Source organism: Macrotis lagotis, chromosome 5, assembly GCF_037893015.1.
Source record: "Macrotis lagotis isolate mMagLag1 chromosome 5, bilby.v1.9.chrom.fasta, whole genome shotgun sequence".
NCBI classification, from domain to species: domain Eukaryota; kingdom Metazoa; phylum Chordata; class Mammalia; order Peramelemorphia; family Peramelidae; genus Macrotis; species Macrotis lagotis.
In genome coordinates, this window is record NC_133662.1 from 68,994,367 (window position 1) to 69,282,724 (window position 288,358).

Sequence of the window (288,358 nt, forward strand, 5' to 3'; positions counted from 1 at the left end):
TTTTCTTCATCTGAGTGATGCTCTCAGGAAACAGGCTGGCATGCCCAGCATAGCATACCTTTACTTTCCTACATCTCTAAGCTTCTCTGACTCAAGGGGGCTGAGAGGGGTGGAGGGAAAGGGAGGGAAGTAATGTAGTTTAGTATGACATCTGCTGCTTGTGGCCACACATTGAGGAGGGCAGGGTCAGAGAATCTTGGAAGAGACTGCAGGAGCAACAAGGAAATTTCCTAGTAGTCATTTCACTATCCTGCCAGAGCATGGAGACTTGGTGGAGAAGGGAATAATGAATGAACAACTCAGAGATTCAATTTCATTATTAATTCATCAGAATGTTGTTACCTCATTAACTTTCTTGGTATTTTGGCCTATGGAAAAAGCCACAAGTTCTTTACCTCTTGTACTTCATTCTTATACTTGAGAAGTTTGAAAGTTTGTGAGTATTGATGAAAATATTTAATCCTCCATTTTCCTTAATGATCAGGCCCATTTTTTAAATTCACACAAGGCTCTCTGATTCTTGTACTTAATATTTCATTTCTCAAAATTCTCATCAAGAAGGAAATGAAGAAGCCAAGGAGTCTAGAACAGCTAGTTCCAGGTTCTATTTAAGTGTCCACCGCCTCTGAGTCAGACTATAAATTTAGACACTGTAAAACAGAGCAGAGCCTTCTTACTCAAAAGCTTGTCCATGATGCTAATTTCAATATCTTGCTTCATAGAATTCTTACATGGAGTCATGCAGTTTGAAGGTATCAATGAAATCATGTAGACAACTTATCCCATTCCCCTTTTCCTCTGATAAAATGATCAAACATACTTCTGATCATTCTACTTTTTATAGAGGTAGTCAACATTTCCAATTTGTTTTTTTTTGTTTTTTTTGCCATATTGTAGGTTGCTGATGCAGGTCAGGCTATGAATTTTCTACATCGCTTTCTAGTTGGTGCTCACAAATGCCAAGTCTGTTCAGCTATGACCATTAGTTTATAGGTAGCATTTACTCTGATGAATCCCTCAATTTTCTGTAGTTGTTGGGCAAGACCATTAGGTTGCAAAGTTATATGCAACCTAGGGGCTCAACAGGCTCAGGCTGGCAGAATTTAGATCCCTCTACTTGAGTGAAGTTGGGAAGGGACAAGTCTTTTTATCCTGCCACTCCTCAACTTTCCCCTATGTTCTGTTCCACAGTCAATACCTCAGTTGTCATCACCCAGACAAGTCCTAAACCTTTGCTCCAAAATTCTCTTTCATATAATTAGTAATAATTTTAATTCATTTTAGAGAACTATTTATTCATATTCTTTAACCACTTGACTACTGGAGGGAGATTTTTTTTTATCTTATGTGCTTCTATTGATTGTTGATATATCTTGGATATTAAACTCTTATTAAAAATATTTAAAACAGATTTTTCCCACCTAAGGCCACAGCCTCTCTTCTTATCCTACATTCATTCATTCATTTTGTTTGTATAAAGCTTTTAATTAATCAAGATTATCAACTAATCTTTTATAATTCTAATACTTGATTGGTGAAGATTTCATCTTCTCATAACTGTGAAAGGTATATGATCTGCTTTTTTCCTTCCATTTTTATAGTATGATTTTTAATAATTAAGCTTGATATTATGGAAAATGGTATAAAATATTGGTCTATGCCTAATTTCTGTGAGAATTTTTCCAGTATTCCCAGTTGGTCTTTTTTTACTTTTTATTATTTATTATTTACTTTTTATAAGTCATATAATGTGCAATATTTAACCCCTGTGAACTTCTCACTTGCATGAAGGAATGGCTTGAGAATGTCCTCTCTTATCTCTTCATTTGAATCTTTGGGTCCTTGTAATTTGGTTACATTTACTTTCAACTTTTGATGTTGTAATTCTTTCAGTTTACATTATTGTAGGTAATGTGTAAATTGTTTTCTTGGTTCTGCTTACTTCACCTGGTATAAGTTCATCTAGTTTTTCCATGCTCCTCTGTATTTATAACACACATCACTTCTTGCAGCATAGTAAAATTCCAATGTACCACAATTTGTTTGGTCAATTGTTTCCAATTCTGAACTATCACATAAAAGTGGTGCTATAAATATTTTAGAGTAGAGTGGTACCTTCATACTAAGGTACTCATGGACTTCATAACTTGTCAAACCCCTAACTCATCAAATTTTGACAGGAAGAAATTGTTCCAGCACTCCAAGACTCATTCTATGAAGCCTCCCCACAAGAAAATGCTTCACTTGTCACTTGCTCACCACTCCATACTCCTTTCTCCATGAAACAAATGTCAACCATTAGTCTCAAAGGAGTTTCTAGTAAAGAACCTCAGGTAAGTCCATTTGCTCATTGTTTGGGCCTTGATTGGTTCACAGTGAGGTTAAATAATTTTTTTCTGTTTTGGTCAGAAATCCTTAGGGTCACCTATTCCAAACTGATAATTTTTTTTTTATTTTGACTATGTAAAAGAGGCTATTCTTTGCTTTATTTCTTATTCACCTACCTTAATCACTGAGAAGCCCTGAAAGTAAACTCTGCAAGTTTAAGCAAAAAAGCCTTATCTCTCTCTTACCTAGCCTTAAACATTGAATAGCCTTTGCCTCAGTCAAACTGTGACCTGAGAAAGACCTTAACTTTAAAAAACCAAGGTTTTTCCATTGCATCCAAAGCCATTTCCAGTTGTCCTGATCTGTATCTGAACCTAGATAACTCTGGAGGAGAAAGTGAGACTGGTAACTTTCCACAGCACCCCCTCACTTAAATCCAATTCAATTGCATGTCATGGCATCATCCCCCTGTTTTCATGGTCCTCTTTGAGAGGAAAGGACAAACAACAAAGCCATTATGCCAGGAACTCCTCCCAGTACGGTTAAGATGAAGTTAAATTTTATTTTTATGTAATTTCCCAGTTAAAAAAAATTTCTAGATGACTTTCATGAATTATTTCTAATTATATTATTTCTTTTTTTTAAGATTTTGTTTTACAATTTCCCCCCCCCCAATCTTCTTCCCTCCCCCCAAAAGCCCCACACAGAAGGCAATCTGTTAGTCTTTACAAAGTTTCCATGGTATATATTGATCTAAGTTGAATCATATCCTTAAGGAAGAAAAATAAAGTATAAGAGATAGCAGAATTACATAATAAGATAAAGGGTATTTTTCCCTAAACTAAAGGTAAATAGTCTTTGGTCTTGGTCTTCCTTCAAACTCCACAATTCTTTCTCTGGATACAGATGGTATTCTCCATTGCAGATACCCCTAAATTGTCCCTGATTGTTGCACTGATAGAATGAGAGAGTCTATCAAGGCTGATCATCACTCCCATGTTGCTGTTTGAGTGTACAGTGTTTTTCTGGTTCTGCTCATCTCACTCAGCATAAGTTTGTGCAAATCCTTCCAGGTTCTCCCTGAATTCCCATCCCTCCTGGTTTCTAATAGAACAATAGTGTTCCATGACATACACAGACCACAGTTTGTTAGGACATTTACCCAATCTCCAATTCTTTGCCACCACAAACAGGGCTGCTATGAATATTTTTGTACATGTGGTGTTTTTATCCTTTTTCATCATCTCTTCAGGGTATAGATCCAGTAGGGGTATTGCTGGATCAAAGGGTATGCACATTTTTGTTGCCCTTTGAGCGTAATTACATTATTTATTATGGGAAATTCATTTGGGGGGCAGCTAGGTGGCACAGTGGATAGAGTACTGGCCCTGGAGTCAGGAGGCCCGATTACCTAACTGCGAGACCTTGGGCAAGTCACTTAACCCCATTGCCTCACCAAAAAAAAATTTCATTTCTTATTCATTGGTTTTTATCATTCACCAAGAGTTCCAGAATAAATTAACAAGTATGTAGGTACCACTGTGATATATGGCCATTTTCTTCTAATCAATGATTTTCTTGGGAGTCTCTGGTTCAAAAGGTATGGACATTTTAGTCATTTTATTTGCATAGTTCCAAATTGCTTTCCAAAATGGCTATACCACTTCACAGCTCTACCAGTAATATATTATTTTGCCTATTATTGCAAAAACTCCTCAATATTGATTGTTGTCATTTTTTGTCAGGTTTGACAATTTGCAGAGTATATGAAATTTAAGAGTTTTCATTCATGTTTCTCTTATAGTGGTTTAGAAGAGCATTCTTTTATGGGATTGTGAATGAAATTCTTCTTTTGAGAATTGCTTATTGCTATCCTTTGATCACTTTTCTATTGGCAAATGGTAATAAATTTAAGATACACATACATGTATATGTGTGTATATTTGTATTCTCCAGTGAATCCATTAGGATCAGGAGTTTTTGCCTTTAGTAGTTCTTTTATGCCTAGATCTAATTGTTTTTCTGAGATTGAGTTACTTGAGCTATCTATTGAATCTTCTGATAGTTGTTTTAGGTTTTTTGAAGATAATCTATTTCTTTTGTGTTTTCAGTTGTGATAGCATAGTTATTCACAATGATCTGATTATTTTTATTTCTTGTTTTATTGTTATTTCACCTTACTCCTTTACTACTGTATTTTATTGATTTGATTTCATGCTTTCTTCTTTTTAATTGAGCTAAGATTTATCAATTTTATTATCTTTCTAAAAATTAGCTTTTAAGTATAATTTCTATGGGGTTTTTGTTTCCAATTTATCTATTTCTTCTCTAATTTTTAATATAGCTATGCTAATTTTAAATGTGCTTATTTGTTGGCTTTCTCATTTTTTAATGTATATGTAGTTCCTCAATCATTTATTTTTCTAATTTACTAATGTATATTTGTAAGAATATTATTTTCCTGTAAGGATTGCTTTAGTTTTATTTCAGAAATTTGGTAAGTAGTTTCATCGTTAACATTTTCTTTTATATACTTTGTTTTTATGATTTGTTCTTTGATCCACTCATTATTTAAGATTTTATTTTTAAGTCTCCATTTGGGTCTTTATCTTTTGTTTGAAAATCCTAAACCAATTGCTATTTTTATTGTGTTATGGTCTGTAAAGGATATATTAACTATTTGTGCCCTTTTTGCAACATCTCTGTGCCTAGTATGTGGTCAAGTTTTGTAAAATTTCATCTAATAAAGTATGGATGTTCTCTTGTATCATTTACAAGATTCTTTAAGTCTTTTAACTGTCATTTTCTTAACCTTTAATCTTTCTATTAGACATATCCAAAACTGAAAAATGGCTCTTATCATTATTGTATTATCTTTTTAATCTTCTTGTAGCTCAGGTATTATATACTTTATGAAACTGGATGTTAAGACCTTTAGAGCATATATTTTTATTACAGATATCAGTTTGCTGCCTATGATACTTTTCAACCTAATATGGCTTTTTAGTTCATCCCTTTTAATTTTTTAATTGTTTATGTTTTTTTGTCAGCATGACTGCAGCCTTTTTTATTGTTGTTTTTCTGGATTTACTTTTACCTCAGTTATACTTTGAGTATATCTTTGGTTTTTTAAACATGTTTCTTGTAAGCAACAAATTGTGGGATTATGCTTTCTTATCTAATCTATCCCTAATTTTCATTTTAATACATGTTTTAATTCATTCATATTTAAAGTTATAAAAGTTGGGTTTATATTTTCCTCATCTACTGTGAACATAATCTATGTTTCTTCTCTTGCTTTATCTTGATTGTTTTTAAAATAGCCTTGTTTCTACTGGATCTTGTCCTCTCACTCCCAATATTTTTCTCTCCTTTGTTACCCCTTTCCCTTTGTGGTTTCACTATTAAGTTCCTATTTTTCTTTTCTGCTTTTGATTATATAATTTCTCTCTCTCTCTCTCTCTCTCTCTCTCTCTCTCTCTCTCTCTCCCTCTCAGCCAAGCCATTCTTCCTTCCTCTTCTTCCCTTCAACTAATCCTCAGAATCATAAGCTCTTGAAATTTCATTTTTTCACCTCTTTCAAAAAAAAACTCACCTTCTTCATTATCTATTCTCTCTTTCTGTCCATTCTAGACCCTCATTCTCTGATTCATGATCCCTAAAATTATCTGAATTATCTTTCCCCCCCCTGTATCCTTCATGTAGTTAAGGTTTACATTAAACACTCTCTATCCATTAAACACTCTCTCTTCTTGATGCTTGCTACTCATTTGCCTTAAGGATATTTTTTTTTTCATTGTATGTCAATCCTCTCCTCTACCACATCTTTAATTATATAGCCCACCACTGCTCTGTGTCCTCACCTGGTGAAATCTCCTCCCTATAACCATGTTCTCCCACTCCCCCATGTCTCAGTTTTCCCTAGGAGTTCCCACAATTCCCATCCCTCAGGTATGATGAGTAGACATTTAACACCACAAATCCATCGATTTGGTCTGGTGCTGCTAAGGGCAATTGCAGGGGATTGAGAAGGGGGTCTCAAAATTCAATAAATCTAAGTTTTTTGGGGTGGATTAATTAAATGTTTGAGCTAATACAGCAGGAAAATGATGTTATAAATATCCAAAATGGTCTCTGGCAGAAAAAAAGTTTCTCAACACTAATCTAGAGGATATAACTTTTTTTTTAATTATCTAAGACAATGGGGTTAAGTGACTTGTTCAAGGTCACACAGCAAGGCAATTATTAAGTGTCTGAGGTCAAATTTAAACTCAGGTCCTTCCTGACTCCAGGGCTGGTGCTCTATCCTATGCGCCACCTAGCTGTCCCTAGAGGATATAACTTTTGATCATTTTATCTTTTGGGGGGAAGGGGGTAGTTCAAGTTCTCTTTACAAGACTTGACCTCTTTTCTACAGTATACACCAATTCCACAATGAGCATATATTGAAAACAGTACAGAAACCCATTTATCTAAATTATAGGAATGGATTTGGAGTTTGAGTAGGGTTAAAGAATTCATAGAGATTCAATGACCCAGAGAGAGAGAGGGACATATAAGATTATTATGCTCTCTAAAAGGGTTGAGTTCCAAGAAGGAACTAACAACTTGGGGAAGAAATAGATAGAAACTTTTAAAGGAAAACCAAGCAAGAGGGGTGAACTGGGAGGGATTGGGGAAGGTTTCAAAGACCAGTTCTATGCCTTTTGTGCAAGGGTGAGTAGGGAATCAAATCAGAAATAGTCAAGGACAATAGCTCATTACTTGGACAACATTCTGTTATCTCTATATTCTTTGTGGATCTCAGACTTCCTTCTAAAACCTGGTTCCCATCTGGGGCAAGATACAAACCCACTTATTCTGGCTACTTTTCCTACTGACTTCCTTTGTTCCTTAAGAGCTCTTACTGGAAGTTCATAACTATGGAATTGTGGTCTGCTTTGTTCCAGAAGGGTTGCCACCATCATGGCTGTCACAGCTTGAGGAAACTTCCTACAGGCTAGAGGTGAAGTTTCCAGAATATTGGAAAGAAACAGAGATGACCCCATCATAGGCGGGGGGGGGGGGGGGGGGGGGGGGTTGTTATAGGCTGTGTTGAGTCTTGAGTCTGCTAGGGCAGCTACACTCCTAGTAGCCTGGGAGATGGGGAAGGGATGCTGACTGAATTCAGAATCAATGAGCATCAATTCATGGATTTTTAGTTTTCTTGTTTTTTAACCTTCTTTTGGATTCTGAGTATCTTAGACTATAAAAATAGATGAAATTGTTTATATTTGATATATAATTACTTTTTTTGAGATGTCTGAGAAGTCATAATGGAAAGAGAAAATATCTATTCCTCCATCTAGTTGCTCATTTGATTTGGAAGTCTTTTCTTTTTTTTTAAATTTATTTTTATTAAAGATATTATTTGAGTTTTACAAATTTCCCCCCAATCTTACTTCCCCCCATCCCCCCCCAGAAAACAATCTGTCAGTCTTTACTTTGTTTCCATGTTGTACCTTGATCCAAATTGGGTGTGATGAGAGAAATCATAACCTTAAAGAAGAGACAAGAAGTCTAGGAGGTAACAAGATAAGACAATAAGATATCTGTTTTTTCCCTAAATTAAAGGGAATAGTCCTTGAACTTTGTTGAAACTCCACAGCTCCTTATCTGGATACAGATGGCACTCTCCTTTGCAGACAGCCCAAAATTGTTCCCGATTGTTGCACTGATGGAATGAGCAAGTCCTTCACAGTTGATCATCACCCCCATGTTGCTGTTAGGATGTACAGTGTTTTTCTGGTTCTGCTCATCTCACTCAGCATCAGTTCATGCAAATCCCTCCAAGCTTCCCTGAAATCCCATCCCTCCTGGTTTCTAATGAAACAATAGTGTTCCATGACATACATATACCACAGTTTGCTAAGCCATTCCACAATTGAAGGACATTTACTTGATGTCCAATTCTTTGCCACCACAAACAGGGCTGCTATAAATATTTTTGTACAAGTAATGTTTTTACCCTTTTTCATCATCTCTTCAGGATATAGACCAAGTAGTGGTATTGCTGGGTCAAAGGATATGTGTGGGGGTCCAGCCTCCGCGGGGTCCTTGGAACCTGACAGGAGGGATAGAGTCGGCGAAATGAGTTGAGTCAACAAGTGGGTATAGGCAGGAGCAGGTTGACTGACTGTCAGCTGCTTAGATTTATTTTTATAGTCTCAAAAATCATATGAAACAAGCAAACTAAAATAATTTCCTTGGTTACAAAAGTGTACGTTTTTCATCATTAATCATATAGTTCCTATGGTTACAAGTTTGATCATATAATGGTTACAAGTGTGATTATCAATCATGTAGTTATTTTTCTTGTCCCTGCTCAGACCGTGATGACCTCAACCTGCCTGTTGCCTAGTTTGTTGCTGCATAGTAAAGTTATTAAACAGAACTTTCCTTATAATAATCTTTGATATAATTTGTTTAATGGAATGCTTCTATGTTTTTGTACCGCATATGTAATGTTTTTCGATATGCTCCCTTGACAACCTATAGTGAGGGTAGTTATGTTTGTCCACCTGTCCGTTGACTCCTTCAATAACTAATTTTCCTTTCAGCCCTTGTTGGTAGACGCTATGGTTTCTATGACTTTTTATTCTTTGCCAATAAACTAAGGCTGTTAGAGTTCACATATTGGTTACATATAGTAACTATTTTCTCACCATCTTTATCATATATTCCTGTGTATGGTAAGGGGGGAAAAACTGTTAATTTCTCAGGAATTCTATCTGACCCATCTTGTAACTGGTTTCCCTGTATATATTCTGACATCTCCCTGGAACTCCCAGTGCTGTATCTTCCAAAGATTTCATAATGCTGAAGCCTTTTGTATGTCTCAGGGAGAAGCAGTCCTATTAAATTTGGACAGAGTTCACAATCTGTTTTATTCAAGGAATTTCTCTGAAATCCTTCCTTTATAGTCATTCCACTATTAGGCTGAGTAAGTTTTGCAATCAATAATAGACCTATAAATATGGGTATACATGGAATCCCTATATATATTGAAGAAGGAAATGTTGTTCCATCAGGCAGTGTGACTACTCTGAGTCTTCTTGCTGCGACTATGTCAAACAGCTTAGAGACCCTGGCTCCCAACAGATATGCACATTTTTGTTGCCCTTTGGGCGTAGTTCCAAATAGCTCTCCAGAAAGGTTGGATGAGTTCATAGCTCCACGTGTCCCAGATTTCCCACATCCCTTCCAACAATGATGAGTATCCTTTCTGGTCATATTGGCCAATCTAAGAGGTGTGAGGTGGTACCTCAGAGAAGCTTTAATTTGCATTTCTCTAATAATTAATGATTTAGAGCATTTTTTCATATGGCTATGGATTGCTTTGATCTGCTCATCTGTAAATTGCCTTTGCATATCCTTTGACCATCTGTCAATTGGGGAATGGCTTTTTGTTTTAAAAATATGACTCAGTTCTCTGTATATTTTAGAAATGAGTCCTGTCAGAATCATTAGTTGTAAAGATTGTTTCCCAATTTACTACATTTCTTTTGATCTTGGTTACATTGGTTTTATCTGTGCAAAAGCTTTTTAATTTAATGTAATCGAAATCATCTAATTGGTTTTTGGTGATGTTCTCCAACTCTTCCTTAGTCATAAACTGCTTCCCTTTCCATAGATCTGACAGGTAGACTAGTCCTTGATCTTATAATTTGTTTATAGTATTGTTTTTGATGTCTAAGTCCTGTAACCATTTGGATCTTATCTTGGTAAAGGGTGTTAGATGTTGGTCTAATCTGAGTTTCTTCCATACTAACTTATTTGGAAGTCTTTTCAACAGTTCCTATAGAAGTAATTTTTCCTAAGAAACTTACATTTTAGATTTATTAAATATTCTATCTTCAGTGTGTTTCTAATGATCAGCCAAGTATCTCCCTAATCAAACATTCACATTTTTAATACCAGTATTCTTTTTGTGATGTTGCTTGGAAATAAACCATGAAACACTGAAGTCGAACATCACCCAAAAGGCAAAGGAGAGACATGTAGTAGGTGTAAGCAAGTGTGCCTGCACACATTTACCTTTTTTTTTAATTGCTACTTTTATATGACTTTCTCAATAACTAGTGACTTGGAACATTTTTGCAAATGGTTATTGATATTTTAGTTTCCTTCCTTTGAAAACTGTCTGTTTATATTCTTTGACCATTTATTCACTGGTGAATGAATTCTTATAAATTTGAATCCATTTCTTTTTTTTGGGGGGGACACTAAAATTTGTGATTATTTTTAACACTTTGAGGAGTATACAATTTAAGTCAAAATTTAATTAAAAAAGTCTCAATCATGGTAAAATCACAAAAACACAAAACAAATTCACAATATGCCATACCTGAGCATAACTTAATAAAAAAAATGAACTGATTTCTTATGAAAATGAACCATCTTAGCAAATATTTTTCAAAGACATTCAACCTGTTTTCCAAATATCCTTCCCATGTCAACTGTAATCAAGCATTGTAATTCTGTTGCACAATTAGTTTTTCCCAATGAAGTCCTTCCAGTGTAAAATCTATTTAAGATGCACATTCAAAATTATTGGTTTTTAGCTATGGTTTAGTATAAAGAATGTCATTTTTTCCAGTGACTTAAAATAATTTAAAAATGAACATGCAATAAATTGTCAAAGAAGATTCATGACTTCTAGGCTGGATCATTGTAAAGGGTATTATCTATAAGAAGATCTTTCCTGGGAACTAATTTCAAAGTGTGATCTGTGTGAATGCCTTGTATAACAGATTTTCTGAGTATTAATTCAACATCAGAACCTATCTTGATCAAATTTTCTATTTTCTCCGGGGAGGTCTCATTTTTGTTCTTTCTGAATTCTTCATTTATCTTTTTTCTTGCTGCTTCCAGTGCTTTGTTGTCGTCTTAAAAAACTTGCTGTCTAGTCCTGTGCAAGGTTTTAAAAAGCCTTAACACCCTGGTGGAGTCAACCATCTCTGCAGCCTGGTCTTCAATCACCTCACTCCAGCCTGCTTCGGGCCTCTTTCCCCAGACCCCATGCTTTAGTTCATATCTGTTTTCTCTGCCTGGTCACATTCCTCCCGTCTGCTCCCCGGTCTGGCTGGAAGCATCCCCGCTGCGGGCAGGCAGAGGGGCCACCGAGCCCTTCCCGCGGTCCCAGGTTGGCCTGGCTTGGCAGGAGAGAGGACAGAGCCTCCGCGGGCCTAAAAAAAGCCATTTCTTATATATCTTGGAAATCAGACCTCTATCAGAAAAACCTGCTATTAAAGTTTTATGACCTCAGTTATCTGTCTCCCTTTAAATTTCAAGTGCATTGATTTTCTTGCTTAGCCTTAATCACTGAATGGGTATTATCTCAAACTGAGATCTGAGAAAGACCTTAGCTTAAAGACTCCAGAGAAGAAAGTGAGACTGGTTGACTTTGCACAGCCTCCCTCACTTAAATCTAATTTATTTGCAAGTTGTGGTATCATCTTCTAGATGTCATGGTCCTTTTCAAGAATAAATGACAAAAGAGGCGACTAGGTGGCGCAGTGGATAAAGCACCGGCCCTGGAGTCAGGAGTACCTGGGTTCAAATCTGGTCTCAGATACTTAGTAATTACCTAGCTGTGTGGACTTGGGCAAGCCACTTAACCCCATTTGCCTTGCAAAAACCTTAAAAAAAAAAGAATAAATGACAACAATCTGTGAGACTCAACAGGAACTGGCCATTTGAGCACACAGCTCCTTCCTTCCTTCCTTCCTTCTCTCTCTCTTCCCCTTCATTTTTTCCTCTATTGTCTTCCCTCCTTCCCTTTCCTTCCTCTCCCTCAATCCTACCTTTACCTGCAGGTGCTCTGCCCAAAGGAATGTAAATTTTGATCTCTGAAATCTCACTAGATAGATATCTTGGGGTTTAGGTTAGTTTTCTTTCTGACCAATCTTTAAATCTAAAACACTCCTTGATTGACCAGCACCCAGCCCAAGTCCACAGAATCACTGTTTGGGTCCTGATTGCTCAGAGTAAATGTATATAGCAATTATTTCTGTTTTGGTCAGAAACCCTGAGGGTCTTCCCCTCCCTGACTGAAATTTTTTTTTTTTTGACTAGAGACAATTGCCAAATTTCTGAACCACTGAACGGGCATTATTGTTGTTGTTGTTGTTGTTGGAGAATTTGGAGTGGGGAAATCCAAGGCAGGCAGCTATGGTATGTTTGATTGAAGAACTCACCAACTCTCTGACTCCAGGGAGGGAAGAAAGATTTAGACTTTGGTTCACAGGTATTTACAAAAAGTTCACAGTTTACTCCAGGGTGTTTGTAAGTTACTAATAGGTTCTCTAAAGTTAATAGGGGTAAGGAAACAGCCATGACATGTGACTGTGCTTAGATCATACCTTTGGTCATACCTTTTTAGGGAGTCTAGTCTATCTCCTGTTCAGGGAGGAGTCAGGGGAGGAGTCGAGCAGTAATCCACCTGGAAGTGACTGGGTCAGGCATCCACCTTGGAAGGCTAAGAGTCAGTCAGGTTGAGGGGGGTAGGGGGAAGGAGCTGAAGTTGCTTTTTGTTATCTTGAATTTACATCTGAAAAGAGGGTTAGACTGAGCAAGGGAGAGGGAGTCAGAAGTCCACAGAAATTATCAGACAAGCGGATAATAGTTCTTCAAACATTTCAGGAAAGACTAAACAAATATTTCTCTAATATTTCTCCTTTAACATTGCCTGGCACCTAGGAAAAACCTTAGTTTAAAAAAATCCATGGTCTCCCACCATCTAATCTCAAGGGTCCTCTTTGAGAATGACTAATAACAGCATTGATTTTGTACAAAAAACTTAAGTTTTATATAATTAAAATTATCCATTTTATCTACTTTAATTCCTCTGTTTTGTTTGATGTCAACCCCTAAGTCAGACTGATTTCTAGTTTTCCACAAAAGTTTTTGCTGAGTCTTTATCTTATTAGGATTTGTTGAATATAGTTCTATTGTCCTCATCTATCATCCAGGAGAAACTGCCTCCCTGAATCAGCCAATATCTGGGTACTCAATGTGGCCTGCCAACTGGACAGGGAAGTGGATGACAGGATTAATTTGGATATTAAAAGAGCCTGTCTTGACTGTGAGAGGAAAGGGGGCCTCAGGGAGAGAACTGCTAACATAGGAGGGATGTATGTGTATATAAACGTGTATCTATACATGTAAAGTACTGTAACAGCAAGCTTTGTCCTAATATTTGTTTTTCTAGGGCTCTAAGAAAAAAATTTGATGGATGAGACCAAATTTTTACTTAGATATTAAAGAAGGTCTCCTTGGTAATCAAGTGAATTTAATAATTGAGAAGCATGCTTGGAAAGACTCCCTCAATTTTAAACAGGACAAAGACTTGCTCTCTTGATTGCAACAAGACCCCTTCCAACTATCTACATTGCTTTGAGGGTCTTTAGGATAAAGCACACCTTTTACTGGAATGTCTGACATCAGTTCCTTGTCCCTTTCCGAGTTAGTTCCCTCCTCCTCTTTTACTGCCTTGTCCCTGCTCTGTTCTACATTGGTGGATGGGTAATACCCTTCTTTGATCAGATGAGCCAAGGGTGACATTTCAGATCACACCTTTTGATGGTCAAAGTTATTTAGAATTGACAGTATGCTTCCATCTTGGCTCTCCTGCTACTACCCTTTACAATGATCTGTGTAATTTAAAAAAAAACTTTTTTACTTTAAGGTAATGGGGTCACATAGCTAGGTCTGAGGTGGAATTTGAACTCAGGTCCTCCTGACTGCAGGGCCAGTGCTCTATCCACTGGGCTACCTAGCTGCCCGCTGGTCTGTGTAATTCTTTACTACCAGAAATATCAGCAAATGTGCTTCTTAGCCTAATTTGACTTTACTCTTAAGACCAAAATTTCTGGTAATGTCTCTGATTAGGGCAAATTCTGGGAAGATTAACATGTTTATGTCCAACAGTGAAGACCCCCTCCTCATTTTTGGGGACACACTGTGTGCATGTATGTATCACAATCATTTCTTTTGAATACAAATTGTCTTTTCCTCCTGAGGATTGCTTGTAATATGCAGAAATGTTGATAATTTGTGTGGAATTTAATACTGTGCTAGGTTACTGTTTGAATTAATTTTTAGCTTAATCTTTAGGGTTCTCTAGATCATCACATCTGGAAAAATCAGTTTCCTTTTTTCTATACTCTCAATTTCTCTCCTGTTATACTACTAGCAGTTGTAGTATTTGTTAAATATTAGTGTGATAACAGGTCTCTTTGCTTTATTCCCTGTTCTTTTTAGGAGCCTATCTAAATTTTCTGTTTTATGAAATGTTTAATTTTTAGGTAAATACTACTTACCATTTTAAGGAAAAATCATTTATTCCTAGGCTTTCCAGTGTTGACTTTGTCAAGTCTTTTCAATATCTATGTAGTCATGTACATTTTAAAAATTATTTTTGTTATCAAGATGACCTATTATGTTGTTATTTTTCCTTGCTAATACTGCATTTCTGGTATAAATCTGGTTATAATCTATAATCTTTTTTATATTACATATTTTTCTTTTTTTGATGGTCTTAGAACGAAATGGAATTAGACTGATGATTTCAAGAAGGGGCAGGGGACTCACTATTTCACAAAAGGGGGAAGGACTCATGAGATAAAGAGTATACTCAAGGGGTGACTAGGTGGCGCAGTAGATAAAGCACAGCTCTGGAGTCAGGAGTATCTACCTGAGTTCAAATCCGATCTCAAACACTTAATAATTACCTAGCTGTGTGGCCTTGGGCAAGCCACTTAACCCCATTTGCTTTGCAAAAACCTAACCAAAAAAAAAAAGGTATACTCATGAAAAAGAGCTGGGCAGATGTAGCTTTCCATGAACTTCATTTTTCTTCCTCTCTTCCCCAATGGACTGTAATCTGAGTTATACTTGTATAACTATGCTAAACATTTCCATATTACTCACGTGAAAGAAGAATCAGAAGAAAAAACACAAGAGGGAAAAAACCCATAAAACATAACAAAATTTTAAAATGTTAAATGGTATTCTTTGATCTGCTTTGGATTCCATAGTTCTATCTCTGGATGTTCATTTTCCATCACAAGTCCTTTAGAATTGTCTTTGATTATTGTACTTTTGATAAGTTTATCCCAGTTGATCATCACACAATGTTACTGCTAATGTATACAATCATCTTCTGGTTTGGCTCACTTCACTTCAGTTCATTCAAGTCTTTCCAGGCTTTTTGGAAGTTTGTTCGTAAATTCCTAAAGAACAATAGTATTCCATCACAATCATATTCCATTTTGTCCAGTCGCTCCCCAATTGATAGGTAGCCCCTCAATTTCTAATTCTTTGCCACAACAAAAAGAACCACCATAAATACTTTTGTACATGTGGGAATTTTGCTTTTTCTTTATCTTAGTCCTTCAATATCTTTTCTTGCTTTACTGATTTGGGCAGGATAATCAAGTATAAATTATAAAAATAAAATATAGTAGTATGTCAAATATCAGTGAAAATGGACATACCTATAATTTGATTGTATTCTAGTTTTTATTACAAATAAGAACTCTTGATTTTAGATATTTCCATTCATTACCTAGTTTGTCTTTTTAATTGACAAGTGCTGTCTTGCTTCAATGTTTCTGCATCTATTGGTAAACTCATTTATTAATATAGTTTATATTTTCTCAGTATTAAGAGTTCTGCATTCCTGGTATTAATTTTTAACTTGGACATAGTATAGTCTTCAGTGTAATTTTACCTTTTGCTAACATTGCATTAATGTTCATTAGATTTATTAACTAATTTCCCTTTTTATTTTTATTTTAACCCTCCCTGGTTTATGTAAAAAGACCTTATTTTAGTCGTAGGATGGATCTGAAAGGGTTATTCCTTTTGCTATTGTTTATGTAATATTGGAATTAGCAAAAACATTCTTTGAACTTGAAGCTATCTGGTCCTAGAGTTTTCCTTGCAAATTCACTTATGGTTTCTTCCTCTGAAATTAAGTTTGTAACTAATTTATTTCATTTAAGTTGCTGGTTTTATTAGCATATAGTTGGGCAAAATTGTTCCAATATTTATTTATGTGTTGTGAATTTTTAAAAAAAAATTTGATACTGATATTAGGTAATAGCAGAAAAAAAGCTTAATAGAGGGAAATTACATTTTTGCTTAAAGATTAAAATGAATTGATCTTTTTTGGTGGAAATAAAACAAAAATTTATTCAAATAAGTTACAACACATAGAAAGGGATAGGAAGAGGAAGAGAGGGAGAGATAAAAACAGCCAAGCAGCATTGGCTGGGCCAACAGATCAGAGAAGACTGCAGCCTTGAGTGGGAATCCAACCCAGGTTTTTATGTCTTGCCTCTCATCCAGAGGGCAAAAGGTGAAATTCCTTCCCTTACTGAATCTGGAATTAGGTAGAAGGTGAAGCCTAAGGAGATCAGGATACAAATTTTACATTAAACAATGAATCAATGGTTGTCAATTTACATTTCAAGAATAGGTGGTAGTCAATTTGCATCTCCACCCAATTTCTACATTCACAATTCTCTTCATCTTTCCCCTGCATCATTCCCTTCAAAATTATTCGGGACCTAGATTCTTCTGGGCTTTTCAGAGTCCAATTGGTGAGGACTTCATTGAGGCAGGTTTCAGAGAATGATTAGCTGGCACAGCTGGTTGGCATCCTACAGAGGCTGGTCTTGGAGACATACAGCTATGGAGCTCAATCCAATTTCCCAAGTCTGAGCAGGGAATTTTTCTCCTTGGTTGGCTCACCATTATGTAGTTTGGTTCTGTCTATGAGGAATCATTATTCAGACTCCAGAAAGCAAGGGTGGAAATAAAACAAAATTTATTAAAATAAGTTACAACACATAGGAAGGGATAGGTAGAGAGAGAAGGAGAGTGGGAGATAAAAGAACAGCCAAGCAGCATTGGCTGGGCCAACAGGTCAGAGAAGACTGCAGCCAATGAACTGATTTTTAATATTTAACATACATACATACATTGGATAGCATAGCTTCTAAATACTGAAAGGAAAACCTAAATTTTTTATGAAGAGGTAAAAATTATATTAATAGAGTTCCTCAGCATATCCCTATCAGTCTTAGACAAATTTAACAACAACAAAAAAAAGGGTAGTGGGGGAAGGACCTAAATAAAATTTTAGAACAATTAGATATGATAGATCTCTGTCAACTATGAAATGTAGTATACATACTTCTCTATGCTACTACTATTTCTCTGCCATAAAAACCTCACAAATGCAGAAAAGCAAAATTAAGCACCCTTTACAGACCACAATGCAACAAATATATTACATAAAGGGCCACTGAAAAGCAAATAAACTGGAGAGTAAATAAATATTTAAATAAATTAAAGAGCCAATGAATCAAAGGATAAATCAAAGAAAAGATAGTTTCATTACAGACAATAACAATGAAACAGCATATATTCAAAAGCAGGCCTTAGGAAAATTTTTATCTTGGAACATTTTTTTTTTTAAGCAAAAGGGGGAAAGAACAGATCAAGAAATTGGGAATGCAAACAAAATACTAGGGAAAAAATTGAAATTCTAATTAAACACCAAAATAGAAATCCTAAAAATAGAAAAATCATTAGTTGATTTTACTGTAAATTCATGCAGTCTTTCATGACAATGTCATCTAGAAACAAATATGAATTTTGTTTACATGAGACAAATAGGAATTTTTCCATTGTACCTTCAACCACAGAATGTCACTGACATCCTAGAGGGGAGCAAATTCCCATGAGGCACAAAGGTCGCAAGTTGGGAGGGGACACCCCTTCAGACCTAATGGAATTGCTGATAGTGCCTCCCTGTCCCTAATGAAGTGACAAGAAGCACATACTGAGGTGAGGGCTACTCCCTTGATGACAAGTGCAAGAGCAGCTTTATCACATCCTGCCTATGACTACTTAACTGTAGTTCTCCAAAAACTGCACTTCTTGTTCCAACCAGGCCCATTGCATGTGGGTATTGTGGGTTTAAGAGAGTGTAATAATGTATTGTTAACCTAATTCCATTTAGTCAATTTCTTAAGACCAAACTCTGGAGATAAACACATATTACCCTGATTCCATTTCTTTTTAGGATAAAACACTGGAGGTAACCACATTTTAGTCAAATTCTTTATTAAGGTCGAACTCATGAAGGTCAACAATAACTACGATAGTTAAATTATTTTAAAAAATCTAGATGCCAGGAATAAAAAAAAACACTGTAAACATCTAAACATTGAAGTGTCTGGAAATGACTAAATTCTAGGATGTGCAATTACAGAGGAAAAGATAAACAGAAAATACATTACTGTAGGGGGAAGAATCTGGTGTAGCAATAGGGCTGAGTTTGAAGCCAGAAGAGTTAAGTTCTTCTCTCTTATCTATGTATATCTTTTTACCTCTCTGGGGCCTTATTTGTAAAATAATCTGTGGCTTCAGAAATTTTTCCAGTTTTGTATTTACCATCTCCAGCAATCACAGTAGTATAATATTGCCTTTTCTGTCCAGTGATCTCTAAATGTGTTAGATTTAGAACTACAGTTTCTTTGCTACATGTTAATGACTAAGGAGCACAGTTTAGGATAATCGATCTCTACTATCTGTAAATAAAATTTACGTAGTTATCTACATCATATCACTACAGTCAAATATAGTCTACACAGTGACTCAATTATCAGCTTTGATATATTTTGACCTTAAAAACTTCTTAGTAAATTGAAGTACTAATATATTTCAAATGACAAAGGCCAGATATAGTATATCATAATAAAAATGTACAACACAAAGACTATCAGCAGCTACTAAAATGTTCTTTCATCTTTTTGAGATCATTGAGCCTTTTTCTAAAATAAGTTAATAGATTGGAAAAGTCAATCCACTTGACTGTTCGCACCCACCAGATGACCTGGATCAAGAACTTCTCTGCCCATATCTTAAAAGTAAACTATTGACTGGTAAGGAAGCAGTGGAAATGCATAAAATCACAGCTATGTAGTAATAACAGTAAGTTGATATTTAGACATTTTTTTATTCTCACACAATCAAATCAAATAGTATTTATTAAGTTCTTTGCTAAGCCCTACAGCTCCTGCTCTCAAGGAGCTCACATTCTAAGATACACATACACGTTTTTATCTGATCATCACAAGAACTTTGTGACACAGAGAGTTTGCCTATAGCAGAAAGCCATGTAACTCTGGGCAGTACCCCAGAAGGCTAAGATTATATTTGGGTAGTCTGCTTTGTTCAGAATTCTTCACACTGAAGAAATCAAGGATTCAGATCCCAGACATCAAAAACACAAATCCTGTAAGGTATAATTAAATATACAAACAAAAAAGCATAATTTTAAAGCTACAATTAGTTCTCAAATGCTTATTATCTCTTTAAATTAAACTTGTTTTACATGATTTTTTAAAAATGGAAATGTGGGTAATTTATGAATTAAACACTTGTCAAACTGAATAATTTCTAGGAAAATAGCAACAAAAACATCTTCAGATATTTTTGCTGTTTCATTATACAATTTTACAATAGTATTTGCTATTATATAAATTTAAGGTTCACAAAATAGTCATGCTACTTGATTCTCACAACAATTCTGTGAAGTAGATCCTATTTTTTAATTTTTACAAATGAGGAAACTGAGGGTTACAAAGGCACTAAATATTCTAGTTACACAGTTCATAAGTATATGAGATTATCCTGACTCTAATAGCATTATCCAGTTATACAAATCCCCTGAAACTTTTCCCTCTATATTCTGCACTTTGTACTTTTATCTTCCTAAAGAATAGCTTTTGACCATGTTAAAAAACTTTCAGGGTCTACTGTCCAAAGGCAAAAATATAAACTCCTCAGTGTGCCATATCTTCTCAGTTTAATTTCATGTCACTGATGTTATATTATAGGTTCAGACAAATCGGGTTACTGGCTACAACCTATTTTGTTCTATACTCTCCCATTTCCATGCATTTATACAGCCTGCTTCTATATATAGAACTTGGGCACTTCACATTTTAGTCTATTACAATTCTTTTTTTCTTAACTCGGTCATACCTAGGGCAACCTTACCATTTTAAGTGCCCAATATATATTTCTTAAAATTGAAGAGTACTCTAAGGCCCTCCCATGTTAAATGGAGAGTAGGAAGGGAAGAATTTTATATATTTTGGAGGAAAATGCTTTTTAATAATAGAACATTGCCTTGAAATTTATTTTCCCTTTAGTGACAGATTCTGAAAGCACATGAAATAAGACTGCCCTTATTTTCAGTTTCTGTTGTCCAGTCCAGGAATTTACTCCTTCCCTTGCTTCTCTGCCTCTTAGTAACTTTAATTCCCTTTAAGGGTCAATTTATGTACTGTTTCCTAAGGGAAGCTTTCCCTGATAACTTTAGCTTCTAGTGTACTCAGTTCTCCTCAAATTACCATGTACATAAGGTTACATTTTATTCCTCTAGTAGAATGTGAACTTTTTGAGAGTGTTAATTTAAACTATTTTTTCCTTTGTACCTGGCAGGCAGAATGCTCTTGTGCAAAGTTGAAACTTAATGTTTATAGGACTGAAATGTAGGTCTCACTAGACAATTTAATGTACACAAGAAATTCACTCTTAAGTAGTGCGCATGAATTGTGCACTGTAAATCCAGATTCTCCTAAAAAAACACAATTTATGAGATTTTAAGTCTGACCATAGTACATGTCAAACGAAAGAAACTGAATGAGAATATCCACATTGCTGGGAATCATCACATTAAATAGAAATACTGTTTAAAAATGAATGCATGGGACTTCTTTCATAGAAATTAAAAATCTAAAATAGACTTTGAGATTACAACATTATGGTTTATAGGGAGACTTATGACAGGCAGTATAGGAGAAAAAAGAGGCATTACTAAATAGCTTAGAAAAACAAGTTTTCTATTTATTTAAAAATAGGTTTGTAGTTACTACATTGCAGTGACAGGAATTCTTACACATACATTCTAGTCTGTATAAAAGGATTCAAAGAATTATGCATCAAAACTAACATAGAAAGTGTCCACATAACAGTAAAGAAAGGTCCAATCAGTATGTACAAAAAGAAAGGGCACTGTTATCCTGTTGTGATACTGCAGGTTATAACAACATGATGCTCCAGGTTTCTGGAAGAAGAAAAAAAACTGGATAAAGCTAAAGAATTATCTTGTTTTGAAACTGTATGGTATTTATTACATACAACAGATTTAACATTGTATTCTGTACAAAATAAGTGTATTTTAAATCTGAAAATGTGTCAGTTTCAAAATTAACCCTCTAGGTCACTTTCTTAAATTGAGCTACATTCTACACATGTCTAAATATCTTAAGTGACAGGATTTATATTTTTCTAAAAGATCTTTAATAAGATCCCTGTCTTGGTTTGCAGTTTTAATATGGTCCAAAAATGTAACTTTTATTTGTCTCATACTCTACAGCATACCATACCATACCGGTAAAATCAACATGCACAACCTTACATAGAACATAGCATGTATGTGCACGTATCTTATATGCATGTATACAAGGTGGACATTGATATACCATTCAAAACCTAACAACCTCTTAGTTCTTTAAATGTAGAAATTCATTGTACAATATCACCACCCACCGTCATGTATTTGGTTTGTGCCATATAAGGTTAATTTCCTGATGTATTTTATCTGCATCAAAAATAATTACAAAGTAGAGTTATCAAAACCAATCCCCCAAACTACACAGTTCAGACCATTTTTAACTCCTGTATTTTTATTGCAGTGTGTACACATTTATCTCTGGAGCTCCAAAACTGGTACTTGTAAGTCTTCAGATTTTATTTTATTTTTTTATGATAATAAGCAAAATTAACTTTGTTTACTGGGAGTGCTTAAGATTATTTAGTAGAGTTAGTAGTTAACAATTCTCATAGCAAATGAAAGATCATAGAATTTAAATGACCTGAAAGTTAAACCAAAAACAAAATCCCCCAAATTTTGAATGTTTATTTAAAAAACAAAATCCAGAAGTTCAGATACGGAAGTAAAAATGCTAATTTGAAACCTTGGTGTAAATAATGTTCAGATTTGGGACCATTCCTAGAGCACAAAATCCTTTCCTTGCTACAATGTGCACAAACGTTAGAATATATCGTAAAACTAAGCAGAAAATGCATAGCCTTTTAATCAATTGAGCATCTCAGTCCCCCCAACTAATTATAAAAAACTGCAAGATAATATGAAAAATATAAAATATAAATTAAAAATTACTTAAACATTAAATTTCAATAGGTAGTAAACAGAAAATAAGACTGTTTCCAGCTGAAGTTTGAGCAGGTATGAGTGAAGAATATATGTCATGGAATGTTGTTAGAATTGAAGCAACTGCAAAGTTTGGATGTACTAATTTAGTCTACATATGACAATCTTGAAAAAATTGTTGACATCCAACAAGCTAAAATTGGTACTTGAATACATTTGTACAGTAACAGTGTATTGACTGGTCTACTGCACCATTCAGACAAGTGACAGTTCTAGAAGTTAAAATACATGCGACAAGAGGATCCTTTTGTCAGTCAATAAGATATCTTACATAATTATTCCCTAGTAATACTAAATTCAGTCAATCCCATCTTTTAAGTATGCCAAAACCCAATCCCAAATTGTACAAATAAAAATGCATACAAATATTTCATACAGTCATTCAACTCACATTTAAAGAGGAAGACAATTTGTAAAGATATAACTATTTGTCATAATATAATGACAATCAAACATTATTCTTGTCAGTTGCAGTTGAAATTAGATACTTAAATCAGTGGAAAGAATTCTAAAAAACTTTGGCCTCAGTTCATACTTACAGACAGAAAACAGTCTAAAACCACAATATCAAAGCTCAATGGTTCTGGATCAATGAAGTTACAAATTTATTGTGCCAGGGTTGAGGCCATAATTAGATTTAATGTTTAAACTGCCTATTGGCATCATTATGTGTTTAGTTAAAAAAAAATCACTTTGGAAGAAATTTTTGTGAGTTATGTGTTAGGTAACTGAAAATACAGATGGCTTTTATACATTACATGCATGTAAAAAGTCATAGTTTATGAAAATTATTTCAAATTATTGCTCATGTAAAACAACTTGGTGTGTTTGTGTATGACCACACAAAGAGTTGGTATTAAAGTTTCAGGACGTTTTCCTAAACAGAAAACACACAAAAAAGGTTAAGGACTTAAATTTTTTGAACTAAACCTTTGCAACATAGTGAAGCTAAATTATAAAAATATAAACTTTAAATATATTTTGTATTACTAATAAAAATTTAAAAGTGTTTCAATGAAAAAGAACATGACCCAAATAATTCATGATTCATTAAGAAACCAGTGTCTATTTGTTACTAGTAAAACTGTCAGCTTAAGGTCATAAATATACAGTGTTTGCAGAAAGAATGTGTGCTGCAGATAAGACCTTAAATACTCATTTCTTTGCTCAAGAGTTAGAATCACTCCACACACTGTGCTAGAAGGGTTATACTCTCCAAGATGGTATATAGGTCCTTCTTATGAATTCATAGCTTTATAATGTACACACCATAAAAATATATGTATATCTGTATATATTTTTACAGAAGATGAATTTTTAGATGAATGCTATTGTTTTTAACACAATGCAGATAACATCAGGAAATTACATATCTGATATTGATTGCCTTCAAAAGCAATGAGATCTTTTAAATTAATCATTGTTAAAGGGCAAACACACACTTCATTATTTTTAATGGTATAACTGAAAGACTGCATTTTACTGTACAACCAAGCAAGCCTTCCACCTTCTGCATTATGAATGGTTTAGCCACTGAACTTTAACTGAATAGTTAAATAACCATTAGAAAAAATAAATATACAAAGAAACCTGCAAAGTTTTCAAATTAACTTTTCCCCAAAATGTAAAATCATAGCAACCCAGTCACAATTTCAGAAATGGTTTACTTAATTTTACATGAGGATTTTTGCACAAATCTAAGCATAACCTTAAAATCTAAAAAGTCCAAATGTATCAACTATTATTTTTTAGAACAATTAAATGACAGCTAATATTACCAGAATGTATAAAGATTACTATGAAATTTAATTTGGCAACATTCAATTTAAAGACACCTTTATTCTTCTACAGCTGGGTTATGATAATACATTGTTTCCTAATCCCATTTCAAAAATGTAGTATCTGAAAATTTTGGTTACATTTTTGTACCATACCAGTCCTCAGAAAATACTACATCCTTTAAATTTTTCTTGTAATGGACAACATTTTTTGAACAGAAATGGTATTTTAAGTTGGTTTTTAAGGTATAAAATAACTAAATGTACCATAAACAAATAAATAACTGCTTTCCTTTTCCATAGCAGTACATATAGCAATACATTCCCCTAAGTCATATAGTTATCATTTACAATAGACAACTTAATTTTACTAAAGATGCAAAAAAAAATAGAATACAAGGCACAATCATTAAATGGAATTTTTCTTTAGGGTGTATATTGACTTCTATCAGCGTGATAAGGATACCGTAAAAAGTGCAGAAAAAACACAATGTGCAATGAGACCACTGTATAAAACATGATTGCATAAAAAGTGATTTGGCCTATTTTAATGTTTATAATTGAAAATAACCAATCTTCCCCTTAAAATTAAACTATAAAGTATGACATTTCGAAATCATTTTTATTCTAGTGCTATTTAAAAAATCCTGAAAAGAATTTACCTGGGTAATATTGTATACGTATGTGTTTGTATATATATTTTTATATATCCATCTATTGATATATACACATACACACACATTTCTTTGTAAGTAATTTTAACCTAGTAATGTCTAAAGTTGTAGAAATAATATTAATCCAGATCAAGTAAACAACAAATCCCATACCTTTCCTGTAATTTCCTTGAATCCTTTAACCAATTAAATATTTTGTCTAAAACATCTCTGTCAAAGGACTCCCACCAGTGCATTATTTTTAAGTACCAAAAGGATAAATCTTAGCACAATTTTAAGTAACTTGCTTTTTAGAGTAATATACAGCCTTTCATTGTTGAAAATCGTATGCTGTATGGAGAGTCAAAAACAGGCTTCCCACTGCACTGATGCTCAGTCTTTGGCACAATATACAGAGATTTAGTGATTGATACAAGAATCAAGGTCTGAAAAATTAGACACCAGTCAAACTTTTTCCAATGTGGATATATTTTTTACAAGAACATTTTTTTTCTAGGTTTGGCAGAAATGGGATAAAGCAAAATGCCTGTTTCTAAGCTTCTGTAATGAATTTTCCAACATTACTGAAATTAAAGATTAGCAAAGTTTGATAATTTTATATGTATCTTTACTGGAAACACAATTTTTAATTTACTGCCACTCTGCAATATTCTGTCTTCCTAGGAGACAAGACTTCTCTAATCAAATAGAAATGTACCTTGCTTGGTCAAAAATAAACATACATTGTAGCATGAAAAGTTCTGTCACTAGGAATATGATGCACCTTCATAGTGCAAGCAGATCTTCCTCTTCCATAAATAAGCCAGGAATTGCTCTAACATCTTCAATTGCTCCCCTCTCCCCTCTGAACTGTGAATAAAATGACTGTTGAAATGTATAACCTATTTGAGGGCAATAAATAGCAAACATTTAAAATATATATTTCTTTAAAGAAGTGTTCTTTAAGTTTCTTTTTTCCTCTTTCGCTCTCTCTCTCTCTCTTGTTTTTTTTGTTTTTTTTTTTTTTGCTAATTCTTTCAAATGATAACATTCTCTAATCCATAATAGCAGCAAGGAATAAGCCGTGGTTCTACTTATTCCTTAACTGTACCTGCTTTATATCATTTAAAGTAAAATGTTTTGGTACATGTTACCAACCAATTAAATTAGCTTTTGCTTTTTCAGTCAACTTTCGGACTCGTCCTCTACTAGATGTTCCAAAAGTCAAAGAAGTGTCTTCAAATAATAGCTGCCTTTGCTCTTCTTCAGAGTCATCTTCATTGTAAAAAGCTGTCCTTCGACCTTGGTTTCTAGTTCTCATATGGGGCTCAGAGCCCTTAAGTTCCTCAGACCCTTCATCCTCATCCATAGGTTCATCTGTCTTTTTTCTACTACTTCTTCTTAGCATCTTAACACTTGCAGGAACCATAAGGTCTGAATCTGGTTTCTGTGCCTTTGTCTTTCTTTTGGGCTTTCTGCCCCCGCGGCCCTTTTTTTGCAACAAATCTTCTTTTATAACATTAGTTTCAGAAAGAAAATTGCATGCTGAAGAGGCTGCAGTTACTTCATCATTAATCACATCTCTGATGGTGTGGATTATATTTTGCTCTGTATTTTCTTGTTTCATACACTGTAGTTTTTTGGGCTTTCTGCCTCTTTTTTTGTGTATAACTTCATTGCTGCTTATATTTATTTCTACCTTAGGTTTCCTTCCAGGGCCTCGCTTTACAACAAGTTTTGTTGGTTGACCTCCATGCCCATTTACTTGGATGCTTCCTGATGCCAAAGCATTATTCCTACAATCTGCTAAGAGAGCACATGACAGAGTATTATTACAAGATATGGAGATGAATTTACATTTTTGTTAGCTCTTATAATACATAATAAACTCATTATTTTACCTTTTTCAAATAATAAAACCCTCTAAAATAATTTTACTATTCTTATTGCTATAGAAAAAAAGTCAAGTCACAAGACATTAATATGACATACCTAAAACAACAAAGCAAGTCAGCAACAGAAATCAGATTTTTCTGACCAACAGCTGACTTTTTTTTTCATATCACCACACTAGATTTTATTCACTTCTATGCAATAGCTCCCCTTATAGTCTCATTGCTAATAAATATCAAATGGAGGTTTGGGATAAGATCATGTGTAATACTGGGTCAATGTTTTTGCATACTGTTCCCTAAGTTACCATATATAAACAATGGACACTCTCTCTCTCTCTCAAACCCCCTTTATAAAGGAGCTATAAGAATAGTATTGTTTGAATAGTAAAATTATTCAATTAACAATTCTACAGGGATATGACAACAGTTTTAACAATCCTGATATAATAATAGAAATAGAGTGGAAAGCAGGTTAAAAGCACATTCTCTTAGAATTATATGAAGGATGGTAACAATAAAGTTAAAAGATGATTTTGCACAGCAAAGAGAAATTCCCACCTGCTCCTTTTTTCCTAACAGTTACATAACACAGTAATAGAATCCATATTTATTTATAGGATCTGAACATAAAACAACATAATGCCCAGGTTTTCCAGCTAGAAAGAAATGTCTTGGCTGTCACAGAAAAGAGGCACGACTCATACACTATTCTTACCCATTTGTTCCCTCCAGCTATTGATTTTTTGAGTTTAATTTTGACAGGTTGTAAATGAACAAGTTTTTTGGGGCCATTTGCTAAGGTGGAAATTTCTTTGACATACAAAATACTTCTTCATGAATGAAGTATTCAATTCCATCAAGCATTTTTTTTCCTCCTTATATATCCTCAATGAAAATTCCCTTCTCAAATTTCTTACAGCACTTTGTATATCTTCTCTGCATCAATCTGACTTTTCATGTTATGAAGTTGTTAGTATACTTGTACACTATTATGCCATAAGTGACTTAAGAAAAGTTTTGTACTGTGTGTGTGTGTGTGTGTGTGTGTGTGTATTTGTATATAATAGCATGTGTCAGGCAGGCATTTAATAAATAATTCTTGAATGAAAATAAATATTCATAATATAATTTAACTAATTAAAAGAAAAACAGACTAGTTAAATTATTTTCATCAAGGTCACACAGTCGAAAACCTGTAATTAATACCCTCATATTCTGATTTTAAATCTAGGAGACTAGCTATGGTTTGGAGTTGACAGAGAGAGAGACAGAGAGAGACAGACAGACATACTGACATACTCTTCTCATCCCTAGATGTAACTCTTATGGGAAAACACTCCCTATTATTATGCATAGGATTATACCAGAAATATAATGGAAATGCTTTTTTGTGTGCGCTGACCTGGGAATCAAACCACTACACATTACTATTTCTTGGGAAAAATGTATTCAGAATTCCAAATTACCAACCATAGCACATTTAGAATACAACTCACTTTTAAGTTGGAAGTCACCTATAAATATCAATTTTTTTTTAAAAAAAATTTGGGTTAAGTGACTTTCCCAAGGTCACATAGCTAGGCAATTATTAAGTGTCTGAGGCCAGATTTGAACTCAGGGTCCTCCTAACTCCAGGGCTGGGGCTTTATACATTGTGCTACTTTTTTTGTGGTAGTGATTTGGTTGCATCATTTCCAAACTGAAAATTAAATGTGCTAAGCTACAGAGTTAGTTATGTTATATTAGAGCTAGAGACATTAATATTAACATGCACATATCATTTTAGAATTTAGAACTTTGAAAGAGAGACAACTAAGAAACACAGGTCAAACAAAAGCATTAACTATTAAAAAGCTGAGGATAGTACAGACAAGGAATGAAAAAAGAAAGCAAATAGAGGTCACATGAATAACTTAGGATATTTGTGAAGTCAATTTTGACATGTTTGGTATGTTCTAACAATTAACCACTTTACTGAATCTTCCCTGAACAAAAAGTCTATATCCCAAGGAACTTGAAAATATATCACAAGAATTTGCCAATCTTTCAATACAACAAGAAAACAAGAAGTTTTAGGCATTACATAATTGAATGAGTTTGTTACTACACAGATCTCTAGATCTGTTTTGTTTCAAATCATATTTTTAGACATGGCAACTATCCACAGGAAAAGCTCTTCATGAACAGTGTAAAAGTTGACTGTTAATTCTAACACCAGAACTGACATTATTATCATTTTTTTTTTTTAGGTTTTTTGCAAGGCAAATGGAGTTAAGTGGCTTGCCCAAGGCTACACAGCTAGGTAATTATTAAGTGTCTGATCCCGGATTTGAACCCAGGTACTCCTGACTGCAAGGCCGGTGCTTTATCCACTATGCCACCTAGCCACCCCTTAGAACTGATATTATTAATGAATCTAATACACCTAAAAATACACTTGAAAATTAACAACATACCTTGCTGAAGTGGAGTGGGTGACTTGGTAAGAGTAGATGATTTCATTTTACGTTTGACTGGCTTTTCCTTTTCTATATTTTCTCTTGCAGAGTTATTCCTAGTGCTGTGACTAAAATTAGACTGACTAGGACCTGAAAGAGTATTTACATTTTTGGAATGTTTTGCAGAATTCTCCAGTACTAAAAAAAAAAAAAAAAAAAAGAATGAGATCTTATAAGTCAAAATTCACTGAAACTTAGCTCTGAGGATACTTTTAATTTTATTTTTAACCTAGTTACATGCAAAAACAAGTTTCAACATTCATTCCACCCGAGTTTCAAATTCTTTCCCTTCTTCCCACCCCACTCATTGGGAAAGCAAGTTACTTGAAATAGGTTAAAAATGTATAGTCATGAAATGTTACCACAATAGTCATGTTGTAAAAGTGAACAGAATCTCCTTCCCACCCAAAAGAAAAGAGAAACTCCAAGATAAAATAAAGTGAAAAAAGAGTATGCTTCAATCTGTATTCAGAAACCAGCAGTTCTATCTTTGGGATGGATGGTATACTTTACTAAAAGTCCTTCAGAGTTCTCTTGGGTCACAGAATTATTGAAAAAAGATAGGTCATTCACAGCTGATCATTCTGCAATATTGTTGTTACTTTGTATAAGGTACATTTCCCATCGCATCTGTTCATTTAAGTTTTTTACTGAGATGGTCCTGTTCATCATTTCCTGGGGGTACTTTAATTTCCATTCCCTATTCCTTTAGGAAACAATGAGAAGAGTATGACTGCCTTTAATGCATATATGGATTAGTAAGGTTCAAAAAACTTAGGCTAATATGACTTTCTGCTTCAAACACTCAATTTTGAAAGTGGAGATGACCATTCAGAAATGAATTCTCCTTTATAAGAAATTATTCCAAAATATTTCAATAAATACAAGTAGACAGAAAGCCCTGGGACACTACTTATAATCATTATTTATACACATTATGATGAATATCCATTAAATTTGTGTTTTAGTAATAAATTATAGTTTAGCTATGACCCTGTGTTCTCATAGTAGGACCTGATTTCAAATCGCCTCAGACACTTACTAGCTATGAACCTTGGGCAAGTCACTTAATTCCTTTTTATCTCAGCTTCCTTTTCTGTAATACGAGGATAATAACAGCACTTATCTTACAAGTTGTTTGTGAAGATCAAATGAGATTATAATTGCAAAGTGTTTAGTATGCTGCCTGGCACATAGTAAGTAATAATTATTATTAGTTATTATTTTTGGTTTAAGGACTAGACTCACTAATTTCATAGAGGCTCATCAAGCAATCAAAAAGCCTTTATTAGATGAATATGTTGCCAAATTTCAAGGAGACTTGGCCCCAAAGAAAAATAAAAGAAAAAATACTTTCCCTTATTTGTCTGCAAAATTATGTGTTTTAAGAAGAAAGTACAGAAAAAGGTTCCATGGGTGTGGAGCACTGCATATACTGTCAGATTTTAAAAGTGATTTTTTTAAAAAAATCTTTGTTATGAGAGATGGATTTCTGGAAGGGGGGGAGGAGTACATGGAGAAATTTAAGTGATGAAAAACAAAAGATCTCAATTGTTTTTAAGAAGTAATAAACACGAACATGTCAAGAAGAGAGCTAAATGGGGATAAAAAAGACACAAAGCAAATAATCCCCATCACCAGGGAACTTACATTGTATTGGGTAAAATAACAAATAAAGATAGAAGTAAACACTAACAGTTGAAAGATCTTCTGCAGGAAGTGGCCCTTCAGGTTGCATTTTGAAGGAAGCTAGAGAATTCTAAGAGAAAGAAAGAGATGACCATTGTGTAAAGGCACAGAGGTTTAGGAAATGCAATTTCATATGTGAGGGATGGCAAGTAAGCCAGTTTGGTGGCAGTACAGAGCAGGTTCAGGTCAGATTCTAAAGGGCAGAAAAAGAAGTTATAAATCTGAAGCCATAGAGATGAATTTCAAGTCAAGAAGGTCTGAGTTTAAATTCTTTCTCCAGACTTGTTATTATAAGCAAGTTAAAACTTCTCTAAACCTCACAGTTTCTGAATATGTAAAACAAGGATAGTAATATTGTTGTGCCTGTTTTATATTTATGAAGCAAAAATGAGATAATGCACATAAAGCACTTTGCAAATTTTAAAGGGCTATATAAATGTCTGCTATTAACAAAAAAAAGAGTGATAGTAATTTTATAGTAATTTACACAAAAAGGGGATAGGGTCAGGATTCAGTAAACTGGTTAGATATGAGGCAAAAAGAGAAAGAAAAGACCAAGTTACTTTTAAACTCTTAATTGATTATAAAAAGGCTACTTGAAATTTTTATCAAGAAAGTAAATGTTAAAGGAAAACAACAGGAAGCTAAAAGATAAATTTTGGAACATATACCTACAGTAAATACATGAAAAGAGGAGGAATGGAAAGAGACAAAGCAAGGGATCCTGACATACTGTACTACTGTAGCCAACAGGGAGAATTTAAAGAAGAGCATTTTAGCAAGAGGTTTGTCAATGTTATTAAAGGTCCTGAGAAAGGAAGGAAGGAGTCAATCAATCAATGAAGTTTTGGAATCAACTAGGCAAAAATCTTTCCAAAAGGTTTGTTCTTTTTTTTGCCATAGGGGAACAGAAAGGAAAACAGTCCAAAAATTTCATACTACAAACAAGTATTTTACCATCCCACCCCTATTTTACTCAAGTTCTATACAATAACTGTATCAAAAAGTCCTTCCTAAAAGTGGCTATGCCTACTATTTACCTTGACATTAATAAAAAAAAAAAACTGAAAAAAAAAAGATCTTCTAATTGGACTATTAAAAAAAAAAGGCAAAAGTAGAAAAGAAGTTAAAAAGAATGATTTTAGGCTTCACAAAGTACAGGCTAATTGTGTTTTAATGAACCTAAACCTTAAAGAAATGAAAAAAATTTTTTAGAAAAGCCTGAAAGTTCAAACACAGAATCCTTTGAACTGACTTAATGAAATATGTGAAAATGTAATATTATTTTTCTACAAGGTACCAAAAGAAAAAAATTTGATAATTTAGATGTAAGTTCAAAGGGATATAATTTTACCAAGGAATCATAAATTTAGAAATTATAAATACTTGACTCACTTGTTTTCCCAGGTATCACAGAAACATTAGGTTTTGAAATCAAAGGCTTGCTTCCTGAAGAAGTAGAGGGTTGCTCAGTTAGAGTCAGATCTATAAGTCCTCTGTTGCTTCTAGTTCGCACCACAGAATTGGACTCTGTAGTTTTTCCATTCATCTGAGCAGCATTGTGTCTTGGGGCTGTTGTTCGTGAAGGTGTAGAAAATGGAGAGGTAGAATTATCTGCCTTCAGGAGAGGTTTTAGCAACCTTTTTTTCCTTTCAGGACTGTAAATTTAAAGAATGAACCTTGTAACACACATGGTCATTTGTAGTTGAATGAGGATGAAGATACACATATACACACACATAACTTTTGTAATACTGTAGGATTCAAAATCATTTGCACATAATGAAATGTTAAGTGACATTTGTAGTGAATTTTAAGTAGTAGTGAACCTCAGTTAAGTGAATCTTTAGTGAAAGATCACTGCAAATGCTAGTTATATAGGACAGAAAAAACATGATGCTATCACTAACTTAAAAATGCTGTTTTATTTTATGTTTAGCAGTTATTTGAATTCAAGCACTTACACTAGCATAGCTTTAGTTAAAGTTTAAAAATCCTCCACATCATAGGAACTTGAATGTCAAATATATCATTCTGCAATATAGGGAATAGTAAAGGAAGCATTAAAAAGAAAACACACACCAAGCTTAACCATTCAGATGTCAAACTTATGGATCATTTAATGCTTTTAAAAAAAGAATTAACTTATATACCTTGATGCAGTGCTACTGGAAATAGAGCTGCTTCTGTTTCTTTTCTTCCTCTTTTTGGTTATTGTATTTCTTTTATGGAAACGAAGAGCAGATTTATAATCTGATAAAACTGAACTAATGTGTTCCTCAAAGAAAGCAGACAGACGCAAACTCATACTATAAATCTATAAATAAAAGGAGTTATGTCAGTGTTTAAAAATTACTCAATAGTAAATTTTCTCTTCAGTAAAATCTTTATAGATTCCACACAATTTTTTTTCAATCACAAATTTTTACTTAAAAACCAAACACTTATTTACTCTTAAGATATTTTCCTTGGAATGTCTACATAGAAAATTTAAAAGCCATAAATGGAAGGAAGGAAACAGGTAATTATTAAGCATCTACTCTGTTTTAGGCACTTTTAATGCTTTGCAAATAACATCTCATTTTATCTTCACAATTTAGGAGCTAAATGCCATTATCCCCATTTTATAGTTGAGGAAATTGAGGCAGATAGAAGTTAAATCACTTATCCAGGTCATACAACTAGCTAGTGTCCAGAGGATGGATTCAAACTCCTAATCAAATCCAAGTTCTATGTTCTAATCACTGCCTCCCAAATGTATACTCTTGTTTTTTAAAATTATGGATTTTATTTATTTTGAGTTTTACAATTTTCCCCCTAATCTTACTTTCCTCCCCCAACCCCCACAGAAGGCAATTTGCCTTTCTTTACACCAAATGTACACTCTTTAGTCAAGATTTTGGTTCACCTTTGAGTGTTTCTGTGTATGAACTCAAGCAATACCTGTAACCTTGATCTCTAGAATTAAGCCAGAACATGTGCACTGAAAATAAATAATTCAGAAGAGTCACCACTGCTGACCTAATCAGTCACAGATTCACTTAATACACAATAGGCTGATTTCATGTACTGAGTTCCACCCATCTCCTAATTCACTCTCAGAGTTCCTGTTTTCTTTTGCATCACCCAAGCCAGGTAAATAATAATTTTTTTTTAAAAGAAAAGTTAGTTTCAGAAAATTATTTACTCCACTTGTAAACCATATGCAAACTTATTTTCAGAAGTTATTTTTCTTCAAATAAACATTTTCATAGACAGTATTAACAACTAAGGCATGAGAGCTCACACTCAATTTTACTATTTTGAATATCTAAATTTCTTTTGCAGATTAGAAAACATTTCAATATTGTTTTAAAATTTATAAAGCTGGCTTATAAACATTTAGTTGTTTAGATTTATAAAAATGGCAATATGAGCAGAAAAGTTATATATCTGGGAAAGAAAATTTAATTCCATACCCTTGATCTCTTGCTTGGTGTATAAGCTTTGGAATTGCTGAAAATAAGTCTTACATCTTTACACAATTCCATTGGTGACTCATAATTCCCAGCTTCCAAAGTTTCCCTAACTGTAGCAAAATCCATGGGAGTGTCAATAATGTCTCTGTAATCCTACAGAGAGGGAAAAAAAAAAGCTTTTAGGGTCATAAATTAATGTTACTCAAAGTTAGAAGGTCACATCTACAGTCTAAGATAATCACAGACTAGCCCAGTTAGTAATCACAAACTCCCCAGTTCTCCAATTTACTTCTCCTTATTCTCAGTAATTAAAATTTAATCCAGTGCCCACATCTTTAATCTTGTATCTCATCTACTATAAAACACAACAAGAAACCTCAGTAACACATGTGGGTTATTTCTTTCTAACTTTATAATAACAAAGTCAAGAAGGATGGGGTATGATGAATAAGTCTTGGATAATTATGGACAATATATGATTATGACAAGTAAAACAATGCATTAAAATAAATATTTGTAATTTAAGTTTTGAACCATATGATATATTTACAGTTTCATAATAGAGGCAACATGTGAAATACAGTTCCATTATACTTATAACAACCTTAACTTGTACTATAGCTCTATACTCCAATATTTAAAATAAAAATACTGCTGTTTTAATATAATTATTCTCTTAAAAAGCACTTTATATAATACTACATTATGTAAATAATCTAATTTCAGCACACAAAATCTTTGAGAAATGAGCATTCATAGCATTATTATCCCTATTTTACAAATGAATATACAAGTTCAGAGGTGAAAACCCAAGAACATATGACTGCTGTAGGAAGAATTAAAGTCCAAGTTCAATAATTTCCACCATGTCACGCTGCTTCTGAAGAAGACATCAAATGGGTTAGAAACAAAAATGCTAAATGGTGAAACCGTGAACTAGTAAAATTGTTGTGGAAAGAAGTTTGGAATTTTACTAAAAAATTCACTAAACTGTATGTACCTTTTGACCTAGTGAGAATATTACTAGACAAAAGGAGGTTCATTCCAAGGAAGTCAATAATAATGGGCAAAGTTCTACTTACATAAAATACTTATTTCAGCACTTTCTTTAACATCAAAGAATTGGAAAAATTGGTGCCCACTGATTAGAGAACATTTGAGGAAATTTGGCACATTAATATAATGAAATATTCCACTGAAAGAAACAGTGAATAAGAAGACTCAGAGAAAAGTGGGTCAATTTATATGAAATAGTGTGAAACAAAGTAAGCAGAACAATATACACAAAGAGCATGGTAACAAGACAAGATATCGGACTGACAGTCAAGTTGCCTCCTACCTCTTGGCAAAGAGGTGTGGAATGAGCTATACATTTTTAGACATGGCACATGTGTCAATTCTGTTTTTCTTATTTATTACAAAGGAGGGCTTTAATGATGGTAAAGTTGAATTATTGGGAAAAGACAGCAACATTCAAACCAAACCAAAGATCCTACTCTAGGGAAAACTAAGTCAGGTTCTAGGGCTATGTTCAGAAAACTGCACGGCAACAAACACTTGTAACAGCAAGTTGGAGAAGGATAAGCCTAATAAAGGGGGGGGGTCCGTTTAGATTAAGGATAAAGTCCCTGATAAATCATTACATTCCATATTTTAAAATAGCAAAAAACTTAAAAAATGAAGTACTAATTATAAAATAATGAAACGGACTAGACTCAAGTTAAGGATTTTTGAATTTCTTCAGAGGCCATAGACCCACCACAAAACAAAAAAAGGCTTCTCTATAGCTGTACTTTTTAAAAATAGCTTTAAAACATTAGATGGTTAGCATGTTATTCTCATTATTTATCACATCTAGTTATAAATGACTTTTAGAATCATTTTCAAACATAAAACTTATCTTCAAAACATGACAATTTGCTGTCATTTGAGAATTTGTTTTGTTTTTTTTGCAAGGCAGTGGGGTTAAGTGACTTGGCCAAGGTCACACAGCTAGGTAATTATTAAGTGTCTGAGGCCAAATTTGAACTCAGGTACTCCTGACTCCAGGGCCGGTGCTCTACCCACTTCACCACCTAGTTGTCCCCATTGAGATTATACAAGATAATTATATGATTTCATTTTTCTTTTACATTACCACCACCACTTCCCCGATGACTCCCTCATATCCCAACAAAGAACTGTCCATCATAGCAAAGCACAAACCATTTTCAAAGTTTTAAATAACGTCTTAAGTAGCAGTTTTAGAATAAATATATCAACTTGAAGGCAGAAACAACAATCATTTGGATACACACACACAAAATATATATGCATGTATGTTCTGGTAAATTTGATTAATTATTTTATGGTTACAACTGTTAAGATTTCAAAAATTTTAAAATAAAAAGTGAAAATTAAAAAATATTTGAAATAGTTTTTTTTATTTTGTAAAATTAATTTTCATTATAGGAGCAGAGCCAAGATGGCAGCAGGAGTCTAACCTCTCTTAGGTGCTCTCTCCAAATTATTTCAAAAGACCTTAAAATTATGACTCTAAATTATTGAGAGACAGAATCCACAGAAAGATCCAGTGAGGCAATTCTTTAGCCCAAGGTAACCTGGAAAATAGTGGGAAGACTCTGCTCTGTGGAATTGGAGGGGCAGCACTGAGGCGAAGTGAAGGAACTTCAGTCTACAGGGAAAGCCCCTGAGGGCTCCTAGCAGCAGAAGCAGTTTCTTGATCTACATCCCAGGGAACACCAAGCACAACTTGGAAGATCAGGGTGACCTCTGCCAGAGCTAGTGTGAAACCCAGGTCCTCAGCATGGCTGCAGTCCTTAGTTTAGCCCAGATCCCAGGAAACAGAAGTAGGCCCATGGAGACGCTTAGAAGTTGTGCCCTGAGTGCTCAGCCTATAGAAAGTAATGAAATGGAGGGAGACTGCAGAGGTCTGTCCCTGGGACAGGACTCTGGGACTTTGACTATATTCAGACCCCGGTCTCAGTCTGGGCCCCCATAGAGCAGGGACCCCCCCCTTAGAACCCCAGATTAGAAGGGTGTGCTTGTGGTCATTCAACAGACCAGAAGAGCAGTCAGAGCCCCATATACTGAGGTCCTTGAGGGGGGTGTCCCAATAATACTTAGAATTTCAGGAAGCACCCCAAAGCCAGGCACAGGATGGATAAATGAGTAAATAGGAAAAAAGGAACCTGAACATAGAGAATTACTTTGGTCCCATGGAAGAACAAGCCACACATTAGAAGATGAGAAAGTCCAAGCTTCTGCCATCTAAAGGCTCCAAGAAATATAGAAGTTGAATTCAGGCTATGACAGCTCAAAAAAGATTCTGAAAACCAAGTAAGGGAGATAGAAGAAAAACTGAGATGCAGGAAAAACATGAAAACAAAGTCAGTAGCTTAGACTAGGAGATCCAAAAAAAATGCTGAAGAAAATAACATGTTAAAAATAAACTTAGGTCAAATGGATAAAACAGTTCAAAAAGTTAATGAGGAGAAGAATGCTTTAAAAAGCAGAACTACTGTACAAAAATATTCATAGCAGCCCTGTTTGTGGTGGCAAGGAATTGGAAATTAAGTAAATGTCCTTCAATTGGGGAATGACTTAGCAAACTATGGTATATGTATATCATGGAACACTATTGTTCTATTAGAAACCAGGAGGGATGGGATTTCAGGGAAGCCTGGAGGAATTTGCATGAACTGATATTGAGTGAGATGAGCAGAACCAGAAAAACACTGTTCACCCTAACAGCAACATGGGGACAATGATCAACCTTGATGGACTTGCTCATTCCATCAGTGCAACAACCAGGGACAATTTTGGGCTATCTGCAATGGAGAATACCAGCTGTATGCAGAGAAAGAATTGTGGAGTTTGAACAAAGACTAAAAACTATTACTTTCAATTTAGGAAAAAACAAAACAAAACCCATTACCTTATTATGTAATTTTGCTCTCTTAGACTTTATTTTTCTTTCTTAAAGATATGATTTCTCTCTCATCACATTCAACTGAGATCAACGTATATCATGGAAACAATGTAAAGACTAATAGAGTGCCTTCTGATGGGGGTGGGGGGAGGGAAGCAAGAATGGGAAAATTGTAAAACTCTAAATAAAATCTTTCTGGAAAAAAAAAAAGCAGATTGGCCAGATGGAAAGGAGATAAGAAAGCTCTTCAAGGAAAACAAATCCTTCGGCTGACTTTGCAAGAAATCAAGATACGGGTGGCTAGGTGGCGCAGTGGATAAAGCACCGGCCCTGAAGTCAGGAGTACCTGGGTTCAAATCCAGTCTCAGACACTTAATAATTACCTAGCTGTGTGGCCTTGGGCAAGCCACTTAACCCTATTTGCCTTGAAAAAAAAAAACCCCAAAAAAAGAAAGAAAAAAAATCAAGATACAATAATTATCACCAAAAAAAGGGAAAAACTACAAGATGTGAAATATCTCATTGAAAAACAATTGATCTGGAAAACAGATCCAGGAGAAATAATTTAAAAATTACTGGGCTACCTAAAAGTCACATTGAAGAAAAGAGCCCTGACTCTGTTTTTAAAGAATTAAAGGAATTAATTTTAAAGAATTAAAGGAAAATTGCTCTGATATCCTAAAAGCAGAGGGCAAAATATAAATTGAGAGAATCCACTGATCTCCCCCAGAAAGAGATCCAGAAAAAAAAAAAAAACAACCCCCAGGAATATTATAGCCAAGTTCCAGAACTCCCAAGTAAAGAGAAAATATTACAAGCAGCCAGAAGGACACAATTCAAATATTGTGGAGCTGCAGTCAAGATCACACAGGACTTAGCAGCAATCACATTAAGGGCTCGGAATATAATATTCTGGAAGGCAAAAGGGCTTGGAATGCAACCGAGAATCAACTACCCAGCAAAACTGAACGTCCTCTTCCAGGGGAAAAGATGGACTTTCGATGAAACATGGGAATTTCAAATGTTCCTGTTGAAACTACCAGAGCTGAACAGAAAGTTTGATCTTCAATACAGGACTCAGGTAAAGCATAGAGAGTGGACTAGAAGGGTAAATTGTGAGGGGCTTAATGATGAACTGCGTGTATTCCTGAATGGAAAGATGATACTGTTAATACTCATATGAACCATATCATTCAATAGAGCAGGTAGAAAGAGTTTTATAGATGAGGCAAAGGAGAGCTGAATTTGAAGGTATAATATATTGTAAAAATGGAGTCAATGGGTGAAAAGGAAATGTACTAGGAGTAAGAGAAAGGAGAGGTGGAATAGGCTAAGATATTTCATGTAAAATAATCAATTGCTTTTGCAATGGTATGGAAGAGGGGAAGGTGAGGGGGAATGAGGGAGCCTTCAGAAATGGCTCAGAGAGGAAACAGCATATACACTTAATAAGGTATAGATATCTCTAGAAGAAAAAGAGAAGGGGGGTCAGGGGGAGGGGAGGAGGGATGTGGGTGATAGAGGAGAGAGTAGATCATAGCAGAGGACAGTCAGATATAACATTTTCTTTTTTACTTTTTGCAAGGTGCTGGGATTGGGTGGTCTGTCCAGGACCCATGGGGCTGGGTGGTTCCTGGGTCTCTGGGGTGGGATGTGGGTTTGGGGCCTCTTGGTTCTACGGCTGGTGCTCTGTCAGCTGCCCCACAGCACATTTTTGAAGAGGGACAGAATGAAAAGACAGAGAAAATACAATAGATGGTAGTGGGGAGGAATGGATAAGGAATTACAATCAGCAATAGCAATTGTGGAAAAATATAGAAGTAACGTCTATGATGAACTTATGATAAAGAAAGCAATCTACCTGAGACAGAGCTGATGGTATCAGAACACAGAATGAAACACATTTTTCCCCCTCTTCTTTTACTTTATTTCTCATGAGGTTTTATATTTTTGTGGGGAGAGGGGGTATTATGTTCATTCTTAAACAAGAAAACTGAGGTAAAAAGTATTAAGTGAATTGTCTAAAGTCACATAGTTTAGCAAGTGTCTGAAGCCAGACTTGAATTCAAGAAGATGAGTCTTCCTGATTCCAGGCCTGGCACTCAATCCACTATGCAACCTAGTTGTTCTTTATGTATATCGCTAATGAATACCAATATAAATTTTTTTTAAAAAAAATCTCAAGAAAAAAATTAATTTGCATTAACAAGTAAATAGATTATTGAACTCATCACTACATTAAATCTGGCAAGTTGGTTTAATACAATAAAATTCTAAAATATTTGCTCTGATAATTTAAGGTGATAGGAACAAAGATTTAAAACTATTTGGAAGTTTAGAGATCACAGAATATGAATGAAGTTCTTTACAGAGGAAAAAATTGAGGATCAGAGCAGAGGTCTGAAACCAAAGATCTATGTCTCCAAGTTCAATGTGGTCTTTCTTCTGACATCCCTGTCAACCTAGTCTTATAAAAATTTGCAAGATTTCTAATCTTCCTAAATCTGTTCCTTGCCTCCAATTAATAATCAGAAAGTTGATGCAGAAAAGTATTTGCAATGACAATAAAATATAAAAACACTTCAAAAGGCAACTAAACTAAGATTAATTTTAGTTCTAGAGAAGAAAAAATGAAACATTCCTACTTTTGGATTACAGATATGGAATGCTATATAAATTAACTGGAAAGATGCTTGTGTTGCTGTTTGTTGATTATTTTGTTATAAAGGAGAGCAGAATGTATGAATGGGAAAAATATATAGGTATGAAAAAAGTTGATATACTTGTATAATCAATATTGTATTAATAATTTATTAATTATTGCCTTTCAATGCTAGATTTTTGACCATTTCATACTTTTGAGTACCTCTAGCAATAAGTGTCAAGAGAAAAAGACAGTAAGTGAAATTAAACTATATTAATTTTACTATTAAACAATTCTGGGAAAAAACTTGTTGAAAAGTGCAAAAAGGGTAACATTGGATAAAATTATGTATCAGTTTCCAACTTTATGCATATACATACATACATATATATATATATATATATATATATATATATATATATATATGCATGCATGCATGCATGCTTGCTTATCTGGGGGCATAAAAACCTATGTTATGAACTTGTTAACTACTAGTTCAACTCTTTTTCTGGACAGGGTTCCAAATAAATTTTTAATAGCAAAAAATATTTAATGTATTCTGCTACTGTTAAAGTAGTCCACATTCTATTTCTTTTCATTTTATAGTAAATATAGACTAGCACCCCAAAAGTGCTTTTTTCAAGAAGAGATGCCTTCAAATAAAGGAATGAAATAAACTGCCTTAAACTAAACTTAGCTTATCAAGTTATATTTCTTAGAGGCAAGAAGAAAGATGTGAAATATGGGTTTCCTCAACTGTTTCACAATATACTCTACGAATTTATCTAACTTTCTAATGATTAAAATCTTTTACTAAAAGATCTTTCAATAATGAAAATTTGTTTCATACAAAATAGTCAAAATATTATTTATGAAATGCATTTAAGAATAAAATTCTTCATAAAAACATGGCCCAACCATAGTTTTTGAATGTAACCTCATCTTCAGTGAACATTTATACTGAAAACAAAATATATCACTCACTGGATATTCAAGGAGATCCACTGGCTGGCGGAATGGTTCAGAATCTTCACATTGAAATATGAGGTTTAATAATTCTTGGCACTGATTCTTCCAGGCCTGGGTATCATAAGATTGAGCTCTATTGCGTAAACGTCTTCTGGGCTGGTGGTCCTAAAAATCATAAATTCAAATATATTCATTCAATACAATTTTATAGTTTTAAAACCTGATCAAGAATAAAAAAATAATACTTAAACAATGATAAAACATTTTCCACCTTGGGTTCTGGTCTGACTATTGGACATGTTAAATTGAATGTTCCATAAACACCTAAAACTCTATGTTATCAAAACTAGAACACAAATTAAAATTTCTTTCTTGATAACTGCGTTTCAATGTAACCAATTTACCTTATAGCCTAATGCATTTTAAAATCATATTTAGGGGCGGCTAGGTGGTGCAGTGGATAAAGCACCGGCCTTGGAGTCAGGAGTACCTGGGTTCAAATCCGGTCTCAGACACTTAATAATTACCTAGCTGTGTGGCCTTGGGCAAGCCACTTAACCCCATTTGCCTTGCAAAAACAAAAACAAAAACAAAATTTAAATATATTATTCTATGATGGGCAGCACAGACTTAACCACACTTCTAAAGCAGTCCATGATACAATAAAAGTTAAGAACTCCTACTCTACAACTAGATTTTATCTATCTGATATATCTTTAATTACCTCTCTCCTCTCCCATTTAGAAAGGCAACACTGTCAGGGCAGGAGCTGCTTTGCTTTATAATATTTTGTTGCATAGTAAATGCTCAAATAACTGATTTTACCCCTAATTTTTATAAATTATATATTATAAATCTGACCTTTTAGCAAAACTATATAATCTTTTTCAAAGATTAACTAAAGCTTGTTATAAAAAAGATTGTTTTAAATGTTCTTTATTTACATAAATATACAAATACATTACCTTCTTTGGGTAAGATTAATGGTAAAAATCAGTCAAGTAAAACAATACAAAATAAATTACCTTTCTTTTACGAGTAGAAGTTCCTGGCAAATCAGCATCTTTCTCTTCTTCCTTTGAAGCAAGAATTTATGAGTTTCATACAATATTGGCAAATAATGTTTCTTATCTTACATTATATTATACTTACATTATATTTAACTATATGCAGTTCCCACCCTCCCATCCCCTTTTACTTTGGAATGCCTAGAAAATACGAGAATATCTGAAAATTTATAAAATTTATAAAAATCTTGCTGACTGTATCAACTATAAATTTGTTACACAATTTCAACAGGACTCTCACTGTAGCAATTTTTATACCTTTCTAATTCAATTGTTATCCCACTGAAATAGAAGTTTATAATACATAATTTAGCACATAAATACATAATACAATAGCCATTCCAAACCTTTCATCCTCTCCTGTTTCCCATAGCTCTTCCTTTATTCCACCCTCTAAACTGAGGACAGATCTTATTTTAGAGCCCCCCCCCCCAAAAAACCCTGAGGTTATCCAATAAGAGTTGCTGCTTCTCCCCTACTCATTTTCATCTTATCACTACACATCTTGTCTCACCTCTGATTCACAGGAAGAGGTGGCTCCTTTTTACCAAGTAAACTACTCAACACGTACTCTCAATACTATTCATTCCCCGCTACCCACAAACATGCTCAGGTCTCTGCCATTCTTAAACCTCACTCGATCCATCCAACTTGTGGCTCAACTCTTTGGGAATGCAATCTATATACTAGGTGCTTTCTCCTCCTTGTCTCTTCACTCATTTTTTCTTTTTGATTTTTGCAAGGCAATGGGGTTAAGTGACTTGCCCAAGGTTACACAGCTAGGTAATTATTAAGCTAAGGTTAGATTTGAACTCAGACCCTCCTGATTCAGGGCCAATGCCACCAAGCTGCCTTAAACTCATTTTTAAATCTTCTGCTTAACAGGCTCATCATATAACTGAAACTGCTCTCTAAAATTACTAATGAGTTTTAAATTACCAAAATTTTTTCAATCCCTATTCCTCTTCATCTCTCTAAACCTCAAAACAACTACTCTTTACCTAGGTTTTCATAAAAATGCGCTCTCTTGGTGCAGTTTCTCTCTGACTGCTACTTTTCTCCTTTTTTGGTTTTTGTCCAGGTAATGCTCAGTAACCAGGGATATCTCCCAAGGTTTTATCCTGGGCCCTCTTATCTTTTTTCCTCCATATACTTCAGCTCCTATAGATTCAACTGTCATATCTAGGTAAATGATACCCAGCTCTATATATTATCTGCTGAGTTTGCTCTTATATCATTTAGACATCCTAAATTTCCGTATTCTATAATCATCTAAAACTCAGGAATATGTCCAAAGGAGAATTCATCCATCCTCTACTCATTTCTCCATTTCTCATTACTACTGTGGGCACCATTATCCTCTTAGTTATCTAGGTCCAGAACTTAATTTTAACTCCATTCATCCCTACATCAGCAATCTGTTTGTCAGAGCTTGCCTTTACTACGACAGTATCTCTCACATCTTCTAAGTTCATACCAATTGTTCTAGTATAATTTTTCGTGCTTGAATTCTTTTAATTGATCTGCCTGTCTCAAAAGTCTTTCTCTATTCTAATTCACCCTTATCTGCTTTTCCTAAATTGTAGGTCTGAGAATATCACCTTCCTACTCAATAAACTCCAGTGGTTCCCTATTATCTCTAGAATCAAATATAAAAAACTGATGGATTTTAAAAAGTTTTTCTTAACCTAACCCCCTCCTATATTTCCAATATTCTTACAACTGACTCTCCACCTTGCATTCTGTGGCAACCATGACCAGCTGTCATTTCTTAAATATTTCTCTTCCTGACTCTATACATTTGTAATGGCCAAACCTCAAAGCTGGAATGCTCTCCCTTCTCATACATCCATTAAGACAACTCAAATAATAACTTCAACAGGAAGCTTTTCTTGCTCCCTCCCACCTCTAGTACCTGCCCTAAGATTACTTTCCATCTATTCTGTTCATGTCTTTTATGTACCTTTCTACAGACATTTTACACTAGAATGATCACACTACTTTTGTCTTTAATATCCTCAGCTCTTAGCACATTGCCAGGTACACCTAAAAAAGATAATAAATACTTATTTGCCACTATACAACATTTCTGTTCATTAAGAAGTTTGTATTGTTTAAAGATATTAATAAATCTCTAAAATATATGGGGTCTATTTTGGCTTACTGATTAAACTCTAATGACAATAAAATCTTTACCTCTGAATCCGACAGGACTTTCTTCTTCATTGTATTGTAGAGTGGAATTATGTTATAGCAAGTCTGATCTCTATATAATGAGAAATGTTAATACAAAGGCTTGTAGTATCAAAACTTTTTTTTAACAAATAAAACATAAATTGAATCCTGAGAGCTAAAATAATTTTTTTTATTAAGATGTATTTTCTATATTATTTACATTAGCACATCAAAATTTTGGGAGGTTACAAAATCCCAAAAATTTTTGGAAAATTTTCTCACCATAGACATTAAACATATAAGCAAATATGTGCTTTACCTTAAGATTCAAGACCTTCAATTTTCAACCAGATCTATCTTTCCAAAGATTTATGTTCCCCTGAATATATTATAAGCATTGATCTGAGGCTTTGGCTCTTGTTATTCCTTTCCCCCCAAAATGTTCCCCTCCTTCAACGATACAAATCTCATCCACTGTTAGAATAACATTCCTCAATTTTCATTTCTTTAAATTCTTTAACTTTCGTAAGTAGACAAGAAACTACCTGATACCCAGAAATGTATTATTTATCCTAGCTAGCACCTTAGTAAACACCTAGTTTTCAAATTTGAGAAGACTGATGTTATTTGAGGTAAATTACCTCAACCATTCTTTATTATTCTATTTTTAAATTATCATTATGATTATTTTTTGCTCAGTAATGCTATCCCTTCCAGCAACTTAATCTATCACTCTTATTCAGATATTTTTCTTTCAAAGCCATCTCACACATGCTTAAACTTCTTTTTACTCAGCTGTCTTGTTTATACCTTGAACCGAATATGCTTGAGATAAAATTTTTCTTCTCCCTTGCCTTTGCAATTTTTCCTAGTAAACCAGATTCCAAGTCCAAGAACTCTACTTTCTACCAGATCCTCTAATATCTAGACAAAAAGTTTAGATAATTCTAGCCTTGAAATAGTTCTTTCATGGCTCTTTCTACTGTCACTGGCACTATCCAATAAAATCAGACCCAAAGGAACTGGATTAACTAATCTAATTAACTAATAACACGTACTAAAAGTACGTGTATATAAGACTTTTTATTGTACTCCCTACCTGAGGTCTTTCTTCCTGAAAATCTAGGCTATGGGGATCTGTCAATAATCATTTCTCTAAATTTCTGATTATAGCATTTCCTTGCTGAAAAATCTTCAATTGCTTTCTGTTCTCTAGCAAAATGAATTTTAACTCTATTTGGAAACTGTAACCTTCCTTTTATATTTGCATTTCACTTATCACCTATACATATCCTAAATTCCTGCAAAAACTGAACTAATAATTTCTTTGGTTTTGTCCTTGATGGTTTCTCAAATCAGAATACTCTTCCTCTCTCTTGTAATCCTCCTCCACTAAACAAGACAGCTTAAATGCTTTCCTTTCCATTGAATTTTTCTTGATATTCCAGCTAGAGGATTTTTTCCCCCATCACAGAATCCCTGAGTTCTCTTGCATGAAAATTAGCATATACTACCTTGGAGTATAAATGTTTATATACAGATACTGTTTCCAATAATTGATTCTGTGACAGCAGTATCTCAAGAACCTGTGATTCTGTCTGTATGGATTAGAGACGAAGTCCTTTGCTTAGTTTTAAAGTACTTCAAAAACTTGGCCCTAGTCTAGCTTTCCAAAAGTTTCAATGGTTATTACTCCCCCTCCTAAAATCTGTGAGGTGGACAAATTGGGCTTCTAATCTGCTTCTCAGACATGACACTATTTCCTGTCTAAGTCTTTATACTGGTCACTCCACCTCCAATGTTCCCCTTCCTTACTTCTAACTTTCTAAGAGTCTTCATTTTTCCTTTAAGATGATTCCAAGCACCACTTTCTGCATGAAATCTCTTCTGTTTCCTCTATTAGTACCGTACCATCCTCTTAACTACTTCATAATTATTTGCTTTGCATACACCAATTTTATATTTATGCTGTATACCTTTTTTTATAGGTAAAATATAAATTCCTTAACAAACAGGGATTGCTTCCTTCTTTCAGGGGCCCCCCAATCTAGCATCATGCATATAAGGAAGTACTTAATTTATATTGCATTATTTAATTTATATCTATGAAAATGACACCAGAAAAACTATGTAAAAACACTGGGGAATTAAAAAGGAAGAAGTTGTGGTCTGTGACTATAGCATTTTAGAATGTTTAATTTATACTACTCCAAAAGGCTAATTATCATCTGTTATATTAGACCCATACTTGTATTTATTAACTAAATATATACTGTAGCAGGTGTGGGGAATACAAATATTAATGTTATTGGTGATGAGATTTTATAATTAAGATTACATAATAACCATGTATTTACTCTTCTTCATACAAAGATATTGAGTTGAACCAGATGTCTTTAAGATCCTCTCCAAGTCTAAATGCATGATCAATTGTGCTCCCTATATGAGTTATATAATATTATTTATATTAGTAATGACTCTATATTATTTAGCATTATCAACTGTTGTTAAAATAATTTAAAAAATCACATTCATGAACTTACTTTATAAAATGTAGAAGAAGATCAGTGACAAATTTGGCAGATTTCACAATAGGGCTTCCAGGCTCATTAAAAGTACGTGTATTATGCTCTATATAGCGAACTTCCCACATCAGAGATGAAACCCGCCTTTGGGGGAAAGATACAAGAAATCATTTATTTTTAAAATGTACACAGAAATTAAAATCAGGTCTCATCATTTTTGCTTCTAACCTTAAAATGAAAGAAGATAAAATTATATATATATATATATATATATATATGTTTACTGTGAAATCCCAACTAAAGGACATATGCTTATGTTCTGAAAACTAAAACAAATTTTGATGGAAGATTACTTCTAATGGTTCAAATTCTATGACTGAAATATAATTCTAGAGATTTGTTCAGGAAATATTCTGTAAACAAATCCAGTCGAAGAATGAAAACTAAACCTTTACAAAGCAAACTCCCATAAAGTTTCTTCCCACCACTTTACTTCAAAAGACTTCTAGGAGTCATAATAATATGGAATACAGTCACACATCAGAAGCAAATAAAAAAAATGTGTTACTGAAGGCAAATAGATTTTAAGAAAAAAAAAAAAACAAATCCAACTATACATTTTACCATTGATCAGAGGTAAGACCAAATAAAGGTTCCTAAACCTAAACAAGTTTATATAACTTATGACAGCAAGACACACTGACAAAAGCAATGAGGTGAAGAGTTCAGGAAAAGGTTGGAAGGAAGAGAAAAAACTACTAAAAAATAAAATAAAAAAAAGTACAGGTGTCTGAGTGTCATGGAATATAGAAGAAATGAATTATAATACATCTTAATGACCTGATGGCATCACTATATTTATAGCACAACACACAAAAATAGATATTTTATTATAAAAACCTTATGCTTTTAAGAAAATGTTAAATTATAATGATATATGAGGGATGTTCATCTTTAAAAAAATTTTTTTTAATTTAAGGCAATGGGGTTTTTATGTGATTTGTGCAAGGTCACATAGTCACATTTGAACTCAGGACCTCCTGATTCCAGGGTTGGTGCTCTATCCATTGCACCATCTAGCTGCCCTGGGATGATTACCTTTCAAAATTTGATTTTAAAGTTACTTTTGGAAATCAGAATGCAGCTTCTCATAGAAACAATGTAATAAGTGGTGGATGGGTTTCCAACCTAGTAAGAAAAAATTCTATTTTACCCTTGGGGAGGGGGAGACGATTTTTTAAGGCATCTCAAATTATACCTTAGAAATGTACTTTTCACCATACACACAAAAAAATCCAAAATACTATTATTATTCTATTTAGAATTCTTATAACTTCCACATGACACTCAAAATATGAAATAATGATGGTTTTGGGAGAAGGACCAAAAAACAATGGTGGGAGTCCAGGATGACAGTAGGATATGCAATGTAAAAGAGTAAAATCTTCAGAGGCAATGGGAAAAAAAAAAGATAAGTAAGAGGCTCACAGCTGTTGGTATGTAAAGAAACATGAGCAAACAGCTCTTTGAATTTTTTTAAAAAGTAAAGAAATATGCTATGCATTTTTAACAAAATTTATTGGTTGAAATAAAAAATCTTTTTAGAACTAAGAAAAAAAGTTATTGTAAGCAGGTAAAGAAGTCTGTCAAAGCTACAAAGCCAAAGGTTAAAATTAAATAATGTGTTTTTTCTCAAATAACTTATTTTTCTGAACATATATCTTTATCTACACAGATATTCAGTTATAGAGAAATAACTAATCCAAGCAATGTTTCTTTAGAAAAAAATGTAAACTATTTAAAGTTAGAATATGGGGGGGAAAGGGGGGGATTTATGAATATTTGAAACTAAAATTAGTATGAAAGTTTTACATGATTTTCAAAAACCTTCTGAATGTTTTCAAATATTTGTAGTACCAAAGAATGACACAGAAGAATTACTTTGTCATCAGTTTTCAAGATTGCATGACTAAAAGCAACCTCATATTTTAAAAAAATGATGCTTTAAAAATTAAATAACTTTTACTTTACTTTAAATTCTCCCCGTTCCCTAAGAAAACTCTATTGTATAGAATAATTAAGTGGGTATCAAATCAGATTAGGAAATAATAAAAGTACTGTACTCAAAAATTTTCTAAATTTTTAAATTAAAAAGACCAATTAGTAATAATTCTGCCCTCCCCTCTCCCCTGCTACCTTCTCCAGTTGTAACTATGTAACTTAGTTCTAACCTGTAAAACCTGCTTTCCAGTCTTTGTTTAATTGTACTGAGATCAGTAGGATATGCCACTACAGTGCAATACATGGGATATGCTTGTAGATCCACAGGGGCCACAAATGCAGAAGCAATATCTAAATTAAAGAAGGAAAAAAAAGTTTATATATTAAAAAAAAACCACACTTTTAAACTAAGATCTTTTGCGTTTTCAAAACCATCTTAGCTCTAGTGGTATTACAAACTAATTATAAAATCACAGCTAAATTTATGTAAAGAGAAATTTTTTTTATTATTACTACATTAATATTTTGAAATTAACTCAAGTACTACATTATTTGATTTATCAAGGTTAACAATATAATGTTAAAGACTCCTCTTTCCCCCCTTTTTAGGTGGTAGTTAGTGGGAGGTAGTGTTCAGATATGTAAATTCCCCAGTGGTGGGGAATTCCTACTAATCTAGTAGTTCAACAATTCACCTGCAATTTATAGTCCCAGAGTTCTTGTGGCACTGAGATGTTAAGTAACTTGCTCATGGTGAGTCAGACAAAATGTGACTAAGGTAGAACTTGAATCCAAGTCTTCCTAATCCCAAGATCATGCCTACTAAAGCCAGCAGCTATCAGAGGATTTCTACATTACTTATGTCCATTGACATACATTACTAAAAAATTAATACATAGAGATCACTGAGCATATACCTTTAACAATTTAATTTTTTTTGCCAAAATCACTATGAAACTTTTATTAAATTATCATTACCATCCTGTATTATTTTTCTCTGTTATTCCATACTCTACAGTAAGAAAGAATCCCTGGTACAATATTAATTTTTAAAAAAGATGGGTATTATTTTAGAAGAATCTTGATGCCATTAAAAGCATTGTTACATTTTCCTCTTCTTCATTATCCACCTGCAGCATGGAAAACAATAGTCTACAAATAAATGAAGTTGCAGATCACTCATAGGGAGATGTAAAAACATGTAGTAAAGATGAATAGGTTGGAGCAATTTCCAACCAAAAATTACACTTGAGAAACTGTATAAAAGATAATATCATAAAAATGTTACAAGAGAAAAAAGGAGGTTTGAAAGGCCTATCAAGAGCAAGAGTTTAACAATGGCTTTATGTGTTTCACTGTTAATCCATATATACTTGCTATAGTACCAAAAGATAAAATCTGTAAACAATAGAGACATAACAGAAAACCACCATTTTCTTTTGGACCTATTAGATGATATGAATGAAAATAATGAATCATTTAACAATAATTTAATGAAAAAAAATTCCTAATACATGAAAGCAAAGTTGCTGTCATTTAAGGCACAAAGGTTGGAGCTTAGAAGGACCCTTCAAGATTAAAGACTAACTCCATTATTTGATATTTATTTCCAGTGGATAAGATACCCTTTTTTAAAAACCTCTGAAAAATTTCCCTAATATATCTCATCAAGGAATTCTTTCTCATAACAATGAAAAGGATTTTAAAGAATTCATATAAGAAAAAAACATAAAAAATAACATGGCAATATTTCACTCCAATAGTCTTCCTTTTCTTTAGAGGAAGAAGTATATCTCTCAGGACCAAAATGGAAGATAGCAACATTATATCTGAGTTTGGTCATATGGGGAAAGTCAAGTAGATGTTAAGTGTAAGTGGATTGCACCAGATCATCAATGAAACATTGTATAGAAGAAAGTTATGGCAAGTCTTGAGAGCAGACACAAACTAGTATAGGTTTTGGGTAGAGAAGTTATTTGGTGGCAAAACTGACTCTTTCCAGATTTACCAGCCAACTGAACCAATTCTGGTATGTCCGGATCTATCTTTTAAATCTATTTGTTTTTGGGGGGTGGCTAGGTGGCACAGTGGACAGAGCACCGGCCCTGGAGTCAGGAGTACCTGAGTTCAAATCCGGCCTCAGACACTTAATAATTACCTACCCCAATGCCTAGCAAAAACAAAACAAAAAAATCTATTTGTTTTTGCATACACCATCAAAAATCATTTTGTAGATTTTAAATACTTGTTTAGGAAAAAAGATAAGTTTGGGAAGGAGGAAAAAAATTGGAACTCAGTACTACTGATGATGTTCTTGCCAGTTTAATGCATTTAAACATTAAATTAATAAAGAAAAAGGTTATATTTCAATTTATAAAAAAAATTTGACTTCAGGAAAATTAAATCCCACCAAATTTCCTTATGTTGTCAATCCAATGCAATAAATTCATTTTTTTCTCTTTAAAAAACTGAATTATATATAAATAAGATTGCCTCAAAAAGCCTATCACAAATGACCTGGTTAAGTAGTTGTGAATAATTATACTAGGAAAAACTGGATTGGGGGAAATAAGTAACACTTGATTAATATTCTTAATCAAATGAAGTTTATACATTAAAACAAATTAGTCCTTCTCTGGATAGCTACTTTGAAAGAGACATTATAGTTGGAACCAAAGTCCCCTATGAAGATTATGTATAACTCAATTTTATTTCTGCTCAAATTTTCTCTTTGTGCATCATCTGTTTCCTCTTTTTTAAGTCTTACCTAGTGTCATGAGCTGGTTTATTCCTGTGATAATTCTTTCACATTCTTCATCCCTGGGATTAGAACCCCATTCTCCATCCAGAGGTTTATAGATCAGTGTTCTACATTCAACATCAGTTAAAGGAACACTTGTTCCTAGCTCTTCAGGAAATACAGCTGGAATTCATCAAAAAGAAAATCTGAGAAAATTCTTTAAGAAAATTAACAAAAATACATAGAAATTCCTTAAGACAACTATTTTAGTTTGAAATTCTGTGGAAAAAAATTTAAAATTTTATCAATGATAGCTTCATTTTATACTCCAAAAAATTTAAACTGAAAATAATTCTCTATTAGTTAATTGCAAGTGTGAATGTTAAGAAAAATGATACAGCATTTAGAATCACATTAGAATTTTAAAATTTATTAGTAAAATAATTGAAATCATTATTTCCCCAAGTGAATTAAATTCCTACTCAAAATGGGTATGATTGCAACTTGCTCTATGAAGGCCTTGGATAAGAATAAAGTGACCAACTATATTTCAATAGAAAACTACTAGATCTTACACAATCTGCCCTGCACCTACCTCCTAAGATTCAGCCTAGCCTTATTCCATCTGCAAAGTCTCAATGTCCTGAAAAATCCCAACCTTAATTACTGAATAATTTTTGTCTCAGACAGACTGAGATCTGGGGAAACCTTTTCTTAAAAAGGTCAGGATCTCCCACTGCTTTTTTCATTCATTCAATCATTCATGTTGTTACTGAACAAATTATTTTTCAGGTTCTATTCATTCTAAATCAGTTCATAGAAGTCCTAGGATTTTCCGAAATTCTTATTTCTTATAGAAGAATAATAAAGCACTACTATAAATATTTTTTGAAAATATACCCACTTCCCCCCCCCCCAACTCATTGAATAAGATGTCCCTCCCAGGTTGAGGTCTTCACTTCTAATTTCACCACCTGCTCCTAAATTCAAGCCTTAATTGCCAACATCTCCCTCAGCCTCCTATTCCCTTTGATTGGAGGGCAGAGCACTGAACTGCTCAATGCCTTCTTTTATAGTGAACAGAAAATGTACTCGGCTCATTTCACTTTGCACCTGCTACTCTGCCTGGTTTCAACTCCACAGGACAAGACGCCCACATTCTGAATACCTCCTTGGTTTTCTCTCCTCATCCCCACTTTTCATTCCTTCTTTTTTATGTTGGATCCTTTTAACTATAAACTTCTTATGGACAGAAGACTGTCTATTAATTCTATCCCTAGTGCTTAGGCACAGTTCCTGGAACATAGTAGAAGCTTAGTAAATACTTAATGATTGAACTGGATATTGGTCATTTTTTTTTGATCATTGAGGGATAAGCTAGATCAAGGGATATATATAGATTTATGAGACTTTTTGAACATAATTCCATATTGCTTTTCAGAATGTTTGGGTCATAACTTTACCAACAGTGCATTAATATGCCTGTTTTCTTACAGTTCCTCCAACAATTACCATTTTTTGGGGGGTCATGCTTGCCAGTCATATGAAGTTCAAAGTTTCTTTTAATTTTCATTTTTCTTATTAGTAAATTGGAGCATTTTCCAAATGGCTTAGCCCTCTCATCCTTTGAGAACTGCTCCTTCCTGCCCTGTCCTGTCCCTCTTTCCCTCCCTCCACATGGGAAATCATAAATTTGAGTGGTTGCTCTTGCCAAAGGAATATAAATTTCTTAAAAAAGATCTCTGTTAAACCACATTTGGACAAAGTCCAATGGGATCCAAATGAAGCTACTTTACTAAGCCTTAAACCCAAATCACTTTAGCTCTTATTGCTTGACCCAAGTCAAGCCTGTTTGGGTTGTGTTGGCTCAGAGTGAATGAAGAAAATGAGGCTGGTGACTTTGCACAGACCTCCCTCATTTAAATCCAATTCGTTTGCACATCATGGCATAGTCCGTTTGATGTCATGGCCTTCTTCAAGAAGGAAGAACAAACAATAAAACATAGCATAGGGGTTGCTAGGTGGCGCAGTAGATAGAGCACTGGCCCTGGAGTCAGGAGGACCTGAGTTCAAATCCAACCTCAGACACTTAATAATTACCTAGCTGTGTGGCTTTGGGCAAGCCACTTAACCCCATTTGCCTTGCAAAAACCTAAAAAACAAAAACAAAGCAAAAAAACATAGCAATTGCTTCTTTTCTGGTCACAAACACTGAGGGTTTTCCTCTCCTAGATTTTTTTTTTAAGCAGATAAAAAGAGGCCATTTTTGAACCCATGGGCTTCAAGTGATTTTAGGCCAGTATTGACATAAATTATGCAAAAGGTCCAAGTGGCTTCAGTTTAATTTCTGATTTGAAAATGACAAAAGAAAATATCTTGCACTTTTGGTAACAGAAAAAATGCTGCTCTTTTTAATGATTTATTTTTTAAAAATTACAATTAAATTATTTTTACTGAATTTAGAATGCAATATGGTTTAGTTTGTAGGATTAAAGAGTCTTTTTCTTTCCCAAACACATTTGTGAACTGGCCCAATTTGCACACAACTGAAATTCGTTTTCCTTTCTTATATTCCAATGAATTCTAAGCAAGTAAATCTAAGAATAAAACAACAACAACAAAAAACACAAAACAATAACTTAGCTGAGTGGTCTCCAGAATGCTCAAATGGAGACACAGGTGTCACTTTGTCACTTTCTCCTAACCCTTTCTCTGGTTGCACTGCCCTCACTCCAGGGCCTGTGCTCTTAGTTTTCATCCTTGACTCCACCCTCCTTATCCTAGCTACCGCTTTGCCTTGGCAAACTTAAACTGAATAATATTGAAAGACCTCAAGCCATCATATGTAGTGTTTATCTAATCTCAAAGGGATGTTACCTGGTGCTGCACAGCAAAACCTTTATTCTTCCTTGACTCTCTTATCCTACTTCCCCTTAAGTGACTGTTGCAAACTTTTTTCTTCAAGCCCTCAATACAACCCTCTGTATTGAGCTCTATCAACTTCATCCCCATATCTATCTATCTATCTATCTATCTATCTATCTATCTATCTATCTATCTATCTCTCTCTATATATAGATATAGATATCTATATCTATATATATATATATATCTCCTTCTCCATTAATGTTCTCCATCTCTGATGATGTTGTCTTTCATTCTCAAAGACAACTATGACATCAGGTGGGTGATTCTGTGACATGCAAATGAAGTGGATTTAAGTGAGGGATTGCTGTGCTAAGTCACTGAACATCACTTTCTCTTCTGGAGTCATCTAACTCTAGTGGCCAGATATGAATAAGGACAACTGGAAATGACCCTGGATGTTAGGCAATCAGGATTAAGTGACTTGCTTAAAGTTGGATCTGAACTCAGGTCCTAATTTCAGGGTTGGCACTCTAACCACTGTGCCATTTAGCTGCCCACTATATTTGTACTATATTCTCTACACTAGTCTCTAAAGAAGAGGCATTCTTCTTCTTTGCCAATGACAAGTCCTTTAATTCAGGAGCTTGTACCATCAATTTACTGAGAGAAGATTATTTACAACCAAATGGTTTGGGGAGATTCAGTGTTCCTCCTTTCTAAAATTCTCATTTCAAGACTTCTGTCTCTGAAGATTGAGCTAACCTTCTCCCTCTGTCCAGATTCCACCTAGTTGCAGGCATCCATTGGGTTCTGTTCAGGCTTAGGTGGAAGCATAAAATCTTTGAATAGACTACACAAGAGGAGGGAGGGAGAAATTAGAAGTGGATGATAGAGTTTAAGTCCAGCCTCTCACTGTTAAACAGTCAAAGGTTGATCACCATTTTTTTTTGATATTCCAAAATAACATATAAGCAAAGCAATGAAGCCACAAAATCTTTTCTTTAGTGTAAAGAGATAAATGGCCAAAAGACCACCCTTTTATTAAAATGCTGTAATTACTTAAAATTATTCAATCCCACAGAAATTATGTTTCTTGAATCTTTTCTCAAACTCTTTCCTTTCTACTTATCTTTCCCTGATCTCTATAAATATGCTCATGATTAAACCAAAGTTAAGAAAATCCCAGATGACCCTGTTATCTCCTGAAGTTATATTATTATCTTTTGTCCTTTTCACTGCCAAACTCCTAGAATAATAATCTATATTCACACTTTCTATATCCTTCTAATTTCTCAATTTTTTTTTTTTTTTTTTTAAGTTTTTGCAAGGCAATGGGGTTAAGTGGCTTGCCCAAGGCAGGATTTGAACTCAGGTACTCCTGACTCCAGGGCTGGTGCTCTATCACCTAACTGCCCCTCTAATCTCTCAATTTGAATTTTCCTCATAGTCCAAGTTCTTCTAATTCTATCATCTTCCCTGTTAATTATTTCCTATTTAATCTAATTATACTTTTTTAAACAGTCATTTGCATACCTTTTTATCCATTAGATTAAGATTTCCTACCCCTTCCACCCTATCCCCCCATAGCCAAATCTTGTATTTACCTCTACAATTTTTTTTCACTTTTCCTTTTTTCCTAGAGATAGCCATTACTCCATTTTAAGCTGTTATCATCTCTTGCCTGAGATACTGTATCTCCTTATTGGTATCTTTATTTCCATCCTCTTTTTTCCCTAATCCAATTTCATCAAAGACAAACAGATACTCTAAAAATGAAGCTTTGCCCAGTCACTTAGCTGCTCAAAAACTTTTACAAATTCCCCATCACTTCTAGAATAAAACATAATTTTTCTTAGCTAAGCATGTAGACCATCTCTAACTTCGTTTCCTTTTATCTTTCCTTTATTTCAAATGACTCTTTCAGGAGTTTTACATTCCATCCACACTGGATTATTAGCCAATTCATTATATAAACTTGATGCTTTGCATCCATTGCATAGGCTTTTGTCCATGATCTTGAATGTAAAATTTCATCATCAGAATCAATCAATCAATCACTCAGTAAGCATCTATGTAGGTCATCTGTACCTGGGGGAATGACATTTCTTCACCAGGCATTCCCTATACTTTCATAAATCTTGGAAAAAAGAAAACCTCTCATTTATATAGTGCTTAAAGTTTCCCCAGGTATTATGCATATACACTGTCTTATGTAATGCTTAGAACAATCCTGTGTAAAATAAGGCAATATTATTATTCCCATTTAAGAGCGCAGTGGATAGAGCACTGGCCCTGGAGTCAGGAGGACCTCAGTTCAAATCCGGCCCCAGACATTTAATAATTACCTAGCTGTGTGACTTTGGGCAAGTCACTTAACCCCACTGCCTTGGGGGGAAAAAACAAACAAACAGCTCTCATTCCATAATGATGACTATTTGTTTCTAATATTAAGTTAATTCACAGTTATATAGTGTATAATCTACAAATACACATACCATTATTAGGAATAAGTTCCATATCCCAAGGACTCATCTTTTCTGTGTCTCCATTATCCCAGCTTGAATAAAGAAAATATTGCATTAGAATTCCAAATAAAATAATTATTGAATGAATAAAAAATGTAATTTACCAAAATAAGGTAAAAGGAAAATTTTGAAGGAATTAGGTGAAAGAAAAAACACAAAAAACTAGCATAAAGATATTTACCAGACATTGTAACACTGAAATAAACTGTCAGGATATTCAGGCTGAAGAGGTTCTTGGCTTTCAATAGTTCCAAACCACCAAGCATCATCTATAACTGACCTGAAACGATCGCCTGGATAAGAAGCAAAGAGAAATTGTATTACTAAGAAATGTCATGTTACAATTCATTTTTAGTAAATACATTTTATAGGTTTAAATTATTAGTTGTTCAACTGTCTGCTGGAAAAATCAAATTAGATGCTCCTATAGTCTCAACATATGTCTAAAACATAATTCATCATCATTCTTTCCCAAACTCATCATTTTCCTAAATGCTATTTCTGTCAAAGGTGCAATTCTTCTAGTTTCCCCAGTTTGCAATTTTGGCATTGGGGCAACTAAATAGCATAGTGGATACAACACCTCAAACAACTCACTAGCTATGGGACCCTGGGCAAATCACTTGTTTGCTTCAGTTTCCTCATCTCAATTAAAAATGCGGTGGAGAAAAATGGCACACTACTCCAGTATCTTTGCCAAGAAAAACTCAAATGGGGTCACAAAGAATAAGAAAAATGGGCAAAACTTTGGCATTAGCCCCTACTCTTCATACACCCTTATCTCACCTATCTAATGACATGCCAAATCTTATTGTTCCTATCTCCATTTGTTGCATTATGATCCCGTCTTTCCACTTGTACAGCTTATAGTCTTGGTTCAGGCCTTCAACACCTTCACCTAAATTATTGTAATCAATCACTTCTCCCTCAAGCCTTTCTTCATTCCAGTCCATTATATACACTGCTGCCAAAGTAATTTTCATTAAACATAGAACTGATCATGCCTCCCCCAGTCAATTTCTTCTGACTCCCTCTTGCCTCTAGGATAAAACAAAAACTCCTCTAAACTGTTTTTTAAAGCCAATCAGTGTTTTTGAGCTCAATGGACATTATTATTCCATCACCTCACATGCTACTGTATCTATGTAATGCCTGAAATATACCTTGCCCCTTTCTATCTTTTTAGGCTACATCACTTCCTCCATCTTCCTTCCTAAATACTGTATGATTTACCAAATGAGTCTACTTTGGGTTCACTGCATACAAAATTCCCTCACTTGCTATCATGGTTGTCCCCCAAGACCAAAATGTCATTCCTCATAACTTTATTTTTTGGGCATCTTTAATTCCCTTCAAAGAGGACTCCTGATTTCTTTCTCCCACTGAAGTCACTTTGCATTTATTTTGTCTATGTTTACTGTTATCTATATACATTGTATACCCCAGTAAAATGCAATCTTCTTGAGGTCAGGTATATCCTACTTTGTCTTTAAAGTCTCAATGCCTAGCATAAAATGTTTGTTAGCTGACCATATATATCTGTTATTTTTTTTATCTAGGTAAAAATTTCCAAGTTACTAAAATGATCTGTAAAAAAAGCAGTCATTAGACCATTCACAATTCTGTTTTATGTCCTTTTCTAAAGATGATTTGTAGTCACTTAAGTAGGGTTACACAAGACAATCCACTGGGATTGGGTGAAAACAATTAAAACTCTTAAATCAAGAATATGTCAAAAAATGGGTTGACATTTTTGTCAGCAATACTAGAATTGAATCAGATCTTCCAAAACTTTGAAATAATTAGAAAAATCACTTGAAATATGGTTTTACAGATTATTTACTGTAGTGATGAACCTTAAGTGTATGTTGTAATTTGAGAAATCATGATCAACAAGATATCTAAAAATTAAATTGCTGTTGCAAAAGCAAACATGCAAAGATGAAAAATGACTAAATGAATTTCTTTTTTTTTTTTTTTTAGGTTTTTTGCAAGGCAATGGGGTTAAGTGGCTTGCCCAAGACCACACAGCTAGGTAATTATTAAGTGTCTGAGACCGGATTTGAACCCAGGTACTCCTGACTCCAGGGCTGGTGCTTTATCCACTGTGCCACCTAGCCGCCCAACTAAATGAATTTCAACAAAAACCTCTGCATAACTGATGAGAGAAACTGAAATTTGTATATAAAAATTAAACCCAGGCAATGATTATTTCTTCAATTAATTATTTCTATGCATTTTTCAAGTATCAAAATAAATTTACTTACAAAATAGACCTTCAAATCATGCTATGAAAAAGTAGTAAGCCAAGATTTTTTTGAGGGGGGAAAAAGGAAGCATATTCATTCTGTTCTTACTAAAAAGTATTGCAAATAATATTTTCTTATAGACTCAAATGTAGAAATTTTATTCTGACTAAATTTCAGTTCCTAAATTTGGTTTCATTCTGACCTGCTTTTAGAACAGCTAAGTGGCACAATGGCTAGAGCACTGGCTTTGGGGTCAGGAGGACAGGACTTTGAATCCAGTCTTAGACACTCGCCACTTACTAGCTGTGTCACCCTGGGCAAGTCACTTAACCCTGACTGCCTTGCATCCAGGGCCATCTCCATTCCTGCTGATTCATATCTGGCCACTGGATACAGATGGCTATGGAGAAGAAAATGAGACTGGTGACTTGGAAACTCATCCTTCAAATCTCAATTCATGTGCTTGTCATGGCATCACCTCCCTGATGCTTCTTTGGTAATTAAGTACAAACATTATTATTATTATTAAAAACTTTTAGCTCATGATACTACCCTATTGTTAGGTTTATTATTGTTATAGTTTTACAGTTTCGACCACGAATATAAGAATAATAACTATTATCAACAAAAGAACCAAGAGTAAAGACAAATCTTTAGGTCAATACATGGACATTGCCAAGTACACTGGGAAAGAATTTTCAGTTCTGTACCTTGAAATAATCTTCACCAAAACATTTATAAAATGATGGTACTAAATTAGATAACCTTAGACCATGATTCAGATGTAGTCTTATTGCTGTAATATTCCCCTCTTGGGGTTATGGCAGAACTCTCCCATTGTTAAGTTCTTTCCAGAACCTTGATTTTTTTTTTTTAGGTTTTTGCAAGGCAAACGGGGTTAAGTGGCTTGCCCAAGGCCACACAGCTAGGTAATTATTAAGTGTCTGAGGCCAGATTTGAACCCAGGTACTCCTGACTCCAGGGCCGGTGCTTTATCCACTATGCCACCTAGCCGCCCCCAGAACCTTGAATTTGAGGAAGAGTAATAGACCAGTCATCTCTCTGGCTCTACTTGTGACTCTCCAAACTTTGCCACCCTCTAATCCCTTTATATGTGTTGTCCTGTCCCATTACAATGGAAGCTCTTTGAGGACAGGGACTGCTTTTTCTTTTGTTTGTATAGCTCAGCACAATGCCTAGGAAAAAAATAACAACTTAAACACTTGCTGACTACTGATAAGCTCCTTTCCAGCTCTTAAGATTCAGTTATGAGTGGAACTGTATAACTCCTCCCTGGTATGAGAAAATAATCAATAGCATGCAAAATACTTATTGACTGTATGCTGGATCCTTAATGGAAGGAAGTGCTATTTCTCTTTGGTAAATCAATGCTTCAATTTTACACCAATCACTTCAAAATATACCATGTCTGACAATGAAGAGATCTATGTAAAAAAATTTAGCTAATTAAAAAAAAAAGCAATAAAGATAGCAACATTATGCACCTCTAGTATTTCTACTCATCTATCCTGTGCCCTTTGAGGTTATTTAGTGGATATAAAATACTTTCTGTTTTTGCAAATTATGCACCTACCTATATTCCATCGCCTATATTTTGCATCATCAAATTGTTGCCGTAAGACTAGAAAATCTATAACATCTGGCATATCATGATACCTAATTTGAAAAATAAAAACAAAAAATAAGTAAATTAATTAAAGACAATAATTTGAATATAGTTCTTAAAGTTTTGAAAACTTTTGCCTCTCTAAATGTCCCTTACTTCATTGTAAAGGCTCCTCCAGTCAGTTTACCAGTATCAGGATCTAGAAAAGCAAGTTTAAGGCAGCATAGTGTAGGCAAACCCACTTCATATTTTATGCCAACTATTTTCATTAATTCTTGCTCCTAAAGGGGAGAAAAACAAACAAGAAAAACATGCTTTTAACTTAATGTTTTGATTTAAAGTTTAATATTTTCTAAGCTAGTATTTTTTAAAAAACCAGTGAAATGAGGATATTGTGAGTTTCTTGAATTACTTTCTTTTTGGTATGGATTTGTAATTTCATTAGTATAGGGAAATTCTGGCAAGGAAATTACCTCCACCAAATCAGATCAACAAATACCTTGGTTCTTATGGTTACTACAGAGTTCTTGAGGGCACTTAGAGGTTAAGAGATTTGGTAGGGTCACAAATTCTACTCTTTGTGGGAAGAGGGTCTTTACCCAGACTTCAACTTCAATGTTCAATCCAATATGCTATGCTGACTTTCAAAATGTGTTTTTCTAGAAAAATTTATTTCATATAAAAGTTTAAGTTTTAGCTATAAAATGAATTAAATTTTTTTCATCTAAAATGAATCTTAACACATTTTGTATTAATCATAAATTATACTGGTCAATAAATAAGACCATTATTTTTACTAGTAAAGTCTAATGATCTCTCAAAAGGAAAAAAATCAATTTTTAAAGTTTCAAGACAAAAAATAGTGCTAATTATTCTCAAAGACAAAATCATTTTTGCTCCATAAATTATTTCTTCTAATAAGCCTGAATCAAAACTTTTTAAAAGAATAATTAAGTAAGAATAAATAAATAAAAGAAACATTACAATACCCGCAATTCCATTTTATGCCATGGCTGTTTTTTTGGATTTATGCTATATATTTTATTTTTTCGGGCCATTTCAACATATGCTTCATGTCCTTGTCGGAAATAGTAAACCTAAGGAAAAGAATAACAAAATAAATCATTTATAGCTGCAAAATTTGTAGATCATTAAACTAAAACAATGAACTACTCCATGAGTGCACTGTTAAATTTCATTTTCTTATACAGTCACTATTTAATTATAGCCACAGTAGTCTATCAGTTTAAAGGTTTAGCATGCAATAATTATGTGCTAGACAGTATACTAAGTGTGGGGGACACAAAGCAAGACCTTAGGGGAAGGGAGAGCAATTAACTAGATACAGATAAGATAAATACTGAGTACAGGTAAAGTAAACTTCAGGAATACATTTGTAGCTGAGAAGACAATAGAAGGGATAGGAGATAAATTTTATAGGAAAGGAAGAAAACTAAGAGGCCTCAGGAGGGAAAAGGGAAATTATTCCAGGAATGAAAGATATCCAATGAAAAAGCATAGAACAGAATGTCTTGCTACAAGAACAGCAAATTAGGCCAGTGTAACTGAATCATAGTTTGTAGAGGAAAGGTAGGAGAAGCAAGGCTAGGAAGAGCTTTATATGACAAAGAGAACTTTATATTTGATCCTCGAAATAATAAGGAGACAGTGGAGTTTACTGAGGGTAGTGGAAGAGATTGATAAGATCAGACTTATGTTTTAGGAAAATTATTTTGGCAATATGAATAAAGAATGTATTGGAATAGCGAGAACTTTGAGGCAGGGAGATCAATTATTAGAAGGTTGCTGAAATTGTCTAGGCAAGAATTGGTTTGTCCTTCATTCTCAAAGAAGACCATGATATCGGGGAAGTGATACCATGACAAGCACATGAATTGGATATGAGTGAGGGGGTCCTGTGCTAAGTCACTAGCTTCACTTTCTCCTCCAGAGTCATTTGGGTGCAGTGGTCAGAAATGAATTAGGACAATGATTAAGTGACTTGCCCAAGGTTACACAGCTAGTAAGTGTCTAGAGTCTGGATTGAAACTCCTGTCCTATTGACTTCAAGACCAGTGCTCTATCCACTACCCCATCCATCTGCCCCAAGAAGTGATAAGGACATGAACTAGGTGGGAGCTACCATGAGAATAGAGAGAAAGGGAACATTTTGAATAAGAAAAGGGTATTGGAGATAGTACAAGATTTGGCATCTGAATGATTATATGGGTAAAGGAAAGGAATGCAGTATGATGCTGAGATTGAGAAAGTGTGATAATTGAAGGATGGTGATGACTTTAACAGTAAAAAGGGAAATTTGAATGAAGGGAAGATTTTGGGGAAAAGAATATAATGAGACTTGCAATCTTTCAAAACACATCCTTGCCTGATTATCCAGTCAGTTGGTCAAAAAGTATTTATGAAATAATTACTATGTGTCAGGAACTCTGCAACCTGCTCCTTCTGTCCTACCCAATAAAAATGGTAGAGAGGGAACTCTTATTTGATGTCAAAGCACAAAGCCTACCCTCTGAAAGGAGAGTGACAAGACCACAGAGGATGGAGGACTAGGGTTGGTGTGGTATGCAAAAGATGACTAAACAGGGGGAGAATTTCCTTACTGGTATCTGTATTGTTACTATTGCTACTATCTGGATATTGGTTAGGTTGTTATTGTCTGGCTCAGGAAAGGTTGGGGTTGGGATACATAAGAAGAGTTGAGAATTCAAGATAGGCATAATTATATTGTAGAAAAGAATGAAATGAATTCTTTTCTCATTCTTCACTGACTACACACACATCTTGGGGTTAACTTACAACCCCAACTTTGAAGAATAATAGCCTAGGAAAACTGAGAGATAAGTGACTTGTCCATTTCACATAATCAAATATTAAAGTTAGGCCTAGAACCCCAAATTTCCTGACCATAAAATTTGCCCTATATTCACATTATCTCTCTGATCAGTTATTATTAATTACATATATATAACAAATATATAAACATAATACATACACTTATGAATTTTCAAAAATTCTGATAGAAATATTTTTAGTTGGTGTAATTGCAAATTAGATATCTAAATAGGAAACAGTATCTCAATATATTGTCTCTCATACTATACAGATCCCTTAAGAATTAAAGTAGTTAATTACACAAAATTCCCAATATATCCTAAAAAATCTACAAGTTAAATATGAAACATCTGTCAAATTTATAAAAACAAAACCATTGTATTCTGAAACTCATACATGAAAAATGAAAGGTAGTTATGATTTAATTCCTAGGGTCACTATGATTCTAAGTAGGAGAACAGAATGTCTGACCTGTATTAGAGAAAGTTCTATACTAGCAGTCCCTTATACAATAATGAAACCACAAAACTGGACAATATAGATTAAAAAAAAAACAAACTTGTTTTATCCTGAACTCTCTTCTGTTTTATTTTCTCTATTTTATTCGGTTTTCATCAGTTCCCACAGATTCAATGAAAATCTTCATGTTCTCTAACTGAATGTCACATAGTATCATAAACTCTACACCAAAACTGAACTCTTCTTTCTTCTCAAACCCTCCCCTCTTTTTAACTTTCCTATTACTATCAAAGTTACTACCCAGTGATGTTATCTTCAACTCTTCACTCTCTTTTCATAACCAACAGCTGTCAAGATTAGTGTTATTTCTACCTTTGGAATATCTCCCAAATAAGCCCCTCTCTCCATTCTGACACTGCTGCGACCCTATATCCTCATTACCTCAAGCCTAAACGGGTACACTAACACTGCCTTGATCTTCTTTCCTCTAGTCTCCCTCTATCCCAGTCCATACTTCACTCAGTTGTCAAATTAAGCTACCAAAAGATATCATTCCCTTATCCCTACTCAGTAACTCCTTATCAGTTCCAGGATCATACATAAAATTTTTTGGCTTTTAAAGCATATCATAACTTGGCCACTTCGTATTTTTCCAGATTTCCTACATCTCACTGACTACCCTACAATCTTGAGGGACAGTGACACTAGCCTCCTTGAAGTTCTTTTGAGAAACTTCATCTCCCTAAGTGTCATTTTTGGAAAATGCCCTTTTCAGTCTTCTTTAATCTTAGTTCTTTCCAATTGAGATTATCTCCAATATATCTGATGTCTATCTTATTTATTTGTATACAGTTGTTTGTATTGTTGTCTTTCCATTAGACTGTGAACTTCTTGAAAGCAAGGACTCTTTATGTTATCTCAGTGTTTGATACTGTGCCTGACACATGGAAGATACTTAAGAAATGCTTGTAGACTTAATGATAGATTTTTACTAAGTAAAAAGGATAAAGTAATTTTAAACTGCCTGAATTTTTACAGTATTACTCAATAAGAATTCAAATCAAATCAGTATATTTCTTAAACCCAGAGGATTACAAGAGACAAATGTGCCTTTAATTTTAAGATCATGAAATAAATTCTTCATTGTTAAAGACTGAGACTTATGATATTCTTACTATCTGAAAGATTCAATATGAATAACAATTAAAAACTTATCTTTTCTAAGTATCAGCAATTAATATTATTTCAAGATATACATTGAATTTAAAAATGATATCATTTTGGAGGAAAATATTATGGCAAAAGTTTCAATCCCATCTACCCTTCTACCCTTTGGTCTAAAAAAGGAAGTAATACTATTAAGTAATACTAAAATATAAATTGTCTTTTTTTTTTCAGAGAATCATCCAATTGGATAGGTTGGATTTAAATTTTAAAATTCTACCAAAAGTTTCTCACTTCTCATACAAAATTTCCTGTTTCTAAACAAAGAAAATCAACAAACTTGTATTATAATATAGATGTGTAAAAAAAGACTAAAAATAAAGGTCAATCCTTAAATTGAAAGCTACCTCATCTCCCATTTGTGGTACAAATGGACATCTTCGAGGAACAGTATCCGTAATCCATACTGAAGGCAACCATTCTTCTAATGTCAAACCATTTTCAGTCAATTCTCCAACAGCCAATCTCTAGAAAAAGTCAGCAATATTTGAAAGTGAATATGATCACCATAAATAGGTACTTATACATAAAACAGTGAAACTTCATGAAAATAGAAATATCAACTCTTCAATATAAAATGCCTATCCTTCACTATAAAAAATACTCTGTAACAGGGATACTGAAAATAAACTTTTTACCTTTAAGAACACATTCCTTTAAACTGCACAATTATTTACAAACCAGTTTCCTTTACTTAAGTGATGAAGAAAACAGTTCAAAACCAGGGTTTGCTCTAAATCTATGGTGTAGTGATAAGAAAACATTCTCCCTAGAGAAATACTGAAGGTTTTAAATGGCATTAAAATACTGCAAATCTTTTTTTTTAAAGAAGGGTTATGGGATGAATCAGTTTTTTTGATTAAACAAGCATTTACTAAAACACCTACAGTACTCAAAACTCTAATTTACCTTTAGGAAAATTTTATATTTTTAAAGAAAAATATAGCATTTTAACAATGTTGGGATTACATGGAAAAATGAAATTTCTGTATCTTTTAATCACTCCTCTGAATCTACCTTATTTGGTAGACCAGAAATGCACAGAATATTGTACACGCATCCTGAGGAATACAGAGAATAAAGAGACTACTACTTCTTTGATCTCAATACAATACTTCTATTAATATAATGCTAACAATATTATTGACAGGCATGTCTGTTCTCTCTTTCCTTGGATAATAGTTATTTGATGATGATGATGATGTAGCTACAGAAGACAAAATAGAGCATTTCGATCTTTCAATAGCTACTTTATCCTAACTAAACTTATGTTTAAAAAAATTAAACTTGTCAATTATTGCCAAGTCAATTATTTTCCCTCTTCTACCTGTCAGGAAAAAAAAATTGAAATGCCAATTAACCTAACTCAATAACATAAAACTTGTTATATTTTATACTCTCTCCTGTCTAGATTTTTGGTACATCATTATCTTCTACTTACCTAAGTGACCACTTCTTTGTCTCCTTTGATTCTCATTCAAATACAAGCTTTGTCTCTCAAGGTTGTTTTTCTATCCCACCTTCACTAAATGGAATCATCAATTTTCTTGGATTTAAATACCATCTCTATGCTGATGATTCTCAAATACCTGTCCTAAACTCTCCCATTTCACATCTTCAACTGCCTTTTAGACATCTGGAACTTAAGTTTAATATCCAAAACAGAACTCATCTTTTCCTCTAAGTCCTCCCCCTCAGACTCCCAACCTAAGTCATCCTCAACTCCTCACCATCTCTCATCCCACTATATCCAATCCAATGCCAAAGTCTGTCCACTTCACTTCTTGAACATCTCTTAAATATATGTATTTCTACTCTGCCACTGCCATCACTTTAGCCTAGGGTCAGGGTTGTCCAGCATGTGTTCTGCAGGGGCTGCTGCCTGTGGGTTTACTAAATACTTTAGTGAACAAAGCTGAGTTACTGCACAGGAAATCAAAATATGTCTATTGTTTCAATAAAAACTTTAAAAATAAGATTTGCACAGCCCTGGTGTAGGTCCTCATCACCTCATATCCTGAATACCACAATAGCTGGCAGGAGAGGAGACCTGCCTCAAGTCTCTCCCCATTCCAATCTAACCCTCCTTTCAGTTACCAAAGTGATTTTGCTAAAGAGCAGGTCACTCTACCACCCCTTGAAAAATGCCAGAGACTTTATTACCTCCAAGATCAAGTACTAAATGCTTTGCTTGGAATTCATAATCCAATCACCTCTTTAGTTTCCAGTCTTCTTATACCTTTAACTCTTAACATATATACTCTTTGATCCAGAATTATCTGACTCTGTTATACAAACACTCCAATTCTCAGCATTTTCTCTGGATGTAACTGACATTCTTGACTCTCTAGAAGTATAAACTAAAATCTTATCTTTTACAGAAGGCTTTTCCCAAAGCCTTCTTAATTCAAATTCCTCCTGTTAATTAGTTCCTATTTATCCTACATGTAGCATGCTTTGTATTTAATATTGACCTATTTGCATATTTCCCTCATTAGATTGTAAGCTCCTTGAGTGGGGAGGTACAGTCTTTTAGCCCTTTTTTTTTTGTATTCCCAGAGCTAAGTATAGTATCTGGCAGATAGTAGGTATTTAATGTTTACCAATTTATTGATTTATATTATATTGGTGTCACTTAAATTTGTTTTTGGCAAAGCTCTTTAGCTAATATGAGATTATTTTAATGTTAAATTAAAAAAAAAAAGATGTAATGAGAGGAAGGAGCATAGTATAGTGAAAAGAAGCTCGAGTCACAGAAGGGCTTGGAGACCTTGAAGGCAGGGACCTTGACTCAGAAGAGCTAAAAAGGTCAAATTTCAGTTGTCATCTGTATGATAATAAGTCATAACTTCTTTAGCTCTCAGTTTCCTCATTTGTAAAATAAGGAGGTTGGAAGAAACAATATTTTAACATCTCTTCCAACCCTAGCTCCTTCATCCTTCTCAGCAAGACTTGAATTTAAATCCAGCCTCAGACTCTACTAGCTAAGTGACCCTAGGGCAAGTGACTTTACCACTGCCTGATTCAGTATCTTCAGTTATAGAACAGGAGCAATAATAGCATCTACTTCTCAGAGGGATGTTTTGAGAATCAAATAAGATAATATTTGTAAAGTGCAAGCACAGAGTAGGTGCTTAATAAATCCTTCTTCCCTTCCCTATTTGTATAAATAATTGATACTTTTTGGATCTAATAATCTAGCAACAAGCATATTCCTTTTAACAACTTCTACTGACTATCAAAGAGGATAACTAATGGGTTTTCTGATTGACATGAGAAATGTTTTGGCTGAAAAATTCAACAGCATGGTAATGTGTTTGATATTGGAAGTTTTTCCTCCTAGGAAAACTGGCATGCTAGAAGATTTTTTACAGACTAAAAGGATCTGACAGAACTTGCTCTCAATTGAATAGCCCTTTGGGAATCCAGTGACCTTAAGAAACTATTGATCTATGAATATAACTGGGTATCAAAGGAAGGATATGAGACTTGCTTGGCACTACATCTGTCTAGAAAAGATAAGGTGAATCTTGGAATCATTTTCTAAATGCTCAAAAATTTTCTGGTTAATAATATATTTTGGACTTTTGCCAGATATCTATGTCAAATTTATAACTTTTTTTCGTATTTATTGTTCCTAGAATCAACCTCTTCTTCCAGAAAACTGGTAAATTTGTACCTCTTGACTTTTTGGGCATCTTTTGTATTCTTTAGGATTTCTCAAGAGATTTTTCAACAGTTGGTATCTGAAAAATCTACATCTCAGCAAGTAGTTCATTTAGTCTGAAGGTGAACTCACTTAAAGAACATAGGTATTTTATTATCTTCTCTTCATCTATCATGGGCTACAATTTCTACATTTTGTTTGTTCTTTAGTTTTCAGTTTATTAAGTCCATTCTTCTTGAAAATATGGAAACAAAATAGCAGCTGAGTAGTTTTACTTACTTTCCCTCCATGATGTCATCTGATAACATCTTTGCAATCAATTCTTTGTTTTTACTCAGCTTTTAACACTGTTTTGTTCATAGTAGTTGTTTAACAAATCACATTTGGCAGTTGTCAGTAGTGCGAAACTACTGCTTACTTTAGTGTCTTTTTTATTATAGTTTTCATCTTTACGTTTTTGTTCTGCCTTTTCTGGAGAGGCAGTATTGTGTATATAGTGCCAATCTTAAAACTAAGAAGATCAAGTTTCAAGTCTTAATCTGACATATACTCAAGTCTCTCTGGCATATCATTTAACCTCTCAGTAATGAAACCAACTCTTGAAGTGCAATCACTGGTCTAGTCTTTTTCTTGACTCCTTACTAATTCAAAGAAAGAAGGGAATTTAACCACCAATGATAATCAAATGTCATGATTTGAAGTTTGCAAATAAAACTGAGGGGGGGAAGAACATTATACATAATAAGGATTAAACTATGGACCCTCTTGTCCTCCCATAGTACTCAACACATTCAAAATATTTTCAAAATCTGCTATATTGTGGTTGGCTAGACCTGGTTCAGGCTAGTCTGTTCAAGTTTGAAATCTATTAAAGGATAAAAAAAAATTCTCTATTTTTTTTTTTTGCAAGGTAATGGGGTTGCCCAAGGCCACACAGCTAGGTAATTATTAAGTGTCTAAGGCCGGATTTGAGCTCAAATACTCGACTCCAGGGCCAGTGCTCTATCCACTGCACCACCTAGCCGCCCCCAAATCCTCTATTAGTTGATCAAAGTCCTTTATAACTTAGTGCCACCATCCCATTTACCCAGAATCATTCCTTGCCTTTCCAATTTTCTTGCACCATACTAAACGCCCATGTACACTTCCAAAAAAAAAAATGACACTGGCCTGCTTGCTATTCCTCAAACAAGACACTCTTATCTTTCAACTGTAGCATTTTCTCTATTTCTCATGCCTGAAATGCTCCTAGTCCTCGTCTCCATCAACTGATTTATGTCCCAAGTAAAATCTCATTTTCTAAGGAAAGTTGTTCCTAACCTTCTTATTTATCATGCCTTCCCCCTTTAAATTATCTTAATAATTTTCCATTTAGAATTTATTTGTAAATACTTCTTTCTTAAACAGTTTATGAATTCTTTTTAGGGTAGGGACTGTTTTTTGCTTCTTTTTATATCTCCAACATTTTGTATGGGATCTGGCATGTTGTCAGTCAACTTCCTGAATGTGCAATGACAGAACTTATTAAATGAATCAACAAAAATTTCTGTGTGACTGGTGGTACAATAATGTGTATAATAATTTAGAATACCCAATCTCTGATGTATTTCTTCAATTTATAATTTTTTTTTTGAGATTAAGCTTACATCTTCAGCTATGGAGGAAACATGGGGTATATTTATAGACAGTAGGGAAGCAGCCATTAGACAAAGGAGTGATGAATGGTAATGGTAATCAAATGGAAAAGTTGAGACGGAATGGCATCACTTGTACATGTAGAGGGGTTTATTTGCCATGGCAAGGAAAAGAGATAACACTACGCGTGAGTCAAAAGTGAAGGAGAAAATAGTGGGAGAAGTATCTGGCTGACATGAGATGGGAGAAGAAGGGATCTTTTTCTGAATGGCTTCAAATTTTTTCAGAGAAATGAGGCCTCACTGTTAAGGAAATGTTCTCTGCTGAGAGGGTGGAAATTGTGGAAGATGTGATAAAAGGTTGAGAACAGAGTGAGTCAATAACAAAGGAAAGGATCAATGTGCTACAGTGATGGCCAGTTTAGCTATAGAAACAAACTCAGTGGGCTCAGTTGCAGAGTTTTGTGTTTTCTTTGGTTCTGTTCAAAAGCACATTATTAGGAGCAAAGGCAGTAGAAGGTCATATTCAAGGCTGCTATTTTTCAGTCCAAGATCTGATATGCTAGAAGGGCAAGGAACTTGAGGAATAGGTGTATTTGAATGGACCCATTTAGGAATCAAATTGGGGAAAGGAAGACTGTGTAGCCAAAGTAGGGGTATTGGCTGACAGAACTTAGGGGTAAAGTAATTTGGTGAAGATGAAAGACAGGAGGGAGAGAAGGAATGATAAGGGATGAAAAGAATCAGAGAAAGGAATTTCAGAAATAATGAAATAGATGAACAGTTGTATGTCATGGAGAGATCATTATCTGTCAGAGAAAATAGCTATGATGTAGAGGTAGAAGTCAAGGAAAATGAGAGGGTAGGGTTTTTCAAAAATTAGTAACATGTACACTATAATCCACCACTATATAAAGGCAAAAGCTGAAGAGCAGAGAAATACTCTAAGTCAGGGACTGAATTTATTGAATGATGAAGGGAGGAGGGGATCAATAAATACCTATTAGAATTAATCTCAAAGAGAACTTACTGAATGATCCTGGTAGAGGAAAAGCAGAGAAGTAACAATGGGGCATAGGAATAATCCAATTCCCTGACAAGTTAAGGCTTTGGATGAAAGTGTAATCAGTACTAGAAAGAGTGGCCATAATCAGGACAGAGTCACATCTCAGCAGAAATAAGAAAGAAAAAAGTATAAAATTAAATCTGTTTTGCTCCCTATGGGGCAAACATTCTAGGAAGTACACTGGAAGTATTGCATGATATAGAAAAGGAGGTTGTAAAGTTACAAAAATGTTCTAGAAGGAATAATGATAATGAAAATTCAAGAAAAATCATATAAATTCCTCCATCTGGCACAGAACTGCAAAAAAATAGGATAAGTAAAGTACAAAATACCCATACAGACAGTAGGGTACAAGGCCAGTCATCTGATTCAATATCCATGTACTTGAGTTTTGAACAAGGCCCAAGATCTGGACAAGAATTAAGACCAAACAATTTTTGTGGAAGATAAAATGTAGTATCTAGTCTTAGCCATAAAGTTGATATATAAATCTAAGAACTGAATTTTTGGGGAGGAAAAAATTAGCAAAAATAATTAACTGATTAATCTAATTAGTAAAAAGAAGGAATTATCACAATGTTACGATCAAAAGAAAGAATTGAAAAGGAAATAAAGGAAATTGTTTTTCTCAATTCTATGCCAAGACAACCTATTGATTCATATGAAAAGTATGAATACTTACTAAAATATAAAATTCTCAGAATGTCCTAAGAAAAAATAGACTACTTGAAGAATCTACTATCAGAAAAAGTGTTTTTTAACTAGCAAAAATGAACTCGTTCCCATGTTCCCCCACAAATCTTCCAAGGGACAGATGGATTTCCAAATAATTTCAAATGTTCCAGTAATAATCCATTCTAATATTGCAGAAACTTTTTGGGGTGAGGTGGGAACAAAACAGAAAAAAAGGTAATGCTACCAAATTCTCTATACAATACATACATGATTTCAATTCCTAAAACTATTATAGAACTACAGACTAGGGCAGCTAGGTGGCGCAGTGAATAGAGCACCAGCTTTGGAGTCAGGAGTACCTGAGTTCAAATCCGACCTCAGACACTTAATAATTACCTAGCTGTGTGGCCTTGGGCAAGCCACTTAACCCCATTGCCTTGAAAAAAAATCTAACCCCCCCCCCAAAAAAACCTACAGACCAATCAATATTCCTAGTGAATAATGCTAAAAAAATCTAAAAAACTATTAACAGAGCGGCTCAGACAGCATTAAAAAATCAACATATTAAAAATAATCAAGTTGAATCTGTACATAGAATACAAAGTTGGTTCAATCCAAAGGAAAAAAAATATTAGATTACATTAGTACAAAAATTAGAAACCACAATTAAATTTCATAAATGCTGAAACTGAATACATCCAACACCAATTTCAGTTAAAAAAGCACTGGAATGTTTGGGAATAAATAGATTTTCACTTAACTTGGTAAGTAGGATCTATCTAAAACCTAGGACAAGTATTTTAACAGAAAAAGTTTCCCAATTTGATGAAGAGCTAATCAAGAGTACAAATGATCACTATGACAATTTAACAGAATCCAAGAAATGTCTGCTGTAGCAATAATAAAAAAGAAATTGAGGAAGTAAAATACCCAAAACTATCATTTTTTATGATGTTCTATCTAAAGACAACTGAAGAGTAAATTTAAAAAAATTAAAAACAACTTCAGCAAAATTACAGGATTAAAAAATGCCACAGAAACAGCCAATTTTTCTGTATATTATCAACAGAATTCAGCAGAAAGGGATCACAGGAGAATTGTCATTAAAATAACAGGTGGCCTTCTAACAAAAGACATATGGATGCAGCCCCTTCCCCCCCACACAAACATAGACCTCAATAAATGGAACAAAAAAAATTTATTGCTTGTGAGTTGGCTTGGCCAACTCAATAAGAGATAACAATACTGAACCGTAAAAATCTCTAATATTTATTAAGATCAATTCCAAAAGGAAATATAACTTAGAAATAAATGATATCACAAATTAATTTAACCAGGGAGAAATAATATTTTAGATCTATGAATAAGAGAAGAGTTTATTACCAAATAAATGATAAGAAGACCAGAAGATTAAAAGGAATATCACAATAAATTCAAAATGGATAAATGATCTTGATATTAAAGATGATATCATTTAAAAACACCAGAAAAGTGGTAGATCACATAGGAAATGCATTCATTCTTTCTTAAACACAAGATAAAGGCAATTTTACAAGATAATTTTGATTACATGAAAAAAAGCTCTTAGAAGTAAAACTGATCTATATGATAAAAAGGGAAAAAGTCAAATTGGAAAATTTCTTTATGTTAAATACCTATTAAGGAATAGATATATTCAAGATATATATATAGACAATTAATAAAAATATATAAGATCAAGAGTAATTTTCCAATAGGGAAATGGTTTAAGGATCTGAATATAAATTTCTCAGAACAAATAGAAACTATTAATAACCATGTGTAAGAATCATCCACACCATTAGTATTAAGAGAAATATAAATTGAAAACAATCCTGAGATTTTACTTCATACCTAACAAATTGACAAACATAATAAAATATAGAAATATTAATGTTGGACACATTGTGGGAAGATAGGCACATGAATGTACTATTGGTGGCATTATGAATTATAATTTTGAAAACTATTTGCAATTATGGAAAGAGTAGGTAAAATGTCTATATTACTTTAACAAGAGATTTCACTAATATTACAAGTATTTCATTAGTATTCCACCACCATTACAAGAGTATTATTGTGGCATCTTTAAAAAAAAAAATAGAGAACACGTACTGTTTTACTTTTTTTCCTGATCCGTATATGTATTATGTAATATTAATTTGGTTGGTATTTGTTAAATTCAAAATAATATAATCCCACTAAGGATTGCTTTGTACGTGTGTACACACAGACAGACAGACAGACAGACACACACACACACACACACACACACACAGTCACTCCTGGATTTGTGTAGCCATCTTGAGTTCAGAAGAATGTTATTTTTGTCTTTATATTCCTACTGCCTTGGCCCACAACAGGAATTTAATAACTGACCATTGATTAGTGGAATAAAGAATAGAAGACTAAGTGAACTGGAAGTGAACATAGTATCATGACTAAAAGAAGTAGAAAAACAAATCTGAAAACTGAAGACTATTCAGTTTGACTTCTAGTACAATTAGGTTCTATGTAAGTTTTAAGTAGGTTTTATATGTCATTTTGAAAAAGCTTTTTAAGGATGCTTCCAAAACAAACTACGTCCAATTTCTGAGGACCAGCCTAACTAAAAGTACAGGGAATTTCATCAATCATAATTGGAATTTTTTTTTAAGGGACCAAGGTTGGTTACAGGATAAATTCTTTGGTTATGATAACCTCTGAAACAAATATAAATAAAAATAATTTTTCTTCATTGTCTATATATCTTGGATTCCAAAACCTTATATCAAAGGAATTCAACTTAAAAAAAATTTGTTTTTAAATTTATGGGAAAACAAGATTATGGTCTCTTGCCTTTTCATAGGCACTAAGAACTGAAGGTGATTGAGATCAGGAGAGACCATCAAGTGGACTTGATAAAGTCAGGGGTACTCTAAGAAGTAGATTTTAAGAGTGAGTATGTTTAAAAAAAAAAGAGTGAGTATGTACCAGGTAAACAAGGAAACAGTAAAGTCTGATGACAATTATATTGGAAAAGATAAGGAATACAGACTATACAGAAACTTCAGGGACTACTTATAATTGTAAAGCTGGGGGGAAAAAAAAAGAATATAGCATACAATTGTAAAAGCTCCAACCTGATCTAGGGAAATGAATTATTGATGATGAAAAGAGGAAATAGAAGTAGAAAGAGGAAATGAAAACCTGATTATAGCAATTTCAGGCAGAAATTTACCTGGCATAAATCACTGAAAGAAATGAGATTCTCAAAAACTGCCTTACATCATCAAAAATGTCAATTGGATGAGAGCTAAAAGCAATTCACAGTCAAAATATAAACTTGTTTGTAAAATATTACTGAGAATAGTTGAAGACTATTAGCAATATTGCTTCACAAAACAGAAACAGTGTAAGCAAAACAATTTAAATTAAGTCTGGCAAAAAATCCAAATTAAGGGTGGCTAGGTGGCGCAGTGGATAACACACTGGCCCTGGAGTCAGGAGTACCTGGGTTAAAATCCGGTCTCAGACACCCAGTAATTACTTAGCTGTGTGGCCTTGGGCAAGCCACTTAACCCTATTTGCCTTGCAAAAAACCCTAAAAAAAACAAACAAAATCCAAATTGGTCTGAAGTGGAGATGACAATTCCCGAGGCACTGACAATCAAAATATATAAAAGAGGTTGCTAATAGTGAGGAAGAAATCAGATTAAAAAGAGAGAAACCAAGAAATCATCAATAACTACCAAATAATATGTCTACTTTATAATCGAAATAAAATTTTATGAAAATATTCTATATCCACTGGTATCCCTGGTGAGTGTATTGACAAATAATAGGTAGGCTTTAGTAAGCAATACTACAAAGCTTTTGGCATAGCTTTACATCTTAACTATCATACAACTGTGTGAAAGATGCAGAGAACACTTAAGATTCCAATGTGCTTATTTTTGTTAACTATCTTAAAAGAATTTGATCAAGTGACATCTTAAAAGCTCCACTTGAACAAAGGGTTTTCTATGCCAATATGTCAAAATCACAAAATACCTTACTATATATATGTAGTGAAATCTTTGATATCCTATTTTGATCATTAAACATCAAGTGAAGCATAAATTAGAAAATGACAAAGATGTTCACCAGCATCAAAAAAGTGATCCAACAGAATTCAAATTGAACAAGGGTAAAATCATAGTAAAGTCATTCAGATAGTCCTATTTGATTAAGTTTACAACACTGAATGAAGCATATGACTGAGTGAATGAATTATGTAGTTATTAAGAGCTTAACATATGCAAAATGCTGGGAACACAAATAGAAAAGAACGACAATCCCTGATCTGAAGGAACCCACTTTTGAATAGTGGAGACAACACACTAGAAAGGTTTCAGTTGCAAGTAACAATATATATATATACATACATACATACATACATACATACCACACAGAAAATCATAACTACATTTAACTACATAAACATACATATAAGCAAATGTATGTTATTTAGGATTATATACAGGCAAAATTCAAGAACCAGAACCAAAGTTTTTGACAGTGAACAAGAATCAGTATTTTTTCTAAAGTTGAATGGCCAAAATCTTGAATCATGGAGTTACCTTATTTGAAATACAATATTCCACAGCTGTAGCATCCCTCCCTTCCAACTTGCTGCCTTCTTTCCCCTCCTTCAGGGTGTCTTGCTACTTTAGCTAGAGTAGCATGCCTGCCTTTGAGTAAGTATAATGAGCACACCTACGTTCCAAGTTATTGTGAGGATAAAATGAGATACTTGTTTTGTATTTTACAAATTATGGATGCTAGTTATATATATAATCGGCAAGTTGGTGAAGTTGATGGTGCTGGACCAGAAATCAGAAACATCTTAATTCAAATCCTATCTCAGATACTTACTAGCTGTGTGACCAAATCAAGTTACTTATCCTCTGCCTGTCTTAAGTTTTCTCATTTGTAAAAATGAGCATAATAGCACCTATCTCTCAAGGCTGTTGTGAGGATCAAATGAAAATATTTGTAAAGGGCTTTGCAAATCATAAAGGAACTTCATAAATGTGAGCTCTTAATTTATTTTTAAAAACATAAAATGTTTCTCTAGAAATGTAAGAAAAGGGGCGGCTAGGTGGCATAGTGGATAAAGCACCGGCCTTGGAGTCAGGAGTACCTGGTTTCAAATCCGATTTCAGATACTTAATAATTACCTATCTGTGTGGCCTTGGGCAACCCCCCCCCCCCCGAAATGTAAGGAAAATATCACATCATTTTGATACTAAATATGGTACCAACCTTTTGCTTTCTCTCTTTGGGTTTCTTTTTCTTTGGTGATGATGGTCCATCTTTTTCTTCATTTCCTTTTTTCCTTTCTTTTCTAATTTGCTTTTGCTTCTGTTTTTCAGATTCTTCTTCATCCTCTGAACTGCTTTCTGCTTTCTTTAGTTTATGTTTAGGAATTTTCTTTGGTGGCTGCAGGTTAATTCCTGCATCAGCTGTCCAATCAGAATAATCACTGGAATAATCACTACAAATGTGGATAAAAAAAATACTTAAGTCTGCTTCTTTGATATTAAACTAATGAATGAAAAGTAAAGCAATGAGAAAAAACCAACATGATTACTAAACTCACCAAGATTGCAATGTGTCCAACACATCAACTTTTGAGCATTTTCTAGAATATGCTTGCCTCAATATTTCTAAATCCCATACACAATAAGAAAAAAACTGAAATTACCCTTTCAGAAATATTTAATGGCCCCTGGCCCTCAACACTTGGGGACACCTTTATTAGTGAACTCACAGGAGGATATGGACAATAGATACAAAGAATAGTCAAGATTACATCATTTGTGATCTATACTGTGGACAGAATTATAAACCAAAGAGATCACAGATCCACTTTGAATATATGAGTCATACTTATAAGAAACATAATATGAAGTAGCTTTACACTGTTCATTCAGGTAGTAAGCAAACATTCTTTAAATAAAAGTACACTGGTCCTTAAGTGAAAGAAAAATCATTATTTTTTTTGCTCTCAAGTTGTAGAAGTCTCTGCCTTTGGTCACTGATGTGGCAGGTAAATAAATTCCTTAATTTTGAAGGTGCTACTCCCTAAGGCATTCTAAAGCCCCTGCCACCATGGAAAAATTAGGAGAAAATTCATGGTATTGCCAGCTAATGTGGAGATGACAAGGTAAGAGGTCCCAGATATTAGGCCAAGAACTAATGTATTAACTGATCTTTTTGAAGTAGAGAGAGAGTTAAAAGTAGATATCTGAGTAATCCAAGTCTACATCAATCTCAGATCATACCCTCTCAAGGCAGGCTTACAATCTGCTTTCTTGCATGTCTCATCTATTTTCTCTATCTAGATGAAGAACTTTCAATGATAATAAACTTTTGTTTCTACTGTCACTGAGTTTCAACCACTTTACCACTATGTTCCTCACACTCCAGTTTTTTCATAAATCTATTTTACTATGTAATCCTGAAAGGTCTAACTTTAAAATTTTCCTTTACTCTGAACTGAAATACCACATAAAGTGAGCAATTCCATATAAATAACAAACCAGAATTGTAAACAAAACTATGTATTTCTAAATATAATATATAAATTCACTTTGTAACTTTGGGGTTTATTTTTTTCCTGTCCTCTTCTGTTCATTTTTATGATCCTCTTTTAATTTTTCTTCCTTAAAAAAATATTTTATGGGCAACCCTATCCCCAATCCCCTCTACCTCTTAGCTTACTTACAGGAAAAATGATGATCTAAAACTAAGGAAGAAAGCTTCCACCCTGAGTCACCTACCAATAAAATTACAGGTCTGGAATAATCTATTGGTCCTTGGAGTCTGGTCTCCAACCCATTGTCTCATCTTTTTCTTTTGAGTAAATTTTACCTTTCCAGATATATATTCTGGTCATGAGTCCTATCCCATCAAAGTTTCAATAATACTTATAACTGACAGTAAAGTTTTATAAAAGTAAGAATGTAAGCATTTACCTTGAACTGCCATCACTATGCCATGCTCTTTCTTCATCTTCTGATGTTCCACCACTGACAGCAACTATTTCACCTTCCTAATTAAGAGATGTTTAATTTAATCTTATACATTTAGGCAAAAATTATCAGTAAAATCTGGAGATATTAATATTAGGGAACTTTCATTACATAAATTTTTAGTACTATTTGACAGTCATTCTAAGGTTCAGAAATATATAAACATTGCATTTCTGGTACTATCATCTTCAAAGAAGTATAAAGATATACAAAGATGGTTTTTCCTGACTCCCTTCAAGCTTAATTCAGAAAAAAAAATCTTTCAGAAATTAATAGTATCTTATGGTTTATTGAAGTTAATCTTCACTTTTTTCCTTGTCTGGTGAGAGGCCTAAAAGGGGGTTAACAACTATTCTACTGATAGTACTTAAATTAATTTCACTAAATAGAAGTAAAGCATGAAGAACCATATATTTATCTATATTTATCTAATATTATTAGTCTCATAATTGGAGACTTGGAGCTAGAATTTAAGTGAAGAACTCTGAAAATTCTTGGCTTAACATTCAGAACTCAAAATAATGGAAATTCTTGCAACAAATTCTGAGTTCACTCTGAGAATTATGGTCAAAGCAATTTCCTGATTTAGAGTCATAATTCTTTTAATATATTATTACATATGGAATTCTGCTATGGTTTTAAAATCTTAAGACATCATTTAAATTGCATCAATCAATAGGACTATTCATTCTTTCATTTCTAGTCTTCAAAGGCTATGTGTCAGGTAAACTAAAAGTAGTTCTGTCACAGCCTTCTGTGTAAGTGACATTAAACTGAAATGTGTTCCTTGACCAATCACTAAAGCATATTTTAATAACTTATTCATTGGCTTAATTCAAAGGGCACCACTACTTTTTTTCTTTCTCCTAAGTTAGAATCTTAAAGGAATTGCTAGAAATCATTTAGAAAGCACTACTTTCTGAATAACCCACATTATTTTTTAATTTCATAAAATCTCTAATATAAAATCTTTTTTATTCACAAAGTCATCATATTGGGATTGGGTATTACTCTTGTATATTCAGTTATTTGGAGTCTTCTAATAACATTCTAATTGGTCTCCCTGTCTCAAGTCTCACTCTACTCCAATTTTTTCACCTGGCTGCCAGTGATTTTCATATATCTCAGGACTGAAAATACTTCACTCTCCCACTCAAAAAATTTTAGAGGCTCTCTCTCTCTTTCTTTTTTTTTAGGTTTTTGAAAGGTAAATGGGGTTAAGTGGCTTGCCCAAGGCCATACAGCTAGGTAATTATTAAGTGTCTGAGACCAGATTTGAACCCAGGTACTCCTGACTCCAGGGCCGGTGCTTTATCCATTGCGCTACCTAGCCGCCCCTTCTCTCTTACTTCCAAAATAGAATGTAAATCCTCTACTTAGTATTTGAAACCCTCACAACCTGAGCCCCTCTTTTGACTTTTCTCCCCATAGGCTGACTCAGCCACAATAGCCTAGGCTCAGTTTCCCCCTATACAATATATTCCATCTATTAATTATGCATCCATAGTTACTATTTTCCATAGAGTGTCTTATTTTCTCACCTTCAACTGCCAGCTTCCCTGGCTTCCTTTTGAGACAATTTAAATCTCATCTTCTGAAGGAAATCTTCCCCACCTCTCCTCCAGCAGTCCACTTATCTTTAAGATTTACCTTACCTTTACACTGTGTAAAATCTTGTATATTCATAATTATTTGCACATTGTCTTCCTTAGCATGAAAATTCATGGAGAGCAGTAATCAAGCTTTTGCTTTTCTTTACATCCCAGAACTTACCATTATGCCTGGCACATACTAAGTACTTAATAAAATGCTTCCTGCCTGGCATTCAAGCTTTTGAAGGGCTAACATATATGTAGAAAAGGGGTACAAAGTCAGGGGTTGGGTACAGATTTTAAAGGAAGGAGAATTTATGCATGATCTAAGTAAAAACTTCCTAAGAATTCGTTTTCTAAAAGTGAAATGTTTATCTTGGGGATTAGATTTTATCTTCATTGGACTTCTATAAGCTTACCTTAGAATACTTATTTGCTGGTTAAGTTATGGAGTGAATTTTAAATCCCTTTATAGGCTAAACTAGAAAGTCTCTGAAATGATTCTCAATACTAAAAACATCTTTGATTTTACTTAAAATGACAGAAAATTCTAAGCATTGTTACAGAATAACTCTGTAATGCCTTCCCCCACCTCAAAATACAACATTGAAAGAAAAATGGTCCAGTAAAAGTGATAAAGTATAATTTTAATGTTTCCTCACACGACTTGATCATTAATTTTTTTAGGAGGGAAAAATTATGAAAACTATATTTGTAAAAATAAATCTTTTTATTACCAATCGAAATGATATGCTTTATAAGATTAAACCTTTTAATTGTTGTTTAGCCATTTCAGTCATGTATTAACTTTTTGTGACTCAATTTGAGACTTCCTTGGCAAAGATATTAGGCTTTTCATTTCCTTCTCCAGTTCATTTTACAGATGAGAAAACAGAAAAATGAGGGTTAAGTGACGTGTCCAGGATCACATAGCTACTAAGTGTCTGAGGAGAGATTTGAATTTAGATCTTCCTAAGTTCGGGTCTGGCAATCTATTCACTGAATCACCTAGCTGCCAGATTAAATTTCACTTGTCCGGATAAGTATTATTTTTTAAGAATAACCTTTCTGTGTATTCCAGTATATCTTGAGAAGTGTGCTTGTTTCTTTTTTTCAGTAACTAACAGTGGAATTCATTTCATTTTCAAAGAACTAAAGGTCCTAAGTGGGCAAAGTATGGTATTAGACAATATTTTATCAGATTATTATGGAAAACCTTTTATTGATAAAAACTGATAAATGATTAATCTATTTTTTGTATAAAATTTCAAATTAGTTAATATTCAACCATTTGTAATTTAGTTGATCTAAATTAATCTCTCAAACTAACCTGACTTTTTAAAGCAAAGTTAAAAGCTATATTGTAAATGTTCAAACCTTTATGATTTTTTTCTAAGTAAGATTAAATGGCACTTTAACTTTCTAAAATAAACCTATATACAAAATTAATCCAATGAAATAAACTGTTGAACTGTTTGGCTTAGATTGTTCAGAACAGGAAAAAAAAAAGACTGTGATTCCCATTCAAGTAAACTACATTTGATCAATTAGATCAAAATATTATTAGATTATATTTGACAACTTAAATTATAAATCAGTAAATATTTATAATGCTTTTAGTTAAAGCAACTATAGGATTTCTAACATAGTACTAGATCAAAAGACAGCATATAAATATACATGGAAATTCACAGTAATGTCTTTTCAAATAAAATTAACTACTCATGTTTAAAGGTCATTCTAAAATTTTTTAAAAATAGGAATAATAGTTTTTAAAAAATAATATACTCATTAGATGGAGGGAAAAGGAAAAATGTGATGTCTCAATTTCTGTGCTCACTTTGGCTTCCTTATTTTGGGAATTACTTTGCATTGATCTTTTCCATGATATGGTAATAAGCAAAGTCAATGTTTTTAATTTTGGCTATTTCTTCAGAGTCAATAGACTGTTTCAATGGATAGGGCTGGAACACATAGATCTACTTTGTCTACTGTGATTCACCTAACTAGGAATGATGCAGAATAACTATATAATATTTGTGTCTATTTATTAGAATTTTCTGGGTTTTTTTTGCTGTTGAGTTGTTTCAGTGGGTTCAGTGGCTTCATTTGGCATTTTCTTGGCAGAGATACTGGAGGGGTTTGCCATTTCCTTCTCCAGTTCATTTGATAGATAAATTAAGGCAAACAAGGTTAAGTGCCTTGCTCCAAAGGTCACACAGTTAAGGAAATGTTTGAGGCTGAATATGACTTTAGCTCTACCTGACTCTAGGTTCAGTGCTATATCTACTGTGCTTCCTAGCTTCCCCCCCAAATTTTGTTACACATTTTTAATTTTAAAAGGATATGAAAAGATAGCTTCTCTTAAAATAAAGACTTTGGTCATGAAATAAAATTTTTTTAAAAATATACTACTTTCAATTGATTTTTTTTCTGCTTGGGAAATTCTTAAAGTATCTGTACTCCTAAGATTACTATTAATAAAAATATTACAGATTTACAAGGTACTTTAACCTGAACAAGTGGCTTAAAACAAAAATGTCCACAGGAATCAATACTACAATAGTTTGTTAATTAGCCTATGAACATGTGCCACATTTGTGTCTAAAATGCTGTGGCCAAGAGGGAAAGGTATGTGCTATCTCTAAACTTAAAGGCAGACTTTTTCTGATTATCTGGCAGACCTTTTAAAAAACATATCTCAACTACCTGTTTTAAATGCAACATAATTATCATGGACAATGTAATTCTGCCAGCAAACTTAATCTGTAAACAGAGCACTAATTCACAAGTAATTTTTAAATGTAGATTATAAAATATGTATGCAAATTTAATTAAAATTTCTCTTGCAGACACTGTCCTTACTTTCATTTTAACTATAATTGTCTTGACAAATACCCTTATTAAACCTAGACATTTCCTTTGAGATGGTGCCTATTAATATTTTTCTTTCTAACCTTACTTCTTTTTCCATTCTTTCAACGAAATGCAACAAATTATGGCAAGTCAAATAAAAAAAATGACAAATCTATCTAAATTTAATGCTTCAATTCATATTAGTATATGGATCAAGGATCTTACTTACATCTGAAGAACTATTGCCATTTTCTAACTCTTCAGAAGGTCTTGCAGTTTCTTCCAAGGCAGATCTTGTACGGTAGTTATGCTGATTAGTCTGTTGCTTTCTTGAGTCTCCAGGGTCAAGTAAATGATCATGAGCATGATTCTTTAAAAAAAAATTTAAAAAAAGCTAACTAAAATTTTAAGATATTATTAGATTATTAGATTAAGATATTATTAGATTATATTCGACAACTTAAATTATAAATCAGTAAATATTTATAATGCTTTTAGTTAAAGCAACTATAGGATTTCTAATGTAGTACTAGATCAAAAGACTTAGCATATAAATATACATGGAAATTCACAGTTTTAAAAGGCAATCATACCAGGCTAAAGCTATTGGCAGATATTTGATTTTACATGCATGAGATTTTGAAGGTGAGGATTTTGACAATGATTTAAGAAGTAGTAAGTTAGCAATGACTTCTACTACTCAAAGTAGGGCACTCCTCCTGTAAGTTATAAAATTCAATAAACTTTAAAATGGAGATAACCACTAGGATTTGAAGCAAGAAACTGCAAGGAAATGTACAAATTAAATTCCAATTCTTTAAATTTTTAAGTTTTTCAGGTGCTTCACTAAATTGCCAAAGGGATCCATGGCAAAAAAGTTAAAAAACTCTTGGAATAGAGGCACACATTTATTTATAAGCAAGGTGAACTTGACATGACTTGTAAGGTCCCCTCTAACTTTATTTTTTGTGATTTTGTCATATATGATCACATTTAAAAATTGGGGAAAAAATCATCAAGTAACATCACATTTGTTTAGAATAGCTAACAATTCAAAGCACAAGAGACACCACTAGTAACCCTCTTAGGAATGTGCATTACAATAAATTTAACAAATTCAACATCTGTTTGGCACTTTCCAATAAGGAAGTATTACTATGGCAACTAATTCTATTTTATAGATAGTATGAGTTTTAAAGATACTTCTTTCCAAATTTTCTGAATTTTATATACCCCTATAATAGCCATCAATTCAGCTTAGATTTTTTTTTGCCAGTTGAACATTATATTTTCTGAGGTCACACAGAATACATTTTTGTACTTCATCCTAGTGACCTATAACATTCTACAAATCTTAAATTGATGTTCATTTCTTCCTAAAATTTTTCTTCTTGTGACTTAATAGTCACAAGTCTTTTGATCCTTATTAACAACCATAAACTACCAAATCTTCTTCAGTGTGTTTCAGGAAAGAAATGTTAACAGATATATCTATTACTAAGAATATGTTCAACAAGGATTAAAAGTCTGAAATACTCAATTCAAAAAGCAAATTAAATTAACCACAATTTTCTCTGAGCATTATAATAAAGATTTAACTGTAAAAATGTTTTTGTGATGGTTTAGAGTCAATTTATTTAGAATCTATTTAGCAATTGCTTTACATTGATAACGAAAACTAAATTTAATTAACCTAATACTTTTTCTTTTAAACACAAAATATATATATAGGTAGAAAAAAATGAACAAACAGTCAGACTATTATTCCAAGAAGCTCTAATTCTAATTGAAACTGGTTGAAATTCAACTTGGAATTGAGGCCATTTCATAAAAATCACCACCAGAGCATAACAAAGTAATCTTTTCCCAGTCTTTAATATGTTAGTTATGTGATTCATTTTTTTTACAATAGTTAAACATACCCCAGATTAACAGAATGAAATAAATTGCTAATAATGAAGCTATAGTCAATTATCATGAAATATAGTGTGAATATAACTGTAAATCATTTTCCTTACCACCAGAAAATAGAGAATATTTCACGATTAGGAGATTATATTTCTCCTTTTATTAATGTCCTGAAAAATGTGCACTCAGAAATTTAAATATGCATTTAATCACATTTTTTATTTCTGGATTTTATTTCATATTAAAATTTTTCCTTTGTTTTAGAACAGATTTTTAAAAAACTTTATGCTATGACTACAATTATCATGTCATGTTGTTTCAATAGTTTAATTAAGATTACATTAAAATTTTTTATACAAAATTATAATATAGCAAAAATTTCATAAACCTAGCCAAAATCATGTCCTTAACATTATCTCACAAGAAAACTACAATTCTGAAAAGAGTAAGAACAGAATTGGTCATCAACTCTTTGACTAGGGGAAATTCTATTTTAAATCAGATCCTCATTAATTAAAAAAATTGAGTGGAAAAGATGAAAACCCTGGAAAGATGTCTCAATTCTCTCCTTAAGATCATGAAAGACGAAAGAGAAGAAAAGAAGGATGGACATAGTCTAACATATACCTTAGAATTATGTAAAGTAGATTTCAAAGGGTACAGGAAGATGCTCAAGAATGAAATTTTTAAAGAAACAAAGTCAAACAATTCCAAGGAGGAAAAACAGGAGTTGTTAGAAGAGACAATATCCCAGGATCTATGCTTGACTGGCCTTGTGTTATTTAATATTTCTGACAATAACTTAAATAATGACAAAAATGGCATTTATCAAATCTGTAGTTGATATCAAACTAGCAAGGATCATTAATTGATTGGAAGACAAGAGCCAGGATTCAAAAGAACATTGAAAGGCTAGTGCACTAGGCTGAAACTAGTAAAATAAAATTTAACAGAAATAAATATAAAAATAATATAAGACAGGAAGACATGTTTAGACAACATCTGTTCTGAAAATCATCTGAAAGCTGTAGTACAACACAAATTCAATGAGTCAGTAATGTATATAGCATTCAGAAAAGAAACATGATTACTAAGAGGAATGAAAATAAGTATTTGAGAAAGAGGTATTATAAGGAAGGGAAATATGATAGACAGCAATTAGGTAAAGCAGTGGAAGGAGAAACAGAAGAATGACTAAGTCTTGTCATTGGTAAATACTATAGGATACTTAGCTAAAAAGCAAAACGGATCAGTTTTGGAAACAGATCATAAAGCTGGCACAAGGTATGATTTATCAGTAATGAGAGACTTCAAATCTCCAGACATTTGTACATTTGCTGAAACACTCAAACAAAAGCAGAATAGCTGATAATGTATTGACTTCTTTAGTGATAATTACATCCCTCCAAGATGGAAGAACTAATAAAAAGACAGTATATTGTGGATCTGATACATACCAAAGCATAAGAACCAGCTAGTGGAATGGAAACAATTCAGAAGAAATGACTAACTCTCTAAAGTTTATGATAAAATAGAAAGTTGACCATAGTCTGAAATAATCAACAGACTGTGGAAAAACAAATTTCAGAAGATTCAAAGAAAATATACCAACATATGGTAGAGGAAAGTTAACCCAAAGAAGGATAGAAAGCTTTCAAGAATGAAATTCTGAAGATACAAAGGGAAGTGATTCCAAGGAGGAAGAAAAGCAGCATTTGTTCAAAGAGACAAGTCTGGATACACAGGACAAATACTAGTGAAAGTTGAATTTTTAAAGATATGAACAGTATACAAAAGCAAATGCTAATAAAGGATGAATGAGTATTTTATTGTGGAAAATATTAAGGGTGCTAAAGCTCAGAATAAACTCAGCTAGCAATGGAAATTAAGGACCACGAAATTGTTGTTAAGTATCTGATAAAAATAATTAAAAACAGTGCCTGGCACATAGGAACAACACTAATACTCATTCCCTTATCCTCATCTTATAATGAATAGCGCTAATGTATAAGGAAACAACTAATGAATAACAGAAAAAAAAAGTTAAAAATAAATCTGATTAATTCTTATTTCTATTTTTTCACACTCTACAATGGGAAATTATTGAACAACAATGACTAAGAGGGAATTGATACCTAAAGTAAGTTCAGAGAACCAATAGGTCCCTAAGTTCAAGTTGTCTGGTCCTAGAGGAACTATATTTTCACATTTGAAAAAATTGATGGAATGTTATTCCAGTGATATCTCAGAAATTGTTGTGAACTGGAGTGAAGAACAAATGTACTAATTTTCAAAAACAAAACAAAACAGATTTTGCAATCTATAGGGCAGTCAGCTGGACTTCAGGTAATTTTCCAGAACAACATTGAAGAAATGATTATGGTATGGTGCCATTTCAATTGTCAGGCAAGACTAACTTTATTTACTCTTCTGAGAAGGTAAATAAGCTATCAGATCATAGAAATGCAAAGGGAATTTACCTAGGATTGTAGCAAAACATTTGATAAAAATATTTTATAGAATTCTTGGAGAAGATGGAAAGATTTGAACTTGACAATGTCATTTTATGAATTTGGAATAAGGTGAGTCACCAAACTTAAGAGTCATGAGTAATTCAACACAAGATTGGGGAGCCATCTGCAGTGGATTGTACCATGTGCTTGATTTTACTTTTTATTAATAAACTAGATAAAGGCATAAATGGGTGTGATTATCAATTTACATAATTTATATAAAACACAGGAAGGATACATGACATTTTGGTTGACAGATAAAGATCCAAAAATACATTATGAACCTGTGATGAATCAATGAGATGAAATCCAAAAAGATAAATGTAAAAATATACATTTGAATATTGCTTTAAAAAGAACCAACTCCACAAGTACAGAATAGAGGAGATATACTTAAATAGAAAATTGTCTGGAAAAGATCTGGGAGTTTAGTAAATTATATCAATCAGCAGTATGGTAGTTAAAAAAAGATGATAATTTTTGGTTACATGATAAAAGATTTAAGAAAAATGAGGCAGTGCTGCTCTGTATTCTACTGTGGTCAAACCAAGTGTAAGTATTATTCTAGTCATCACGGTTAAGAAAAAAAGCCTGAAGTATCCAGACAAAGACTTCTTTGTCATATGAAACTTGGATGAACGAACAGGGGATATTTAGGCTCAAGAAGACAAGAAATTAGAGGGGACACAAAAGCAACTATTTGAGAGTCCATCTTGTAGAAAAAAAGATCGGATTTAATGTGTTTGGCCTTGAAAGGCAGAAATAACAATCAGCAGAAGATAATTACGAAAAAGCCTATTTAGTTTTGATGTTGAGAAAAAAACTCCTAACAACCGAAACTACCCAAAAGTAATGTAGCCTCCTTTGGTAGATCCTCAAAACTATTTGTGAGTGTGCTGTTGTAAGCTATTTTTTTGGGTAACTGGATGAAGTAGATATATGCTGAGGTCTATTTCTGAAAAGGCTAATTCCCAAAATCTGCTTCTAAATAAGTCAAACTAAGAATAAATTATTCATTTGGAAAGACCTTCTTGCAATCCAATGTTTTTCTTACTTATATTCAAATAATGATTTCTACTAGTAGACTTTAACTGAATTAACAGATTTACTTAAATAATGACTCAAAGCAAATATAATTTTAGACTAAAATAAAAACAAACATATTCTAGAGAGTACAAATGATGGTTTTTTATTATCTATTTGACTATTCTCTATTTGTGAAAATTTCACTGAAATGTTAATCACACATTACAACTTTCCAACTCCTTGAAATTTATCTTCAAATTGTTCAGTATATAGTGACATAAATTAATCTGTCCAAACTATATTTTTTTTAAAGAAAGATTTCAATTATTTGGAGTTTTACAATTCCCCCCCATCTTGCTTCCCCCCTCCCCCACAGAAGGCAGTCTGTTGGTCTTTACATTGTTTCCATGGTATACAATGATCTAAGTTGAATGTGATGAGAGAGAAATAATAACCCTTAAGAAAAATAAAGTATAAGAGATAGCAAAATTACATAATAAAATAAAGGGTTTTTTTCCCCTCTAAAGTAAAGGTAATAGTTTTTGGTCTTCGTTCAAACTCCACAATTCTTTCCCTGGATACAAATGGTATTCTCCATTGCAGATAGACAAAAATTGTCCCTGATCGTTGCAGTGTGGATGGAATGAGCAAGTCCATCAATGTTGATTATCACCCCCATGCTGCTGTTAGGGTGTACAATATTTTTCCTTTTTTTTTTTTTTTTTTTTTTGCAAGGCAAATGGGATTAAGTGGCTTGTCCAAGGCCACACAGCTAGGTAATTATTAAGTGTCTGAGGTCAGATTTGAACTCAGGTACTCCTGACTCCAGGGCCAGTGCTCTATCCACTATACCACCTAGCCACCCCAACAATGATTTTCTAATTCTGCTCATCTTGCTCAGCATCAGCTCATGCAAATCCTTCCAGCCTTCCCTGAACTCCCATCCTTCCTGGTTTCTAATAGAATAGTCAAACTATATTTTTTAAGACACTGATCTGTTCACTGATACAAGTTCTTCATTGGAAATATTCCCCAAGGGGCAGTTAGATGGCACAGTGGATGGAGCACCAGCCCTGGAGTCAGAAGGACCTGAGTTCAAATGTGGCATTAGATACTGAAAAATTACCTAGCTGTGTGATCTTGGGCAAGTCAATTAACCCTAGTGTCTTGCAAAAAAACCCCAAAACCGAAAAATTAAAAAAAAAAATTATCTCATCAGGTCAACAACTCTGAAAGATAGGTCTATTATTTCCATTTTAGAAATTGAGACAAGGAAATGACATTTGTATAGGTCACAGAGCTACTAAGTGTCTGAGGCTGGATTAAACGCAAATATTCCTGATTCCTATCCTAAACGTGTGTGTGTGTGTGTGTCTCAGGCATGCAACAGTGTTTATGATCTACAATCTTCTTTGCTTGTATACTGCAAATGAATGCGAACTTTAAATGAATAACAGCTCCTAGACACTATGAATTTGTGTTTAGTTAACCAAGGGCCTATGACAGAAGCAGTTCTTAGCATCTTTTGATCTCTTCATTGAGACAATTTTCTTGTTCAAGTATTTTTCATTTATGCTTGACTCTGTGACCCCAACTAGGATTTTTTTTTTCCTGGCAAATACACTAGAGTGATTTGTCATTTCCTTCTTTGGTTCATTTTACAGATGAAGCAGAAAATTAAATGACTACCCCAAGGTCATGCAGCTATTAAGTGTTTAAAGCTGAATTTGAACTCATAGTCTACCTGACTCCAACCTGGGCGCTCTATCTACTGTACCACCTACATGTCCAGCAAATGTTTTATATTATTTAAATTTCTCTAAGAGGTGATAATTAGAGCCTGTAATGTTTTATATTTGTCTATTTCCCATCATTAAAAGTTTAAAGTTATTTTATGGTGTCATTCAATTCTCTTCTATCTAGCGTTTTCATTAGAATCAACACATTGTTGATTCTAAAATGACTTGGCCATCAAGAAAGTTATTTCTTGTATGTTCTGTGATGTTGCCGCATGATTACTACATTAAAAAACTTTATATGCAACTTACAAACTTTTGACCTTTAAATTAATTTATCCTAAACCATATATACCATTATATTTTTCTGACTTCACCCTTACTGAGAGGAGGGGGAGGACAAGAAAGAGTGTGGTACAGAACAAAGAGACTGAATTTAGAATTAGAGGACCTGAATTCAAATACAAGTTCTTTTTTTTTTTAAGGTTTTTGCAAAGCAATGGGGTAAAGTGGCAAGTGGCTTGCCCAATGCCACACAGCTAGGTAATTATTAAGTGTCTGAGGCCAGATTTGAACTCAGGTACTCCTGACTCCAGGGCTGGTGCTCTATCCACTGAACCACCTAGCCGCCCCACCAAATACAAGTTCTAATACTGAGTCCTTAAACAAATCATTTTAACCCTGTTGGCCCACAACTGAAAAATTAAAAGGATTGGATCTTGAAAGTCTCTTCTAGCTCTACAACTGATGACTTTTCTCCAATTTTTGGTGTCCTTTCTAAGGTGTAAGATTAGTATTAGCTTCAGATCCTTTGGAGAGGAATAAACTTAACAGGGATGTGAAATTTCTCTACCTTTCATTTTGAATTTCCCATATCCCTAAACTATGGACTTCAAATTATAGGAGCTTATCCTTTCTCTCCTTATCTGTTTTTGATTCCATAGGGACCAATTTAGCAAAAATTTTTTTGTTTGTTTCAAAGACAACTCAGTCTTAATACTTAATGGTAAGATATATAGTAGGGATGATTTCAGAGACATAAGTAGGAACTAAAATTTCTCAAAAGTTAAGAATTAAATATAGATAGCTGGTATAGTGGGTGATTATATGGCTAGAACGCCCAGAAGTGGGGGTGGGGGTGGGGAGGTCAAGCCAAAAAGAATGGATATAAAAATACATGATTGAGATTTTCAGCAGTTCAAACAAAGGCCTTTTTTTTTTGCTACTAGTATATCTGTACATTACACCTTTAAACCCTACTAAGTTTTCTTCCCCCATATCTCATTCATCAAACAAGAGGCATATTTTTAGTTATATTTTATAGATAAGGAAATTTAAGTCTGACTTCTTCAGACAACTAGTAAAAAACAAAGCCAGGACTATTAAGTATGTTTTCTGACTCCAACAATTCTTTGTGAATGTAGGGGAAAAAAAAAAAGATAATTTTGATTTTAAACAGGATAGCTCTAAAAATCCAAACCATAGTCAAATTGTTGCTGAAGGTACTTTAACTATGAAAAGTAAGTCTAGCTTCCACCAACAGAATAAACATAGCCTGCTAACCAGTATCTGAAATAAATGATTAACAGATTTCATTAGCATCTTAAAAAGAAGAAAGGCTAGCCAAATCTTAGTAGTTTTGATTCTTTTTCTACAAGTCAGGCAGTAGACTTCTGTCCTGATTGTTGCCTATCTTTTAAACTCCTACAGCAAAGTGTTACTAAACAAAAATTCAGGGACATAGGTATATTCAAGACAACTATAAATGGAACTGTTGGTTAACTTGAGAAAATGGAACTTTGTAGTTAAAAGATACATAATGAGCGGTCCCTGTCCCTGGTGGGTATTCCTTCAGGAGTGGGGAAAAGTCCAGATAAAAATAGAGGTAGGAGTTAGGGGGTGGAAAACTAGCTTTGTGATGAGAAGAAAGCTGACATGTATGTAATACTGATTCTTAAATTGACAGAAAAGCTTGAGAACAGAATTTTAAATATTATCTAGTGACAAAAGACAATATAAGAAACAAGCACATAAAACATAAAACAAGAGAGATTTGTTTGCCTGAAAGGGTTAACCCCCCCCCATAACATCTCAATATCAGCAAGAATTCAGAGACCCTCTCTGACTCTAAAAGGGGCTGCAACCACAAAATTTTGGATTATTCTTCTATTTTATTTGCTCTTTTAAAATCTTAGGATTTTTCCTCTCCTGTATTCCTTTTACAGATCCAGCATGAACTACTGAATATCATGCTTGTGTGTTAATCCAATTCAGAAGCCAGGCCCATAAAAATCCCAGTTTGGTTAGTAATAATTCAGGCATTGTATTAATAATAGCATTAATCTGGGAAGCAGACAGCCCAAGTTCAATTTAAAGTTTGTAATTACCACTGGCTTAGAAAACTTTGGGAAAACTGTAGGTAACTATTGAGAGAAGCTAACAATATTTTGTTAAGAGCCTCTGTGATAGGTTTGCAGCAGAATTAAGTTGTGAAGACTTAGTTTAAAGGGATCCATGATCATATAAATGTAGCTATTCCTTTTCAGTGATGCCTATCAGTGATGCATAATTGACTACCTCATGCTATTGAATTCTTGTCTATGTTCTACCATAAATTCTCTATTTTAAAATATACAATGTGCTGAAAACTTTCTGTGTGTTTTATTAATCTTTGGAAATTAGGATAATAGACAAGCTGTTCCTATTATTTCCAACTCTTGCTGACTATTCATATCACCTCTTTTTCCAATCACACATTCCTTGGATTTCTTTCTTTTTACACTTCTTCCACAAATATTAGACTGCAAGTGTCTTTTTATATGTGAAACAAACTTGAGATAGCAAGCAAGGAGTAGTTTAGGCATAGCTATTACATAGCAATAGGGTAGGGAGGGGGAAGAAAGGGTGAATGGGTTAAGTGACCTTATGTTCTAACTGGAAAAATCATATAAGTGGCTATGTCTCAAAAATTTCTAAAATATTACATTTATCTTCTCTCAAAAGGCTTAAATGTTTTGAAGCCTAAAACAGTGGAAATCCCTCCTTTAGAAGGAGAACTCAGTTCAGATTGAATTTTAAAGGGGAAATATGATCTTATTTTCCACATACTTAAAAAGGTAAGCAGCTAAAAATTGTGGAGGCAGGGGAAATTTATTCTCAAATTCATTCAGGTTAATCACAAGTGAACCTGAAGACTTTTAAGTAATTTCTTATCACATCTGATATTTAGACTGACAGACTAAATACTAGTTACTACAATAATGGTTAAACAGTATATACACTAAAACTAAATATAACTGTACTGATATGGCTTAATAAACACTAGATAATGCCAGACTAAACTCAATTTCTTTTTTTTCTTCTTTCAGGTTTTTGCAAGGCAATGGGATTAAGTGACTTGCCCAAGGTCACACATCTAGGTAACCGTTAAGTGTCTGAGGCTGGATTTGAACTCAGGTCCTCCCGGCTCCAGGGCCAGTGCTCCATTTACTGCACCACCTAGCTCCCCCATTAATTTCTTTTAATAAATATAGAGGAAGGGGCGGCTAGGTGGTGCAGTGAATAGAATACCTGGGTTCAAATCCAACCTCAGACACTTAATAATTACCTAGCCGCGTGGCCTTGGGCAAGCCACTTAACTCCACTGCCTTGAAAAAAATCTAAAAAATAAAAAATAAATATAGAGAGCAGAGCAGAGTGGATAAAGACTTTGCCATGGAGCCAGGAAGACTGCATTTCAAGTTTTACCTCTGTCATATACTTGCTATATAACCCTGGAAAAATCACTTAAACCTGCCATGGCTCTAGATAATTCTCTGAAAGTATGAAACGTGAAAAGGTCAATTTTCCTAATTAAGGATTTCTGATACTAATGAAATCATAAGTCCAATCTTTGTCTCTTTGAGAGCTACAAGGAAAATGAAAAAAACTCAACTAGTTTTGTTTAAAAAAAAAAAAGTCACTACTAGAGGACATTGGTCTAGGATTCATAAGAAGCCTAAATTTAAAAAACATAAAGAACACTTAAATCCATGGGCAGTGAAACTTTACACAGAAATTTTGCTTAAAAGGTAATTAGAGTCATGGGCTGAAATAAATAAATGATTTCCAAGAGACTCAGTCTTTATCCCTTGAAAAAGGATACTTGAAAAGTCAGTTTCAGGCTTTAGAAGTCTGTAGATAAAACAACCAGGATGAGATTGAAAAACTGAATGAGAACTAGAAAATTAACAAGAGTCCCTAAATACTTAAATATACTGGAATTTAAGCATATTTACAAGATTAAAATATTTCTTCCACAGTTATGAAATAGAAAATGATAGCAGTCAGCAGAAAAGATTCAACCATATTTTAAATAGATAACTAGAAATGTTGTCTTATGAATTTGTGAACTTTTGGAATACTGGCATTAATAGAAAGTTTTGTTTTGGCTAATTTAAATATCTTTAATAAGGACACAAGCTAATTGTTCATTTAGCCAGGCTTGGACTAGAAAAAAGATGGAAGCCAGCATGAGATTAAATGCAGCATGTGATAATAAGCTTACAAACTAAGGGGACTGTCATGGCCTTCTAGTTCAATGCTCTCATTTTACAAAGAAATTGAGATCCAAATGACTAAGTGATTTTTTTTTTGAGGGGAGTAACGGATGAAGGCCTTTACAAAAGTGGGGAAACCCTTCTACCAATATTAATAGACAACTGTTCTGAAATTCCAAGTCTAAGTGGTCACTGAGAGGAGGTCCCCTTAGTCATCCTATAAGATTATCCTCAAATACTAACAAGACAAACTATGTTCAGAAAAGCTAATGACCAAAAGGCCAATCACCAAGTGAAAAACTTTTTGAATACAATTCCTGAAGGAATTCCACTAAGAAATAGAAGAGTTGCAATTTACTCTGGTAAAAGAAATATTCATAGCACTAATGAATGAAATCACAGTTCTTCTGAAGCACAACAGAATAAATAAACAAACAAATAAATAATTATAATTTACCTTTGACAGAGTAGGTATTTTATTCTCTCTTGGAATCGTGAAATGTTTTCTTTTCTCTTCTGACCTGTAAATTTTTATTTCTTCTTCTCCTTTTGCAGCTCTCCATTCTTCTTGCCTACTAAAAGTGAAGTAAGCCACATGCATATTAGGTGAGTGTTCAACAAACGACTTCAGAACAAAAAATAATTTGGGGGAAAATGCTTAAGGAGATCCTGTTTCTTTTATTTCTGTATTGCTATGAATCTCTATAAAAAAAGAAGACAATTAATACATAGTCATAAATGTTATTACTAAAACATGATATTCTAAATTGGAAATGTATGCAAAATTATATTTTTGTCCTTAAATTCTAAAGCCATTTGTTCACTCAAACATTTATGAAATACCTTCTATGAGCTAACCATCATACAAAAGATAAGTATATACAATTACTTTATTATTTAACTACTTTTTATTCAATCTGTAAACATTTTTAAATGACTATACCAATATCTACAATAGAAATTATTTACACAGGGATTGTTTCATATCTCCAGGCCCTAGCAAACTGCCTGACACATAATATATATTTAATAAATGTGTACTGATAGACTGATTGAAAGAACCAACATTCTTCTATTCTTAAAAAACTAATAATTTGGTTGGTTGCTACAGTGAGGAATACTCAAAATATTATGGTACAAGGGAAACAGATTAAGTTTAAAATTTTTATTTATTTAAGGCAATGGGGTTAAGTGATTTGCCCAAGGTCACACAGCTAGGTACTTATTAAATATTCGAGGCAGTATTTGAACTCAGGTCCTGACTCCAGGATCAGTGCTCTATCCACTGTGTCATATAACTGCCCTGAAAAGAGATAATTTTAAGTATATTCAAATAAACTGGAATAAGAAATTTGAGGATGAAAATATCTTCACCCCAAGAGGTTTGGAGGCAAAGAATGTTAGTTAAGACTTCAGAGAAAGTGGAAAGTCGGTTAAGAACTTCAAGAAGAAAGGAATTGAGGGATAAAGGAAAGGAGATTAGAAATCCAGGTAAACTGGAAAATGAATGCAAAGAGACGTTGTATTAACTGGTACAACTGGACCAGGCTAGAAAGATAGGCTGATGACAATTTATAGACACTGGGTTTGAGGCATAAGAGTTTATAATTTATATAGTGGGCAGTATGAAGTTCTCTTTATATAAGAGTGATGTGATCAGAGCAATGCAGTAGAAAAATTATTCAGTTATATGAAGTAAGACTAGTTAGAAAGTTTTTCATAATAATCCAGGCCAAAAAAAGGGGACTTACTATAATTATTAGGAAGGAAGAGGAGGGAAATAATATGCAAAATATTTTGGAATTAGAAACATCAGGATTTTAAATGTAACTGAATAGAGAGAGAATGAGGAGCAAAAAAAATTGATTCTGATGGAATGAACCTTAATGTTTGGAAAGATGTGGTACCACTAACAGAAACAAAAAAAGCTATTGTAAAGGAATATTTTGAAGGGTAATTTTGAATTATTCCATTTTACACATGCTGAATTTAGATAGCTAATGAGAGAGACATATAAGTAGAGATGTCAAGCAGGAAATTGTATACATAGCCCTTCTGCTCCATAGAGAGATATTCAGGGAATCTCTTTTCAGGAAATATGCAGAAAAATGATAAATGAAGCCAGATTAAAGTACCAAGAAAGATAGTGCAGAGAGAGAAAACAAAGAGATCTTAGAATAGAACACAGAAGTTTATTTGAATTTAAGGGGAAATGACAAATGAAGAGTAAAGAAAATAAAAAAGGATAAAAACTTGTTAAAGAGGTAGAAATTTAAGAATGCAGTGTCATAGAAATTACAGAAAGTAAGGGTTTCAAAAGGAGATGGTTCATTTTGTCAAAATCTAGAGAAGCAGCTCTCATTGTGTATGCATTGTATTCATGAATGGTATTAAATTCTGCATAAGGCCTCTGAGGCATTTTTACTAGGTGATGTAGTCCAGAAGAGCTAAAAGGGTGGACAACTCTGTTCTAGATTGGGGGGGGGGGCGAGGAGAGAACTACTGCTTATTTTATCGATGAGGATGTTATTAGAGACCTTGAAGCTCTTTCATTACAGAATAAAAGATATCACAAGTGATAAAGAGTAGGCAGTGAGGAAGAGGACTGCTTTTTTTAGGCCATTCTATTTAGGTGATAAAAAAGATAAACAAGAGGTTAATGTCTTAAGGTGGTAACTGAGGATCTATATAAAATAATAAATCAAATAGTATTACTTTAATGGAGAAATACTTATACCTTTATAGGCCAATTACAGAATTCTCATTTTACTATAATAGGAATATCTTTGATGCAAATTCATCTTTAGACACTGACACTATAAACAATTAATACTTTCAGTATTCAAGACTTCACTATAAGATGATCCCAAAGATGAACTATGAGAATAGCATTATAATGAAACACCAATATACTGGGACTATTGAATAATGTGTGTCAGATAACTGAACATATTTAATGAAAAACTAAAAAGGTGAAGCAAATGGGTTAAGTATTTTGAAATTTTATTAATATATTTAAAAAAGCTGCTGTGATTTAAGTTCAACACATATCTAGCAATTTACCCAAATCATACTTTGTGATTATACCATATATATGAGCTATATGTATACATTTATATATTCACACACATAAACATACAAATGATTTTGATACAAAAACCTTAAAAAGTCAAAATTATGATTAAATACAATATATCTCATACTACTCAAAAGATGGGGAATATAAAGTTATGAGGAAATAATATAATCTTAACTCTTATAATAAAGATTTTATTTCCCTCCCTCGAGAGTTATGATTCTTCTTCTGAGAACTCACTCATTCTTTAGGAGAAATGCAATTGTTTGCTGATCCCTGTTTGAGAGAGAAAATAGTCCTACAAGACACCCAAGTATTCTATTCTTCATGGACACTTGCTAGCCTTACCTGGCAGCCCCAACAGATAATTCAGGTACTACAACCCTTCGACTCCAGGCCACAAGATCCCGTTCTGTAGCTATCTCGCTTCTTGGTGCATTGCTATGCATTTGCCTTACACCTTCAATTTGTCCACTGCGCCTCAGGCCTATATTTGGTGGTGAATGAACTTCTGAGGTTGAGCTCACAGAGGCTGAATAAAAAGTCAGAAGAGTAGTTTATTGTAAGCCACTGGGAAACTATGTGTGTATTCACATGTATAAAGCATATATATACATACACACACACACACATATATAGATATATAGATATATATATACACACACACACACACATATATAGACAATAAAATGAACTGGGAGTTACAATCTAAATTTAACTTCATGTTATTATGGTCATTTAAATGATCAATTATGAATTTAGCATAACTACAATTTAAACCAGAAACAAAAGTTTAAAATCAGACCATTGAATTCAATTGGGTAAATAAGCTGATGAAGTATATCAGTGAAGTGTAGGGTCTCAAAGTTATGTCAAATTTTGTTAAAAATAAAAGCATTATGCTATGTATTGAGGAAGAAAAGAAAAATGAGTAGACTAAATAAGATCTATAAATACAAAAAAAAAATTTTGACATATTAAGATTCTGAGCACTCCAAAAATACTATTAAGACTGTTTGCTGATAGGAAGATCACAGAAGAGAGGGCTTCAAAGACAAATCTGAGCATGCAGAACTTAAGGAAGGCAAAGGCAAGAAAAGGCACAAAATCACATAGATAGGAGTAGTATGAGAAAAAAGGTTAAGGATAAAGTCAGATTTTGGAAAAATAGGAATGTCAAAGTAAAGTCAGACTTTTACAGAAAGTTTTTTGCTCAAAGAAATGTTAGGAACAGAATCAGGATTTAAGAAGAGCAATCTGATCTGTCTAAGACAGACTGGGCAAGTGGAAGGTTGCTGTAGGAACCTTAATACTAGAAGGACCAGAATTGTAAGAATACCTTTAAAGACCAATCAAACTGCCTGTATCACTTAACCCAGAACTTTTTTTAATATAAAAAGCAAAAGCAAAGAAAATAGAGGTCGTAGGATAAAAATGTTTATTTCAAAAGCAAAACTACTCTTTTTGGGTCATTTGACATGCTTGGTCCTTCCAGTAATAATAGAAATAATGTAAGACAACTAGAAATGAAGGTAGTAGGAAAAGGTGAGATAATTAAGAGAAATTTTGCAGCTACAAAAAAAAGACTTCAACTGATATGTATGATCATTTGAAAAATACATTTATGAAAATGTGCCAATGTAAAAAAAAAAACCCAACACATCTCTGCCAACCTCTGCCTAAACGGTTATTGTTACTGGTACCAGCTTCACTAGACCGTCTCAGATCTTGCTCTTGTTGAAGTCTCTGAATCATGCTGTCCAAAGGACTGACTTCCTGGTTTGCTTGCTGGCTCAAAACTTGATTTAGTCCTATATTAAAGCCAAACAAAAATAATAAAGTTAAGAGAAACATTAAGGTATTTTCTTATAGTCATTCAAAAAAAATCAAACTAAGATATAAACACATTGTAATCAAAGTATTTGTTGTTGGTCAGTCATTTCTCAGATTTATCCAACTCACTGTGATGCTATTTGGAATTTTCTTGGCAAAGATACTAGAATGGTTTGCCATTTCTTTCTTCAGCTGATTTTACAGATGAGGAGACTGAGGCAAACAGAGTCAAGTGACTTACCTAGGGTCTCATAATAAATGTTTGAGGCCAGATTTGAACTCAGTAAGATGAGTCTTCCTAATTCTGGATCTGGCACTTTAGCCATTGTGCCACCTAAGTTGTGGATCTTCCTCCCTTTTCCCCTAAATTTTATTAACATTTCTATTCTGACTATTGATAATAGATGCTATGAAAGCAATCAGAAACACTTTCAATTTAATCCAACATCCATTTATCAAAACTATACTATGTGCCTCTTCTATGAACATCTAGAGATAAATACAAAAAAAAAAAAACAGTACTTAACCCCACAGACTAAGCATTTTACTGAGGGCAAAAAACTATTATAATTATTCATATGAAAAAAATTCCATGATAATGCTATTTAATGTGTACTAGAAGCTCTAAAAATGATATAAGCAAAATTTGTAGATTGTAACATACAATTTTTAAAAAAGTGGGCAGTTCCTCACGACAAAATATATTTTGATAAAAGCAAAAAAAGGGGAAGGAGAGTTTGAAAAGAACTTCAGAAATTTTCATTCTGCTGACATTTAAAAAATTCTAATGAATAATCACAAATATTTAATTTTATTTTTTAAACCTCACCTCACAATAATTCAATTCATTAAAATAAACTTACTGTGGGCAGTTATATAGGTTTAAGGACTACAGGCCTCTGAATTCTGAAGGTATGGGGGAAGGGTCCACAAAATACTTTAGTTGCTGCTGCTGCTCTATCAGGTAGTCATATGCTCTTTTCCCCTCAATATCATAAACCTAACCTAATGAGGTCTGAGCCAAGAGGAAAAGTGGGAAGAAGAGAATACAATTTGAAGGGTGGCAGGACAAGACCTCTTCATATAAATAAAATTCTATTTAATTTTTTTTCCAAAGTGTAATAAGACATTATACTTCAAATTATGCAAAATTTATGAAAAATAAATATTTTAAATGGATAAAAGTTCCCTTTTAGCTTCCTAAAATTAATAAAAGCTAACAGTTAACAAGGACTCAGCCTTAGGAAAATGGAGTTAAAGAGCTAGTCTCAGGACAGGAATTAAACCAAATCACATCCCCACCAAACAACAGAGTTACTGCATTTAGAGCCATGGTGGGTGGGGAAACCAGATCTTTGTCCCAGGAAGTCAAATTTGAAAGGAACCTTTCAACAAACAACAAAAGTTCAGCATACTTCATTAGTGTGAGAGAAAGGACAAGCAAAAACAAGTATCTGCCTATATAATATTGTTCCTGATAGTCAAGGGTTGAAGCAAGAGCTCAGTGCAGAGGCATCAATACATCACATGCCAACCTTTTCAAAGGTTAAGTCAGTAGAAACTGTAGCATTAGTCTACCTTCTCTGTCCAACCCCAAGATTTGTGAATGTATGAAGCCCTTGACTTCTATTTCTTGCCTTTCATGTTGAAAGACCATTTGACAAAGTGTGAAGGTATTGGTACTTCTAACATATAGGTGGTAAGTGTGTGAAAAGAATTAATTATTTTTCTCCAAAGTTGTTTTTTTTTCCATTTTAAAATACAAGGATTATTACCTAAGAATGAAATAGAAAATTGGGGTTAACTATAGGATCACAGAGTTGGAAACTGGAAAGAGCAATTAAAACCTCTTTTATAGATGTGGAAACTGAGGCCAAGAGAGGTTAAGTGACATGCCAATGAAGAAGCATTGACTGGCCAGGGATTCAAATCCAAGGGACTGATTCCAAGTCAACAACTCTGTATACTACCCGAGGCTGAGAAGGAAACTATGTTTCCTCCACTTTACCTGCTCAGTAACAGTCCTCCAGTTTGCATGAATTTTCTTTATTTTCCTGTTTATTAAGTTTTTAGAGGGGCCCTGCCATTTATCCTTAAGTGAACATTATTCTTTCCCTCCTGTATTCTGGAATTTTCAAGAAAAAACAAGTAGTCTGCTATGAAGTAATCAGATGTTAAACTTTACAGGGCTGTTGGACACAAATTTTAATCCTAGTAAGTTCAGTAAGGGTATCATTAAAAAGGAAAAAAAGATAATGCATGAAACTTCCTTCCTCTACTCCTTACAACACCACAGACTGAGCTAATAGGTCACTTTGAGTGCTATATGGCATAATTCTGTAGTTCTGAACTCTCTGAGTCAGGTCATACTTCACACATATAAATAAAACTTTAAGTTAGGTAGCAGGTGAATTTTATTTAAGTGTTTTCCACTAGTAATTTCCCTTTTGTGAAATGGGATGATCAGGGAAGGCTTCATGGAAGAATGATACCAGAAATGGACATTTCTTTTAAAGTCTTCCATTTTGAAATAAGGTAAGAAATATAGGTATGAGATTATAAGATGGTATTCATGGAAATCCTAGTTGTCCTACTGGACTGGAACACTGAAAATGCAGTTAATGAATATTAAAAAAAAAAAAAAGGAAGAAAGACTGGTGGTAACCAAACTTAAATCAATCAATAAGCATTTGCTAGATATCTATATTATGCCAAAGTAAAATTTCAGTAATTTAAACTTACTGTTAGAAAAGAAACTCCAAATTAATAAATAACCACAAATTTGAAAATCACAATTTTACTATTTTTAAATTAAGTTAGTGTGGGTTCCAGGGAAGGGAAGTTCTCTGCGATTTGATTTAATAAATAACTACTAATTTCTATGATTAAATCATGTAAGTTTTGACATCTTAATAAAAGTTTATAGTATGGAATATAATCCTTTTAATGTGGATTACTTTTTTAAAACCTCATTTAGCACTGATTTTGACTCATTTCCTAATTCATCATAATGCAACTACATATTTCCTTATTTGATGATCTCCATCACCCATCCTATCTAATCTAAATTGTAGGCCATAAGTTATAAAAATTCTTAGGTGGAAGTCCCAGGCCCCCAAGACAACTTTATCTCCATTTCTTAAATAAATTTCTTAAATATTCAAAGCATATAACATGTTAAAGGTTTGTGGAAGAATCTCATCTCCATTTAGAAATCTTTTAAATTCCAGAAGACCTCTGCTTTTTGGGTGTGTGTGTGTGTGTGTGTGTGTGTGTGTGTGTGTGTGTGTGTGTGTGTATCAGAGTTCAATATTCCCTGAATGTTGACAAGACTTCAAGCTTACTTGAAGTTTAAAAGAAAACAAAATCAACACATATTTTCAAAACATTTTACAATTCTGTTGAAAATTCTTGGAAGAACACATGTACTTCTTTGGATAATATTAAAGTAATCTTGAATGATAACAAAATGAGTTTACACCAAAAAATGAGTTTACACTAAAAAGTATATTTTTCCCAATCTTAAGTACCCCAGTTTTTATTCTGCCTTGCCCATGAGGAGCACTTTTATTCATTTGTTTATAGTTAGCATGTTTATTTCTTGTTTGCTTTAAAGTGGTCTCACTATTCTTCCAATTTCAAAACTGAGAAGATTCAGTATCAAACAACAACCTCTATGGGGTTTTTGCTTGTTGCCTAAGGATTAATTACATTGTTTTGTAACAATCATAGATTAGCTATAGGCATTATACTTTCATTTTCAACCAAATATTCCACTATTCTTCTGCGAAAATGACATTTTTTTCATGGTGAGTTTGAATGACCCTTGAAATGTATGACTAATACATACCAACAAATTTTGGAATATCTCATAGGAATCACTGAAATGAGCTCTTTAATAATTAATTGCACATTTACCTAAAGTAATATTCATCCCAAAAAATCATGGTACTAAAAATACAGCACAAAAAAGGCAATTTTAAGTTTGGTTCAAAAGCCATCATTTAATTGACAGAGAACTAAAAAAAAAAGGAAAATAAGCCTTAGTTTCATTTGGTAAAGCTCAGCAATTTGAAATTAGTCTAAAGTCAACAGCACATACCAAGAATGCTATCAATATGAAACCATATGAAAATTATTTTGTCCAAAGTTAATTAGCATACCATCAGTAGTCAAATCCAAGTAGAGGAAATTTGAAAAGTCTCATAATAAATTCCATGCAATAATGCAAGATGAATCTCAATTCTATAACTACTTACAGCACACATTTTTTATTAAAAGTTTATTACATACTTAATTTTTTATATTAAAAACAATTAAAACCTCCCAGTAAGAGGTAAGCAATATTGTCTCTATATTATAAAATGTTTAAAAAGAGGAGAGATAACTAATTTTTTATGACAAATATGCACAGTTAAACAAAGCAAATTTTCTCAGTGGTAGTATATAAAAACATGTCTTACCCTGTACCCTAAATTTATTACTTCTCAGTTAGAAGGATGATAGTTATACTGTATTGATCATAACTCTTAAAACTTTCTACCAAAGTTCTGTCTTTACAATATAGTAATCTTTGTGATATTATTTTGGCCTCTTTGCTAAAATTAAAAATTTTATTTAAAATGTTTGTATCAATATTCATGTCAGGTATTGATCTAAAAGGTTTTAGAGTGGCAGAACCCACAAAAGGACTGAGTGAAACAATTTTCCAGCCCAAGACAAGCTGGAAGATCCAAAGGAAAGTTCTGTTGCACCAGGGTTGTTGGAAAGGGCCTGCACTGCAGACCAGCAGGACCAAAGAGAACTAGCTCCAGTCATCCAGAAACAGATCGAAAGGCACCTGGGTCTGTGACAGTGGGGACACTTTCCAAACCTCACAGCCTAGGATTGCCAAGGATAATTGGGAAGGCCAGCAGAAAAACTCTGCCTCAACTAGAAAGAAAGCAAAGCCCAGTTCAGCACAGGCCTTAGAGCAGATCTGGCCCCAGTGGACCTGGAGCAGGCCTGGGGAGAAACAGGAAACGGAGCCACCCAATTGCTGCCTCCAGAGCACTCAGCCCACCACAGTAAGGGGGGGGAGGGGTCAGGGGAGATTGCAGAGGTTTTTTTGTTATCTTCTCTGTTGCTTTGCCTATATCCAGATCCAGGTCCCAATCTGGGGCCCCAGTCTCAGAAGGAGGAACAGAAGCACAACAGAATTTACTGCTTGCAGTGGGGCAGGGACCCTATCTTTTCAGAATAGAAAGGAGGACTTGTGGTCATTCATAGACCAAAGCACAGGCCAGGAAGGCACATAGCCTCTCCTACGATCTTGGAGAAATTGAAAATTTTTAGATCAGTCCCTGAAAATAACTTCAAAAATCTTCAAAAGCTTGGGAGTGGGCCTCCACCCTGGAAACAAAGTCCCACCTTAACAAATAGTTAAAATCAAGTCATAGGCTGGGGAAATGAGCAAACATCAGAAAAAGAAAACCTGACCACAGACAATTACTTTTGGTCCTATGGAGGATTCAAAATACACACTCAGAAGATAATACAGTCAAAGCTTCTGTATCCAAAGCCTCCAATAAAAACATGAATTAGTCTCAGGCTATGGAAGAGTTCAAAAAAGATTTTGAAAATCAAGCCAGAGAGGAAGAAGAAAAATTGGAAAGAGAAATGTAAGCAATTTGGGAAAATCATAAAAACCAAGTCATGCAGTTTTTTCAAAGTGATAAGAAGAAAAATAACCTTTTAAAAACCAGTTTGGTACAAATGGAAAAAGCAAATCAAAAGCCCAATGAGAAGAAAAATGCTTTAAAAAAATGAACTGGACAAATGGAAAAGGAGAAACAAAAGCTCACTTAAGAAAACAAGCTCTTGGGGTGGCTAGGTGGCGTAGTGGATAAAGCACCCGCCTTGGAGTTAGGAGTACCTGGGTTCAAATTCGGTCTCAGACAATAATTACCTAGCTGTGTGGCCTTGGGCAAGCCACTTAACCCCATTTGCCTTGCAAAAACCTAAAAAAAAAAAAAGAAGAAGAAGAAGAAGAAGAAAACAAGCTCTTAAAATATATAATTGAACAACTGAGAGCAGATGAATTTGTGGGAAATTAAGAAGCAATAAAACAAAATCAAAAGAATGAAAACCTAGAAGAAAATGATCTGATTGGAAAAACAATTGATCAGGAAAACAGATCTAAGGAGAGATAATTTTAAGAATATTGGGTTACCTGCAAGTCATGACCAAAAAAAAAGAACCTATATCTCATTTTTAAAAAGAAATTATTCAGGAAAACTGCCCTGATAGCCTAGAAGCAGAGGGCAAAATAGAATTTGAGGTAATATATATCTGTCACCTCCTAAAAGAGATCCCAAAATGGAAACTGACGAGAATATTATAGCCAACTTTCAGAACTCCCAAGTCAAGAAAATATTGCAAGCAGCCAGAAAGAAACAATTCAAATAACATGGAGCTACAATCAAGCTTACACAGGACTTAGGGCACTTAGGAATTAAAATATGATATTCTGGAAGACAAAAAAAGCTTGGTTTACAACTGAGAATCAAGTATGCAGCAAAACTGAATATATTCTTTCAGGTAAAAAGATGGACAATTCAACGACATCAGAGACTTTCAAACTTTACTGATGAAACAAAGCTGAACAGAAAGTACAAAATTATGAGGGATTTAATGATGCTGAACTGCTTGTATTCTTGCATGGGAAGTTGATACTCATATGAACCTTCCCATTTGTTAGGGCAATTAGATGGAGCAAATATAGAAAAGGCACAGGAAGGAGTTGAATTTGAAAGGTTTTATTAAATTATTAAAAGGTATTATTAAAAATACAGAGTTAATTGGGGGTGAGGTGGAGAAAGGAATGTACTGCAAGAGAAAGAAGAGGTAGAATAAAGTTATTTCACAACAGAGGCAAAAAAAAGCTTTTAGAATGGTGCAGAAGGGGAGAAGGTGAAGGGGAGTGAGTGGGCCTTACTCTCATCAGAACTGGCTCAGAGAGGGAGTAACATACACACTCAATTGGGTATAGAAATCTATTTTAGCCTAGAGGAAAAGGATGGGAGAAAGGTGACAGGGAGAAGGAAGGGGCTGGGGGGGGGGGGGGAGAAGATGTGATAGAAGGGAGGGTAATTAGATGCAATACGTTTTTGAGGAGGGACAGGGTGAAAGGAGAAAGAGAATAGAATAAATGGAGGACGGGAGGGAATTAGGATGAAAGGAAATACAGCTAGCAATCTTGGCTGTGGGAAAATATTGAAACAAGTTTCTTTGGTAAAGACCTCATTTTTCAAACACAGAAAACTTAGAAAGAATAAAATCTATTCCCCAATTGATGATCAAGAGATGCGAACAGTTTTCAATGAGGTTATCACTGCAATTAAAAAAAAAGTCTTACCTCACTATTGCTGGGAGAAATGTGGATAAAACAATTCTGAAGAACTACCTTAAACCTACTGGCTTGGCTAATAGGGATAGAAGGAGAAAATGACAAATGTTCGAAGGAATGAAGGGAAAGTGAGACATTGATGCACTGTTTGAGGAATTGTGAAATAATTCAACAATTGTGTAGAGTAATTTGGAACTATGCCCAAAGGGCTGTAAAACCATGCCTAACCTTTGTTTGCCCCAGCAGTGCCATCGACAGATCTATATTCCACAAGAGATGAAATTTGAGAAGAAAAGAATCTGTATGTATAGGAATATTGTACAGGCTTTGGGGAATGGATGAACAAATTGTGGTATGTGATTGAGAGAAATGCTGTTCTGTTAAGGGACATGATAAGCAGGATGCTCTCAGTAAAAAACTTACATGAGAAGATGCAATGGGAAATGTACCTTATACAAACTAACTGCAATACTGGAGGGATGATCAGCTTTTCTCAGCAATGCTGTGATCTAAAAGCACTCTGAAGGTAAAGAATGTGATCCATCCCAAAGACATAGCTGTTGGTATCTGAATAAGAATGAAGTGTGCTCCCTCCCCCCACTTTATTTTCCTGAGGTTTCTCTTTTTTTGTGTTTTTGTGTGGGGTTATGTTTACTTATACACCATGACTATTATAGCAATGCTTTTCATGGCTATATATTTTTAACCTACATCAAGTAGCCTGCTTTCTCAATGACAGGGCGTGAGGTGGGAAGAAGGGAGAGAATTTGGAACATAAGGTTTTGGAAGTAAATGCAAAAACTTCTTTTTGTATGAAGTTGAAGGAATTTTTTTAAAAAAAATTTTAAAAAGAAACAATCAGTGTTTCTTAAAAAGAAAAATATTTCAATCTTTTTGGTTTTACTTTCACTTTCATTAACAGCTTTGATTTTCAGGATTTCTATTTTGGTGTTTAATTGGAAATACTTTGCTAGTTTTTTTAGGCTTTTTCGAGAATGTATTCTCAACTCATTATTCTAGAATTCTTTTTCATATTATATTCTACCTACATTTTTCTCATCAACCATGAGGTAGAACTTTTTAAAAAGATTCCATTGATAACTTCATTGAAAACTATTCATATCTCATGATCATCATTTGGGGAATAGATCTTATTTTTTTTTACAAGTTTGACTTAGTTTTCTATGTTTGAGAAATGAGGTCTTTATCACAGAAATGTATTTGAATGATTTTTCATATCCCAATTCATTAATCTAGAATTGCATTCCCCTCATTTTTATATAGTCTCATTTTGGGGTCATTTTTAATGACATTATCATTTCTCTAAATTGTTCTTTGACATACAATTCATTAGGATTAAATTATTTAGTCAATACTTTTTTCCTTTGATCCTTTAATTTTTTTTATTGCGTGGTCAGTAAAAAAAAGGCCATTTCTATTTTCCTGCATTTATGAGGTTCTTACATACAAACACATGATCAATTTCTGAAAAAAATGCCACACACAACTGAGATATATAAATATAAAACTTCTTTCTCTTCAACAACACTACCTGAAGGTCTATTTATGTGACCGTGGACAAGTTATTTAAATTTTTGGTACCTCAGTATCTTAATTTGAAAAACAGGAATAAGAATGATTTGCTCAGGGCTGTTCTGAGAATAAAAATAAGTTAAAATTAACAAAGAGTATGGCAAACTTTATAATGCTATATGAATACTAGTTACCATTGTCTTCACCATCCCTGTCAACAGTGTATAGTGATAGGAATGAATTCAAAATTCCAAGAATGTCATTCCCTAAATGATATATGATCTAAGTAGATGAACAAGTAGTTTTTTAGAGAACCACAATCAATCAACCAAAATATGAACCCCCCCCCCCCGCCAAAATGAGTAATTATTAGAGAAACATAAATTAAAGTAACTGAATTTCTATCAGATACCCAACAGGTTGGTTAAGATAGCATGCCAATAATTCTAGGAGCTGTTGAATTAGGACAATCCAAATGAAAAGCTTCTACCTTTCCAAACCCTCTACCCCTGCTCAAATCACCAAACTACATATATCCTAATCACCTAGCTACACCACTAATAGATTTATACATCAAAGAGATCAAGAAAAGGAAAAATGTCAACATATACAAAAATATTTATAGCAGCTCTTTTTACATTAGCAAAGAACAGGAAAATAAGGAAGTGATCATGGACATGGGGAATGACTTAACAAATAATACACAAATGTAATATAATATATGCACTTTAAGAAATAACAACCAAGAAAATTTAAGACAAACAGGAAAAAAGGAAATGAGCAGATCCAAAATATTTAGATAAGGTCATCATTATTAAAAAAAAAAAAGAAAGAAAACAAAGAAAAAGAAAAAATCCACAAAATTCTGGGAAGACCTGAGAATTCTCATTACAATGATAATCAACAATTCAGAGTACCAAAGATGACTTGTTGTCAGTCCTGACAAGTGGAAAGAGAGATGACAGAGAGTTCAGATTTATACATTTTAGGACATGGCCTAGATGGGAATTTTGGGCTATGTATATATTTTACTAGAGTTCTTTTTCAGTCTTTTAAACAGAGGGAGGGGAAAGGAAGAAAAATAAACATTAGTTCAAAATCTTTTTTGAGGATTATATAAAGTTAAGTATTTTAAAAGCTAAAAACTTTATCTTTCTCACACACAAATGCTTCTAAAATCAATTAAAAATACACATTAATAATAATAAATGAAAAAGGTGAACTCACCACCAATGAGGAGGAAATTAAAGTAATAATTCAAAATTATTTTGCCCAACTCTATGCCAATAAGTTTGATAATCTAAGTGAATGGATGAATATTTACAAAAATATAAGTTGCCCAGGTTAAATGAACAAGAGATTAAATGCCTAAACAACCCTATCTCAGAAAAAGAAATTCAACAAGCCATTATTGAACGCCCTAAAAAACAATCTCCAGGGCCTGATGGATTCATAAGTGAATTCTACCAAACATTTAAGGAACAATTGGTTCCAATTCTATATAAACTCTTTGTAAAAATAGGGAAAGATGGAACTCTGCCTAACTCTTTCTATGAAAACAATATGGTGCTGTTACCTAAACCAGGAAGAGTTAAAACAGAGAAAATTATAGACCTATTTCCCTGATGAATAGAGATGCAAAAATCCTAAATAAAATCTTAGCAAAACAATTGCAACAAGTTATCATTAGGATAATACATTAAGATCAAGTAGGATTTATTCCAGGAATGCAGGGTTGGTTCAATACTAGGAAAACTGTTAGTATACTCAATTATATCAACAACAAACCTATCAGAAATCATATGATCATATCAATAGATGCTGCAAAGGCTTTTGACAAAATACAGCATTCATTCCTATTAAAAACACTAGGGAGTGTAGGAATAAATGGACTGTTCCTTAAAATAATTAGCAGTTTCTATCTGAAACCATCAACAAGCATTATATTCTAGAGGCATTCCCAATAAGATCAGGGGTGAAACAAGGGTGCCCATTATCACCACTACTATTCAATATTGTATTAGAAATGTTAGCATCAGCAATTATAGAAGAAAAAGAAATTGAAGGAATTAGAATTGGGAAAGAAGAGACAAAACTCTCACTCTCTGCAGATAACATGAGGTCTACCTAGAGAATCCCAAGAAAGCATCCAAAAAACTACTAGAAACAATTAGCAATTTTGGCAAAGTTGCAGGTTATAAAATAAAGCCTCATAAATCCTCAACTTTTCTATATATGTCTAGCAAGATACAGCAGGAAGAGCTAGAAAGAGAAATCCCACTCAAAGTAACCTCAGACAATATAAAAATACTTGGGAGACTATTTGCCAAGACAGACTCAGAAGCTTTTTGAAAACAATTATAAAACACTTCTCACACAAATTAAATCAGATTTAAATAACTGGGCAAATATCAACTGCTCATGGATAGGGAGAGCTAATATAATAAAAATGACAATTCTACCAAAACTAAACTATCTTTTTAGTGCCCCACCAATTAAAATTCCAAAAGATTACTTTAATGAGTTAGAAAAAATTGTAAGTAAATTCATATAGAGAAATAAAGTCAAGAATTGCCAGGAGCTTAATGAAAAAAAGTGCAATAGAAGGTGGCTTAGCCCTACCTGATCTAAAATTATATTATAAAGCATCAGTCATCAAAACTGTTTGGTATTGACTAAGAAATAGAGTGGTGGACCAGTGGAATAGACTAGGTGTAAAAGCAGATGATTATAGTAATCTGCTGTTTGATAAACCCAAAGAGTCCAGACATTGGGATAAAAACTCCCTCTTTGATAAAAACTGCTGGGATAACTGGAAGTTAGTATGGAAGAAACTTAGATTAGACCAACACCTCACACCCTGTACCAAGATAAGATCCAAATGGTTACAGGACACAGACACAAAAAACAATACTATAAGCAAATTACAAGATCAAGGACTAGTCGACCTGTCAGATCTATGGAAAGGGGAGCAGTTTATGACTAAGGAAGAGTTGGAGAACATTACCAAAAACCAATTAGATGATTTTGATTACATTAAATTAAAAAGCTTTTTGCACAGATAAAACCAATGTAACCAAGATCAAAAGAAATGAAGTAAATTGGGAAACAATCTTTACAAATAATGATTCTGACAAAGGACTCATTTCTAAAATATACAGAGAACTGAGTCATATTTCTAAAACAAAAAGCATTCCCCAATTGACAAATGGTCAAAGGATATGCAAAGGCAATTTACAGAGGAGATCAAAGCAATCCATAGCCATATGAAAAAATGCTCTAAATCATTAATTATTAGAGAAATGCAAATTAAAGCTTCTCTGAGGTACCACTTCACACCTCTCAGAATGGCCAATATGACCAGGAAGGATAATGATCATTGTTAGAAGGGTTGTGGGAAATGTGGGACACTATCACACTGTTGGTGGAACTGTGAACTCATCCAACCCTTCTGGAGAGCTATTTGGAACTATGCCCAAAGGGCAACAAAAATGTGTATACCCTTTGACCCAGCAATACCACTACTGGGTCTATACCCTGAAGAGATGATGAAAGAGAGTAAAAACATTACTTGTACAAAAATATTTACAGCAGCCCTGTTTGTGGTGGCAAAGAATTGGAAATCAAGTGAATGTCCTTCAGTTGGGGAATGGCTTAGCAAACTGTGGTATATGTATGTCATGGAACACTATTGTTCTATTAGAAACCAGGAGGGACGGGATTTCAGGGAAGCCAGAAGGGATTTGTATGAACTGATGCTGAGTGAGTTGAGCAGAACCAGAAAAACACTGTACACCCTAACAGCAACATGGGAGTGATGATCAATCTTGAAGGACTCGCTCATTCCATCAATGCAACAATATGGAACAATTTGGGGCTATCTGCAAAGGAGAGTGCCATCTGTATCCAGATAAGGAGCTGTGGAATTTGAACAAAGTTCAAGGACTATTCCCTTTAATATAGGAAAAAACATATCTTTCTGTCTGATCTTGTTACCTCTTAGACTTCTCTTCTTTAAGGATATGATTTCTCTCTCATCATACCCAATTTGGATCAAGGTACAACATGGAAACAAAGTAAAGACCGACAGATTGCCTTCCGTGGGGGGGGGGGGGGGGGGGGGGAGTAAGATTGGGGGAGAAAATTGTGAAACTCAAATAATATGTTTAATAAAAATTAATTAAAAAAATAAAGTATACTTCTCAATAACTTTTTGAACTGTTTTATCCATTTGACCTAAGCTGGTTTTTAAGCATGCTATTTTCTTCAGCATTTTTTTTGGATTTCCTTGACTAAACTGCTGACTTCCATTTTCATGTTTTTCCTGTATCTCTCTCATTTCTTTTCCCAGTTTTTCTTCTAACTCCCTCATTTGATTTTCAGTCTTTTTTGAGCTCTGTCATAGCCTGAGCCCAATTTTTGTTTTTCTTGGAGTCTTTAGATGAAGGAGCTTGTGCTTCCTCATCTTCATACTTGAGTGTTGTTTCTCTGCTTGCTCATTTTCCTAGCCCAAGCCTATTTTGGGGGGTGCTTCCTGAGCTTCTGGGACACTTCCACAAGGATCTCAGTGTGTGAGGCTCTGTCCTCCCTCCTGGTCTGTGAATGACCATAAGCAGCCCCCCTCTGCCACAGGGCTGAGGTGGGGGGGGGGGGCCCTGCTGTTCTATGGGGGAGCCAAGACTGAGATCAGGATCTGAATGTGGTCAGAACCCTAGCATCCTGTTCCAGGGGCAGCGGACAGAGCTCGGCAGTCTCTCTGCCCTCTCCTCCCTAAGTTCAATGGGCTCATGCCCTGTTGGCTCCTGCTTACCAGCTCCTCTGCTTCTGTTTCCTGGATCTGGACTGCCTTGGCCATGCGGCTGGCTGTGTGCCCTGAGGGCAGGGCTTCAGGTGCTCGCTCTGGCAGAGGTCCCCCGCTGTTCCCCCAAGTTGTGCCCGTGTGATCCCGGGGGCAGGGGCATAGGTCAGGAAACTCCCCTGCTGCTGTGAGCCATGGGCTCCCAGTGCCCTGGGGCTCCCTCCGGGAGGCTGAAATTCTTTTGCTTTGCCAGGCAACCCCTCCAAGGGGGGGAGGGGGGAGCAGAGCCTTTCTGCTCTTTTCCAGGTTACCTTGAGTAGGAGAACTGCCTCACTGGGTCCCTCTGTGGGTTCTGTCTCTCGAAAATTTAGTTAGAGTCCTTAGTTTGTAAGTTTTATGAGAGAGCGCCTAAGAGAGAATCCTCTCTTGTCGCCATCTTGGCTCCACCCCCCTCCCCACCTCTTTTCTCTTAAAAATATCAATCATATTACTTTCTTCTTTATTTTTGCTGCCACCACAAAAAAGTGATGCCTTCATCTTCAATTAGCCTTTAACTAGCTTACATTCTTCTTCTAAGCTACCTTTAAACTCTATATTATTCTCTATACTACTTTTAAGACTATTCTTTTTATAATACTACTTTAATTTAAGAATCTTCAATAGCTTATCACTACCTACAGAATGAAATTCAAATTCTTCATCATCCCTGGATTAAAAAACACTGAAACTCTAACCACTGCTTGACTATATAATCTTATCTCTCATTCATAGGTACATATGCAATTAGAGTAAATTAACAGTCCTCACTGTCCCCAAACATGCAGGCTTATTCAAAATAAAAAATTAAATTCCTTATAGGTTACAGCAGAACTACGAAACGTTATTATACACACTTACTTAAACCCAGTATGAAAAAACAAAATAAAATCTACCAAAAGAACTACTTCAGGGGCAGCTAGGTGGCTCAGTAGATAGATCACCAGCCTTGGAGTCAGGAGTACCTGAGTTCAAATCTGGCCTCAGACTCTTAATAATTACCTAGCTGTGTGGCCTTGGGCAAGCCACTTAACCCCATTGACTTGCAAAAACCTTAAAAAAAAAAAAAGAACTACTTCACATGGATCACTTACACATAAAAAATTTATAAGGAATGAAAACACAATAGTTTCCTTTCATGTGAAGTACTGTAAAATTATATCTATGTTGATTGTGAAGGTTTCACTCAACTTATCTATACATGTATATGAAATTGTTCTCCAAAATGAGACTAGTCCATTAAATAGAAACAGTAACCTTTCCAAATATAATAATAAAAAGTACTAAAATCCTAACTGAAGTTCAGGTTACTAAATCAAAGAATCTTGAGAGTTCTAAAGAATCTCATTAGCCTCTCAGTTCAAATCACACAGAAACAGAATATCTATTAAAATATAACATATCTGAATATCACCTAACATCTTGAACATTTTTAAGAAGGGGACCCCAATTCTTTCCTAAGCAGAGCATCCACTTTTGGCAGTTCTAGTTATTATAAAGTTTTTCCCTGAAAACTAAACTAAATTTGTCTCTTAGCCATTTCCAATCACTGTCCCCTATTCTGACCTCTTATATCTTGCCCCAACAATTTTCACTTCTCCAGACAACGCAGTAGCCAATCACTGTGCCATTTCCTCTCGATCTTCTCCAACTTGAAAATATTCTTATTAAACTCATTTTCCAATTTATCAATGTCCTCTTTAAATCATGGAGCCCAGAATTGAACACAATACTCTAAATGAGCTCTTAATGAAATCAAATGTCAAATTAGTTTTCTTGGCTGTTATAACATGCTACTGACTTATAGTGAGCCTGCAGTCCCAGATCTTTTTCAAAACTACTTTCTAACTATGCCTTCTCTTCATGTTATGCTTGTAAAACTGATTTTTTACACAAGTGTTAGACTTTACATAAATCCACACTGAATTTTATCTCATTAGATTCAACCTAGTAGTACTAGAGAGCCTTTCAAGATTGTTTTGAATTTTGAATTCTGATGAGTATTAATGATCTCTCCCAACTTTCTATCATCTACAAATTTTATGAGCACACTATCTCTATCCCAAATTACCAATAAAAATGTTTAAAAGCATTGAAAAAAAAACAAGTTCTTGGAGACTTCCTGTTACAGTGATATTGAACTATTAATTACTATTCTGTCCATTCAACCAGTTTTTGTATTACTTAATCTATGTCTATCTTCTCTACAAGAACAGTTAAAAGATATTTTACTGAAATGCTTTTCTATAACCTATATAAACTATATCCAAACAATTCTTGCCATACACTGGGGTTTAGTAATTCTATCAAAGGAGAAAAGTCATGTTAAATCTAGCATAACCAGTACAAAAATCAACCAACAATTAATGTTCTACTAGAACTTTGAAGTATGGGTTAAGGGAGGATGTGGGCAGATAAATCAAGCCAAAGACCAGACCTTTCCCTGGCAGCTATTCTCTGTCCTATTTCAGAGATGTGTAAAACATCTTTAGAAGTAGTATTACTCCTGAATCTGTGATTCATTGTGGTTGGAAAACGTCCTCTATCAATGCAATTCTGCAGTTCATCTACACAGTATGGTCTCAGGGTAGTGTGGAGAAGAGACACTGTGAATTAAGTGACTGATTCATTTCAAAAAGTATGAGAGGTGGAAAGAAAGTAATAGAATAGACTTTGCTTCAGGAAGACATATATTCAAGTCTTGAATCTGTCACTTAATAGCAGAAGAAATTATATGGAGAAAAAAAGGAGACTGGGAAAATATTTCTATACATGTGACTATATAAATAAATGATATTCATTTTTATGAATATGGAAAAAATGATAAATGATAATGAAAAGCACTTTTCCAACAACAGTTTTGAATTCTAGTAATTTAAAAGTTTAAATTTTTGTTTTAAATGTGTTATGTTTTAAAAAATTATTTTTAAATAATTTCTTCAAATTATAACAATTTTATCTACTATAACTGGACAAGAAAATCATGATTTCAATATTAAAACTCTCAAAATTGTTCCTAAATAAAATCATATATCCTTGAATATAATTCAAAGACCTTAAAAAAGAAATTTTAAAGTGTGTTCTTTTAATTTACCAGTCAGAGTAATTTTTAAAAAGCAATTCTGAATTGATGTGGGTGACTATGAAAATATACTATCTAATAAAAACTATTCTCGCTTACATATTAAAGTATGTACCTACCTGAAGATGTTACTCCCATCTGAGGAATAAGCTGTTCATCCCTGCAGTTCTCACGACCAGGTACTAATCTCTGATATCTGGATGGATGAGGGTTACCATCAACATCAACTAAAAATGGGGGAGGCATGAGATGAGGTGCTTGCTGGGTTTGTTCATCTAATACAAAGTTGTTGGCATCACGGATTAGAGGCCGGTAATCACTATGAAAGAACATTTGATCGGCTATCTGCAAAAAAGATAAACCAACAGATATGATAAGCAAAGATTACAGAAAAAAAGACCTCTACTTCATTTCTTAAAAGACATGGGGGGGGGGGGGAGAGAGTCATTTTATACAGAAAGGACAAAAAATCATAAATCTGAGTTAGCCAACCACTAAGAATTCATAAAGATGGCATAGTTCTACATAATGATCTTCCCATAATTTATGATATTTGCTCCAAATTCCTATTGAAATAAATCCCACTTATACTGGAGGAAATAGGATTTCTCTTCCCTCATTCAAGATGTCTCTTTTCTTTGTTATCTGTTGACCTAGGCAAAGGAATTTATTGGTGCCAATACAAAGCCGATCAGGTAGTACTGACACTGGTCAAGTTATCATTCAGATTAAGAAGAACAGGCCTTGGCATAGCAGACTGCCATTTTTACACAATGAGATATCATTTTTTTTTAAAATTAGAAATATAGAATAAGACTTTAGACAGCACTAATCCTCCTGCTCTCTCCAATCATAAGTATGTTTTGGACTCTATTTTGACTTTGAAAGCCTTTAAAATCCAAACCCTTCTTGCTTTTTCAATAATATATTTGACTCTCTTCCAAATACCCTATAGTTCCAAGACTCTGGCCTTGGTGTTCCTCAAACAGGACCCTCCACCTCTCAGTTCTGGGCCTTTATCATGGCTGTGCTCCGTGGGTAGTGTTCTCCCTCCCTCAAATCCATCTCTGGTCCCTGAAGAATTTCTTAAAAACATTTTTTAAAAACAACAAATGATTGTAATGCTGGAATCAAACATTTATTAAGTATCTACAAGATGCAAAATTAGCTAATTTCATAAAATTACACACAATTATCTGATATTCCAACTTCCAATTATATTTTATATTTATCTATTGCTGCAATTAAACTTGTTGGAAAAAAAATTTTTACGCGAGTCTCCAAAATGCTTAATGCATATCTAAACTCTACAATGCATTCAGAATGAATTAAAGTCTATAAGCCAAATCTAGTTACAAATATTTTATAGTTATTTTAGTTTATCTGCTAGTTAAGTCAATGCTAAAATGTATCACCTTTCAAAAGTTTAGCTAATAATAATAGTAAATAAACACACAAACTTATTTTTAAGAAAATAAATGATGTACTGGTAGTCAAAGCAAGAATGGAAAAATCAAATAATGGTGGAAATATCAAATAGAAAAATCAAAAGAAATTAAAATTTATAATAATTTAAAGGGGTATGAAAAATAATAAGAAATCTTAAGCAAAAGAAGAAGGATTCAGGAATTCAAAGGATAGATTTAGAGCTGAAAGGGTCATTACTGACACCTATCCCAATACTTTCATTTTAATAATGAAGCAAAGGCTCAGCAAATTTAGTAATCTTCCAACAGTCACACAAAGGCACTAAGTGGCAATAGCAAGATTCAAATTCAGGGATTAATAAGATCCAGTATTCTTTTCACTTCTCTATAGTAGTACACTGTCTTTTTAGTGTCTAGTTATAAGCAAAGATAATTTAAATTCAAATCAGATTGTCTTTCTTAACGATATAGAACTCATTCCACAGTGTTGACAGATAACTTAAAATTAAAGGATAAATTTGACTTCTCCAGTCTATGAATAAGAAATGCTATTTAACTTTGAATAAAATTTTGCTCTCATGTGCAAATATATTACTTTAACAAAAACAAGTAATTTTAAACAATCAATTGAGGAACATACTCTAAATCAGGTGTGTTCAAACCAGAAAATGACGGAACAGGTGAGCACATGTGCCAAAACTGCAACATCATAGATCAGCTAATTATATTAATAAAGATGGTATGACATATATATGAGGATCTCTTCTTGTCTAGAAGTATCCTAGTTAATATTCTTGATCTTCATCAAATAACATTTGTCTTTCATTCTCAAAGAATACCATGATATCAAAGATAGAGCACATGAACTGTATTTGAGTGAGGGGGTACTGTGCGCTAAGTCACCATTCTCATTTTCTCTTCCTGAGCCATTGGCTTGAGTGACCAGATATGAATAAGGATGACTGGAGATGGTCCTGGATGAGAGGCAATCAGGGTTAAGTGACCTGTCCAATGTCACTCAGCTAGTAAGTGGCAAATGTCTGAGGCTGGATTTGAACTCTGACCTCCTGACTCCTAGAGCAGTGCTCATCCACTGCTCCACCAAGCTACCTTATCTATCCCTTCCTTAAACTCATCTTCTACACTGAATGCTGAATATATATTCCAAATATGAAGACACCACTCTTTTTTTCTAAAACTTGAGTATTTCCCTGATTATCTGCCAAACTAGACTATTGCTTTTTCCATCTTTATGCCTCTGCCCAGACCCAAGTCTTGTTAAAGGTTAAAAATTTTCTCTTTGGGGCAGCTAGGTGGCGTAGTGGATAAAGCACTGGCCCTGGAGTCAGGAGTACCTGGATTCAAATCCAGTCTCAGATGCTTAATAATTACCTAGCTGTGTGGTCTTGGGCAAGCCACTTATAACCCCATTTGCCTTGCAAAAAAAAAAAAAACTCTCTTCTTTCAAGGTCTAATTCATATAGCACTTCCATTTCCTGACATTTTCTTCCTTGTAAAGTTTTTCCTGGTATCCTAGTTTTCTAATGTATTATTTCATTGCTCCATCTCATTGAGTTGTGCCATATCTAGAAGTTTATTTATAAACAGAAGACGATATAATAAATGTTCACTGATTTGTTAAATTTGTTAAGTTCACTAAGAGGGCTGATTAAGTACCCTGGGAAGAGTTCTGTAAGTAGCAACTATTCTAAAATCTGAAATACAGCCAGTACTCAAAAATCCTTTCTAAAAACTAACAGGAAATCCATTAATACTTTATGGAAAATTTAATGAAAAATTACATTTTTTTGAGTTCTTCAATTTCTAAAGAGTAGTAGTAGTAGTAGTAGTAGTAGTAAAAAGCACACATTTATGAAGCATTTTAAAGTTTTCAAAGAAATAATTATATATTATTTTATTTGATATTCATAATAATCCTATAAAATAGAAACTTTTATTATTCTTTGTCAGCTAAGTGGCACAGTGCATAGAATGCCAGACCTGGAGTCTGGCCTCAGATACGTAATTAGCTGTGTGACCTTAGCCTAGTCACTTAACCTTCTTTGCCTTCATTTTCTCATCTGTAAAATCAGTTGGAGAAAGAAATGGTAAACCATTCCAGTATCATTGCCATGAAAACATCAAATGGGATAATCATTAAGAGTCAAGATGCAACTGAAGACAACAACATATTATTATCCCCATTTTACAGATGAATAAAAAGATTGAAAGAGATTAAATGACTTGCCCAGGGTCAGTCACTCAATAAGAATTTGATGACTTATGGCTCAACTAAATTTCAACATTATCACTTTACCTAGCATCTTTTATTTTTTGCATCTTTTGCCAGCAATTAAGCTTTACCTATAAGAAAACAAAAAACTCACGACTGTTTAAAATAAATGCTCAAAATTTTGTCACATTTCTATACATCTGAATTTGCCTACAAAACATTTACACTTCTATATGTTGATGGAATACATGCAAAAAAAATATGTTCATTATACATTATACTTTCTTTACCTTGTCATACTTGCTACTGGAGCCAAAGCCAAAAATTAAAAGATGCCCGTGGGAGTCTGTACATGCAAAATGCTGACCATCAGGAGAGCATTTGCAGTCAAATACTGCTCCATGTCCTTGGCCTTCAATCTGAAATATATTCATTTGAGAATCAATAAATGTTCTTCAATAAACAAACTAGTTACTACTTTATCACTAAAGCTTTATGATAAAGATTTATAAGTGTACGAACTAGATGAACCAACAAGATAGTAATTTTAAACAATACTTTTAAAAATACATGAATATTCACAAAAAGTGCTAGATTAATAGCCCTGGAAAACAAAGAGTTCTATTTAGCCATAGAATTGGAACAATTCAGTAATAAAGAACACTCTCCCACCCCCCTCCACAGAATTCTACTCATCACCTTTTAACATAGATCTGAAAATACTGCTTCTGGGATTTAATCTGTCTCCTTTTAATCACTGGCTTTTCTGCCAAGGCTGAAAACTTCTAGCAACTGTAGTGATTTGGACAATTCTAGGAAGTAGAGAGAAGTCAATGTTCACCAGACACTGTGCTTCACACTTGTAAAAAAAAAAATTTACTCACAATGTTTTGGTAATAAAGTTCACTGGGTGATCTGGTATCTTTTAAAAGGTGAATTTCAAAGATTAAAAAAAAAAAAGATGTTTACCTGATAATTGTTTTCTGTTTTCCAGTTCCATTAATCCAGAAGGAATGGGTTTCTCCCTGCAACCTGTCAATCAAACAGAGGTGGCCAATCACCACTCTGAATTTTTTTGCTCTCAGTGCTTCTTCAGACTACATTCCCCGTCGAAAACTTCTTTAGCAGTGTCCTGAAAAAAGGTAAAAATTCTACCCTCTCTCTGGCATATCTAGGGCCTCAACTGCAAAAAAACAAAAAAACAAAAAAAAAACCCAACTAAAAACAGGGAGGTCACTCCCTAATCACTATCAACTAAGGATGATTTCCAATAAATCGAGTAGGGGTAGAGATTTCTGGATTAGCAGAATCGGAACACAAACACATTATCAGGTAAGAATTACTCTTTCTCTGTTCCGGTATCCACTGATCCAGAACAAATAGATTTTTAATAACAGTATCCTATTGAGATCTTGGGAAAACTAAAAAAACTTATAGTAGTTCAAATTTTAGAATAACAAACGCTGCCTAGATTACAGATTGCCTCAGTATAGGAATAAAGATAGATTTTAGTGCAATATGTGAATATAATTCTAAAGAAGAACAAAGTCTGAATTTTCAAGAACACTATTTCATATTTTGATCTATGGCTCTAGAAGAAAGGTTTCCAGCTAAGGAATCAAATAGGTAATCAGAAACAAAACAAAGCCTATGCTGGGAAGGGGGTGGGGAGAGAGAGAGGGAGAGAGAGGGAGGGAGGGAGGGAGGGAGGGAGGGAGGGAGAGAGAGAGAGAGAGAGAGAGAGAGAGAGAGAGAGAGAGAGAGAGAGAGTGCAAGAGAGAAGGAAGAAAGAAAGGTGAGAAAGAAAGAAGAAAGGAGAAAGAAACAAGAGAGACAAAGAAAGGAAAGAGAAAATAAAAGAGAAATAAAGGAGAGGAGAGAGGAGAGAAATAAAATTTTAAAAAAAGAAATGAAAGAGAAAAGAGACAAGCCGTTCATTACTGGTTTAAATAGAAAAGTGCTTAATAAAATGGTTTATTAAAGCCTAATAAAAGTAGTGAAAAAGGGAAAAAAATTAAAGAACTGATATTTCCTAAGATGTTAATATATTTGAGAATTGAGCATCTTCCTGTAGTCTATCTTACCTCAAGAAAATGGCACAACCTAAAGAAGATCCTGAACATGCTGAAAGCAGAAGATGAAGGAATGTAGGCTAGATAAATTTCACATCTTTCAAGAAGGTTTCAAGTAAATTAAAAAATGCATATTAAGGTTTTTAAAGATTATTAATTCAAACAGAAGAGATTACTAATAATAAACCTTTACCAGATAGTAAAGATTGCAAAGAGAACTAAAGATTTTGAAAGTCCTTTACTTTAATGGTTGAAATTTCAAGTCTAATAAAAAAAAATTGTCAATTGTTAAAAGGTAAACAAATACTTGCCTATATGTACAAATGTTTTAGAATAAGTAGAATCCTACTCTACAACTCTTTCAACAAACAAAAATCAATGACCTGAGAATATCTCAGTAATATTACTACCAAACATTATTTTTCTCAGTTCATTCTCATCACTCTCCCTGTTAGCAATTTCCTCATAAATTAATTCTACTCACATCAGTATTTCCGTAGCTTTTTATTTGTGATTAAATCTTAGAAAATTTATGATTCTTTTGGTCTAAATTATCAGAGGTTAGAAAAAAATTCTGTATCAAATACGAAAATGTTATTTTAATGTCAAAATGTTTAAGAACAACTTTGGGGGAAATAATGTAATAAAAAGAAATAACAGCTATGTGCATGGAAATGATAGAAAAATATTTATTAAGTACTACTATCTTTCAGTATAATGGTATAAATGTAGCATAATATAGAACAGTCTTTTCAATGCTGTTCAAAGTGTTAGCGTTAATCTCTGTTGAAACATCAACTAATTAAAAATTGCTTTAAGTTTAATGACAGTTGGATGTGACTGAATTTTAAGTGTGACAAAAATGAACTTATTCATGGTCTTGGGATTGATGCCAAAACATTTTAATGTGGTTCACTCTAGTTTTTAGTGCAGTTTTTTAATGTATTTTTATGCCTTACACAAAAGTGATTTTCATTTGATAAAGGACAGTACAAATTAAGTTCTTTGGGGGGAGGAAAAGTAGCACTGAAAGGAAAATATACCGTTAAGTTTAACTGAATAAGCATAATTTGAAATTGCTTTTAAAAATCTGCAAGACTTTATATAATTGCCAAAGTTACTTTTATTATTTATGTAATTAGGAAGTCAATTCCATCAGTTTCTTTGTGAAGCAAAGATGATTTTCACAGAGAGCAGATTTAAAGGTAGTATGATTTTATTTGCTACCAGTCTAAGATTTTTCCTTCCTTGTAAGGTTAACACTTGGCTCTTTCATTGAAAACTATCATTTTTAAAAATCAGTTCCTTGTTAAAAAAGAAGTTTGCTTTATAGATCTCAGAGGCTTCCAAGATTAAAAGGTTATGAAAGTAAATTTACTTCAAAAATGTTAAGTATTTATGACTCCCACAAGTCATAAGATCAATTTCATTACTTTACATAGCATAAATTGGTTAAAATCACTTAAGGTATAATTACTCAAATAGGGTCAAATTATAATTTATACAATAGGTAGAGTGAGCTCTCAAAAAGTACTCAAAAATTTACAAATCACTCTAATGGCACAAGTTATTATAGTTCAAAGCACAAAATTACACTATGCTATGTATCTATTTCTCACAGCAAATTTTAATTGTTCATCTATACTTCTAGCCTCTATAAGCTTGAAATAGTTTTGGATATCATAACATAAAGGATCCAAATAAGAATCACATGTAAAAAGATGCACCCCTTCCATGAAAAAAAATCTGAGCAGAAAGGGATTTCAGTTAAACTAAGATATGAATAAATCTCAAAGAGAAATAGCAATACAACAGAATCCTTTAAAATAAAGAATTATCCAGATGAAAGTAAAATTATCTAGATGAAAGTAAAAGAATAAACAGAGAGATAAAATGATGGAGAAGATAATTTTTAAGATGAGAAGAGATGTCTCAAAATAATAGACAAGTTGGTAAGTATAGATGTTAATTTTCAGTAAAAATTCAAATTAAAAGAATTCCAAAGATGCAAAAAATCAGAAATATCTTTAATGAAGAATATAGAAATCCAAATACAATACAATCAACTAAAACATCTTATACTTATACTGATGAAGTCTAAATAAATTGTTGCTAATTTTCACAGAAACAAGAGAAAGTGAGAAAAAAATGAAAAGATTTAAAAGCAAAACAAAGCATAAGGTTGACAATTCAAAGCCAGAGAATTAAACTATATAACCTGTAAGAAATTATTCATCTAAACACTATGGACTAGGAGATTGTAGGGAAAAAGGAGAAAGTGAAATATGAAATGGTTAAAATAATTTTCTTACTAGACTACTTCAAGGGAAGTTGCTGTTTCTTTTTTTAAAAAATTGTTTTATCTAATGAATCTCACAAAGAAATGGCGCTAACCTACTATTTTGGCTTTAAGTGCTTAAAAAAAATCCTAAAAATTGTCAAATGAAACTGCAATTTTACTAAAAACAAAAGCACATTTGGAGGGAATGATAGAAAACTAAACTGAGAAAATAACTACTCTTTAATAGTCTTTTCTTATTCAAAAAGACACTTTAGGTTTATTTCAATTGAAGATGATGCTACACAAAATTGATTTCTTAGAAAATACAATTGACAAATAAGTATACTTTGCCACCATCTACTTTAACACACCATATAAAAATGCAGTCTTCTGAACCAAAAACTAAAGCATGAGGAACAACAAGCATTTGTTTTATTTATAGTATGTTTTCAAAATGAAGCACAAAATTAATCTAATGCCTAATATTCTCTACAAAGGTTAAAAAGAACTATAATATCTACTAATAAAAATAACTAGTTCTGACCTTTCATCTGGTTAACAGGCCATCTTCTGCTAAATGAGACATTTCTAATTAGATGTACTGCCATTACCTTAAACTGAACATACATCTAAAAATTTTCAAATTGCCTCTTTGTCTTGACTTCCTAATTTGGTTAATTAAACTGTATCTGTTCCAGTTCCACTGAGGATTGAAATTATGAATACGACTATTCTTTCTCTTTCTTTGCTCAACACATTAGTCAGTCATCAGGTTCTACCAATTTTTCCTTAACAATTTTATATCCTCCCCTTTCTTACTTGCTAGTTTGACTGCCAAAGATGTCCTTATCTAGATGATGATGATGATTATTATTATTATTTATGTACCTCCCTGATCCAATTAATTCGTTTCTGATCTATTCTTAAAAACACCATCAGATTAATTTCCCTCAAATATTACTGTCATCAAGCCACTCTGTTGCTCAAAATTCTTTAAGAATGCCACTGGGTTCAAAATCCTTAATTCAACATTCAAGGCCTTGCACAATCTATCCTCAATTAATCACCATTTATTAAATGGTCTTTTTTCCTACTTATTTTTCACTAAATACATGTACAAGTTCCATTTAAATTATCTAGTCTCCTGACTTCAAATTTTATGCCTACCCCTCCCTACTTTCCTATTTATATAATCCTATAATCCCTTGAAAGATCAGTTCAAACCCTATCCATTTCTAACATCCCCACCCCTAAAATGATTTTTTATTCCTTGAAATCTTCTAGTACTTATTTTTTCAATCAGTTGGCATTCTGATAATGCCTTTCAATATTAGTTATTTTTTCATCTCTTATTATCTCTTAAGCTCCTGGGGGCAGGAATTTATTTTAAACATTTTTATTATTCTCCCATAGTACCTAACATTGTTATCATGATTTAGAAAGTATTCTACATCAAATAATTTACCATGGAATTTATTTTGAGTATCTTTTAAGAATTTATCTCTAAGAACTGTTGAGGACTAAATAATTAATAAATACTGCCATCAAATATAATATGGCAGAGAAAGATGGCAGTATCAAATAATTCTCTAAACATTTCAAGGTATTTTGCTGGCCTGAAAGATTTATGTGTCTGGAATCTAGATTACCTTGAAAACAAACATGTCATCAGAGTTCTAAAATTTGCATTCTGAAGAAACTTTTGTTTTCCCTAAAAGAAATGAGATAAAGTACCAGGAACCATCACTGAAGCCTCTCACAATCTGAGATTAATAGGCATATTGTAAGACTATCTAAACAGAAAAATAACCTTGCACCTGTTATTTTAAAAGTTGGGGTTTTAAAAATCCATTTTCTTTATCTAGCTAAGTATAATACCCAACACTTAAAAGTAGAGGACACACTGGAGAACATGGCAATTTCAGAAGTGTGCAGGTGCAAAAATTCTGAGTGGTGATTGGCAGCCTCTGCTTGATCGACACGTTGCAAGGAGAAACTCATTGTTCTGGATTAGTGGACACTGGAACATTTATAAGATAATCTCATGTAAAAGAAAGGTTAAGTGAACAATTACAAAAATAATTTAAAAATATTTTTAAAGAAATAAAAAATGTTATTTGGAATTCACCCATGAGACAAAGAAAATGAAGCAGTACCATCTTTTGAGTTAAAAACCCTTATCGTATCAGGTATATCAAAAGTCCATAATTAAGAAACCAAAATTAGACATGCAAATAATAAACTTCTGCCTTGAGTAATAGTAAACATGAAGAATCAATAAGAGAATAAATTTAGAAACATCTATATTTTTAATATTGCATATTAGGACTGACTATAAAATGCTTTCCTATCAAGAAATTTGAACATTTCCCAAAGAGCCCTTATAACTTTTGTTTTCCTACCTACACCAATGGAATCATGGATCTTTTGAAGTATTAAAGTAAGTTTACCACTGCTTCTGCTCAAAAGAAATGTTACGGCACTCTTCAATTACATCATATTTTTCTTTTTAAATTTACAAAGTAATTAGCCACCATTATAAGGATTAAAAGGACTATACTAAAGGCATTATCTCTATGTTAGAATTCCATTGAGTTGCCATCCCCTGGGTCTGGGTACTTAGATGTGATCTTTGAGGGATAATATTTTTAAAATATTTTCAATTTCAACTTAAGGTAAATGCTGACACATTTTAAAGCCAATTACTCTTAAGAAAAAAATTCTATCCTTTTAGCAACTAGACTGTATTATCCATTCTAGTTAAATTCCTGCTAGATCTCTAAATAATGCAACAGAGCTGCAATCTGATCTTGGGGCAAGACATTCATCTTCACATTTACAATACTTATACCTGACACAATTTTATTAAAACACATATGAGGATGAATATCAATGTGTAAAATATTAGTTTACTCAGTAAAGATAATACGTAGATATATGTAGTAGTAACTTTAATACCTAACTTCAAAGTCATATATAGGTGCATATGTATTGTATATGTATTATCTATCTATACACAATGAATAGAGTGCCTGTCTTAAGAGTTGAGAAAACTCATGAGTTCAAATCTAGCCTCAGATATCAGCTGTGCCATCCTGGACAAGTCATCTAACCCTATTTGCCTCAATTTTTTCTTCTATAAAATGAGATGGAGAAGGAAAAGGCAACCCACTCCAGTATCCTTGCCACAAAAATCCCAGAGTCAGTAAGAGTAAGACACAACTTAAGTGACTAAACACACAAACTCTCTCTCTCTCTCTCTCTCTCTCTCTCTCTCTCTCTCATCTGGGAGTTATTTTATGATACAAGTCTCTCAAATTGTGGAACAGACTTATTTTTTAATTAGTCTTAACAAATTGGTACTGGGAAAGAAGGAATTCTGACTCTTAAAGTCTTAGGTATGCCTTCCTATTTTTCATCTGTTTTCCATAATCAAATCCTAGACCTGACAAAGTAATTAACACAAAAATCAACTTAAACCTAGTCATATTAACTTTGGTCAACCAACATTTTAAGTCTATTATCTTTAACAGAAAAAAAAACCACCCACCTTTTTTTCTTTTTATAAAGAAAATTCAGGTACCAGCAAATATATATAACAAGGACATGTTTAGTGGTAGAGAGGATAGTTGGAGGGAGAAAGTTCTTGACATTATACTAAATCTAATCTATTAGCCCTAATCTGATAATAAGAAATTGATTTATGCCTTTTAGAGCGGGGGTTTTTACCTAGGGTCTTTGGAAAAATTTCAAGTAACCTATGAATTTTAATAGGGGGAAAAATGGCGTTTATTTTCACTAACCTCTAAGTGAAATTTCTTTTAATTATTTAAATAAAATATCCTGAGAAGTGACCTATAGACTTCAACAAAACATCAAAGAGGTTCATGACACAAAATATAGTTAAGAATTTTAATTCTGGATAATCTGAATGTTGGTTTGGAGATGATGGTCTTTCTTAATTAATTCCCTGCTACTCTAGATAGGCCAGAAATGGCTAAGGAGAGAAAAACTCTACTTTCTTCTAAGGCTTATATCCCACCGTGGGATATAGCACAGTTCCCTTCTTTCCAGATTCGCCCTATACTCCCTTCTGACCTCAACTTTTTCAAAAACTATTTTGGAATCTCAATCCTCATTTCCCTTTAATTACCACCTATTCAATAAACTCCAGTGGCCTTATCATCTCCAGAATTAAATGTAAAATTCGTTGTATTTTTTCAAAGCTCTTCAGACTTCTTACACTTTATTCACCTCCTTTCATGTACAGTAGCCTCCTTGCTGCTTCCCGCACAAAACAGTTCATCTCCCACTTTCAGCATTTTCACTATCTTGTCCTCATACCTGGAATTCTCTCTTTTTTCTTTACCTTTATGGCTTTCCTGAATTATTTCAAATCCCAGCTAAAATCCTATTTCTACAAGATTTTTCTGTTCCTTCTTTGCTAAGGTCTTTTTACTAGGATCATTTTTTATTTTAGTTTTTGCAAGGCAATGGGGTTAAGTGGCTTGCCCAAGGCCACACAGCTAGGTAATCAAGTGTCTGAGGCCGGATTTGAACTCAAGTACTCCCGACTCCAGGGCTGGTGCTTTATCCACTGCGCCACTTAGCTGCCCCCTACTAGGATCATTTTCAAATTGATGCTGAATCCATGCATATCCTGTTCATAAATTTATGGATTTCCTTTCCTATTTGATAATGTGCTCCTTGAAACCAGCTCCTTTTTTTGCCTTTATTTGTACCCTAGCACAAAGAACGAATTTTTCCTTGGCTTAAAATAATTTTGTTATCCTCATTTCTGCCATCTTATAGGTTCAAAATAGATTTTATGTGTTCTGGGGGCACATGACATTAATCGTAACATTTAGTGAATTACACTACATTTTATACCAAAAAAACCCCCCATTTTATCTGATGACTTAGTAAGAAAGTATCCTGTCTCAATAACTCTGAAAAATAGGTAAATGACTAGAATGCCTTCAACTGATAGTACAAAGGCATGCAGAGGTCGACTACTACGTAAATACCACGTTTTAAATATTTTGAAGACTACAAAAAAGAGTAGAATTCGTCTACCTATACTTTCCTATTTTCTTTAAAAAAAAAAAAAGAACAAACCAGAAGTACTAAAGTATTGAAATCAAGTGACTACATTTTTCTTGTTTAGTACGCAGAACTCAATACAAAATAATAAAAGCAAAGAGACAAAAAGTATAACTAAGATATACCAATCTAATTTAAGCATACTCTTTCGTATATCCAAAACACACTAAGATAATGAAAGATATCTTAATTCAGACTAAATACTTTACAAATTGTGTTCAGTTAAACAGCTATATAGAATGTTTGTGACTTTAGAGATAATATAGTAGTATAATCTCATTTTACAGGTGAGCAAATTGACCAATGAGAGAATGAAATCAATGAGTCACTCTCATGGTTTTCAGAGCAAAGTATTTATGAATATTTTAGTGTTCTCAGAATCAGAAGAAAAGTAGAACAGAAGAGATATTTTCTGTTCTCCATATGTAGGTTAAGTAAAAAATAATAAAATAAATACAGGCATGTAAGAAGTTTACAAGAACTTAAAATCTTATCAAAATACTAGTTTCAAACCAATCATATTTTAATGACATCAAACATAATCAAAATTTGGGATTAGAACCATGTACTGTGAAATAGTTGGTTTTTTTAACTGTAAAGTTACATATAAATAAAAGAGAGATCGGAATATTTTGAATGATTTAATTCATTACTCTCATTGTTAATAATTATGTTTATAATTCATACACAGGAATTATTTATTACAAAGGAAGTAACACTCTAAAAGTAGGAAATAAGATTTCCTCTGTAGTAAACCTTTTAAAGTAAATTCAAATATCAAAATGTTATTAAGTCATTTATATTAAGATTTTAAAGTTTGCAAAACCACTTTAGATATTTTTTCTTCTGTTATTCACAAAGGATGTCAAGTGACTGTCACATAGATAGTATCAGAGTCAAGAATCAAACACAGACCTGTTAGTATTTTGAAATCACAATTTAGATTTCCCTACAGTGATTTTCTAGACTATTTAAAAAAGTTATTTGACTAAGATTTGTTTTAAAATATATTTTATTAAATATCCCAAACTATTTTCCAATAGATACTAAGTAGTACAATACATTTGGGACTAAAAACAAAGCAGAATATCTTTCAATATTAAATATCCATGGTAATGGACAAAGAACAAAAACTCCTAAATTGTACCAGCAAAAAAATAAATCAAACTTTTAAATATTTTCAAGTGTTTGCTTTAGTATCTTACTTTCCCTTTATATAAAGTGGCAAAATAAGTTAAGCAATGAGGTAGGGAAACATTTAAGCAGACAAAAATCTCTTCAGTTTAGAAACAAAAAATCTCTAAAAATATAGAAAGCTATACTAACTAAAATTTACCCTAACAGAAAATGAACAATACTTAATATGATTGAGTTAGAAATCAAATTTCAAATGGCCTGAGTGTTCAGGTCTCAGTTGTGTGAATTAAGTTGTTGTGTGTGTTAAAAAACTACTTTATTAAACACTTCAATAGTTCACAAATCTCTAATTTCAATATGAAAATCTTTCTTCCTCCACTGACACAAACATCCTAAGGTGAATGACCTTCTTTGGACTTCTACAGACAAGTTTGATTTTTATTTATCAACTAGGATTACAGAATCACAACTGGAAGGAAATTAAAGAATTCATCCAATTCAACTTCAGTTAACTAAACATACAGTGATTTTCCCCTACCCCTTTTATTTTTTATAAGAAACATAAATCTTTAAGGATAAAGAATGTTATAAAATTTCAACTCATTCTAAAAATATAGGTTTAATATATTCCTTATAGGACAATCTGATACCAACATCATTGGACAAATATACTTGATTCTATACATACATATAAATATATATGTACATTTATCCAGGTTCAATCCTGGGTTACATCTTTGAGACAGGCCCAGAAATAAATAAGCACACAGATAAGTAAATGTGCATGTATATACTTATACACATATATGCACAATTAGAGTTTTACTATATTGTGGGAATTTTATAGGGTAGGATATTACTGTGACTTTCTTACCTCTGTCACACACAGGGTGAGAATCAAGGGAGATGAGTTTAATATATACCCTCAACATAGGGAACTATTCTTTCTCCCTACTTATTAGCTGTGCAAATGGCTAGAAAAAGAAGATGAAGAGCTCGATGTGGAATCAAGAAAATTTGATTACAAATCCAGCTTCAGAAACTTACTGGATATCTAACCCTGGGTATATCAATTGACCTCTTATCTGTTTTAGTTTCATCAATTATAAAATGGGTAGAATGATTAGCATCTACCTCCAAGGTGGCTGTGAAGATAAAATGAGATAATAAACTGCTGACTATTTATTTATTGTATTTTCATGCAGTCTTTCACTACCATTTCACTCAAATAAATACTAGGAAAACTCTGCTGGTGTATATAATCAGGGTAGACTATAAAGAAAAATAATATAGTAGACCCTACATTTAAGCTCACTGTCTTCCAGGGAGGTATGGTCACATACCTGCATCAGAAAAGAGCCTTCCTCTGTAAACTCTACTAGAATAATATTAATTACTTTGTTAGAAAAGCCCAAAGAGATTTATACCTAAAATAGGGAGGGAGCTGTTCTATGAAAGAATCAACTAATGCATCTTGTAAATGTTAAAAATCTTAAATTATCATGGTAAAAATAACAGGCCACAAATTTCTTAGCTATTGAAGTAAATGAAATTTAAGTACAATTGCTTCCTTTTTTAGTATAGTAATACTGAAATTACTAAAACAAAAGACAAGAACAGAATAAACAAAGAAAAAAGTAAATGTTCACCTGAATCCTTATATTAAGTCTACAAATATATTTATGCATTTGTTAAAAAAAAAAACCTTTCTATAATACTGATGTTGAGGGTGAACAAAATGTTACTTTTAGCTCATATTTTTAAACTTAATTTTTTAAAAAGATTATAATACATGTGTACATTTAACATCTCACACACAATGCATATATTGTGTTTTGGAAATTGATGTCAGATATTTTATACCCATCTATTATTTGGATTAACACATTTGTAGTATTTTATTCATATGTTCATGAGCTAAAGACTAAAGAATAATTTCTCTCTAGAAAGGCACTTTATACATGTATAATTCAGGAAACAGATAAAAGGTTTAAAATAATTATTATATGTCTCTCTCAATACTGTCATACTGTCAGATATGTTCTCCCTCACCTGCAAGGAAGAACCGACATTGTTGTAGTGCTTTAAGGCAAGTAAAGCACTTAACATATATTATTTCATTTTATCCATTACTCTACCATGTAGGTTACTATTATTATTATCATCATTACTATTATTATTCTCATCTACAAATGAAGAAACTTAATATAGTTAACTAGCCGGTCCAGAGAGATAAGGAAGATTAGGACAGGAATGAATTGTAGAAGTATACAGCAACAGTAAGAAAGGCATCATATGAACAAGAGGGCTCCAAGACTTAAACTCTACTTGAGGTTATGACTATGCTAGAGATACATAATTGATACCAAGTTGACATATGTTAATCCATAAATGCAACCTCATTCAATCTGACAAATCTTTGAGTGCTTATTATGTGCTAGGTTCTAGAGGCAGAGAAAAGAATAAAAGTCCAAGGCCTTGAGGAGCTTATGGGGAGATAGAAACAGGATAATCTGGACCTGATACTGAAAGCAATTTCAGAGGCCTTCTAGTTCAATAACCTCATTTTTATAGATAAGAAAACAATGGTTCTGGGAGAGGCCACACAAGTAGTAAGATTAAGAGGCAAGATTTTAATCCAGCTCCTCTAACTCTAAAGTCAGTGTTCTTACACAGTATATATATGAAATGTCAAGAGTGAAAAGGTTAGAGGATTCATGAAAAGTTTTATAAAGGAGGCAATACCTCTGAAAGAAGATTGAGATTCTACAAAGAGTTACTTAAGATACAATGCATTTCATTTATATAGAGGCTCACGTGGTCAAAGGCAGATGCTAGAGAATTACTCTCAAGTGTGAGGAAGAGTCAGGCCAGAATGAAGTATACAGAAATAGATAGTATGAAGTAGGTCTGGAAAGGTGAGAATCAGATTATGAAGGGTTTTAAATGTCAAGTTGATCATTTTGTATTTTATCTTAGGGGTAACTATAAAGGATTGTGAGATTTTTGAGTAGGGGAGGCAGGACCTGATGTTTTAAAGATTACCAATTTAGCAGCTGCTTAGAGGACAAATTGGAGAAAGCAAAGTATGGATGTGGGGAGAAAAATCAGGAAGATAAAGTAAAGGTCTAATTGGGGTGAAAATAGTGGAGAACCAAAATAATGGAAAGACTTTCTTAGGAGAGAAGAAATTAAAAGCTCTAAATATGTATTTAAAAAGCTTACTATGATTTGAGGGTCAGTTTGATGCCAGACTCATAACCTACTTTTGCATTCCATTAATAGCCCTCTTAAAAACTTCTAATTGTAGCTTGAAACTGGACATCTGACTCAATTATCATGAGCATCAAGGTATAACCACACTGTCATTTTAAAATGAATTAACCGCCATATCTTAGAACTTTGTTCACCTCAAATATCTCGCTAGCAGTAAATTAACTTCATTGTTGTTTAATGGTCACAAATAAAGAATTCAGTCTTTACATTATCCAAATATCCAAATCAAACTTTATTTTCATGAAACTATTTTGCTAATTATATTGACCACAGCATTCTACAATCCATTCTTTAGACTATGTTGTTTTACTGTATTAAAAAATAAAATTAAGAGTTGAAAAAGAATATTTTCCTTTCAATGAAGGAAAAGCTTTCTTAAAATTGATGAAGCAGAGAACTAGATTTTAAAAAGTGATTAAAGTATGAAAAGACTTTTCTGCAAGGCATAGAGAAGGGAAGAGATTTATTTTATAAAAGTTTAGGATAAATGGAGTCCCAGGGATCTACACTGAATCAAAAATATTTAAATCAGAAATTAACCTGGGCAAAAAGCTGAGGAAGTACAAAGCATCTTATGTATAAATTTTGTTTAAAAGTAAATACTCTTAATCTTTCTTGCCCTAACAAAAAAAAAGTAAATACTATATTGAGGTTTAAAATATTTAAGACATAACTGGTCCTTCAGCAGCCAGAATTTGATTTTATGATTCTTGTATTCAGAAAAATTCAAAAATATTTTGGCTATAAATTTTTTAATATTCTATTATTGTTCAATCACTTTTCAGTCATGTCTGATTCTTCATGACCTCTTTTGGGGTTTTCTTGGCACAGATACTGTAGTATTTTGCCATTTCTTTCTTCAGTGAATTAAGAAAAACAGGATTAAGTGACTTCCCCAGAGTCACATTTCTAGTGTCTGAGGCCAGATTTGAAAACTTAGTTTTCCTGAATCCAGACCTAGCCCCTTTTCCACCATGTCAGCTAGCTGCTCTATTACATTTCTAGTAATCATAAACTACAATTAAAACATCTCTCTCTCTCTCTGACACACACACTCCTTTAATATATTTCAAAATTCTCCAAACTTATTTCCTCATTAACATTCAAAAAACTTTGCCCTGAAATGCCGGCTCTTAAGTTTACATATAACACAAACTGTATACTTTAATACTTCAGTGATCCATGATTTTGTCAGTGTGAATACCATGCACTGATATAGACTGCAAATCCTATGAAACTCAGCAGATTTTCATGGAACTACTACAACTAAATTGTCAACCTGATGTAAAGTCTTTCTGAATTTAGCTAAACTGACCGTTGAATATTAGACATAATCACAAAGACATAAAAAATTCTTTCCCTCTTGATAAGACATTCCAGAGCTTGCATTCTATTGACATGACTTAAGTGCACATAGCTAATTTAGACCCTTAGGTTTAAAAACTAGGTAGGAGCCAGTAGCTTGACACAACACTAGATTTATTGTTGCATTTGGAAGCATAGAAGGCCTGGGAGATTCAGCTTCCAAAGGTGAAATTCACTACCTGCTTAATTGTAGATAAGTTACTTTACTTCTTAATGCCTCAGTTTCCTCATCTATGAAATGGAAGTAACAAGAGTAGTAAGCTGAGTTGTTATGACTCAAATGAGAAAACTAAAATAAATTAGAGTGCACTGAACAAACTTCAAACAATATATATATATATACATATATATGCATATATATATGTATATATATATATTGCAATTATTGTCTTTCAGTAGGATGTAAGCTCTTGAGGGCAAAAATGGTTTTATTTTCGAAATTCTAGCCCCAGGACCTAATGATGTCTTACACAGTTACGTGTTTATATCTTTGAGTGAACACTGAAAACTAACTACTAACCACAACATGTAGGCATAGTACAAAATGCTTTGAGGAAATAGATTTAATACACAAGGGTTTTAATTTAAATTTTCCACAAGGAAGTTTTCAATGTAAGATGAAAGTAAATACTTTTTTTACTGAAGTGGAAAACATTAAAGCAAAAATTATGGAGTCAAAATACTCCAGGAAGATTATATGCTCACTAACTAGTATTTAACATGTGTATTTCTTTTATGAAAATTATTTGAAATATACTGGAGCCTAAAAGTTTATCTATATTTTATGGGCCAATTTTAACCAAACTTCTTTTGCACTATGTAGAATGCCAGTAGTTAGAAAACACTGAAATCTTAAATATGATATATGCATATATATATATATATATACACACACACACACACACGCAAATTATATAAAAATGTAAGGCATTGACAATTACCATGTTGAAATAAGAACGAATTTTGACTCCTCTAGCAAGATCCCACACTATCACATTTCCATCATGGCCCGCAGAAAAAAGTACTCTAGGATCAAATGGATGTGGTTCAAGAACAAATACTTCATCTTCATGGCCCTGAAAAATGTATTTTTCAAGTTAAAAACCAATGACAATAAAGCAAAATTAACAATACAACACTAATACAGCAAATACTTTAGAATACTTCTGGGAAATTACCTCTATAAATTTCTTCAAATTTACATGGTAAAACAAATACCTCAATTTCTAAGGATACAAAAGATCCCTGCAGGTGCCTGCACGTTAATAAATAACTTGGAAAACTACATATTAACAAAAACTGTTTTATTTTATTTTTATTTATTTTATTAAATATTTCCCAATTATATTTTAATCTAGTTTAACTACATTTGAGAGTGGTATAGATGACATATTTGGCACCTCTCGTGTAGGGGATTATTTATGTAGCGCTCTTTCAAAACAACAACATGACATGACAGCAGCACATCAGAAAAGGGTTCTTTTATTTTCTTCAAAGTTTCATTTCCCATGAGAACCCCATACCAATAAATTAGTCACTGAGGAATAGTTTTGAGAAATTCAAATATGACAAGAATTTATTTCCACAATTCTTTTGTTTCCTTATTATATGTGTTCCACAGAAATAGCATTCTGGAGCTAGTTCAATATACTGCCAAATAAAAATTGGAAGATTTTTCTTACCATGAGTACATGAACAAGTTGACCAGTATAAGAATTCCAGACTTTCAAGGTCATATTATTAACAGCAGTTATAACAGTGTTGTCATGACGGTCCCATGCTACCATAGTTACTTTCAGTTTTGTGATTTTGTCTTCTACCCCTTGAAGATTTTGTCTGAAATAAAAATATTATTTTGACCAAATGTTTTATATTAGGTAATAGATTCTAATTTTTATTAAATACTATTTTTTAGCAGTAATAATACTGAAGAAAAATAGCTCTTCAATTCATTAATTCAGAAAACTGGAATTAGTTCAGCTCAACCACTGATTTTATGACCTCAATGACTCAGAAGTTTGTCTGCCTCATCTGTCACCCCCCCACCCACAAAGTAAAATAAAAACACACCAAACAATAAAAAAAAATTATACTTAATACATTTAGGACTTGGATAGAAAAAATTCATTGCCTCATATCATAATTATCCTATTATGGAAAATGGATATTTTTTTTTTAGGTTTTTGCAAGGCAAATGGGGTTAGGTGGCTTGCCCAAGGCCACACGGCTAGGTAATTATCAAGTGTCTGAGACCATATTTGAACCCAGTACTCCTGACTCCAGGGCCACTACTTTATCCACTGTGCCACCTAGCCATTCCGAAAGTGAATAAATTTTAAAGGTTCCCATAGATCTAGTTCCAAGTATTAGAACTGGAAGAGTTAAACACTATTCAATTAAATGTTTCAACTTAAGGGATGAGAAAAACAAAGACAAGGGAAATTTAAACGATTTAGTCATAGAGGTATTAAGTGGCAAAGCTGGAATTCAAATCCAGATCTGTAGTCCAGATGTAGCATTATCTCCACTTCATCCTCAGTTGTGTTCGACTTATTGTAACCCTACAAACTATAATGTCCATGGGGTTTTCCTGGCAAAGATACCAGAGTCTACCACTGCCTTCTTCAGTGGATTAAGGAAAACAGAGGTTAAATAACTTGATCAGGATCATTCAGGTATCAAGTTCCTGAGGTTGGATTTAAAGTCAGGTCTTGATTCTAGGCCACTTAATTATTTCTTCAGCATGCATACACCTGATCAAAACTCCAAATTACACTGCTAACAAGTGGTTATCTAGTTCTGAATGAAAATTTCATTATTCTATGTAGCAATATATTCCATATCACTTTTCAACAACTCTAATTGTAACAAAGATTTTTCTTATCCACTGTAACCAGATTATTTGAATTATCTATATTAAACAATTTTTCAAGTATAATATTTTACCCTGCTGGACGAGTAGCCATATCTAACAAAATACTCTTCCATTCTTTTCTTTTAAACTGCCAAATTCGGGCTGTTCCATCACGACTCCCACTTACAAACCTAATCAAAGGAAAGATACAAATAGCTTTAAGGATTTATTTTCCTAACCTCTATTCTGCAAAATATTTTCAAACATGTCTCTTCATATGCCTATATTTAACACTAAATTATAAAGTAATCTTAAAAACGATTCCCTAAACTTTTGAAAATTATTGATACTCAACACTTGCCTTCTTAACTTTTAAGGTGAATTTGATAGTATCAGTGATTGGCACTGAAAAAGCAAGCTTCAAAGAAGTTTTGGGATGACTCTTTAAGTATACTAGAATATTGGATGCAACAAGCAACTTAGTTCTGTACCATATCCTCTGTAGTTACTGGGGTCTGAAATGGATGTGTAATAGTATATTCCTTTATGCCTTCCTTCCATTAAAGAATATAGCAGTAAATATTACACCACAATTACAGGTTTTCAAATAATATGAAAATGCTTCTCTAACTTTATGTAACATCATTTATAGGCAATACATAGGGCAAGAGTCAAATTCCTATAGAATCACGTTGCAAATGAATACTTTTCCCAATATAAATGTAGAAACATTTATGAGCACATAGATTTTTGCAATTTCAGTTTAACATAAAGATGTATATATTTTATTAATATCATAAATTAACAGGAAGCAGTGACTTATCTTTTACAAATGAAATTTGCTTTGCTTCTTAATAGTTAATTTAATAAAAAATTCAACTATTTTTTCTTTCTCTATTTTAAATATGTGATTTTAATCAACAAAAGGAATATACAGCGTGGAAATTTTGTTCATTGATGTAATGAATTCAACAATTTAGTCTTTATAAGTTTTTCTAGTATGGCAAAAAACCATCTTCAATTGTTAAGGTGACTCACATCCAAGCATCAAATAATTAATTTCAAAGGAAATTTAAAGCTATTGGATTTTTTGTTTATACAGCTTCATATTTTAAAAACTTAAGTGCCTACTCTGAAAAAAAAATAAATGATAATTTTCTTACCTGCTACTAGTGTTTGAAAACTGGATGCTATCAACTTTGTCCTATAAATCAATGAAAGAAAAAAAGAGCTGAATGTAACTCTCAGACATTTTAATTAGATACGGTAATTTTTCTAAGTAATACTTACAGTATGAAACTCCAGTTCTGATATTTTCTCTGGTTGACCTGATCCAAAAAAATAAACTCTAATGATATGATCGGTACTTCCTGTGGCCAGAAACATTCCACCTATGAGAGGATCCAGTAAACACTTTAATGTAGTTTCACAACCTTTAAAAATTAAGGTTCTACAGTACTACAAACACCATCATTAACTCTATCAAGAGACCAAATTCATCATTTATTAGATATATAAACTATATAAATTATTTAATATATATTAAAATTTTTCTTTTTGAACACTTAATATTTAGTGAACTTCTCAAAATTTAACATTATGTTTAGATCAACTGCTAGAGATTGAATAATCTTTTAAATCTTAAATGAAAATCATGTTGCAATTTAAATGTACACTAACACTATATCATTTCTGAAGTTAAAAGATAAAAATTTCAAAAAGTATCGTGAAATTATCATAGTAATTGTAAAATGTCTAAGACTTTTAATCGGATGTCAAAATACCTAAGAAAATCAGTATTAATATTACCACCATTTTCCTTCTAGTTATTCAAAGAATCATAAATTTGTAGATCTAAAAGGGATTCTATATTTTATGGATCATGAAACCTGAGGGTCAAAGAGGTTAAATATGATTTCCTAAAGATCAAACAGTGGCAAATAGGAAAATCATGAACCTAAAGTCTTCTGCCTCCAAATCTAGCAACACTTTCCACCGACCATACACTGCTGGAGATGCTAGACTTTAATGTTTATTATGTTCCTAATTTTACTAATAAAAGAATCTTGTTCAACCTAAGCTAATTAGAAGGAAGACTAAAGCAGAATTACATGCAGATTCTAAAAACAATCAGTTAAAGCCCATCTCTAAGACCTACCTCTAAAATCCCTAAATTTTGAATTATCTTCTTAAGTATAGATAAGAAGCTATTTAAAACTGAAGTGTGAACTTCATAACACAGATGATGTGTTGTATTACAAACTGCCTAAGACCTAAAAGGGTAGGCAAAAGTTAGTGCGTAGCAATTGAATTACCTCCCAATGATTTATAAATGTCTATATTATTAGGATACCTCCAAAGTTCAAATGAAAAAATTCAATCTGTTACAAATCCTTTTCTTCTAATACAAGGGGGTATTATAGATATCTTAATTCAAGGTTCCAATACGTTTTTTATATTTGATCAATGTTGAACTTTATGAATGTTCTTCCTCTATAATAGTCTAAGTGAAAAATCACAACAATCTTGGATTAGAAAAAAAATCCAAAACTGTCCTGAATTCTTTTGCATTTACTTCTAATCATTATCCTCTCAGGGGAAAATTATAAAAATTTTACCATTACAGTATTTTTTACCTCACTGCAAATTCTATTTGAAAACAACAACAAATTTTAAATAGAGTCAGGGGAAAAGTTAAAAAAGAAAATCCTACCAGCACTAAAAGAAGAACAGATCATTTGGACTCCAGGTCGAGGGCGTTCGGTAAATTTTGTAGGTCTTTGACTATGATGTAAAAACAAACAAAAAAATTAAAATTTTCATCCTAATCTTAGGTTTCAAAAGCAGAAGGACCGAAATTAAACAAGAAATAACAGATGGCAGCCCAAATTAGAATTTAGAATCATTATGTTTCATGATTAGATTTTTGTGGAAATCCTAGCCATTGGTGTTTTTAGGAATTCCTGATTACGCAGTAAAATTTGCCATAATAACTTACCAAGAATGACTCCAAGGTCATTGGCACAACAGACACATAATTATTGGTTAGATTCACTTTTAATCAAATTTGACAGGTTCTCAGTATGTCATGTGGCACAACAGTGTAACATAGCGCAATAAGAAAACTATTATTTGCAAAATAGATAAGGATATTTATAAAGACTATTTTTCTGATTGTTTTTCTTTTTTTGTCTGAGAAGGAATATTGGGGAGAGAAGAGAATGTTAGGGATAGGGTTACTTCCTCCCCCCAAAAAAGTGAGAAAAAAGATCCTAGGCAACTTTCCTTTTCTAAGTATCCAGTAAATAACACGAGGAAATCCAGAAGGCAAAAGATAGCCAGCTTTGAAAGTACCAAGATGAATTTATTAGATACTCTTTAAAAAACATTAAAACATAGGGGCAGCTAGGTGGCGCAGTGGATAGAGCACTGGCCTTGGAGTCAGGAGTACCTGAGTTCAAATCCGGCCACAGACACCTAATAATTACCTAGCTGTGTGGCCTTGGGCAAGCCAATTAACCCCATTTGCCTTGCAAAAAAACAAAAAACTAAACTAAAAAAACATTAAAATAACACATATAGGTGCATGAATATGTATATGTATGTATATATTTGTATATGTGGGTATCTGTATCTCTCTATAGATAGATATATGTTCTTTTTTTGTTTTGCTTTACTTTACAGATAACAGTAACAACTACTACCATTTGTTCAAAGTGTTGAATGTGCAAGTGCCTTACAATTATTATCTCATTTTTTATCTTCATAATAACCCTGGGAGGAGGTAAATATTAATATTATCCCTATTTTACAGATGAGAAAACTAATGCTACATGACTTGCCTGGAATCTCAGAACTACTAAGTGTCTACGGCCAGATTAGTAGGTTATCCTGAGCCCATGTAGCACTCTATCCATTGTACCACTTAACTGCACTTTTTGGAATTATTTAAATTGGGAATGAAAAAAGAATACTTTAAAGACTACCTTTAATAAAAGGCTTTTTTCTTTTTGTCCTCACAAGACTACATATTTAAGAGTAGTAGGAACTATAGATCATTTATTCCAATTCCCTTATTTTATGCATCAGGATATTGAGGATTAGAGAAGTTAATTTGCTGAAGATCACACAGGTTTTAAGGAAAAGGACCATATTAGGTAACAAATTATACATCAGGTAATACAAAATGTTCAGTTTTTTAAACTGAAATTAAATACAAAGAATAGAGATTAAAACTACTTATGCCATCAATACACCAAAACATATCCAATGAACAGCAAAAAACATGATTCAATTTAAACACTATGTATCACCATATCATATTCAAAGTAATTTAAATGATTCAAAACACGAGGTAGGTGGATGGAGCAGGAGATAGAGCACAAGACCTGAAGGAAGACTCATCTCTGAGTTCAGATTCTGTCTCATACACTACCTATGTGACCCTAGGTCAGTCACTTAATCCTATTTATCTTAGTTTCCTCATCTGTAAAATGAGCAGCAAGATGGAAATGGCAAATCACTTTGGGATCTTTGCCAAGAAAACCCCAAATGGGGGTCACAGAGTTGGACACTGAACCACCGTCAGACTGAACAACAAAGCAAATATATCAGCTATAAGTGGATAAAATGCTTTGTTTTATGTTACTATTTAAAATTTTCTTTTTCTTCAGAATTTAACCAAAACCAAAAATATTTCCATTATGTATAGTAGATGAGAAAAAGAGGCTATGTGAAAAAAAAACTTACTTTATTGTTGTAATACAACATAAATTCAACATGTTACTCTCTAAACTTAGACCGTTTTTCCTTCTCAACTTCCTTTAGTTTTCTTCTGTGTACTAAAAAATTACTTCAATGATCCACTTTTTTTCTTTTTCTATTTGGCAACTCTCCCTCACCAAATCCTATCCCTAAATTTAAGAACACAATCTTTTTTTTTTTTAACAAATTAAGCATAATCAACATAATGCCATTGCAAATTAAGCAGATTCTATTTTGATTCCCCCAAATATTAATTCATTTAAAATATTACTAAATTCAAAGTAGCCATGCTCCATTATGTAATTTTTCTAAGTTTACAAATTAATCACAGTACAATTAATATATGAATCAGGTAGTAGGTCTATGGAATTATTTTTAAATCTAAAAATGCATGGGAATCATTAGTCTTTTGTGTAAATTGTGAAACCTAGTCAAGAGTTATCTTCCTTCAAATTTAATGTTATGATATAATCCTATCCTTTTGTACTAATGTTTTATTACAAGTACTAACTCTTCCTCATACAAAAAGGAACTTATATTTTCATACTGAAATTTATCAAAATTAAATTTTAATCATGGTACTTTCTCCAACATGTATACTACACTGTTTTTGTTAGGCAATGGGATTAAGTGATTTACCCAAGGTCAGCTTGTAGGTATCAAGTGCCTGAGAATGATTTGAACTCAGTCCTCTTGACTCCAGTGCTAGTACTCTATCCACTGCACAACTAGCTGCCTCAACTACACTGATTGTTAAAAGGATTTTGAAACTCTACTAAAGTTTTTCTTAGAAATACAGGTAATAAAAAATATTCTTTTGAGAGATATAATCAAATCAGATTATTTTAAGAAGCTACTTCTATAATCAATCATAAGTCCATTATCTACCTATGCCATTCAATATAATAAGTTGTATTCACAGGACTATTTGAAAATATCACCGAAGAGACAGTTTTTTAAAATTTCTTCTGTATTCTGAACGGTGAGTGGAATAGGTTTGTCTATGGGTTCAAAATAAAATGTTCTACAATAACCATAATGATAAGTTTTTTCAAACTATGAATCAGATTAAGGACACTTATAAGACATCACATTATAATGAAATGTACTTAAAAAAGATAAAAGAACACAAATATTTAAGAAAATTTTTAAATTAGCAAACATTTTAATTCCTTAATATTTTTGACATTATTATAAGTGGGCTAAAACATACAAATTAAATAATCAGAAATTGCTAAAATTAAAAAATTAGATTGCATGTGACAAAAATCAATCCACTTTGGTGGTACATTAAATCTCAAGAAACAAACTGTAAATTCAGGCTGAGATGCTTTTTTGGTTCAAGTTAGGTATAAATCTAGCTTATTCAATTCAATAAAGTTTAAAAGTAGATTTCGCACAATATTCATATCCTTCTCTTCCCTATCTAGCTATGACTGGATCTGCTTCCTTCAAATCAATATAGTCTTGAATTAACTTCCAAACCAACTAGTGAGGGGCTAAAACTTCCCAAACTCCACAGCTGCAGATGTTACCTAGTAAATATAGTGAAGAGGTTTGTTTTCTTTTTTAATCAACTGTTTAACCAATTATCTATTTTACTTTTTACTTCAATTAGTGTGACCTAACCACTTTCCAAAATCCTGATTTCTTCAATATCCAAAAAAAAGATTAACTTTTAATTGATAGATACACCACTTATCAGGAAATCTCTGAAATCGAAACTACAAAAGCATGAAGGAAAAATAGCTGTCATAAAGCCCAAATGTAATTTACTCCATAGGAAAAAAGTGACACTCTCAGGTCGGTCTACTGACTTGTTATTGTGCAGAAATTTAATAGCTTATTTAGCAAGTTTGATTAGCTGATTTCCTAGGGCAAATTTCTATTTTTAACTAAGTTTACAGACTACTTGTGCATTGTTGGAATAAATAACTGCTGGTAGAATAAATAAAAAAATATAGAATAAAGAGGAGTAAGATGGCAAAAAATATCAACCAGAAAAAAATCATAGCAATCTAAAAGTGTTTAGTTGTAGGGACAAGAAGCTTTAAATTCAATTGTCCCTGAGAATATTGCAATATGCTATTAAAAATGAAGGCTGAGTGAAATAAAAAAAAGGTAAAAATATATAATATCAATACTTTATTTAAAAAGAAGCAACAAAGAATACAATACATTTAGGGGGGAAAGTTGTTTAAAAATGATTAAAATAATTTTCAATACTTCAAAGGTAAATCTTGAAAATTCTCTTTGGTGTAATTAACATTCCAATAATATCAAATAAATCAGGACTGTGGACCTAAGTTATGAGTCTTCATGTACCTGACCAAATAAACTTTAGGAAAAGAAAAAATTATTTAGAGAAATGATTGTGATAAATAACCTTTAAAAAAGCCAAAAACCTAATATTTCAATCTTTTTTAAAATTTTTTCAGACCATATCTTCAATTGACTTTTGGACACTAACCATGACTTTCACATTCACTTAGTCTCATTTTCAACTTTTTGAAGTTAGTCTATATAACCATAAAATGACTTTAGGATCAGAATGCAACAAGTTCTCTAAAGGCCTAAAAATGTGTCTTTGTAATTATCCTTTGTATCATTTTTACCTTTGTATCATCCCAACACCTAGCACTAAGTTATACACAAAATGCACAATGTACATTTTTGAAATTACGAATTTCTACCATAGATATAATTAAAATTCCCTCCCAAATTATTGAGATTCACATTTAATTGATTTTGATTTTGAACAGAACATATCACCAAGTTGATATGATCAACAAGTGGAGTTATCACTTCCAAAGTGTGACTTTCCCATCCCAGTTTCAATATATATCATGGATCAGCACAAGAAATTACATGGGGAATTGGGGGGGGGGGGGGGGTTGCAGAAGCTGCAGATGATGAGTTAATGCCAGTAGACCACAAAGAAAAAAAATGCATGAAGTATATGTATACAGTATTGCATAATATCAACATATCTTTTAATACTGTAATAATTCAGACTTGGAGTAAAACAGGCAAAAGGAGAGGCCAAAAAATTTTACATGGATTTCTCAGATCAAAGGGACACTGCCCTCCAAATCCCATAATATAAATCTCATGATAACCATACTACAAGCAATCTATTGACTTAATATGGAAATTACTTAATGTTTTAGTCTGGTCAGCTTTTATACTCCCAGTCTATAAAGTTCATTAGAGCTACTTTTAATACTTGTTGTATATATCTCAAAGATGCTTTACTCTATACTACTTTTAAATGGTCACAAACAACTCTATTATTAACTTATCTAGGAATTTTGTGTTTATTTGTTCGTGGGGCAGGGAAGTACTTAGAAATGACAGTGAATCTATTACAACAATCCTATTCTGACCAAAGGAAAGATTCAATATCCTATTTACAATAGGAGCAATAAGTAAAGAAAATAATAGTTATTTTCTTGGTTTAGTGAAATCAGGCATTTTAGAAATTAGAAACCCTAATAAGCTTCTCTAAATCAGAACCAAATATCAGACTGCCTATATTTGACAACAGAAATCAGCTAGTTTGAGATTTCCTAAAGTGCAGGTTGGAAGAATTATTTTACACTAAAAGTTCTTAAAAAAAGATAATATGAAAGGTAAAGACTAGAAAGAAACTGGACAAAGAATAAAAGCATAAAACAATATAAAAATGATTTTCTGGCTGTGAACCATGAAATGAAGACCAAAATATATTTAAGAAAAAAGGAACAAAGGTACATATTACTACTTGGCAAAACTTTAATTGACTCAAATGCCATTCTTTGGCAGAAGAAAAAGAATCATTTTCTACAGCTTAATTCTTAAATACTTAGAAAATGTAACCATTAAACAAGACTAAATCATTTCTATTGTATATTTTAAAAAAAACTGACTTTATTTTAAGGGTTCCAGCATCCCATAGCCAAAAACATATTGTGCCATCTGCCCCTGTAGAAGAGAGATATCTCTTTGAGCCACTGCATAATGGAGAAAACTGAAAAACAAGAACAGAAAGGAAAAAAATCTTTAAACAAACATAACACTTTCTTCAAATAAAATTTATAATGGCTCTACATATTTTCTATCTTAAAAATAGTTACAAATAAAGTAAGTTATCTAGCACCAAAAACAAACATTGAAATACTGAAGTAAAGTCTATGGAATACAGGATCATTTGTATACCTACAAGGATTTTGCAAATGAAGAAGCTAAAGCAAGTCAGGGAGATTGTCAGTCAATAAACATTAAGTATTTACCACGTGGTACACATCCAGAATAAAGACACTACAAGTGGTGGAAAGGCTTTCTGGAAAAGAACTTGAGGTAAGTCTTTTAAAAAGTCAAGGTCAAAAGATAGATAGCAAAAAAGATATGGGGGACAGAGAAAGGGAGAGGGAGGGAAGAGGAACAGCAAGTAAAAAGGCAAACAACTGACAAATGAACTGTCAAAGGCAAAGAAAATCAAGAAAGCAGGTAGGTGTCCCTGAATTGTAAAGTACATGAAAGGAAGAAAAGTATAAGACAACTAAGAAGATAGGAAGGATATATGAAGAGCTTTAAGTGCTGAATGTAACATTTTATATTTGATCCTGGAGGCAGCAGGGAACCACTGATATTTACAGAATCAAGGAGGATGGAGGAATGAGGAATCAACATGGTCAGATGTTTGTTTTAGGGTCAATCACTTTGATGAATGAGTGAATAGTAGAGAGACTAATTAGAAGATTATGCAAGGTGATAAGAGTTGTACCAGGGTTATGTCTGTAAGCAGAAAAGTAAGTAAGTAAGAAGAATATGAGAGATTTTAAAGATAGGAACTAGAAATGTCAAGACTTGGCAAAAGACTAGCTATGTAGAGTAAGTTTGAGATAACTTTGAGGGTGAAAAGCCTAGATGACTTTGGAGGGTGGAACTATCAATAATAAAGAAGTTAAAGGAGGGGAGTATTTGAGAGAAAAGATGTATTCTATTTTAGACATGCAGAATTTGAGATGTCAATAAAACATTACATTCCTAGTGTCCAAAAAGCAATATGTGGTAGGTACCATACTGAAGTCAGGAGAGAGGGATAAGGGCTGTATATGAAGATCCGCGTATCATCTACATAAAGATGATATGCTAAGGTTTTTCTTGCAATTCCAGAATTCTGACTCTTGTCTTTTAAAGATAATTCAATAGAATAATTGTTACTGAAATCTAATAATGCTTAGGAACATAAATCTAGTAACCACCCTTCCAAAGTGGTCTTGAATGGAGTCTTCATCTTTTGTGAAAAAGGTTTTAGACATTTTCATTAACAAAGGCCTTTACAGATATTATCTGGATTAGTGAAAATAATGAATCTCATGAGGTGCTCAAAATTATTAAAATGCAATCCATTAAAATGGAAAACATTAGTTGGCACTATTTTAAGTCATGGCCCAGATTTTGTTTGGTGCTGAAAAAGTGATCTTTTCTTGGATCAAATTCTGAACTATAGGTTTTTGACAAGCCTCACTTCGAAGTCATATGTTGATCAAAAGAATAGTGAATCCTCCATTCACTCCCAAATACTTTGTTTTCAAGTTAAGTGATTATTTTGGAAAGTTGGAAACACTCAGATGACCTTTGTCCCTATGGCAAAAAAAATCTTGTTTCCACCTTGAGGAGGAGTCTAACAGTAATAAGCACACTCAGTTCCTCTATTAAGAGCTACCTTGAGAATTGGAAGTAAAAGTGTTAGCCAATTCCTCTGCCTAATTTTAATTTTTTTTAGTCTATAAAATACTAATGGTGGTTCCACTCCACTACTGAACAAATATAGTATTTTAAAAAAATACTTTAAAAAAGGGATAAAAAGCACTTCTATTTTTCAGTCATTACAGAAATCGTAATTAGATAAGAAAAAATTAAAAAGAACATAAATCTGACTTCTTTCTGGAGTGTTACAATTTTAATAAAGTGACTCCTATGAGGACTTTTATAGTGACTGAATAAATTAATAATTACCTGTAGTGATGTTATGGATGCACTGTGACCCTGAAGAACTGCCAAAGGAGCACATGTTCGTAGACACCACACTCGAATCATTTTATCACAACTTCCAGCAGCTATCATGGTATTTTCATAATTCACAGCCATATCTGATATTTCAGCAGCATGGCCTCTTAAAGTAGCCAACAATCTTCCATCATCTGTTGCCCAAATTTTTACAAGGCAATCATCAGAACCCTTAAAAAAATAAAGTATTATAAATCTAAACTTCTTACATTTAATTGTAAAACATTAATATTTTCAATGATCCACTTCTCAAGTACATTTTCAGACATCGCTTCAACTTAATTTTTTAAAAAAAATTGTTAAATCATCTGAATATATGACATAACAAAACTTAAAAATGTAATGACAAAATGAAGAAACTATTAGCTAAAATAAAATTTACAAGTTTTCTATTACTCTAAGAAGCCAGAAACCAAGGGTTTTTATTTCTTAATTGTCCAAATGCATCTATATTTAAATACATTTTTGTGAGTGGAATTTTAGTTTTAGCTGTCATTAAAAAAATAAGCTACACAAGCAAATAATGCTTGATAATTAAGTTCAGAAGAGGCTTTTCAAATATCTATAATTTCCTATTTATAAACATACAAACATACAAAGATACATACACACAGGCTGAAGAAAAACATTTGAGAAGATTTAATTGTAATGATACATGAGTAAGTTCTCCCCAAAAATGTTTTAGATATTTTCATTAACAAAGACATTTACAGATATATCTGGATTAGTGAAAATAATGAGCCTTATGAAGTGATCAAATTATTCAAATTTAGACTATTTAAATGGAAAATACTGTATGGCACTCTGTTTTCTCATGTTTCAAATCTTGTTCTTCTGGTTCTGAAAAAGTGATCTTTTCTTGGATCAAATCCAGAACAAAAACGAGCTTCACTTTCAAGTCACATGATGACCAAGAAAATATAATGAACATTCTAATTCCTTTGTATAATTTCTTTTGAGTTTTTTTTTTTTAGGTTTTTGCAAGGCAAATGGGGTCAAGTGTCTGAGACCGGATTTGAACCCAGGTACTCCTGACTCCAGGGCCGGTGCTTTATACACTGCACCACCTAGCTGCCCCCTTGAGTATTTCTTCAACTGTAAAAGCTTGTCTGTATTTTCCTATAAAGAATCCATAAGGGATCTACTCAAACCTGTAAGTTTCTCAAAGGAACTAAAGTATGTACCACTTGTGTTATTCATCTCTCAATCTCATTCTTGAAAAATAATAAACCCACCTAATTTTTCATTCATACAAATCCTTAACAGTGTATTTTAGACTTGTCCCTTCATAGGTGATCTTTAACAACATGGGGGCAATTAATTATCTGCTATGCATCATTAACCTTTCAGCTTCCTTTTTATTGCTCTGAGAGAATTATATTCAATAATATGCAATGATATATCATTCTTAGAATACCAATGCTAAAGAAAAGTGGGGTTTTTTTTTTGCAATATTGAATTTTAGCCAGATCATACATATCATGTATCTAGACAGGTAGTTTATTGATTCAGGTCATTATAGCCATGCCTTGAACAATGACTACAGTGGACAAAATGGGCCCAGAAGTGAGTAGGAAGAGATCTGACTGGATTGCCTTTGGCCAACTATACTGAGTTGAACTCAACTGAAAGCAAAGATGTGAGGTACTGGAAAAAGAGTTATCTGTGGATTTGCTGACAGTGAAAATGAGTGGCAAATTAGATAAATTTAAGATAAAGATATGCCAAAGGCAGATGAATAGAAGAGAGTCAGATAAAGAACAAGTAAGAAACTAACATAATAGATGTATGAAGAAAACCAGTGGCGCAGTGGACAGAGCACTGGCCTTGGAGTCAGGAGGACCTGGGCTCAAATCCGGTCTCAGACACTTAATAACCTAGCTGTGTGTCCTTGGGCAAGCCACTTAACCCCACTGCCTTGAAAAATCTTAAAAAAAAAAGTAATATGGCACAAAAATGTTTAAGAAATCAGCTGATTTCATACTTTTTCCAGCTACCATTAGAAATTGGATATAGATGAAACCAGTAACAAGGTAAGTCAGAGAGTTAAAAAAAATAGTAAGTGGTAAAGGATTCTAATGGAGTAGCTAATGACACATTAAAGTAGTAAACCATATACATAACTAATTGTGTAAGCAAGAAGCTACAATTAGGGAAATGGACTAAGACAAGGGGAATATGTCAAAGCAACCATTTATTGTGGTTGTTGTTTTGTCCTCCCCTTCATTTTCAATACTTAAAAAAAATCTTTTTTATTTATTTAAGGCAATGGGGCAACTGACTTGCCCAAAGTCATATAGCTAGGTTATTATTAAGCATCTGTGGTTAAATTTGAACTCAGGTCCTTCTGACTCCAAGGCTGGTGCTCTATCCACTAAACCACCTAGCTGTCCTTCCCTTCATTTTCGAAGAAGATCATGACACCAGGGAGGGAGGGGATCTCATGACATGTACATGAATTAGATATGAATGATTAGATGCTGTCACCAGTCTCACTTTCTTTTCCAGAATCATTTGGATTCAGTGGCCAGATATGAGTCAGGACAACTGGAAATGGCCTTGGATGCAAGACAATCAGGGCAAAGTGACTTGCCCAGGGTCACATCTACTAAGTGTCAAGTGTCTGAGGTCACATTTGAACTTGGGTCCTCATAACTCCAGGATCAATGCTCTACCCACTGCACCACCTAGCTGTCCTCGTAAGAGCTAAGAGCAGAGTCAATTTGGATAAAAGAGTGGAAGAGGTAATACAGTAAGGGGAGAATCAAAGAAAAAGTGAGAAATCTTTAATTCTATTATAATAAATACATTTAGAACCCAATGATACAGTGTTTGAAAAGGCAGAAACAAATTATTTGAGAAAGAATTCCATACAAATAATGCTGGGAAAATCAGAAAGCACTGTGGCAGAAATCAGGCTGAGAACAACTCACATCCCATCTCACAATAATTTCAAAACGAATGTGTCCCGAATATCACATCACTAAAAAAAAAATAGAAGACATATATTATATCTTTCCTAATTGTGGATAGGAGATGTATCCTTAACCAAAGACATAAGGAGTTACAAGACATAAAATAGTAATTTTGATTACGTGAAATTGAAAAACTTCTATACAAAGCTAATCCAACATGGTCATAAAAGAAAGCAAACCAGAAAAAAATTTAATAAAATTATTCAGAAAAGAAATTGGTATCTATGATATAACAGCAACAGACAATCAAAAATCATTCCCTAATAAATAAGTGATATGAACAAATTCTCAAAAAAAATTTGTGGGGGCGGCTAGGTGATGCCGTGAATAGAGCATAGGCCCTGGAGTCAGGAGTACCTGGGTTCAAATCCGACCTCAGACAATTAATAATTACCTAGCTGTGTGGCCTTGGGCAAGCCACTTAACCCCACTTGCCTTGCAAAAATCTAAAATAATAATAATAAAAAAAATTTGTAATCAATGCTCCAAATACCTAATAAGAGAAATGCATATCAAAACAACCTTGAGGTTTTTCTTCACATCTAGAATATTGCAAAGATGACAAAAGAGGAGTCACTGTTGGAAGAAGTTGTAATATTAAGGTGATGGAATTTTAAGTAAGTCTAAAGACACTGGCACAATGATAACAGTGTAAATGGAAAGAACAATCCAAGACAATTAAAAAAAAAAGACTTGCAAAATTACTAAGATTTGCTGACTTCACTCCTTTGCAGAGGTGGGAGGTTCAAGATTACAGAATATTTCATGTATTTTTAGATGTTTCCAAAATACTGGTTGGTTATGCTAGCAACTCAAACTTGCTCGCTCTCTCTCTCTCACACACACCCACACTCCCTAATAATATAAAAGAATTCCCCAATTATTATAAAGAATCCTAAACAGATATTTATCAGCAATGTCACAGCCAAGATTCAAAGAATCTGAAATCAAAGAAAAAAATTCTGCAGGTGTTCAGAAAGAACAGTTCAAGTAGTGAGGATCTCTAAAAACCTAGTTCTTTCTACTGTAAATGAAAGGAAAACTTAAAGGCTTACAATCAAGCTGAGTAATTCTAAAATGTAAAAAATAGAATTAAGCATTTCCAAGGAATAGAACATATTAAGAATTTCAAAATATAAATACAGCCTCATTTGGGGGCAATATGGCTTCTGAGATATTTGTGGTCAAAATTTTTGTATATTTGCTCTTGGCACATCTTTTAAGAAAAGGTAATTGAAGATTTCTAGATAGCAGAGACAAAAAAGCATTCAGCTGAGCACCCTCAACATTCCCCTCAGAACAACTAATGCCTCAAATTGAATTCTGGAGTGGCAGAAGCAACAAAAGTTGCCTCAGAGTGGAATATTCTTCCACCCCAAGGCAACATAAGGGAGTCATAGAGAAGGATCTGGGACAAGGGGGTTGAAGTCTACATGGATGAAACACTAGTGGTGGGACTAGGTTGTGTAACAGAAGAGCAAAGTTTGGAAAATTCTCAAGTCAGAGGAAACCCGGGGGACTCCTTTGCTAACAATGGACAGAAGAGCAGGTGCTACTTGGCAACTCCATTGCCTATACACATACATAGTTCAAGGCAGAGAGTTCCCTGGAGCAATATCATTTTTAGTCACAAGGGATCCTGAAGAATACTATCAATGGCAATCTCAAGGGATCAGGGGCCTTTCCTGGGTAAGGACCAGAGTGCAGATCAGGAGAGCAGTGAACATGCTTCTTACTTGATCACACCACAATGGAAGCACCAAAAACTTTCAAACTCTAGAACTAAGAAATAGCAGTAAAGAAAAAACTAGAAATTTGAGTCAGTGTCATTCCCACCTGCCATGGCAGCAGTATCTTATCCAACTTCAAAATAAAACAAACAAACAAAAAAAAAACCTTAGGGGAGAAAAATTGGAGAAACCAACAACAAAAATATAAGACTAAAAAGTGACAGGGACAATCAAGACAGAGTCAGAAAAAGGTAAAAAACAAGGCCACAAAGAAATGACTTGGACACAAGCCCAACAAGAATTCCTTAACAGTTTAAAAAATGTTTTTCAAAATCAGAGAGTGGTAGAAGAAAAATTAGATTAATAAATGAAAACAAAAGAAGAAAACTACAGGAAAAAAACCCCAAACACAATTGGATATTCCTTAAAAATTAGAATTGGACAAATGAAAGCTAATGACTACAGGAGTCATGAACAAACAATAAACAAAGTCAAAAGAATGAAAATAGAAGAAAATGTAAAATATATCCTTTGATTTTAATTTCAGAATTTTGGACTACCTAAAAAACAGGTTTAAAGAAAAAATCCTTTATATCACATTTTAAGAAATTATGAAAGAAAACAGCCTTAGTGTCCTGGAAACAGAGTAAATTTAAGATTGAAAAAAAATTTACTAATCATTTCCTGAAAGGAGTACCAAAATTGAAGCTCCCATGAATGTTATAGCTGAATTCCAATGCTCCCAGGACAAAGAAAAAAATACTTCAAGCAGCCAGAAAGAAATCATTCAGTTACTGTGGAGTCACAGTCAGGATCACATTAGATTTAGCAGCTACCACATTAAAGAAGCAGAGGGTATATTTCAGAAGATAAAGGAGCAAGAATTACAACAAAGAATCACTTTCCAAGCAAAACTGAGTATAATCCTTCAGGAAATAAAGGCCTTTCAAACATTCTTAAGGAAAAGACCTGAGTTGAATAGAAAATTCGACTTTCAAATATAAGACTCAAGAGAAACATAAAAGGCAAATATGAAAGAGAAATCACAAGAAACTCAAACTGTTTACCTTTCTATATGGAAAGATGATGCATGTAACTTCTAAGAAACTTATTAGGGAAGTTAGAAGAAAGGAGGGTGCAGGAGAATAAGTCAAATATGTTGAGATGATGTTTTAAAAAATATAGGTGAGACAGTGAGATATCATAGGAGAAGAGGGAAGGGAAGGAATAGGGAAATTATCACACTTAAAATAGATGCAAAAGGGAAAACTTATTACAAAGGAGTGGGAGATGCGTATGTATATGGGGGGGAAGATGCTTAAAGCTTATGCTAACTGGAACTGGTTCAAAGAGGAAAGATATATATACATATTGAACTGGTAATAGAAGTCTGTCTTACCTAAAGGGGAAGTAGGAAGAAAGGGAAAACAAAAAGAGGAATGGGGGTGGGGGGGGAGACCAGTCGTAAGAAGCAAAAGATTTTAGAGACAGATTAAAAAGAGAGAAAGAAAACAGAAGAATATAAGATAGAGGAAAATGCACAGATAGTAGACATAACTGTGAATATGAACGAGATAAATTCATCCACAAAACAGAACCAGACAGCAGAATGGATTAAAAACCAGAATCCAACAATATGCTGTTTATAAGAAATACTTGAAGCAGAAAAACAGAGTAAAGGTAAGCAGCTGGAACAGAATCTATTCAGCTTCAGTTGAAGTAAAAAACAAAACAGGGGTAGTCAGTAGGATCTCAGACAAAGGAAAAACAAAAATAGATTTATTATTAAAAGAGATAAGCACAGAAACTATATCTTGTTAAAAGATAATGAAGTAGACAGAAATATGAAACACATGTGCAACAAATGACATAGCATCCAAATTCTTAAAGGAAAAAATTAATTATGGGAGAAAAGACAGCAAAATTGAACAAGTCGGAGACCTAGATTTTTCCTGAGAACTATGTATATCTAACCACAAAATAAGAAGCAAATTAAAAGAGATGAATACAATCTTTAAAAAGTTGCACGTAGGGGCAAGCTAGGTGGCGTAGTGGATAAAGCACTGGCCCTGGAGTCAGGAGCACCTGGGTTCAAATCCGGTCTCAGACACTTAATAATTACCTAGCTGTGTGGCCTTGGGCAAGCCACTTAACCCCATTTGCCTTGCAAAAAAAAAAACTAAAAAAGAAAAAGAAAAAGAAAAAAGTTGCACATGAGAGATCTCTGGAGAAAACTGAATAGGATTAAAAAGGAATAAACATTTTTCTCAGGCATACTTGGCATTTTCATAAGAACTATGTATTGATTACAGCATAAAATCCTCAAAATCAAATGCAGAAAAGTAAAAATATTAAATGCACCTTTTCTAGGCCATCATGCAAATGGCCACCAAATAATCTAATTCTTAAGAATGAGTGGGTCAAAGAACAAATCATAATTCAAAATTTCAAATAGCATGACAATGATTACATTTCAAAATTTGTGGGATACACCTAAGTACTAGGAGAAAATGTGTTTGTTTAGATATATCAATAAATAGAAAGAGAAGATCAATGAAATAGGCATGTAACTCAAAAACACTAGGAAAAAAAATTAAAAATCCCAATTAAACTCCAAAATGGATATCCTTAAAGGAAAAATTAATAAAATGAAAACTAAAGAGTTGATTTTATGTAGTTAAAAAAATCAAACAAAAACAATAAAAAGACAAATACTATTCTTTTAAGGAGAGAGAAAACTAAATTAGCAGCATAAAAATGAAAATGGATGAATGCCATCAATAATAATGGAATTAAAGTAATTATCAGAAGCTATTTTGCCTAATTATATGGCAGCAAAACTGATAATTTAAGTGAACTTGATGAATATTTCACAAAATATAAACTGTCCACATTGATGGAAAAGGAAGTAAGACTTCTTAAGTAACCAAATCATGGAAAAAGAAATTAAATAAACTAGAGGAAGATCTGAACTCAAATACAGCATCAGACATTTACTATCTATGTAACTCTGGCTAAGTTACTTAATCAGGTTTGCTACAGTTTCCTCAACAGTTGGAGAAGGAATTAACAAATCACACCATTATCTTTGCCATGAAACCCCCAAATGGGATCATGAAGAGTCAGAAATGACTGAAACAAGTGAAGCCTTAAATGAGCTCCCAGGGTTTTTAAAGTTAATTCTACCAATCTTTTAAGGAGCAATCAATTCTAATTCTATATGAACTCTTTTTAAAAATTGGTAAGGGAGGAGTCCTACAAAATTCCTTTTATACCACAAATATGGTTTGAAATTTAAGCCAGGAAAAGCAAAAATGGAGCAAGAAAATTATAAACCAATTTCATAATAGTGCAAAATTTTTAAATAAAATATAGCAAGATGATTACAGTGATATATCACAAATATACACGATAACAAGGTGAAATTTTTATCAGGAATGCAGGACTGGTTCAATATTAGGAAAACTATCAGCATAGCTGACCATTTCAATAATAAAAACAACATCCAAATGATTATAGCTCCACAGATACAAGAATAAGCCTTTGACAAAATACAACACCCTTTCCTATTAAAAATTATAGAAAGTACAGGAATCAAGAGTTTTTCTTAAGAAAGGATTGTCTCCCTAAAACCAAGAAAAAAAAAACATTAATTGTTTAACAGAGATAAATTTAGAGATTTCCCAGTAAGATCAGGGGTGAAGCAATGATGTCCATTTATCACCACTATTATTCAATATTGTAACTAGAAATGCAAGGTAAAATAAGAAAAGAAAAACCTGAAGGAATAAAAACAGACAGTGAGTAAACAAAATAAAAGAAAATGTGATAGCTAGCCTAGCAATTCCAGATTTCTAACTAAACAAACTGGGACTGGGTTAAGAAACAAGAGGGATAAATCAGTGGATAGATAAGATTAGGTACAGAATAGGAAATGATAAGTTGTCTAGAGTTTGATAAACCTCAAAATCTAAGCTTTTGGGACAAGAATTCCCTAACTGACAAAAATAGCTGGGAAAAAAATAGAAAAGAAGTTTGGAAGAAACTAGGCATAGAACCTTTCACATAGTATATACCATGATATGGTCAAAATGAAAAAATGATTTAAACAATGAGTGGAACCATAAATAAACTATAGGATAGAAAATATATCAGTCAGATCTATGGATAGGGAAGAATTAATGATCAAACAATTAACAGAAAAGTTCAATAGGAATAAAGTGTATTATTATGATTACATGAAATTAGAAAAATTTTGCACCAACTATTCCAATAGTCAAAATTAGAAGAAAAACAGGAAACAGGAAAAATTTATCTGATAAGTCTCATTACTCAAACATATGAAATTGAGCCAAACTCATAAAAATAGATATTCCCAATTGATAAATGGTCATTATCAAAGGATATAAAGAGGCAATTTTCACAAGAAATCAAAGCTAGCTATAATCATATGAAAAAATGTTCTAAATCCCTGATTAAAGAAATGCAAATTAAAACAATTCAGGGCTACCATCCCTGCTAACCATTGCTAGCAGATTGGATAACATGATTGAAAAGGAAAATGTCGAATACTGGAAGGGAAGTGGAAAAATTGGGATATCAATACCCTGCTGGTGGAGCTATGAACTAGTCCTTATCCTAGCATTCGGGGGAGTAATTTGGAACTATGCCAATGAGATGGGAACAATGTGCATATCCTTTGACCCAGCAATAGCATGACAAGGTCTGAATCCCAAATAGATCAAAGAAAAGGGAAAAAGATGTACTTGTAAAGATACTTATAGCAGTTTTTTTTTATGCAGTGGCAAAGAAATGAAAATCACAGAGAGGTCATTCAATTGGGTCACATAAGTGTGATGGAATACTATTGTGTTTTTAGCAAGAAATGAGGAGATGGATGGATTCAGGAAAATCTGAGAAGACTTATATGAAGTGATACAAAGTGAAGTGAGTATTGCGAAAGAACTATTATAACAAACTGATTCCATAAGACTCATGGTGGAAAATACTATTCACCTCTAGAGAGAATGTAGATTTTTATATCATTTTTGTCTTTTTTAAATATGGAAATTTTTTCATGAGTTTACATGTATAATCAATATCAAATAGCTTACTTAGCTTAGGAAAATTCTAACTCATAATTTAAACAAAAATTGCTAAAAATTATTCTCGATGTAATCAGGAAATATTCTTATTCAGTCATTTTTTCAGCCATGTATATGACTCACTGTGACCCCTTTTGGTAGTTTTCTTGGCGAAGAATACTGGATTGGCTTGACATTTCCTTCTCCAGCTCATTTTACAGATGAGAAAACTAAGGCAAACAGGAACACACAGCTAGCAAGTATCTGAGATTGGATTTGAAACCAGGTCTTAGTGACTCCAGGCCTCACACTCTATCCACTGTACTACCTGCTTTGGAAAATATTTTTAAAAAATAAATAAAAATATAATGAGGAGGCAGATATTGATATTAAGTACTTAAATGTAATTGGGGCTAATTTCTGGTCCCTAACAAAGGGAAAAATATGTCCAGTGGGGCTCAGTTGATGACAATAGTGAAATTATACTCAAACCTTTCAGGATTATTATGCCCCTGATACCCAGAGGCATTATATGCAGCAACCTGGCTTTGGGAAAGGGGTATGGTATAATTTATATTTGGTAACTATAACTCTATGTATTTTATTGTATGCATTAAAAAACCATTAGCTTGCCAGAGCAATCTACAACACAAGTAGTTAAGTACTCCTGTTTCACAAGAAGTCTTTTATGATTCTGCCAGTTTATAACGTCTTCCTTCCCAAACTCTTCTGTAGTTAACGCCTTTGCATTTAATGCCTTTATATTTATTTTGTCTAAATTTACATACTTGTATCCATCAGTAGAACAGAAATTCCATGGAGTAGGGATTGTTTGTACATTTTTTAACTTTTTAGTTACCCGGAACACAGCTTCTATTTAATATTTACTGACTAATATAATAATATAACTTCAGAATAAGTTAGATGGGTCAAGGACAGGGCTCAAAAATCGCTATTAAATCCTTTCACTGCAAGGTTTCATCACTTAACTCTACAATTCTGAAATTGCTGGGGGAAAATTGGTTCAAATTTTTCATGTCCACAAGGTATTGACTGCATTAAAAAACCCTACAAACTCCAAGGAGCAAGACCTACCCAAAATAAAGAGAACATCTGAAATCTTATCATTATGCAGAATGACTCAGGATTTGACACTCAACACCTTTTTTAATCCCTTCCCCAGTAGCTTCTCCCTGGATTGGAGGACTGTAAAGTGAAACATTAAACTTCTTCTAAAACCTTCCTTTAATAGAGGGCTCACAAAGTTTCAGGCTTTGACTCCATGGAATATTTCATGGAACCTCATTATTCCCTGGCAACTCTTCTTTCATCTTCCTTTCCCCCATATCAGACAGCTCCTTGAGGAAAAGGACTTTATTCCCACCAAATGACAAAATTAAATTCTTAGCTTATTCCCACATTCCGTTCTTAACCAAAATACACAAAATTAAAGGTTAGACACTGTTAAATAACTCCTTCAAAATCCCACTGTATAAATTCATCCACATTTATATATAAAACACATTGAAAAATTATAAAGGAATAGTTTATTATCTATTAGATCATCTGGCTAACTGGCCAAATATTATAATGTAAACATTATGTATGTAAATATATAACATAATAATATAAATATATATATGAACAGTATACAAAAGTAAATGCAGGTTCATTTAATTATTTCTATGGGAGCCTAAAACCTTACATTTGTCATTATTTTCTGGTAAAATATAGTAAAAGTAAAGGTGCTTGTTGGGTTAAAAAAAATAAATTTGATCTTTCCTGAAGAATAAAAACTATTTTTTCCAATTCTTACTGCTAAGTTATTTTAAGAATAATACCTATTGCTAATCCTCAAAATTTTATTCTTCAAATATCCATAAAATATTGACAAAAGTATTTTGCTTTCATTAAGTTCTCCTGATACTCAGAAACAAACCTTTAATGAACTAAACTATTTCTTTAATATAGGTATGACTGTTTCATTCTATTAATAAAGGTTTACTGCCACCTAGAGGGATGATAATAATTATGATTTTTCCATACCCTGGCATCATTCAGTCAATGTAATAACTCACTACTATGGAATAAGCAAGGAAAAGGAGAAAAATTCAAAGCCAAATATAACCTTAAAGAAACTTTTTGGTATGGATTTTACAGTATTTTTCAAAGTATAGAATTTTTGCTTTGCTTTTCAATAATCCTAAATTCAGTATCCTATCTCCTGCTTCCATGTTTTTTTTTTTTTTTGGGGGGGGTGCTGTTTGCAAGGCAATGGGGTTAAGTGACTTATTCAAGGTTATACACAAGGTAATTATTAATTGTCTGCGGTCACATTTGAACTCAGGCCCTCCTGACAGTGCTCTTTCCACTGTACTACCTAGCTGCCCTTACTTCCATTATCTTTTCATAGGTTGTTTTACACACCCATCTATGAAAAGTGTTCTCTCTTTACATCTCAATCTCTTGGAATCTTGAGCTTTCTTCAAGCTTTCTAGTTCTGCCATCCTCCTAGTTCAGTAGAAAAAACAATGAGGGTGCAGACAGGGGGCCTAGTTAATTCCATCTATGATGTTTATTTTATTACCTCTGTAACCTAGGGCAAGTTTAGTCACTTAACTATACTGGGTCTCCTTTTGTTCGTCTATTAAAATTGGGGAATTAAGGTAGATGGTCTTTGGAGTTTCTTAGTCCTAGACATATAACAGTGATATCAAATTGCTTTGTATTTATCTGTTGTCATGTTATATTTCCTAGTGGAATATAAGCTTCTTCAGGGTAGGGTTTGTTTTTCTTATTTTTGTTTTATGCATTTCCAGCACTTTGCATACTTCCTTGTGAATAATAAATGTTTAAATGGATTGAAATAGAACTTGCAACAGTTTCTCTGTCCTTATAGAGTTTCAAAATACACTAGTAGCTTATTAAACATGCAAATTAGTTAATACTTCAATGATTTGGTGAGATCTCTGAAGAGGGTATTATCATTCTTAGTACAAATTACACCCATCTATGCTTTCTAATTGTATACTATTCTTGTCTATGTTCTTCCAGAAATAAATCCTCCAAAGAGGACCAATTCAAAATGTTCGGCAAGACTCTTACTGTGTACCCTGGACAAATCATTTAATCTGAACTCAGTTTATTCATCTGTAAAATAAGAATAACAATCTACCTCCCAGACTTGTTATGAAGATAATTAAATGAAGAGTTGCTTTGAAAACCTTGAAAGCACTATAAAAAAAATATGAGTAATTATTATTCTTTTCTATTCCTGGGAACTACTTTTCTATCTCCCGGAACTCAGGTGTCTATCTCTTGTTCTTAACACATCTGAATAACCCACCTCCTTTTCCAATCATACATTGTCTCCTTGATATCTCTACCTCTGTCACTAGAAATAAACTGCAGATAAACTATGCTTAATGTGTTTCTCCACTGCCCCTTGGGCAACTCACAATCTTGATTCACAGAATAAATGTAGCACCTACTAGTATAGGCACTGCTCTAGTTCTGAAAATGCAAGTACAACAAGGAGCCTACTATATTATATGAGGGAGAGTTGACATGTAAATAAGGAAAAGCCAAGAAAGCGAGTTTTGGTCTGGGAAATCACAAGAATGGTAATGATGGCACATAGCAGTCAGAGATCACATTTTTTCCCCATAAGTAATGGGGATTTGAAGAGTAAGAAATAGAAATCAAAGAAATCAAATTAAAGAATTACATTCACAATAAATATCTATGATTTTCAAATATCATCACTAACTGGGGGGATAATAAAAGGTTGTTTTATGGAGAAGATGGTACTTAATTTTTGTGAGTAAGATATGTACCAATATAGAGATGGTTAGTAACTGAGATAAGTAAATAGAGAACATTTGTAGTTAGGAAAGAAGCATGAGCCAGGATGAGAAAGTAGGATAGAAAAAGTATATGAGAGGCAGGAAAAAAAGGTATTTAATTTAGAACAAGCTTCATGAATCCATCCTTTGGAATTCTCAAAAATGATAACCAGTGAATCCAAATTGATATTAAGCTACTTCCTTAAGCATCCAAGAAATTATGAAATCCTATAATTAAAAATAGCCTCATTGGCCCATTTGTTCCAACATACAAAAGTAAAAAAAATCCATCCTACAACCAAAACAGAATTTTTTTCTTTATATTAAGCCTAAATTTGTTTTTTTTTTACAATTTTCATCCATTATTCCAAGTGTTCCATTTGAGGCCAAGCAAAACAAATCTATTCTCTCTTCCATTTGACAATCATTCAAATACTTGGAAGACTGCTATTATGTTTACCTCTCCTCTTCCCTAGAATATCAAGCTTAGTTACCCTTGATTTTCTCCATTACTTTATTCAGTCTTCTTATGGCATGATCTTGAAGTTTGTCACTAAATTTCTTCCTCTATAACTGTTGACAGGGGCCTCAAAGTTCATTAGTCCAATCCACATATGTACACAAAACATGTTGAAAAAAATCATTTCAACATATCTACAAAGTGGCCATCTTAGTCATTGCTTTAGTACCTTCAATGAGGGGAGAAACTCATCATCACTTTCCAAAGTGGTCCATTCTCATTTTAAATAATTGTTTAATTTTTTTTCTTTCTATCAATATGTATTTGGAAATTTCACCTACTGGCTCATAATTCTGTCCTCTGGGGTCAAAAATCAGCAATTTAAATTTCCTTCCATTAACTTCCTTCAAATACTTAAAAAAAAGAGCTCTCATGTTCCCCTTTCTCTTCTCTAGGTTAAACATTCTCTAGTCCTTAATTTGATCCTCACAAGGCATGATGATCTTGAAGTTCTTACCATCTAAGATTTTCCTCCTTCAGATACTCTCTTAATTATCAAACTTCTTCCTGAAATTAAATTATAATAATCCAGATCATCTAACCACAGGACTATTACTCCTCTCCTTTTGTGTGGCGATCCATTCAACTCATCAAACACATATTTTATATGTGACATATTTTATAATTACATGGTATACATTAGAGGCAATTTGGCAACAAGAAAATCTCAACAGAGAAAATTTCAATGATATTATTTATAAAATATAGTATGTATAAAGTACTTTAGAAACTTAAAATTAAACTAGATGTTAACTATCTTTTCTATTCATACCCACTAATTTTTTCTCTCTATATGTTCTATGTATTTGTTTCTGTATTTCTATGCCTTTTCCTATCCCTTTATCTGCCTTTGTGTCTGATTCTCTCATGGCTTTTCTTCCCCTCTCCTTTTAAGTGATCAAAACATATAGCTAGATTTAAAAAATTATTATCACTTGTTTTTACTACTATTGTGTTTTTCTTTTTTTAAACTATGTTTTATTATTGAATAAGCTGTTTTTGAATAAGGTTTGAAAGAGAATAAATGGATCATTTTATAATTTCTCTTAGGAAAATTTAAATTGCTACTTTACTTTTATGATCTTCAAAAAGAAAAATGGTTCACTTCAAAACAAGTTATTAATCAACTAACTTCATATGCTAAAACTGTTACATGCCATGAATTATGAAAATAAGCTATGAAGAAAGTAAATAACTAAGAAATTGGGAGTGGAGAAAAGGTAAATTTTAATCTGGTAAGTGTTTTAATTTATTTTCATAATGATATTTCATTAGGAAAATATCCTTAGTATAAGATGTTCTAATCCCAAAATGATAGTGAACACTCCTCCAAAGCCCCCCAGCATTCTTGTCGGTTCACTTATACTCATGTTGTTTGAACTTTATCCATTTGTCAGTACCATTTTCAAATAACTACAGAACTAAAAATGAACCTTTTATAAAGAATTATAGAATATAAAAAAAGCTTCCAATCTAGCAGTAGGTTGGTTACACAGGGAAATATGACCAACCATCTGATTGAAACAATATTCAAAAGGTTATATAAATAAAATGACTTGGAACACAATTTCACAAACAAGTGAGATTTATTTATAATATTTAAATGATATTATAGTTAAAAACTACATATGGGATCGAAATAGTATCAAAATGCCATAGAATGATTATGGAATGAATGAGTTTTTAATTCTAGAACAAAATTGGAGAATTTTGTAAAATTTCTTTATGTTTATAACCTACTTCATTAATACAGTTTGAACCAATACCTAAGATCATAACATATAATTGACTAATATTTGTTGAATTTACACAAATAAGTAGTAGTCAAATACAACATTCAAAAAGTTTTAAAACTTATCTAAAACAGATGCCTAAAATCATCATTTATGGCTTTAATATGATCAATCCTATAAAAAGGAAATAAGCAGGGTATTCACCTTGTCTAATTAATATCCATTTCGGCTACCCTAACAGCATGTGGGGATTTCTAGCTGACAGATGATGACAGCATCAACACATACCCTCAAACAATCAACAAAGGCAATTCTAAGACTTCCAGGAAATCTTTATAAGTAAAAGTATCTTTGACAAGAACTAGCTCTTCACATAAGTCATTAAATTTCCATAACGATGGAAAATAAATGCTAACATTTTAAAATCTTTACTTGAGAATAACCAATAAAAAGTTACATTAAAATTCTGAGTTTGATGGGGAAAAAATAGAAGGTAACTCCAAAGAATCAAATTATATTTTTAAGCTATTAATACATGGGTTTTTCTTCCTATTATTCTTCTGTCTCCTTAATTAAAAAAAAAGGCCCATGCTCCAAAAGGATAAAAGATGAAAGATCCAATGGAAACTTAAGGGAATTTATCAGTTGGGAAAAGAACAATATATAGTATATGAATACAATTAAATACTATTGTGGATATTACATAATTAAGGGAATTGTTTTAAAGAAACTTGGAAAAATGTATATGAACTGATGCAGATGAAATTAAGCAGAACCAGAAGAACAGTTTATGGAACAACAATGTTTTAAAGTAAACAACTGTGAAAGAGCTGAAAATTGATTTGCCCAACCAAAAATTCCAGAGAACTAAGGATGAAGAAAGTCATTCACCTGCCCGAGAAACAAGGAACTCAAAAAGCATGAGATAAACATGTTTTGACACAGTCAATGAGGAAATCTGTTTTGTTTACTTGGCATATTTGTTACCCTATCCCCAAGAGCAGCCATATAAGAGTTCCCTTGCCCACTATTCCAATATCCCTGAGTTCCCAAGAAGGTGGAAGCTGAGTGTTGGAGGATTATCCCAGTTCTACACTGGCTTTTTTCATGCATATATGGAACATTAAATTAAAATAATTACTTCTATTATCTCTCCCACAGAACTTCCAAATAAGATTTAACTTTTTAAGGTTAAATTCTTCTTAAAGATAGGATTGATTAATATATACAGGAAAACACAATAAGTAATAAGCACTCTAAAGGGTTATATAAATTTTTCATAATTTTGATAGTTATCTTTACCTTACAGTTAACCAAAGGAGAGTATCCTAAGAAAATCCCAAAAGGAGTACATACCAAGAGTCAAACACAACTAAAACGACTAAAAAACAAACCAAAATGAATATGCTATGTTAACCAAAGTGAAGTCCAAATGTATAACATAATCATGAAATTCTCTTCCTTTCAGTTTATAACTATTTTGGAAGAGTTTCAGATGCAAGTAATATGCATCAGAACAGATCATTGTAAATTTTGGTTGTCTTTGCTGAATCTGAGTCATTCAATATCTTTAATTAAGCCCATTTATTATGCCCTCTCAATGAGAAAAGTACTGTGCTTTAAACTTGAAACAAGTAAATGACTTCCTTGGATTATATTGAAAGCACTATGGAGAACAAGCAACAGATTGATTTCCACTTCAAAATCTGGCACACTATTTTAAAGTTTAGTTTATTTCACAATGAAGTGGTAAAATTTAGATTAAGAAAGGACAGACTCCTAATTATTAAGTGGCTGCTATCCGTTTTATTTGTATTAATATCAGAATTCTTTTTAAAAAGGGGAATGAATGTTGAGGCAGCTAGCTGGCACAGAGGATAGAGTATCAGCCTTGGAGTCAGGAGGACCTGAGTTCAAATCCTCAGACTCTTAATAATTGCCCAGATGTGGGACCTTGGGCAAATCACCTAACTCCATTGCCTTAAATAAAAATTTAAAAAAAGTAGGAATATTAAATTCCCTGCATCCTGCTATTTAGCTGTTTTACAGATAAACAGGTATGTAAGAAAGGTAGAAAAAAGTAAAGTAGGTTTCAGTTTACAATAAGACTTACATATCTTTTGAGACTTGTTTTAATTTACACAGATATATCATCCCATTGTCAGGTCTCATCTACAAAACTAGAAATGGGGATTTCCACTTAAAAATTAATTTTACTACTTCCTGCTTCTGTAAATCCACAGACCAGTGAATAAGCCAACACTTTAAGGTCATAAAGTAATATTATTATTCACCCTAATGAACTTATGAAACACCTATGAAAGTAAATTATTCACAGCAAATAACTATTATGTAAGTTATTGTCAAACAAACCTCCCTTTCCTTCACTTCCAGAGATTTAAAAAATTTGGGAACTCAAAAACTTAGAAAAATATGAATGTTGCAAATTATCTTTACATGTAATTGGAAAAAATAAAATAACATTTAAAAACCTCCAAAAAATCAGAAGCATCACCTAAGGAGAACATATTCGAAAACCATAGTTTTAATGTACTCTGGAAAGTTTCTATGCAGAATAATAAGAATTAAGAGATAAGGATGGGGGTAGCTAGGTGTTTCACTGGTCTTATAGCCAGACTTATTAACTGGGTGATCCTGGACAAGTTACTTAACCCCAACTGCCTTGTTAAAAAAATAATAAAGAAAATAAAAGAGGACAAAGGATAAAACTTTAACATATATTAAATATTTTTCCCTTAACTTTATTTATCTATTTGGTTTTTGCAAGGCAATGTGATTTAGTGACTTGCCCAAGGTCACACAATAAATTTCAAGTATCTGAGGCTGAATTTGAACTGAGATTTTCCTGACTCCAGGGTTGGGGCTCTATCCACTAAGCCAACTGCCTGCATCCCTCTTTAATTTTATAGAGAATATCCACACGAAGTTCCTCTTAAGATTAAAAACAAAACAAAAACATCTTAATTTTCTATTCATTTACATTATTAAAATAAATCCCTGAGATACTTTTAGGTTAGAATTCGACTTCTATTGTAAAATCTCAAATCTACAAACCAATTAAAATGATTTGGTGATATATACTAGCTTAATTAGAGGCAGTCTAGCCAGCTAGCTTCAGAGCAGGAAAACCTGAGTTCAAGCAATGCTTCTGCTGACATAGGGACCTCTCAGTGCTCTAAGCAGTTTATGGAATTTCCAATAAATTACAGAGAAGATACCAACCCCTTCATGAGTTTCCTCATGGAGGGAGCTCCCTATATTCATAAAATCACAGGTTTAGTTCATATGCATATATTACCAAAGTTTAATCAAAATGCTATGTGGGTGAGTGTATGTATGTGTGCTTCCATCCATTCATCCATCCATCCATCCATCCATCCATCCATCCATCCATCCATCCCTCCCTCCCTCCCTCTCTTTCTTTCTATCTAGGTATATTTGATGTAGAATTATATTGTAGCATAAATATATCACTTATTTTCAATATTCTTAGATGATAAGTTGTATTATACCACTATTTCAAATCAATTTGAAGAAAGGTCTAATTGTTTCATGTCTTTTCTTTAAGTTAAAAAAAAAACTATCTGAAAATCTTCCAGGTTACAACTGGTATATATATTTATCAATAGTCACAAAATATCAAGTACTTTCAAAATACATCTTAGCCGTATAAAAATTATAAGTTGTGAACTCTAGCCTATCATTTGAATTTTTAAAAAATAATAAATAAAACAAGCACTTACAGTAAATATTCTCCTTCCGGTTCGATCAAAAGTTACACAGTATACAGAAGATAAATGTCCAAGAATTCTTTTGTGCATTTTCATGTGCTGATACACTGCAGTAGGTACAAGCTGCTCAAGTCTGTACTTCCCATTCAGTCTCCTTGAAAACAAAGTATCCGCTAACAAGAAAGAGGGGAGGGGGAGGAAAGATTTCTAAGTAACATCAAGATTTAGATTTAAGAGTACATTTTGATTATACTTACTTAAAAGGAAGTTTTGTATTCATTACTACCTGGTACGTTTATGTAGACTAAAAGTCTAAAAGTCACTCTAAACTAAAAATCACTCTAACCATTACATACTTTTAGACACTTCTACATGTGTTCTACATTTGATGTTCATACAATTTAGGTAGATAAAGCAGTCATTATTAATTCTATTTATTCCACAGATTAAAAAAAAAATTAAATGACTTTCCCAATGTCACATAGCTTCTCAAAAGATGAAATTCCTGGTATCTAGACTCAGATTGTTAGAAACCATAAGGCATCCTCAGAGATCACCTACTTAGATACTTGGCCCAAATAGTATAACAAATTAGTAACAGAGTAGGACTAGAACCAAAGTCCAATCCAAAGGGTAATCATGATTTAGATGTTCTGTCTCAAAATCATCTGAATGGCTTTAAAATTACTTTTATTATTAAAACAGTAAAAAGATTCTAATTTTCACATTTCATTAAGCAGTTCAGAAGCTATAAATTTCACATGAATAATTCACAAAATCTTCTTAGAAGAAAGCTCCAAAAAAAATGTCAAGGAGCTTAATATCAAAAAAATGAAATTAAACATAAATGTATATGTTTATTTCACTTAAACTTACCAAGTTTTCTACAGAAATTTTACTTTATTTACAATTACTGATGCTGATACGTGAACAAGTTATTCTCATGGCAATCGTGATCTTTTTGCAAATACTTTTCATTAGAACTGCAATATGGGCTGAACAAGTGGGCCCATGAAATATTTCTTGCTTTGGGGCAAACAAAAACCCCATTTTGCCAACTTCTTTCTTCGTTATTTGAAGACTATAACACCTTTCTTCTAATTATTTTCTTTTTTTAATCAAAAATATCAAGATTGATATGATTCAGCTCCTTCAACAGTACGTTCACTTACTGGTTACTAAAAAAAGGATTTCATATTCAGAACTGCAATAGTCAACTAAAATTTCTTAATGGTCTGACAACTGTATGATTCTGAGCACTCTCTGCCCCACTTCCTGAAACTTTGCTACCAGCAATGGAGAAGCATAAATAGGACTGTGGATTATTTTAAAATTGTTTTCCCTGTTTCATGGGTTGCCAAGGCTAAAAGTTTTATCAGCATGGCTTAATGGGGATATGCTTGTTGGTGATTTACTTAAGGCTGCTCCTCAGAAAATAGACTTGGTCAGTCCCTTGGGACCACTCTTGAAGCCTTTTCAGCAACAGAACATGCCAGATCTTGAACTCCACTGGCGTAGCCTTCTAGAACCCAAGGTCACATAGTACCAAAACTATCATTTGAGTAGGATTTCTGTGGAAAATATTTAAAGTATAGTATTTATATTTATAATGTAAAATCTCAAGGTTCTTTAGAGAAGGAAAGCCTACAATTTTCCATGTCATATATACAGCAACATCTCAACAATCTTAAAAGACACCCCCTAACCAGGTTGTGTTTAAAAACTTCCTATCAGAAGTCCATCTCACAAACTATTCCATTTCACTGTTAATCAGAACCAGTTATTTAAGCTATTTTCTATGTTCAGTCAAATCTACTTCCCTGTGACTTCTACTTATGGATAGTATCTCTGCCTGCACAGTTAAGTTTCTAACTTCTTCCACTTTCCATACAGTCTTTCAAATATCTTAGAATCTCTCTATCCCAAAATTCTTGTTCCTTCAGGGTACTAAATCTATCACATAAAAATGTCAAGACCTTCTTCAAAGAAAAAGTCTTAATAGAAAATTCAGCTTTGGCAATGTTAAATGAAATGTAGTCTTTGGCAGAAAAAAAAATCTAGCAGATGGACTGTACCTGACTTCCACTATCCTTCAAAATCATGCATCAATAAGTTCTTATTCAGTGTGCATGGGCATCAATAAATCAATTAGTGTGGCTGTATGCTTTGAGTAATTTAACACATTTACATAATCCCTACCCTGAAGAAGCTTACAATCTGGTGAGAAAAAAGAATTTCCTACATGACAGAATATTTCTTCAGTATTTCAGTGATCTGTGATATTAATGTGGATATTTTCATGAAGCAAGACTGTAACCTCTCCAATTTGGAAGACAGCTACAGAATATATTTGTCAAGATTTTAAGTGCCAAAATTTTGCTAAGGCAAGGTTAACATATGCTAAATATTTGAAGACAGTTAAATGGAGGCAGTTGGGAAGAGGAGAGAAAGTAAAAGTAAGGAGAGAATAAATAAAAGAAACAATCTGACTAGAAAAGAGAATTTATGATAGGAAACGGAAAAAAAATTGTACAGTTTAACACAGTCTTAAAATAATCAACTAAAAATGTGAACTATAGGCAATTTGTTAGGAGACACATGAAAATCATAATTAGCATGTCACCTAGAATGGCCTAGAAGAAAAAGCATAAAGATTGAGAAATATACAGATGCCCAAATCAAATTAAGAAAAACTTATTACCTCTTTTCTTACCAATTTTTTTCACTCTCACATTTTTTAATTCTTTTCATCTTCCTTTTTCCCATCAATCAATCCTCAATGGATTACCCATTATTACTGTCAGTATTCCAGTCTCAGTTAATCCTCAGTTCTTTCATCACACAAATGGTTCTCTTTGTCAAAATTCATTAAATATTTTTATAATTACCATCTCTATTAAAATCAATCAGATTGGTTTGTGATTGGTCATAACAAGAAAAAAAAGATTCCTTACACAAAATGGTCTTGCATTCTATTCTGCCTTGGAAAGCGTGGGATTTTTTTTGGAGGGGACTTCAGATCTGTGATGTTATTAAGGTTTATGGCATAGTAATTCATTTCATAATGCACAACACTTCTATAGACTATAACTTTAGAAACTTACTAGAATCAAAGAGAGTAACTTGCCTAAATCAAACTACTACTACTACTATATCAGAAGTAGCTCTTGAACCCAGTGCTTCTAGATTCCAAAAAATTTTTTACAACAGCAACACATATTCAAAACCTACAGTATTCAAACTGAGCGACCTGAAGTAATTTACTTAACTTCTGTGGGTCTCAGTTTTCTCATATAAAAATAATATGCTTAGACTAGATAACCATGTAGGGATCCAACCCAGTTCTAACCTAAGATCCTATGATGAAGACATTTTAATCTCAACCCACTAGATCATGCTTTCTAAAACATTAATCTTATTTTAAAAATAAAGACATGAGCAACAAGAAAAAATAGAAATGCATGATGTTAGTAGAAACATATTCAAGTGATTCTTGGATTATTCAAGAAAAGTAACTGAACTGCTCAGACCCTTTACAACATCCCATTACAACACACACATTTTTGTATGTTTGTACATGTATGTATGTATGTATACACACACACACACACACACACACACAAGCTCTATTAGTTAATAGGGGAGGTAGTCAAAAAACTAGAAATAGTTTCCATAATTTGGGAGAGGGCTGAACCAATTGTGGTTTCCAATGCAAAGGAATATGACTGCAATGTAAGAAATATAAAAATGTGAGAGGATTTATATACAGTCCCTACTGTACATCAGGCATTGTGCTAAGTATAAGTATTATACAGAACCAGAAGGGAAAGGAGCTATTACTGTAATAATATGTAAACTAAAAAATCATTAAGGGATAACTGTAATGAGTTTAATTGCAATGATCAAATTTGTTTACAAAGAGACATGTAGATTGCTTATAGCTCACTTAACATTCCACTCAAAGAAGTCCATTCTGATTTCTCCAGTTGTGGTGATTTCTACTAGAAATATATTTCTTAGTTTATTTTCCTAAGTAAGTTCATTTAGGACCAGGATTGTTTTGTTATCTAGCACAGTGCTTAGCACAAACTAAGTATATAATACATGTTTCAATGAATGCATTTACAGTTTTCAAAGACTTCAGAGATCCATTTCTCAGGCTCATTAGCCCCAAAAGGCAAAATGCTTCACAATTTGTCTTTTATTTAAGAGTTTTTAAGGAATTCAAACTTTTCTCCAGAAATAATTCTCTTCAAGTTCTGTATCCAACTGTATTCGATTTATCTTTTTCCTTAGTGCAACTAGACAGTAATTATCTTCTCTATCACTAGAAGAAATCATTTGGGCCTCTCCTCTTTTCCCCCTCAACAAATACCAAGAAGTCATGGAGCTAACTTTTTCCACCACAGAATCACATGTATGGCCAAAATATCAACTTTGGTTAGTTTATCTATCCAATTACAATTCTTATAATTGTTCTCAATTGAAGACAAGAAATAAAACTGATTTCTTGTTTAATGTAAAATTCTAATTCTAATTGAGGGAGGGCTATGCAGGGGCGATAATAAGAAATGGGGGGGGGGGGGGCAGGGTCCTCTCAGTCTGAGATAGTATTCATGTTAGCCTGAGTTATCTCTAACTTTTCAGTCCTAAATTTTTTCTCCCGAAAAGGCTATTTTTTCAGTTTAAAGTAATTACTCAGCTGTTCTGAAATGTGTAATTCAATTTTAATGAAGAACAATTTATTCCAAAAATATTTCAAATTTATTGTAAAAATATTTCAAATTGCTATTTTTGTAAATAATGGTTTTGCAAACTCTGGTAAAAAAGAAATATAAAAGCCTTGGTTCAAAACCACAATATAGCAGAAATACATAATGCAATTAATTACAGTTACTTTTTAACTAATTTCAAATTCTCTTTTGGTTGTCTTAAAGCATTTAATATTTAAAAAGTTTCTGTATCTTTTATATTACATTTCTGAATATTTTCCCATATTTTCCCCTTTTGCCTCATCAGCAAGTAAGTCTCCCTTACCTTTTGCTATATTACATTTCTGAATATTTTCCCATATTTTCCCCTTTTGCCTCATTAGCAAGTAAGTCTCCCTTTGTAACTAGGGTAAAAACAGTTCAACAAACCAAGACACTGACCCTGTCTGAAATTAAATGCAACTTTCCATATCCCAAAGTCCCTGCAATAAGCAGGTTATGCTTAACTTTGGGGGGGGATAAAAATGTTTTAATGAAACTTAAAATGTTCCCAACGTCCAAATGACATCTCTTTCAAATAAAAATCCAACTAGTCTTTTATCAACTTCTTGAATACTGGAACCAACAATACATACTACTCACTCCTTATTGCTTATTCATATAAAATGTGTGGCTGCCAGAAACTTAAACAGAAACAAACAAAAAAAAAAATGGAAAGTGAAAACTAAATAAATGGGAATAGTAAATACCTAAGTTATCTTTGTTCTTTTCCTTCTAGCATTTTCCCTTTTGGTCCATCTATAAAAAAAATAAGGAGGGAAAATATAAGCATCTTAAGAACCTGAAGAGGCTAGAGATTTTAAAATGACCAACTTTTAAAGGATCATGTACATGTCACATAGTTCTATTTTGATACCACAATATATTTTCACCCACATTCTTAATGGTAGGTCAATTAAAAAAGATCATTGGTAATTTTGCTTATAGTCCAGAATTGCTTCATTAAGAATCTGAAAATTTTATTTTAGCTCAAGCATATTTTGCTTATCCAAAAATATTACTAAACAGGGTCATTAAGTAATCTACTAAAATAAGGCAATATTCACTTTCTTAGTTCTTAGACTATTTCCCTCTGTAGAAGGAGCCAAGTCAATTTCTCTCCTTTAATTAACAATTATCACAGAAGTTATAATTAAACAGTTTATTAGAAAATATTAGCGTTATATATCCCTGGATCTTTGGGTTTTTTAAATTTTATTCAGTGGAAGGGAAAGCTATCTTTATAACCTAGGTGGAAGTTCTAGATATGGTATAAGGAAAACTGAAGTCCAAATCTGGTCTCAGATACTAACTATATGACCCTGGACAAATCATTCAACTTCTATTTTCTCATCTGTAAAATGAAGATGGTAACAATAGCACCAACCTCTCAGGGTTCCTGTGAGGATTCAAATCTGTAAAAGACTTTTGCTATATAAATGTTACTTCTATCGGCAATGTTGTGTGGGGGAAATAAACATTAGTTAAGTGGTTACTCTCATTTGGAACATTAAAGAAAGAGACAGAGATTCTTGACTAAGAAAAATAATAGAAAAGCAAAAGGGAAAAAAGCATGATTCTTTAAATTAGTATAAGAACCCTGGAAGTCTCTGAGGTCAAAATTATTTTCAGTTTTAACTATAGTTCTCTAATGATTGTCCTGTGGAGTATTCAGAGACTACAAAACTATGAATTAAAGGTCTAAAGTTTTTAGTTGCAAACAAGAAGACCAAATTAATAACATACTTGTAGAATTAAACAACTGCTTTATAAGTGGACAAATCTACAGATGCTGCTAGACTAGCTTTTTCGTATTATTTGTGTACTACCAGCAGCAATTAATCATTAAAAATCTTTTATGTGATTATATGGCAACAAACACATGATGTTGAAATATGCAAAATGTTGAATAACTTTTTTTAATCTTATGGTTTATCCAGGAACAACTATTAATATTTGCACTGATGGTGCAAAAAAGCAATGGTGAGTACAATTGCTAAGATCAAAGCAATGGCACTAAACTATACACAGTCATTTTATTCATCAGTGACATGCTCAGTTTTTTTTAAAATACTAGTAACATTTAAGAGCACCCTTAATGAAGCAATAGATATTAATTTTATTAAAGTTAAACCCTTGAGTACAACATATCTTTTCAAATACTCTGATGAAATGCTTAAAGCACTTCTACTGTGCTAAGTTACAATGGATGTCTCAAAGAAAGGTGCATATAAAATTATTTGAGATGTAAGTTGAATTACTAACTTTTTTTTTCACAGAACACCATTTTTACTTAAAAGAACAATTGACAAACCAAGCTGGAACCAAACTAGTTATTCACCCTTGGGTATTTGGCAGATTTTTTTTTCTTGAAAATGAATAAAATGAGTCTGTCACTTCAAGGAAAACCATGTACAGTATTTCTTGCCAATGACTTTAAAAAAAGTGCTTTCAATTGAGAATCAGAATTTTGGAAAACTTCAGTCTTCCACCAAGAGCTATACAACTTCCCAATACTTAGATTTTTCTAATGAGACTAACAGTTAATATCAACATGCAGTTTTTTGTTATCACATAATGAAATGTGCTAACATTTTTGGAAGATCTGCATAACTCAGTAAACCAATGTTAAAAACATGCTCAGGCAAAAGATCCATTCAATGTATAAGCTAGAGTAATGGATTTTAATGTAAAATAAATGAATAAATAAATAAATGAGATTTCATGATGTGATTTCAAATGCCACACATTGAACTAACCTTTAAGTGACTACCTTTTCTCAAGTTCTGGTGTAATATAAAAGAAGAATATCCACAATTATCTGAAAAGGCTATTAAATTATTCCTTTTCTTTTCTAACTACTGATCTCTGTGAGTCTACATTTTCTTCAAATACATAAAAACATCTGAAAGCTGAAGCAGATATAAGAATCCAGCTGTCTTGCCACTCTTCTAATAAGTTTATTGTTATTTTTATTTCTAAAATGGTAAAATCATGTATAACCCAAAGCTCTTTGGGGTTCCCAATAATTTCTTAAGAGTATAAAAGGGATCCCGAGACTAACAAGTTAAAGACTTACTACATTAAAGAAAATGAAGAACTGAGTAGAATACCTCTTATCTAGGTGTTTGTGACAGAAAATAAAAAGGTAAGAAAAGTTTAGTACAGTCAGTATCTTAGCAGACAGGTACCCAAATTATTGTTGCAAAGAAAATGTATTTTTACTGTCCTATCTTCTCAGGAAGATAAAAGAGCTAAAATAAATAGAAATCTATACTTCTGCATACTCAGCTCTACTCTTAGAACTCCTTCATTGTTTCCTTCTCAGGTATCAGGGACTTTTGTGACTCTTTAAAAAAAAATTACTGAACTGTGCTCCTACCAATCGCAATTCATTTTTGCTAACATTATTATACTTCCCTATTTGTCATTTGAACTTTAAAAAGATTTCACTCTATAAGGTAAATTCTATTTGGAGGATTCTACTAGAGGGAATTGGGGAAGAGAGAAGTGGAGGGAAGAAAGGTTATGGAAGCCTGATCCAGAAAATAGATAATCAAAAAGGTATCCAGAGAGTAGACTAATGTCCAGTAATCTGTCTAGTCAACAAGCTACTAGCTTTGAACTTCTATGATTATAATTTTTAAGAAATTATGTACTAAAAAAATCAAATAAAATTCAGTTTTATTTTTAAAATAATATACTTATTAGAAAAGCAGCTTAATAGTTAAGATTTTTCATTATAAACAGTTAAGCAAGCCTACAAATTAGCTATTCTCAGACAAGAGTCTGTAAGAAAAATCAGCCAACAAGCCTAAAAGTAACAATTGCAATTTCTCTAAAAATTTAGCATAATTTAATTCGCATTCAGAAATCTAAGTATAAATGGATGTTAACAAAGTTAAAAATTTATATTTCATTAATAACAGCTAATTATAAAGACAAATGCATTATGGATTTAAGTGTCATAAAGGTATTCAATATTTCTTAGCATGTCTGGTAACTACTAAGAAATGTTACATTTGTAATATGTATATCTAACCACTTTGCCCAGTTTTGCTTCTTTTAATACCAAAGCCCATGGAGATTATAAATTAAGTTATCCCACCAGCCAGTATTTTCAAATTCACATAATTTCTTTTAGTACTGATTTATGATAAAATTTTAGAAAACAATCAATCAACAAGCATTAATTAAGCACCACACACCATTTTAGATAGGCAATGAATAAAACAATTAGTACTTTGAAGAAGCTTTCATTCTAATAACAAAAAAAGAGGTATGCCAACTAAACCAGTAAAAAAAATCAAATTCACTTATCTTTTTCTACAAGTCTATTTTTTTAAAAAAATCAAAAAAACAATTATTACAATCTGTTGTAATAACACATGATAATCTGAGTTAAGTACAGCTAGTTCCCCCTCACCACAGAAACAATGAATCTGTGAAGTACTACTTCTGTGAACTACTGTGGAATCTTAAGCATTTGAATTTGTACTGCTTGAATTTATAAGCATGTAACATACGTTAACTGATTCTAGTCCAAAGAAAATAAGCAGTTCATTTAAATAATGTAACCATATCATGAGATTTCTTATTTGCATTAATTGGAATCTAGCTGTATTTATACTTAACACAGGTAAACCAGTCTCTAATTTCAGGAAAGACTACATAAGCAAGAAAAAAAAAAGACCTTATTAAAGCATACCTACTTGAAATGTTAAGAGATGTATCCCACCTACCAACATTTTTAATAGAAATGTACTGGAAGAATTTATTTATAAATTTTCAAAAACTTAATTACTAATGTCATTCTCTGTTATCCTCAGATTTGATGTCTGCTGATCTGCTTTGAATATGCTCTTTGCTTTCCTTAATGATAGGTTTATTTTTGTGGCTTTTAAAATTTCATACTATAGGTTCAATGACCATGTCTTTTTTTTAAGGTTTTTTTTGGGGGGGCAAGGCAATAGGGTTAAGTGACTTGCCCAAGGACACACAGCTAGGTAATTATTAAGTGTCTGAGGCCACATTTGAACTCAGGTCCTCCCGACTCCAGGGCCAGTGCTCTATCCACTACACCACCTAGCTGCCCCTACCATGTCTCTTTTCAACAAACATTTCTGCGTACAAAGAAAAATGTGTCCAAATCCACCTAAAAAGACTGTTATTAGAGACTAAAGGGATAGCTTAATAAAAAGATTTTTATAGCATGGTATCATCATCATCATCATCATCATCATCATCATCATCATCATCACCATCACTATTACTACTACTACATAAACAAAATTTCTCTACCTGATTGACAACATTCATTTGGTTCACTCCTAGAATGAAATGCTTCATCAACATTACCCATTAGAGACATCTAGCATGGAGAGAGAGAGTTTAGGACTCAAAAAAATTGTCTTCAAGGTCAAACCAAGTTTTTTAAAACAATATATAAGGATATATATACTCACGGAATTGAGTTTCAAAATAATTAAAATGACTAGGAACAGAACAAATAAATTCAACTTAATATGATATTTTGTAGCAATTATAAGTATAAAATAGGGTAGACAGTTCACATAACAAAGATCTATACATTTTTACTGCAAGCGTCAGGAATCAATGTGTGATGTAACAACATTTTTGCTGTACTACAGTCTGAAATGGAAGGAATACCATATTGATAATTCATTTTCTGCTCAAATATACTGGAAATCAAGTATCATGAAATCTCTGATCACAAAAGTTCACCATATTCCTAAATATGTTCTTGTTTTCAGGTGTCTCTTTGTGGTTTTTTTTTTTTTTTTTTTGGTTAATTTTTACAATGGAAAACCCAAGGATAAGTAGGGCTTAACACAGGAAAAACTCATTTGTAGGCAAATTTTTAAAAACATAATTATATCTGTCTGTCCGTCTACCTACATGCCTAGCTACATATGAATGTTTATTTTCTTAAGTTCTTAGTAATTTTCCTAAGAGAATATTAATACTTTGTTAACTGAAAAGTATAATTTTTTTTTTAGGTTTTTGCAAGGCAAATGGGGCTAAGTAGCTTGCCCAAGGCCAAACGGCTAGGTAATTATTAAGTGTCTGAGGCTGGATTTGAACCCAGGTACTCCTGACTCCAGGGCCGGTGCTTTATCCACTACGCCACCTAGCCGCCCCCTGAAAAGTATAAATTTTAAGAACAGACTGATAAACCATCAATCATTTATTCCTTTAAATTCTAGAACCTATACATTTCATGAGTGCAGAGAAATTTCTGTGAGGGGAAACTGCACATCAGAAACTTCTGTACCATAAGTCTTAGAGATTTGTTTAGAGCTTCACATATCACAGGATCAGAAATCTAGAACAAAATATGTTAACTTATGTGTAAAGAAGTTTGGAGACTTGCTCAGGGTTGCACTATAAATATAAATCAGAGGTATATCTGATCGAGATCAATTCAAGTTTTCCTGACTGAGACTGAGGTATGCAATCTGTCTTTCAGTTACAGCTTTTTACATTCTAAAAGACTTACATCTCCAAGTCAAAAATATCTTAAATCAATACAAATAAAAGTATATTAAGCTTCATGTCAGGATTTTGTCTTATTTTGGGTTGGTTTTGGATATTTTTTGGGAGGGGAGGACAGGAAATTAGGGGAGAGAAAAGACTTTGTGGCAGTTGGTCAACATCTGCAACTTCTATGCTGACCAAAAACTACTCTGCAATTTGAAAATGCTGCCAAGAACACTTAGAAGGTAAATTATTTGTCTGTAGTTACATAGTAAGTGTCAGATGCTGGAGTTGAACCCCACTTTTCTTGACCCTGAATCTATTTTCTAATACCACACTACATTTCAAAATTTAATGCATAAGAAAGACTATTAGATTGATACTTTGACTGTGTCCTATACTAAAATAAACACTGAACAAAATTTCAAATATAATTTAGTTTTCTTACATTAAAAAACAAACTGGTTAATGTCAGAAACCATCATTGTTTTTTGCTTTCTCCTTTAAAATTCTCAGCAAAGAATATGGCTCTCCTTAAACAAGTAATCTCTTCTTTCCTCTTTTGTTTGCTGAGGTAGGGGGATACTAAGAATAAAAAAAAATTTGATGTCATTTCTGCAATGTTTTCATTAATTTCACTGAATTTGTTTTTCTTTTTATTCTTTGCTATAAGCGATGGCTCTTTGGGAGGAGGCATGGGGTGATACAGTGGGAAATTTAGGTGACATAAAAATAAGAACAAAAATATATTCAAAAAGAAAAATCTATTACATTGATATTTGTTTTCCTGGTCTCAAAAAAAAAAACTATTAAGAAAGTATTCAAATCTCTAATTCCAAATGAAAACTTTAAAATAACCTAGAAGAAATCTGAAACAGAAACAAACAACAAAAGATGACAAAGGTCTAAAAACTTTTGCTTCACAATGAAATTTATATAAAATCAGCATTCACTCTCAAAATTCTGATTGTCAGAGAAATGAAGCTGCTAAAAGTTTAAGTGCTTCTGGACTCTGGCTACCAGACACCATTCTAGAAGGGGAAATAATCTTTTCAAGGAAATAATATAAAAAACATAACTATACATTATTTTTCTAAAATTAAGAATATTTTTTGGCATCAGTTTGAAGAAATTATAAGGATCTAAACTAGGATAGTAATAGAGAGAGGAAAGCATATGTATATGAAAGCTAGCATGGGATAACTTTATGCTGCATGGTGGTAAGAGCATTCGGCAGTCACTCGAATATAAAAGTTCAGAACTCACGAATGAATTCTATATGGGGAACCATCTTTATAACAGAGATAACTAATGACATGACAGTGGATAAGATCAAGAGAACAGAGTATACAGAGAAAATAAGGGCAAGAATAGTATCCTAACATACACTTATTTAGGTGAAGAAAAGACAACAACGAAGGACAAGAAACATATATAGGTAGAAAACCAAAAAGGAAGTGTCATGAAAAGTAAAGAATCAGAGTATCAAAAAGAGAGAGAGAGAGAGAGAGAGAGACACAGAGAGAGAGGATCAACATCAGCAATTGCTACAGAAAAAAAAAAAGGAATGAAAAGGGGTCATTGGACCAGGCAATTAAGCAATCATTAGGGACATAGGAGATCCCAATTTCAGAATTGTTGTTCAGTCATTTTCAATTCATATTTGACTCCTTGTGACCCCATATGGAGTTTTCTTGGCAAAGAAAACTGAAGTAGTTTACCATTTCCTTCTCTAGCTCATCTTACAGATGAAGAAACAGGCAAACAGGGTGAAGTGACTTGCCCAGGATTATACAATTAATATGTATTTGAACTCCAGGCCTGGCACTCTATCCTCTGCACCATAGCACAGTGAGAACAGATGAAGATTTCAGAGGCTTAAGAAATAATGATTTACTTCTGGTAAATGAGTATAAGAAAAAAGGTACTAAAAAGGGGAGGGGGGGGTACAGTTAGGTGGTACAGAAGATAGAGCACTAGCCCTAGGGTCAGGAGGACCTGAGTTCAAATCTGACCCCAGCCACTTAATATTTACTTATGTGTGACCTTAGGCATGTCACTTAACCTCACTGCCTTGCCAAAAACAAAAACAACAACAACAACAAAAAACAACCCGCAGTATTATAAAAGGAAAAGAACAGCAGGCATGTTAAAACAACAAATGAGATCCTAATGGGAGAAGTACTGGACAGGGTAAGGAGAAGTGAAAGTAGAGGCTTTAGGAAGGGAGATAGAAAGGGGATGATGAAGACGTGAGTATTCTAAGTATTAGTGGCCACAATCCAGGTCTCTTATATATAAAATCCAGTGATTTTCAACTATTGTTGTTTATTGATAAGTAAGGGTAGATAAAATATCAAGTTACTAAGAAATCAGGAGAAAAAAGGTAGAAGGCATCTAATATTAGGTGCCTAAGCAGATGACAAAGTAGATATATATATTTGAGAGGAAAACAGAGATTGGGTGGCCTAAGGAAGAGGTAAGAAGACAAAATGGGTAAAGTACAATGTACCAGACAAAAAGAACCATTGGAGGATATCTTAAAATTCATCAAAACATAAGTTATCTTTGATGAAAATTTATGTTATCCTTTTTAAAGTGGTCTTCTTGAGCAGCTGTGACCAAAACTTCTGAAAAACCTCACTAAATTTAATGTGACTAACTAATCATTTGGCAGACTCGAGTTTATCATACTAAAACTGCAACCTATGTTCAGGGGAGCACTATCTTCAAGAAACCAGAGTGAGTAAATAAGTCTGTGAATAAGTAAATAAGACTATCACAGATACTCACATATACAAATACAGAAAATGAAAGGGCTTTCTGAAGTTGGCTAGAAGGCTGGAACTTATTCTATAAATGACATAACTATATCTTAATTTATGTTAACAGGCAGATTAACTAAATGTTTATATACACTGTAATTTTTCCAGTGATAATTATTCTTACAACCAGTTTCTAAGATATACTCAAATGGGCCTGTCATCTTATTGATGTGGAAATTCCCTAAAATTATGCAGATCATACCTTAGCATGCCTATTCTGTACGACTTATCTATATCCCTTTACAAGTAGCTTTTCCCTCCTATCAACACCACAATGATCCGATAAAACAGATTACCAATCACTTATCCCTCACTCTTGCCATATTGACCAAGTCATCTTTTTTTACTTTCATATTTTTTGATGACATCTTTTAAACACTTCATAATTCTTTGCTTATAATATTTCAATTTTTCCCACCCTCTACCTACCTAAGGTATTAAAAAGGATAATTTCAGAGATATTTGAGGCCATTAAAAGAACTAGATAATTTCCCTAAGACTATCCACTCTTGTTCAATTCTAGGTCCAATGCATTATCCATTTGTAGTTTACAAATGTTACATAATAGGTAGATTTCAGCTACTTAATTTTTCCCATATGGATAGTTAGGACAAATTCACAACTAATTTTTAAATATGTGTGTCACTTATATTTAGTTTCAAGTTCCTTGTCTTTCTGTTTCGTTTATAGAGAGAACGTAAAGAATGATATTTTTCAACTGTATAGGTATCTTGTATCTATGGCACAAACTAGATTAATATTTTACTATCTTAAAAATGCTGTAATTTTTAGTATTTACTGCTTCTTTTCACACTCAGTCAAAAAAATCTCTACAGAAGCAGAGATGGTCACACAAGAATGAGGGCTTTTTATTTTTATTTCATGAATTACCAGAGCAAGAGAATTTATAACCAACTGGCAAAGTTGATATGCCTCTATTAACCTAGGCTAGTCCTGGCATTTTTTTCATTACACATCACTGCCTCTTCTAGTAAAAACTTAGCCATCCATCACAGATTCCTTTCTTTCTTTTTTTAGGGGATGGAGTGAGTAGCGAGCAGCAAAGAAGGACAAGCAGAACAAGGATTGGAAGGTCCTGACAAAACCCGATTCCATTGAAATTTTTAAGAGGATACCAGGGCATCAAAAAAAAGATACAAGTTTTCAAAGAATATGGGTGAGGAAAAAAAATGAGTCTTGCTCCATTCTGAAGTGAAGTCACAAGTGTACTGTTAACAACACCCCCATCTCAAAAATAATGATGCTCTGACATCAAGTTTCTTTCCTAAACACTAACAATTCATCTGTACTACACCAATTGTTAAGGCAGCCAGTTTTAAGCAGACAGATAAGTAGCCTTATTTACTTTTTTTTCACTTGCATGCTTGCCAACAACCAAGGAAGTTCCAGCACCAAGCATTCCTTCAACAATAAAATTAACATCCCAAAATGTCAAAATGGCCTGAAAGATAAATAAAAGGCAATAACATTTAATACTGACTCAAACACTATCTCAAATAGGCTAAAAAAAAATCTTCATGGAATACATTGACTGCTAAACATTTCTGCTATACACAACTTCAATATAATTTATCATAATGTTTATCCTTCGCTCTCAAAGATGACCATGATATCAAGGAGGGATGCCATGACAAGCACATGAATTGGATTTGAGCGAGGGGAATTTTGTGCTAAGGCATCAGTCTCACTTTCTTCTCCAGAGTCATCTGGGTCCAGTGACAAGATATGAATCAGTACAACTGAAGATGACCCTGGATGTGAGGCAATCAGGGTTAAGTGACTTGTGCAAGGTCACATTTAAATATCAAGAGCCTGAGGCTGGAATCTGAATTCAAGTCTTCTTGACTCCAAAGCTAGTGCTCTATCCATTGCACTGCCTAGCCGGCCATAATTTGTCAATATTCACATAAATAAAGCTCTATCGGAGTTTCTTCTAGGAGATGGAAAATGTTACCTATACTAAACATTTCATAATGATATGTTAAATCAATTAATGACTTTTTACTTATATCAATTTTCAGGGAATTATTAAGAACATCTAAATAAAGAATTATCTAGATTACAACAGTGATTAAAAAAGGATAAAATACAAATATATGCCAATAAAACTAACTTTGCATCCTTATTAGCTTAAATTCTTAATGCAACATTTTGCTAGGAGTTGGCTCTTTAAACAGTTGGGTTTTTTCTTTTAACTGAAAAATAGAAGACAATCCCTCCACACAAGATGTAACTCTATTAATCTATCCATGATGAAAATTAATCCAAATGATAAAAGTAAAAGAGTTCTTTGTATTTTTCTTAACTTCTGATATTTTCCTATTAGTCAAATCCTGTTGAGGAAGTAATAAAAAAAGCAATAACAGAAAAAAACTCAAAATAGGATTAAAATAAATAAATCATTATTAATGTTCAAATGATTAATTATCAACTATTAATGCCAAATAAAATATTTTTATTCAGTATTCAAATTAATGTTCAAATAAGTTTTCAAACACACTGTCTTGTCATTAATATCCTGAAAAAACATATAGGCAGACTACCAAAATTCTATGTGCTTATTTTTTCTTACTACTAACCTAGCAGTGATAGTTGCTTGAAATTGTCTTCAAATCCCAAAAACAATGAAGCCAAGTTGAAATTCCACAGTGAAGACTGACATAAAATAATGAAAAATATGTAGTAGAATTAAATTCTAATGCCCTCAAAACTGTATCTCACATGTATACATACAAAACAACAGGAGTCAGACTAGCATTTTGTATAAAATACTTCTAAAATATACAAAAAAGGGATGATCCCGAAGAGTTGTATAGAGAAATGTTGAACCTTTCTATTAATTTTCATTATATGAGATGAAGTATAAGAGAAAAAAAATGCTCGATTCCACCAAGTTTCTATTTGCCTGCTCTTGCCATTTAATCTAGATGTATTTTTCTCTTCCATAGTCAAACTACTAGTTTATTTGGTATCTAACCTAAATTTTTGTTCCAGTTATTCTCAAAAATACTTTGTTGGTGTTTCTAAAATTAACAAATCAATTTTCACTAAAATTTAAAAATATAAGTATTTTCAAAGTCTTAAAAAGTTCATCTTCTAAATGACATTAAGATACTTTAATGGCTTTTTTGAAGTTTTATGATAAAATTTATTTAAAGGATATAGATGCATTATTTCCTCATTACTATCAAGGTTTGTGGTTTTTTTTTTAAATCAAAGACTACATTGTTCTAAAAAAGAGCAACATCTTAAGATAGCAAATCAGAATACTCTTGCCCCTCTCAAATATAATCCAAAAAAAATTTCTAAAAATGCAATCTGTACCTTATGTTAAATAATGTTTTCTTTGTTTTACTCATACTTGAACAAAATTCTATATCATGTTGTTTTGTAACTATAAAGGCTAACCAATTATATACATTAGGTAAAATAAATCAAGATTAAAAAATAAACATAGAACTATGTTTAGTAGAATTGTGTTAGTAAGATTTAAATTTTTTGAATTAAATTCTCACAATTTAGATATATCTTTGTCTTTCAATTGTGCATAAACAGAACCTACATGAAAATGATCAAAGTCCTACTTTGAATCCTCATTATGCCATGGAGCTGTGACCCTGGGTTTTCAAATTTCAGCAAAATTTAAATTATGGAAGTCCTGCATCAAACGACTTCAAGTAATAGATTGTCTTTCACTCAAAGACCACTATAACTTAAGTTCATAGAGATTTATCAACAAGTAGACCAGACACAGCAATTCAAGAAGCCTATCTAAATAAAACACATAGGTAAATTACAAGCTGACTTAATGGTGCTTGCCTTCACAGAATTTACAATCTAAATGGAAAAACAAAACATATAGATGTAATAAGACCTAGAGAGGAATGAGTTGAGAAACTATACTACTGATATTAAAATAAGATGGAAAAAATGAGCTTTATTGAATATATATGTATATACATGTAAAAATAGGGAGTAGTTTTATACACAAGTCCTGCAACCATTCTAATGTATTTCTTTCTCTTAAAATCTCTAATTTCCTTGAACAAGATTCAGCTAAAACTCCATCTTATTCGTGAAGTTTTTCTTGATTCTTTCAAACTGCTAGTGCTCTCCCTCTCAAAACAACCCTAAATTTAATTTGTATATATGTTTTGTATATGTACATGCTGTCTCACATGATAAGACTATAACCTGCTTGAAGGCAGGTACTACTGTATTTTTGCCTGTGTAGTCCCAGTGCCTAGATATATAGAAACAACTTAATAAATATTTATTTATTGACTGAAGCATGGGCTAAGTACTTATATTTAATGAAAAATAAAGCAGGATAATCACGATGTAGATTAAGCCCTAGGGAATCTTTAAAGACAACAGCAAAGAGTCTACACTTAATTGAGACTGCTCTTATAACTAATACATCCTTCCCTTCTAGGAAGAAGCAGGGACACACTTCATCTTACCCCAAACCAAAAACTTGACCTTTTCCTTCTCCTGGCTTGTAGTTGAATCTCCAGCATTTAGAATAGTAAGTAGCACATGTACTAAGAAGTTAATAAATGTTTTATTTAAGTTTAAGTTTTTATTTAAGTTTTACTAAGCAAGGGGAAGGCATTAAATCAATCTGACTGGTGTATTGTGTTTCCTTGGGTTGCAGACTAGAGTAGGAGGAGTGGAGACTGACAAGATGATTGATATTAACCTACTAGGCATGAGATGAGAAAGACTTGATCTGGGTGAGATCAGGAAGAATGGAAAGAAAGGGATTAATCCAATAAATACTTTAAAGGAAGTGAAATTCAAAGAAAAGGAAGGACCCAAAATGACTCGAGTTTTCTACCTGAAAAATGGTAATAATGCTGAAAGAAAAAATAGAGCTGAAATGGGGAAGCTGTGTTTGGACATGGAAAATTTAAGAAGATATTACCTCCAGATGGAGATGTCTTCTTTTGTTGATCGGTTGTTTTAGTCACACCCAACTCTTTGTAAACCCATTTTGAGTTTTTCCTGACAAAGACAATGGAGCGGTTTACCATTTCCTTTTCCAGATCATTTTACAGATGAGGAACTGAGGCAAACAGGGTTCAGTGATTTGCCTAGGATCACATAACTATTAAGGGTCTGAGACTGGATTTGAACTCATGAAGATTAGTCTTCTTAACTCCAAGCCCCTTGTTCTATTCACTGCCACCTAGCTGCTCCAAAATGTCATTGAGGTAGTTGAAAATACTGGCTTTGAGAAAACCAACAACATACAACAATTATCTAAAGAAAATCTTCATTAGATGTAGGTAAAAGTAAAAATTTTAAATTTTATGCAGCCTTGGCTAGTTTATTTGATTGAAATTTTAAAGCACTGCTGTAGTTCCTAACAAATATTTCAACTATATCATTTTCCTAGAACTAACATGAAAAGCATAGTGGAGAAAGAGATGGTCTCAAAGTCACAAAGACTTGAATCTAAATCTCAACTCTGATACATTACTATGTGACCCTATATTGTTCCCAAGCAACACTACAAGAATAAGTAAAGAACAGCTGCTAATATAAATAGGTAGACGTATTCTCTCCAGGAAATCAGGTTTATTGTTTTTTTGTTTTAAACAAAATGAGATGAAACAAATAAGCAATAACCCCCCCCATCACCTTTATTCAGTCCCTAAATGAGTGTGGGTATTTCACCAATTCCCAATTTTCCCAATTTAGAGGTTAAAGAAATTAAAGGAAACTATCCTTGTTTTAAGAAGGAAATAAAAGGATGAATTTAAAATCTGATTAGTAACAGAGAATTTCAGAATCGGATAGGTCCCTCCCTGGAGACTCAGTCCAACCTAAAAAAGAATCCACTCTTTAATATACCTTTGACTAAAGGCTTAATTTTTCAATAAAATATAATTAACAAGAATATGAAACTACTATGGAATATACAACTTAAATTTTCTCAGAGACCTTGATTTAAATTTTGCCCCAAAGTACAGAAAATATTTTTAAAGTATACACTGTATACAGTATAAAATTAGATATCTAAAAATAATCTGAATTTTCTAAACAGTACTGCTCTTATGTAAAATTCAGATAAAGTAATCTGAAAATAATTTTTGTTTGGTTTTCAAAACAATTCTGTCCCACATGATTAAAGTCAACAAATTTACTTACCTATACTGGGGGGACTGCCATAGTTGATTGGAGACTCAGGAGGTCTTCCACAATGTAAAGCAGCAAGAGCAGATCCTTTCCATACAACATGTTTGCAGCCTATTAAACATATATGTATATTTATATATATATATATATATTTGAATATAGGCACATTTACACAAAAATTTTAAATGATGATTTTTAAATCATTCAAGCTATCTTTTGAAGCTTCATACTTTTACTTGTGCGAAGCAAAGACTGTCTTCCAGCTCCTAATAATGTTTGCACTCCAGGAACACTTTGAGGAATTTCTTGCTCTAGAAGTGGTCCTAGTCGATGGCATATTTGCAGCAAATGATCAGGTGCCAAATGTCTATAATACTTCACCTATTATGCAAAATAGAAAAATATATTTGCTAAAGGAAACATGAATATGTCATAAAGCTAATATTATATCTGTTACCTAAAATCTAAGGAAAAAATTATCAGGAAAGTATAATTTTCATTTTGAATTGTAAATAAACACAACTGATTTTTAAAGCAGAGATTTGTCCTAACTATTCTATCAGTTGCTTCTCTCTATATATAAAAATAAATCAAGAAGCTTGACTATATATATATGTATATATATGTACATATATATATCATACCTAGTTTTAAATCCTGTTACTGTCATTTAGTACTAAACTTTCCTTTCTTAAAAAAACAAAGGGTTTTACAGAATGATCCCTATCTAATTCTCATTACAATTTTAAATTCCTTAAAAATTTTTGTATTTGTTCCATGAAACAGCATGATTCCAAAGAAGTTTTGCCCCCCAAAATACACTGCAAATAACTTGGATAAAAAGGTTAAGAAGAAATAAAACTTGAATCATGGTTGCTATAACCTATAATTAACAAGATAATCATAAATATAAACTATCAGTTTTAAAATGCCATTGTGATGAAAAGGTAAGAAGGGGGAGTGGTAAAAGAAAAAAAAAACTACTATCCAATAAGTTGAAACTGGCTATATCCCAGCATGGGGTAAAAAGAGTCTCATAAATCTTGAGAATTGTAACTCTAACAGAGAGAAAATACCTAGCCAAAAGTGTTGGACATTGATGACCTATCCATGAGACTGCTATCCAATAAGATGTAACTGGCTTTAACCCCACTTGGGAGAAAGACTCTAATAACTCTCAAGAATTTTAACTCTATTAGATAGAATGTACTTAGCTAGAAGTGACAAATACTCAGAATTCTCTATGACTCAGATAGAATGATTTTAAAAACACTACCTCCTTAAAAAGGGGGAAAGGAAGGAGACGGGAGAAGGGAGGGGATTGAATGGGGGTAAATCTCATTACACTAAGAGGTACAAAATACCTATGGTAATAGAGGAAGAAGGGAGGAGATGAGAAACACCCGAATCTTCTCATCAGACTTGGCTTAAATAAGTCAACTTACACATACTCAGTTAACTTAAAAAACATCTAACCTTTCAAGTATTAAAAGGGTTTTGAAAAGGGGAGGGGGAGGAGGAGAAAGGGAGGGGCAGGGGAAAAAGGGGGGACTAACAAAAGGAAGGGAAGGAAAGGGGGAAAGGGGAAAGAAAGGGGAGGGGGTGATATAGGAGTGCAAACACACTGATGGGGGTGGTATTGAGAAACAAAATACTGGGGAATACAGAGGAAAGATAGGGTAATAAAGAAATAGTAATCATAAGTTTGAATGTGAATGGGATGAACTCTCCCTTAAAACGTAAGCGAATAGCAGAGTGGATTAAAAACCAGAATCCTACAATATGCTGCTTACAAGAAACTCATTTGAAGCACAGAGATACATATAGAGTAAAGGTAAAAGGTTGGAGCAAAATATATTTTGCTTCAGCTGAAGTGAAAAAAAGCAGGGGTAGCAATCCTTAGCAGCTGCAAAAATATATAACCTTAAAAGAGATAAGGAAGGAAACTTTATCCTCCTAAAAGTTATCATAGACAATAAAGTTATTTCAATACTGAATATATGCACCCAGTGGAATAGCATCCAAATTCTTAGAGGAGAAGCTGAAAGAACTACAGGAAGACATAGACAGCAAAACTCTACTAGTGGGAGACCTCAACCTCCCACTCTCAGATATAGATAAATCAAATCATAAACAAGAAAGAAGTTAAGGAGGTAAATAGAATGTTAGAAGAATTAGATATGGTAGACTTATAGAGGAAACTGAATGGGGATAGAATAACATCATTTTAAAGAATGAGTGGACCAAAAAACAAATTATAGAAAGAATTAATCATTTTATCCCAGATAATGACAATAATAAAACAACATACCAAAACCTATGGGATTCACTCAAAGTGGCTCTCAGGGGATATATTATATCTTTAATGCTTACATGAATAAATTAGAGAAAGAGGAAATCAATGAACTAAATATGCAACTAAAAAAAAAAATCAGAGAAACAAAAAATCCCAATTAAATACCAAATTAGAAATTCTAAAAGTTAAAGGAGAAATTAATGAAAGCAAAAGGAAAAAAAACTATTTTGAATTAATAAAACCAAAAGTTGGTTAATTTCTGGTCAATTTGATTAAAAAGAAAACCAAATTGCTAGTATCATAAATGAAAAAAAGGTGAATTCACTACCAATGAGGAAATTAAAGCAATAATTTGAAATTATTTTGCCCAACTCTATGCCAATAAATTTGATAATCTAAGTAAAATGGATGAATATTTACAAAAATATAAATTGCTCAGGTTAAATGAAGAGGAGATTAAATACCTAAACAACCCTATCTAAGAAAAAGAAACTCAACAAGCCATCATTGACCTCCCTAAGAAAAAATCTCCAGGGCCTGATGGATTCACAAGTGAATTCTACCAAACATTTAAGGAACAACTGATTCCAATTCTATATAACCTCTTTCGAAAAATAGGGAAAGATGTAACTCTGCCTAACTCTTTCTATGAAACCAATATGGTGCTGATACCTAAACCAGGAAGAGTTAAAACAGAGAAAGAAAATTACAGACCTATATCCCTAATGAATACAGATGAAAAAATATTAAATAAAATCTTATCAAAACGATTACAACAGTTATCACTGGGATAATACATTATGATCAAGTAGGGTTTTTCCCAGGAATGCAGGGTTGGTTCAATATTAGGAAAACTGTTAGCATACTCAATTATATCAACAACAAACCTGTCAGAAATTATATGATCATATCAATAGATGCTGAAAAAGCTTTTGCCAAAATACAGCACCCATTCCTATTAAAAACACTAGAGAGTGTAGGAATAAATGGACTATTCCTTAAAATAATTAGCAGTATCTATCTGAAACCATCAACAAGTATTATACTCAAAGGGGAGAGGCTAGAGGCATTCCCAATAAGATCAGGGGTGACACAAGGGTGCCCATTATCACCATTACTATTCAATATCATATTAGAAATGTTAGCTTCAGCAATTAAAGAAAAAGAAATTGAAAGAATTAGAATTGGGAAGGAAGAGACAAAGCTCTCACTCTTTGCAGATAACATGATGGTCTACCTAGAGAATCCCAAGAAAGCATCCAAAAAACTACTGGAAACAATTAGCAATTTTAGCAAAGTTGCAGGTTATAAAATAAATCCTCATGAATCCTCAACTTTTCTATATATGTCCAGCAATATACAGCAAGGAAGAGCTAGAAAGAGAAATCCCATTCAAAGTAACCTCAGACAATATAAAATACCTGGGAGTCTATTTGCCAAGACAGACTCAGAAACTTTTTGAAAACAATTATAAAACACTTCTCACAAATTAAATCAGATTTAAATAACTGGGCAAATATCAACTGCTCAAGGATAGGTAGAGCTAATATAATAAAAATGACAATTCTACCAAAATTGAACTACCTGTTTAGTGCCCTACCAATCAAAATTCCAAAAAATTACTTTAATGAGTTAGAAAAAGTGTAAGTAAATTCATATGGAGGAATAAAAAGTCAAGAATTTCCAGGAATTTAATGAAAAAAATGCAAAAGAAGGTGGCTTAGCCCTACCTGATCTAAAATTATATTATAAAGCATCAGTCATCAAAACTGTTTGGTATTGGCTAAGAAACAGAGTGGTGGACCAGTGGAATAGACTAGGAGGAACAGCAGGCAATGATTACAGTAATTTGCTTTCTGATAAATCCAAAGAGTCCAGCTATTGGGATAAAAACTCTCTCTTTGATAAAAAACTGCTGGGATAATTGGAAGTTAGTATGGAAGAAACTTAGATTAGACCAACACCTCACACCCTTTACCAAGATAAGATCCAAATGATTACAGGACTTAAGACATAAAAAACAATTTTATAAGCAAATTAGAAGACCAAGGTAGTCCTTGATCTATGGAAAGGGAAGCAGTTTATGACTAAGGAAGAGTTGCAGAACATCACTAAAAACCAACTAGATGATTTCAATCACATTAAATTAAAAAGGCTTTTGCACAGATAAAAGCACTGTAACGAAGATCAAAAGAAATGTAGTAAATTGGGAAACAATCTTTACAGATAATGATTCTGACAAAGGACTCATTTCTAAAATATACAGAGAACTGAGTCATATTTTTAAAACAAAAAGCCATTCCCCAATTGATAAATGGTCAAAGGATATGCAAAGGCAATTTACAGATGAGATCAAAGCAATTCATAGCTATATGGAAAAATGCTCTAAATCATTAATTATTAGAGAAATGCAAATTAAAGCTTCTCTGAGGTACCACCTCACACCTCTCAGATTGGCCAGTATGGCCAGGAAGGATAATGATTGTTGTTGGAAGGGTTGTGGGAAATCTGGGACACTATTACACTGTTGGTGGAGCTGTGAACTTATCCAACCCTTCTGGAGAGCTATTTGGAACTACGCCCAAAGGGCAACAAAAATGTGCATACCCTTTGACCCAGCAATACCACTACTGGGTCTATACCCTGAAGAGATGAGGAAAAAGGGTAAAAACATTACCTGTACAAAAATATTTATAGCAGCCCTGTTTGTGGTGGCAAAGAATTGGAAATCCAGTAAATGCCCTTCAATCGGGGAATGGTTTAGCAAACTGGTATATGTATGTCATGGAACACTATTGTTCTATTAGAAACCAGGAGGGATGGGATTTCAGGGAAACCTGGAGGGATTTGCATGAACTGATGCTGAGTGAGATGAGCAGAACCAGAAAAACACTGTACACCCTAACAGTAATATGGGAGTGATGTTCAACCTTGAAGGACTTGCTCATTCCATCAGCGCAACAATTGGGAACAATTTTTGGCTGTCTGCAAAGGAGAGTACCATCTGTATCCAGATAAGGAGCTGTGGAGTTTGAACAAAGTTCAAGGGCTATTCCCTTTAATTCGGGGGAAAAAAAAAACCCAGATGTCTTATGGTTTGATCTGGTTACCTCTGAGAATTCTTTTCTCTTTAAGGATATGATTTCTCTCTCATCACACCCAATTTGGATGGAGGTACAACATGGAAACAAAGTAAAGACTGATGGAGTGCTATCTGTGGGGTGGGGGTGGGGGGAGGGAAGTAGGATTGGGGGAAAACTGTAAAACACAAATAATATCTTTAATAAAAATTTTAAAAAAAGCCATTCCCCAATTGACAAATGGTCAAAGGGTATGCAAAGGCAATTTACAGATGAAGGGATCAAAGCAATCCATAGCCATATGAAAAATTGCTCTAAATCATTAATTATTAGAGAAATGCAAATCAAAGCTTCTCCAAGGTACCACACCTCACACCTCTCAGACTGGCCAATATGACCAGAAAGGATAATGATTGTTATTGGAAGGGTTGTGGGAAATCTGGGACACTATTACACTGTTGGTGGAGCTGTGAACTCATCCAACCTTTCTGGAGAGAAATTTGGGACTACCCCGCAAAGGGCAACAAAAATGAGCATACCCTTTGATCCAGCAATACCACTACTGGTATATATACCCTGAAGAGATGATGAAAAAGGGAACAACCAGGGACAATACCATCTGTATCCAGATAAAGAGCTGTGGAGTTTGAACAAAGTTCAAGGACTATTCCCTTTAATTTAAAAAAAAAACCCAAACAAACAGATATCTTATTGTCTACTCTTGTTATCTCTTATACTTTTTTGTTTCTTCCTTAAGGATGTGATTTCTCTCTCATCATACTCAATTTGGATCAATGTACAACATGGAAACAAAATAAAGACTGACAGATTGCTTCCTGTGGGGGGGAGTTAAGATTGGGAGAAAAATTGTAAAACTCAAATAAAATCTTTAATAAAAAAAAGAAAAAAATACCATTGTGCTTTAAAATTTTAATGTAACTTTTACAAATAAAAGTTATACTGTGAATTATCAAAAGGAATACACTAATATTACAAGCTTGATTTCAAATGTGTCTGACTTTTGTGAAATAAAATTACAATGTGCAATACTTGTAATATTAATGACTCAATTGATGGCCCTGATAATATTTTGTTTATATATTTTACAAGCATTATATTTAATCTTATCTTAAACTTTTGGTGCATCAGTTTCCACACATCTGTAAAACAGGAATAGTAATAGCAAGAGTATGATCAATTATGATGGACTTGTCTTTCATCATGGAACAATTCCAAAAGACTTGTGATAGAAAATGCCATCCACATCCAGAAAAAAATCCATGGAGTCTGAATACAGAGCATACCGTTTCCCCTTTTTAAAACTTTTTCTACGGTCTTTTTCCTTTTCATGGTTTTTCCACCTTTAGTTCTTAATTCTTTTACAGCATGAATACGGAAATGTATTTAAAATAAAGTGTACACACACACACACACACACACACAAAACCTATTACCAGATTACCTGCTGTCATGGGGAGGGGATTGGAAAAGGAAGAGGAAGGCAGAAAAATATGTAACTCAAAAGCTTACAAGAAGATAAATGTTGAAAAACTATGCTTGCATGTAATTTGAAAAAATAAAAAAAACATTAAAAAGAATTTAATTAAGAAAACAATTGTTATTCTATGATGTATAATCATACAATGATGTACAAGCATACAAATCATGTAAATTTCCTCACTATAGTACCTAAAAACTAGCATCACTGTTATGACACTCAAGATTTTTTTTTGTCAAATTATTCTAAACTAGCTTGCAAAAAAGCTTGTTCTGGTATAACTTAAGGCCATTACTGACATTTTAAAGAATTTAAAAATTATTTTACACTGAACCTAATGAACCTTCCTCTTCATAAGAATTTGCTTCTGTCCTGCATATGTCCTGCATTTCCTTATGTCCTGCATATGCTGTAATCATACTTTGTGTGGCAGTAATTTATTAACATAAGGAATTTTGAGCTGAACTGAAGATCTGGAAAATCGACTGAAATGTTTTTCTCACTATATTAATCTTCTGATGTAATAAGAAGATAAAAATGAAGGGGTTTTTATGCTTTCACACATTTATGATATCCTTATCAATGACTTGAGTTTTTAATATTAGATGAGATGACAAGCAAATGCTATCCCATTTTTAAGTTATCATATTAAAAATTCCACTGCTTAGCTATTACTTTATTTTCACCCTGAATTTATCAATAACCTTAAGTTAGCATTTCTAAGAAACAGGACAAAAAGATAAATAATCACATAGCATCTTGACAAATAATTTCCTTGTAGCACTATTGTCAGCAAATCTTAGAAAGCATATATTCTAGATAGCAATACTACACAGCATACATTTTCCCCCCCCAGAAAGTTGACCAAGTACATTTGACCACAAATAAAACACCTTAACAGCTTTACCTATAATTTTACCAATGAACCTAATTCTTAAAAACAAACATATAAGGGGTGGCTAGGTGGCACAGTGGATACAGCACTGGCCCTGAAGTCAGGAGGACTTGAATTCAAATGTGACCTCAGACACTTAATAATTACCTAGCTATGTGACCTTGGGCAAATCACTTAACCCCAATGCCTTGCAGAAAACTAAAACAACCCCCCCCCCCAATATGCATACTGCTTCATTGTGAAAGGAATAAAGAGCCTAGATTCAAATCCTGACTCTACAATTTACTATCTATCTCTATTCTATGACCTTTGGTAGTCAAATCCTCTTTTGGCCAACATTCTCATGTGTACAAAAAGGTTAGATAAAATAATTTCTATACAATAAAATCCCATGAACCTATTTTGGATGACTAAAGTTTCTTCAAATTTAAATCCCATGATTCATGAACTAAGCAAAAAATTTATTTTTAAAATTATTAACTTAATACAAGCTAAAAGTCAAAATACTATAAAGCCTTGCTTTATAGTATTAGAAAGGGGTAGGGGGCTGAAGGGGATCTCCTGATTAAATGAACTTTTACGGTTCATGGAATTTTCTTTTGATTTGACTCACTGAAATTTTTGACAAAATTAATTAAAAGTTTTCAGTGCCTCAGAGTCATTATTCTGAAATTCAATTTCCATTACAAAACATTGATTGAAAAAGCTATACATGGGTCACCAGGTTGAAAACTATATACAAGGATCAAATATTTTGAAATTGAGACATTTTCCCTTTACTTGTCTCCACCCCTACAAAAAAATTCTGAATAGAACTTAATTTTGTTTAGTCTTGAGTTTTAACTGACTCTTCCATCTTTTTGAGATTTTCTTGACATTTATTCTCTAACAAAAGTAGACTGCATCAAACTGCAACTCAATTATTAAAAGGTTTTGCTATTTTATTAAACATTATTAAGTTTTTATTTTCTATACATTACTTAATTCTCAATGTCAAAGCTGACCTCTCTGTCTTTTCCAAATATATTATGGATTGTAAGGACTATTTTATAATGCTTTTAAAACCAATCACTATCCTCTGCTATTTAAATCAAAACTGAACAATGGTCTTCAGAGCTAAAACAGAAACCCCGATATTCTTTCAAAGAACATTTTTTATCTCCTCCCCCACCAAAAAAGGAAACTGCTCATTATATATAAACATTTTTGCCATTCACTCTAGGTGACCCCATTTGGGATTTTCTTGGTAAATATATTGGAGTGGTTTGCCATTCCTTCTGCAGTTCAATTTATAGATGAAGAACTGAGGCAATCAAGGTTAAATGACTTGCCTACAGTCACAGTTAGTGTCTGAGAACAGACCCAAACTGATAGAAATGGGGCTTCGAGACTTCAGGCCTTACACTATTCATTGTGCTACCTAGCTGCCCTAAGATACACATTTTAATTAACAATATTACTTAGGATCTAAAAGTCTTTATGTAAAAATCAATTTTAAACTTTTAATTCACCGGAAGTCTAACCTAATTCAGGAACTCAAGAGAAATCTTTAAAACAATGGTACAGAAAAAAATTAGCTTCAGAAAATTACCAGTTCCTCCTAAATATTTATCTTTAGGATTACAGATCACCTTAAGACTAATGAATCGAATAGAGAAAGCTGATAGAGATCCTTATACCACACTTCATTACAATACATACAATAAATAAATACGAACATCACTAGTACCTTGCATCCTTTCCAATGTGTCATTAAGGTAGGGTAATGAAATTAGCAGCATAAATATCCTAATATTTTCTGAGACATGGGGTTCCAATTCCTCACTTAGTTTCTCAAGTCCTTTTCAATGTTACTAAGGACACTCTAAGTTGCCAGCCACAAAAACAGGTTATCAGTTTTCAAGCTGTAACATAAATGAACTCACAGACAGTATGAGGTTAAGGAACAGGATGTTTTTCACCCAACAAATTCAGCAGGGAAGAACTACTATGTGGAACAATATAAAGTTATCCTCAAAATCTAAGCATAAAAGTGGAAATTTGCATTACTATATATACCTGAGAATTGAGCCAAATCTTAATAAAAAAAGAATTAAACCAGAGTTAATATCCAAGTCCTACTGAAGCCCAAAAAGTAAAATCCACAAGTGTACAATTGAAGGCATGGCCAGACAGCAATGTGTCTGAAAAAAATCTGGAGATTTTAGTTGACTGGAAGTTTAATATGACTTAATGATGTGACATGGAAGCCAAAAATCAAGCTATAAGATTTTAAGTTGCATCAAGAGGCATGAAGTTCAGAACTAAAGAGTTGAGTTGTTCTGTACATTGCCTTAGCCAAATCACATCTATTTTAGGAAGAACACTATTAACTTAGACAGACACAAGGTGCATACACAGGATGGCAGAGGGCACTGTGATCATGCAATATGAAGATCACTGAAGGGGATGGTTAGTCTAAGGAAGAGATAAGTGACATGATCATTATCTTCAAGTAGCTCTAAGTCGGTCGCATGGAAGAGGAATGAATTAGGCTTATTTTGTAAGGTGCAATATATATATATATATATGTATATATATATATGTTTGATATTAAGGAAAAACTTTCTAATTATCATAACTGTCTATAAGTTGAATGAGATGTTTGAGGTGGTCATGGTCCTTACAAATGATCTGCAAAGCAAAATTGGATTGGCACTTGTAAATTATATTCCAGAACAGATGTTCCTTCTCTTTTTTGTGTCATCAATCTCCTGCCACAACCTTTAGAAATCTGATGAAACCCATGAATCCCTTCTCAGAATGATTTTTTTTTAAAAAAAATTCACAACTACAAGAAATGCCAATTCTTAGTGAGATTAATTTTTTTTCTTATGTGAACTAATGGATCCTCCTAGACTATAGAAGCAATTTTGTTCAAATAGGAATTATATTGGATGATATATTCTGAAGCCTCTTCCAATTCAGATTCTAATATACAATAAATAAGAACCAAAAGCTTTCATTTAATTCAGAATAAAATACTGATCCCTCTATTTCAATCAACCAACCCTTTTATACCACATGTTATGACCCAGGGTAAATGCTAAATGTCTCCATCTTTAATAGTCTGAACTACTACTACTATTGATTAAGGCTAATTTTGTAGAATCTTTGCAGGCTGTAGTAGTCAGTAACAACTCAGTAGGTATTAATTCTATCACTTGTTAAAGGCAAGATTAACAAAAAAATGGAAAAATGCAAGCAAAGAAAAATTCATGATAAAAATCCAAAAAGTTTTATTCAAATTTCACAGAATAATGGTCTAATTATATAGAATTGGCCAGAAATTAGTCACCAAAATTAATCTACAAAAGTTTAAATATGTGAGTCCCAGATATAAAATGCTACCTTCTCCTAATTTAGAGAAATTTCAATGTTCCTTTTAAAAAACACTTAATATTTCATACCATTTAATGTAAATAAGTTTTCCATATTTTATCACTTCAGCTTTACAAATATTTCTGTAACTATTTCTACTTGCAAACCTTTATACAGTGAGCCTATACAAATTAATCAAGTATACAAACTGGAAATCTAAGTGCTACTTTCTGCACAACATTAAGATAAGCTTCATCTCAACTGATCATGTCAGTATTTGAAGTACCAATTTGTAATTAAGCATCACACCCAGATTAAAAAACTTTTTTTTAACAAGTTTAGAATTTAAAGGATATGCAGAGAAGATACAACAGAAATAAGGGCATGTAACTGAGGTCAAGTTTGTAAGTGCCAAAATCCTATAAAACATTGAGTCAAAAAGGTTAAGGCCCAAACAAGTAGAAACTTATAACTGTCCAGATATCAAAAGAAAAAGAAAAGAAAAAAAGCTTTTTGAGTGACTAGGAGTTTGGAGTAAAAACAGAGAAGGGATAGACCACTGATGAGGGTAGCTGGAACAATAATGGAACAATTAAATACATACTCAACTATTTAACATATGTATTTTTCAATCAACCAGAATGATAGTTAAGAGGAAAAAATCTCTTATATCTATCTTCTGACAATGCAAGCACTCTGATGCAGGTCCACATCACCTCACATTTGAACTACTATATTAACCTGCTCGTTCGTCTCTGGGCCTCAAGCCTCTTCCTCACTCTAATCTATTTCTCCACTCAGCCATCAAACTGATCTTCCTAAAAAGTCAAGTCTGACCACCCCTCCCAATTCCATAAATTCCAGTATCTCTCTATTTCCCTCGAGAATAAATTATAACATCCTCTATTAGGTTTTTTAAGTCATTAATATCCTGACCACTTCCTTTCAAATTTCCTACACCCCCCCCAAGAATTCTCACTCATGGTGCTGCTCCCCACTCCTAGAATACCTCATCATTTTTGTTTGCTAGCTTCCCTTGATTCCTTCAAGTCTCTTAAAAAAAAAAGAAGGCATTTCCTAGTCTTCCTCAATTTTAACACCTTTGCTGAGATTACTCCTAATCTATCCTGTATACATATGCTATTTGTACATGGTTATTTGTATGTTGTTTTCCCTATCTGACTTCAAGCTCCTTGAGAGCTTGCCTTTTTTTCTATGTTCCAGTTCTTGGCACAGTGCCTGGAACTTAGTAGGTCCTTGATAACTGTTAACTGATTGAAAGGAAAGGATAACAAAGATGAATTACAGAATACTGATACCTCATCTAAATGCAAAGATAAGGGAGTAGCAAGTTTCTTTCAGTGAACTCAAATCATTTGACAAATCCTCACAAAGTGAAATTGCTTACAGATGCAACTGTTAAGCCACCAATAATCTTCAGAGACCTATCAACAACTGAAACAGTACTACAGATACTGGTTCTGATTTTAAAAAATAGAAAGCTCTATTCTTTGTAGGGTCAATGAGTTTGACATTCATTTATGGCAAAGTCCTAGAACGAATTTTTAAGAAACTGTTCCCTTAGGGAAATGGTGATTAGCATAAGCTAGCATGAGTTCATTTAACATCATGAGAACCTAACTTGATTTTCTTTTCCAAGTAGGATTATTCGACTGGGGTTCTTTAAGACATTTGCCAATCTCTTACAATATCTCTGTAGACAAAATGTAGAGCTAAGAATTGAAGTACTAAGGACTGAATGGCAGTAGTACTGGCAGATTTGAAAGTAGTTGAACTGAACCCAAAAAGTATTTGTTAATACAGACTGATGTCAACTGTAGGAAGCTCTCTAGCGGCAAACTTCAGCATTTCTTAGCCCTTTCCAATTTCCCATTTTTATTAATAATTTGAATAAAGATTCATTTACCGTACTCATTAAATTTTCAGAGGACATGAAGCTGAGATGGCTAATACATTGGACAAAAGAATCAAGATCCAAAAGGATCTCAAAAAAGTGGAAAAAAATTAAGATGAAATCTAAAAGGGGAAATAAAGTACTGCCCTTAATAATGGGAATAAGATGCAATTACTTTTCATGTTTGTATTTTTGCAAAAGTCTATCATTAGCATTGCATTATAAAGAAACCAAATATTCAATAAAACGTTATTTCTTATCACTTTGGGTCAAACAACAAACCTACTTTTTCACCTCTCAATCAATTCTTGACCCCCTATAATCTGGTTTACAGCCTTATCACAAGTGAAACTGCAACCACTAAAATTTTCAAAGCTCTCCAAAGCAATTAAATCTAATAGCTTTTTCTCAAGTCATCATTTCTTCCCCTCCTCTGAAGCTTGATATTACTGACCACTTCTTCCTCCTAATATTCTGTCTCCTCCTTGGGTTTTTATAACTGTATGTATGCTCTCTGGTTTTTTTTTTTTTGCCTGTCTCAAACTCCTTAGAAAGATCTCCCTTAAATTTAATTATTTCTGGACAGATTATTCCAAAATCTACATTCTTAAGTCTTTAATTTCTTTCCTGAAGTTCCCATCCACAATGCTAGCTACTTGTTGGTCATCTGTAAATAGTTCCATGAATATCTCAAACTCATCATGTTCAAAATAGAACTCAGTATTTTTGGGGCAGCTAGGTGGCGTGGTGGATAGAGCACTAGCCCTGGAATCAGGAGTACCTGAGTTCAAATCCGACCTCAGACACTTAATAATTAACTACCTAGCTGCGTGGTCTTGGGCAAGCCACTTAAACCTTGCCCAAAAAAAACCACCTCAAAAAAAAGGAACTCAATATTTTCCCCCAAAATCTACCCATTCATTTCTCTAAATTCTCCATTTGTCAAGAGTACCCCAACACTTTTCCTCAACTATTTCACAACCTCAGGATCTTCAACTCTTTCCTCTTCCTTATCCCCCAGTATATAATCATTTGCTAAATTCTATTGATTCTACTTCCACATGACTCCCACACAACTCAAGATCTCTAACACTTCTTAGTCTATTGAAATGGCCTCCTATTGTTCTCTCTACACCAGTCTTTAATCCACTCATTTTTCTGCCAAAATGGTATTCCTAAACCACAGATCTAACATGTCATTACCCTATTCAAGAAACTTCAGTGGATCCCTATTACCTTAAAATTAAAATACAAACTTTTCTTGACAGAGTACTTCACAATCTGATCCACCCATATACCATGCTATAGCTCCACAAAATTGTTCTGATGCAGTTACCAGATCCAAACACTCTGTCTCTGGCCTTTGCAGTCTCACCTTTGCCTCCAGCTCTTTTTCTGTCAAAGTATAACTCCAGGGCTACCTCCCACAGGAGACCTTGACTGAACATCCCAGCTATCACCAAAGCTGTTGCTAGAATCTTTTCTGTATTTACTCATGTGGATTACATCTTATTTCCACCTCCCTCCCAGAAGAATCTGAGCTCCTCTAAGGCAGGATCTATTTTGCTTTTTATCTTTGATTCTCCAGCAACTAAAAGAGAGCCTGGCACACAGTAAGTGATCAATAAGATCTGAATTAAACACGTTCCTAATGTTTTGAACTGTAGATAATGCTTAGAAAGTAGAATTTTTATTTTATGTTGACATATAATTTTCAAATGTTTTTAATTTACAAAGTGCTTTATATACATTACATAAATGTATGTTTGTGTATATAAATGTTTATGTATAGATATTTTAATATATGTTACATCACAGAAGACTCACACAACTCTAGAGTAGGTATTAAAAGTCTTACATTTATTCTTACAGACAAGGAAACTAAGACTGGGAAAGGATTAAGTAATTTTCTATGTCAGATACAAAGGTCAAAACCCAAGTCTTACTGAATCCCATGTCTGGCACCTTTATCCTCCAACAAATAATGCTGGAAAGATATGATTTTTAATTTTTTCATGCTAACATTTTTCTCTCTGTTCTCCCAGCATCTCAAACAAGAACCTGTTAAAATACTTAAGTTGCCAGGCACTATGTTAAATACAGGGCAAAAAAATACAAAAGTAAAAGAGCTCTTGCCATCAAAGAACTTACATTCTATTATGATAAAGAAGAATGATTTTTTAGAATCATTCTGGTACTACAAAAAAGTACCGACTCAATAGATAACAGAACAGAATCTTAAACCTGAAGGTCATAAGATCTTAAGAAAGTTCCTAAGGAGTCATGCAGCTAAATCCCTGTTTGAAACATGAATCTCTCTACAGTTTTCTTAAGAATACAGTACAATATATAATTTTAAAAAAGTAATTCGCTATTTAAAAATATCCAGTAACAGGAAAATTACCTAAGAAATGCAAATCAACTTTTATAGAAGCTTTAACTGTTATAAAGTTCTATCATATTTCACTGCCCTTTTTAGCTCCTACAACTCTTAACTTTTACTGAAAACTCCTAATTGGGATCTGTGGGATGAAACAGAACAAGTCTAGTGATTTTTTCCACATGATAATCTACCTATAGATAACTACAATGACCTTACCCGGTGTTATTTTTACTTAGCTACAGTTCTTTCAACTGATCCTTGTATCACATACTTTCAAATTCTCTTATCATCCAGCTTGTCAATTATCTCTCAATAAGTCCGTCTCTTGAAATAATACTCTAGACTTGGACTAGACTAAAAAAAGTTTTACAGGACTGTTATCTCCTGTCAAAATTAATTATATGATGATCAATTATTAAAAAGATGCACTGAAGTCTGCTTTTTAAATTGTCAGATATTTGACAATCAAAAAAGAAGTCACAATCAAGGGGAATATCTCCATTCCAAGCCAAAACAACCTTTACACAAGTACTGCCCAAATGTCAATTTGACAAGTAAATTATGTGAAAAATTTAATTTATGCTATTCTGTTTTGTTAAGGTTTTCCTTAAAAATCTAGGGGCGGGGCTAGGTGGCACAGTAGATAGAGCAAAGGCCCTAGTGTCAGGAGTACCTGAGTTCAAATCCAGCCTCAGACGCTTAATAATCATTTTGCTGTGTGGCCTTGGGCAAGCCACTTAACCACATTGCCTTGCAAAAAAAAAAAATTACATCTATTCGCAAAGTTAAATTGCTTAATACTACTTTTGGTTTAAAATGAGAAATCCTAAATGTTTACTTTAGCATTTCAAAAATAAATCTCAATAAACCCATCAGTTTTACTTTCAGTAACTCCAAATGTGAAACACACACACACGAAATAGCTTCTCACATACAATGCTATAAAAATGATTTTTGGCATATATATATTTTAGGACCAGATTTATATAGAATGTATAATTTCCACAGACAAGAAATAAGTAAACTAAAATTGAATGTAAATAGAAAATGATAAATATTCCCCCCCAAGAAACTCTGACAGAACAATGGATAAAACATAATATATATGATTCAAATGATGATATGGGACATTCACACTGAGACACTCTTGTGACAGTAAAAATTTGCTAGAATAGTAGATGAGCAGTTGCTGGAGCATTCTTGAATAATTATTACACTACACTACACATCTTTTTTCCCTTTAACAAAATATCTATCATCTATCTTGCTATAGGTCAATGAAAGGATCAAATAGGTTTTAAAATAACTGATAAATTGATTTGATAGACAAATTTAATAATTACTTTCTTTTAGTAATCTTTCATCATAGACATCATAAAGGAAAATATACTCAAATTATTTTCTTAAATTTCTAAAATCTACATATAAAAGTACAAATAATTAGAATTCCTTACAACACAAAGCACAACCATCATATTCCATAAATACTTATTCAGTGCTGAAATGCATTTTTAATATTAAATTTAAAAATTTAAATAAATTTTTATATAATTATCTACTATTTTATTAACATCTCTTGAAAGTCATATAGATTACAATCTAGCTAGAAACTTCCAAAGGTACTTAAAATGTCACACTGGTTTCCAAAAACGTTAAAAGTTTAAAATTTCTAAGAATCACTGTACATATTTTAAAACAAAATACTACAAAAAAGTACTGAGTCAATGGATAGCAGAAAGAGTCAGAAAAGAATAATGAGCACATCTGTGATTTCACTGGTATAAGAATTTTCAGGTGGGGAAATGGCAACTTACATATATAGTCTTAGAGAGTTGCTTAAAGAAAGCACTGAGATAATTTGACAATTATAAAGAAGATTAAAAGATAATAATTTACCCTGAGTCACACACTTAGTATATAAGAGTTTTAAGTTTGAACCCAGGTCTCCAGTTTTGGTATATTAGATCTATGTTCAAATTTTGTCTCAAACAATCACTCTATGACTCATATACAAGTCACTTGAGCTTTAAGAGACTGTTTCTTCATTTATGAAACAAAGATATATTAATACCTAGTTACCTGCCTCAGAGAAACTGTGAGAAAGAAAAATATTCTGTAAAGATTAAAGTACCACACAAAGGCAAGTTATTATTCCTAAAAAAAAAATTCATTTTAAAGTTTAACTAATTAGTAGTCTTCTTTACCTTAAAAGAACACTGTAACATAAATGCTGCTCTATAAAATAGGATTCATTTAACAAAGCTCACAGTAACTTATTTATAATTGGACATGAGTAAAAGATACTTTCTAAGAATACCATGAATTCAACTTAACTGGAATTTTTCCAGAAAAAAATCATTCCTTTATTAAATATAAAGTCCTTTATTTATACTTACATAGACCACAAATTTCAATTAAAAAAAAAACTAAAGGAAATATTAAAAAAAGGAGAGAGGGAAATATTTGTGCTTTGTATTGTAAAGAATTCTAAATTCTAAAATGTCTGATGACACTCACATAACTTAGTAGCCCCAAATAGAGGAATGACAAATTCAAAAATTCTCATCAACAAGAGAAAGAAATTCTAGTTTTGACATAGGTAACAGACTAACAAAAACAAAATCCTAAAGAATACAAATTTTTGTTATTTTTAAATTCCTAAATCTCTGGCCAAAATGAACCTGACTGCAAGAAACAAGATCTTTTTATATAATCCAAACTAACATTTCACGAGAACAGCTTTTAATGTATCAAAAGCAAAAAACTTTAATGTCCTTTAATTAATTTAAAATACTCACAACTAAATATTTTATTATGTAATTTAGCTCAGAAAAGTCAGTCAATATCTTAGTAGTCAAATTAATTTATTTATGATTTTTGTCTTTTTCTTAAGTGCATTCTTACTTTAAGATTCTTAAAACTTTTTTATACATTATTTCACATCACTATAACCTATGCAGCTACATTATAAAGATGATTTCTAAAAGTCTTTAAAAGCAGTCATGATTTATTCAATTAAAGTAGTAATCTGAATATATAATAATGATGTCCAAAATGTAAAAACTCATTGATCCAAATGTAATATCTAAAAGCAAGAATACCTTTGAAACACCAACTTGCAAAACTAGATTCAACACAACACAGCATTTTAAAATGTAAATAAAAATACATATGAAGAACATGAAAATAACATTATTGGTCTTGGGGTTGGGGGATGGGGCGGGGGGGGGACAACAAATGATTAGACAGAACTTCCTGTATCAAAACTCAATTTTCACTCATTTAGGGGAACTATTGGGAATCACATAAATGTAACTGAGTTGTTTGTTTAATGATGGGGAAGAGCCTAGTTTATAACAGCAAAATCACCTAGATAAGGATTCTTCATATAAAAAGTGACAAGTCACAAATCCTCTCCTCCTGCAACAGTATTTTCTTATCGATACTCAAAATATCTCCATTCACAAATATAGATTAAAAATCAAGTTATGTCAGAACAAATTCTTTCAGTAAACTGGTCTAAAATAAAGCTTATCTTTTTACTATGGCTAAATATGATGAAAAAATAAAATCTACTAGCCCAAAGATCATCCATCAGTCTCATCCTCTCCCTTTAGTTAGACTCTAAGGAAAGCAGTCTTTAAGACAGTTCTGACTTAGGGGAGAAAAAAAGTTAAGTCTTACAAATACTGTCAAATATATAATTTTAAAAACTGTTAATATGGAATGGCAGATTTCCTATCTGAACATTCTTGAACCTCTATGTAATTTATAAATTACAAATACTTAAATCATCTTCTACAATATTCAAAATTATTTAAAAGCCAGAAAGTTTCACAATTCCTAAGTTAAATAGTAAAAACTCTTAAAATTATTTTGACCACTCATTTTTAACTTTTAATCCTGTTTGAAAATGATCAATAACTTGCAGAAATTAATCAGCAAATGTGAAGGCATTTACTGTGTTTTGTGAGCAATCGCTAAATTAACTTTCTCTTGATAACTTGGGATGATAACATATACACACTCTTATGTATAAACAAAGAAAGGAAACTTCTTTTTTAAAGAAGCAAAAATTTAGCACTTGAAAAGTATTAAAGACTTAGCACCAAATTAGGTGCTAGGTACCCTGGGCAATAGTTCTTAAAGCAAAACTTTCTGTGGTGTGCAATTAAGAATAAAATACTACAAGAGTAGGAATCATTCTTGCAATAATTTTAGCAAAACATAGTTAAAAAAATAAATGTTCTGCTAAGTTAAAAATACAATCATACTAAAGTAAAGGTAATATGGTATAGTGTATAAAAAGCAGCTTCAGAGTCAGAAAGACCTGGGTTCAAGTCAAGGTCTCTGAAGAACACTGACTGTGACTCCAAGTAAGTCACTTAACCTCTTAGTGAACCCAGGTGACTCTAAAACTACAATCATACAGAGAAGGTGCTGATGTACATTAAGATAGTCCAGACTTCCATTTATGAAACTGCAGGCTCAATCCAAAAAAATTCATGAGGACAAAATCTAGTTTAGGAAATTTAATCTTGTCTCAACTACAGACCAAAAAAAAAAAAATCTAAAAACAAACATCAATGCATAACCAGAATGTTGAAAATGACGGTAAACCAACCAGTTTCACTATCCAAATTAACTGAACTAAGAAGTAAACAAAATAAACAGGAAAGAGTGTTTCCTTTGTTCTATACCCAGATGAGGAATTTCTTCCTTTTTTTCCACATTTGCCCTGAGTTAGCCTTGTTTTGAGAATTTTAGGAACAATATTTCTGGAGAATCAAAATTCCAAACAACCTAAACCAGAATAAAAAAAAAAAACATATGGAGTACAGTATCTTACCAACAACACCTTGCCTGTTTAAAGTGTTGTAAAGGACATTAATGATGGCATGTATGAATGAAAAAGGAAGCAGACTGGTCAAGTAGCAAGAAGGTACTTGTATACCTCTCTCCAGGATATTAAAAAAACAAAAAGTAAACATTCATGTAGAACATGAGGGAGATCATTTGATATTATTGAAGATATGTTCCTCTAGAAAAAACACTGGGTGGTGAAATCATCCAGCATGTTGGGCATTAAAATGTTCATCATAAACTTAAAATGTTAAGTAACTTGGGCTCTGTAGGCAACTAATTCAATTCTAAACATTTAAAAAAATAAAAACTTCATTTAATGGTTTGAAATTGAAGATGTCCATATACACACACAAAAACACATACATATATATATACATATATATATATATATATATATAAAATATTTTAGGGGTTTAAAAAAGCTACCCTTCGAATCAAGGATATGCTTTATTTTCCAAGGATACTCAGCTTAAATTATGAAAATAAACATTTTTTTTCAATTGTATGTAAAAAGTTTTTGAAGGACTACTAGAACCATTACTTATTTAACTCTTTTGGTCATAATTATTGTAATCTAAACAGTTATTATAAACATAAAGATTGTTTTTAACCATAGCATTCTATTCAACGTGAGTATTGTATACCTAACTTCTAATCTGGAATTTTTCAACAAATTTAAATTCAATACTATAACTTCTCTAATTACAAAAAAAAAAAATCACTCTATCTGATAGTGTAATTATCACCAACATCTAGAAAAAATAGTGTGAACAATTCTTCTCACCAAAATATAAAGTCTACATAACAAAATGAAAGAAGTTTTATTTTATAGGTCAATTACGCTTCTCATTTTAAATATATAAAAGCAAAGAGGTAGTGTGTGAATGTTAACTTCCAAGATATACCAAAAGAGTTCAGACAAATACTACTCTGGAAACATCCGAAATCCAATAAAAATAACAATAACCAAACAACATCACACCAAACACAGTAAACTTCTGTCTTCAAAAGAGAACAAGAATCAAGCCCTCCCAAGTCAAAACAGAAGCTCTTTTGGTTTCTTACATAGCAAAGAAAGAACATTATGAGCAAAAAAAAAAAATTATGGAAAGTGGATTAAATCTTAAAGAGAACTTATAAAACACTCATTTAAAAAAAATTAATGGGTAAAAACATGATATCCTAACTCAGGAGCAAGGAACAGAAACTTATTTTCCACATTTGGTTGTCAAATATCAAAGTTTTTTGAAATGTCATCTCTCACAATCAAGAATGGCACCTATTCTGGCTGGAGTCATTACTGAATTTTCACTATCACTACCTCTTTGCTTCATTCAAAATTTTAAACTGTGAATGCTGGATTTTACAATTTTCCAACATTCAAAGATAAGCTAGATGAATGTTGTAATAATTGTATTGGTCAAATTAGTGCCTACACCATAACCAAAAAGAAAGAGAAGTTACCAAAAACAGTAGTTGTGAACATTAACAAGGATAATTCAAACTGGTTGAAATTGAGTCTGTGTCCTAAAAGCAAGTACCAGGAAGCTTGAGGAAGGAACAATGTAAAGTGGGAGGCTCCTTTCACACTTCCCCTAAAAATTAAAGTTATAGACATTATGGAATGGTTTTTTTTGGAGAAAAAACTGAAGCAGATAGTAAAAAAAAAAAAACAAAAAGCCAGACAAACCACTTTCAAAAGTCAGAATCACACAGTTGCAAAGGATAGGAAATTCCATTCAAGTTTCATCCCAGAGTGAACTTCAGAACACTGAGGACCTTAACACTTTGGTGACAGTAACATTTCAAAATAAACACGGATATGCATGTTCACCATATATGTGTTGTATATAACCTACAAATCTCATTTATCAATGTATATTGGAATTCTGTCACGGACCAGCAAATAAATATGTGGCAGATTGGCTGTATGCATCATACGTTTTAATTTCCCCCAAAATTTCCAGATTTGAATTTAAGCAAAAGGGGGGGGGGGTGGGGTGGAGAAAAGTAATTTCTTGCCATGATTTCATTTAAAGCCGAACAGCCTTTTTCTGTGTAAAATGATTACTGTCATTTTAGAATAGTTAGTCATCGGCGACTGTGTGAAGGAAAATGAAACAGAAGAGGATGAAAGCAGAACTGGGGAAAAAGGAGAGAAAGAGGGGGGGAAAAAAAAGGAGAGAAAGAGGTGTAGCTGAGCCGTGTGTGGATGCAGCAGGAGCAGCAGCAACAACGCATGGAGAGGAGAGCGCGCCCTCCTGGCCGCCTGACTGCTCGGCGCGCGTGGCCGCGCCCGCGCTCTCTCGCGGAAGCGCGCTCTAGTCCCTCCTCCTCCAGCCCTTTCACTGCACAACATTCATGACGTATCTTTATTTCTAGCACATTAACAAAATATCACAAATAAATTGTCCGCGGCCCCCCACCCCGGTCTTGGGGCGCGGGCGCCCCTCGCCCCGGCCCCGCGCCTGTCCCGCGCCGCGTCCCCAACCCTTCCCGTAGCCTTTCAAGCTTTCGCGAATTTTTTTTTTTTAGACAAGTTTTTGTCCCTGTAAAAAATTGCGGGAAATTCAATTTTTATTTGACTCGGGGAAAAAGTTTTTTCGCGTCGCGATGGGAATCTCTCACCAGATTCTGGTAGGTCCTGGGGTGCTCCTTCCCCGTCCAGTCGGTCCGTCGGGGCAACAGCTGTGCGGGGGGGGAAACGGCCCACCGTCAGCCCGGGCTCGCCCCCCGCCCCGCCGCCGCCCCCCGGCCCCCGCCGCCGCCCCCCGCCGCCCCCCGGCCCGCCCGGGCCCCGCCGCGCCGCCCGCCTCCCTCCGGCGGCGGCGGGGAGCGGCGGCAGCCCGGGCCGGGCGAGCCGCCGCCGCCTCTCACCTCCTTCTCGGCCACCTCTCGGATCAGCACCTGCAACGACAAAAGCGGGTGGGGGGCCGCCGCTTGGCCGCCCCCCGGGCCCGGCCGCCCGCCGCCCGCGGCCGCGCGCGCCCTCCCCCACCCCGGCCCGGCCCCAGCCCCGCGGCCGCGCGCCGCCGCCGCCGCCCGCCGCAGCCCCGTACCTGAGCCGCCTGCTGGCACGGGCCGTCCTCCAGGAAGCGGGCGATGAGGAAGTAGAGCTCTGTGCGGGGAGAGGGGAGAGACGCGGGCTCAGCGCCGGCCGCGGCCGGACGCGCCCCGTGCCGGCGGCGCCCGCAGCCTGCCCACTTACCCGATCGCAGCTCCGAGAGGCCTTTGCTCTCGCAAGACATGTTTATGGGTCACTTAGGGGCCACTGGCGGGGTTCCCCCGCCGAGGACGGGCCGCGGGGCCGGCGCCGCCGCCTGCCCGCGCGCCCCGGAGCTGTCACTGTGTGTTCCCCAGCCGGAGCCTCGGCTCCACCATTCAACCAACGGCGGCGGAGGAGGAGGCGGCGGCGGAGGAGGAGGAGGAGGAAACAACAACTCCCAGGCAGCGGCGGCGGCGGCGGCGGCAACCCGCCCGCCACCTCCGCCAGAGATCCCTCCGCCGCGGAAACGAGTCCCCGCCTCCCGGCCTGGGCTCGGGCTCGGCCCGGGGCCCCCGCGGCGAGGCCCTCCACGCCGCTTCAAAAAGGGGGCGAAAAAGAGGTGAGAGAGGCCCTCCCCGCCCGAGCTTGCGCGCTCTCTCGCTCTCTCGCTCTCTCTCACACACACAGGCACACAGGCACAGTCTCCTTTCCCAGGCAGCGGCGGCGGCCTCGCTGGGCCCGACGCCCCGCCTCCCCGCCCTCCCCCCGCCCCCCGCAGCAGATCGATTTATTTATTTATTTCCAGTTAGGAGAAGATGTCGGAGCAGCGGCCGGTGGTTGGCTGCGAAGCGCTTTCTCTGTGGAGGGACTGGTTTGGGGGAGGGACGGCCGAGCGGAGGGATATGACGCACACGGAGCCGCAGCACAGGCTCTATTCAGCGCCTCGGACTCGGGCTGCGATGGAAGTTAGTTTCAATGTAGCAGAAATAGGAAACAAATGAAGCAAAACTGCCCGGAGAGAGGGGGGGAACAAATACCCCCGAGGAGGGGTCCTCGCGCTCACGCGCGCTTCCACGGCGTCCACACACTCACTCAGAACGAGCACACACCTACCCCCAGATTGAGCAAACTCCAGATCGCGCTGTGCCCTCTCTGACTTGAATGATAGTGTTTGCTTTCTGCCTCTCACCCATGTGCATGTGTATAAAATGCTGCGGATTGGCATCTGTGTAAGTCTCGTCCTGCCTTATTTCTGCAGCCTGTGCAAGTGTCGGGGAATTCGTGAGAGTGCTGGATATTGCGATAGAGACCACACTGCTTTTTGTTAAAGCAGCAATATAGATAGATAGACATATATATACATTTTTTTTTTGCAAGCCCGTTACTTGCTGGAGCTTATCTCTGCATGTTTCTTGTATTACCGCCAATGCCTTAAGTACAAATTGCAAAATGGTTGTTTTTGGTGGGGATTTTTTTTCCGCTTTGGTTCCGAGAACGATGCTTTCTAACTCCTTATTTGCACTTAAAAATCTTATTTTTTCATGATAATAGGGCCGGGGGGGGGGGGGTGGCTAATCAGAGATTTGGGATTTAGGAAATCGCGAGGCTATTCCCGAAAATTCGCAAGAAGAAAATAACGTGAATCCACGAAAAAAAAAAAAAGCAAAGAGACGTTAATATGTACCTACAGCTAAACTGGCGGCAATTTAGTAATAAAACCGATCATCTAACGAAGGCTTTTAAATGGGTATAATACGGTTTGGCCAATGTATTTAGTGATTAAACGTTTTAAATTATGTATATATTGACTTCAAGTTACGTTAATAAATGATTCCTAATTTAAGATCAAAACCATTTCTGTTTACTTCCTGAAAAAGAGTCCCCAAAAAAGTATTTTTTAAATGTTTTGTAAATTAGTATGTAATTACTGGGCTTTGTATGCTAAATCATTCATCTTAGTTTTGCTGATGAGGCTATGGGCCTTGTTTAAAAAAAAAAAAAGAAAAGAAAAGAAAACGAACATGGGTGAAATTTATGGAAACAATGGAAAATGCCATTTGTTTAAAAAAAAAAAGAGCAATAAGTAAGATTTATCTCCAAATGATTTAAACACTTTCCAAAAGAGACTGGAGTTAAACATTTGAAAATGAAAGAGGTAGATGTTTAAAAGGGAACTAAAATAAGCATTCTTTTGTTAACATTTAACAAAAGATTCTCCATTAACATTCTAAGGTAATAAACAATATATTTTTTTATGCAATTGGTTTAAAAGAGTGGAGGTACTTATTTGTGGGACTAGGACCCTAGAAGCTGAACTGTGGTTTTCTGAATTCTTACCTCAAGGCTTGTACCCAGTCTGGCTCCTAACATTCCTGGTGGGAAACACTTGGTGTTGCAACCACCCCTCAGCTTCCCTGAAGACTGCAACTGTGTAAAACACTATTAAAGCATCCAGGGCTGAATATGTATTTGATTCTCGACCCCCCCCCCCCAAAAAAAGGAAGCCCTGTGAATACTTGAGTGCAATGATTGCCTTTTATAATGCATTCTAATTATAATAAAAAATGCTTACAATGACTTGTTATTTTAAAGCCTAAATTATCAGAGTAATAATCATTTATTGATATGCAATGTCCTTTTAAATACTGACAATATTTGCATTGTATTATTGTGTAAGCCTTTAATTCCTTTTTAACTATTATAATTACCAGCAACCTGGTTCTAAAAGGCATGTTTAAACTTGGATGGACATATTGTGTGCTTTATTGCATTTTGCTACTTCTGTGATTAACTGCCACATATTTTATTCTTATTTTTAGGAACTACATACTTATAATAATCTTAACAATTGATGTAGTCCCAATTTCTTTAAAGTAAATATTTCTTTGTAACCATAGACTGTTTTGGATTTTCTTTTTTTTTTTTTATAAATTGTTTTGCATTAGCCTGATGTTTACTGATGTTTTATTCCACAAGAGAATAGAAAAGAAATGGTGACAGCAAATATAATAATATAGAGATTAAAGTTTTCCATATGTATCTCCATAGTATGTAAATTTTGGAAGGCACTTCAGTAATCTCAGGTATGTCTTTCCATGTAAGGAGCTGCAGTAGCTTTTTCTAAGTGTTCTGATATTTGCATTCTAAAACCATTTTAGGAAAATTAATCTTTAGAGTTTTCTGTTGTTTTAATTACCTTTTAAATCACTTTGGCACAATTTCTGTCATTTACTTTTTGAAAATATCTATTTCAAGACATTTTATATTCTCTTTTTGAAATATCTGAGAAACCATGTGGCAGAACAGTATATAATACATGAAGATCTTGTTGTGTTCAAAAAGTTATTTTAATATTAATGTATTCTAAGAGTTTAGTTTATAGTTTAAAAATTACATTTCTTACAACAAAAAAATGTGAAATTATTTCTGCTTGGAGTGGACATTTAGACAGAATTTTACCAGGTCCCATAGGAATAATAAATAATTCATTAACTTCTTTTGAATTTCTTCAAAATACAAAACTTATTAATGAATATTGACCTTAGTTAAATATAGCTTTCATTTCTAATTTTAAATAATTACAAATTACACACACATTGCGAATGCTATTCTTTTCCATTTGATGACACATTTAATGTGAGGAAATAGCTTATCCTAAAGCACAGTTCTATTCATTCCTCTGTCATAAAAACTTAACTGTTACTTTCTTAGCTGTTTCTTTTGCCAAAGGGTTTTAAGAATAAAATTTAAATTATGACTTTAAAAAAGATTTTAGCCTATTTCATTAATTTAAGGAGGTTACTAATATTTCCTTCAAATTGATCAAAATTAAAATAGTAATTGTTAAACATCTATATCTCTTTTATAAGACTTTTAAAACAAAATTAGAATTCCACTGAATAACTGAGGAATGTTATATAGTATAACAAGAGGCAAAAGTTATCCTTCCTAGTTATTGACATGTTCTCTATAGGAAAACTTAAAGCCTTATTTAATGAAAAGACCTCCTTGGAATTTAAAAATTTACATATAACTCACTAGAGGAGGTGATATTATGATAATAGGTTCTGAAAGATTTAAATTCTTAATTTTATTTCAAATTTGCTTGATTATTTTATGTGAAATTTGGTTTCTGGCCTACTTGGGTATTTTGGCAAATGGAATTATTTTGGAATTTTTTTAGAACAAATACAAACCACAAACTTTTAAAAAATATTCTAATTTGAAGGAATTAAGTTTTAAAATTCTGTTTTGATTTTTTTGAAATAAAAGTATAGAGCCAAAAATGTAAAATAAAAAGTACGGTCCCAAAAAATAGTTATTTCTTCCAATAAGATCTGATCAGCAGAGTAAATGTTCAAAACTCCCATATCTCTTTCCTGACCCCACTTCTATGGATGGAATAAGTCACAAGATCCATCTAGTTCATTCTTTTACTTCCACAAAAGGATTGCACTGTCTAGCTAGATCACTGAATAATGCCTCACTTTAAAATGAATTTCAAGGAATGTGTGTGCCACCTTCACTAAATCATTACATCCTTTAATAACATTCACTCTCTGAGAAATGTTTATGTGTAGCTAATAATCCTCACATCAAAGTTCAAATTCATTTCCTTTTTGTTTTATTCTCACTAATAGTAACTGACATTACAAAGCACTGTAAATACATGATTTCCTTTTGTGCAGACAATCACTCTGAGATAAAAGTGTTAGAGATAAGATTATTCCCATTGCACAGATGAGAAAACTGAATTTGAGAAAGGTTATGACTTTCACAAAATCATTTAACTAGTAAGAATCTGGGGAAGGAGTTGAAACATCTAGCTGATTCCAGGTCCTCAGCTCTTTCTACTACTATTTTCAATGGAAAATAGCAACTTAAGATCAACTCTTATATGACCCCTCATATTTAAAAAAGTTTTATTATTTCACTTTTTTATCCAGGATCAATAATCCCAATATTTTTTATCGTTTTTCATAGGTTTCACTTTCCACAAGAAGTTCAAATCCTCATGAAAAATTTCATAGAATGATTTGCATTCTCTCTTTCATATTAACAGTATACCCACACATTTTGTTGCTTCAAATTATATAATTACAAAGATTAAAGGACAGAAAACAATTTTAAGGCATAGACCCCTAAGATTTGAAGTGACACAATGGATAATGTAGAAAAAGCTGTTCCAGATGGTAGGAAAAGCAAAGGAGAATTCTAGAAGCATACAATACCATGAGGAGATGCTTCATGATAGCTCAATAGATTATCCCTACAAGGAGGTACTGGAGAATAAGGTAAACTGAAGGTAGACTTTAATTAGTTTTTTTTTTCTTTTAATTAGAGCATTGAAGTGTTTTTAAATTTGAGTATTGGAGAAATGTACCTACATGACTTTATGCATGCAGTGCTACACTAACAGTTGGAAACATGAGAAAAAACGAAAGAAGAGAAAGAATAAAATCGAGATTTTAGTGAAAGACCTTATAAATGTGCCATCAAGGCAGAAGTTTTTATTTGAGGAAAGAATTCAGAGCATATTTTTATTTCAGTTCAGACTCTTAAATATCTTGAATTCAAATAATATGGGAAAATAATAACTAGAATTTATAGAGTATTTTTAAGATTTGCCAAACATTTTTTTATGTTATCTTAATTGGTCCTCACAATAACCCTATGAGGTTGGTCTTATTTTCCCCATTTGACAGATGAGGAAACCAAGGCCAAGAGAGGCTAGGTTACTTGCCTTGGGTCACACAGCTAGTCAGTATCAAAGTTAAGATTCAGACCTACTCCCTGACTCCAATCCCAGTACTTTATACATTGAACCAACTGCCTATGGAAGCAAATTAATTTGGGAAGGGGTATCTTTATTTTATTAGCACTCTATTCACTGAGTTAATTTCACTCAAAATTATCCATGATGATGGATTTTGGATGAAACAAGCATAGATTTTTAGCCTTTATGGTCATTGCTTCCTGGTTATTTTTATGGTAATATCTTGATCTCATAATCTTTAGTATGCCTTGGTTTGTTTTTTTTCCTGTTTAATTCTCGGTAATATGCCCTCAGTTATTTCCATGTCCTTTACCACTTGTTTCTCCCAAAACTCTGGGTATTTTAAAATAACTCTATGGGGATTTAACAGCTAATCAATCAGCCCTGAAATAATAGCAACTTATATTTATACATTTTATTTGATTCTCATTAAAAACCCTGACATGGATAGAGAAAAGCATAAATTCATTAGGATCCTTGATTTAAAGCTGGAAATTACCTTTGCAATCATCTAATCTCACCTAATTTTATAGAAGATAAACCAAGGACCAAAGATGATAAGTGACTTGTTCAAGGTCATATAGCTATTAAGGATGAGAGCTGGGATTCTAACTCAGGTCCTCTAAATCCAAACTCAGGTCTAGAAACTGAGGGCTAGAGTTGTTAAATGACTTACCTCTGATTTCACACACTATTTGTGGGGCTTGTGACCCGAATGGCCCTATGTCTTATACCAAGTAGGCACTTAATAAATCTTTGCTGAATCAAATTGACTTCATACACAAAGACACACACACACACACACACACACACACACACACACACACACAGCGATAGAATGAATTTTTCATTCTTAGATTTAAGTGTTTAAAATGGCAAGGGAGGTGAAATAGTTATAAAGGCATTCTATTTTTAATAACTCAGCAAAACTTGCCATTTGGCACTCAGTTTACAACAAAACAAAGGTAATTTAAATCTTAAAGTAAGGACAAAAGGCACATCTCAAGACATCTGGTCAGTTTGAACACCTGATCAGAAGAATCTCCCCTAAAATATATCCAACAAGTTGTCTTCAAGTTTTTTCTTAAGGTGCCAAAGAATCCCATTTCACTTCTAAGTAGTCTAATTCTTAGGAAGTTTTTCCTTTACCACAAACTTTTTTTCCCCAACTTTTACTTATTCCTAGTTTTCCCCTCTGGTTCCAAAGAGAATAGCTCTAATCCTTTATCTGAGTGACAGCCCTTCAAATATTTGAAGAAAGCTATCATGTATCCATCTAAGTATTATCCAAACTAAAAATTCCCATTTACTTTCATTGATCTTGTTATGTCACAATGACAAGACCCTTTAACATTCCAGTTGTCTTTCCCTGGATACTTTACAATTTATTTATGTTCTTCTTAAAATGTGCTATCCAAAAACTGAACATAACACTTTGGATGTGATCTGACCAAGGCAGAATACAATCCCTTAGTCCTGGACCTTTCTACCTAAACTAGTAGAAAGTATAATAAAATATAAGATAGCGTTATCTTCCACAATATTTGAATAGAGTCATAGGATCATAGATATAGAGCTGAAAAGGACCCCTCCCCTCCAAAGGAATTTATTATCTCCTTTGCTAGATCTTCTTTTTTTGTTGGTAAAACCATGATCCCTAATAAACATTCAAATTTACAGCCTCAAAATAATCCTTAACTTTCTCTCCCTGACCTCTCTTTTTTTTTTTAGATTTTTCAAGACAATAGGGTTAAGTGGCTTGCCCAAGGCCACATGGCTAGGTGATTATTAAGTGTTAAATGTCTGAGGTCGGATTTGAACTCAGGTACTCCTGACTCCAAGGCCAGTGCTCTATCCACTGCACCACCTAGCCACCCCCTGACCTCCCAGTTCTAATCAGTTAAGTCTTATCAGTACTACATCCACATCTCTTGCATGTCTACTCTGCACTCATACATCTACCACACACTGTTCCCCTCAAGTATTCTACATTTTTATAAAAATGAATCTACTTGTTACTCCCTAAAGTCAGTATTCCATTTCCAATTTCTTTGTTTTTCCACAGATGGTATCCCACATATGGAATATATTCTTCACCTTTGCCTCTTAGAATCTTTAACTTCCTTCCAGTTTCAACTCAGATACCACAAGACTTTCCCAATCCTCCCTGCTCTCTCTCTCTCTTTCTCTCTCTCTCTCTTTTTTTAAGGTTTTTGCAAGGCAAATGTAGTTAAGTGGCTTGCCCAAAGCCACACAGCTAGGTAATTATTAAGTGTCTGAGACCGGATTTGAACCCAGGTACTCCTGACTCCAGGGCTGGTGCTTTATCCACTACACCACCTAGCTTCCCCAGCCCTGTTCTCTTTCTCCTCAAATTATCTTGTATTTACTTATCAGCTCATATTTTGTGTCTGTTAATAGAATGTAAGTTCCTCAAGGTCTGGAACTAGTTTTTAATAGTTTTGCATCCCTTGTAAGTAGTATTCTGGTATTACAATGAATCTGTGATCTCATCTTTGACAGTCCTTCCTCCAAAAACGGAGGTTATTTCTGGGTCTGGACAATCCCACACAGCTCTAGCCACATCTTCCTAAAAATTCACGCAGAGGCCCCATCCAATCTGCTAAGGGACTTTCTCACATTATCTTGACATTATGTGGATATCAATGTTTGGCCATTTGTTATCCCTTTCTCTCTCTCTCTCTCTCTCTCTCTCTCTCTCTGTGTGTGTGTGTGTTACAAGTTCATTTGTTCATCTGTCATTTATTTTTTAAATAAGTTTTTTTGATAACCTTTATTTTTTACATCTTCACAGTTTTCTTTTGCTTTCCATAGAGATATCTTATATAACCAATAGTATTTTAAAAAAGCAAAGAGGAAAAAGAAAAAAAATCAGTAACCCAATCAATGCATTCAAAAAGTCCAAAAAAATGTGCCATGTGGAACATGTGTAGACCTTCTAATTCCACAAAGCAGTGGGTTAAGAATGTCCTCTCATATCTCTTCATTCAAGTCACGATTGATTTTTGTGTGTTTGATTGTTCTTCCTATGTTCATTGCTTCAGGATACTGTTTTCTTGGTTCTGCTTACTTCATTATGCATCAGTTCAAATAGATCTTTCCATGCTTCTCTTTATTCATCACATTCATCATTGCTTATAACACAGACATGCTCTGTTACATTCAGGTACCACAATTTGTTTAGCCATTCACCAATCAAGGAGCAGCTAGGTAGTGCCAATCAATAGGTATCTACTTTGTTTTCAGTTCTTTGCTATTATAAAAAAATGCTGCTATAAATATTTTTGTATATATGGAGACTTTCTTCTTGTCAAAGGCTTTCTTTAGGTATAAGCCTACTAATATAAAGTAGTCTCTAATTCAAAGTATAGAGACCTTAGTCACTTTATTTGCATAACTCCAAATTGCTTTCCAAAATGATTATATCATTTCACAGCTCTCCCAACAATATATTAGTGTACTCATTCCATAACACTTTAAACACTTTTTCTTGCTATTTTTCGTCATCTTTAACAAATTGCAGGGTATGAAATGAAACTTCTTGGTTGTTTTGATTTACATTTCTATCATTATTACTAGAACATTCCTTCATTTCATCTTGAATACTTGTGAATACATGTGAACTCATGTTCTTTGACCAGTTATTTATTAGAGAATAGCTATTACACATACACCATGCATAGGCACACACACATATGTATGTATAGTTTATATATGATAAACATATATATATATACTATATATATATAAACTGAATAGTTTAATATCAAAATTTTGATATTCCCCTTGTATCAGTAATTTGATCTAAAAATTTCCCCATATTAGACCTCTTTCCTTTTTATTCTAGGAGCATTAATTTTATCTGTGCAGAAATTGTGGGTTACATGTAATCAAAATTTTCTATTTTATCTTTTGTATTTTCCCCTACCCCTTGTTGGTTAAGAATAAATCTCAAAGCTGTGAGAGGTAAATGATCTATTTCTCATCTAATTTTTTTATGATTTTAAATATTAAGGTCACCTATCCATTTGGAATGTGACAAGGTATTGATCTAAATAGAATTTCTGTCAGACTACTCTCTAGTTTTCTCTTTAGTTCTTATCAAAAGAGGAATTTTCCTTAGGCAATGCCCCTTATGTTTTCCACTTCATCAAAGATTGGATCAACAAGTTCAACTATTTCTGATTCTTCTCAGTCTAACCTATTCTACTGCTTTATCTGTTTTTTCTAAACTAATCCAGATAGTTTTTATGACTGAATCCTTTTTAATATAATTTGCCTTCTAGAAGTGCTGTTTCCTCTTCAACCCTAATGCTTTCCATCATTTTCCTTGATATTCTAGGTATTTTTTTAAGAAAGATGGTATTTATTTTGAGTTTTACAATTTCCCCCCAATCTTGTTTCCTCCCCCCCCACCCCCACAGAGGGCAGTCTGTTAGTTTTTACATTGTTTCCATGGTATACACTGATCGAAATTGAATGTGATGAGAGAGAAATCGTATCCTTAAGGAAGAAAAATAAAGTATAAGAGATAGCAAAATTACACAATAAGATAACAATTTTTTTCTAAGTTAAAGGTAATAGTGTTTGGTCTTTGTTTAAACTCCACAATTCTTTCTCTGGATACAGATGGTATTCTCCATCACAGATAGCCCAAAATTGTCCCTGATTGTTGCACTGATGGAATGAGCAAGTCCATCAAGGTTGATCATCACTCCCATGTTGCTGTTAGGGTGTACAATGTTTTTCTCCTTCTACTCATCTTGCTCAGCATCAGTTTATGCAAATCCTTCCAAGCTTCCCTGAATTCCCATCCCTCCTGGTTTCTAATAGAACAATAGTGTTCCATGACATACATATACCACAATTTGTTAAGCCATTTCCCACTTGAAGGACATTTACTTAATTTCCAATTCTTTGCCAGCACAACATGCTGCTATGAATATTTTTTTACAAGTGATGTTTTTACTAGATATTTTGTTTTTCCAAATTAATATGGTTATTATTTTATCAAGTTCTATAAAGTATTCTCTGGGTAATTTGATTGCTCTAGCATTAAAATTGTTAATTAATTTTGCTAGTATTGCCATGTTTATTATATTGACATGGCTCATGAGGACTTAATAGTCCTGTCTATTTAAGTTGCTCTTTATTTTATTTTATTTTATTTTATTTTATTTTTATTTTTATGGGGCAGTGGGGTTAAGTGACTTGCCCAAGGTCACATAACTAGTAAGTATCCACCATCTGAGGTTCTTTATTTCTTTGAAAACGCTTTGTAATTGAAACTATATAACCTTTTGTGTGCTTTTTGTAGATGGATCCTCAGACACATATATTTTGTAGCTTTTTAGAATTGGGTTTCCCTTTCTATTATTGTTTTGGGGCTTTTTTTTTACTTTAAATGCATTTGAATTTTTTTAGGTTTTTTTTTTTGCAAGGCAAATGGGGTTAAGTGGCTTGCCCAAGGCCACACAGCTACGTAATTATTGTGTCTAGGGCCGGATATGAACTCAGGTACTCCTGACTCCAGGGCCGGTGCTCTATCCACTGCGCCACCTAGCTGCCCCTATACATTTGATTTTTGAGGATATATTTTGTAGCCTGTAACTTCGAGGAAGCCAATAATAATAATAATAATAATAATAATAATAATAATTCAATTATTATATATGTTGATTCCCTGAGATTTTCCAAGTAAACCAGCAAATAGGAATAGTTTTATATCATTTTCACCTATCTTTATGCTTATAATTTCTTCTCTTTTTACTATTATTAGCATTTCCAAAACTGTATAAAATGATGCTGAGAGTGGACAGCCTTACTTTACTCCCATATTTACTGGAAAAGGTTCTAGAGTATTACCATGATGCTTGCTTTTAGTTTTAAGTACATATTTTTTATATTTTTAGAAAGGTCCTTTATGCCTATTTGTTTTACAGTTTTGATGTAAATGGATTTTTATTTTATCAAAAGTCTGTTCTGCATCTGTTAAGACAATCATGTAGTTTTTGATGCTTTGGTTTTTGATATGATTAATTTTGTTGATTGTTTTTCTAACATTAAATCATTCTTGTATTTCCACATTATTGCATTATGACCCAATCCAGTTTGGTCATAATGAATGATTTATTGGACAAATTAATATAATTTAACAGAATTTTATTAAAAAAATTTTTTTTTTGCAAGGCAATGGGTTAAGTGATTTGTCCACAGTCACACAGCTAGGTAATTATTATGTTTCTGAGACTGGATTTGAACTCAGGCCCTCCTGACTCCAGGGCCAGTGCTCTATCTACTGTGTCACCTAGCTGCCCCAAAGTTTTCATCAATATTCATTGGTGATATTGTCTATAGTTTTCTTTTGGTGTTTTATCCTTTCCTGGATTATATTTGTCTCATAAAGAATTTTGGTAAAATAATTTTTTCAACTTTTGAGAATAGATTATAAAAAATATGAGTATTAACTGTCCTTTGGGTTTGATAACATTCTCTAGCCTATCCATCAGAACTAGGAGTTTTTCTTTGGACGTTCCTTTACAGAGAGAACTATTTCCTTTTCTGAAATTGAATTATTTAAGATTTCTATCCGACCTTCTTATAGGTTGGATATTTTATATAGATATTCTTCTATTTTTTGTTTTTTTCTCAATTTTGTTAGCATAAACTATGCATAATAGATTTAGTTTATTCTTTTTATTTCTTCAGCTTTTTGTGATTTCATCTTGCTCGTTTGTTATTTTGTTTTATTGATTTTTTTAAATTTATTTTTTATTCTCATTTTGTACAAATGTTTTTTTTACATTAAGAAAATATACTTGTTTATAAGTAAACAAAATACCCCTCCCCCCATGAATATAGATAGACTTGCTTGGGCGAAAAAGTAAAGGGGAGAGAAAAAAATTAAAATTAAAAAAAATAAAAGTAATAATTGTAGGTATGGCCAGGTGGCGCAATGGACGAAGCACCAGCCCTGGAGCCATATCAAGCCTCATAAACCCAATAATCACCAAGCCATGTGACATGCAAGCCACCCGATCCCCACTGCCCTGCAAAAACCAAAAAGAAGAAAGAAAAAAAGACCCAAAATAAAATAAAATAGTAATAACAGTAGGGGTGGCTGGGTGGCAGACAGAGCATTGGCCCTTGAGCCAGGAGCACCTGGGTCCGAATCTGGCCCCAGACACCCAAAGATCACCCTGCTATGTGGCCCCAGGCAGGCCACCCAGCCCCACTTGCCCTGCACCCTCCCCCAAATAATAATAACAAAATATGTGCTTCAGTCTTTGTTCCAACACCAACAACTCTGTCGTGAGTAGATCACATTCTTTATGATAAGTCCATTACAAAAGTTACTTCCATATTTTTCCAACGTTGCCATTGCTGATCACAACTCCCTCCTTTCTTATTTCTTCACTACGATGTACTATATTTTCTCTCTCCTTTCACTCTGACTCTGCTGTAGGGTCCCTGAGTGGTGCAGCAGACAGATCCCTGGTCCTGGGGCCAAGAAGCCCTGAGCCCCCATACCACCCCTTAGGCCCAGAATCCACCTGGCCCTATGGTCCTGGGCAGGCCATCCAATCCCAGCCCCTTGCAAGAAGTAAAAAAGAAAATGTGTTATATCTGACCACTGTCCCCCCATGGTCCATCCTCTCCTCCTTTATTCACATCCCCACCCCTTCCCCCTGCTCCCCCCCTCCTTCTTACTCCAGTAGTCTATACCCCATTGAGTATATTTGCTGTTTCCTCTCCTAGCCATCTCTGATGAGAGCAAAGGTTCCCTCATTCCCCCTTGCCTCCCCCTTCCATATCATTGCAATAGCTCATTGTAATAAAAAAATCTTATTATGTGAAATATCTTGGACTATTCCCCCTCTCCTTTTTCTTTCTCCCTTTCCATTTCCTTTTTTTCCTATTGACTCCATTTTTACACCATATTTTATCTTCGAATTCAGCTTTCTCCTGTGCTTCAACTATAAAAGCTCCCTCTACCTGCTCTATTAACTGAGATGGTTCATATGAATATTATCAGTATCATTTTTCTATACATGCAGTTCATCCTCATTAAGTCCCTCATATTTCCCCCCTCTCTTCCAATCTCCATGCTTCACCTGAGTCCTGTATCTGAAGATCAAACCTTCTATTCAGCTCTGGCCATTCCAAAAGGAACCTTTGAAATTCTCCTGGTTCATTGAAAGTCCATCTTTTTCCCTGGAAGGGGACATTCAGCCTTGCTGGGTAGTTCATTCTTGGCTGCATTCTAAGCTCTTTTGCCTTCCGGTATATTATATTCCAAGCCCTACGAGCTTCCAATGTAGTTGCTGCTAAGTCCTGTGTGATCCTGACTGCAGCTCCACAATATGTGAACTGTGTCCTTCTGGCTGCTTGTAATATTTTCTCTTTGAATTGGGAGTTCTGGAATTTGACTATAATATTCCTAGGGGTTGGTTTTTTGGGATCTCTTTCTCGGGGGGATTGGTGCATTCTCTCCATTTCTATTTTGCCCTCTGCTTCTAGAATATCAGGACAATTTTCCTGTAGTAATTCTTTGAAAATCAAGGCTCTTTTCCTGATCATGACTTTCAGGTATTCCAATAATTTTCAAATTATCTTTCCTAAGTCTGTTTTCCATATCAGTTGTTTTTTCAATGAGATATTTCACATTTTCTTCTAATTTTTCATTTTTTTTGGTTTTGAGGTATTGGTTCCTGATTTCTGGTAAATTCATCAATCTCCCTGAATTCTATTCTTTGTCTGAAGGATTTGTTCTCCTCAGAGAGTTTTCTTATCTCTTTTTCCATCTGGCCAATTTTGCTTTTTAAAGCATTCTTCTCCTCAATAACTTTTTGAACTATTTTATCCATTTGACCTAAGCTGTTTTTTAGCATGCTGTTTTCTTCAGCATTTTTTTGGATTTCCTTGACTAAGCTGCTGACTTCATTTTCATGTTTTTCCTGCATCTCTCTCCTTTCTTTTCCCAGTTTTTCTTCCAACTCCCTCATTTGATTTTCAAAGTCTTTTTTGAGCTCTGTCATAGCCTGAGCCCAATTTCTGTTTTTCTTGTAGTCTTTAGATGCAGGAGCTTGTGCCTCCTCATCTTCAGACTGAGTACCTTGATCCTGCTTGGGCTCATTTGCAAAATATTTCTCAATAGTCTCCCTTTTTGTTTCTCTGCTTGCTCATTTTCTCAGCCTGGGCCTGGTTTGGGGTGCCTCCTGAACCTTTAGGACACTCCCACAAGGGTCTCAGTGTGTGAGGTTCTGTCCTCCCTCCTGGTCTGTGACAGACCATAAGCGACCCCCTCTGCCATGGGGCCAAGGTGGGGGGGCCATGTTTTTCTTTGGGGGGGCCTAGACTGCGGTCAGGATCTGAATGTGGTCAGAGCCCCAGAGTCCTGTTCCAGGGGCAGAGGACAGAGCTCAGCAGTCTCTTTCTCTCTTCACTCCCCTCCCTCAGCTCAATGGGCTCATGCCCTGGGGTCTCCTGCTTACCGGCTCGGCCTGCTTCTGTTTCTGGGTCTGGACTGTGGAAAGACCAAGCTGCTGGCTGTGTGCCCTGAGGGCTGGGCTCCACTGCTCACTCTGGCAGAGGTCCCCAGCTGTTCCCCCACTTTGTGCAGGTGCTTCCCGGGGTGCAGCTCAGGAGACTCCTCCGCTGCTGTGAGCCGTGGCTCCCAGCGCCCTGGGGCTGCCTCCGGGAGGCTGAAGTTCTTTTGCTCTGGCCGGCCACCCCTCTGGTGGGCGCCCCTCCAACCCAGGGAGCAGAGCCTTTCTGCTCTTTTCCAGGTTACCTTGAATAGGAGAACTGCCTCACTGGGTCCCTTTGTGGGTTCTGTCTCTCGAAAGTTTAGTTAGAGTCCTTAGTTTATGAGTTTTTATCAAAGAGCTCCTAAGACTGGATCCCTTCATGTCGCCATCTTGGCTCCGCCCCCGACTCTTTATTGATTTTTAATCAGCTTAATTAAAAGTTGATCAATTTTATTAGTTTTTTCAAAGAACAGTTTTAATTTTACTTATCACTTTTATAGGGTTTTTCACCCAGATTATCCATCTCTCTTTGTATTTTTACTGTCTCATCTTTTGTGCATATTTTAGGTTGTTTTTTTAATTTTAAAAATTGTAAATGAAATTCATTAATCTTTTCTTTTTATATTTTTCTTTTTCCTTAATTATTTTTGTATGAATAGAATTTTCCCCCTAAAGACTGGATTAGGTATATTCAAAATTTGGTATATTGCTTCATAATGATCATTTTCATGCTCTCTTTGGCAGTACATATACTAAATCTGGAAGATACAGAGAAGATTAGCATGGCCCCTGCACAAGGTTGATATGCAAATTCATGAAGCATTCCATAATGATCATTTTCTTTTACATAGATATTAATTGCTTCAATGATTTTTTGTATTCATTTATGGTTTCGTTGTTAAATCTCTATTTGAGTCTCTGTCTTTTGTTTGTGGTCTCTGAATCAATGATAATTTTTATTGTGTCAAAATCTTTTATTATATTATAGAAAGAATGCCTTCTTCCTTTTTTACATTTGTTTGTGATATTTCCATGCCCCAACATATGATTAATTTTTGTAAAAGTTCCATGTGGTTCTGAGTAGTACATATAGTTTTTTGCTTTCCCTTTTAAAAGATAAGCCTTCTAGCGCAAGTTTTTATAAGCAATTTGTTCAATTCCACACAGCTCCTTTGTTTAACCTTTCTATTTCTATATATTCTTGTAACTTAGTTAATGTTTCCTTTTTTGAATTTCGATACCAAGACATTTGGAACACATAAATTTATTACTTATGATGATTTGTTGCCTATGGTTCCATCCAGAATAATGTAGTGTCCTTATTTATCCCTTTCAAATTTTTGAAAAGTTTTGCTTTGTCAGATACCATATTTGCAACTCCTATTTTTTGGATTCACCTGATGCATAGTAAATTTTTTCTATCCTTTTAGTTTTATTCTGTGTAAATCTTTGTATGGTTAATGTGTTTCTTATATGCAACAGATTACAAGGTGTCATCATACATTTTTGTTTTATTGAATTGACTAAAACATTCACATTTAAAGTTATAAAAGAGGCTTATATTTTCCTTTATTTCCCTCTAATCTTGGAATTTTTAAGTTATGAATTTTCTTTCTTTTTAATTGAAATTTTATTTTATTTTTCCAATTATAAGCAATGGTAATTTTTCAACATTCATCCATTTACCACCCTCCTTTCCTTCCCTCCTCCCCATGGTGACAATCTGACAAGTTGCATGTGTACATTCGTGTTTAGCATATTTACATATTAGTTATATTGTGAAAGAGGAATTAGAATTCAGAGGAAAGAAAAAACCATGAGAAAAAAGGAAAAACATAAAAGATATTTTTAAAAAGTGAATATAATATGTTTTGCTCTGCACTCAAATTCCATAGGCATTGTCCATAGCAGATCTCCCAGGGTTGTCCTTGATTGCTGAACTGTTGAAAGGAGCTGCATCCATCATATTATTGTTAATGTACTGTGTTCTCTTGGTTCTGCTCACTTCACTCAATTTCAGTTCATGCAAGTCTTTCCATACCTATCTAAAGTCCGTCACTCTTGATTTATTTTAGATCAATAGTATTCTATGCCATTCATATACGATAACGTGTTCAACTATTCCTCAATTTCCAATTTTTTGTCACTACAAAAAGAACTGCTATAAATATTTTTGAACATGTGAGACTTTTCCTGTTTGATTTTTTTTTTTTTATGATTTCTTTGGGATATAATTCTAGTATTGGTATTGCTGGATCAAAGAACATGATCAGTTTTATTGCTCTTTTGGCATAGTTCCAGATTGCTCTCCAGAATGTCTAGATCAGTTCACAATTCCACTAATAGTGTATTAATATCCCAGTTTTCCCACATCCTCTCCAACATTTATCATTCTTTTTTTGTCATTTTTGTTACCTCATAGTTATTTTAATTGGCTTTCTCTAATCAATAATGATTTGAAGCATTTTTTTAAATGACTACAAGTAGCTTTAATTTCTTCATCTAAAAACTGCATGTTCATATTCTTTGGGAGTTATCAATTGGGAATGACTTATAATGTTTTAAATTTGACTCAGTTCTCTCTATATATATTTTAGAAATAAGTCCTTTAACAGAAACATTACATATGAAAATTGTTTCCCAACTTTCCCTTCCTTCTAGTCTTGGCTGCATTTATTCTATTAGTGTAAAACCTTTTTAATTTAGTATAGTCAAAATCATCCATTTTATAATTTATAATGTATTCTATTTCTTGTTTGATCATAAATTTCTCCCCTTTCCATAATTTTGACAGAGTATTTTTTGTTCTGTCAATTTGTTTATGGTATCATATTTTATGTCTAATTCCTGTACCCATTTTTGACCTTATTTTGGTATAAGGTATGAGATGTGGGCCTATGCCTAGTTTTTTCCATACTATTTTCCAATTTTCCCAACAATTTTTGTTGAATAGCGAGTTCTTATCCCAGAAGCTTATGCCTTTGAGTTTGTCAAACCATAGATTACTGTAGTCATTTACTACTGTTTCTTTTGTACCTGTCCTAATCCACTGGTCCATTACTCTATTTCTTAACTAGAATCAGGCAGTTTTCAAGACTGCCACTTTATAGTGTAGTTCTAGATTTGGTAGTTTCATTTACATTTACATTTTTTTTATCATTTGCTTTGATATTCTTGACCTTTTGTTGGTCTGGATGAATTTTGTTACTATTTATTTTTGCTTGGTAAAATAGTTATTTGGTAGTCTGACTGGTGTGGCACTAAATAAATAACTTAATTTGGGTAGAATTGTCATTTTTATTATATTAGCTTAATCCAACCATGAATAATTGACATTTTTCTAATTGTTTAGCTCTGACTTTATTTGTGTGAAAAGTGTTTTGTAATTGTGTTTTTCCAGTTTATGAATTTGTCTTGGGAGGTAGATTCCCAAACAGTTTATGTGTCTACAGTTACTTTAAAAGGAATTTCTCTTTCTATCTCTTGCTCTTGGGCTTTGTTGTTCATATAGAAATACTGATGATTTATATGGGTTTATTTTATATCCTGCTACTTTGTTGAAGTTACTCAAGCAGCTTTTTTAGATGACTTTTTTAGGGTTCTCTAAGTATACCATCATATCTGCAAAACTGAAAGTTTTGCTTCCTTGTTGCCAATCCTAATTCCTTCAATTTCTTTTTCTTCTCATTGCTAAAGCTATCATTTCTAATATTATACTGAAAAGTAATGGTATAATAGGCATCCTTGTTTTACCCCTGATCTTACTGGAAATGTTCCTAGTTTACTCCCATTACAAAAAATGCTTGTTGATGGCTTTAAACAGATGTTGCTTATAATTTTAAGGAAAACTTCATTTATTACTATATTGTCTGGTGTTTTTAATAGGAATGTATGTGTATTTTGCCAAAGGCTTTTTCAGCATCTATTGAAATAATCATATGATTTCTGTTAGTTTTGTTTTTATATGGTCAATTATGTTGATTGTTTTCCTAATATTGAACCATTCCTGCCTATCTGATAGAATCCTTCCTGACATGGTGTACTATCCTAGTAATTACATGTTGAAATCTCTTTACTAAAATTTTATTTAAAATTTTTACATCGGGGTGGCTAGGTGGCACAGTGGATAAAGCACTGGCCCTGTAGTCAGGAGTACTTGGGTTCAAATCCAGTCTCAGACACTTAATAATTACCTAGCTGCGTGGCCTTGGGCAAGCCACTTAACCCCATTGCCTTGAAAAATAAAAAAATAAATAAATAAACAGGTTCAAACAAACAAAAAAAATACCACTAAAATTTTTGCATCAATGTTCATTAGGAGATTGGTCCATTTAGAAAGAAGTCTCTTTACTCATTTCTCTGTTATCTCTCTTGCTGTTCTTGTCACTTGAATTCATTCACTCCTACTGCATTTTTGTTGTCTGAAGTGTTCAAAAAGCAAACAGTTTCTTTACGTGTGGTTTTCTTTTTTAGAATATTTTGAATTTTTATTGTATGTCTTTTTTAAAATTTATAGTTAACTTGAAATTTGCTGGGTAGATCTTATACGACTTCCTGAATTCCGTTGTTCTTCCAAACTTATTCCATTTTCTGTTGAGTTTTCTAGTGGGTCTGTGTAATTTCAATTTCTTTTCCTTTGTATCTGAAGGTTTTTTCACCTGGTTTCTTGCACAGTGTCTTTTTTTCCCCCTCAATGGAATTGTTCAATTTAACCACAATATGTCTTAGAATTTGCAGGTTTGGATATTTTTTCCAGAACTCTCTATGGATTCTTTCGATTGATATTTTGTTTTTCCTTGTTCAGAAGTTCTAAATAGTTTTCTCATAGTATTTCTTCCAATATGGTAGTCAGGGTTTCTAACTTGCTATGTTCTTCTGGGAGAACTATAGATTGCCTCTATACATTCTTGTCTTTGAAATCAGTGTTTTACTAGAATAGGGAGCATATTTCTTTTAATGTCATTAATTGTTGCTTTTCTTCTAAATTATCCTTCATTTGCATTCCCAATCAATTATCCTCTCTTTTGTTTCTTTGGTGAGATTAGCCATTACAGATGCAAGTTTTTCTATTCTGTACAAGTTAAAAATTCCACTCTCAAGTCTCATTTCTCCTTTAGACCACTCAGGAACTGTGTGTTATGGTTCCAGGTTCTCCTCAAATTCCACAGGATCCTTTGTCTCATCATTTTTTCCTTTGTTTTGCAAGATTTATTCACAGATATTCATAGAACTTGTTTACTAGATCTGGATACTGTATTTCCTTATGCTATTAATGTTTTTCCTCTTAATTTATTTGCTTATGCTCGTGGTCTTTTTCTTCCTATTGAGATCTTTGGTAATTTCAGCCCCCCCCCCTTGCTTTTTCCCTATTGCTCATTTTTTGATTCATTTTTCTGGTCTCCCTGGTAGATAGATTTCAAAGCCTGTTATCTTCCGCCCATCTTGGACAATTCATGTTTCACCTCCCTAGGTCTCTGTCCCAAGTGACTTTTGAGGGGACAGAAATGACCCATCTAGATGCTAGGTTTTTTCCCCTCAGGTTTAGTATATAGAGTTTTACAGCCCTTCTCTCTCCTCCCCCACATACATGCACACTCACACACATTGTGTCCTCTTCACTGTATTTCTCAGTTCTCTAGCCAGACAGTATCATGCCGGTGCTATTTGTAGTCTGGCCTGATTTTTGTGTATATTTGTATCAAGAAGGGAATGGGGCAAGGAGAGGGAGAGCCGGGGTATGGATTTGAGTTCTTGAATTCATGACCAAACACAACTTGACCCTTTCTCTCTATTCCTCAGCTCTCTTGAAGAGATCTTCTTCAGCATAGGATGACAATTTTATGTTGGCTATGGAAGCCTCAGAAAATTGCTGTATTTTGGAGCTTGGATCTTCATACCACTGGAAAGAGGGAGGGAGGATCAAGGTGTGGGATTGAATTTTGTTATAAGTCCATGAATTGGACAGTTAGTACAGCCTACCTTTAAATAGCATAATAAGCAGTGGCAGGGTGCTGAGTGAGCTCAAGTTACACATTAATTCAGGGATTTTTAAAAAAAACCTTTTTGGGGTGGCTAGGTAGTACAGTGGATAGAGCACCGGCCCTGGAGTCAGGAGTACCTGAGTTCAAATTCAGTCTCAGACACTTAATGATTACCTAGCTGTGTGGCCTTGGGCAAGCCACTTAACACCATTTGCCTTGCAAAAATCCTAAAAAACAAAAACAAACCAAAAAAAACCTTTTAGGGGGTTTCTGGTATTCTAGAACTTCAAGATAACTGAAGTTACTTTATAGTGAGCACATAATTTCAGTGTTGAAGAGGTTTGAGAGGTCATGAGAAATTACCTAGACCTCCATCATGTTGGTCATATTCATATATTTCTTTTTTTGTTAACAGTGCTATTAATTATTTTTAGTATTTCTGTCACTTCTCAATGCACATTTCTCAACTTTACCTTCTCCATCAAAACGCTTGCTTGAAATAGTGTAATTAAGCAAAACAAGTCAATGTATTTGGAATGTCTCTCAGTGTTTGCCTCATTTTGTAATTCAAGTCTATCACCTCTCTGCAGAGAATAAGGAGGTAGCTATGTTTCATTGTCATTTTTCTATTATCAAGACCTACCAAATGGATCAGTATTCTAATGTCTTTCAATTTTGTTTTCTTGTGTATTTTTGTGATCTTTATATAATTTTTTATCTTGCTTCTGTTTACTCTTCAATTTAAATGTATTCTCAAATTTCTTATGATATAATAAAATAATATTCCAGTATATTCATATCCCACAATTGTTCAGCCATTTCCTAGTTTGTGGGCAGAAATGCTTTTGCCATTTTTTTGATACCACAAAAAGTGCTATTAAAAAAACGGTTGCTATCCTTTTCCTCCTTGGTTTATATCAGTGATGACAAGGCTGGGTAAAAAGAACATGTATAATATAATGACATTTCCAATATAGTTCCAAATTATTTTCCAGAATGGCTAGTCCAATTCTTACCTGCACCAATGATATCATAGTTTACTTCTATTTCCACAGCCAATGTAACATTTACTATTTCCATCTTTTGTCATCTTTGATTGTCTGAAGGAAGTGAGGTATTTATTATTAGTGATATGGAGCATTCTTTCCAAAACTTGATAGTTTCTTCATTTGAAAAGTTCTTGTTTATATCTTTTGATTACTTATTTACTAAGGAATGGCTCTCTTTTTACATATTTCTGACAAATCTCTACATATTTTGGATCTGAAATTTTTTTTTAGGGTTTTTTTAGGTTTTTGCAAGGCAAATGGGGTTAAGTGGCTTGCCCAAGGCCACACAGCTAGGTCATCATTAAGTGTCTGAGACTGGATTTGAACCCAGGTACTCCTGACTCCAGAGCTGGTACTTTATCCACTGTGCCACCTAGCTGCCCCTAGATCTGAAATCTTTAACAGATATTTAATGTGATTTTTTTTCCCCTCACAATTGACAACTTTTCTTATTCTAGCTAAATTAATTTTGTTCATGCAAAAGCTTCAAATTTATGTATTTTTTCTGATAATCTCCATATAATCTTTCTCTTATCCATCATTGTACAAGTTATCTTCTTGTTTTATGATTTTTTTAATCATGTGATTTTATAGTTAGATTTCATATCCATTTGGATATGAATGTGAATTCTGTGAAATCACAGAATGTGATTTAAGAAGTTATAAGCAAATTTCCAGTACACTTCTAGTTTTGTACTTTACACATATGAATTTTCCCTAGTAGTTTGTGTTTTGGATTTATTGATTGGTAGGGCACTATGTACTATGTACAATTGTTCCTATGTATCACTAACAAAGTCTGATCAATAAATCAATTTTTACATGTTTTTAACAAGGACGAAATAATTTTAATCCACTTCTTTGTAATATAGTTTAAACTTTTATTCTTCTAGTCTCCCTTCATTCCTATTATTTTTTATTATTTCCCTGAAATTTTTGACTTTTTGATACTGCCTTGTCATCTTTATTATAGTGACATGGCCTTACCATGAACAGTGACTATCCCTTCACTTTTGTTTCTACAAAGATTGGTTTACATTTTTTGTAGGAAAACTTCCCAATACTTTATGCTTTTTTTTTGTTATTTTGAATTAAGTTTCTTTTAGTTTATATTTAAAGAATTTAAATTTCTTTTAATATATATGGTATACCATCATATATATATATATGCAAATAAAGATAATTTTGCTTCCACTTTGTTATTTCTTTAATTTTTATTTCCTTGTTGCTATATCTAGCATTTCTAGAACCTATGCTATTTAACAGCAATGACAAAAAGCATTCTTTCTTTGCCATCAATTTCATTAGAAAGGCTTTTGTTGTCATATTATTACAAACAATGCTAGCTCTCAGTTTTATATAGATAATCCTTAAGGTAAGATTTATTTGTCTTTATATATTGGTTGTTTTATCATAAATTAGTACTATATTTGATTTTGTTTGTTATTTAAAATAATCTATTTCCTTTATAGTTTTCCTTAATATTCTTCCAACTGGGTAATAGTGAATAATTCTTTGGATATTTTTTAAATTCACTACTCCCCAGCCATATTCTTATTCTTTTCTGAGACTAGATCTCCCTATCTTACTCATACTAGAAGTATAACTGCAACTCACAGGCTCAATCCTAATCCTAACCTACTAGGACTTTTGGACCAATTGACCAAATTTAAACTTGTTCTGTTTATCCAACCTGGGACAATTCACACCTCCTTAGGGAGTTTGGAAACCTTTTGCTTCTGTCTACTCACCATATTGGTATCAGATTTAGTGCAGAGACTAGATCAGCTTTAACTTTTCTACAGTTTAGAATTTCTGAACTCAAATAATCCAACTTCCCCAGAAGCTTGGACTACAAGCATGAGGCACCATCTCTCCCTAGCCATATTCTCACGAGCAACCTCATTGCCAAGACCAGGGCCTTCTCTACCTTGGAATAAGAATCAGGTACCTTCAGGGCCTTGTCCAGTGGCTTAGTCCAGTCAGTTTGCCTAAGACAAAATCCTGCCAATCCCCTCTGAATACCCTAATTATCTATGCTCAAGATCTTTTCTAGCTTCAGGGCCATCAGAACAAGACACAGTTATTTGCCTTTCACCTTCTGAGATCTCTAGGACATTCTCAAGTGACATCCTGCCCTAGAATACGAACCATTCCAACTCCTCTCCCAACTCCCCCAGACCTTGACATACTGCATAATTTGAGACTATTAATTACCCTCTTATCTCAGATACCTTTTCCTCTCTTTTCCTCCTCTTCCTATGCTTTTCTTGGGACATTGATACTGTGTTAGCTATAAAACTACTAGGACAGTGGGGTCCCAGATACTTATCTTTTCTGTCTTTTCAAAACTTATAAGATGAGGGGCAGTTCGGAGGCACAGTGGAGAGAAAATGGGCCCAGCAGTCAGGAGGACCTGAGGTCAAATTCAGCTTCAGACACTTGATATTTACTAGCTGTGTGACCTTGGACAATCACCTAATCCCATTGCCTTATAATAATAAAAAAAAAAACCTCACAAGGTTAGCGTCTCTAATTTATTTACAGAAAATGGAAAAGAGCAAATGCAGAGTTCAATTTCATGGGGCCATGACTTAATAAGGAAGGCCCCAAACCTTTTCTCTTTCTTTTCAGCACTGGACTCTTTCAGAGGAGTAAAATCGAAGTAGAGAAACCGAAAAAAGATAATGACCAGAGCATTGGTAGTCCTTTCTGAATGCCCATAAATCCTAGCAAATAAGCTCAATTCTCTGCTTGGTCAACCAGAACCTGCTATGTAATATTTATGTGCACACCAACATCTATTTAATATACTTCCATTACTGGTTATCGTGACTCTCCTAAAAGCATATTCCTCAGTCCTGCTTTATGGGGAAAAACTTTCAGTGGAGTTTTCTGCATATATCCACACTCATTACAGAGATAACAGCCTTCTAAAAATTAATATCTTGTTTTTCAGCACTTAAATTTCTTCCTATTTTCCCTTACTCCCACCTCATAATCTTTTGAATTAACATTAGGGAACAAATGATACATCCAAGGTATTCACTCATTCCCCTTCCCCTACCTGCCTACATACTTAAACAACATTCACAAACTAGACCATGTACTTCTGCTTTGGGATCCACTTGATAATTTCTCTGCTCTTGCAGTTTCTGTTGGCACGTCCTGCCCCTGCATTTCCTTTTTATTCCTGTTGCAACAAGTATAGCATCAACCCTGATTAAGCACATGAGATTGAAGAGAAGGCATGGGAGAGAACCATGGGGGTTTTCAGCTTCCTGGTACAGGAATTCCCTAGATTAGGGAATTCCAAAGTGGCTAAAAATCTAGCATTTCAACCTTATCATCTTCCCCGATGAAGAATAGAATATACTGATCCACAATGGAAGGAGAAGGGATTAAAGTATAGTAGCTAAGGTCAGTAATATTCCCCAAGAAGTCACTGAGGTCAGGTAAAAGTAAATTCTCTGGTGTGGGAAGAGAGCCTTCAGTTTTGAGCTCCAGTTCCTGAAGTTAATCCAACATGAGTTCATCACATTTTTTTCAGGTTGTGGGTAATATTCTTCATAATCAGACAGAAAAATAGGATGGGGGGAGGCAATTGGATTAAATTAGATTGGATTAAAACCTTATTTTGAGGGTTTTAAAAGAAAAAAAGAAAAAGGAGGGTAAAAGGAATACACTAATGTAAAAAAGAAAAAGAATGTAATAGAATTTAATATTTGAAGTGCTGAGAAGATAAATTTATAAAGTATAGAGGAAGGGATGGGAAAAGCAAGCATCATTCTTATCCCATTCCCTAGAATCTCATGTCTGAAAGGGAAAAGGGTTGAAGGTGCAAATATACAAAGTATATATATTTTTATATATGTACATATGTATGTAATATATATATGTATACAACATTCACACATATTCCCTCAACAGGGAATCAAGGAAGGACTGGGAGGTGGGGTATAACAAGGAGAATAATACTGGGGACAAAATCGTCATAAACAAAACAAAACTTTTTGAAGGGGGAATTAAAAGATAAAAAGGAAGAGAACTTGGATCTAAGTGGATGCTCATGAATTGGGTAATGACTGGCCTCATAAATGAAAAATGGATAATGGAATATTATTGTTCTGGAAACATTATGAAAAAGATTATTTCATAGAAAACTACATATGGATTGATGTAGAATACAGTGAGAACCAGGAGAACCAGGAAAACAATTCATATTGACACAATAACAATGTTCTAAAGAAAAACATCTTAGAGAGTTTTATGAACTCTGATCAATGCAATAACCAAACCAGGTTTCTTCTACAAGATGTATAATGAAACATGTCAGTCACCTATCAAAGAAATGATGAATTCAAGTAATAGAAGGATAACATACCTTTTTCTTTTGACCTGGACATTGTATAGATCTGTTTTATTCAATTAGAAAGGCAGTAGGAGAAAGAAGGTATTAGCTGTAGTGGTGTCAAAAGAAAGTTCAGAATGAAGCACAAATGACAAATTTGAAGTAATATATAAAATGGAAATTCACAGTTTCATAGAAAATCTTTTTTTCTTCTGCTGTATGTATGATAATGCTCATTTTGGGGGTATTTAAAATTAGAAAAAATTAAAAGCTAGGATGTCATCACTTTTTTGGATCTTGACTCAGCTATCCAAATCAATATTTTTTTCTCTTCCAACATGGTCCACAAAACAATAAGCGCAGTGAGATTTCTATTTTTTCATTTTTCTATGAATTGTATAATTGTAATATGTGTTCTTCTATAAAATATCACTTGTAAAAAGCCTTTTTGATCCTTTCTAGATCCCTCATAGATATTCAATGTGCATGTGAATCATTCTCTTTAAAAACCGTATGAGTCAGAAAGGAGACCTTTAAGTAGGTAGCTAGAAAGGTTCCCTCATCACCTTTACTGATGAAAATGTTTAAGAACCATTCCAACTGTTAATCTCCCCTCTTCACATACCTTTAGAGCTGATCCTTCAATATCCCCTAAATTGTATTATCTTCAGCATGGACTTCCTCTATGTATGTTTTTTCCTAGACCACTGCTTTTTCTTTGGTAGTAGTCATACTTTTGCAAGTAGCAACCAAATAAATCAACCAATATGTAACAATTCCCCCCCAAGTAAAGACACTATGCTCAGAACTTCGAATACCAATTATAAATGCTGAGTCAATCCCTATACAAGTTTACTTTGTGTGTGTGTGTGTGTGTGTGTGTGTGTGTGTGTGTGTGTGTGTGTGAGAGAGAGAGAGAACACTGACTACCCCCGGCTTCCAGTGCCTGAAGGCCAGATGTTCCATACTCTTACACAGACTAGTGTTCTCTGGTACCCTTAAGAGGTTTGGGGTGGTAGAAGGAGGAAGGAAATGTAGTCTCTGCCATTGACTGCAGCCCTCCTCCATGGTATTCCCCCAGTTGTAGGAGGTGGGTTTGCAGCTCTCCAGTTCTATTAACCACTAATAGACTAGTTTTTTCAGAAATATTTACTTTGAAGGGTACAACAACAAAATATTATAAACTTACTCTCCAACACATGATGCTTAATCCTCTTTCTACCTCAATTTCTGAAGAGTAGAAGGGGATTAAATTCATACTTTAACTCAGTTCCTATAAAGCACACAGAAACAATTCCAAATCCCAAACCATCCTTGGTCTCAAGTCCCAGATAACCTAGCTTTTGGTGCTTCCTTTCCATACTGGCTATTTGTGACATCTCACCTATAATCCTGGCTCCAGGGTCACAGTGATAACCACTTCAGCGGGGATTGCCTCTAGCTCATGCAAGTGAGGACAAAGGAAATAGAACTGAAACAAATACCCCCATGCCCACTTCTTGAAGCCAGGGTAAAAGAGAGTTATCCCTCCTTCTGGAGCAGATCAGTGCACCTGCTCTGTGGGGGAATTGTGCTTGATATTCACTCTCTGAACTAAAACAGGAAACTGTCTCAGTCTGGCTAGTTTAAAAGACACAGACTGTTCCCACTAAATAACCCATCAAAAGAGGCTACTCCCATCCATGTGGAAAGAGAATTCAGAAAAGCAGGGTACCTCCATGTCAAGCAACTTAGGCATGTGCAGGTAAGCTTTGTTACATATGTGTATATAGAATATATAGACACAGAGAGATGTATTATGTATGATACAATATTACATGCAAATAATATGCATGATATATATATATATAATGTGATGTGAAATATATCATATATAAATATAAAGTAAACACAAAAAGTTTAGGAGGGAGGACACTAGTGGTAGGGGGGATTAAGAAAGACTTCAAGTATTGAAGGAATCGAGGGATTCTGAGACAGAGGTGAGTAGAGAGGTATAGTAAAGAAGCATGGGGGAAATGACAATGTAGAGTTAGGGAGAATGGAGATGAAGTGTATGGGAGGAGCAAAGCCAAGGCCAATTTGGCTAAATCACAAAGAATGGAAGAATGATACAATATCCATGAGACTAAAAAGATGGGTTGGGGCAAGATTATGAACATTTTAGAAGCTAAATTGATGAATTCATTTGATCCTGAACAGGAAAAAGTTATTAGAGAAGGGGAATCACATAGTCAGATCAGCACTTAAGGAAAATCACTTTGTCAATAGTGTATAGGGTGGACTGGAGTGAGAAAAGACTTGAAGAGGACCAAAAAGAAAGTGATGGGCCTAGGGAAGAAGTGATGGGTGCTGTGAATAGGGAGATGGAGTAAGATGTAAGAAATGTTGGGGAGTTAAAAATAGAAGTCTTTGGAAACCAGCAGGATATATGAGTTAAGGGAAAATGAAGAATCTGAGGTTATGAACTCCAGGGACTCTAAGGATAGTGGTAGCTTTGTCCAAAATAGGAAGGCTTAGAAAGTGGGGGTGGGGGGAGATAATGAGCTCAATTTTGAACATACTGAGTTTATGTTGTCTCTAAGACATCAAATTTGAAATGTTCTCTAGGCAGTTTGATAATGTGGGACTGAAGATAGGAGAGAGAGTGGGGCTTAGATATATTAATCTGTGAGTTTCCTATAATAGAGAAAATAATTAAAACCATGGGAACTGATGACATTACCAAAACAAAATATATAGAGAGGAAAGAGAAGATATAATGATATGAGGAGCCAAGAAAGTAGACTGAGATAGCTGTCACATAGGTAGAAGAAGAACCAGGCAAGAGTTATACTCGGAAAACTCAGAAAGGAGAGAGTATCCAGAAGGGCCCAGTGGGGAGGAGGGGAATGTTCAATAGTAAATAGTGTCAAATACAGCAGGTTGATATATATATATATATATATATATATATAAATTGATAAAAAGATCATCAGATTTGACAATATGTCACTGGTAACTTTGGAGAGAGGAATTTCAGTTAATAGATGAAGTCAGGAACCAGGGAACCAGACTGGAAAAAGTTATAGAAGGAGAAGAAGGAAAGTACTGACCATAGACAGATATCAGAATCAAAATGTAATACCACCACTGTCCTTGATGGTAAAAAATGTTTTGTTACAGAAGTCTTTATAAATCTCTCGCTCTCTCTCTCTCTCTCTCTCTCTCTCTCTCTCTCTCTCGCTCGCTCCTTTCTAATTTCATCCTGAAATGAACTCAGGATCACCTTGCTTAATTGATGTTATGGAGCTTTCTTTAAATTTATTTTTCCCTATTCTGTTTTTCACTGCTACATTAGATAATACTGCTCATTATCTTGTGCCATCCTCCATATGATTTACAAATTAGTTTATATTCTAAACTGCTGTTGTCCTTGGCTGTCATTTCTCTCTACTTGGCAAGGAGATCAACTATTTCAGGCCCAGGTATTTTTACTAGACTCTTTTGTTCTCTTTGCTATCATAAATGATTTATATTTGTAAAACTTCCATGCAGAATTGTTATAATTAGTGTCCTTTTTTCTATCTATTTTCCATTTTCAGCATCAATAGCTTGTTTAAATAGATGATATTTGAGTTTATTTAATTGCATTGTATATGTTTTACTCATTTTTAGTTGTTTTCTTTGTTTTGTATTAATTTGGAGTTCTGCTCTTTTGTTAGTAGGCTAATAGTTAATGCAGGAATGATTCTATAACAGGAGTGAGTCATTTTCTATTTGCTAACATATAATTGGTTTGATTTCTTTGTGATGCTGTTTGGTACTCAATACATTCAGTGCTTCCCAATCATAGTATTTGGGATATAGGCATGAAATTTCTACATATTTCTTTGTCTTCTCTTATTTCTTGTTTCTGGACAATGCTTTCCAACATATTTTTCTCAGTTTTTCCTTTAAACAACAAGCTCTTCACAAAATTTCTCTATTCTTCCAACCTTTGTAACAGCTATTGGCACATAGTTTACAATTATTTTCATGTTGGTCTTCTTGCAAATATTTATCATGGTATTGTAATATGAAATGAACAAATGTTCAATGAAATGACATTTCTTGTTACTTTTGCACACACAATAAAAGCAACCTCCTTCATTTACTTCTCCAGGGACAAACTGAACTTTTTTGTAGTTAGCTGTGACTTGCCCTTTGTTTTCTGTTTTCATTTACAGAAAGAATGTTGACTGATGGGGGCGGAGCCAAGATGGCAACAAGAGAGCAATGTCGCTTAGAAGCTCTCTCATAAAACTTCGAAACTAAGGACTCTAACTAAACTTTCGAGTGACAGACCCCACAGAAGGACCCAGCGAGGCAGTTATCCTACTCAAGGTAACCTGGAAAAGAGCAGAAAAGCTCTGCTCCCCAGGGTCAGAGGGGCGGCCCGCCAGAGGGGCAGCTCCCCAGAGCAAAAGAACTTCAGCCTCCCGGAGGCAGCCCCAGGGCGCTGGGAGTCTCAGCTCACAGAAGCGGGGGAGTCTCCTGAGCTGCACCCCGGGGAGCACCGGGCACAAAGTGGGGGAACAGCGGGGGGACCTCTGCCAGAGAGAGCACATGGAGCCCAGCCCTCAGGGCACACAGCCAGCAACTGGCCACCTCAGCCCAGATCCAGGAACAGAAGCAGGCGGAGCCCATAAGCAGGAGCCCCCAGGGCATGAGCCCATTGAACCTAGGGAGGGGAGTGAAGAGAGAGACTGCCTGCTCAGCTCTGTCCTCTGCCCCTGGAACAGGACTCTGGGGCTCTGACCACATTCAGATCCTGATCGCAGTCTAGGCCCCCCCATAGAACAACAGGGCCCCCCCCACCTCGGCCCTGTGGCAGAGGGGGGCGCTTATGGTCATTCACTGACCAGGAGGGAGGACAGAGTCTCACCCACTGAGACCCTTGTGGGAGTGTCCCAAAAGATCAGGAAGCACCCCCAAAACAGGCTCAGGCTTGGAAAATGAGCAAGCAGAGAAAAAAGAGGAAGAACATTGAGAAATATTTTACGTATGAGCCCAAGAAGAATCAAAATACTCAGTCTGAAGATGAGGAAGCACAAGCTCCAGCATCTAAAGACTCCAAGAAAAAGAGAAATTGGGCTCAGGCTATGATAGAGCTCAAAAAAGACTTTGAAAATCAAATGAGGGAGTTGGAAGAAAAACTGGGAAAAGAAAGGAGAGAGATGCAGGAAAAACATGAAAATGAAGTCAGCAGCCTAGTCAAGGAAATCCAAAAAAATGCTGAAGAAAATAGCATGCTAAAAACCAGCTTAGGTCAAATAGATAAAACAGTTCAAAAAGTTATTGAGGAGAAGAATGCTTTAAAAAGCAAAATTGGCCAGATGGAAAAAGGGATAAGAAAACTCTCTGAGGAGAACAAATCCTTCAGACAAAGAATAGAATTCAGGGTGATTGATGAATTTACCAGAAATCAGGAACCAATACTTCAAAACCAAAAAAATGAAAAATTAGAAGAAAATGTGAAATATCTCATTGAAAAAACAACTGATATGGAAAACAGACTTAGGAAAGATAATTTGAAAATTATTGGAATACCTGAAAGTCATGATCAGGAAAAGAGCCTTGACATCATTTTCAAAGAATTACTACAGGAAAATTGCCCTGATATTCTAGAAGCAGAGGGCAAAATAGAAATGGAGAGAATGCACCAATCCCCCGGAGAAAGAGATCCCAAAAAACCAACCCCTAGGAATATTATAGTCAAATTCCAGAACTCCCAATTCAAAGAGAAAATATTACAAGCAGCCAGAAGGACACAATTCAAATATCGTGGAGCTGCAGTCAGGATCACACAGGACTTAGCAGCAACTACATTGGAAGCTTGTAGGGCTTGGAATATAATATACCAGAAGGCAAAAGAGCTTAGAATGCAGCTGAGAATCAACGACCCAGCAAGGCTGAATGTCCTCTTCCAGGGGGAAAAAAGATGGATTTTCAATAAATCAGGGGAATTTCAAATGTTCCTGTTGGAATGGCCAGAGCTGAACAGAAGGTCTGATCTTCAGATACAGGACTCAGGTGAAGCATGGAGATTGGAGGAGAGGGGGAAAATATGAGGGACTCAATGATGATGAACTGCATGTATTCCTGCATAGAAAAAATGATACTGATAATACTCATATGAACCTTCTTAGTTAATAGAGCAGGTAGAGGGAGCTTTTATATTTGAAGCACAGGAGAAAGCTGAATTGAAGATAAAATATGGTGTCAAAATGGAGTCAATAGAAAAAAAGGGGAATGTAATGGGAGAAAGAAAAAGGAGAGGGGGAATAGGCCAAGCTATCTCATATAATAAGATTTTTCTTTATTACAATGAGCTATTGCAATGATATGGAAGGGGGGAAGGCAAGGAGGAATGAGGGAATCATCGGTCTCATCAGAGGTGGCTAGGAGAGGAAACAGCATATATACTCAATGGGGTATAGGCATCTGGAGTAAAGAAAAAAGGGGGGGGGACAGGGGAAGGTGGGATGTGAGTGATGGAGGAGAGGATGGACCATGGGAGGGGGGGAGAGTGGTCAGATATAACACATTTTCTTTTTTACTTCTTGCAAGGGGCTGGGATTGGATGGCCTGTCTGGGACCATAGGGTCATGTGGATGCTGGGCCTAAAGGGTGGTAGGGGGGCTCAGGGCCTCTTGGCCCCAGGACCAGGGATCTGTTTGCTGCGCCACTCAGCTACCCTACAGCAGAATCAGAGTGAAAGGAGAGAGAAAATATAGTACATGGTAGTAGAGAAATGCAAAAGGAGGGAGTTGAGATCAGCAATGGCAATGGTGGAAAAATATTGAAGTAAGTTTAGCCATGGACTTATCATAAGGAATGTGATCCACCTGCGACAGAGTTGGTGGTGTTGGAACAAAGACTGAAGCACATTTTTTATTATTATTATTTTGGGGGGGGTGCAAGGGCAAATGGGGCTGGGTGGCCTGCCTGGAGCCACATAGAAGGGTGATAGTTGGGTGTCTGAGGCCGGATTTGGACCCGGGTGCCCCTGGCTCAAGGGCCAATGCTCTGTCCACCACCCAGCCACCCCTACTATTGTTACTATTTTATTTTATTTTGGGTCTTTTTTTTCTTTTTTTGGTTTTTGCAAAGCAGTGGGGTTGGGGTGGCTTGTATGTCACATGGCTAGGTGATTGTTGGGTGTATGGGGCCAGATATGGGCTCGGGTGCTCCTGGCTCCAGGGCTGGGGCTCCATCGATTGTGCCACCTGGTCATACCTATAATTGTTACTATTATTTTTTTCATTTTAATTTTTTTCTCTCCCCTTTACTTTATTGCTCAAACGAATCTATGTTTTGTGGGGGGGTTATTCTGTTTACTCTTAAAGAAGAATATTTTATTAATGTATAAAAAAACATTATTTGTGCAAAAAGAGAATAAATATTTAAAAAAGAAAAAGAAAAAAATGTTGACTGATATGATATGATTCCATTCCTTAAATATCATTTCCATCATTGAATAAGGATTCCATATTTACAATACCAATACCTAAGTCAATAATTATAGATAACCTAAAAAGTTTATTCTTATTACCTGTGCCTTTCTGCCAGTCTGACATGACCCATTGTAGAAATCATAGGGGACCAGCAGAAATGAGAACCTTTTTGCATTTCCTTGGTTACATGTAATTCAATGGATAAAGAATTGATTATCAAGTCACTGGCCCTTTGATGATGAGCCCAAAAAGTAGGGTAAACCTTATAAAGAAGGCATATTCCAGTTGTTGAGAACAGATTGAAAGCCTTTCCATCATAATATTATCAGTCAAAGCTTATGTTTTGCTGGAATAAACTTCAGAAGTCCAGGGTCACTTTCATACTACAATGTGACACTGTTTGGGTCTCAGTATTTAGTAGGTCCTTAAAAATTCTCAGATTGGACATCATTTGCAAGCATCTTTATTAATAATTTTAACTAAGTGACATTTTAATGTATTCCTTGTTTCAAAGGGAATGCTTCTTTCTCTACCTTTCTACCATCCTAACTGTGTAACTTCAATTTTTGACTCCATCTTGTATGTTATTGTATATATATGTTTCTATTGAGCCAATGTTTTATTATAAAATTTTCTCCTCTTCTTTTGAATTCTCCTGAATTTTCCTTTTTTTCAGAATACTTTTCAATCATTGACAAACCAACATTTCCATTGTTAAACCAAATCTAGCCCTATTAAAAAACAAATCTAGTTCCATGTTTTGCATTGCCAATATAAACTAGCCCACAGAGAGCTGAGACTACCTTTTTTAAAACTATGGTTAGAATTATTAGAAATGATCAAAATATTTCTTTTTAAAAAATTCTGCTAGCTATTATTATCAAATATAGGAGAAAATAAATTAATGGAAGAAATGAATTGCAAGATTAGCAGCAGAAGGATAACTTTCTTTTCAATTACTGAATGTTGCCTACAAAAGCAATATTTCAGAGAAAATCAGTACCAAAGCCACGACCTCTTCAAATCTTGCTTGGCTATAGAAATTTCCTAATTTACAATGCATTTGCACCCACATATATATGCACATATACACACATACACATACATTCATTGAGTGGCAATTGATATATCTATTTCAATATCTATATATGAAATCAAGTTGTGGTTAAAAGGACTTGTAGATAATATTATCATTTCATGTTTCATATTTATAAATTATACACCTAATTTTATTAGATGGGTAGTTTGAGAAACTAGAGTCTTCCTGGATAGAAATAAAATCACTATCAAAGATCCTAAAATAAATCTGAATACCATGATTTTGATAATTATTTGCTTAATTACTAGTTATCAGGCCTTATTTCTTTTTGGCTAATAGTTACATAAATCAGATCATTTCTTTTTTCAGTCAGCCAGCTTCTCGTGAGGTCTCCTTTCTCCGTCTCCCTGGGGGAACTTTAACTTTTCATGGAAACAAAGAAAAATAAAATTGGTGGTTAACTCCACTCCTGTATAGTCATTTTTCTGTTCCCCAAGAATATTTCTGTTTGAGATACCAGGAAGAATCAGAGTCAGACTCCATTTGTCACTTCCATGAAATCTATAAAATATTAGAAAAAACTGGAAGAAACTTTTAAGATCATCAAGTTCAAAATGTGCTGAACCCTGGAGATGCACAAGAGGAGTTGCATCCTACATGAGATATAGAATGAAAACACTGAAACTCACTTTCATGCTTATTTTTATCTAAAAAGTGGATAAAATTAGGTTTTACTAATTTTATAAAGGCTCTTAAGAATGACCTGAGTCTCAACCTAGCCATAACTGAGAAGGGGACTCATCTACTGACTATACTGCATTTGGAAATGAACTTGGTGTAGTCAATGCTTTGTAGAAACTACTAAGTTTGAATATATTCAACTCATCAGGTGGTATGGTATGCCTTATTTTGGAAAATATTTTTGAAACATATATTCCTTTTGTAAAAACTAATCAATGTTAATTGATTTAATTTGAACTGGAGTGCTAATTACCAATGACTAACAATAAGAAAGCACCCACACATCCACACACCCCTACACACACACACCCCCAAAACCAGAATGGAGACTTGAGTAATAGCATTAAAGAAGATGTCCCTAACCCATCAGTGGTATTCTGGAATCAAATTGGAAATGGAACTAACCTCAGTCTGAAAAAATAAGACCAGACTATTGCTATACTTCAATAGCAATAGCTACAGCTATTAGGCAGCCTATACAAGGGAATCACAGTAAGAACTTTGTCAAGGAAAGTAGACACGAGTTTAATATGAAATAGCAAAGTACTAAGGAGATGTGTCTCACATGTAGGAAAAAGGAAGAGCTACTGAAAGTTCTAAATGTGAACTGAAGTGTAATACTCTTATTTTTCCTAGTCCTAAGAGCCTCCTGGTCAATATAGATCCTTTCTTTATCTTCTCCCCACTTCTCCATTCTCCATCCTCTACCCTTTCTTAGTTAAATGAATTTTATCTGCTTAGAAAGTTGCGGTTCACCTTTGATCCAGCTATACCACTACTGGGTCTATACCCTGAAGAGATCATGAAAAGGGGTAAAAACATCACTAGTACAAAAATATTCATAGCCCCTCTGTTTGTGGTGGCAAAGAATTAGAAATCCAGGGAATGTCCATAATTGGGGAATGGCTTAATAAACTGTGGCATATGTATGTGATGGAACACTATTGTTCTATTAGAAACCAGGAGGGATAGGAATTCAGGGAAGCCTGGAAGGATTTGCATGAACTGATGCACGAGATGAGCAGAACCAGAAGAACACTGTACATTCTAACAGCAACATGGGGTGATGATAATATTAATGGATTTGCTCCTTCTGTCAGTGCAACAATCAGGCACAATTTTGGAGTATCTGTGATGGAGAATACTATCTGTATCCAGAGAAAGAACTGTGGAGTTTGAACAAAGACAAAAGACTATTACCTTTAATTTAAAAAAATTATATAATTTTGCTATCTCTCTTATACTTTATTTTTCTTCCTGAAGGATATGATTTCTTTTTTATCACATTCAACTTGGATCAATGTATACCACGGAAACAATGTAAGGACTAACAGACTGCCATCTGTGGGGGGCAGGGAAGCAAGATTGGGGGGAAATTTGTAAAATTCAAAATAAATAAATAACTTAAAAAAAGAAAGTTGGAGTTTATGGTTTTTGTAACAAGGTAGTAATTCTATAATGGCAACAAAATGTAGTTGTTTTCTATTTTCTGTAGGAACTAAAGAGGTATGTTTAGGGATTGGGAATGATAGCAAAATAGTTATTAACAGTGATGACTTGAAGGTTGTAAATAAACTGTCAGAAGTAAAAGTTGAATGAAGTAGATATTAAGGTGAGCAAAGATATGAAGACCACACATATCAGTAGGAAGGAGAGTTGGGATAGTTACCTCAGTGTATGTCCTACACAAAAAATTAGGGTAAGGTAGATTTTGCTTATTTGGTTCAATTTTTATGATCTGTTATGTGCTGTCCTTTACAAATAGAATGGAAGATGATTATTATTTGGTGTTCACAGTTACTTGCTTTCCTTTACGTGAATGCTGGCTACAAATATTTGCAAAAGAGTAGAGAAGATGTACAAAGATAGACCCTCTAGTTCAATTCAACAAACCTAAGAAACTGTATGGCACCATAATTTAACAGAAAGAGCACTGGTGGCCAGCTCTGATGTCATATACCTGTACTCCCCATTGGTGAGGGAGGCTGATAGATCACTTACATTGAGGAGTTCTGAGTTATATAGTAGGGCTAAAGTCACTAGTCTACCTAAGGAGAGTAAGAAAGAACAGATCATAGCCAAAAATGCAGAATAGGTTAAAACTTTCTAGTTGATCAGTATTGGGATCTGGCCTGAGAATAATCATTGCATTTCCAGTTTGGGCAAAAAGGGATACTCAATATCAAAAACAGAAATTTAAAAATTTACTGACTTTGGAATCAGAGAGGATCTGGGTTCAAACCTAAACTCTGCCATTAATACCTCATTTGTAAAATGAGAAGGTTGGATTAAAGAGCCTCTGAGATACTTTCCAAGTCTAATTTTTATGAGCCTGATTATAGTGAAATAAGAGTGAAATAAATTGATATCTTCCCCTTTAAAAATTACTTTATTTATGGTCAAAATTTAATATAGGGATGATATCCTCCAAAGCAGAAAATAATTAGACAAGATAAGCAAAGATAAATTGTAATAGTTTTCTAATTAAATGGGATAGTAAATTTTTAGAAAAGCAACAGGATAAGTCTGAACTTAGAACTACACCTTCAAATTGCAGTGTTATATATTTTATAATAAACTACATTATGCAAAGTTTGAAAAAATAAAGCATATTCAATCACACTGCTCTCTCTAAAATGTTATGAATGGCAATTTTCATGAGGACAGAAAATATTCTTGTATTGTGTATCAATAAAAACTAAAATTATTATTTTAATTATTACTTATTTCATTCTTTTTCATTTCTATTTCATTATCTCATTTTCATTTCTATTTTTATCTGCTTTATAATGTACATGCTATATTAATATTCTTGCAAGTGGATATGATTTATAAATAAATGTGCAGACATGGGGAAGGTATGCTCCGAAATATTTTTTAAAGAGAGAAAATGATAAAAAAAAAAAAGACTAACCCCTTATGTTACAGTATGAAATAGGCCAATGAATTTACTTTTTATTCCTGACCAAATTTTACTACATATTATTAAATAAATTATTAATGAACATCTTAAAAAGGAAGAGGTGATCACAAAGATATAGCATGGTTTCATCAAGGTCATACCCTTCTCTGTAACCTCATTTCTTTTTTTTTTTTTTAACAGAGTTACTGAGATGCTCAATTAGGGAATTATATAAATTTGTTGTTTTCCAACTTTTTTTCTCAGGCCCCTTTTATATTTAAAAAAATGATTGTTCCCCCCCATTTGGTTTTGTGGGTTATATCTATCAATGTTTATTAGAAATTAAAACGTCTTTGTATTATTGTGTAGTTTTGACTTTGTGGGTCCCCTGAAAGGGTTTGAAAACCCATTGAAAACTACTTTGAAAAATAATATAGATTTTAGTCACCTAGATTTAACCTACACTTAAATCTCTCATATTGTTCTTGTGAAAAAAAATTGGAAGATAACCCCAAGGAAAAATAAAGCAAAGAATAATAATTACAGATCAATCTCACTAATGAATATTGATGTAAAAATATTGGATAAAGTATTAGCAAAGTGCCTACAGTGTATAGTATAAAATATTTATTATGACAAGATTGAATTTATTTTAAGAATTCAGTAATAGCCAAACATTAGGAAAATTATAAATATAATAATTCATTATAATAAAAAGACTAGTAAAATTAATGTGACTTTATGGGTCATCAATAGATGCCTCCCCAAAGTCTTCAACAAAATATAATATTGAAACATATGTGTGTATGCCTGTGTGGTTTGTCATTTACTTCTCCAGCACATTTTACAGATGAGAAAACTGAGGCAAACAGAATTAAGTGATAGCTAGTAAGTGTCAGAGGCCAAATTTGAAATGAAATCTTCTTGACCCCAGTACATTGTGCCACCCAGATACTCTTAGAGATAACTTATGGGTTCAAAAACTCATTTTCATGGGAGAGATATAAGTAGCCATCATTTAATTTAAGAAGAAAATGAGACAATTAATGGAGTATTTTGTTTGAGTGTTAGTGGAATTGATTATCAGAGTGATCAAACAATGTGATATGGCACTCAGAAAAGTTAATTCAAACATTGGATGCATCAAGAGAGGGATAGAATTCAGAATGATGGATCCTGTAGTCCCACCTATATTTTACCCTGGCCTGGCAAAGAAAATGAAAAGGAATAAACATTTATATAGAAATTACTATTAACTGTATTATTTACTCATTTGATCCTCACAATAACACTGAAAGTTAGAAGCTATTATCATAATACCTATTTTCCAGAGAAGGAAACAGGCAAATAGTGGTTAAATAACTTGTCTAGGGTTACACAGACTAATAAGTGTGTGAGGTCAGATTTGAACTCATATCTCCCTGACTTCAACCTCACCACCATTTCCCCTTCACCGCCTATTGACTGTGGTCAGACCATACCTAGAGTATTGTGTTTCAGTTCTGAATATCACATTTTAGAGAAGATAGTAATAAGTTGCAGAAGACTACAGAACTGAGCAAGCAGAAGGGGGGACCTTAAGATAATGCCATGTGAGATTCTTTGGAGGAAATGGAGGTGTTTCATCTGAGAAAGAGAAGCTTTGCTAGGGGAATGATTTTGGAAATGATACCTGTCTTCAAGTATTAAAGGGTTGTCACGTGGAAGAGGTATTAGACTTTTTTTAAAGGAGTGAATAGATTTGGTTTACTTGAGCCCAGATGGCTGAGCTAGAAATGGAAATTGAGAAGAGGCAAATTTAGGTTTGATGAAAGTCATTATTTCCTAATTATTGGAGATAAACAAAGGTTGAATAGGTTGCTAGTCAAAAGCACTCATTTTATGGTTTATAATGTAATTCTAATTCTTATTTAGTCATAAATTTATCCCCTTTCCATCAATCTGATAGATGAGTATTTCTTGGTCTATTACCATATATATAGTGTCACTCTTTATGTCTAAATCCTGTACTCATTTTGACCTTATTTTGGTATAGAGAGGTGGATTTATGCCTAGTTTTTGACATACTATTTTCCATTTTTCCCAACAATTTTTGTCAAATGGTGAGTTCTTATCCCAGAAGCTGATGTCTTTGGCTTTGTCAAATAGCAGATTACTGTAGTCATTTACAGTGGTTTCCTTTAAACCTATCCTAATCCACTGATCCATTACTCTATTTCTTAACTAGTTACCAGGCAGTTTTGATAACTGCCACTTTATAGTATAGTTTTAGATCTGGTAGTGCTTAGCCACCTTCCTTTACCTTTTTTTTCCCCCCATCAGTTCCCCTTGCTATTCCTGACCTTTTGTTCCTCCAGATGAATTTTATTACTATTTGTTTCTAGCTTGGTAAAGTAGTTATTTGGTAGTTTGATTAGTATGGCACTGAATAAGTAATTAATTTGCATAGAATTGAATGATTTTGACTACATCAAATTAAAAAGTTTTGGCACTAATAAAATCAATGCTGCCAAAATTAGAAGGAAAGTGGAAATGTGGGAAATAATCTTCACAGCTAGGAGTTCTGATAAAACTCTCAATTCTAAAATATAAAGATAATTGCATCAACTTTATAAGATTACAAGTCATCCCCAATTGATAAATGATCAAAGGATCTGAACATACACTTTTCCTTTTTCTTTTTTTAAAATTCAGTTATTTATTTATTTATTTTGAATTTTACAGTTTTCCCCCTAATCTCCCTTCCCTCCCACCACCCCACAGAAGGCAGATGAACAATATTCCATTGAAAAATTTGTTATATATATAAATCATATGAAAAAATGCTCCGAACCATTATTGATTAGAGAAATACAAATTAAAACAATAATGAGGTATCACTTCACATCTATCAGGTTGGCCAAGATGAGAAAAAGGGAAAATGATTAATATTGGAGAGGGTTTGGGAGGACTGGGACACTGATATATTGCTGGTGAAGTTCTGAACCGATCCAACCTTTCTAGAGAGCAATATGGAACTATGCCCAAAGAACAATAAAATTGTTCATACCCTTCGACCCAGCAATTCCAATTCCGGGTCTATATCCAGAAGAAACTATAAAAAAGGGAAAAGTCCTACCTGTTCCAAAATATTTATAGCAGTTCTTTTTTTGTAGTGGCAAAGAATTGGAAATTGAGGGGATGCCCATTAATTGGGGGATGGCTGAACAATTATGGTACATGAATTCTATGGAATATTATTGTTCTATAGAAGCATGGAATGAGTTACAGAACAACCCTGATGGAAGTAGCTCCACTCAGCAGTTCAGAGAGCTAGAACAATTGTATTAGACTAGCTATGGACAATTCAGAGGAAGAAAATCAAATCAAAACAAAACACACATACACAAAAATACCCAACCCTTCAGAATCTGATGAAAACTTCACAAAAATTATCTCTTATTTATATCTCTTTCCCTTAATCCTAATTCTTCATACTAAAAATAACTAATGTGTAAGCATGTTTATAAAAATATGTATGTACAATGCTAACCTGACTATTTCCTGCTGAGGGGAGAGAGATGGGAAGGGAGGGTGGAAGGAAATTTCATAACTTAAAAATACACATGTGCATATGGATAAAAATAAATAAATTAAAAAAAAGAATAGGTTGCTAAGTGTTTACCTTCTAAGGTCAGTTTCTATCCACTCTGTATATATATATATCTGGTACCTATTTGTGTATATGTTATCTTTGCCATCAGATTATAAACCTTTGAGGTTAGGCACTGTTTCTGCATTTTTTTCTTTTATAACTAACACTTAAATATCTGTCACATACAGTAAGTGTTTTTTTTAAATTTTTTTTCGGGAGCCGGAGCCAAGATGGCGACAAGAACAAATCGTGTCTTAGGCGCTCTCTCATAAAACTCATAAGCTAAGGACTCTAACTAAATTTTCAAGAGACAGAACCCACAGAGGGACCCAGTGAGGCAGTTCTCCTACTCAAGGTAACCTGGAAAAGAGCAGAAAGGCTCTGCTCCCTGGGTTGGAGGCGCGGCCTGCCAAAGGGGTGACCCGCCAGAGCGAAAGAACTTCAGCCTCCTGGAGGCAGCCCTAGGGTGCTGGGAACAGAGGCTCACAGCAGCGGGGGAGTTTCCTGAGTTACAACCCGGGGAGCACCAGGCACAAATTGGGGGAACAGCTGGGGAACTCTGCCAGAGGGAGCTTGTGAAGCCCAACCCTCAGGGCACACAGAAAGCAGCCTGGCCAGCTCAGTGGAGTTTCAGGAAAAAGAAGCAGGTGGAGCAGGTTAAGCAGGAGCCCCCAGGGCATGAGCCCATTGAACCTAGGGAGGGGAGTGAAGAGAGAGAGAGACTGCTGAGCTCTGTCCTCTGGCCTTGGAACAGGACTCTGGGGCTCTGACTACATTCAGATCCTGATCGCAGTCTAGGCCCCCCATAGAGCAGCAGCCCCCCCCACCTCAGCCCCATAGCAGAGGGGGGCTCTTATGGTCATTCACAGACCAGTAGGGAGGACAGAGCTTCACACACTGAGACCCTTGTGGGAGTGTCCCAAAAGCTCAGGAAGCACCCCAAAACAGGCTCAGGCTAGGAAAATGAGCAAGCAGAGAAAAAAAGAAGAAGAATATTGAGAAATATTCTGCATATGAGCCCAAGAAGGATCAAAATACTCAGTCTGAAGATGAGGAAGCACAAGCTCCTGCATCTAAAGACTCCAAGAAAAACAGAAATTGGGCTCAGGCTATGACAGAGCAAAAAAAAGACTTTGAAAATCAAATGAGGGAGTTAGAAGAAAAACTGGGAAAAGAAAGGAGAGAGATGCAGGAAAAACATGAAAATGAAGTCAGCAGCCTAGTCAAGGAAATCCAAAAAAAATGCTGAAGAAAATAGCATGCTAAAAACCAGCTTAGGTCAAATGGATAAAACAGTTCCAAAAGTTATTGAGGAGAAGAATGCTTTAAAAAGCAAAATTGGCCAGATGGAAAAAGAGATAAGAAAACTCTCTGAGGAGAACAAATCCTTCAGACAAAGAATAGAATTCAGGGAGATTGATGAATTTACCAGAAATCAGGAACCAATACTTCAAAACCAAAAAAATGAAAAATTAGAAGAAAATGTGAAATATCTCATTGAAAAAAACAACTGATATGGAAAACAGACTTAGGAAAGATAATTTGAAAATTATTGGAATACCTGAAAGTCATGATCAGGAAAAGAGCCTTGACATCATTTTCAAAGAATTACTACAGGAAAATTGCCCTGATATTCTAGAAGCAGAGGGCAAAATAGAAATGGAGAGAATCCACCGATCCCCCTGAGAAAGAGATCCCAAAAAACCAACCCCTAGGAATATTATAGCCAAGTTCCAGAACTCCCAAGTCGAAGAGAAAATATTACAAGCAGCCAGAAGGACACAGTTCAAATATCATGGAGCTGCAGTCAGGATCACACAGGATTTAGCAGCAACTACATTGGAAGCTCGTAGGGCTTGGAATATAATATACAGGAAGGCAAAAGAGCTTAGAATGCAGCCGAGAATCAACTACCCAGCAAGGCTGAATGTCCTCCTCCAGGGGGAAAAAAAGATGGATTTTCAATAAATCAGGGGAATTTCAAATGTTCCTGTTGGAATGGCCAGAGCTCAACAGAAGGTCTGATCTTCAGATACAAGACTCAGGTGAAGTATAGAGATTGGAGGAGAGGGGGAAAATATGAGGGACTTGATGATGAACTGCATGTATTCCTGAATAGAAAAATGACACTGATAATACTCATATGAACCTTCTCAGTTAATAGAGCAGGTAGAGGGAGCTTTTATAGTTGAAGCACAAGAGAAAGCTGAATTTAAAGATAAAATATGGTGTAAAAATGGAGTCAATAGAAAAAAGGGAAATGTAATAGGAGAGAGAAAAAGGGGGGGGATAGGCCAAGATATTTCATATAATAAGATTTTTCTTTATTATAATGAGCTATTGCAATGATATGGAAGGGGGGAAGGCAAGGGGGAATGAGGGAATCTTCACTCTCATCAGAGGTGACTAGGAGAGGAAACAGCATATATACTCAATGGGGTATAGGCATCTGGAGTAAGAAGGAGAGGGGGGGGACGGGGGAAGGGGGGGATGTGAGTGATGGAGGAGAGGATGGACCATGGGGGGAGAGTGGTCAGATATAACACATTTTCTTTTTTAGGTTTTTTTTTTTTTTGCAAGGCAAATGGGGTTAAGTGTCTTTTTTACTTCTTGCAAGGGGCTGGGATTGGATGGCCTATACGGGACCATAGAGCCAGGTGGATGCTGGGCCGAAGCAGTGGTATGGCTCAGGGCCTCTTGGCCCCAGAGCCGGGGATCTGTCTGCTGTGCCACTCATCTACCCTACAGCAGAATCAGTGAAAGGAGAGAGAAAATATAGTACATGGTAGTAGAGAAATATGAAAGGAAGGAGTTGCAATCAGCAATGACAATGATGGAAAAATATGGAAGTAACTTTTGCCATGGACTTAACATAAAGAATGTGATCCACCCGGGACAGAGTTGTTGATGTTGGAACAAAGACTCAAACACATTTATTATTATTATTATTATTATTATTATTATTATTATTATTATTATTATTATTATTTGGGGGGGGTACAGGGGGCAAATGGGGCTGGGTGGCCTGCCTGGGGCCGCATAGCAGGGTGATCGTTGGGTGTCTGAGGCCGGATTTGGACCCAGGTGCTCCTGGCTCAAGGGCCAATGCTCTGTCCACCACCCAGCCACCCCTACTATTATTACTATTTTATTTTATTTTGGGTCTTTTTTTTCCTTTTTGGGGGGGGGGTTTTTGCAGGACAGTGGGGTTGGGATGGCTTGCATGTCACATGGCTGGGTGATTGTTGGGTGTACAGGGCCAGATGTGGGCTCGAGTGCTCATGGCTCCAGGGCTGGTGCTCCGTCCATTGTGGCACCTGGCCATACCTACAATTATTACTATTATTTTTTATTTTAATTTTTTCTCTCCCCTTTACTTTATTGCTCAAGCAAGTATATATTTATGACGGGGAAGGCGTATTTTATTTACTCTTAAACAAGAATATTTTATTAATGTAAAAAAATTATTTGTACAAAATGAGAATAAATATTAAATAAAAAATAAAAAAATAAATTCTTTAAGGCAATGGGGTTAAAGTGACTTGCCCAAGGTCACACAGCTGGAGTACTCAGGTACTCCTGACTCCAGGGCTGGTACTCCATCCATTGTACCACCTAGCTGCCCCTACAGTAAGTGTTTAATAGATACTTTTAGATTGATTAATAGTAAACTCCACCACACTTGAAGTTTTCAGGTGATTGGTGGTTCTTATCCTTCATTATTGAAGAAGACCAAAATGACATCATTATGTCTGAGACAAATTACACTGTGTCCAACTATGGCTGGTCAGCCCAATATGAGCTCAGAATGCTCTGCCACAGGTCAGGTACAAATAATCTATGTGAACACCTGGGGTGGATGCTCTAAACTTATGTATGTCTCATTTCCTTTGAGCTGCTTCAATTCTGCAGCACCCTCACTGATGAGGTCACACCTGTGCCAGTGTCTCCCATTCTGCACAATTAGTACCAAAGTTCTTAAGAGAAAACTAAGAGTATCCCAATATTGCTTTTTCTGACCTTGTGAGTGCTTGCCCTGTGTGAGTTCTCTAAAGAAGTCATTTTAGGGGCGGCTAGGTGGCATAGTGGATGAAGCACCAGCTTTGGAGTCAGGAGTACCTGGGTTCAAATCCAATCTCAGACATGTAATAATTACCCAGCTGTGTGGCCTTGGGCAAGCCACTTAACCCCATTTGCCTTGCAAAAAAAACCCCTTAAAAACATAAAAAAAAGAATAGTCATTTTATCAATCACTCCTGGCATTCTAACAACATGACCAGTCCATTGTAGTTGCACCTTCTGTTGGAATGCTAAGCAGTTTAGTTCGAGAAAGTACCTCAGTGTCTGGTATCTTCTCCGGCCAGGTGATCTTCAGAATCTTTCTAAGACAATTTAAATGGAAGCAATTCAGTTTCCTGGCATGACACTGGTAGATTGTCCAGGTTTCACAGGCATATAGCCATGAGGTCAGCACAACGTCTCTGTAGAATTTCATTTTGATGGTCAGTCCCAATACCTCTTCTCTCCCACACCTTTTGGAGGTTCCCAAATACTGAGCTATTTCTGGCATTGTGTGTGTCAGCCTCATTGTCAATGTGTACCTCCCTGGAAAGACCACTACCAAGGTAAGTGAATTTGTCCGCAGTACTCAAAACTTCTCCATTTTCTGTAATTGATGATTCCACATATGGATGGTGTGGTACTAGCTTATGTAGCACCTCTGTTTTCTTGATGTTAGTTGTTTGACCAATTAGCACAAGCAGCAGAGAATCCATCCATACTTTATTGCATCTCAGCTTCAAAGGCTGCACTGAGGCACAAATCATCTGTAAACAGAAGATCATGCACCAATACTTCCTCCAGTTTGACCTTTTCAAGTTGAAAAATGTGCCATCAGTGTGGTAGCTGATCTTGAGGTCATGTTTATCCTCAGTGAAGGCATTTGATAACATGGCTAAAAACATCATGTTAAAAATCATTGGAGCAAGGACACATCCTTGTTTCACTCCATTAGTGACTGGGAAATCTTGAGAGTATCATCTACCATCCAGAACCTAAGCATGCACACCATCATGAAACTGATGTACAATACTAATGAACTTCCCCCAGGTAACCATATTTTGACATAATTTTTCATAAACTCTCACAACTGATGGTGTCAAAGGCCTTGGATGGATCTACAAATGTATATAGATCTCTGCTCTGTTCCTGGCATTTTTCTTGGAATAGAAACACTATATCAACTATTCCTCAACCTTTTCTGAAGCCACATTGAACTCTCAGGAAGGTGACTATCTTCCAGGTTAAGGATCAGTCTATTGAGAAGGACTCTGGCAAGAATCTTACCAGCAATGACTAAAAGAGAAATATCCCTGTGATTGTCACAGAAAGTCTTCAGTAAAGCTTGAAAGATAACTGGTATGTTGTAGAGGAAATTTTTTTTTCACGTATGAATTAGTCTGAATAAGGTCGCCTCCAATGTTTTTATTTTAGATACCAATGCAGTTAAGTGGTATAATAGAATCCTTGGGAGAGTCAGGAAGACCTAAGTTCCAGCTTCAGACACTTCCTAATTATTATACCCTGGACAAGTTATTTAACCTGTCTGCCTCAGTTTCTTCAATTGTAAAATGAGAACCATAACAGCTTCTATGTCCCAGGGTTGTTTTGAAGTTCAAGTGAGATAAAGTGCTTAACATAGTGCCTAGCATTTAGGAAGTACTTGATAAATGCTTTTTTACCCTCCCCCACTCCTCCCTTTCCCTCCCCCTTCCTTCCCCTTTCCCTTCCCCTGCCCTTCCCCTCCCCTCCCCCTCCCTCCCTTCCTTCTTTCCTTCCCTTCTTCCCTCCCTCCCTCCCTCCCTCCCTCCCTCCCTTCCTTCCTTCCTTCCTTCCTTCCTTCCTTCCTTCCCCTTTCTTTCCATTCAAACTATTCTATGATTTTTGAGTTCTCAGTCCTTTATCTTCTCCCTAATTCAACTTCCATTTTTGTCAAGGTAGCATCATTCTAATCACTCAGCTTGCATTTTGCAATACTTGGAGACATATTTGCCCTCCCAGAGCCCAGCCAGGACAGACAAATACATTCTCAAGTAAATAATGCAGACTCTTAGAAAAAGGAAAATCTGAGTTACCTTACCAGTTTGATTCATTTTAACCTACTTTCAAAGGGCCATTGCATATACATGTTATTGAAACCTGGTGTGAATAAATTTTACTTGAATGTTATACATTAGCAATGGCCTTTAGAATGAGTATGACATAAACATTGTGGGAATAACATTTAATATTAATTTTTTCCCTTCATGAAGCTATTAATTCAAATTTTTTTTTAAATTAAGAACTGGGTAACTTTGACAGCTTCCTTTGACTTTATACATTTCAGAATAGAATTGGTCTTTTTTTAAAAACGAGATTTAGAGTTAGGTAGGTGTAGTTTTAGTTTCTGTTTGCCTGAGATTTTCTCTCTCCTTACCTCAACAATTTAGAATCTTTGGTTTCTGCCAAGGCCCAGTTTCTTTCCAGTTGTCAGTATTCTTTCTCTTTGAATATCAGCTTCTTGAGGCAGGATCTGTTTTTCATTTTTATCTTTATATTCCAAACATCTAGCACTGCATTTTCCACTTATCAGATATTTATTAAATGCTTGTTGAATTTTAATTTTTGTTTATTTTAGCAATCTCTTACACAAAATTGGTTGAGTATAAAAAGTCTGAATTTTTTTTTTTTAGTTTGGGAAAAGAAGAAAATAAGGCAGGATCAATCTGCTGAGAGAAGTATGGAGGTTTTTACATGTAGGCAGCATGTGTGTGTGTGATTATGATTGTGATTCCGGTTGCAATTGTGCTTCTTCTGGGGAGGTTTTCACTACAGAGAAAGAAATTAGTCAAGAAGAGGTGGTACCTATCCTTTCTCTGCCTTATTTATACTTATTTATACTTAATTGAATTTTAAAGATTCTGTTAAACAATAAATCTGCTGGTTTACTATAATGTTTCATAAATACTCATGATTGAAATTGAAGGAATGCCCTTCAATTGAAGAACAGTTGAACAAGTTATGGTATATAAATGTTATGGAGTGCTATTCTGCAAGAAATCATGAGTGGCCAGACTTTAGAAAAATCTGGAAAGACCTGCATGAACTGAAGCTGAGTGAAGTGAGCAGACCAAGAGAACATTGTACATTTTAACAGCAACCTTGTGAGATGATGAACTATGATGGATGCAGCTGCTCTTAGCAGATCAGTAATCAAGGACAATCCTGAGAGACCTGTTTTGGAAAATGTCATCCACAGCCAAAGGAAAAAAAAAACCACTATGAAGTCTGAATGCAGAAGAAAGCATTCTCTTTTCACTTTTTAAAACTTCTTTTATATTTTTTCTTTCCTTCTCATGGTATCCCCCCCCCAGTTCTAATTCCTCTTTCATAACATGGATAATATGGAAATATGTAAAACTCAATGGTACATGTACAATTTTTACCAGATTGCTTGCTGCTATAAGGAAGGGGAAGGGAATGAAGGACAGTAGAAAAATTGTAGAACTCATAAACTTGTAAATGGATGAATGTTGTAACATGTAATTGGAAAAATAAAATAAAATCAAAAAACAAAAATAAAGTCCCATGACTGGTCCTGTATTTCCTTATGTTGCCTGGTGTCCCTTTGCCTGTGGTGTGAGGATACAATGGAAACTAAAGAAGAGAGATGGATCTTTCATAGCTCAGGGCTGGGAGCTCAACTCCCAAACCATTGTTAGAAAAATTTTCTCTCTAACATGGGGCATAAGCACGAGCCATCAGCTACACTTCCAAATGCTGAATCACCATAAATATGGGCCATATTTTATAAATCCACTTTATAGACATGAATCAATGTTTCGCTTTTATTTGTCATTCTTCACAAGTTGATTCCTTTTAGGCTAAGAAAGACTCAGACATGATTAAGTACTAGGAACCTAAACAAAGAAGTTTTTTAAACAGATGGTAGAAGTTGGGAACTATATCTAACCTCTTCAGCCATGGTTAGTTAGCCAAAGTCACGAGGATTATTTCCAAGCAGTAACATCTGTGGTCACTGGAAACAAGGACTATAGTTATTATGGACATTTCTGGATACATGACAGGGTAGCACCTGATTATGAATGGATGCAACCCTAACTGGCCAATATTTTAGAAGGGAAATATTTGGAACCATTGCTGTGATTCTCATTGCCTCAGCTGAGAAAGGATTTTTTTTAATATTTTAAGGAAATGCCAGAATCATGTGTGACATCTGGATGTCAGCTGTGGCCTAACATGAGATTCATATAATATTCTCCTGAAGGAGAAAGGGAAGTTATGTTCATGCCTTCCATCTCTAATGTGGGTCACAAAAGTCTAACATAAAAGCTGACAAAATCAGGAGACACACCTCAGTCAGGGCTATACTTTTCCTTTATTCTCCCTTTGTTTTGCCTCAAATTCCCCTTGGAATGTTCTTTGAAATTCTTACTTACCTTTAGTCTATTTTCTTTAATCTTCTGTTATCTCTTACTTACCAGGCCATTTCTTCCAAAGGTCTGAGAAAAGTGTATTTAGTGTGTGTAGTTTTTTTTTTTTTAAGTAGGAAAAACAGTGAATAGAAGACACCTGTACTAAAGGATGTTGTTTAAAGATGTCACCTGAATCTTGATAGCAGATGTAAGAAGAATCTAGGACTATGATTTTATCTGTGGACATATGAGACAGAATTAATTTTGATTGGACAAACATCTTAAATTGTTTACTATGCTAAGGTTTGTGATTTCATCTTTGTAGGAGGTTCCCAGTGTTGAAATTTCATCCACCAACCAATTAATCAATCAACAAGTGTTGATTAAACACCTAGCATCTGTCTATTATGTTAAGGCCTGTAATTTCATTATTCTAGAGAATTCAGAGTGTTTAAATTCCATCTAACAACCAATTAATCAATCAACAAATGTCAATTAAACACCTATTATCAATCAACAAGTGCTTATTAAGATACATGACAGGCCTTGAATTAGGTGCTGGGAATACAAAAATGAAAGTGAAAAAAGCCATTTCCTTAAAGTATTTCTATCTGGCTAGGGAAGAGAATATGTACATATGCTTATACATGATGATTTGGAGGGTATGTGTGAAGGAGGGAGTCATTTAACAGTTGAGGTATTGTGGAGAAGGTAAAATGTGAGCTAAACTTTGATGAAATCTAGGGATTCTAGGAGTCAATGGGGAAGAGAGAGAGGGAATTTAGAGTATAGAGTACAGCCTCTATAAAGGGATAGAAATAGGATATAGCGTTTCATGTATTAGGAAAATCAATTTAGCTGAACTGTTGTATATATGGAAGTAATTAATGTATAATAATAAGCCGAGAAAGGTAGGCTAGTGATGGTTTGAGAACTTTAGATGCCAAATGGAGTTTATAGTTGATTCTAGATGTATAGCTATTGGAGTTTTTTGAGTAGGATGAAGGACGTGTTTAAAATGTGTTCCTGGAAAATTACTGGGGATACTATAGGTAACAGACTGGAATGAGGATACATTTGAAGCAGTGAAACTAATTAGGAGTTATTTACAGAGTCCAGAGAAGGAGGGGATAAAGGACTCACCTATGATGGTAGTTATATGAGTGGAGAATATCAAAATTTTAAAAATGTCACTGAGAGATTAAATAATTTGCCCATGGTCTACTAGCTAGTATGTATCAGACATAGGGTCTTCTGGACTCCTGTGTAAATACGTTTATCCACCACAGCTTACTGGTAATAATAGATTATCCCTTCTCTCCAAATAATAAAGAATTTTGAGGTGAAGTGAAACAATCATCACCCATAGTAGACAATGATATTTGTCTTTCTTTCTCAAAGAAGATGATGAAGGAAGTGATGCCATAACATGCACGTGAACTGGATTTGAGTGAAGAAAGTCTGTGCAAAGTCATCAGCCTCACTTTCTCCATCTGGCTAATTATGTCTTGGGCCAGATACAGTATAATAATTATATTGGAGTTAGAGAATATGATTTCAAAAACCTAGCTTTTCCATACCTATGTGACACATGGCAAGTCACTTTCACATCTCTGGATCTCTATTTCCTCATTGTTAAAGATTAATAGCACAGTGGAAAGAGCACTGGTCTAAAAGTCAGAAAGACAGGAGTTCAAATCCAGCTCTTAACATTTAATAGTTGTATGTCCTTAACACTGATTGCTTCACATCCAGCGCCATCTCCAGTCATCTTGATTCATATCTGGCCACTTTACCCACATAACTCTGGAGGAGAAAAGGAGGCTTGTGACTTAGCACAGCACTTCTTCACTCAAATCTAATTCATGGGCTTGTCATGATATCACCTCTCTGATGTCATAGTCTTCTTTGAGAATGAAGGTCAAACTTCATCATCATCAAAATGGATAATGGATTAAAAGAACTCTAACATCCCTTGCAATCAGAAAGCTAGGATCTAATATAAATAGAACATGTGATCATAGACTTAGAGTTCTTCTAGTACAGCTCCCTCATTTTTCAAAAGGGGAACAAGAACCCCAAAGACTAAGTGACTTAATCAGTATCATATGAGTAATAACAGCAGAGCTATAAATGAACTTTGACTCTAAATCTAGTTCCTAATACCACATTGTCCCTTGTGTATACACATTGGAGTAAATACAAAGAAGTGGGGGATAGGGACAAGAGAGATCAGACAGACATGGTACTTTAAAATTTTTTGAGCAGTAGCAATTAAGAAAATTTCTTGGGGGCAGCTAGATGATACAGTGGATAGAGCACTGGCCCTGGACTCAGGAGGATCTGGGGTCAAATCCAGCCCCAGACACTTGCTTAGCTATGTGAACTTGGGCAAGTCACTTAACCCTATCGCCCCTTAAATCAAAAAAAAAATTTTTTAAAGAAGATTTCCGGGCAGCTAGGTGGCACAGTGGATAAAGCACCGGCCCTGGAGTCAGGAGTACCTGGGTTCAAATCCCCAATTGCCTTGCAAAAAAACCTAAAACAATAAAAAAATTAAAAAAATAAAAGAAGATTTCTCAGAAGATATAAGCTAAGCTGAGTCTAGGAGGGAATATCAAATTTCTGTAAAAAAGAGATAAAGAGGGAATATATGAGGAATGACTTGTTTGAGCAAATTGATGTGTATGAACAAATTGATGTGAGAGCAAGTAAATCAAATTCAAGCTTGGCTATAATGTAGAGTCTCTGTATATAGTATGAGATTGGTTGGAAAGTTAGATTGGAGTAATATGACTAAATTTTAAAGGTAAGAGCTCTCCTAAGTCATCTATTACAATTGTATTTGAGGGAATTGGAGTTTAGATCTCAATAAACTTGATTGACACGAGTTTTCACAGCTAGTCAGTGGCAGAACACGGCCTAGAAACCTGACTTTTAATCCACTGTTCCATTCCCTATACCATATTGATATTAGTAAGGGATGTGATTTAACTTCACTAGAGACAGTGAAGGTTTTCATTACCAAAGTAAAGCAAAGAGCCAATGTGAATGTATAAATAACTAGTGCCATCTACCACCTCTGTCCTCCTTTTAGTTGCTGTTGTTGTAATTCTTCTTTTTTTTCCTCTACATTTCATGATGGTCTTAGTAACCACATCATTCTATTTTTTTTCCAAGAGGCACAAAATAGTTAAGGCAGAAATGAAAAAAGAAATTGAAATTATTTCTTATGGCTAAAGGCAACTGGGTATGGATTGAGCTGGGTTTGGATTCAGGAAGATCTGAATTTAAAACCTATTTTGAACATTTACTAGCTGTGTGAACCTGGGAAAGTTCTTTTTTTTTTAATTATTTTTTTAATTTTAGAATTTTCCCCCCAATCTCTCTTCCCTTCCCCCACCCCCACAGAAGGCAATCTGATAGTCTTTACATTATTTCCATGCTATACATTAATCAAAATTGAATATGTTGAGAGAGAAATCATAACCTTAAGGAAAAAATAAAAGAAATAGCAAAATTACATAATAAGATAACTTTTTTTTAAAAAAAATTAAAGGTAATAGTCTTTGGTCTTTGTTCAAACTCCACAATTCCCTCCTTGGATACAGATGGTATTCTCCATCACGATACCCCAAAATTGTCCCTGATTGTTGCCCTGATGAAATGAGCAAGTTCATCAAGATGGATCATCAACCCCATGTTGCTATTAGGGTGTACAACATTATTCTGGTTCTACTCATCTTGCTCAGCATCAGTTCATGCAAATCCTTCTAGGTTTCTCTGAATTTCCATCCCTCCCAATTTCTAATAGAACAATAGTGTTCCATAATATACATTTACTGCAATTTGTTCAGCCATTCTCTAATTGATAGACATTCACTCAATTTCCAATTTTTTGCCACCACAAACAGGGCTGCTACGAATATTTTTGTACAAGTGATGCTCTTTTCCCTTTTTCATGATCTCTTCAGGGCAAGTTCTTAACCTCTATATGCCTTGGCTTCCTAAACTGTAAACTGGGGATGATAATATCCTACACAGTTGTTCTGAGGATCAAATAAGGTGATATTCAGAAAATGTTTAGCACAATGTCATATATGTAGGTAGTTAATAAAATCTTGTTTCCTTCCTTTCTTGTGGGTAAGGAAAGCAGGCACTGGGTTCCTGATGTCTAATGTCCAAGAAGCATGAAATCACTTATAGAGGGATTCCAATTTGAATTGCACAGAAATTGTCTACTCAACACAAGAAATACTAAAAAATGATTTGTAGAAAGTTTAGAGAATCATAGGATCAAATATTTAAACCTGTTGTTTCTCCATTTTTCCAAGGAGTACCAATGACATCATGGGGTGATGTCTTGATTCAGGGAGTGTATTGGATATAAATGAGGCAGTGTTGCCCAAAGTCATAATCTTCTCTTTCCCCTGGTCTTCAAAGTCCAGTGGCAAAATAAAAGTCCAGATGGTCCTAGATGCAGTGAATGAATTTGGCATCTTTGATTCTCACTAAATGCTCCATTGTTCCTGCTTTAGGTCCCTTCATATTCTTATCTGCCTATTCCACTAGGGAAAGTCTTCACATACTTGGGGTAGACATCCCCCTAATTCACTGACAGGTATGAGGCCTTTTGGTTACCTCCAAACTGGTTTAGTCTATTAGTGGAGATTATATTACTAGAGTATGGCCACTGTATATGCTATGGCTTCTTAGAGCCACAGGTTAAAGTTGGGTGACAAGTGACACCAAAAGTAGATAAAGTGGTCCTAAAACAAAGCCCAGCAAGCCCTCATAAAAGAGGTGCCAGTCTTCCCTGAAGATTCCACAATCCTCATTTAGATCTAGAAAGGGCTTTAAAAATTATTTAATCCCCACTATCACTACCAGTTTTCAAATGAGGAAGCAGGCTTATTGAGGTAAAGTGACTTGCTTAAGGACACAGGTAAGTAATGGCAGCTCTGAAATGTAAATCCATTAACTCTGACTGCAGTAACTCTGACAGTATCTTTTCTACTGTAATGTTGCCTCCCAAGTTGTACTTCATTTCAGAAGCTTCTATTCAACTAAGCTAGGAATAATACAGAACACAAAAAAACCAACTTTAAGTTATCCACAATACTTTTTAAATGTTTGTACAAGAAAAAGAAAACCTGTCAAAAGTCTTTTACAAGGGGCGGCTAGGTGGCACAGTGAATAGAGCACCTGCCTTGGAGTCAGGATACCTGGGTTCAAGTTCTGTCTCAGACACTTAATAATTACCTAGCTGTGTGGCCTTGGGCAAGCCACTTAACCCCATTGCCTTGAAAAATCTAAAAAAAAAAAAAAGTATTTTACATAAAAATCAGGTCAGAAAAAATCTCCAGGGGTGGCTGGGTGGCACAGTGGAAAAAGCACCAGCCCTGGAGTCAGTAGTACCTGGGTTCAAATCCAGTCTCAGACACTTAATAATTACCTAGCTGTGTGGCCTTGGGCAAGACACTTAACCCCGTTTGCCTTGCAAAAAAAAAAAAAACCCTAAAAAAAAGAAAAAAAAAGAAAAAATCTCCAGGTACTTCCTGAGGGTAGGGAGGGGGTAGAGAGCTTGCCCAGAGGGGTCATTTGATATGTAAATCAATGATGAAGATTAAGTAAAGACGGTGTTAAGATGCTAAATTGCCAAATCACTATAAAGAAATTCCATGTAAATATTTTACTGGATGAGTAAAGTAATATTGGGGGTAGTGTGTATTATTTCAAAGGGTAGAAGGACAGTATTGGTTGAGAAATTTATTGTGATTGTTAATGGGGCAAAAACCTACTGGGATAGTAATGGGGGAATTGTAGAAAAATTGGTTACCTATGAATCATGGCTAGAGTTGTTTATTGACTCAGGTAATCTGAAAAGAAATTTGGAACTAAGCAAAAAAGTTTCTGTGCTGTATATACTCACTAGTGATCTACAGTAAGCTCTAAGATTGGTATGTATTCATGTGGGGAAAGAATCCCAAGAGAGAAATTACAGTAAATGTGTCACAGGGCTAGCAGAGATAGAGAGTTCCACATTTGTTACAAGGATTGGGAGCAAAGACCAAAAAGTGGAGTCAGAGGGGTGGCTAGGTGGCGCAATGGATAAAGCACCGGCCCTGGAGTCAGGAGTACCCGGGTTCAAATCTGGTCTCAGAATCTTAATAATTACCTAGCTGTGTAACCTTGGGCAAGCCACTTAACCCCATTGCCTAGCAAAAACCTAAAAAAAAAAAAAAAAAAAAAAAAAAAAAAGTGGAGTCAGAATGACAGAAGTGTTACTATAATTCTCATATTAGAAAAAGGAACATGACTCAGCTAAAAGCTTAGGAACAAGGTCATTTTGAATGATAACTAAAAGTTACAAATCAGGGAGGGTGGGAGGAGAAATCAATAAAAAATGAAAACGGAAGGGAAAGTGAGAAGAGAAATTCTTTGGATGTGGACATCACATATAGTGATTAAGCAATGTTCTAGAAAAGGGGATGATATGAAAGGATTATCGAAGGTCTCCCAGCCCACACTCTCCTATTTTACAGATGAGGAAATTGAGGTTAGACTTCAGAGAATAGATAATGAAGCATGTCACAGATTTTTGCAAGACAGGTGATAGACTAGAAGTGCTTAATGAAATATAAGATTTCCCACATCACCAAGAAATTGATTTGTTTTATTTGATTATGATTATTTTTTACAAGGAAGTGTGTGTGTGTGTGTGTGTGTGTAGGAGTCTGGGGACAAGGGATGGGCAAGTTAATAGGTAGTGTTAGCAATGCCAAAAATATCAATAAAATGATTTCTCATGCATAGAAGAAAACAAAAAAGTACAGGAGATACAAGTAGAGCAATTTTATTACTATCTCATTGAATTTAATATAAAAATTTTAAATTACATATATTTAGTTTATATATAATCCTTGTTCTTTGTATAGACATGTTTGTTTTTACTGATGAATATTAAATTCACAATAAAAATAAAATTTATTTAAAAGATTCTATGGGGTAATTGAATCAATGTAGAAACTAGGGTTAAACTCATGAGTATATGTAAGGGTGAATATCTATGTGATTTTGCAAAGTCTGTGAGCTTAATTAGGATTGTGAGTCAATAATACAGTAAGTTTTTAATGTGTATTTTTAAGAATGAGATGGGACTAAATAAAGAAAGTTACCGACGAGACAAGGATTACAGTTGAGAATGAGAGGAGAAACTAAATTTAACAATTACAGTTTTGAATATTAATAGATTAAAATCACCTGTAAAAAGAATATAGATTACAGAATGGTTAAAATTATAGAACTGAACCACAAGGTAACTACAGGAAATATACCTAAGGCAAAAAGAAATGGAAAGACAGTAACCCTGCCCAGATCTCTCCAAGGAGAGGCTCAAAGACTTCATCTAAGTCCAGTGGAGAGTGACAGATGGTGGATCACTTTTTTAAAACCCACTGATGTGGGAGGAAAATTCTAGCCATAGACCATCCCAGAAGTATCTTCAAAGTCTATGGGGATAGGAACTCAGTAGAAGATAACAATCCCAGAGAATTTCAGATCTGATCAGTAATATACCAAAAGCTAAGAACACAGTGGTGAAAGACCCTAGGCAAAGGTGAACCTGAGCAGTCCTCAAAACTTGTGACAGGAGCCTAGCCTATAAAAGATTTCCCTGGGGAGCTAGGTGGTGCAGTGAGTAGAGCACTGGCCCTGGAGTCAGGAGGACTTGAGTTCAAATTCTATCTCAGATACTTAATCACTACCTAGCTATATGACCTTGGGCAAGTTACTTAACCCCATTACCTTGCCAAAAAAAAAAAAGATTTCCCCTAGTCCTTTTCCTAATATCAGGGGATCCTGTGGCAAAAGGGAGTTTTCAAGCAGAGTCTAGTAAAGAAGAAGCCCTCAAGTGTCTTGAAGGAAGTGCCTAGTCTGGATCATCATCCTGAGGAACAGTTAGGTTCTGCTTTATACCATTCAATTATGGAGCTTGACTCAAACACAGGTCCTCAACCTAGATGTTGAGGTAGAAGCAGCAAACAAGCCAAGAAAGAATACAAATACCATGAAAGTATATCTTACCTTGAGAGATTCTCAGGGGGAAACCCAATCAATCCAAAGGGGAAAAAAAACTGTTTTGGCCACAAAGACTATGAGTGCCAGGAAGAAATGAAATCAGAGTAAATAAAGTAGAGTTGATTTGCTAGAAAAGATGATGGAAAAATCTCATTCAAAGAGTGAATACCCTGAAAATTATAACAGGCCAAATAGAAAACAATGTCACAATTAAAATATATGAAAAGAAACCAAAAGATTGAAAACCAAGAAGAAAATTCAAGAAATATCATTAAAAAATGACTTAGTAGGGGTGGCTAGATGGTGCAGTGGAAAGAGCACCGGCTCTGGAGTCAGGAGTACCTGAGTTCAAATTTGGCCTCAGACACTTAATAATTACCTAGCTGTGTGACTTTAGGCAAGCCACTTAACCCCATTGCCTTTCAAAAAAAAAAAACCCTAAAAAAATGACAGTAAACAGGACAAGGAGAGATAATCTAAAAAATATCATGCTATCTGTAAATTGTGACCAAAAAAGAAGTCAATTACCATATTTCAAGGAATTATAAATGAGAATTTACCATTACCATCTTAGGAAGAGAGGTCATATTAAAAATAATATCTACCAATCACCATCTAAAAGAAAAACTCATTGAAAACTACGGAAACATCATAAGCAAAATCCAAAGATTTGAAGTCAAAGGGAAAAAAATGCTACAAGCAGAGCAGCTTAAAAAAATGTTAAGGGGCCACAATAAAAATCACATGACATTTGGTAGCTGCTGAATTAAAGGAGAGGAAAAATAAGAGTTTAATAAAATTGAAAGAACACCAACCCCAACAACTCCAAAATATTTAATTGTTAATAAAACTATGATCTGTGTTTTCTTTTTCCTTTGGTGGGAAAAAACAAAATAAAGTTATTATAATTTTAAAGAGATAAATATTCCTCTCCCCTTTACTTTATCGCTCAAGCGAGTCTATATTTTTTTGGGGGAGGGGGTATTTTGTTTACTCTTAAACAAGAATATTTTATTAATGTATAAAAAACATTTGTACAAAATGAGAATAAATAAATATTAAATTAAAAAAACAAAACAAAAAAGAGGTAAATGAAAACTAAATTGTTCTTATCAAAAATGAAAAATAATTCAGACAAATTGAAAAATAAAGGAAATATCTGAAAATATTTTGCCCAGTTATATGTTAACAAAACTGATAACTGAAAGGAAATGGATTGTATATGTCTAGCATTATTAAATACCCAGATTAACAAAAGAAGGAATAGATTGCTTAAATAATCAATACCAGCAATAACACTCCATAATCAGATGTATTTACAAGTGAGAAATATCAAACATTCAAAGAATAATTAATTACAATGGTGCTTAAACCATTTGAAAAAGATAGGAAAGGAAACCACCCTCTTGATCTCTTTCTATGATACAAATATATTTGATACCTAAAGAAGGGAGAAACAAAGCTGAGAGAGAAAATAAATGAACACTGATGCAAAAATAATATTGGCAAATAGGTCACAACAGCAAATTAGGAAGATTGTACTGTATGACAAGATTGGATTTGCCAGGGTTGTAGGATTGGTTCAACATAAGGGAGACATATTGAAAAGTCTTTTTGACAAACCCCTACACTTATTTTTGTTAAAATGTCATAAACATAGAAATAAATGGGCATTTTTAATATAGCAAATATGTACATAAATCCAAAAACAAATATTATATGTAATAGAGAAAATTTACATGCTTTACAAATATAAGAAAAAGGATAAAGCAATGATATCCATTATTACTACTACTATATAACACAATTCTAGAAATGCTGACTATAGCAAGACCAGAAAGAGAAATCTAGTAAAAGAACATAGATAAAAAGAAAGCAAAATTGTTGCCTTTTGCAGATAACATGATAATTTACTTAGAAAATCATACTCAAATAAATATCAACTAAAGAATATATTCAGTAAAATTTTCAGGATAGAAAATAAATCCCCCCAAATCAGTACTCCTGTATGTTAACTACAAAACCAAACAGAAAGAGATAAGAGAAATTCCATTCAAAGAAATATTTGTGATTTTATAGATCAAGACATAACCAGGAATTATGAAAATCCAACTAAAAACACTTTTTGCAGCAATAAAAGTGAACTTAAGTTAATTGCCCAAGGATAGGTAAAACCAATATAACAAAAATGAAAGAGCTACTTAAATTAATTTACTTATTCAGTGCTCTTTCCATCAAACTATCAAAGGATTATTTTATAGAGCCAGGCAAAAAAAAATACATCTAAATAATAAGACAACAAGAATCTCAATAAAGCAATGAAAAATGGAAAAGAAAGGGGACTTACCATTATCAGATCTTAATCTGAGGTTTTAAGAAATCAACATGGGGCAGCTAGGTGGCTCAGTGGATAAAGCACCAGCCCTGAAGTCAAGAGTACCTGAGTTCAAATCCGGCCTCAGACACTTAATAATTGCCTTGCTGTGTGGCCTTGAGCAAGCCACTTAACCCCATTTGCCTTGCAAAAACCTAAAAAAAAAAAAAAATCAACATCAAAATGATTTGGTACTGTTTAAAAAACAGGTTGATTAGTGAAACAGATTAGGTACACAACATTCTGAAGCAAAAAAATAGTAGCAAATCCAACACAAGATAAACTCAAAGATCCCTAAATCACTAAACATTCATATCCTTTAATCAAGAAAAACCATTAGTAGACCTATATATCAAAGAGATCAAAAAAGAAAAAAGGATCCATGTGTACAAAAATAGCAGCTCTTTTAATAGTAGCCAAAACAAACAAACAAACTTGGAAACTAAGGTGATGACTTGTTGTTGTTGTTGTTGTTCAGTTGTGTCCAACTTTTTGTGACACTATTTAGGATTTTTAAATTTATTTTGGGGGCAAATATTGGTGTGGTTTGCCATTTTTCTTCTCCAGTTCATTTCAAAGATGAGGAAATTGAGGCAAATAGGATTAAGTGACTTGTCCAGGATGATACAGCTAGTAATTATGTGAAAACAAATTTGAACTCAGGAAAATGAGTCTTCCTGACTCTAGGCCTGGCACTCTACCACTGTGCCAAGTTGTCTACTTATTGAGGAATGACTAAACAAATTATAGTATAGGCAGCTAGATAGCACAGAAGACAGAGTATTGAATGTAAGAATAAGGAAACTGAGTTTAAAAAAATGACTTCAGACACTAGCTGAGTGACCCTGGTCAAGAAATTTAACCTCTTTCTGTTTCAGCTCAATTGTAATTGATAAAAATAATGTTCGCCTTTTTCTTTTCCTTCTTTCCTTCCTTCCTTCCTTCCTTCGTTCCTTCCTTCCTTCCTTCCTTCCTTCCTTCTTTCTTTCCTTCCTTCCTTCCTTTCTCAATCAAGTGCATATCAAAGATGAGTTAGAAAATGACAGACTTAAAAGTTGCAAAAACAAAGAGAAACAATTAGTAAATAAATAGTTTATTTTATAAAAATAAGAAAGTATTCAAACATTAGTTCTTTCTATTCTGTGGACAATTAGAAAATTGCTTTGTCAGCTCAAAGTTCAAGGTTCTTCAATGTTGAGTCACTTATGACTCTGGAGTCCTCAGAAGTTTCCAGGGGAACTCTACTAAAGACTCCCTGGGATAGCTCCTATAAATCCATTCCTGTACATATTTCAATCTTGAATACAGAAAGAAAAATAAGATGTTATAGAATTGAGCTATATGGTTGGAAAGATAGATTCTAAAGCTATATGGAGAAAATGAATGGATTTATTAGAGAATTTACTTTTTATTTAAATGAACATGAAACTGCAAAAATTGATCATACTCTAAATCATGGAGAAAATCTAAATCATGAAAAGTAGAATTTTTAAATAAAATGTTTATAGGTCATTACACAATTATAACAATTATCAATATGGGAAATATGAATGAACAAAAATAGAGGACTAAATGGAGAATGAAAATGATTTTTAAATAATTGCGTCAGAGACCAGATTGCTAGAAAATATCACAATCATTTCAAATATAATAAATATATTTATTGTAATGTTTTCAAAGTTATGAGATACAGCAGAAAAATTATTAAAGAATATTATACACTAAATTATATTCCAACAAAATTTAGTATACAAAAGAATCAATATTTACAAAAACATAAATATAAGAAAAATTGAATAAATCATCAATAAGTTGCCCAACTAAAACAATTAGAACCAGATATATTCATGGGTAAATTTTGTGAGACTTAAAAAAAAGCATTTCAATAGTAAATAAATAATTTTTGAAAATGAAGGAAGACAAGGTTATAAAATCTTCTTAACTTGAGAAAGAATAAGAGGAGGGCATAGGGAGGGTAATGAATTAGAGGGTAAGGGAATAGCATAAGAGGATATGTAGAAGGGTGTGTAGATCAATGGATAGTGGGGTATAGAAGGTGTGTAAGGGAGGATTCTTTGAAGGGCAGTTGAATAAAGAAAAGGTGGGCAAGGTAGCAAATAGAAGTAGAGTAGAGGAGATGAGAAGGGGACTGTTATGAAAAATGAGAGATACACATAAACCAAATATATATATAAATATGTTTATAAGTGAATATATGTATGTATATATATATATATATATATATATATATATATATATATATATATATAAACATGGGACACACTCTTCAACCAATGCACACATTGATTTAGTTTCATCATAGAAAATAGGTACAGACTTAAAGAAATAAGAGGGGGATACACATATGTCCATAGTAAATCACTTTGGACCCTAATCTTTGCTTTTCTTTGTCTCCCTCAGGAATAATCTTTACAACAATTTGATGAATGATGGGACTTTTCCTTTCCTGGGCTGAACACAATGTTAAATTCTTTCAGCAAAACAGAAACTCTAAGTCTGGGACCTTTAGAACTTTTCCAGGTTTGCTTCCTTAGTGGACTCTTAGGATATGTTATGCTATTTTAGCAAAAGTTACCAAAGATTATTAAGAGTGTTGAATACAAAATCAAGTAATATGAATTTTATTGAGTAGGTAACTTGTATGATTGAAAATATTATTATTATTATTACTATTAATAGATCAATGATAGCATTATCAGAATTTAATCTAAAAAAGTATATAGAAATATTATAAAATAATATATAGAAAGAAATGAAACAGACTATTAATATTTTCATTTTATACTACATAAATCCATCCCATTTTTCTCTATGATATCCACAGTGCTCTGAAACACAGACCCCTTACTTCCCAACTTTCATCTCTGACTCGGGAAATAGCAATTAAAGTAATATTATTACCAATGCTTCTGGAAAGGTCATTAAATAATTTCCTTTCCCTTCTCTGTGCAAAGTTCTGAGTACAAAATAGTTAGGAGGAACTTGAAGTAGCCTCTGATGCTTGGCAGACCCCAACAGAACTCAATCAAATCAAATTGAAGTATTGGAGTGTCTTCAGTGCATATCTTTGCTGAACATCCTTTTTGTGCTATGGATAAGTAAATCTTTTGTTGACTATTGAATGATCTGTGAATCACTTATTTTGTTCTAGTATTGAATCCAAACTAGCAATGACCTTGTCTGAGATAGGACCAGCACATAGCAAAGTACTTAATAAATTTTTTCTGAATTAAATTAAATTTCTGTATATTTTATTTATTGTGAAAGTCAAAATTTAGGTACTTGATACAGATTTATCTATAGCTCTCACTCTTATAGGTTCTTCTATGCAACCTCAACTAGTCTATCAGGTCAATCTGTTAGTGGTTAGAGCAGTATAACCACAGTAAGACCCATTAGGCATGATTCCCATGCAATTTTCTGCAAATTTCCTCTGGAGAGAAGGTGAGAACAATATTCTCTCTCTCTCTACCAATTAATCTGAAGAAAAAGTCCAAGATCTCCATTAAGTTGCCCAAGGCATAGTGGCCTAGATTTAACATCATTTGCTGAAATAGTCCAGTAAAGTGAAGAATATACTCCCAACAACGAACTAATGCCACTCTTCCCTACCCACTCCAGCAACTACAATCTTTGCCAAATTCTTTCATTCAATCACTTATTACATGCTAGATGTTGTACAATGTGCTAGGAATACAAAGACAAAGAATGAAGCAAACCCTTCTTAAAAAGGAACTTATTGGGGCGGCTAGGTGGCACAGTGGATATTGGAGTCAGGAGTACCTGAGTTCAAATCCGGCCCTCAGACACTTAATAATTACCTAGCTTTGTGGCCTTGGGCAAGCCACTTAACCCCATTGCCTTGAAAAATCTTAAAAAAAAAAAGGAACTTATTTTCTAATGAGGAGGGTGATGAGCACATAAGTAAGTATATACAAAATACATAAAAAGTGAATAAATATAGATCAATATGAAGGAATTAAATAAAAGGTCATTTGGGAGAGAGGGCACCAGTAGCTGAGGGCATCAGAAAACTTTCATGCAAGAGGTGATGCTTGAGGAAGGAAAGGATTTCATGAAGCAAATAAGAGTAAGGAATGAATTCTAAGTAGGGAGATGACCAGTACAAAAGGAAATGGGGTGTAATCAAAAGGGAACCAGATCTCATTGAGAATGAGCTAAGAAAAAGCAATCTTGGGTAGACTTCAATAGCATGGAAGTGAAAGAAGACTGATTATAAAGGCATGAAAAGTGAATGGATGGTGAGGGAGAAGCAGCAACAAATTTAGAATATTCTTTCTAGAAGTTTGGCAATAAAAGGGAGAAAAAAGATGGAATCATAGCTCAGTGGGTATCAGGGTTAAGAAAAGGTGCTTGTGGACTTCCAGGATGGAGTCAAAATGATGGCATGAAGTTAGCATATTCCTGGAACTTTTAGCTTTTCAATTTTTTTTTTTTTTGCAAGGCAATGTGGTTAAGTGTCTTGCCCAAGGCCACACAACTAGGTAATTATTAAATATGGGTACTCTTGACTCCAAGGCTGGTGCTCTATTCACTGTGCCATCTAGCTGCCCCCCTAATTCAATTTTAAATGAAGTCTCTACACAGATACTTAAAGCTACAGATCCCACCAAAAAAAAAAAAGAGCAAAAACAACTGACAATATGGAGAATCTTCAGTAAAGGTCTTTCTTCTGAGGGTTAAGGGGAAGTATAGCCTAGCCTAGGTGTGAGAGTGGCAAAGCATTGGGAGGCTCTTGACCACAGTGCAGTCCAGGTGCTGGCAGCTGGACAGTGGCCAAGGTTCTGGCTTGGCTAAGTAGCAGGCGAGCAGGGAGGATCCCAAACCCAGACAAAGTCTGAGCCCTGGGAGCACTGGGGCAACAGACAGGACTGGATTGGGAATAAATCACTATACAGGTAAAACCTAAGCAAAAAAGGAAGAAACATTGCATAGGCAATGCCTGGGCTGCATAGGCAACATCTTAGCAAGTGATAAGCCAGGGACAAGATCCTAGCCTCAGCACAAAAATCTTGGCACTATGCTCCCTGTACCCCAGGAACAGAGCTCTACTATCAAAATAAGCAACCCCCCCCACTAACCATAGAAAGCAGCAATTCAAATAGAGATGATAAAAATGCCATTTCAGAAGAAGAAAGCATTGACAAATTCTCTACAAGAGAAGCCTCAAAGAGTTAATAGATTGGACTAAAATCTAAAACTTCATGGAAGAGTTTAAAAAATAGATTAAAACCAAAGAAGAGAGAAAAAATGGAAAAAAGAAATGAGAAACATGCTGAGGAATTATGAAAAATTGACTGTAGAAATCAACTTCTTTAAAATTATCAACTGGAAAAAAGAATATAACTCATCAGAAAGTAAAATTAATCAACTGGAAAAGGAAACACAAAAACTAACTGAAGAAAACAAAACTCTAAAAATTAGAATTGGACATTTGTAAACTAATGACTCTATGGAACACCAAGATTCCATCAAATAAAATCAAAAGACTGAAAAATAGAAGAAAATGTAAAATACCTTTAAGGAAAAGTAAGTGACCTGGAAAATAGATCCAAAAGAGATAATTATTGGACTACTGAAAGTCTAGATAAAAAAAATAGCCTGGGAAATATCTTTCAGGGAATTATCATGGAAAACTCCTAAAATTGAGGATTATATATTACAAAAATATATATTATATATGCAATATATACATATATAAATATATCGATTTGTCTCTGTCTCTCTGTCTCTGTCTCTGACTGTCTTTATCTGTCTCTCTGTCTCTCCTCTCTTACTCTCATTCTCTGTAATGTGTTTATAGCCAAAGGAGAAAAAAATCCATCAACTATAAAGGCAAGATATGTAATTGTATATACTCTAGTAAAATTACACAAAATGTTAAATGCTTCAGGTGGACAATAAATAAAGAGAATTGCTATTGCTTCTAGCATAAGGCATAATGGTATAGTGGAATTAACACTGGAAAAAGACTCAGAAGGGACAACTGGGTGCCCCTAGACTTTCAGTGGTTAGAGTACCAGGCTTGGATGATCATCCTAAATTCAATTTGGGCTGCAGGCACTTAGTATCTGTGCGACCTGGACAAATCATTTAACCCGGTTTGCCTAATTTCTTCATCTGAAAAATGAGCTGGAGAAGAAAATGGCAAACCATTGCAGTAGCTCGGCCAAGAAACTCCCAAATGGGGTCACAAAGAATTGAACATAACGAAAAATGACAAAAACAAAACAAAACAAGGAACCAGAAGATCTGAATTCAAATTCAAATTCTGGCTATGCCACTTACTGATTGACATGTTACATTGTCCAAAAAACATCTGTTAAGTACTTTCTAAGCTCCAAATCCCATGCCAGAGATAAAAAGACAAAAAAATCAAACGAATTCCTGGCTTCTAGGAAATAAGATTCTCCTGAGGGAAATAGCATGCACCTTATATGTAGATACAAAATGTATACAAAATAAATTTAAATTAATTCCAGAGAAAGAGCAATAACTGGGTTAATCAAGAAAGGCCTTTGATAGAGATGAAACTCAGTTAAGCCTTGAAGGGAACTAGGGTTTATAGGAGGTAAAATAAGTAGGGAGAACATTCAAGGTATACAAAAACATGGAGGTATAAAGAATGATAGATACATGAGTATCAGCTAGCAGGTTAATTTTATTGTAAGGTATAATGAATGAGGGGGAATAATATACAATTATTCTGAAAAGATTTGAAACCAGATTGAGATAAGATTTAAATGTTCAACAAAAGGGTCTGTTCAAATAATTTCAATCTGTAAGTCAACAAGCATTATTATTAAGTGCACAAATAATGAAGAGTGAAATGAGCAGAACCAAGAGCATGATGTATACAGTAATAGAAGTACTATTTTTAAGAACAACTTTGAGTAAATAATTAATTTTGACTATTAAAAATACCTAAATTAACAACAAAGGACATATGAAGGAAGATGCTATCAGCATTTGGTAAGAGAACTGATAAATAAAAGTATGTATAGATTGATTTCATGTGCACACACACATTTGTGCCTAAAAGTATCTATCTCTAGGATGAGGGAAAGGAAAAAAAAGGAAATTTACCTGTTAACAATTGAATATTTAAAAGAAATAGCAAGTTGTACAGAATAGATTTACAGTTTCATGAATATTCATCTTTTTAAAAAAATTATGCTGTGCTAGGTTTAATTCCATAAATTAAAAATAAAATAAGGAAATTTTAAAAGTGCCAGGAAATATACTAAGGTCTGGGGATGAAAAGAAAAGGAATGGAAAAAATAGTTCTTACCATTAAGAAGCTTACATTATAATAACAGAGAAAACATGTAAAAACTGGGAACCATCAAGATCTATCTATCTGTCTATGTATCCATCTATCCTATATACGTGTGTGTGTGTGTGTGTGTGTGTGTGTGTGTGTGTAGTTGATTAAAAGTATTCTCAGTGGGGAAGACACTTGCAACTAGGGAAAATGGGAAAAGATTTTTGCAAAAGGTGAGACTTGAGCTGAGTCTTTGGAGAAAGCAAAAAGGCAGAGTTGAGAGAGTGCAGAGCATGCTGGGCATGGGCAACAGCTAGTACAAAAACATGGAGATGAGAAATGAATTGTGTGTGAGGAACATCAATTAAGTCAATAGAATTGGATTGTAGAATAAATGGAGGGAGTAAAATCTAAGAAGATTGGAAAGGTAGGATGGAGTCTGGTTATGAAGAGCTTTAAATGTCCAATAGAAGACTTCTTCTTTGATCCTGAAGGTAATAGAGACTCATTGGAACTCATTGAACGGGAAGGTGATATGATTAGAACTATTCTTTATTCTTTATTTTTAAGTTAAATATGACTTCATCATTTTAGTCCAGAAGTCAAAATGATTCAACCAAAGCAGAGGCTGTGGAAGATTCATATTTTCACTTGGTTAGGAGCATTCCCTTGGTCTTGTAGAATGGAGCAAGCTGGTAAATTTGACTCTCATTCAGAATCAAATGGAATTTAGAATCCTTATACTGTCTATTTCTCTCAAAATATTTTTGAACCTTAATAGCCTTCTTGATTAAGTGATTAAAAATCCCCAGGAAGATCAGGAACAAATCTTTTGAAATTCAGGATTCTCAAAATTTCGTTACAAGTTACAAAGTATAACATGCCATGCCATAAGAAGCTCAGAATTACACCAGTCTGTGAACTCAAACTCTTAGCCAATTTGGCTTTCACATAATCTGAGGATATTATTCAACAAGGTCATAATATTTAACCAATATGCAGCAGTATAGCAGAGTTAACCAGGACAAGTCATTTCCAGCAACATGCATACAACCCATGATGGTTGGGATCTAGTAGAGAAAGAGAAGACTGTATATGGAACAGGGGAGGAAGTTATTAAACTTGTTGGAAGTGAAAAGTGCTTTAGAAAATTGCTTTTGGGGTGGAGCTAAGATGGCGACAAAAATGGATCATGTCTTAGGTGCTCTCACATAAAACTCATAGGCTAAGGACTCTAACTAAACTTTAGAGAGACAGAACCCACAAAGGGACCCAGAGAGGCAGTTCTCCTACTCAAGGTAACTTGGAAAAGAGCAGAAAGGCTCTGCTCCCCAGGGTCTGAGGGGCGGCCCACCAGAGCGAAAGAACTTCAGCCTCCCAGAGGCAGCCTCAGGGCACTGGGAGACCCAGCTCAGAGCCAGAATGTGAAGCCCAGCCCTCAGGGCACACAGAGAGCAGCCTGGCCAGCTCAGCCCAGATCCAGGAACAGAAGCAGGCAGAGCAGTAAGCAGGAGCCCCCAGGACATGAGCCCATTGAACCTAGGGAATGGAGTGAAGAGAGAGACTGCAGAGCTCTGTCCTCTTCCCCTGGAACAGGACTCTGGGGATCTGACCACATTCAGATCCTAATCGCAGTCTAGGCCCCCCCATAGAACAGCAGCCCCCCCCCACCTCAGCCCCATAGCAGAGGGGGGTGCATATGGTCATTCACAGACCAGGAGGGAGGACAGAGCCTCACACACTGAGACCCTTGTGGAAGTGTCCCAAAAGCTCAGGAAACACCCCCAAAACCAAGCTCAGGCTGGGAAAATGATCAAGCAGAGAAAAACGAGGAACACCATTGAGAAATATTTTGCAAATGAGCCCAAGAAGGATCAAAATACTCAGTCTGAAGATGAGGAAACACAAGCTCCTGCATCTAAAGACTCCAAGAAAAACAGAAATTGGGCTCAGGCTATGACAGAGCAAAAAAAAGACTTTGAAAATCAAATGAGGGAGTTAGAAGAAAAACTGGGAAAAGAAAGGAGAGAGATGCAGGAAAAACATGAAAATGAAGTCAGCAGCCTAGTCAAGGAAATCCAAAAAAATGCTGAAGAAAATAGCATGCTAAAAATGAGCTTAGGTCAAATGGATAAAACAGTTCAAAAAGTTGAGGAGAAGAATGCTTTAAAAAGCAAAATTGGCCAGATGGAAAAAGAGATAAGAAAACTCTCTGAGGAGAACAAATCCTTCAGACAAAGAATAGAATTCAGGGAGATTGATGAATTTACCAGAAATCAGGAACCAATACTTCAAAACCAAAAAAATGAAAAATTAGAAGAAAATGTGAAATATCTCATTGAAAAAAACAACTGATATGGAAAACAGACTTAGGAAAGATAATTTGAAAATTATTGGAATACCTGAAAGTCATGATCAGGAAAAGAGCCTTGACATCATTTTCAAAGAATTACTACAGGAAAATTGCCCTGATATTCTAGAAGCAGAGGGCAAAATAGAAATGGAGAGAATCCACCGATCCCCCTGAGAAAGAGATCCCAAAAAACCAACCCCTAGGAATATTATAGCCAAGTTCCAGAACTCCCAAGTCAAAGAGAAAATATTACAAGTAGCCAGAAGGACACAGTTCAAATATCGTGGAGCTGCAGTCAGGATCACACAGGACTTAGCAGCAACTACATTGGAAGCTGGTAGGGCTTGGAATATAATATACCAGAAGGCAAAAGAGCTTAGAATGCAGCCGAGAATCAACTACCCAGCAAGGCTGAATGTCCTCTTCCAGGGGGAAAAGATGGATTTTCAATAAATCAGGGGAATTTCAAATGTTCCTGTTGGAATGTCCAGAGCTGAACAGAAGGTTTGATCTTCAGATACAGGACTCAGGTGAAGCATAGAGATTGGAGGAGAGGGGGAAAATATGAGGGACTTGATGATGAACTGCATGTATTCCTGCATAGAAAAATGACACTGATAATACTCATATGAACCTTCTCAGTTAATAGAGCAGGTAGTGGGAGTTTTCGTAGTTGAATTTGAAGATAAAATATGGTGTAAAAATGGAGTCAATAGAAAAAAGGGAAATGTAATGGGAGAAAGAAAAAGGAGAGGGGGAATAGGCCAAGCTATCTCATATAATATAAGATTTTTCTTTATTACGATGAGCTATTGCAATGATATGGAAGGGGGGAAGGCAAGTGGGAATGAATGAGGGAATCTTCACTCTCATCAGAGGTGGTTAGGAGAGGAAACAGCATATATACTCAATGGGGTAGAGGCATCTGGTGTAAGAAGAAGGGGGGGGATGGGGGAAGGGGGGATGTGAGTGATGGAGGAGAGGATGGACCATGGGGGGAGAGTGGTCAGATATAACACATTTTATTTTTTACTTCTTACAAGGGGCTGGGATTTGATGGCTTGTCTGAGACCATAGAGCCAGGTGGATGCTGGGCCTAAGGGGTGGTAGGGGGGCTCAGGGCCTCTTGGCCCCAGGACCAGGGATCTCTCTGCTGCGCCACTCAGCTACCCTACAGCAGAGTCAGAATGAAAGGAGAGAGAAAATATAATACATGGTAGTGGAGAAATATGAAAGGAGGGAGTTACAATCAGCAATGGCAATGGTGGAAAAATATGGAAGTAACTTTTGCCATGGACTTATCACAAAGAATTTGATCCACCCGTGACAGAGTTGTTGGTGTTGGAACAAAGACTCAAGCACATTTTTTATTATTATTATTGGGGGGGGGGGGGGGTGCAGGGCAAATGGGGCTGGGTGGCCTGCCCGGGGCCGCATAGCAGGGTGATTGTTGGGTGTCTGAGGCCAGATTTGGACCCAGGTGCTCCTGGCTCAAGGGCCAATGCTCTGTCCACCACCCAGCCACCCCTACTATTATTACTATTTAATTTTATTTTGGGTCTTTTTTCTTTTTTTTCGTTTTTGCAGGGCAGTGGGGTTGGGGTGGCTTGCATGTCACACGTCTGGGTGATTGTTAGGTGTACAGGGCTGGATGTGGGCTCGGGTGCTCATGGCTCCAGGGCTGGTGCTCCGTCCATTGTGCCACCTGGCCATACCTACAATTATTACTATTATTTTTTTTTAGTTTTAATTTTTTTCTCTCCCCTTTACTTTATAGCTCAAGCAAGTCTATATTTATGGGGGGGAAGGGTATTTCATTTACTCTTAAACAAGAATATTTTATTAATGTAAAAAAATTATCTGTATGAAATGAGAATAAATGTTAAATTAAAAAAATAAAAATGAGTTAACAGTAAAAAAAAAAAAAGAAAATTGCTTTGGGGGCAGCTAGGTGGTGCAGTGGATAAAGCACCGGCCCTGGAGTCAGGAGTACCTGAGTTCAAATCCGACCTTAGACATTTAATAATTACCTAGCTGTGTGGCCTTGGGAAAGCTACTTAACCCCATTTTGCCTTGCAAAAAAACCTAAAAAAAATTGCTTTGGTAGGTAAGTGGAGGATGATTTGGGGAGAGATTTGAGGCAACTAGATCAATGAGACTTCCCCTAAACCATTGCCTTGTTATGGTGGAGAGGCTTGTGCAATTCAATGAAGCTATGAGCTATGACATGCAGGATTGCCCAAGATTAACAGGTCGTAGTGGAAAGTTCTGACAAAAGGTAATCCATTAGAGAATGAAATGGTGAACCATGTCAGTATCTTTGCCAAGGAAACCATATGGACAGTATTGGAGGAAGGAAGGGTCTGGTATGCTATGGTTCACAGGGTCCCAGAGACAGCCTGAGCAACAAGATCAATTAGAAGGTTATTGCTACAGTCCAGATACAAGATAAATTGGGTCTGGATTAGGGTAATGGTTGCATGAATGGAAGGATGCATATAAGAGTTGTTTTGAAGGTAGAATTAATGTGATTTTGCAACAAATTGGATATGAAGGTGGAAATAGAAAAAAATGTCAAGGACAATTCAAAATTTGCAGTTTGGGAGGAGATTAATGCCCTCACCAGTAATAGAAAAGTCTGCAAAGGAGGAGGGCTTGAGGAGAAAGATAATGAAATAATGATAGTATTACATTTTGCAATGAATATAGAACATGGAATTCAAGATATCCAAAAGGCTTAGGAGAGAGAGATGAAGATTAGAAATGTAGAACTGGGAGTCACCTGGACTAGAGGAAGTCATGACAGCTGATGAGAACATCAAATAAGTAGTATAATAGAGCAAAAAAAAATTCTTGTGAAACACCAAGGACTTGTGGTCATATCATTGAATGAAGAACCAGTCAAGAAGATGATGAAGTATTTGAACAAATAGAAGGAGATACTGAAGGAGAAGTAGGAGATAGCAGTGTAAGGAAAACAGAGAAGAGAGAAATCTAGGA

The 288,358-nt window shown here is 34.0% G+C and overlaps 1 protein-coding gene and 1 non-coding gene across 13 annotated transcripts; one reads left to right on the forward strand and one right to left on the reverse strand.

Moving 5' to 3' along the window:
- Window positions 1-22,124: 22,124 nt before the first annotated feature.
- On the reverse strand, window positions 22,125-214,644 carry PHIP (PHIP subunit of CUL4-Ring ligase complex). Of its 12 annotated transcripts, none has more exons than XM_074237360.1 (40): window positions 214,496-214,602; window positions 214,347-214,405; window positions 214,165-214,194; window positions 213,916-213,975; window positions 191,225-191,375; window positions 191,007-191,105; window positions 170,768-170,928; window positions 151,066-151,287; window positions 148,971-149,071; window positions 143,012-143,082; window positions 141,589-141,689; window positions 141,462-141,502; window positions 140,391-140,489; window positions 139,127-139,280; window positions 138,386-138,520; window positions 122,501-122,629; window positions 118,670-118,895; window positions 101,585-101,692; window positions 100,230-100,413; window positions 97,263-97,380; window positions 85,314-85,454; window positions 80,580-80,656; window positions 78,865-79,096; window positions 66,866-66,985; window positions 62,972-63,079; window positions 62,139-62,263; window positions 61,950-62,032; window positions 58,288-58,399; window positions 58,077-58,138; window positions 52,741-52,896; window positions 50,204-50,324; window positions 47,991-48,116; window positions 45,469-45,538; window positions 43,231-43,281; window positions 42,221-42,370; window positions 34,662-34,814; window positions 33,357-33,520; window positions 32,599-32,861; window positions 29,473-29,652; window positions 22,125-26,927 (listed from the first exon to the last, which is right to left on the reverse strand). In XM_074237360.1, exons 1-40 carry the CDS (start codon window positions 214,533-214,535, stop codon window positions 26,272-26,274), a joined length of 5,439 nt encoding a protein of 1,812 aa, XP_074093461.1. In that variant the 5' UTR covers window positions 214,536-214,602; the 3' UTR covers window positions 22,125-26,271. The 12 variants fall into 12 exon arrangements, with proteins under 12 accessions (XP_074093461.1, XP_074093460.1, XP_074093459.1 ...); XM_074237359.1 differs by having other exon boundaries at window positions 22,125-26,924; window positions 101,555-101,692; XM_074237358.1 differs by having other exon boundaries at window positions 101,555-101,692.
- A 15,686-nt stretch (window positions 214,645-230,330) lies between these two features.
- On the forward strand, window positions 230,331-230,434 carry LOC141490251 (U6 spliceosomal RNA). Its single transcript, XR_012469110.1, has one exon. It is a non-coding gene; the product is annotated as a U6 spliceosomal RNA (small nuclear RNA).
- Window positions 230,435-288,358: the final 57,924 nt, after the last annotated feature.

What these genes read in the sequence shown, in the direction of transcription:
- PHIP (XM_074237358.1), bottom strand. Translation starts at nt 214,535, where the DNA reads ATGTCTTGCGAGAGCAAAGGCCTCTCGGAGCTGCGATCGG. An exon ending in AAATACCTACTCTGTCAAAG is followed by an intron (nt 85,455 to 97,262) that starts GTAAATTATAAT and finishes TTTTTTTTAAAG; the next exon opens with AATCATGCTCATGATCATTT. An exon ending in TCCAGTAGCACTGCATCAAG is followed by an intron (nt 32,862 to 33,356) that starts GTATATAAGTTA and finishes TTAAATTTACAG; the next exon opens with TCCTGAAAGGAAAAAAAGGT.